We start from the raw sequence: 288,358 nt of genomic DNA on the forward strand, positions 1-288,358 counted from the left end.
TCGCTTCAGCACTTCTTCCCAGAACATCCATCGTTTTCGCGCACCCTAAATACCGCACACGTTGATAATAGTAACACTAAAATCGCCATTCAAAATCCGTGTGCACCTTACAATGGTGTACGGAAGTCCTTCAGTTTTCGCTTGTAACAGCGAATTAAAGTGAGATAAGAAGCAATAGGTTTAATAATACTGAGGACTATTGGAAAGCTTGCAAATTCAGTTATCGGGAAGAAAAAGTGGAGGTTTCTCTACGAATTTTATAACACAGGAAACTATGGCAGGGTTAAGTCATATGAGGATTCCCCTTCCTGGACAACATTACTTCACCGTTACAAAAGAAATGAAAATCGTTAGCAGCTGTTAACCCGTCGTAGACACAGGAGTTTCAAACATTTACATTAAATTACTCTATAAACATCCTCCTTCGACGCTCATACCCACACTGAACATACTGCTGTCTGTACGCGCCATTGAAATACCCTTGAAAAACAGTCAAATATCCATGTATTTGACTAACAATCAACAATTAACATAAAAACGATATTATGCGTAAACATTACTCATACGGTCGCACCATTATAAAAAGAAACTGATACTTTTTTTTCCACATATTCAGGAATGCTCTTTCGTCGAAGTGATTAACAACTTTTTCGCGGAGACATATTTTCGCGGCAAATATAATCCCTACTTCGTAACTGTACGTAATGGAAAGTTAACCTGAAAATGGGCCACATCGACAATAGCTTTGGGTAACATTTTTCTGCTATCCTCAAGTAAGACCAATATTAATATTGGCGATAAAAGAACTATTTATTCGTGATGAAGTTTAAGAACATTTAGCCGTGGTCGGACACGTGGCCGAAAGGTTAGCAGGCTGTTTTAGACGGGGCATATAGGTGCACAATCTGGCGTGTGTACGAAGGCGTAGTCAAAATTGCTTCATGTAAAGCGGTGAATTGGTGGACGTCATGTATGAAAGCGAGGTGGCAAAATAGCCCCCGTTCTAATTTCGTTCATGCATTCGCTCAATTGCACGCCATTTTAAAAATTAATAAATGCAGTTCTAACCTAAGCACTTCCGTGCCCCGTGCGAGACGGTCTTTCAACCTTAGCCCACACAGCTGCCAGAATCGTGGCCCCCTCCACGTGCGCTATGAACGCTCAGACTTCCCCTACTCCGCCACCCTACTTCCTCCCCACCCTCCTTGTTTGTTGTCGCCGAGCAGAGAGCTGCAGGGCCCACCGAAGCTTCCCCCTCCACCTACCCTAAGCACCTCGACCCCTCGCTTCAACACTCCTTCCCAGAACATCTAAGGTTTTCGCGCACCCTGAATACCACACACGTAAACAATACTAACACCAAAACTCACCATTCGACATCCGTGGGCTGTTTGCAACGGTATACTAAACTCCTTCTGATATCCCTTCTAACAACGAATATAAGTGGGATAAGGAAGCAATTAAATCAATATTAATGAGGACAATTGGAAAACTTGCAAATTCAGCTATCGGGAAGAAAAGTGGAGGTTTCTATACGCATTTTGTAACACCGTAGATTATGGTACGGATAACATTAATAAACGACAATCGTAGATCTTGAAATATTCGGGAATTATTTGAATAAAAGAAGGTAAAGTATGTAATTAATAATTACTATGCATGCGTAAGAAGGGCCTACACGTTTCCACTACAGCATTTAAGGTGAAAACCTTTCCACTTCAGGTAAACTTATTCCGTTGTAAATAATCTTTGTAACACTTCGTATTCACCGGTTCATATACTTCGTATGTAAATGGTAGCATATCGTGAAAAACATTCTTGGTTTGAAATATACTATGAAGGACTGAACACAAAATGCGTGCCTTTAAACAAAAGAAGGCGTAACAGACTTTCCAATAAAACCCCGCACACATACAATGAATCGGTACAGGTTGAGGTAATGCCATGTGAACACGTAATGGTATGCATTTAATATAAACAAACGATAACGTAAAAACCCTTGGCAAATAATTATCCATGCACTAACATGTACAATGGCATCAAACGAAAAATGAAACGCAAGCAATGTAGATGAAGTCACATGGCTTGGTAGTGAAGACATAATTAGCAATATTTCATTCACATGAAACATAATTTGCGATTAACCACGTCGAAAAAAATAATACGCCACAACTATATCGTGTGAAAGTCATATGACGACTCCACTTGCTGGACAACATTAATTTACCGTTACAACGACAATGGAATTCATGAGCAGTTGTTAACCCGTCGCAAACGCAGGAGTTTGAAACACGTTCATTGAAACCGCTAAGTAAATCATTCTCCAAGCGGTAACATTTACAAAGGCATCGCATGAAAATTGAAAGGCAAGCAACGTATATAGAGTAACATGGCTTTGTAGGGAAATCATAAATAGCATCGTAGCATAAAATCGTATCTAATTCACGTGAAACATACTAAATTTGCTATTCACTACGCCGAATAAAATAATACGCCACAACTATGCCGTCTAAAAGCCAGATGACGTATCCCCTTATTACACAGCATTACCGTTACTACAAAAATGAAAATCATTAACAGTTGTTAACCCGTCGCAAACACAGGAGTTTCAATTATTAAATAACTTAGTAAACATCTTCCTTCGTCGCTCCAACCCACACTGGAAATACTGCTGTCTGTATGCGCCATAGAAATACCCTCGAAACACTGGCTAATACCAACAATAAACATAGTGAAAACACTGGCAAAGAAATTGTAACAGAAAAATTATACAAAGAAAGCAAGACATACCACTTGGTCCCGGCTGAGGAGATGACATGATGTAGTTCTTACAGGGACCTCGAATATTAAAATGGATTCCGTTTGTGGAAAACACTGATTGTTGAATAAATTGACGACAATTCACAAATTCTCAGGGGGTGAAAGTAGGTATTAGTCAAGAAGATGAATAGCACTAAACTATTAATCAAGCACTGTGAATCAACTCCCACAGAGCAAAAATAATCGCAGAGAATTTCCAGCACGACCGTCCACTCTGAAAATCTAGGCAAATCTAACCACGTGTTCAAACAGGTAGCCGTAAGAAGATTCACGCGTCCGTTACGAAAGAATTCAAAATCAGGCCCCCTCCTTCGCACGCAATGAACCCTGGGCCATCTCCTACTCCCACCCTCGCCCTCCACCTTAATTCCCCCTCCCCCCGCTAATTCCCCTCACCCACAATCGTCACCATGCGACCCGGCGCGCGGGACGGGCCTCTCTCCCTTCCACCTTGTGACGTCTTTGTCACTCTCTCCCCACCCCGCACTCTTAACCAATCAGCGCTCTTTTTCTCACCTCCCCTTCAATCGCCTCGGAGCCAACTTCCCGTCACACACTTCCCCGTTCCCCAATCTGTCTTCAGTGACGGCAACCTAAAACACCTCGTACCTAGTCGACACGAGCCACATAAGATCTTCAATGCTATCCATACGCTAATGGTACCCCAGTCGGAAAATTATTTTTACCTAACTTAGCCAGCCCATTCCGAAGCACTAAATAATTCTCTGTTAAATTATAATAAAATTGTAATTGAAAGGACAACCAACTTATGTATTCACTTTTCTTCATCGCAGCTCTGAAAAGATTAGCGATTGCACAAAGAAATTAAAATAACAAAGTAATATCTGAAAGAGAAGGTATCCATTGACGCAAAACAGTAAAGGTGTTATTGCATATGGTAATATGAATACGAAATGATAATGTATAAGCCTAAAACATCAGTCTATATTGTTACATGCACACCAATCGTAACACGGGATGGTATTTAATACGTAATAATGTCAGCAAAGAGCGCTTAAAATGCAAAATTTTTAACCATGAAGAAAATTCCATGAATTGAGTATGGAAACGGAAAGTAATGAATTCCTGTAAAGATATGATTGACGGATCGACACAAAAGAAAACATATCCCAATGCAGCGGCTTACTGAGTCGAAGCCTTAGTTGTGATACATATAGTGGATAAATCTATTTTTTATAATCAGATGTTAGATTGGGCTTTGGCGTGTATCGGGTATTTGTTGCAAAATCATGAGGAATGGCCTTTTGTAGTGAAACCCGTTTGGAAAGGAAAATTCACCTTGAGGAAGAATACACAGAAATCTCGGCAAATAAAGAGTCAACAACTGTCCCCCGAGATGAGCATCCAGGAAGTTATTAGCATTCGCTTAAATTCAAGAAAACGTATTTTCGATATGTATAGAAAGTGATGGAGATCAGCGGACTAAGTAGTATTAAGAATACAATGATGAACCTACTCGCCAAATTTCATAGGCCTAGGAGAAATACGTTGGAAGTTATGCTCATTTCCGTTTCACTATTGCAGTGAAAGCCTCACAGCCAGCCTCTAAGACTATGGCCAATGTCATTGCAAAATCCGTATACAGAACAATTGAGTGTAGCATAAGCAAAACCGATTACGTAATGAAAAAATCAAAGCTTTAAATTGTTAGGCGGTGAGGCTTTACTGGGAATAGTCCCATGTTAGCCCTCTCCAAATTTCACCCGTACATATGAATGAATGAGATAGGTAAATGCGCGTATTTCTTACGGAGACCATCCTCGGACGTTTGGCAGGGAGGAATGGCGGCGATCGCCGGGAAGCTAAAAAAATAATTTGGGAGAATTTCAAAATTAAATTATTCATTAACTAAAACGATACTTAAATAAAAAAGAAAAAAGTAAGTGTACCCTGAAGGTAATCTAAGTAAAATTAAATCACGTTACATAGCCTAATTTTAAAGCGCCAACTCTCAAATCGAATATTTTCGATTGTCGTATCTCGACAATGTTATTTCGATAATGCTAATAACTCGGAATGTATCCGACATACGAAAATTTCAATATAGCTAAAAATTCAGAGTAAAAATTAGTTACAAACTATTACGCGGCGAACGCCCTTCTACGTCAGGAAGTGGGTCAAAAAAAATTCCAAAGTTGGTCCATAAGAAAAGCATTGTTGATTTTTAAAAATTCCTCCAACAGTGATCGAGAGAGATGGACGAATGGTTGTGGTATCAAAAAATCTACAAAAAAATCTAATTTACGTCAGTGGGTGACGATTACCCTGAGACACCTATTTATGATGTTATTAAGGAAACAGTTTTAGTGCCATAAGGCTCCCATGTTAATTCAACTCGATATATATCGAAAAGTATCGCACTTTTCGCAATTTTGAGATTTTTTTCCTCCCGATGAATTTTTTTTAGTTTCACCACCGAAAATTTCAACTCGATCGGCCCGGCAGTTAAGGCTGTGAATTTGTATCAATGAGTCAATTGTTAATCAATATGCAGCTATTATATATCGTCATCCACTATCTATTACCATCACAACTATGCCCGTGGATGCTGAAATTTTGCGTGGTATAGCAATTCGATACATTTGAAGGAAACGCAGATTCGATATATATCGAATGTGAGAAAACATACAAAATCATTTACCCTGTGCATTATGTCGAATACCAATTTGTACCCATTTACCATATTTCATTCTTCCAACTCAAATACTTCTCAAGTAATGTCAATATTCGTATTTCTTATAATAATCGAATCGAACGTTCGATTACACTGACATCTGTCCGGCGAAATGCTCATAGCTATTGATTCGAAATTCATTCTATCGTCATCCACTTACTATGACCATCTCACATATTCCCGTGGACGCCAAATCGCATGTGTTATAGCATTTCGATATATTTTAAGAAAACGCAGATTCGATATATATATCGAATATAAGACTACATACAGTACGTATTCCCATTGTACATCATGAGGAATACCAAGATGTACTCATTTACCAAATTTCGTTGGTGTAACAAAAATACTTGCCAAGTTAAGCCAATTTACTTATTTGGTATAACAATCGAATCGAAATTTCGATAATACCGAAAGATGTACAGTAAAATGCAAAATGCTCTTCATTCAAATTTCATTTATGGTTATCCACTACATATTTCCTACTCAACTTTCCCCGTGGATGTTGAATCCTATGTGGTATAGCTATTCGATATATTTTAAGAAAAAGCAGATTCGATATATATCGAATGTAAGACTACATACAGTACGTATTCTCAATGTACATCATGAGGAATACCAAGATGTACTCATTTTCCAAATTTCGTTGGTGTAACGAAAATACTTATCAAGTTATGCCAATATACTTATTTGGTATAATAATCGAATCGAACTTTCGATTAAACTGACACCTGTAAAGTGAAATATACTTTGCTATTGGTTCAAATTCGATTCTCTGCTCATCCACTACATATTTCTTACTCAACTATCCCCGTGGGTGTTAAATCCTATGTGGTATAGCAATTCGATATATTTTAAGAAAACGCAGATTCGATATATATCGAATGTGAGACGACATACAAAACGTATTTCGCCTGTACGTTATGTGGAATACCAATATGTACCCATTCACCAAATTTCATTCATCTACCCCAAATAATTCTCAAGTTATGTCAATATTCAGATTTCATATAGCAATCGAATTGAACTTCGATTATACTGACATCTGTATGGTAAAAATCTCATATCTATTCTTTCAAATTTCATTCTATGGTCATCCGCTATCTAATACCATCACAACTATGCCCGTGGATGCTTAATTTTACGTAGTATAGCAATTCGATACATTTGAAGAAAACGCAGATTCGATATATATCGAATTTGAGACGACATACAAAACGTTTATCCCCTGTGAATTATGCCAAATACCAACATGTACCTATTTACCAAATTTCATTCATCTACCTGAAATACTTCTCAAGTTATGTCAATAATCCTATTTCGCATAATTATCGAATCGAAAGTTCGATTACACTGACATCTGTACGGCAAAATACTCATAGCTATTGATTGGAGATTCATTCTATGGTCATCCACTATCTATTACCATGGCACATATGACCGTGGATGCCGAATCGTATGTGTTATAGCAATTCGATATATTTTAAGAAAACGCAGATTCGATATATATCGAATATGGGACTACTTGCAAAACATATTTCCGCATTGCATTATGAGGAATACCAATATGTACCAATTTACCAAATTTCATTCGTCTACCACAAATACTTATCAAGTTATCTTAATATTCATTTTAGTTATAATAATCGAATCGAAAATTCGACTATACTGACTCCGGTGCTCTGAAATACGCATGTCATTTGTTTTTTTTTCATTGGTTGGTCGTTTCACATGTTATTCTGGCACAACTATCCCCGGAGATGATTACCTCAATAAGATAGTAGCATTCGATAAAATTCAAGAAAACATAGTTTCGATATATATCGAATGTGTTGGCCATTACTGGACTAAATTTAATATGGTCATATTAACAATACAATGATGTACCTATTCGCCAAATTTCATAGGCCTAGATGAAATACTTTGGAAGTTATGCTCATTTCCGGTTCACCTTAGCAGCAAAGTCACCTTCTAAGCCTATGACCAATGTCAATGGGAAATCCATATACATAACAAATGACTGTTGCATATGCGATACCATTTACGTAATGAAAAAATCAATACTTTAAAAATTTATGCCGTGAGGCTTTACTGGGTATAGTCCTATGTTAGCCCTCCGCAAATTTCACCCGCCTAAATACATTAATGAAATAGGGAAATGCGTGTATATCTTACGGGCATCGACCACCGCCCGTTTGGCGGGGAGGAATGGCGGCGATTGCCGGGGGCTCAAAAAAATAATTTGGGAAAATTTCAAATTGAAAAAATTCATTTACTATTACGAAACCGAATTAAAAAAGAAAACCCAAAGTCTAACGAATAGTTAGGCTTGTGCCAACAACTTCGCGAGCTAGATAGCCTAATTTTCGTTCGCCAGCTCTCAAATCGAAATTTTTCGATTGTCCTATCTTGACCATGTTATTTCGATAATGCTAATAACTCGGAATGTAATCGACATACGAATTTTCCGAGATGGCCAAAAAATCAGGTAAAAAATTAGATAAATTGTATTAGGCGGCGAATGTCCAACCACTTTTGAAAGTGGGTAAAAAAAAATTCCAAAGTTGGTCCATAAGAAAAGCATTGTCGATTTTTAAAAATTATTTCGACAGTAATCGAAAGAGATCGACGAAAAACTAAGGTACCAAAAAATCGTCCAAAAAATCTAGTATACGTCAGTGGGAGACGAATACCCCAAGACGCCTAGTTATGGCATAATTAAGGAAACAGTTTTAGTCCCATAAGGCTGCCATGTTAATTCAACTCGATATATATCGAAAAGTATCGCACTTTTTGGAATTTTGAGATTTTTCCCTCCGATGAATTTTTTTTTAGTTTCACCACCGAAAATTTCAACTCGATCGGCCCGGTAGTTTGGGCTGTGAATTTGTATCAATGAGTCAATTGTTAATCAATTTGCAGCTATTATATATCCAACGAGTATATAATGCTTGAATTCTTCAAGCGTGTTAGTGAAAGGTGTGGAGATAGTGTTGTGTCACAAGAAGCTTAGTCCGGGGTCCATAAGTTGTTAAAAAGTTCGAAAATTCCACCATTTCAAGTTGAAGTAATTCGACATAAATTATGAAAACGCATAATCAATATATATCGACAGTTAGCCCATTACCTTCATTTTTTTCTATTGGGAAGTAAGTGGTATACCAACACGTACCCACACTACAAATATCATTGTTCTAACTGAAATAGTTTTGAAGATATGTCAATTTGATTATTAGCTACAGTAATGCAATCGAACTTATGAGTAAAGTTACATCTGTGTATAAAAAATAGGCAAATGATTTCATATTTTCAGTATGTTACTCATTTCTATTCATTCTATCCATCCACTATCTATAACCTTCTAAACTATGCTCGTGGCTGCTAAATTCTACGTGTTATAGCAATTCGATACATTTTAAGGAAGAACAGATTCGATATATGTCGAATGAGAGATTACATACAAAACATTTTTCATATGTGCATTAAGAGGAACACCAATATGTACCCATTTACCAAATTTCTTTGATCTACCTGAAATACTTATCAAGTTATATTAATATACGTATTACCCGTAAAATCGAATCGAACTTACGATTAAACTGACATCTGTACAGTGGAATACTCATCACTATTGATTAGAGTTTCGTTGTATGGTCATTTTATATCTATTATCATCACAACTTTGCCCGTGGATGCTAAATTCTATGTGATATAGGTTTTCGATATATTTGAAGGAAAAGAGGATTTGATATATATCGAAAGTCAGTAGACATACAAAACGTATTCCCAAGCGCGTTTTGTAGATTACCAATATGTACCCATTTACCAAATTTCTTTGATCTACCTGGAATACTTATCACGTTATATTAATATACGTATTTGCCGTAATATTCGAATCGAACTTACGATTATACTGACATCTGTACAGTGAAATACTCATCGCTATCGATAAGAGTTTCGTTCTATGGTCATATAATATCTTTCACCATCACAACTATGCCCGTGGATGCAAAATTTAATGTGATACAGCTATTCGATACATTTTAAGGAAACGCTGATTCGATATATATCGAATTTGAGACGACATACAAAACGTAATTCCTCTTCGCGTTATGTGGAATACCAATATGTACCCATTTATCAAATTTCATTCATCTACTTCAAATACTTCTCAAGTTATGTCAATATGCGTATTTCAGATAACAATCGAATCGAACTTTCGATTATACTGACATCTGCATGGTAAATATCTCATAGCTATTGTATCGAATTTTATTCTATGGTCATCCACTCTCTATTACCATAAAAACTATGCCCGTGGATGCTTAATTTTTACGTGGTAATTCAATTCGATACCTTTGAAGAAAACGTAGATTCGATATATATCGAATGTTAGACGACATAACAAACGTATTTCCCCTGCCCGTTTTGTTGACTACCAATATGTACCCATTTACCAAATTTCATTCATCTACTTCAAATACTTCTCAAGTTATGTCAATATTCGTATTTCATATAATAATCGAATCGAACTTCGATTACACTGACATCTATACGGCAAAATTCTCGTAGCTATGGATTCAAAATTCATTCTATGGTCATTCACTATCTAATACCATAACAACTATGCCCGTGGATGCTTAATTTTTCATGGTATAGCAATTCGATACATTTGAAGAAAACGCAGATTCGATATATATCGAATGTGAGACGACATACAAAACTTATATCCCCTGTGCATTATACCAAATGCCAATATGTACCCATTTACCAAATTTCATTCATCTAAGTGAAATAGTTCTCAAGTTATGTCCATATTCCTATTTCTTATTATAATCGAATCGAACGTTCGATTACACTGATATGTGTACGGCAAAATGCTCATAGCTATTGCTTTGAAATTCATTGTATCGTCATCCACTATCTCTTACCATCGCACATATGCCCGTGGATGCCGAATCGTATGTGTTATAGTAATTCGATATATTTTCAGAAAACGCAGATTCGATATATATCGAATATGGGACTACATGCAAAACATATTTCCCCCATGCATTATGAGGAATACCAATATGTACCAATTTACCAAATTTCATTCATCTACCTTAAATACTTATCAAGTTATCTCAATATTCATTTTAGTTATAATAATCGAATCGAAAATTCGATTATACTGACATAGGTTCTCGGAAATACGCATGTCCTTTGTTTTTTTTCCATTGGTTGGATGTTTTACATGTTATGCCGGCATAAGTAACTCTCAAGATATGTATTTCAAATAGTTATTTACATTCGATAGAATTAAAGAAAACGTAGGTTCGATATATATCGAAAGTGATGGCCATTATTGGACTAAATTTTTTATGGTCATAATAACAATACAATGATGTAGCTATCTGCCAAATTTCATAGGCCTAGGTGAAATACTTTGGAAGTTATGCTCTCTTCCGTTACACCATTGTAGTAAATTCACCTTCTAAGCCTATGGCCAATGTCAAAGGGAAATCCGTATATATAACAAATGACTGTTGCATATGCGATACCGAATACGTAATGAAAAAATCAATGCTCAAAAAAGTTAGGCGGTGAGGCTTTACTGGGATCATAACCATGTTAGCCCTCTCCAAATTTCATCCGTATACATGCACGTATGAGATAGGGAAATGCGTGTATATCTTACGGGCACCGACCACCGCCCGTTTGGCGGAGAGGAATGGCGGCGATAGCCGCGGGCTCAATAAAATAATTTGGGAAAAATTCGGAATGAAATAACTCGTTAAATATTACGAAATCTAAATAAAAATGAAAACCTGGACGTACCGGAGGTACGTTTGTAGGCATGCTTTTTTGAGCTGAATAGCCTAATTTTGAAGCGCCAGCTCTCAAATCGATATTTATCGATCGTCCTATCTCGACAATGTTATTTCGATAATGCTAATAACTCGGAATCTATTCGACATACGTTAGTTCCGATAAAGCCAAAAAATCAGGTAAAAAATAAGAATCAACGTGTTAGGCGGCGAACGACGTACTATTATTGCAAGTGGGTCCAAAAAAATTCCAAAGTTGGTCCATAAGAAAAGCATTGTCGATTTTTAAAAATTATTTCGACAATGATCGAAAGAGATCGACGATAATCTAAGGTAACGAAAAATCGACCAAAAAATCTAGTTTACGTCAATGGGAGACGATTACCCTGAGACGCCTAGTTATGTCGTAATTAAGGAAACAGTTTTAGTCCCATAAGGCTGCCATGTTAATTCAACTCGATATATATCGAAAAGTATCGAACTTTTTTGAATTTTCAGATTTATTCTCCCGATGAATATTTTTTTAATTTTACCACCGAAAATTTCACCTCGATCGACCCGGCAGTTTGGGCTGTGAATTTGTATCAATGAATAAGTGATCAATCCGAATGCAGCTTTATATTATCCAACGAGTATATAATGCTTGAATATATCAAGCAGGTGTGTAAAGGGTGTTGAGAAATTATAGTGTGACGTGTAGCCTAATCTTGGGTCAATAAGTTGGTAAAAAGTTTGAAAATTCCACCATGTCAAGTTGAAGTAATTCGACATAAATTATGAAAACACATAATCGATACATATCGACAGTTAGCCCATTATCTTCATTGTTTTCTATTAGGAAGTCCGTGGCATACCAACACGTACCCACACTACAAATATCATTGTTCTAACTGAAATAGTTTTGAAGATATGTAAATTTGATTATTTGCTACAATAATGCAATCGAACTTATGAGTAAAGTTACATCTGCATATAAAAATAGGCTAATGATTTCATATTTTCAGTATGTTACTCATTTCAATTCATTCTATCCATCCACTATCTGTAACCTTCTAAACTATGCTCGTGGCTGCTAAATTCTACGTGCTATAGCAATTCGATACATTTTAAGGAAACGCAGATTCGATATATATCGAATGTGAGACGACATACAAAACGTATATCCGCTGTGCATTATGTCGAATACTAATCTGTACCCATTTACCAAATTTCATTCGTCTACCTGAAATACTTCTCAAGTTATGTCAATATTCATATTTCTTATTATAATCGAATCGAACGTTCGATTACACTGGCATCTGTACGGCAAAATGCTCATAGCTATTGATTCAAAACTCATTCTATGGTCATCCACTATCTGATACCATCGCACATATGCCCGTGGATGCCGAATCGTATGTGTTATAGGAATTCGATATATTTTAAGAAAACGCAGAATCGATATATATCGAATATGATACTACATGCAAAACATATTTGCACAGGATACTTTAAGGTATATCAATATTTACCCATTCGCAAAATTTCATAGCTCCAGTGGAAATACTTATCAAGTTATGACAATTTAAATATTTGGTATAATAATATAATCGAACTTTCGATTAAACTGACACCTGTATGGTTAAATGCGCAATTTTATTGATTCATATTCCATTATACTGGCATTCACTATATTATTCGCTTTCAACCTTCCCCGTGGATATTAAATCCTGTACATTAAAGCAATTCGATATATTTTAAGAAAACGAAGATTCGATATATATCGAATGTGAGACTACATACAAAACATATCTCCCCATTGCATTATGTGGAATACCAATATGCACCCATTTACCAAATTTCATTCATCTACCTGAAATACTTCTCAAGTTATGTCAATAATCTTATTTCGTATAATAATCGAATCGAAAGTTCTATTACACTGACATCTGTACGGCAAAATACTCATAGCTATTGATTGGAAATTCATTCTATGGTCATCCACTATCTATTACCATCGCTCATATGACCGTGGATGCCGAATCATATGTGTTATAGCAATTCGATATATTTTAAGAAAACGCAGATTCGATATATATCGAATATGGGACTACATGCAAAACATATTTCCGCATTGCATTATGAGGAATACCAATATGTACCAATTTACCAAATTTCATTCATCTACCACAAATACTTATCAAGTTATCTCAATATTCATTTTAGTTATAATAATCGAATCGAAAATTCGACTATACTGACTCCGGTGCTCTGAAATACGCATGTCATTTGTTTTTTTTTCATTGGTTGGTCGTTTCACATGTTATTCTGGCCCAACTATCCCCGGAGATGATTATTCCAATAAGATAGTAGCATTCGATAAAATTCAAGAAAACGTAGTTTCGATATATATCGAATGTGTTGGCCATTACTGAACTTAATTTAATATGGTCATATTAACAATACAATGATGTACCTATTCGCCAAATTTCATAGGCCTAGATGAAATACTTTGGAAGTTATGCTCATTTCCGTTTCACCATAGCAGCAAAGTCACCTTCTAAGGCATGGGCCCATGTCAATGCAAAATCTGTATACATAACAAATGAGTGTCGCCTTTGCGATACCGGTTACGTAATGAAAAAATCAATACTTTAAAAAGTTATGCCGTGAGGCTTTACTGGGTATAGTCCTATGTTAGCCGTCCGCAAAATTCACCCGCCTAAATACATGAATGGGATAGGGAAATGCGTGTATTTCTTCCGGGAACCGACCACCGCCCGTTTGGCGGGGAGGAATGGCGGCGATTGCCGCGGGCTAAATAAAATAATTTGGGAAAAATTCGGAATGAAATAACTCGTTAAATATTACGAAATCTAAATAAAAATGAAAACCTGGACGTACCGAAGGTACGTTTGTAGGCATGCTTTTTTGAGCTGAATAGCCTAATTTTAAAGCGCCAGCTCTCAAATCGATATTTATCGATCGTCCTATCTCGACAATGTTATTTCGATAATGCTAATAACTCGGAATCTATTCGACATACAAAAATTCCGAGATAGCCGAAAAATCAGGCTAAAAATTAGAAACAATGTATTAGGCGGCGAACGTCCAACTACCTTTGCAAGTGGGTCAAAAAAAATTCCAAAGTTTGCCCATAAGAAAAGCATTGTCGATTTTCAAAAATTATTTCGACAGTGATCGGGAGAGATCGACGAAAAACGAAGGTACTACAAAATCGACCAAAAAATCTAGTTTACGTCAGGGGGAGGCGATTGCCCTGAGGAGCTTAGTTATGACGATATTAAGGAAAAAGTTTTAGTCCCATAAGGCTGCCATGTTAATTCAACTCGATATATATCGAAAAGTATCGCACTTTTTGGAATTTTGAGATTTTTCCTCCCGATGAATTTTTTTTTAATTTTACCACCGAAAATTTCAACTCGATCGGCCCGGTAGTTTGGGCTGTGAATTTGTATCAATGAGTCAATTGTTAATCAATTTGCAGCTATTATATATCCAACGAGTCGATTGGGCGCTTGAATTCATCAAGCGGGTAATTAGGGGGAGTGGAAACATAGTTGTGTCACATATTTTCGAGTCATGTGCCCATAAGTGGTTTAATATTCAAAAATTTCCCCGCCGTTTTTTGAAAGGGTAAGGAACTAAATTTTTCACTGTAAGAAATATTTGTTATTTTATAATGTGATTTTATTTGACGGATAATTGATTCCTTGATCCATTAAGTTAACCATTGACACATAATCGGAATAAGGTTTTAAAAATTTCAAGAGAGTGTTGATTATGTGGTTATTTTTCAACTGTTAAAGTTCATAAGCATTGTGATAAGCCACTCTTGAAAATACAACGCAGATTCTTTAGAAAAATATATAAAGATATTCCACTTGCAAAACGAATGTCCATAATGCAGTTTGTAAAATACTGAATTGTAACGATTCCTCTAATTTCTTTGGTCTTAAAAAATAGTTATTCCAATTTGCAAAAAAGATTTGGCATATTTGCTATCATAATCGTATCGAATTATCAAGTATACTGACACGTGCATTGAAAATACGCAATCCGATTGATTTACCTTCCAATCTTTGACCATCAACACTAAAATTCCTGGTCGACTATGTGCGTGCATGCAAAATCCTATGTTATAACGATTCGATATATTTTAAGAAAAAGCATATTCGATATGCATCAATCGTGAGACTACATGCAAAACATATTACCTTTGGGAATTGTGAGGAATACTAAGATGTACCAAACACCAAATTTAATTGGTCCAACGGATACACTATTCAACTTGTGCCAATGTTATGTATTTGTTATAATAATCGAATCCATTCTTCGATTATACTGGCATTTGTATTGTTGAATCCGCAATGCTGTTGATTTAACTTACAGTCTATGGCTATCTTCCACATAATTATATTGGTCAACTATGTCCTTGGATGTAAAATCCTATATGTTATAGCAATACGATATATTTTAAGAAAAAGTAGATTCGATTAATACCGAACGTGAGACTATACACAAAATATGTTTCATTTAGGCATTGTGAGGAATACCAAGATGTACCCATTTGCCAAATTTCATTGGTGCAACGTATAAACTAATCAAGTTTTGCAAATTTGCGTATTTGATAGAATAATCGAATCGATCTTGCGATTACACTGCCATATGTACTGTAAAATCCGCAATGCTATTGGTTTAATTTTCAGTGTTTGTATCTACTATACAATACCTGGCCAACTATGCCCTTGGATGTAAAATCCTATATGTTATAGCGGTTCGATACATTTGAAGAAAAAGCATATTCGATATATATCGCACGTTAGACAACATCGAAAGCATATTTCTGTTGCGCAGTGTGAGGATTACCAAGATGTGCACATTCGCCAAATTTCATTGGTCCAACGGGTATACTTTTCAAGTTATACCAATTTGTGTATATGCTATAATAATCGAATCGATTTTTCGATCATACTGACATCTGTACGGTAAAGTCCGCAATCCCATTGGTTTAATTTTCAGTCTATGGGTATCTACTATTTAATACCTGGTCAACAATGCCTGTGGATGTAAAATCCTACATGTTATAGCAATTCGATATACTTTAAGAAAAAGTAGATTCGATATATATCGAATGTGAGACTACGTACAGAACAAATTTTCATTGGGCATTGTGAGGAATACCAATATGTACCCATTCACCAAATTTCATAGATCCCAAATGCATATTTACGTATTTGCTATAATAATCGAATCGATTTTTCGATCATACTTACATCTGTACGGTAAAGTCCGCAATCCTATAGGTTTAAAACCCAGTCTATGGGTATCTACTATTTAAACCTTAGTCAACTATGTCCTTGGATGTAAAATCCTACATGTTATAGCAATTCGATATATTTTAAGAAAAAGTAGATTCGATATATATCGAATGTGAGACTACTTACAAAATAAATTTTCATTGGGCATCTTGCGGAATACCAATACGTACCCAATCACCAAATTTCATTGATCCAACGGTAAATCTATTGATGTTATACCCATTTACGTATTTGCTATAATAATCGAATCGATTTTTCGATCATACTGACATCTGTACTGTAAAATCCGCAAGGCTATTGGTTTAAAATCCAGTCAATGGGTATCTACTATTTAATCCCTAGTAAACTATGTCTTTGGATGTAAAATCCTACATGTTATAGCAATTCGATATATTTTAAGAAAAAGTAGATTCGATATGTATCGAATGTGAGACTACTTACAAAATAAATTTTCAATTGGCATCGTGAAGAATACCAATATGTACCCAATCACCAAATTTCATTGATCCAACGGTAAATCTATTGAAGTTATGCCCATTTACGTATTTGCTATAATAATCGAATCGATTTTTCGATCATACTGACATCTGTACTGTAAAATCCTTAAGGCTATTGGTTTAAAATCCAGTCAATGGGTATCTACTATTTAACTCTAGTAAACTATGTCTTTGGATGTAAAATCCTACATGTTATAGCAATTCGATATATTTTAAGAAAAAGTAGATTCGATATATATCGAATGTGAGACTACTTACAAAATAAATTTTCAATGGGCATCGTGAGGAATACCAATTTGTACCCAATCACCAAATTTCATTGATCCAACGGTAAATCTATTGAAGTTATGCCCATTTACGTATTTGCTATAATAATCGAATCGATTTTTCGATCATACTGACATCTGTACTGTAAAATCCTTAAGGCTATTGGTTTAAAATCCAGTCAATGGGTATCTACTATTTAATCCCTAGTAAACTATGTCTTTGGATGTAAAATCCTACATGTTATAGCAATTCGATATATTTTAAGAAAAAGTAGATTCGATATATATCGAATGTGAGACTACTTACAAAATAAATTTTCAATGGGCATCGTGAGGAATACCAATTTGTACCCAATCACCAAATTTCATTGATCCAACGGTAAATCTATTGAAGTTATGCCCATTTACGTATTTGCTATAATAATCGAATCGATTTTTCGATCATACTGACATCTGTACTGTAAAATCCGCAAGGCTATTGGTTTAAAATCCAGTCAATGGTTATCTACTATTTAATCCCTAGTAAACTATGTCCTTGGATGTAAAATCCTACATGTTATAGCAATTCGATACATTTGAAGAAAAAGTAGATTCGATATATATCGAATGAGAGACTACGTACAAAACAAATTTTCATTGGGCATCGTGAGGAATACCAATATGTACCCAATCACCAAATTTCATTGATCCAACGGTAAATCTATGGAAGTTATGCCCATTTACGTATTTGCTATAATAATCGAATCGATTTTTCGATCATACTGACATCTGTACTGTAAAATCCGCAATGCTATTGGTTTTAAATCCAGTCAATGGGTATCTACTATTTAATCCCTAGTAAACTATGTCCTTGAATGTTAAATCCTACATGTTATAGCAATTCGATATATTTTAAGAAAAAGTAGATTCGATATATATCGAACGTGAGACTGAATACAAAACATACTACCATAGAGTATCGTGAGGAATACCAAGATGTACCTGTTTACCAAGTTTCATTGGTCCAACGTACACACTTATCAAGTTATGCCAATTTGCGTATTTGCTATACTAATCGAATCGTACTTTAGACACTGCTGACATCTGTACTGTAAAATCCGCAATCCTATTGAAATCCCTTCTATGGTCACTCCCTTATCCCTGCCTTCTCTAATATCCCCGCTTTCAAAATTTAGCCAATGTTCTTATATTGGTGACGTAATTGGACGGGATGCGTGTATTTCTTACGGGGGCCTAATACAAAGAGATATAAATTCAAATCGATGTATCTTCAGTAGGAAACATAATTCATCTAAATTATTTATGTGTGCGCATAATTCATTTTTTTCCTTACATATTGTTAAAATTTTTATTTCCGTAACTATGTAAATAAGCCCAAAAAATGGCTCAATCAAATACAACCTTGTATCGATCATAACTTCGAGTGTAATCAATCGATTCTCCTGATTTAACTTTTATCGGATGAATGACATTTTCAGTCGTATTTTGTATGACATTCATGTTCAAAACTTGATTAATAAAAAAGTTATTAGCGATTAAAGCGTATCCAAGGAGATTCGTATCGATATAACTCGCACATGAATCGATCGAGCGGAATGGTCATCATTGCAAAAGTTGACCATTTTAATAATATTATTACTCTGAAAATTTCATTCCTCTAGCTTAAACGGTTGCTAAGATATTCAAGATTGCATGCTCCACAAAAAAAATGGCGACAATGATTTTTCGCTTGCAGGACATTTTTCGGAATTTAATTATGAATAACCCAAGAGGGTTACGGCGAAAGTAAGCTCAAACGTGAGGGTTCGGAGAACCCTCTAACGGTTTTTCTTAAAGATTCCAAATTTTCATATGGCACATGTCTCAACGCCGAAATCCAAGATTGAAAATTCGACCACCTCTACAATGGAAAGTCGAAATCGTTTATTCCTCGGAATTGTTTCGACATATGAAAATTTCGAGATAGCCAAAAAATCAACCAAAAAATCTAGTATCTTGCGTTTCAAGGAATTTGTCCTGTGATGATTGCAAGTTGGTCAAAAAAAATCCTAACGTAGTGCCATAAGAAAAGCATGGGGCACTTTCAAAAAATCATAAAAAATACTAAATATCAATTTATCGCAATGACAACCACACCAAAAAATCAACCAAAAAATCTAGTTTATGTCAAGGGAATCTCATGTTCCTCACATATTTAGAAATACATAATAAAAGTGAAAAAGTTTTAGTCCCATAAGCCTCCCATGTTAATTCAAGTCGATATATCTCGAAAACTAATCGACTTTTTAAAGATTTCAGATTTTTCCTCCCGATGAATTTTTTTTTATTTTTAAGTACAATATTCCATATACCCACACCTATCACAGTTTGGGCTACTAATTTGTATCAATCACACAATCAGTGAATTAGTTTGCAGCTATTATAGGGACGTTAACGAGTCGATTGGGCGCTTGAATTCATCAAGCGGGTAATTAGGGGGGGTGGAAACATAGTTGTGTCACATATTTTCGAGTCATGTGCCCATAAGTGGTATAATATTCAAAAAATTCCCCGCCGTTTTTTGAAAGGGTAAGGAACTAAATTTTTCACTGTTAGAAATATTTGTTATTTTCAATATGATTTTATTTGACGGATAATTGATTCTTTGATCCATTAAGTTAACCATTGACACATAATCGGAATAAGGTTTTAAAAATTTCAAGAGAGTGTTGATTATGTGGTTATTTTTCAACTGTTAAAGTCCATAAGCATTGTGATAAGCCACTCTTGAAAATACAACGCAGATTCTTTAGATAAATATATAAAGATATTCCACTTGCAAAACGAATGTCCATAATGCAGTTTGTAAAATACTGAATTGTAACGATTCCTCTAATTTCTTTGGTCTTAAAAAATAGTTATTCCAATTTGCAAAAAAGATTTGGCATATTTGCTATCATAATCGTATCGAATTATCAAGTATACTGACACGTGCATTGAAAATACGCAATCCGATTGATTTACCTTCCAATCTTTGATCATCAACACTAAAATTCCTGGTCGACTATGTGCGTGCATGCAAAATCCTATGTTATAACGATTCGATATATTTTAAGAAAAAGCATATTCGATATGCATCAATCGTGAGACTACATGCAAAACATATTACCTTTGGGAATTGTGAGGAATACCAAGATGTACCTAGCACCAAATTTCATTGGTCCAACGGATACACTATTCAACTTGTGCCAATGTTATGTATTTGTTATAATAATCGAATCCATTCTTCGATTATACTGGCATTTGTATTGTCGAATCCGCAATGCTATTGATTTAACTTACAGTCTATGGCTATCTTCCACATAATTATATTGGTCAACTATGTCCTTGGATGTAAAATCCTATATGTTATAGCAATACGATATATTTTAAGAAAAAGTAGATTCGATTAATACCGAACGTGAGACTATACACAAAATATGTTTAATTTGGGCATTGTGAGGAATACCAAGATGTACCCATTTGCCAAATTTCATTGGTCCAACGTATAAACTAATCAAGTTTTGCAAATTTGCGTATTTGATAGAATAATCGAATCGATCTTGCGATTACACTGCCATCTGTACTGTAAAATCCGCAAAGCTATTGGTTTAATTTTCAGTCTGTGTATCTACTATACAATACCTGGCCAACTATGCCCTTGGATGTAAAATCCTATATGTTATAGCGGTTCGATATATTTGAAGAAAAAGCATATTCGATATATATCGCACGTTAGACAACATACAAAGCATATTTCTTTTGGGCAGTGTGAGGATTACCAAGATGTGCACATTCGCCAAATTTCATTGGTCCAACGGGTATACTTTTCAAGTTATACCAATTTGTGTATATGCTATAATAATCGAATCGATTTTTCGATCATACTGACATCTGTACGGTAAAGTCCGCAATCCCATTGGTTTAATTTTCAGTCTATGGGTATCTACTATTTAATACGTGGTCAACTATGCCTGTGGATGTAAAATCCTACATGTATTAGCAATTCGATATACTTTAAGAAAAAGTAGATTCGATATATATCGAATGTGAGACTACGTACAAAACAAATTTTCATTGGGCATTGTGAGGAATACCAATATGTACCCATTCACCAAATTTCATTAATCCAACGGTAAATCTATTGAAGTTATGCATATTTACGTATTTGCTATAATAATCGAATCGATTTTTCGATCATACTTACATCTGTACGGTAAAGTCCGCAATCCTATAGGTTTAAAACCCAGTCTATAGGTATCTACTATTTAATCCTTAGTCAACTATGTCCTTGGATGTAAAATCCTACATGTTATAGCAATTCGATACATTTTAAGAAAAAGTAGATTCGATATATATCGAATGTGAGACTACGTACAAAACAAATTTTCAATGGGCATTGTGAGGAATACCAATATGTACCCAATCACCAAATTTCATTGATCCAACGGTAAATCTATGGAAGTTATGCCCATTTACGTATTTGCTATAATAATCGAATCGATTTTTCGATCATACCGACATCTGTACTGTAAAATCCGCAAGGATATTGGTTTTAAATCCAGTCAATGGGTATCTACTATTTAATCCCTAGTAAACTATGTCCTTGGATGTAAAATCCTACATGTTATAGCAATTCGATACATTTTAAGAAAAAGTAGATTCGATATATATCGAATGTGAGACTACGTACAAAACTAATTTTCATTGGGCATCGTGAGGAATACCAATATGTACCCAATCACCAATTTTCATTGATCCAACGGTAAATCTATGGAAGTTATGCCCATTTACGTATTTGCTATAATAATCGAATCGATTTTTCGATCATACTGACATCTGTACTGTAAAATCCGCAATGCTATTGGTTTTAAATCCAGTCTATGGGTATCTACTATTTAATCCCTAGTAAACTATGTCCTTGAATGTTAAATCCTACATGTTATAGCAATTGGATATATTTTAAGAAAAAGTAGATTCGATATATATCGAACGTGAGACTGAATACAAAACATACTACCATAGAGTATCGTGAGGAATACCAAGATGTACCTGTTTACCAAGTTTCATTGGTCCAACGTACACACTTATCAAGTTATGCCAATTTGCGTATTTGCTATACTAATCGAATCGTACTTTAGACACTGCTGACATCTGTACTGTAAAATTCGCAATCCTATTGATATCCCTTCTATGGTCACTCCCTTATCCCTGCCTTCTCTAATATCCCCGCTTTCAAAATTTAGCCTATGTTCTTATATTGGTGACGTAGACAGACGGGATGCGTGTATTTCTTACGGGGGCCTAATACAAAAAGATATAAATTCAAATCGATGTATCTTCATTAGGAAACATAATTCATCTAAATAATTTATGTGTGCGCATAATTCATTTTTTCCTTACATATTGTTAAAATTTTTATTTCCGTAACTATGTAAATAAGCCCAAAAAATGGCTCAATCGAATACAACCTTGTATCGATCATAACTTCGAGTCTAATCAATCGATTCGCCTGATTTAACTTTTGTCGGATGAATGACATTTTCAGTCGTATTTTGTATGACATTCATGTTCAAAACTTGATTAATAAAAAAGTTATTAGCGATTAAAGCGTATCCAAGGAGATTCGTATCGATATAACTCGCACATGAATCGATCGAGCGGAATGGTCATCATTGCAAAAGTTGACCATTTTAATAATATTATTACTCTGAAAATTTCATTCCTCTAGCTTAAACGGTTGCTAAGATATTCAAGATTGCATGCTCCACAAAAAAATGGCGACAATGATTTTTCGCTTGCAGGACATTTTTCGGAATTTAATTGTGAATAACCCAAGAGGGTTACGGCGAAAGTAAGCTCAAACGTGAGGGTTCGAAGAACCCTCTAACGGTTTTTCTTAAAGATTCCAAATTTTCATATGGCACATGTCTCAACGCCGAAATCCAAGATTGAAAATTCGACCACCTCTACAATGGAAAGTCGAAATCGTTTATTCCTCGGAATTGTTTCGACATATGAAAATTTCGAGATAGCCAAAAAATCAACCAAAAAATCTAGTATCTTGCGTTTCAAGGAATTTGTCCTGTGATGATTGCAAGTTGGTCAAAAAAAATCCTAACGTAGTGCCATAAGAAAAGCATGGGGCACTTTCAAAAAATCATAAAAAATACTAAATATCAATTTATCGCAATGACAACCACACCAAAAAATCAATCTAAAAATCTAGTTTATGTCAAGGGAATGTCATGTTCCTCACATATTTAGAAATACATAAAAAAAGTGAAAAAGTTTTAGTCCCATAAGGCTCCCATGTTAATTCAAGTCGATATATCTCGAAAAGTTATCGACTTTTTTAAGATTTCAGATTTTTCCTCCCGATGAATTTTTTTTTACTTTTACGTCCAATATTCCATATACCCACACCTATCACAGTTTGGGCTACTAATTTGTATCAATCACACAATCAGTGAATTAGTTTGCAGCTATTATAGGGACGTTAACGAGTTGATTGGGCGCTTGAATTCATCAAGCGGGTCATTAGGGGGGGTGGGAACATAGTTGTGTCACATATTTTCGAGTCATGTGCCCATAAGTGGTTTAATATTCAAAAATTTCCCCGCCGTTTTTTGAAAGGGTAAGGAACTAAATTTTTCACTGTTAGAAATATTTGTTATTTTCAATGTGATTTTATTTGACGGATAATTGATTCTTTGATCCATTAAGTTAACCATTGACACATAATTGGAATAAGGTTTTAAAAATTTCAAGAGAGTGTTGATTATGTGGTTATTTTTCAACTGTTAAAGTTCATAAGCATTGTGATAAGCCACTCTTGAAAATACAACGCAGATTATTTAGATAAATATATAATGATATTCCACTTGCAAAACGAATGTCCATAATGCAGTTTGTAAAATACTGAATTGTAACGATTCCTCTAATTTCTTTGGTCTTAAAAAATAGTTATTCTCAAGATATTCCAATTTGCAAAAAAGATTTGGAATATTTGCTATCATAATCGTATTGAATTATCAAGTATACTGACACGTGCATTGAAAATACGCAATCCGATTGATTTACCTTCCAATCTTTGATCATCAACACTAAAATTCCTGGTCGACTATGTACGTGCATGCAAAATCCTATGTTATAACGATTCGATATATTTTAAGAAAAAGCATATTCGATATGCATCAATCGTGAGACTACATGCAAAACATATAACCTTTGGGAATTGTGAGGAATACCAAGATGTACCAAGCACCAAATTTAATTGGTCCAACGGATACACTATTCAACTTGTGCCAATGTTATGTATTTGTTATAATAATCGAATCCATTCTTCGATTATACTGGCATTTGTATTGTTGAATCCGCAATGCTATTGATTTAACTTACAGTCTATGGCTATCTTCCACATAATTATATTGGTCAACTATGTCCTTGGATGTAAAATGCTATATGTTATAACAATACGATATATTTTAAGAAAAAGTAGATTCGATTAATACCGAACGTGAGACTATACACAAAATATGTTTCATTTGGGCATTGTGAGGAATACCAAGATGTACCCATTTGCCAAATTTCATTGGTCCAACGTATAAACTAATCAAGTTTTGCAAATTTGCGTATTTGATAGAATAATCGAATCGATCTTGCGATTACACTGCCATCTGTACTGTAAAATCCGCAATGCTATTGGTTTAATTTTCAGTCTTTGTGTCTACTATACAATACCTGGCCAACTATGCCCTTGGATGTAAAATCCTATATGTTATAGCGGTTCGATATATTTGAAGAAAAAGCATATTCGATATATATCGCACGTTAGACAACATAAAAAGCATATTTCTGTTGGGCAGTGTGAGGTATACCAAGATGTGCACATTCGCCAAATTTCATTGGTCCAACGGGTATACTTTTCAAGTTATACCAATTTGTGTATATGCTATAATAATCGAATCGATTTTTCGGTCATACTGACATCTGTACGGTAAAGTCCGCATTCCTATAGGTTAAAAATTCAGTCAATGGGTATCTACTATTTAATCCTTAGTCAACTATGTCCTTGGATGTAAAATCCTACATGTTATAGCAATTCGATATATTTTAAGAAAAAGTAGATTCGATATATATCGAATGTGAGACTACTTACAAAACAAATTATCAATGGGCATCGTGAGGAATACCAATATGTACCCAATCACCAAATGTCATTGATCCAACGGTAAGTCTATTGAAGTTATGCCCATTTACGTATTTGCTATAATAATCGAATCGATTTTTCGATCATACTTACATCTGTACGGTAAAGTCCGCAATCCTATCGGTTTAAAACCCAGTCTATGGGTATCTACTATTTAATCCTTAGTCAACTATGTCCTTGGATGTAAAATCATACATGTTATAGCAATTCGATACATTTTAAGAAAAAGTAGATTCGATATATATCGAACGTGAGACTGAATACAAAACATACTACCATAGAGTATCGTGAGGAATACCAAGATGTACCTGTTTACCAAGTTTCATTGGTCCAACGTACACACTTATCAAGTTATGCCAATTTGCGTATTTGCTATACTAATCGAATCGTACTTTAGACACTGCTGACATCTGTACTGTAAAATTCGCAATCCTATTGATATCCCTTCTATGGTCACTCCCTTATCCCTGCCTTCTCTAATATCCCCGCTTTCAAAATTTAGCCTATGTTCTTATATTGGTGACGTAGACAGACGGGATGCGTGTATTTCTTACGGGGGCCTAATACAAAAAGATATAAATTCAAATCGATGTATCTTCATTAGGAAACATAATTCATCTAAATAATTTATGTGTGCGCATAATTCATTTTTTCCTTACATATTGTTAAAATTTTTATTTCCGTAACTATGTAAATAAGCCCAAAAAATGGCTCAATCGAATACAACCTTGTATCGATCATAACTTCGAGTCTAATCAATCGATTCGCCTGATTTAACTTTTGTCGGATGAATGACATTTTCAGTCGTATTTTGTATGACATTCATGTTCAAAACTTGATTAATAAAAAAGTTATTAGCGATTAAAGCGTATCCAAGGAGATTCGTATCGATATAACTCGCACATGAATCGATCGAGCGGAATGGTCATCATTGCAAAAGTTGACCATTTTAATAATATTATTACTCTGAAAATTTCATTCCTCTAGCTTAAACGGTTGCTAAGATATTCAAGATTGCATGCTCCACAAAAAAATGGCGACAATGATTTTTCGCTTGCAGGACATTTTTCGGAATTTAATTGTGAATAACCCAAGAGGGTTACGGCGAAAGTAAGCTCAAACGTGAGGGTTCGAAGAACCCTCTAACGGTTTTTCTTAAAGATTCCAAATTTTCATATGGCACATGTCTCAACGCCGAAATCCAAGATTGAAAATTCGACCACCTCTACAATGGAAAGTCGAAATCGTTTATTCCTCGGAATTGTTTCGACATATGAAAATTTCGAGATAGCCAAAAAATCAACCAAAAAATCTAGTATCTTGCGTTTCAAGGAATTTGTCCTGTGATGATTGCAAGTTGGTCAAAAAAAATCCTAACGTAGTGCCATAAGAAAAGCATGGGGCACTTTCAAAAAATCATAAAAAATACTAAATATCAATTTATCGCAATGACAACCACACCAAAAAATCAATCTAAAAATCTAGTTTATGTCAAGGGAATGTCATGTTCCTCACATATTTAGAAATACATAAAAAAAGTGAAAAAGTTTTAGTCCCATAAGGCTCCCATGTTAATTCAAGTCGATATATCTCGAAAAGTTATCGACTTTTTTAAGATTTCAGATTTTTCCTCCCGATGAATTTTTTTTTACTTTTACGTCCAATATTCCATATACCCACACCTATCACAGTTTGGGCTACTAATTTGTATCAATCACACAATCAGTGAATTAGTTTGCAGCTATTATAGGGACGTTAACGAGTTGATTGGGCGCTTGAATTCATCAAGCGGGTCATTAGGGGGGGTGGGAACATAGTTGTGTCACATATTTTCGAGTCATGTGCCCATAAGTGGTTTAATATTCAAAAATTTCCCCGCCGTTTTTTGAAAGGGTAAGGAACTAAATTTTTCACTGTTAGAAATATTTGTTATTTTCAATGTGATTTTATTTGACGGATAATTGATTCTTTGATCCATTAAGTTAACCATTGACACATAATTGGAATAAGGTTTTAAAAATTTCAAGAGAGTGTTGATTATGTGGTTATTTTTCAACTGTTAAAGTTCATAAGCATTGTGATAAGCCACTCTTGAAAATACAACGCAGATTATTTAGATAAATATATAATGATATTCCACTTGCAAAACGAATGTCCATAATGCAGTTTGTAAAATACTGAATTGTAACGATTCCTCTAATTTCTTTGGTCTTAAAAAATAGTTATTCTCAAGATATTCCAATTTGCAAAAAAGATTTGGAATATTTGCTATCATAATCGTATTGAATTATCAAGTATACTGACACGTGCATTGAAAATACGCAATCCGATTGATTTACCTTCCAATCTTTGATCATCAACACTAAAATTCCTGGTCGACTATGTACGTGCATGCAAAATCCTATGTTATAACGATTCGATATATTTTAAGAAAAAGCATATTCGATATGCATCAATCGTGAGACTACATGCAAAACATATAACCTTTGGGAATTGTGAGGAATACCAAGATGTACCAAGCACCAAATTTAATTGGTCCAACGGATACACTATTCAACTTGTGCCAATGTTATGTATTTGTTATAATAATCGAATCCATTCTTCGATTATACTGGCATTTGTATTGTTGAATCCGCAATGCTATTGATTTAACTTACAGTCTATGGCTATCTTCCACATAATTATATTGGTCAACTATGTCCTTGGATGTAAAATGCTATATGTTATAACAATACGATATATTTTAAGAAAAAGTAGATTCGATTAATACCGAACGTGAGACTATACACAAAATATGTTTCATTTGGGCATTGTGAGGAATACCAAGATGTACCCATTTGCCAAATTTCATTGGTCCAACGTATAAACTAATCAAGTTTTGCAAATTTGCGTATTTGATAGAATAATCGAATCGATCTTGCGATTACACTGCCATCTGTACTGTAAAATCCGCAATGCTATTGGTTTAATTTTCAGTCTTTGTGTCTACTATACAATACCTGGCCAACTATGCCCTTGGATGTAAAATCCTATATGTTATAGCGGTTCGATATATTTGAAGAAAAAGCATATTCGATATATATCGCACGTTAGACAACATAAAAAGCATATTTCTGTTGGGCAGTGTGAGGTATACCAAGATGTGCACATTCGCCAAATTTCATTGGTCCAACGGGTATACTTTTCAAGTTATACCAATTTGTGTATATGCTATAATAATCGAATCGATTTTTCGGTCATACTGACATCTGTACGGTAAAGTCCGCATTCCTATAGGTTAAAAATTCAGTCAATGGGTATCTACTATTTAATCCTTAGTCAACTATGTCCTTGGATGTAAAATCCTACATGTTATAGCAATTCGATATATTTTAAGAAAAAGTAGATTCGATATATATCGAATGTGAGACTACTTACAAAATAAATTATCAATGGGCATCGTGAGGAATACCAATATGTACCCAATCACCAAATGTCATTGATCCAACGGTAAGTCTATTGAAGTTATGCCCATTTACGTATTTGCTATAATAATCGAATCGATTTTTCGATCATACTTACATCTGTACGGTAAAGTCCGCAATCCTATCGGTTTAAAACCCAGTCTATGGGTATCTACTATTTAATCCTTAGTCAACTATGTCCTTGGATGTAAAATCATACATGTTATAGCAATTCGATACATTTTAAGAAAAAGTAGATTCGATATATATCGAATGTGAGACTACGTACAAAACAAATTTTCATTGGGCATCGTGAGGAATACCAATATGTACCCAATCACCAAATTTCATTAATCCAACGGTAAAATAATGGAAGTTATGCCCATTTTCGTATTTGCTATAATAATCGAATCGATTTTTCGATCATACTGACATCTGTACTGTAAAATCCGCAAGGCTATTGGTTTAAAATCCAGTCAATGGGTATCTACTATTTAATCCCTAGTAAACTATGTCCTTGGATGTAAAATCCTACATGTTATAGCAATTCGATACATTTTAAGAAAAAGTAGATTCGATATATATCGAATGTGAGACTACGTACAAAACAAATTTTCATTGGGCATCGTGAGGAATACCAATATGTACCCAATCACCAAATTTCATTGATGCAACGTTAAATCTATTGAAGTTATGCCCATTTACGTATTTGCTATAATAATCGAATCGATTTTTCGATCATACTGACATCTGTACTGTAAAATCCGCAATGCTATTGGTTTTAAATCCAGTCAATGGGTATCTACTATTTAATCCCTAGTAAACTATGTCCTTGGATGTAAAATCCTACATGTTATAGCAATTCGATACATTTTAAGAAAAAGTAGATTCGATATATATCAAATGTGAGACTACGTACAAAACAAATTTTCATTGGGCATCGTGAGGAATACCAATATGTACCCAATCACCAATTTTCATTGATCCAACGGTAAATCTATTGAAGTTATGCCCATTTACGTATTTGCTATAATAATCGAATCGATTTTTCGATCATACTGACATCTGTACTGTAAAATCCGCAATGCTATTGGTTTTAAATCCAGTCAATGGGTATCTACTATTTAATCCCTAGTAAACTATGTCCTTGAATGTTAAATCCTACATGTTATAGCAATTCGATATATTTTAAGAAAAAGTTGATTCGATATATATCGAACGTGAGGCTGAATACAAAACATACTACCATAGAGTATCGTGAGGAATACCAAGATGTACCTGTTTACCAAGTTTCATTGGTCCAACGTACACACTTATCAAGTTATGCCAATTTGCGTATTTGCTATACTAATCGAATCGTACTTTAGACACTGCTGACATCTGTACTGTAAAATCCGCAATCCTATTGATATCCCTTCTATGGTCACTCCCTTATCCCTGCCTTCTCTAATATCCCCGCTTTCAAAATTTAGCCTATGTTCTTATATTGGTGACGTAATTGGACGGGATGCGTGTATTTCTTACGGGGGCCTAATACAAAAAGATATAAATTCAAATCGATGTATCTTCATTAGGAAACATAATTCATCTAAATAATTTATGTGTGCGCATAATTCATTCTTTTCCTTACATATTGTTAAAATTTTTATTTCCGTAACTATGTAAATAAGCCCAAAAAATGGCTCAATCGAATACAACCTTGTATCGATCATAACTTCGAGTTAAATCAATCGATTCGCCTGATTTAACTTTTGTCGGATGAATGACATTTTCAGTCGTATTTTGTATGACATTCATGTTCAAAACTTGATTAATAAAAAATTTATTAGCGATTAAAGCGTATCCAAGGAGATTCGTATCGATATAACTCGCACATGAATCGATCGAGCGGAATGGTCATCATTGCAAAAGTTGACCATTTTAATAATATTATTACTCTGAAAATTTCATTCCTCTAGCTTAAACGGTTGCTAAGATATTCAAGATTGCCTGCTCCACAAAAAAATGGCGACAATGATTTTTCGCTTGCAGGACATTTTTCGGAATTTAATTATGAATTAACCAAGAGGGTTACGGCGAAAGTAAGCTCAAACGTGAGGGTTCGGAGAACCCTCTAACGGTTTTTCTTAAAGATTCCAAATTTTCATATGGCACATGTCTCAACGCCGAAATCCAAGATTGAAAATTCGACCACCTCTACAATGGAAAGTCGAAATCGTTTATTCCTCGGAATTGTTTCGACATATGAAAATTTCGAGATAGCCAAAAAATCAACCAAAAAATCTAGTATCTTGCGTTTCAAGGAATTTGTCCTGTGATGATTGCAAGTTCGTCAAAAAAAATCCTAACGTAGTGCCATAAGAAAAGCATGGGGCACTTTCAAAAAATCATAAAAAATACTAAATATCAATTTATCGCAATGACAACCACACTAAAAAATCAACCAAAAAATCTAGTTTATGTCAAGGGAATCTCATGTTCCTCACATATTTAGAAATACATAATAAAAGTGAAAAAGTTTTAGTCCCATAAGCCTCCCATGTTAATTCAAGTCGATATATCTCGAAAACTAATCGACTTTTTCAACTTTTCAGATTTTTCCTCCCGATGAATTTTTTTTTACTTTTTCGTCCAATATTCGATATACCCACACATATCACAGTTTGGGCTGCTAATTTGTATCAATCACCCAATCAGTGAATTAGTTTGCAGCTATTATAGGGACGTTAATGTTAAGTATCCCCCCATAATAACGAAATATGTACTATGGATCTTGATTCTTACGAAATTAAATGTCGTTATTTTCATTTCAAACTTTTTTCAATGTGGAGAACATCTTGTGCAGAACATCTTTTTAAAGGTGAAAATTAAAAAAAATTGGGATACTATTTAGGATCTTCATTAGTATAGAGGAAATATTTGTCGGGAATTTTAATATGATAGGTTGCTCTCGCATACGTCCGGTATTTTTTTATAAGTTGAGTCGAATCGACGAATGAATTATGATAAATAACAGAAGATCAACTACCTTGGAAGAATTAATTTGCGTCTGGCATGACATAAAGCCGGCATTTATAAAAAAGGCCCCTGCTTTGCTTCGAATCTTAAGACTGGAGTTTTGAAAGCTCTATGTGAAAACATTTGTGTGTGTATCATACACTCTACGGACCAGTGAAATGGACATGAAGAAAACGTGATCAGGAAAGAACTGAAGACCCAGAAACAATGCTTTTCTCTGATGCTTAAGGTCAAATGCACGGATAGGGTAATAAGGGAGGAAGTGAACCAGAAAATAGGAGATGAACGTGGAATGCGGAGAACCATGCGCTGCAAAAGGTCCAGTTAGGTCCAGAAGGTGGATAGGTCGTGTCATAGGGCACTCTTATTTCGTGAGATAAGTAATAGGAATCGAAGTAAGGCTCAAGGAGGAAGAACTTGAGGGAACTAACGAAACTGACTGGGAAATAATAACAATAACAGTAATAATTCGTCTTTATCGGGCGAGATTGGGGCAGGAAAGGCCCATCTTCCATTTAACCCTCGTCATGCATAAATATTTGCAGAGGAATATGGAGAGAGAGTAATGGAAGGGTATAGTGCACCAGTCTATCAGTATTAGGATAAAAGTCGTATAAATGAGGAAGAAAATGGAATGTAATTGATTTTGTTGACAATTTTATGCAAAAATTATGACTTATATCGGTGTTTTGTTGCTGTTTAACATAAAATTTGCGTATTTGCGTACTTACCAGGGTAAAAATCTGCTATTTCACTGTTATTTTGGTTTCTATGGCTTGCCAAAATAAAATAAATGACCAAAGGTGTATTGCTGATAGAGAAATTGCGTAAGGTACAGTACTTTCCCTGCCTTAACAGAAAGGTGTCCCTCCCTCGACCCTTCAGACCTCTTAGTCGTCCATATATGTGTGCCTGTCAGTCACCCGATTCATCTCACCATTCTCAGCTCTCCTGCAAAAGATATTTTTTTCTTTTCACCTTCCGGTTGCCAGCTTTCTCCGCAAGCGAAATGAATTGAATGACGGAATCCGTCACATCTGTTTCCAGTGCTGATGGGAGACGGATTGAGTCATTGGAGCAGTTTTGATGTTGCGGCATTTTGCCAGCCGTCGGCGTGTTTCTTTTTCCGTTGCCGGAGCAACCAAGCTGACGGAGTCCCCCTCCCTCTCCTTTCAGATCGTGCGTGGATTATTCTGGAAGGGGATTGGTGGATGGAGAGGGCAAAAGTGTGTATGGTCGATTGAATTGCACTCTAAGCTTGAATAGTTCTCTTTTTTTCCTTTGGGCTTGAAGGCATACTGCTGGTAAATTTAGTTGTTATTTTAGTTGTTATTTGTTGTTAGAGAGTTAGTAGTTTCGTGACTAGCGTGGTAAGAACGAAGAAAAATATTGAATCATTTTTGCTCAGGGAAAGGCATTAAAGTGTGGAGTTCGATGATACTTCTCAATAGAAGCTCCATTTTCTTTGGTAGATCATTCTTATCGTAAGACTCGCATGTCAGCGAGTTTTATGTTCATGATTTGATCTTGCAAAATGTATCTGTCTTCATAATCTGGTTACACGTAAAACTTCTATAGTTTTTCTTTTAATTTTCCAAGAAATATTTTATTTATATTTCGGGTCCCTCTTGCGATTCACCCTGAATGTCTACTGTGATGGCTTCAAACTCTCGCATGCGTTGTTTGCAAAAATATTGTAAGAACATTTTGTAGTAGAGGGATGAAAGTATTCTACCAGCCATGGTATGTGGGTAAATATCTCTCGGGATTCCCACCGCGTTAAAAACTCCATTTCTCCAACATTGAAACTACCTAATTCTAGTTACAAAGCATAATACTCTTATTATCTCTTTTCTATTTATGGCTGCTCGGTCCGTTTTGGTCCTCTAACCGGTCACGCAAATTGCTGATCGACTCATTCTCAACAGCTCTTGAAGTCTACCCGCTCAGGTTTGTGACCTTTTAATTTGAAATTAAAAGTGAAATACGCTGTGATATTTTACCCTCACCTGGGTGGGATCACATGAGAGGGGAAGACAGAAGTCGTCAGTCATATCCCTTCGCGCGCAATGAATTCCTCTTGTTTTCTCTCACCACAACTCCAATAATGGTCTCCATTGTGTCATAATTAAATTATTCTCAATGTTGGACCTTAAATATTCTTTATCTTATTTCGTTATGGTTGTGTTTTATTTCAAATGGAATGCTAAGAATACAAAGTATTCGCTGACTTCTCTTTGGAAAGGTTTAATTAATTTTTTCGGTGTGTTTACTTTTCAGTATTTCTTTTTCAATCGATTATAGTTCGAGAGCCCGGAACGCGCTCGTTTTCTCTTGTGCATGAGGCCTCTTTATAACATCACCTCAAGGTTGCTTATTAGGATAGGTGGCGGTCTGAAGTCTATCAAATGCTTCCTAGCAATAGTTCTCTTTTGCAACAGATCAACAGTCATAGGTGAAGTGCAACTACTGAAATAATTATGACTGATATTAGAAAAAAGTTTAACCATCGAGGAAATTGAAAAGCTCGGTGCATTAAATTCGGTTCTATTTATTTTTAAAGTTGAATTACCTCATATCCGTCGTATTATTATCGTTATGTTTTTATTAACTCACTACTTGCTGGCAGGTATGTAACTATGTTGTCGGTAATAACGTCACTCTTAGGACACTGATTTGTGTAGGTTGAATCTTTCTTTAAAGTGCCTCTCAGTAATCGTATCCATTTGCAATAGATCAAGAGTCATAGAGCACGCACTCCAAATCCATTATTAGCAATGGAATTATATTATTATTGTACTATTGAGGGAACTTCACGTAATTGTCACGCGAAAAGAACATGGTATTTAGCAAAATCAGAATTGGTATCTATAAGCTGCTTTGTGAATTTGAGGCTCGATTATCCATCATTTTATTTCTTCATTTATTTTAATATGTAATTAATTTTTAATAACTATTTATAGTATGGTTCATAATAATATCTCTCTGAGATCACCAGCTGCTATAGATTAAATTATTTTCTCAACTTCTACTTGTTAATGATATCATTTTGAAACAGATCAACAATCAAAGGCCACGTGCCCCAATTTATAATAATACGAGTGGATAATATATGAAAACTGTAATCTTGTGTACTTAAAAAACGTATTTCGAAGCGAAATCAGGATTCCGATTAAAAAAAACATTAATATTTAAAAGCTTTTTTGCCTCATACCTGTTACGTATTGCCTCATGTGTTTTCAGCTTTTGTAGACTCATTGGTAAGAGGTACCATGTGGTTCAGAGGAACATCACTTTGAGATCGTCCATTTGGATATGCGACGACTTTAAAGCTTTCTGTCAAAAAACGAATGCTTCTTGGTAATAGTCAGAGACGGATTGGCCAGTGCGGGCGGGTGAGATTCGCCACTGCGACTCCTGAGGAGCTCCAGGGCCCAAATTCCCCGACGGCTTTCATCTACATCTACATCATACTCTGCGAGCCACCTTTAGGGTGTTTGGCAGGAGGTGATCAATCACCAGCATTCAGCATGCAATAGGATTCCCATATGCACCTCATACGCTCAAAAATACACTACTCATAATAAAAAATTATGCTACCACATTCATGCAAAGGCAAAATTTCCAAATACTCATTAAGATAATATGCCAATAAACCTAAAGCACACAAATCATACTATTAGATGCAATAAGAAAATTCAGAAGCATGCATTAAGGTACACACAAGTCAGGAGGCTACATTAAAAGTCATCTAATCTATTTTTGAGTTTTATCGCAACCGTTATTGTCTCTTATTGATCGTGGAAGAGACGGCATTCTAAATTTATCTGTTCTACAGTATATCTATCTTATTTCTATACCCTTCCACGCCTGGTGGAATCTTGGCGAAACTGTCGTCACCTATGACAACAAAATGTGGCGAAAACTCGGGAAGTGGAGAGATAAACGAATTTACCTCACGAGTTTAGTCCATTTTTCAGTCGGAGGTTTCCAGTGGCGCAGCGAGGGGAGGTTTTGGGGGATAAAATCCCCCCCCCCCCCAAGAGCTCAGAGAAATTTTTAAGATTAATCCATTTTACTTAATTGGATTGATATAACTAATAGAATTGTGTAAGGATTAATAAAATATCCCTCAAAAAGCCGTAAAAATCTCCATTTTGAACCATTTATCTTAAAATTCCGCAATTTATTAATTTCGCACCTACCGCTTATCCTGATAGGTATTCCACACCCCCACACACCCCGGTATTAGTTGCCCTTAAACCCCCCCCAACCTTACTTCCTAGCTGTGCCCCTGGAGATTTCACTATGAGAGGTCAGTCGAGGGCTTTAGGAAGCCCTGGAACTCTTCAGCGCTAAACATTTTCCTTGAATGATACGTGAAATGGAAGAACAACAGAGATACCTGTAGAGGTTGCGCTCCGTCTATCTTTCTCGCACTCGTCAACGCTCTAACATTATAACTATTAAGATACATCGGTGATAGAGGCCTCGTCTCGTTCTTTTTATCGTTTCGTTTGCACAATTTGACTCTAAAACCGCTCGTTTAATCGCTTCATGCTCTTTTTTGCTCGTTGCGGCACTTTGATGACGTAATCCCCATGGGCCATGGTTAACTTGTCCGCTCCATTAAATAGTTTTGTAACTGTACTGCAAGATACGTGCAAAATTTGAAACAATTAGGGAAGGTAGTTAGAAATAATGTCTCTGTCGAAGAAATACTATCTCAAAGTCATATCAGAATTTCCGTTTAATTTATTTTTACTTTTAAATTGTACGTACCTAATATCTAATATTACACATACTTTACTGCTTTCATCAACTCATCATGCTTTAGTAGATATCAAGTATTTTTATTTATGAGTACCCTGTGAACCATGACGCCATTGGTGGCATTCAGGTTCACTCTTCACAATAATCACCTCGTCATGACGTCATGATCTCTCTGTAAGAGCGCGCTGAATGACACTCAGCGTGCTACTCATTTGTTTTCCTCCCTTCTCTTCGATCATAAGCATCAACAGGCATGCCCCACTTAACCATTAAGGTAGTTGGTCCCAACATAATCCCGGACCGCTTACGTCACGCTGTTTGTATTAGCAACTGAAGTCCTCATTCATGGCGTGGCTTTCTGCTAGTTGTTTCGAGTTGTGCATGGCACTAGAGATCCAGATCTAGTTCCTCATGAAAAAGTTTTGATTATGGGACACGTATATTGCCATGGTAACGCGTCTACTGTTTACACGATCGGCGTGCCTCCTGCTCTATGGAGAATAGTAGTGAGTGCAGATTTTCTTGCCTCGCTTAACCGGTGAGCGATTAGTGCCGTGACGTCAAGCGGCTCAGTTCTATGATAGTCACAATAGTCGCTTGTTAAGTGGTCAGAGGTGAGCGCTATAAGCGAATGAATGGCCTCAATGTGCAACTTAGATCACGTATTGTTTAATCTGGCAACGATTCAGATCTCAGAATTGCATCGTAAATATTGAGCTAACCATCCAAAAATTTAGCGTTCATTCTGACCAAGAACTCTTATTGCACTTGACCAAAACATGTAACAGTGTGTATCATTAAGGATATTTATTTTCTACTCTGTTCTCATGAATGCTAGACATCCATCTCTGAGAAAATTATGAGTTTCTAATTAAATATTTATTCCCGGCTATAAACTAGCCCTGAGAGCACAAAGTTTGCAGAATACCATATGTAAACCAGATGTAGACGTCTACATCAGGTATACAGCAAACCTAATGGTTTGCCGTATACCAAATGTAGGCGACTACATTTGGTCTACATCAGGTCTACATTAGGTGCAAATGTCTTCCTTTTTTGGTCTACTGGTAACTTATAATGGTATAATTTTGGTCTACGGTTATACCAAATGTTGGCGTCTATATTTGGTCTACATTAGGGGCAAATGTCGTCCATTTATGATAATTTTGTTCTACGATTATACCAAATGTAGGCGTAATTTGTTTTACAAAAACATACATTTTATACTGCTAATCTTGTAGCAATAAGTGTGATTTTCAACTGAAATGAATTTATGGCAATTTTGATGATTATATTCGAAGAATTATCAATCACTCCTAAGAACTAAACCTAATTATAATTACAGACAAAAACACTGAACTCCTATGAAATAACAAATAATCGGTTGCTCTGCATTCTTTTCGTGTGTGTAGCGGGGTTTGGAAAGCAATAATGCCAATTCAGGGAGCAAAAGAAAACGCTTTCTGAAATAATGAAAAATAACTTTTAGGCAGTCATCTATGAAAAGCAATATACAGTTAAAGAAACACAAGACATGCACTTATTGTAGAAAGAAACTTTTATTTCATGATGTGAATGTGACAAAGCTTCACCATTTCCTTGGTTTGACGAATACGAATTCACAGCAAGTGTATGCACACAATTCACATCTGAGATCGCGAATCGGTTCCGCTGCCAACACACACACACAAGCAACAACGTATTTCAATAATATAGGTAAATCCACAAACGATATACCAGCACACTCCATAAAAAAATAGTGGGAAATAGGCAAATATAACCATAAAAACTGGAAGTCACTACCATACTTATAATATTATAATCACGTACAACTTACAATCACAGAGCTCGTTATGATGAAAAATACTATATATTAACCGATTTGGAGACTTAATTAGCCCATTCAAGTGGCACAGGTGACTTATCTCACTGCTATTCGTTGATATACTAGAAAAATAAACTTCACACACAGCTTTGATCTTGATAGCTTGATTGTGATATGTCATACCCACGGTGAACAACGGAGGATAACACGCCACTAATAGCGTAATAGCATTGTTTACAATTCAATCACGATGGAAATCTGAAAATACAACTCTTGGCCGATGTTTTTCAACCTTGTCAAACTATACTGACATAGTGCATTACAACCACTGGCACTGTGATTGCCTTCAGTAGCATAGGCGCCGACTCCATGGGGCCTGAGGGGGCTCGAGCCCCCTCAATAATTCGTTTGGGGGGGCGGAGCCCCCCCAATAATTCAAGAAATTAATTAAGTTATATTATGCAGTGGCGCCGACTCCATGGGGCCTGAAGGGGCCCGAGCCCCCTCAAAAATTCGTTATGGGTGTGAGGAAATAATGTGTCCCCGGATTTTCCCCGGAGTGTTCAGATATCGAGATTCGAGTTATCAGTGTTCTAATGTTGATCATATGACTCTTCTAAAATGCTTAAAAAACTTAAAACTCACTACTTATAATATTTCCCAGGGCAAGATCCCCGGTTAGGGCCCCCCCAATATTTTTTGTAAGTCGGCGCGCCTGTTCAGTAGATTGACGAGAGTTGTCACTGTGAAAATAACACTATTTTGGCACAAAAGATATTTTAGTAAAAATCTAAAATCTCCAAGCATAGCGAACTAAGTTGTATTCTCTGGTGTTCACCTTATAATACAAGCACAAGCAGTCCTTAACGACGAATTTTCCAGTACCTACGAAGAAATGGATGAAATTATTGACTGTCAAAGCATAGCGGGCATTAGAAAATATCAAAATTGTTCTAATTACATAAATGGATGAGGTGCCGTCGATAACATCAACTTTTAATTAACGTATCCACCTCCAACGGCCGTGGCTCGTTGTCAGACTGCTATACAACGATGCTACTGGCTTTTTGGTTAGCTCGTTAGCTTATAAGGCATTGGTAGAATACATCCCGTATATTTATGGTCTACTGGTAACTTCCATCGGTTAAGTTACCTGTAGACTATAAATATCCCAAATGTATACGTCTACAATTTTTCGTGTGCTCTCAGGGAGCTTTCAGTCAAACTTTCACTAATGGAAATCTAATTCGGTTTTATATTGCAGTCATAGAATTTTTCTGAAAACAAGTATTGGGATTCTGGATTTTTTGTGTTATCTCCTTACGGAATTCCTTCTTCGCAAAATATGTATTTGTATGAAAAATATTTGGGCCTTCAAATTACATTGGTCTGGTCAAAGTCACTCGAAGAATTTTTGCAGAGGAGGCTTGGCGATTTCCTATTTCGGATATTGAAACGCTTGGAGGAAATGAGAAAGAATTCCAGGGAATGAGATCCTCTTCCATTTTCTTTTTTGGCAATACCTTTCTATCCCTCACAAGTTTTATTTTTTTCATCGAGATACTCCTTTATTTTTTTGCCTAAAATTAGATTCTCTGCTATCTCTCTGCCTTTTGCGTCAACATATCCGTGCGTATGCATACTTAACTGTGCTTGCTTTTTCTCGTGAATTTTTGATTAATATGCCATACGTTCAATCCTGCCTAGTTATTTTTTTGTAATTATCTTAATAGCTTCACGTCGTTAAAATTGTTGTTATTCATAAAAATTCTGTATTTGCTCGATTATTTATGGGTTCTTGGAAGAAAATTGGAAGAATTTGGAAGTAATTATGTAGCTGAGGATTCAACAAATATAAATACAACGCTGGGAATTGGGTCTCTTTATTCTAACTGTATAAAGTTCGTTCTCATGCAGCATATTCCGGGTTAATCAGTAATTTAATCTAGCCATAGATGTCATCGGGATAAATTAGTGATGCTGTAATCAAAATTTAAAATTGTTGAGTACTTCTTGACTTTCTGTAGGATACGATTATCAGTATGCTATATTATAAAGATACAATGCTAACTTTTCTCCAGAATGAACCTTAAAAAATTCCAGTGGAGCGTTATCAACGACTTTCAACGGAATTCTTTTTATTGCTTTAGCATTAGCTTTGTTTCTGATAATCTAAATTCTTTATCTTTGCTTGGCCATCACAAAAGATCTACATGACCATGCAAGTTGAATAAAAATAAATTCGCCTAATGCAGTCGGTTTGCAGCTTCACGGGTTAAAAATGAGAATAGAATTCCATCAGTGGTATCATAAAATTCCATCCCACTAAAACTTTGGCGCAATTAATGTTACGGAAATAAATATTGTTTAGTGATAGGCCTTTTTTAGATGGGTGCATAATGGTTGTATTGTGCTAGTATTTGATTTTAAAATTTCCGGCCAATCCTTATAGAATATACAGGGACTTGGATTGCGCACCGGAAAACCGGGAAATCTCGGAGAATTTAAATTTATTTGGAACTAATAGGAAAATGTCAGGGTACAATCGAATTCGTCCTAGAATCTTATGTGGTTTCAGTAAATAAAACAACTACGGACGCATTTTGCATTTTTCGGCAAAATTGCGAAGTCTAGTTTCTTTTGTGCTGTCACATTATGTATACCTATAGGGAACTGAAAATGACTGGAAATAGGGAAAGCGTTTTATGAAAGGTTGTACTGTTATCAGTCTTAGCCTGTAAATTGGAGTTAAAGTGGTAACTTTATTATCAAGTTAAGGTTTTTAAGTTTTAGATCCTATAATACTATCGGTATTTATTGAAAATTGTAACTGTAATATAACCTTGCTCTTGCGGACCAAAACGACTACACTTGAATCCAAGGAAGAGTGATGATGTGAGTTCTCTCAAACAATTTTTAAATTTAGATTATTGTTTTTATGTTCATTTGTGAGTTTAATTTAAGTATGTACTTGAATTCAATCTTTTATGAAAATTAATTTTTCCAAAGACACATATTGTCTAGAATGACTTAATAACTCAGGGGATTTTCAAATACCCTCATGCTGTGCATCCAGATATTAGAAATTCTCATAATCTTCTTACCCTTATGGAGTTTGTTACTTAATTTAGAGGCGACTCCGTTGCGTGGACAATCAAGAGTCGGCAGGAGAAGGAACATCGGCTGCGAGATGTGACGCAACGAGTTCATCGGAGCATCTGCCAGATGTCACCACCGTAGCAGATTCGTGAGCCATGCGGAAAACTGGAATATCAGGCTGTGAGAATGAGATAGAAATTGTCACTCACTTTATTTCCCCAATAAGTTCTTAATTTATTTCTGAGTCGCCGGAGGGAGTAAGGGGAGGGGATCGAATATGAAATTCAAACGGTCAGTCGAAAAATATGCGAATCTGTTCTCACTTTTGGGAACTTAAGGGATAGTCTCATCCCTCTTCTAACGCCAGCGTCATTTCAATCCGAAGCCACATCTAACTTGAGCATATGTGGTTACGATGAAAAATACGTCTTTTATTTATCCCACGGCCTACTTTTATGAACGAGATTTTCACAAAGGGTACCACGGACAATGGGTGATTTACAGGAACGGAAAATGGGAATTGTCGAATTAACATTTAAATTGCCCCAAACAAACATCAGCAATTGTTTTTGTCAAACTTTTTGGGTGGGAAAATTAAATTGGGTTAGTTTTTTGATTGCTCCATCAAAAGTTGAAGGTTGGTAAAGTCGGAATGAAATGCCAGGAAGGAGCTTTTATTGCAATTGGAAAAGTTATCGCAGAATTAGCTGCCGTCCTCCCAATTTGTGATAACTTGCTCATTTACATGACTTAACTTTTCATCGGGATGCGGCGTTCTCGTCGATAATTCAAAGGCCACAATCTTAAGACGTATAGAGGATATTGCATTGAAGAACACCTCATCTATTAGAAGAGAATTGAAATATGTCAAAGAAAAACTCAGTCTGCCAAAAAATACTGACTGTCATTGTTACTAGTGTTGCCTATTTATTAAATAAGTGTTTGTGTTAAAACACCTTTTAATTCATGGTGATTTATTCGTAGTAGTTAAGTTTTTGGGTTTGAAACAAATTTAACAGTAGTCATATTTGAATATATTTGGAAACGTGAGGTTCTACACGAATTCACCTACGTGCCTGAGCTTACTCGTTCTTTTATATTTCATTGAAATGCTTCTGCTACATTTTTTTACTCAAACAAGCCTTCAATTCCATTTTTTTTGCTCTGTCCTAGATTTAAGTATCGCCTGGCTCACGAAGAATCCAATTAATTAATGTTTTTTCTTTTAGGGGCTCACAATAAGTTTTAACCTGGTGATACTTCCTCATACATTCCACTATCATATTTTCCCTTTCGCGTGCGTCAGGTAATGTTTTTTGGCTTGACTTCACTTTTTTCTTTTTGGGAACAACGTACTTAGCCTAAGAATTCAGTGGTACTGAAATGGAATTATACTCCTTACGTAACTTTTTGTGTACTCTGGATAATTAATTCAGTCTGGCAGAAGGAATGCATTTAAAATGGCATTATAGAATCGCGATACATGAAAGCACTCGCTTACTGTGGACCTTTAATATTTTCAGGAAATTAATCAAATCTCGTGGGAAATTTTTCTCATGACGTGTATTAATATTAAGGCATTGCATTAATATTTCCGAGTGGTGTCGCATGGAAAATGTCAAGGCATGAATGTATGTTTGCATGTAATTTTGGTGCAGCATTTCACCTCTGTTTGCTGTGAAGTTTTCATGGAGCTTCGTATCCTGCTCGGCTAAAAGTGTACGCCGCTCTAAATAAACGCTAACAAACTGGATTCTTCCTCTGAAGGAGAGCAAGCACCATGTTTAATTCATGACTTTTATCGATCATAAAGTAACAGATGAATCCCTTTTCAGACGGGCGTATCTCTATTTTTCTTTCAGGAATTTTATGCAGGTATAGGTTGTTTTGAAAGCGTAATTGCCTCCCCTTGGGACTCTATTATTTTTCCCATTGAAGAAAAACTTTTGCGGTTACGTGAGCTGAGCTTTCAAGCAAGGGAGTTTGATACCAGTATTTTGAGGGAACTTGTGGGAACCCATTAGGATCGTTGGATGCTTTATTAAAAAAAAAGATGCGATACATAATGCCCACTGCTATGATGAGTATATACTGACCGGTGATTTGAGGAAGCAGCGGAATCTCAAATGACGGGAGAATTGAAATATGAGTAATTGTATGGAAACGCGGGAAATAGACATAAATCTGGAATACCATTGTGGAAGATAGAATATTAAAATTACTTCATCGCCTCGCCCCTAATATATTTGATGCACTTAACCCTTCACGCATTTTGCCAGACCAATTACCTCGAGGTCTTTATATTAATACTGCTTAATCAATTATTTAACTGATAATAATTTCTAATATTAGTTCTAGTTAACTCAATCCAAATCTTCTATATTGACCGCTACGGTCCTATAGAAGGTGCTATGCATTATTCTATAATATTTTAAATTTTCTTTCAATATACTTTTTTAATACCTATAATGTCTCCTAAGGAAAGGATGATTCGATCACTACGATCTTGTTAAAGGCTTGGTAGCGCTGCTTCTTATTTGTATGGTCTGCCATCTGAGTTAAATAGCTTAAACATTCGTGAATTACTTTGCCTATGTATCATTAGCGCTCTTTGGGTTTATTCTTCACGCCACGAATGGTAATTTAATCATTTTAATTTACTCTCTCGATAGCTTATTCGCCATTAATAGGATTTCAGTATTATTCTAGTAATTAGTTTCCTATAATTGTAACTGTTTGCTGTTGGGAATTTCATATCCGATAGTAGGAGTACACATCACTATCATTAGTTATTGCAGTTCAGCTCAATGTAAAGAAAGATTTATAGCATTTCGATTTTAGGTATAGCAGTTGTTATGTACCGTGTTGTACCTATGCAATGGATGATAGTAATGTGCTCACGTTAAAGAATGGCAAACGATCCGGTTAATTGAAAAAGGTATCATTTATTTTATTTACCAATTTTTGTCGATTTTAGGAGAATATTGCCGATTTGAAAAACCCAGCTTGCATGAAATTGTGGGTGATTAGAATAAAAGATAGATATTTTAAAAATTTACATCGTAATGGAATGAATAAAATGTAAAAAACGTTTGAAGTAATTCTGCGCCTAAATGGACCCAAAAACTATTTCTTCATGTCATAATGATAAGTGATTCCATTTATTAGAGGCAGCATCCGTGAAGGATTTCTGAAATTAGGAGGAATGAATTCATTAGATAATTAAGAAGTTTGGGGTGGATGGTAACAAAATTAAATGGATACTTGGTTCGCTATGGGCCGAGTCATTTTGTGTAAATTTAGAATATCCATTTGGCAGAACATCTCATTCTTATTAAATATGATTTGGACATAATTCACTGCTAACTTGAAATAAGAAGTGTGAGGAGTAAAAAATGTATAAGAGCGTCTAATGGTTTACATCCACTTACAGTCGCATAGCCCAACTTGGAATACTCATTAATTGAGGAAAGTAAAAATCTCTTTTAAAAGCAGTCTGTTGAACTGAAGTTAGCCATTCTGACGATGGCCAACTGCAGTGATCTAGGATCTATTTCAGTATCAATGAATGGTGCAAGCTAGTAGAATATTTTACTTTTAGGCCTGAGTGATATTATACTAAGCATTATATACGTTAAGTAATACTATACGAATGTTTATGTTATTCCCACCTTGAAACCTTATTTTTTTAAATTTAACTTACCTTTCCTTAACGTAAATATGGAGCAGGATACTTAAGTATGCGTCTGTTGGTTCACAACTTTAAATGACGTCATTAGACTGGGGAATCTATTGGGAAAAACTCAAATTTTCCTTCACAGAAGTCATTAGGAAGGATGGTCGTTTTAATTCTCGAGCGGCCTCGGTGGCGGAGGGGTAAAGTCCTCGCCTGCCAAACCGAAGGTCGCGGGTTCGAGTCCCGCCTGGGTAAGTTACCCTTTCCCAGGGCATGGATGTTTGTGATTGTTAATGTTATCAACCCCGATGTAAAGGCCGAATAGTAGGCCTGTTTTCGGTGCTGTGTAAAATAAATAAATAAAATAAATAAATAAAAGTAATTACTATTGTCTTAAGAAATAAGTGATAATAATAATTATGATAATTCCTTAAATGATCACTGGTTAGGATTAGAAAGATCACCAATTACGATAATTTCTACATACTTAAAAACATCGATGCCCAGTTAGGTCTCGAACCCGCGACCAACGGTTTAGCAGCCGAGGGTTCAACTCCTACGCCAGCGAGGCCTGTAAAGGAAAGCCAAACTAGGTAAAATTAAGTTTTTTTGACCGAAGTTTTACGTGTCCGCCACTGGATGAGTGGATTTATACACGGCTTCTCTTATGAGTCTCCTTCATTCACCTTCAATATCCTCCTCTGTTCTCATCCGTTCTCTCCTCATTCTCTATCCCCCCACCAGGCAGCGCGTCGGTCGGCTCCTCTTCCCATCGTAGGGTGGGCAAGGGTGGGCGTGAGTGGCATATAGGCCAGACCCCATGGCATTGCAGCGAGCAGCATTTCAATGGATCTCGGGCTATCATATTGAGTTAGACGGCCTCAGTAGCTGCGGGAACGTGATTTGCTTTCGTGGAAAGTTGCCGAATGGAAAAAAAAGAAAGAGTGGGCCGAGGCGAGGAGTGTGGGGAAGAGGTTATTTAGGTGGCGGTAGTAGGGATGATTGGTGTTTCTTTTGGATTCGGTGGTGGGAGGGGTTAGAAAAAGGCATTTGCTCCCTTGAATAAGTATTTTCATGAGCCTTCTTTCCTTCATTACGCTTGTGACTCGCGGTTGGGGTCGCATAATAATTTTTACTTCGCCATAATTTTGGCAATTGTTCGCTTTCAAAATACTGAAATTATACATCTTCTGAGAAATGGTCATCGAAAATTCATGAGGTTTATAATTTGCGATATAGATTTGTTTATTAATTTTACTCCAATTCCTAGAACTTTTAGTTCCCTTAGTTAATTTGGTGATTTATTTGCATAATTCTATTGATATATACTGCGAACATAGCCATAAAATAATAAGAGTACTTTATTTGATTAATGAAAGCAAATGTTTTCTGTGTGGTATTAAATTCGCTGTTTACGGTAGTGTATATAAACTATCTGCTGTATAATAGTGTTTTTTCACGATATTTATGCTGATTAAACAGAATAAAATTACATTAAACACACACATTAATGGAGAATAAACTGTAACAAATGCTAAATCGAAACTAGAAACGTGAATTTGGTAAAAAGACTCCATATTAGCAATAATGACCTTTCATTGTGGAAGTCATGAAGGTCGCGATAGTTTATCACTCATTGATAATATGTAAAATATGCTTTTATGATCCTAAAATTTTGATCAAATTTCTTCTAAATTTCTTGTTATATTGGCAAACATCTAATTCGACTTCGATTTTAATGCGTCTCCAATGATATTTATGAATGCTTAGCGATTGAACTTTGTTTTCAGAATTTTTTTTGTTTTTTTTTTTTACGGAGGGGGTTACAAAAAGGCATTGGGATAATTATTTTTCATGAGCCTTCTTTCCTTTCTTCATCACGCTTGTAACTTGCAGTTGGGGTCGCATATCAATTTTTAATTCGCCATAATTTTGGCGATGGATCACGTAATTTTTTTGTAATGCGTATTAAAAAAACAAATATAGATGATTAATGAAAATACATTGGACTTGTAACGTTGAATATAGTTATGTTTATAACTTTTCATTGGGTAGGTCCAATCAATAGGTTTTCGTGTTACATGTTTATCCACAACGTGGGGCATAATACAATGTGGAATAACAACTAAATTTCGTGTTACATTTTTGGCACAACTTGGGGCATAATAATACGAAGTAGAAAAACACAACAAAAATTTCTTATTACAGGGCTTTATTTCTTGACCTCTGCATTTAGTATTAATTCAGTAACTTGGAATGGAGGTCTTTGCAATCTTCAGTTATCTTCAAGGCATACACTCCAAGACACTGGTCTTCTAGTAAATTACACTCACTCGGAGGGAGTCCAGATGGAAAACGTGCAAAGGAAATAATTACTTCCAAAGGCATAATTAAGTTCGTTGCTATGTTGGATTTACCAGTAATTGGAATAAATGATAATTACGACTGTAAATCTGCGCTTCAATGCCTACGAACTAGCGAACCGAGCACCTCATTATCATGGAACGATGTCGCTTGAAATAATTCACGTCCTACAGAAGTGGCTGGAAAATAATCGGTTACTTGACATGGATGTCAAAGAATCATTGGAAGCAAGCGAGCTTCGATGTAACATTCACTGAAACATATTCTTGTACATTAGTTTAATATCGATTATCTTCGGATACTTTTAATTTCCAGGTTTTTATTCCGTTGATCTCATTTTCTGAGTAGTGTGTCATGTTTTTAAATGAAATCTCATTCTGAAAATGGTTATAATTAAACTAAGGAAAGTTACGTAATAAAAAAATGCTACGGACTCCTATGTGTAAAACTGTCGGTAATAATTATGGGCATAGCGAAGCCTCATGCAACGCTAAGCCTACATTTGTTTTGGTAACAGTAGCCGTGTAAACTGGTAGTCTCTTCGGATCATAGCAAAAAGCAGCCCTGAATTTCACGAATTAAAACTACAGATTTAAAAGCCTTAGATTTGAGAGCATTAAAGATCAGAATTATGAAATCTCTGAAAAAGAGGATAGAAATAATCGGAAGTGAGGGAAAGGACTTTCATAGGGTTTCTGCTCTAATCCCTATGGACGTCGGTCAGAATTCTTTTTCTTTTTTTTTAATTTCCAGCAGCGAACGTCAATATTGAATCTACGGGTAATCAGGATCAAAGGAACTCGGCCCACATCTTAACCATTCGAGTTGGGAGGGGAGATCCCTCCATCCATTTTCTTCCATCATGCTCGTTCCCCCATCTACTCACACTGTTTACTTCCCCGTCTTTTCAAAATCCCTACAAACGCTCACTATTCCTTTCTATTTTCGTCTGAAGATTTTCACAGCTTCTTTTATCTATCTTATGTTGGTGGTGGTTCTCGGGTATTGCTGTGTAGAAAACATGTTCACTGAACGTTTCACTCCTCCTACTGGGAGCGTTATCAAGAGAATGATAATAATAATGATTCCTTTCTAAATAAATATTCCTTTCTATGGCTGCTCATCTATTTTACCAGTAGAACCCTAAATATATCTAATCTCTTCTATCTATAATGTTCTTATTCCCATTATGTGTAATTATGCGAGGAAAGCCGAACTTGATCTACGATTCTCTTATGATCCTTGGCCCGGCGGAGAAAACCGAGAAGAATTTCTTTAGATATTTCGCGAAGAAAGCTTTCGCTCTTAATTATAGGTGTTACGGGTCGATTTGCCTTTTTACGACATTTGTCTTTTAAATAGTTACAAATATCTGAATTAAAATTCTTGGTTTTCATTCATTTTGAGGTTACATCTACATCGACATAATACCCTGCGAGCCACCTCTAAGGTGTTTGGCAGGGGATGACCAATCACCAACATGCAGCATGCAAGAAGACTGTCACATGCATACCGCATGGTCATAGAAATATTACGCATACTAGCAAAATATACTTGCTTATTAATAAAAACAACTTGCTAATGGTTAGTAATTCCTAGAGCAAACACATGCAAGGTTAGAACTATGGAAAAAACATGCAGTGAGTCATCCTTGCGAGTGACGACATTAATCCTATCAATTGAAACAACGTTGCTATCATTAATAGTACGAGGGAAGGATGACGTTTTAAATCTCTCTGTTTTGCAGTCTATTTATTTATTTTCTTCCCATGATCACGTCTACCATAGTACGTTGGTAAACAAAGTATATGATTCACGTCGTCTGAGAAAACATCTTCTTCGAATTCCGTAAGTAATTTAAGCCTATAATTCGATCTACGCTCCTACAAAGATGCGCTTCTTAATTCGTGTAACATACTGGAAACGCCGCACTCTTTGTCGTAACAACTCATCACAAATCTGGCCGCCCTACGCTGTACTCGATTGATTTCAGCTCTTAGTCCTACTTCGTAAGGGTCCCATACGCTAGCATCATATTCTAAGTGAGGCCTCCCTAGAGTCAGGTAGCTTATTTCCATCACCTTTTTTGGGCATTTACCGAGAATTCTTTTTACAAATCCCAGTTTACGGTTAGCTTTCCTGCATACTTCACGTATATGTCTACCCCAAGAAAGATCCCGGGTAATGGTGACCCCCAAGTACTTAACGAACTCGGCATTTGATAATGGAATCCCGTTAGCGGTGTAGCTCCTTCTTGAAGATGCATCCTTTTCCCAAAAATTCATCACTATACACTTTTCAATATTTAATTCTAACTCGCACGTACTGCACTAGTCATTTATGGCAACGAGGTTCTTTTATAATGCTAATCTATCGCTATGGTCGTAAACATCTCTGTATACAACTACATCGTCTGCAAAAAGGTAGATTTTGATCGTGACCACGGTGGTAATACCATTTATTTAAAGAAGGAACAAAAGAGGATTGATAACACTTCCTTGGGGTACTCCTGAGGTAACTTGAATTGTATCCGAGCTAACTCCATCCAAAACAACCCTTTGTTCGCGATCATTTAGGAAATATTTGATCCAACTAATTACGTGTGTATCTATGCCGTATGCTTCCAACTTTTGAATCAGCTTTAAATGCGGAACCTTAGCGAATGCCTTTCTGAAGTCTAAAAATATGGCGTCGACTTGAACATGTCTGTCACCTGCGGATGAGATATCGTGAACGAAGATAGCAAGTTCGTAAATCCCTACTGTTGTTTTGCTAACAGATTTTGGCTATCTATTATCGAACTGAAAATAATATGTTCCAATATTTTGCAAGAAATGGAAGTAAGTGAAATCGGACGGGAATTACTAGGCTTTTCATTATCCCCATCCTTAAATATAGGCGTGACGTTCGCTGTTTTCCAATTTTTAGGGACTGTGTGTTCTGCTAGAGATTTTTTTAACACTATCTTCAAGTGAGGCACTAAGTCTTATGCTGATTCGTTATACACTCGAGCTGGAATGAGACCAGTGCCTGTCGATTTCTTTGGATTAATAGAGCTAGGTTGTTTTTATAAACCACGACATGAAGTACAGATAGACGGCATTTGTTCTTGGTAGAGTCGAGGTAAAGGTGTTGAGATATTCGTCGTGAAATTAGAGAAGACACTATGGAAGAAGTTATTTAAGAGATTAGCTTTATCTCGATTGTTCGTCACTCTATCGCCACGTTCATTCATAAGTGAATAGACTGTAGCGCTATTTCCCTGTACATATGACCAGAAAGCCTTAGAGTTGTCTAAATATTCGCCCAATATTTTTGCTTTGAATTCACTCAACTCAATTTGAACTCAAGGTTAAATATGTATTGGACGAGTAACGTAATCTTCACAGGCTTAATGTGTCATTTAGATCCTATATCACCCTGGGATGGACCCACACCACCTCGGAATGCCCCCGCTTTTTGTCCATGACTTTTTATTTGACAAGTAAACTTGCTTATATCGCAGCAAACAGGTTGACCCATCATCCGCAACCCGGTGGAAACTCTCGGTGGCTTAAAGCTCAGCCGATATGTGATCATCATATTGAATAAAATCGGTGGGAAATCTGTGCTCAACTCCAATCTAGAATTCTTGGATTCATATTCCAGGTGAAAAAGTTTTCCTTACCTTTATTTTCTCTCTACTTCATTCTTCACGAAACCTCTCTATCTCATGTTATTAAGACAAATATTTGCCTCTTATTTTAAACTTCTGAGAAATGAAAAATTCTGAGGTAAAACTAGGTAAACTAAGAAAACCCATCATAAGGAGGCAAAATTTCGAAGATTGGCGTAACATTGCTCTCGAATCCGCTCTGCTGCCAGCCAAAATTTTCATATTGTTGGATTTATTATGTACTCTATATCCTTATTAATTATTATTCGTGACCTTCGTTTGTGTTTCCATGCGTTCACTTTTTCTTCAACACGCAATCATGTCTCATGTTAGCTGGTCGGCCAGGAATTTTGTTAGGGGGGGTCAAAAGCCAGCGGGGAAAAGTTTTGAAAAACAGGGTACTATGTAAAGGGTTTCAAACTAATTTTAACACTTTTGATAATCGAAAGAAACTTCATTTGTCTAAGAAATCATAATTTTTCAACATTTTTGTTTTTTTTTGAAAGAAAGTAATTATGTTTTTATATTTTGTGGGGATCCGGAACCCCTGGACTTCCCCTCTCACTACGACACTGTCTCATGTCTATCGAAAATCACTATCGATATCGCTAACAATTCCGACTATTTCATTAGCTTTTCATTTATATGAGTTAAAGCTGTTTCCTCGGAACTAATATGCACTCCCTTAAATTTTGGTTCTATAATATTTCGATTATAAACTGTTTCCAATATGCGTGGAATTGTCATTCTTTCCGTGGGCGTGTGGTTCTTACTCAAAATCCAGGCGAGGAAAATTCAAACAAATACCCTTCCCCTTTTTACCGTGCGCGTCGGAGACTACGTATGAATCGTTTGAACACTTACTCTGCAAGATAACACTGCCAGGGATGAAGAAAAATGGGGGAAGAGGAAATATACGGGAAATTCGTAGCAATAGGGACAAATTTAGTGTTTCTGAAGCATCAAAACCAATTAGGATTACCTGATTCACCGCCATTCAAGTAATCACTGGGACTGGCATTCCATTGAAAATCATGGAGGCCCATGTGAAAAGTGCGGGGTCAAACGCGGGATATTTATGAACAATATATGTGTTGCAGACAAATAGAAAAGATTTAATAATTGGCCACTTACAATTTTTGAAGTTAAGTTTTCATGAAAGTGCAGATATTAGAAAAAAAGCAAAAAATGGCCGTTTTTGGCAAAGTAGGGGATTGAGTCATTTTTCAAATACGTATAATTTGGGCAAGGGTGAGACGAGAGTAATGAGGATGTATTTAATTTGTAGCGATTTCTAATGACATTCACCTATTACTAAAAAATAAGTTTCATATTAAATGAGAAACGTATAATAGCTAAACGATGGGAATACATATATATATTTTCCTCGTCCGAATCTGACCTAAGAACACCAAAACGTCTGAAATGATACCGATTTTCTCGAAAACGGATAATCGCGGCATCAACTTTGTGTGAATCCTTTTTTCCCTGTAGCACACCCTTACTCTACGGAGGTGAAGATAAGTGTATTACTAAAACGGTTTTTTCTGTTGCCCTAGCTCAATTGGGTGTTAATTTCAACGACGGAAATAATGGGCGTTAGCGTGGGTAGAAATTAGGAGCGATGGATCAGGAAGAGAGCTCCTCTGAAGTCCGACTTCATTACTTAGATACAGCTGCATGAAGTGTTACTATAAGAGTATATAGAAATCTCTACACAATTTACCCTCGGCGGTGGTGGGGCAGAGTCCTCGCCTGCTAAACCGAAGGTCTCAGGTTTGAATCCCGCCTGGGTAGGTAGCCACTATCCAGGACACGGCTGTTGACCGTACAATTTTCGAATGTGCTGTTTTCGGGGCAAATGGATTATGGATAAATGAGAGATGACAATTGAAATTCAGCTTTTTCTGTCTACCATAATTTTCCATTCATCGTTCCTGCAGGTTGGTTGCAATGAAACTTGATCTCCTAATATAGGAGCGGAATTGACACTTTATTCGCATTTACTGAATGTAAATGTGGATAGTGTAACAATCATTCTCGAATTTTGAGGACGTGAACTTACGAGATTATGTATGAATTCTCCTCGGATAAAGCCGAAGTAGGTGAGCATATGAAGTGTTCGTCGTAATGTTCGAGGAGATTTAGGAGTACAACTGAGGACGAAAATAGATAAAATAAACTTGATGCCAAAATTACTACCAAAATTTTCAGTAGTAAAAATTATATCCATTCTGTAAGGGTTTCTTCCATTGATGAGGGTTTTTGGTTATCACGACTTAATTTATTACTTTACAAAGCCTTCACATACATGTCTACATTTAAGCAGTGTGTGTGTGCTTCCTCCTAGCATGCATCACTTTAACAAAAACCAGAAACGCTGTTTATGGAAATTTAATAAGCACTGCCTCCGGTTTTCGAATGATATAAAACAAATGTTAAATTACCAGGAAACTCGGTCAGGTAAAGCGAAATGTAATTAAATTTAATTCAGGATGATTTATTTTGTAAATTATATTCTTTGATTACATAAACTGGCTATGAATATTTACTGCCGCAAGAATTTATCGGTGGATTATGTATTATTCTTTTAGAGCGGAAAATTACTGAGACTTAACTAAGAATGTGAAGACTTTTTTGTAAAGTGACATGTACTTGTATAGACAATAAATATAATTATATTCATGGCCGGTGTTCCTTTGTTCTCTGTCACGATTTTATTTATCAGAGATTAAAAAATAGATATTCGTGGCGCCGTTCAGCAATGATTTAGGGATTTATTGTCCGGCAGAACATATCAAAGAAATTCCAAAGCCCATGAAAATTTTTCTATTAAATCATTGCTGTTTATACATAGGAACACAAATACACCATTCATAGATAGCGTGAGAATTAATCCGAAATAAATATTTTCCATATACTTGATGTAGGTATATTTGAAATGACTTCAAATGCTATGAATTACCACACAAAATTTTATTTCTTAGCTCTCCTTCTACCTTCATTCCTAACTAGTTTTACGGAGTTCAGGATACACATTATCTATACCAATTATGTTTTCAGGGGAAATAAAGAGAACTCTAAAGTTAACCTAGTGTCAAAGCCAGCTATATAACGCGGCTGAGTGGAAACCAATAGTTTTCCGGTTCATGTGACTTGAGAATGGGTATTCTTCATGTGAAGCGGCACCCTTTCTCAGACACTACCAGTACATCGCCATTGCTGTTGAAGTTCCTACTAAGCCAATAAGAAAACGTGCGCGCCGCCAAACGTACCTACCTAACCAAAAAGATGAAAAGTTCTCTGGTCCAAGTACCATGGGCATGTTGTATTCACCATATGACTTGTGACAATTTTGAGGATATTCCTGCTCTATCACTATGGCTTTTTGAGACCCTAAAGACTAAGATTGTTCTGCTGTTGACATTCTGGGTGACATCTTAAGTTTGCTGCCTCCACAAAAAAAGAATCTTCCAATCACTTGTGCTTTACTGTTCACAGCTGAGGAGAGGCGATTACCTTCATAGCAATCGTCAACTGAGCGTTTCACAGCACCTCCTTTTTCCTCTTTCAACTCGCCCGCCGTATGAAATGGCTCGTCTAAAAACAAAAATAACTGCTAACACACGCCACGGGCGAACTCCGCTCTAGTCCCGGGAGAAGCGCCTCCCACTTCGGTATTCCTCCCTAAACTACCCCCCCCGCTTTCCCCCCTACTTCACAGCTTCCCGAGACTTCCATCCCAGAGGACGTCCAGAACTTCGGCACTTTAAGATTCCGTCGGCGAAACCCGTGGCACAGGTCAAAGCGTGCGAAGGGTGGGGTGAGGTGTATGTTGGGGGTGGATGATAACACCCCATTGAACCTTCCACTCCATTCCTCCTCGCAAGTGCCTCCTCCTCTCTTCTAAACCCCGATCTAACCTTCGCCACCCCATCCCCTCTTATTTCCACCCCTCAAACGTAAAGCTCCCTCTTCTCCTGTCCCCCATCGATGGAGTGGCGAGCCGCCTCTTCTCCAACACATCCGCCGCTGGAAGTAACACCCCCCACCAGAGAACTTTGTCACTCGTTTTTCGACAGAACAATGTAATACAAATGCTTATTTAAGGCTTAACTATCTGAAACATTCGTATTTTTTATCCTATGCAGTAGATGAGATATTTATGGTTATTCTCTTCCAATACCGTACTCTAAGTATTACTTACTAGTTTTCAAGTGTTAATCACTAACGATTCTTCCTTCCACAAAAAATTATATAATTCGAATTTACAATTAACCAGTACTCAAATGCTTGGACATAATAATCAAGTAATACTTCGAACGTTAAGGGATGGGCTGAATTTAAGCGTTAGAATTTTACCACCAATTTGCAGGTTTTGGTGGTTTCTAATATGGACTTAAGGGCATCAGAAAATTATATGACATAATGTTACGGCACTGAAGTTGGTCCAAATATTTTTATCACATGGGCAATAACGAATTTGAGATCCAATCCTATTCGAAAATCGAGATTTGGTATGGTGGCGCGTTTCCAACTTATCGGCATGATTATATAATTTATTTTATCCTATCCGATTCAACAAATTGTACCTCTATTGTGTCAAGTTGGTATTGTAAATTAAAATAACATTGGTGTGTAACTGGTTTCCTTGATTTTTATTTAAAGTGTGTTCTATCGCCATATATTGTTAAAATAGTATGTCTTCCTATTGTATTGTATCAAATTTATATTGTTACCGGAAATGAAAGAATTAACTTCATTAGGTTCTCTTATATATTTCATTCATCATATCATCAAGTTCATAGAATGGTTAGATCGTCAGTTGCGTCGATTATGCATGTAATCAGGCCCGGTGAGACAATTTGATGTTCAACAGATAAATGTCCTTACTGTCGCACCGGACTTGATATAGTTATAAAAGGAGATAAATACATGATGTATACACCTTTCAATGTAACCATGATATAAAATCTGTGTCGTGCATTTTCAAATATATTTGTCAACCCTAAAAATTTTATTATTTCATTTTCCTAACATAATAAATTTGATAAAAGAGATAGGGAAACATACTATTGTAATAATATATGACGTCATTAGATAAGTCAAATTAAAAAAATTCGGGGAAACCTAATTGCGAACGATAAATTTCAATTATCAAGATCAAAATGAAAAAAATTGAGTTGCAGGTTGTCGGATGGAATAGGATTAAATATAACGATAAATATAATTATGTGAATAAGTTGAATACTCGCCACCGTTTCATAACTTGATTTTCGTATTGGGTCTCACATACGACTGCATATTGCCCATGTAATAAAAATATTTAGACCCCCTTCAGCATGGTAACATTGTGTCTCATAATTTTCCAATGCCCATCCACTTTGGAAAGCACTAAAACCTGCACAATGGTTCTTCATTGGGGATTTCGCGTTCCATCGTTGATAAAAATAGTAATAAACATTTTCGGGTCTAACCGCGTTGTTAAGGTTATATACCGAGGTTTGGCGACACCTGTTGTCGCTTTTTATTTTGCAATCACCTCTGAAGAACCTATCAGAGAAATAACCTGAACTACCCGGTAAAACCCGAAAAAGTGTATTTTAATTTATATCAATCCGCGCATTGATACGAAATCTAAGCGATTAACTCCAGTGGATCTCTTAACGTCCCGAGTACTTGATTATTAAGTCAGTGTACCTAAGTACTGGTTACTATATTGATATGAATAAGAATGATATTATGTTTTGTGGAAGGAAGCATCGTTACTGAAAACTGCATAGAATTTAGAATTGGAAGAGATCTCATCTTCGGATCTTAAAAATCTCATCTTCGGATTAGGATAAACTACGAAAAAATTATAAATCATCTGAATAAGAGATACTGCTACCTCTCTCCTATTTCTGATGGTAAATTTTTGAAAAATTAGTACCAGACTTCAATGATTACTCACCACCTTTTATACTTCATATGGGTCGTAAAACATTTACGCATTATTCAGAGTTCCACTAGAAATTTCCTCAATAAAAGTACCAGGGTACTACCATTGGTATCGTAATTTTCGAGAATACAAATCTACTCAAAAGTATTTTAGAAAAACTCCTTACCATTATACGAGATCTTAAAGGCCATTATTTTCCAGTTCCACCCACTAGGTTATACTTACTAACGATTATTCCTAATATAGCTCTAATTAGATGCTAAGATATACTTATTTTGTACTTGGTCCATTCAAAATGATTTTCTATTGTGGTATACATATCCTTTTTTTTCCTAATTCCTCTGTTCCATCATCTCCTAACCGTCACCGTGAATTCCCATTCTGGTCATGTTTTCATGCTTTCTGTTCATGGCTTGCGAAACGTGGTATGGGTGAAAATAAGACTCCTTATTTTTTTCTGTTGCCTAGCTTCCCATTTTCTAGGAGTTCATTCGCTTCGAATCTTTGCTCTCTATGTCCTCCATGGGAACGAATGACGAGGGAAATGTGAAAATCGTCACGTCTTTTACCGGAAGAGAGGCGTCACTTGACCAGTTCACTGAGCTTTGATGGCTTAGTTGTCGTTTTTAGGCCTGAGATCGAAGCAAGAAAGCTTCCTTGACGTTGACCTCGGCAGAGGCATGCCCGTCTGGCGTGAAATGGCGCCTACTGCGGCGCTATGCTCGCTAAAATTGTGCGAAAATAGCATACTACTTGCGAACATGCTGAAAAGACGGATATGTTGTATTACTCATTCTTTTCACTTTTTTATTAAAAGTCTCTAATACACTGCTGAATCTTTATTCTGTATCGAGTTACAATGATCAAATTATTTTATTCCACCATTTATTTAAATCTTTAACATTAGAATAATTCTCAACTTATTCGTTATGTGGTATATTTTGGAAATTTTATAATAACGTTCCACTAAAGTTTAAACTTAGACTCGTTTAGTTTCGAATTCTTAACGTTGAAAATAATAGTTTCCTTTTAAGAATTTCTATGTAATTAATCTTGTTCCAAATCGATTTATAGAATATGTGATTCATAACTCGGCTACTATATTCACTTCAACATTCTTCATCTCTAAATCACGGATTAAGTAATTTAACCAAAGGGTTAGTTTGAGTTGATCGGAGTGAAGTTCAACCCAGGCTAAGCTATAGGCGTGCAAATTTCGCGCAGTCATGGTAGGAAAGCTATTTCCTTTCTATGGGCCACAGTTCGAATTTCAAAGAAACTTGTTTCAAGTGTCCGAAGATTCTATCACAGCTTTAAACTTAGAGCCTTTACTTAGTACGCCCAACGCTCTAACCGCTAGGTCAGCGCGTTTCCCATAGCTCTAGATTTCAGGATTAATATATAGGTCTTTTTGAGTTGGCGATGACGGAATGCCAAATCTCATGCCGGCGATAGAAAGGCAGACACTTTATTAGATTCTGAAAGGTATGAATTTATTTAAGTCAGAATCAAAGTAAGAAGATACTCAAAAGATTTTTGAAATTAATTTTTCATTGCAAAATATTTTTTGCATTGTTTTGTTTTTCTGACGGAGAGTGAGTTTTGGATGCCAGGGTAACTTGTTTGGTTTAAGCTCTAGTTTCTTCAATTGAGTTATAAATTCCTTAGTAATTTTTTTATTACTGTGAGCATACTCGTGCAAAGTGTTCTTTACAACGTGTAAATTTAGGAAATCAAACTTTGCACACGTAAGACATCCCTTTTAAGATTCAATTTATATTCTGAATATTGCATGAGTACCTAAACTATTCATCCCCAATGGTAAAAAATGAAGGTTAACTTTTTCGATAGATTTTGAATACATTATGAAGGTGATAAACGCGAGTATGGTGTAAAAAGCATCTTTAAAGAGCCTTTCACATTGAATTCCCGGTAGGAATGGTCAATGTACCTTCAAAAAATGAATTTCCCTCCTCTAGGAGCAAATCTTTGTTTGAAAGTTATGCGAAGCAGCGCAGCGTATAGTGGGACTTAAAAGAAGACTGGAGGTGGGCAAGTTGTTCCTATGGGGTTTGTCACAGTATGGGACGGCGGAGGGGAAAGGAGATGCTGGTTTGGAGGGACCCTTCCACAAGATAGACGCTAGCGCAACGGGGAAGGTCGAAGATTTTTTTCTTATTGGAAACTTGCTATTTTTTTTTCTCGCCCACTTTTTATTTCCTACCTCTCCCAGGATAGGATCCCAGGGGAATCCGTGGGAATAAGGGAAGAGCCAGGGTGTTTATGCGTGTGTATCCGTGCGGTCAGTTCCCCATAAGTTGGCGATGGACTCAACACACCGAGAAGTTGTTTGCTTGGTCCACTCCTCCTTTACCCACATATCCACTCTTTCCCATCCCCACAATTCTGTTCATGGGGAGAGAAATCTCACCCCAAACCCTCTCATCTTCTGGATTCTTCTTCTCGATCCTTCCCACTCCGTCCTCCCCCAAACGCGCTCCTCTGCCCTTGCGCCAATCTTTAGAGTAGTGTCCAGCGAAGTGCGTCCGTCGCGATGCATAATGAATGAGTAGGAAGGAGGAGGGACCTCTCTGTGAGCGGAATTCGTATGAATTCGGTAGAAAGGCAGTCTACTAAGGTCCTAGGGTATAGCTTCGGCTTCTGCCTTCGTCTGGAGAGAGGGGGGAAAACGTTCCTTTTTTCTCAAAAGGTTCGCGTGCTCTATTGTGCGTAGTTTAGTTTTCCTGATTACTAAGAGTGGCAGTCGTGGCCGTGAATAACTCATGCTCCTCGCCTACTGTTGGGAACGCTAACCTGTGAGTGTGATAGGAGTGAAGCCAGTGGGAACGTGCATGCAGTCCCTTTTGCATTACCTAGTTGCATTTGGGAGCTTTAGCGAAATTAAGGCTTTTAAGTCGTTGTCTCTCTCTCTCGTTCTGGTTACTTTAGTTCTTGCCTAGCGTCGGAGAGGCTGTTGCAATGCGATCCTTATGCTTAGTTGCTAGGTATTTTTTTTTTGGTGGGGAGGCTATTTATTCTAAGTGTTGGCACAAGTAGCAATTCTATTTCCACTCTATCGCGTTATTCAAGTATAGTGTGCAGACGCTTTTGACTTGGATTGTTTTTTGTCCCGAATTTGGGAATTTTGCGCTATTTGCGCCATCGAATTTCTCATGGTAATACATTATAAGGACGAGTTTTTCTCAGCACTTTAAATTTTAACAAAATATTATGAATTTAGGTTCATATTAGTAAAATTGGATATTGCAATATTTCCACTGAGTTTTATTTTGACACTACGCGTTTCTTTGTTGCAAACAACGTTATCAAGTGTAACGTGAGTCTTAAGTGTTCTTCCTTATATAGGTGTTGGTGCTTGAAGGGTGGGGGATTCAATATCCCCACTTCTACGCACCCAAACCCCATCCTTCACCTTACCCTCTCCATTCAAGCACCAAGACCTATATAAGGTAGAACTCTTAAGACTTACATTACATTTGATAATGCTGATTGTAACAACGAAACGCGTAGTGTCAACGCAGAGCTCAGTGGAAATATTGAAACGCCCAATTTTATTAATGTTACGAATTTTCACCACATTGTGCCTCACATCATGCAAGACATTTAGGTTCAGATCAGTTGGAAGGGATATGTTTAACTAATAATACTAATAATTTTTTATAATATTAATACTAAATAATAATAATTATAAAACATATTTTTATTTTGATATATTTTAGTATAGTATTGCGGTCAAATAACATTTTTCCCAATTTAAACTGAATAATATATGTTGACCAGCAACTACTTTTCCGTACGTACAACTCAAAGAAGGTGTCGTCAAAATCATGTGTAGGTGCGAGAAATTACATCGATGATTAATCATTGAGTGAGCTCTGTGGCTATATTTTTTACTTCACCTTGGAATGATGTAACGAGGGTTTTAATTCCACTTAAATGTGTCTAACTCTTTTCATGAGGCAGGCTATTGGAAGTTGCTTTTATGCTTGATGAAAATCACTTTTTGTGCTGTGATTAGGATAGCTTACTTGGTGCTTTGGAATCTGATTCCATATTTTTTATTGCAAAGTCATCTGAATTTTTTAGCCTTGCGTGGGAACACAAAATTACTCCCAAGAATAAAATCTGTATCTCCTCCGTTGATGAGAAATCGTCATTAACGTCTTCTCACACTAAATAAAATACGTTGGAGTCCGTGTTTCATGGAGTGAAAAATCTGTTTAGGCAGTGAAGCTTTACGTGTCGGAAGATTACAAACAATATAAGCGAGAGTTTGTACCTAAGGGAACTTGGTGAAACTGAAATATTCACGGAAAATACACGGTAAGGGAGGCAGAGAGTTGTGAAAAAAGAAGTAATTTTCCTTTGTAATATCACGAAGAAGCTCAAGGCTACATAACACGAAATTGGCTAAAGCACCAAAATTCCAATCTGGGAGTTTTAAAATATTTAAATGGTGCGAAAGGATATGTCTTCCGGTGCTTGCAGGGAAAAGAAAAGGATGTTTCTGGGAAAGGAAAATTTTGTTCCATTATTTTTTATCGGTCATCCTTGCAGGAACTTCGCTAGATTCAAGTTTATAGTTTTGGCCTCTGTTTTTTTTATTGTTTTAAAAGTGCGTTCTCTTGAATCGTGGAAAAATACTTCTTTAATTACATGCTGTATCTCAAGGAGTGTGCCTGAATAAAAGTCGTATACCTGCTGATGAAAACGGGAAAAATTGCTCTTGACACAATTTCGCATTTCTCACTGAAAACAAAGCAGGGAAAATCTAGGAAGTTTACTTTAAAAAAGAGTCCATATGAGGCTAATGGATTACGGTGTAATGCAAAAAATGGAGATAATTATTCCAGCTCGATTAAATCACTTTCGTGCTACAACCTCTACCCGATAACTTAAATCAATTGTGACAATAGTTCGTATAATTCTCTACTCTAGCTGTAAGTATATTAACCTTTGTTTGTATATCCGGAATTTCTTTCATATAAGCCCACTCTGATACCCAAGTGCAAATTAATAGTGAAATATTTATCATATTTATGATTTAATGGGTGGATTCCTTGTCTAAAACTCATGCAGCGTTGCCGGTATTTCAGATAGCTTCGCAACCATATAAAGGTGTCATCCATTTTTAATATTGGTAATATATTATTAAGGCTTTTACGTTTCCTGAAATATAATGTGCTCTAACTTTAAATAGACAGCTCAAAATCTTTTTCATGCAAATGTTAGCTGATTTACTTAAATATTGTTACATACCTTCACTCAGATGTTGAAATATATCCGATTTTCTCGCAATACTGACTGATTTACTAAACTCCTCTGCTTCTGTTATATTTAGGAATAAAATTATTACTAACTTTTATTTTCATTTTCTAATTAAACTAATAAATTAATTTAAATATTAATATTAATATTTAATAAATAAATAATATTAATTTAAATTATTGATATTATTTTTAATCAATTAATAATATTAATTTTCAATCAATTAATAAAATTTTATTAATTTTACTAAAGGTTATTAATTTTTACCGTAAATTGATTATTATTTATGGAGCTTTTATTTATTATTTCAGGTGTTACTATGAAGCAATGTTTTTCAGCCGATGCTTCAAAATATTTACTATCCTTCATGAATTCATGAATCAGAGAGTAAAGATAAAAGTAGAGGAAATGATGGGTACAGTAGAATTCCTTCAACAAATTTTATGAGAATATTTGAAAAATTCAAAGAACTTGAGTCTATGACATACTTTATATTCTTTACTTTGAGTTTTCTTTGCTTACTGTGGTTATTTGCGTAATTTTTCGTGTCTAAAAAGCTTTTAATTAATTTTTTGTAATGAGTGCATATGCGAAAGTCAACTGGGAAACTTATATCTCTGACATACTGTATATTATTCTATAAGAATGAATATGATGTTTTGTATCCTTTGAAATAGCAAGCAATTTTTTCAAGTGATACTTAAAAATGGTTCATTGTAAAATAAGTGCTTCAATTAAAAAATATTTGATGTTATTGTTTATAGTAGCCCTAAGGAGTAAGTAATTTTTTAAGGATTTTCTACCAAGAATGGCGTCTTTCCATTCGTAAATACAATTCTTTGTTAGTATTCTGCTCCCCTTTCAAGCTTCTGGAAGAGACTACTTGAAGGCTATGCTTGTTGGGGCGTATATATCTCGTCGAAATTCTTTGAATAGATGCACTAGATGTGGTTAGCTTTTGAGCCCATTAACATCATGCGAGATCGCATAGGTTTAACGGTGTTGTGACGATAAGTATCGCCCCCCTTGTCACCGTCCGTATCTCGGCGTATTGTCTCCTGGCCGACTTCGTGGCTTCGACTTATGTTCCCTTTTTCCCCATCTTGTGTCTTTCCGCTTTCGTCGTATGTTTCGCATTGCTATTTCATCTTTTTTTTTAAATGGGCACTTTCGCTCCATATCTCTCCTACCCAAGGTTGCGTTACGCGGAAATGCATGGCTTCCTCTTTTCTCAGAACCGAGGATACGATTCATTGTTGTCTCCAAGATAAAGGCTTGTTCGTTTGAGTGCGCTTCTTGCAACCCGCCGGAACCTTTGCGATCGTTTTCCTTGTCTTTCGCGTTCCTCGGGCTTGTCGTCGGTTTTACATTTGTTCAGTGAATTCCCTTCTCGTGGGGAAATTCTGCGTTTCTTCTCGAGAGACGGGCTGCGTGTAAAGGGGAATGGGAAAAAAATTCTACAGAGGGTGTTGCATTGAGGGAGTTGGCAAAAACCTTTGGACTCAGATAATGAACTATTTAATTTCGTTTACTGTTGATTATTCCACAACTTATTTATGCATCATGAGTGAAAAAACTAACTATGGAGTATCTAAAATGGAGCATTCTGAAAACCTGGGTTATCATAGAAAATTTGTAAATTTTTTCTATCCGGGATTATACCAAAAACTTTGTTATAATCATGGCGTTCTTGATTCGTGGATTTCTCCATATTCCGGATTTTCGCCGCGTTGGCTATCAGATGCTGACGACAGTTTCGCCGGGATACCACCAGTTGTTTTCAGGCCGTAGTGTCGATATTGGCACTTTCGCCAGGTTTATATAGCCCTCGTTTCTCGCTGCTGCGTTATTATTGGCTGGTTTCTTGAAAACTCTCCACCAAGCGTTAGTTTGATAGTATCCGTCTTCCCTGTTGAAAATTATCCACATATTATTTAAAGATACGCTAAAACTCTGATGATGGAATATCTAAAATTGAGCGTTTTGCAAATCACCCCAGCTTTTCTCTCCTCCCTTTATGGACTTCCCTCTTCCATTCACAAAAAATCCTATTCCCATTTATTTTATCTCTAATGACTAATCAGCTCCTCCCCCTCCCTCGAATACCTGACATTATACAACCCTTGATTTTAATTTTAACATCCTATCCTCTATCAGTACTCTCTCCATTCTAACCGTCTTTCTCCTCCTACTTTTATGCAACCCTTACTTAGCTACATTCTTTTATACATTTTTTGGAATCATTTAGTAATGGAAATAAATTATTTTCAGTTCCACAAAAAACTTAAACACAAAAAATGCATATTTTTATGTGGAATAGCTAAATATTTTGCGTTTATATTTCCAATTTGCTCTATTTCATTTTTTGTAGGCAACGTAAAGTATTTGGGAGGACATTCTTGATAGCTCATTCTTGTAGTTGTACGCTCATAAGGTGTGTCTATATATCATGGCTCCCATAAAACAAATGAAAACATGAAAAATTCCCATATTTTTAAAGGTTTGACTTATATATTCTCAGAAAATGTTCTCACCCGGGCAAAAAGGACTCCATTAAAATTCTTATTATTTCAGAACCTTGGGTAGTCATGTTTTTGGCGGGTCATATTGTCTTTTTTTAGCCGGCTTAGGAAAAAACCCTTTGACGACTCGAACTTTTAGCTAGATAGATAATGGCTTATATAGATTAGCTGAAAAAAGGACTCTGGATGCCATCCTTAGATTTATGGTAGCTTATAAAAAGGTTATATTACTCTTATTATTAATATTATACGAACATTTTTTCCAGTGATTTTGCGTATCTATATTACTATATTTCCTGACATCATTGAAATTAATTTATCTATAATATTTTTTAAATTAATGTCATATAAAAAAGTTGTTTCTAATTCGTTCTAAGGTTGCAACGCCTCATCGCAAGATTTATTTGTAAATAATCTTCAGGGATGGGCTAGTCAGGATATATTGCACCGGCGCTGAGCTTATGAAGTTTGTGAGGGAAACAAAAAGAAACCAAATAAATAGGCGTACCAAAACACTAGTGGGTATTCGTTTGGTGGATGTAAATTTTGTGTGAGCCAAAATGTTTTTTCAGACAGCCCACTACGCAGCGTTTGAAACTGCTAATATTTTTAAGCTAGTGAAACTGCGATATTGATCATACAGTATTTTTTTGGCTTTTAACAGAACTATTCAATACGCTAAATGCATTCACTCCTCTACTTCCTCGTATTACGCATAAATAACGTGTTTCAAACGGAGCGTTTTTACCTGCGGGTGTTAAATAGCTTTCCGGGTCAGTTAATGCACGATATTCATTTGACTGTTTGCTTTTCCTGGCTCTCTGCCCCTTAACCTGGCTGGTAAGTAAAATCCGTAATGGAATTCAGTTATTTTAAAATCTCGGTGAATCAGAATGACTCTTTCGCTGAATTAGTTAAGGGATAGTGGAGCGTATCATCAGGGACACTGTCCCCGATGGAATTATTCCATCCGTGTGTAATTTAAACGTTTCATTTTCGACCTCAATCGCCCTTTCATTAGCGGTTGCTCGCTTTTCAACTCTGTGGGTATTTCCATTAAGTACAGCTGTGCACACATAGGAAGCATAGGCCGTCCATTCAAGTGTAGCGAATAGAATAAACTCTCTGTAGAGCATCCAATCGCGAATGAATTTGTTCATTTTGATTTATGAACCATTTACTGCTTTTAACTCGATTTTATTTTCGGTGCAATTTTTTTTTGCTTTTAGGTTTTTGAAAAACAATGAGAATAGAATTTAGAAACGTCATTTTATTTTAAAACTAGAAACCTAGGGCTGTAGGAGAGAGCTGCAGGTTGATAACGTGAACTATACCCTAAACACCATTAGTATTAACATAGCATTTCGTATCCAATCACATAATCCAGTGCTGGGCATTTTTCCAAAACTTTTGAAATGTTTAGTAATTTTACTACTTTACATAGAAAGTTGAAATGAAATCTGAGACTCTACAGTCTAGTGTATTTTATATACACTGAATCGTCTAAAGAATAGTCCTATCATGCCGTAATTATTATATACTTAAAAGGCAATCAAATTCTAACAAACGTTACATTAAATATGATTTAATGCTTTCCCGGCGAATAATGTGGGTAAACTTTTCTCGGGATTCCCACCGGGTTAATGTTTTAATATTGGCCAACGTTTCAAGTACCGTCTCGGCACTCATCTTCAGGGCTGAATATTGATTTATTAATTAATTGATGTATTAACCCGGTGGGAATCCCAAGAAAAGTTTACCCACAACGTTACATTACGTTGCCCGCAACGTCACTAGCACTCAAAGTTTTAAAGTCGTGGACAAGAACAACTCCGGGTAAACTTAACCGTGTTAGCATATTATTCTTTTCCGATCATTTATTCCGATTGATATGAAATTTTTGTCTGAGTGAGTCTGAAATTTTATCACTGGATGTATTTATTGTTATAGCGTGAGCTTAAATGTTATTTCCTTTTCGATGTCACGGGAAAAATTTCTCCTTGACCGCAAATAAAACCATGAAAGATTGGATTTCTGGCAGTGGAGTCTCTGAAGCCCGAATATCTTTTATTGCCATCGATGATGGACCGCAACGCAACACTTAATTACCCATCACCAAGAGCTTTGTTTGTTTACAATTCGATCAAGCAACTTGGGTAGCGTAGAGGTCTCTATAGCCAACGGTCCGTGGATCGATTATCTGTTATGGGAAATCCTTTCCCTGAGCAATTGCAATAAACGCAAAATATCGGTCTAACCGTATTTAAAATCGAGGATGCTTCAAACTTCGATTAGCTAAGAAAATGATGGGAAATCGATTTCTTGATAATTGAGGAAATAGCACAAATTAAATATTTACCGGCAGATAATTCTCTTGAAGCTGTTTAAAGGCGGTTTGTGAAAGCTTTCTTTATCCTTTAAATGGTGTCTCTGGAAATTTATTGCCAGAAAATAATTTGGTGGCTAATTAGATGTCCTCCTGTCATCTCATTTAAGGGCGTTGCTCTTAATTATATCCTCATCAACTCATCAATTTAACTTTTGATTACGACTCCGTCATCTCATTTATAGGTTTTCTTTGCCAAAAGTTTCGGAGAGACTTCACTGCGTTAGAAATAAAATATTATATCCTTATAAACTTTTTATTTAAGTATAATTAAGGGCGATCAAGGTTCGATGGCGGGGACTTGGATATACGTTGATGTGCCGAAATAGTTTCTGCTCTCATCATCATCATCAGCCAAAAATCCTAAGATTGGTTTGACGCACCTGCCATTCTACGATAGTAGGCCGTCGTGCCTCAAAATAAGACAAACTAAGTTCTGCATAAGGTTTTTAGGAGGCTTCTCTTTTCTCCCAATCTTCCTAGCAATTCCTCGTTGCTTACACGGTCAATCCTTTTTCATCATTCTTCGGTAGCACCACATTTCGAATTCTTCCACTCTAGACTTCTCTGCTGCTGTCAACGTCCAAGCCTCGCTTCCTTAGGGATTCCATATATAGCATCTGATGAATTGTTTCTTTACGTCTATGCTTGTGTTCTCGGCTGTAAGAAGATAAAAAATGTGAATAAAAATAACGTTAGATATAAATCACAGGATTTTCCGAATAATTAGTAATATTTTTCATGATGAAACGTTGACTTTACTCGTGGCTATAGACTGAAAAAATTGGTCGGAAGAAGGATAGTTTGAGAATATCACCTTATTTATTCTTATAACTTCAAAACAATCCATGGTGAGTTATATCTACTCAGATATTTTTTTAAGTAATACGTTTTGATTTCGGGCGAAAGAATTCCATACGGTAGTATTTTTATTTGGTGAACGATGAGAAATACTACGATCGCAGTTATATTGCGCAATCACGTAATTGCAGTCATCAATAGTGAAATTGGAGAATGGCTAAGACGATATCTGAAACGAGATACGGCTATGGTCGAATGGAGGACGTAAAGGCTCAGGTTTTAAAAATTACGATGTCCATTTGGCAAGCGTCCATCGCATCGGCTGGGAAGAATTTTTTCGACCTCTTTTTAAAAAAACATTTCCCATGGTAACCATTCTTTCCTTGGAGACGACATCCGGCCAAGTTGGATGTTTTTTTTGCCACGCAGCGTATCCTTTGATAAAACGTTTTTCTTCCCTCCGACGCGATATAATTCAGCCCTTATCTACGGAGCGGTATTATAAACCCTTTCCAAACTATTTTTCAAGCGCTCTCTCTCCCTCTGATCCACGTCTCTATGAAGAGAGGTCATTGAAGATCGGCTCGGTGTGAAGCACTGATAGGAACCGCTTCCCGTCGATAGCATTGGAGAAGTAGGGCGATGATTTCGGTGCAATTCTTCAGTGTGAGCCATAGCATTCGATAGCGGGAGAGAATGAATGGATTGAACTCCAAACTCGAGAGCTATCATCGGTACATGAATTGCAGCCTTCGTTTTATCCTCTTCCACTATCCTCACTTTCGAAAACTTGAAAGTTGCACGAAGGTTGGAAATTGGTGGACGAAATGTGATAGGAATGTGTTCAAGGCCTAGTTTTTATGTGTGCCAAGAATTTTAATTTTTCTACATCTATCTATATTTTTAGCTCACTATATTATACACTAGGAAAATTTAAAATGAAAGGAATCAATGTGTGTGAAGTTTCTCAGAAAAGATGTCGTGCAAGTCTTTTATTGGGCAGAAAAAGCACACCTTGCGCTCATATTGGCAACCTTTTTTACAGCAACATCATGTGCTTATGCGACGCTCATTTGACATAGTTAAAGAATATGAGACTTTAAACATATAATGGTGCCAAATGCTGAGCCGATAGATACATCAAGGGAAATAACTATTTTCTACTATACTTTTTAAACTCAGTTTAACAGTACTTATGGCAATTTACCCAGAAATATGAGACTCGCCCAGAAAACAGTTTTAAAGGATTAAGCATTCAACCATATATCCCTTCATGCCGAAAATTGGTTCAGAAATCATTTTGATAGTTTTCATTTTATAAATTGCAGCATGAAAATTGGAAATTTAGCTTTTCATCATACCAATGTGGAGCATGTTGAAAAACTAATACTATCTACTGCACATCTTTTTTTGAAAATATGATCAATGTTGGCGTCATTGGAATATTACGCTCATATATTTATGCCCATGCATCCTTACAGAAGGCTACCTTTTTACTTTCCTCTTCTTGATTTCTTTTATTGTTTAAGTTATTTATGGCTGTGAAATGTTTTGGGGCATTTCAAATTTATAGCAAGGTTGTTGATTAGCTTATTTGGGGAAGTTAGCTTGTAAGTGAACGATGCGCTTTTCAATGCATAAATACGGATTTGTGTTGCATAACGAGGCTGCTCTTCAATAATTATTCTACATAAGGAGATGATATTTAAAATCTCATATAATGGATATAAAATTGGTTATTAAAGTCAATCACTCTGACAAATTTTAAATTTATAGCCTCCCTAGGGCGACTCTAAGTGATCATTTACTTCTATCTCCCCTTGAGTTCCTTCTTCACCGCTTGATTACTTCCGAAATCGTAAAATTTTCCCTATCTGAAAACCCCGCCATCCAAGTGGAATGTTTAATTACTTTATCTTTGCAGTCCAGTGATGATCTCCTCATTGCTGACGCTCCTTGCTGGAATCATGAATCACTACGTTACATTTCACCGGTACTTACCCATCATATCTTTCCATTTCGCCTCACTCAATCCTATCTCCTCATGCATATTAAACTCCGTCCCCAACTCAATGCTAGAAATACCTATCTTGTGGTGGAGCAAGGAGTTTTTCTCGTTGGACTAGTCGTCCGACCAGCTACCAAATACAAGTGGCAATCGCACGATGATGTCCCGCACGTTTAAGAGATGCGGAATAGTACTTGTGAAGTCAATGAACTCTAATCATTTCCAACAATTTTGGTGATCATTTCAACCTTATTTTCGGTCGAATAAATAAAAAGACGATATCTTCGAGTTTATTTAATGGTGGCCATTATTCTGTCAAAAACTGCTGACCATGAAATTAGTGTTTACTTTTTTCCTATGACTCATGCCTTATTAACTTTTTCGGAAGAAGTACTGTAATCTGATCTTTGCTATTTCGTGATGAGCTCTCAGCTTCTTAAAAAAAAACTTGCACAGCAATCTACCACTCAATCTTATAATGGCTCTTAGTCAAAAAACAAAACTTTATTTTAATAGGAGATCGAATTTTTTTCTTGGGTAATGACAGTTTTAGCGTATTTTGGTGAATTTAAAATGAAGTTACGATGTGAAATACCATAGATAATCCTGATTGCGGATGTAAAGTTTAGCTAGAACCATTTGCATTCATGGCATTTGAAAAACGTAAACGGTTATCTATGTCAAAACCTGTTTATTTAATCAATGTTATCTTGGATATGAAGTCGCACGGGGTTATAAAATTTGAAATTAATACCCTAAAATGGGCATTGCTTTAAAATGAAGCTGCTCCTTTGAATAAGTTAAACTAAATAACTAAATAAGGTACCGATGGCGTTAAATATGTTATTGATACATCTGTGTAGCTGATTCCCACTTAATTATTCTGTGGTTCCCCACTTGCTTTCTGTTACCTTGCCAATTTAATAGGAAATTGTAATTAGAATGCAATCGGCTGCTTATGATTGGACTAATAATTAGTGTGTTGGCTTGATAGTGGGCGTAAAACAAAAAAATGTATGTCTCCTTTGTTAGCAACGATTGGATTTCATGGGAGGTGATTACGTTTGCTAATTCATCGCTTGCAATTAATATAATTGTTAGAATCTGTTATCGCACCATTCACCTAGGCTTTGATTAATTAGCCCAGTTAATTATTCATTAGATACGTTACTTATTAATTTTAAATGCGGTTAGTTAATGGTAATGATACAGATGATGGATATCTTTTGCCCAATTAAAGTTTATATGTGACCTGGTATTCAAATGTATGTTTTACTTATTTTATTTATGTATTTAAAAAGCTTTTAATATTGAAAATTTATAAAAGTTCAACACCGTGTCATCAGCAATTAAATTTATTGATGCTGAATGTTGTGTATGACTAACGTTCCGTTGCATTGGTTTCATTATTTTTCTTATGATTTTTCTTTCTTTACTAGAGAAAAATTCACTTCACATAAGCTGGTGAACATGTTTATAGATGATTATAGGTTTGATTCCACATTCCTATTATAGATTTTCTATTGAATTCTGTATCACATTCAGTGAACTCTCCGTCTGGTCAGCCAGCTTTGAAATTTTTATGTTGAAATTTTTAGAATGATATGCGAGGAGATTCCTTGTTTTCTTTGAGGTAGAATAAGTTAATTTGACAAGAAGAGCATACTCTGTGAGGTGTTTCTGCGTAGCATGTAGACCATGAAGAGTGGGTTCCCATTTTCGGTCTCTCCCCGATTTTCCCAAATCACTAACACCGTTAAGCAAAGAAATTAGTTACTCTCACTTCGATTATTATCCGACCTTCTCATGTTGATACAGCGTTAGCTGTTGCTATCCCACATAAGCTGTAGCTTCAAGGGGCCGTTTTGTCCCGCCCGAAAGGCTCACGATGCAGGGCCGGAACTAGCCTCACGCTTACGGACGAAAATAATAAATAATGAGGGACGGAAAACAAAATGGAAATGTAAAAAGAAGAAATGAAGAAGTTGGAGAGAAATGAGGTAAGGGATACCCCCTGCCTTCGGCGTCGCCCACCTACGCTCTCCGATATCTGTCCTCCCATTTGAACATCGAAGAGAGAAAATGAAGTGTCCTTATCGCCTGAGCTTCGGCAAAAGAAAGCGATATCTGCAAATTCTCCATTCCTGAAACTTGTAGAGCCCTCTTCATGCACAAAAACAAAAGAAACACTACAACCAAGGCAGGCGGTAAAACAGAAGAAAAGAGGGAAATTTAAAACTTAAAAGAATGGAATATTAAAATAGAATAGGTTTGTCCCGGCCCGAATCTAAGCTATATTCCACTATAACCCAACAAGCGTGATGCGCCCGCTCCCAGCGGGCTTCCCCCGCTCTTTTCAATGCAGGTCCGCAGAGGGATAGGCGCGTTTGTAATTTTAAAGTGTAGAAAAAAAAGGCAGGGTCTTATGTAAAAATTTAATTGGAATGTTCATGTACAAATTGAAGTCAGAGGACCTCTTTAAACACAACATTGGAAGTAATTAAACTATCCTCTGTTAAACGCACATGATGACTCATACTTACGTATCAACAGGAGACTTGAATGTGGAATCAGCCGCATTTTGATAAAAGTTATTTAAAGAATGCGAGATATTGTTGAAAATGAACAAATGTATCAGTTTGTGGGCCGTTAACGTTCGGAATATTTACAGTTTTTTTAAAATTATTTAAAAACCAATTTTAGGAAACAATAGCAATATTTAGGGAGTAAGATATGCCGTCGCATGTTCTCTGATAAATTTTGTGCATTTTGGTACCTCATTTGTAGAGTTTGGTTGCGTATAAGTTGAGAAAAAGGTATCTATACATTAGAAATAATATAGAAGTCGTTGCATCCAAGTAACATTAAAAAATTTATATATTTTCAGCTCTAGTCAGGAAAGGTTTAGGAAAGGTGTAGCTGCCACAATAATTATGATTGAAGTGAAAATTTTCACTTGTTTGAATTGAGAAGTGTTGAAATTTAATTTCTCTCAAAAGTAGCTCTGGGTTAGGAAGGGGAATAGAAGAAGCGGGTTATACGACCATGGGGCCTGATTCTGGTTCTTTCTGGCTATAGCCAACGCAATTTGTCGAAAAGATTGGTGAACGGTGACTGAATTCGTATTCTCATTTTCATTCGCTAGCTATTTCGCCAGAAATGCTTCGCTTCGTGTCTCTGGCTGCGAAAAAGTCATTCTCGTTTTTACTGGCGAGCATATAGCGAACGTAAACAATCGCCAAGAGCGAATTTCGTTAGCGACGACAGTGAAGTCGCTCTAGCGGCTTGGCAAAAGAATTGATGAGAGACCGACTCGTGATTTAATTACCGCTATACACCATTTTTATGTTATATTTTTGACCCCAATGAGTTAAATTGCTATTCACATGCTTGGCAAACAACCTGTGTGTTGTGTCACTCGTCTTGTCGTTCTACGTAATGAAATAAATGGGATTAAAAGTGGGTTTGCATTTGAATGAATCGCGAAGCTTTTGTCTGGCAAGCGTATAGCGTTATCGTGAGAGTGCCATTATTCTGAGCTTATAAGTGTGTTGCATTGCCTAAGAAAACTTGTTGTTTCGGTTCTTATGCTCGTGAACGTTTCTTCGGAAACAATAAGAAAGAGACTGACCGAAGTTTTGTCATACAAGAGGATGGCGTTCATTAATGGAAGTAGTGGTGTAGTGGATAGCATTACTATCTACCAACCTTAAGGTCCTGCCGTAGTCACTTTTTTTATCTCCACATCAAGAAAAAGGTTCGTATTGTAGCGGCGCCTGTGTGTGATATGGGCGTCGCTGGGTGACGGGAAGTGATTTTATATTGATTCTTGGTTTGGAAATTAATGAATTCTGATAAGACATCGTTGGTTGAAGTGTTTTAAATAAAGTGCTGCTGAATTCTAAAGTGTCGACAGCTAATTTCGATCAGAACCCGTAACAGTATACTATGCTTTTCATCTTCAGAGGCAAGTCGCTTGAAGTTGTCAAAATATTTTCAATGCACCTGCAGGAAAATCTCTCATCAAGTGTTCAGCTCTTACAAAAACTCTCTGAATTTCACTATTAGGCTTTACATTTAATTCCGGCAGAGCTCTAGGCAGCATAGAATGTGTAATACGCTGTTATGCCGCCTTTAGTATTCATCCAACATTAGTCATTTATATTAATATGAGAAGATTTGACTGCATTCCTTGCCTATTCTTATCTAAAATCTTATTCTTGCCTTACATAAGTTCCTTAACGTAAGATAAGCTTATTGTCATTTTCTTCCGTAATAAAACCATAAGAATCAGGTAACTCTCTTATTTTTTGCCATCTGGGTTAGGTTAACATAGAAAATATCAACCCATAAGTTTCACCTGAGTGAATTTTGGACTTATTGTTTACATCTACGAAAAATATAGAAAGCAAAGAGAATGGTTTTATGTCCAATTACGGAAAAATAAATAATGAATAAGCAATATTATACAACAATATTTAATGTAGCAATTTGATAGTCTCACGCAATAAACAAAACACGGCATAATATATTTAAGAAATATGATTTGAACTTACGAACGTGCTTCGAGCTCTACAATTGTTTCAGACTGCGGAGGCAGTGCTGATCGCTGAAATTATCTTTGGCCCATTGACTTATGGGTAATTCGTCATTGCTTACGTCACAGTATTTCGCCAAGAGAACGAAGTTACCCGAACTGAAGCGATAGGCGGGGTGAAAAGAACGGGAATAATCGCGGAGAAAATTTTCATTTCGCTTCGAGTTGCCGTAGCGAAACGAAGACCCGGGCGAAAGGAGAACGAGAATCACCGCCCAGGTCTGTGTTAGCAGGTCTTTTATCACTTCAACAGCATTGGAGGTAGAATGGAAAGACGGGAGAGAAAGACAGACATGTTCGGCGTGGGGGCGCTGATACCCGTTTTAGAAACTTAATGCGGAACTACCCCGTAAACGGAGGAGATGGACCGAAAACAATTCCCTCTTGGGGGGTTCCGGTATCGCTCGGTCATCGGGTAGGAGTGTTCAATGAGGGTGTCGACCAAGGATGGGTTCCGTGAAGTGTTCTTCAGGGTTAGGATAAGGCCAGGGGATGAGAATAGTTGAAGGAATGTGCGGGGGTGATACGTATCTGGTTCAATCCTTTATCTAATGGATGAAGGGCTCTCTCGCCCCTACCCTTTCCGTAACACTGAGCTTCAGGGGTTGGGCAATTATAGGGGCGTGGAGAAATGTGGTAGGATTTGTTGCGGAGGGTAGGAATGGGACGGATTCATCGCAGTTAAGAGAAAAGGACGGACAGCGGGGCCGGAGGGAAACACTTGTTAAGTGTTACTATGTCGTTAGTGGTGGTGGCTGACCCGCACCCTCCCTTCCGAACAGTGATAGAAGTGCCATTCAAGTGGTCATGTAACGAACGGAAAATACTATCGCAAAGGAGTCTGGATTTGGTCAGCTCAGGTACTTAAATAAGTCCGTCTATCAAAATTTTGCCATCGTAATATTCTCATACAACCGGGAATTTTCGAACTAAATGCCCCTTGTACTGGAGAAATTCATTCACAAACATAACAGTTATAGCAACGCTTTAAATACCCTACTGAAAATTCTTCCCTATATTTTCTCAAATATGCTTCATCCACGTATCACCTAGAATGTATTTTACTCTCGTCGGGGGATCTGTGAATACAAACGACATATCTGGAATTGTAACTACTTGAGAGCGCAATTGGTCTGGTGGTGTAGCGGGTCATGCAAAGGACCTGAGATTCTACGGATCAAATCTTGGTGACGGATTATCTTTTACTTTAAGGTCTGTAACATTACTGTAGTGCTGCGATGTGGATGGAAACGGGAAACCACCACATTATTATCCCCGAGGATTCGCTGCTACTCCGCATTTTTGTATTATGGGATGATAAAATTTTTCCTGGGAAAATTTTCCGGAGTTAAAATAGTCCCCCATTGATATTGATCTCCGTGTGGGGAGTATTTGAGCGGGTACATCGGATAAATGTGATAGAATGGATAGGGATAGGGTAGATCTCTTCACATCGGCGGTAGGCTAGATAACGTGAAGGTGGAAATATAAAGAATGAACCTGGACGTATATTAGGAATCAGCGAAATGAAGTCACCTGGAGAAGGAGACTTTTGGAGTGAAAGCTACAGAACGACACACATAGAATCGTTAAATGGTAATGCTGGGGTGAGAATTATGATTAGAAAAACTGACGGAACTCATCTAAAATCCTTTTTCAGGGAAGATAAAAATTCTGCCTCAGGGAACTTAAGATAGTGCGTAGAAAAGTTAAAGGTTTCTGAAAAAGTGTTATTCTCTGTTTCTGATATACTAGCTTAGCTTTAGCGCACTTTTTCGCCGGTGTCCTTGAGATCTTACGTTTAAATTTACATTAATATGCAAACAATCCACTTGCTCGGCACCGATGAAAATGAAAGCAGGTTAGTGAGGAAATTAGTGTCGGAGGAAGCGAGTGGAACTTAGTCCGGGGCATCTTGACGTAGTAAATAATGATTGAAGATACAATTGCCAAGGTATATCAGGACCTTAGAAAGCGTTATGTTCCGCGCAATGGCCTGGAAAGCTGAGCACTTGTGGTTGGATGCCCGATTCAGGGGAAATATTTTCCCTTAAAAATATCTGTAATGACATATTAAGGCAATTGAGAGAAAATCCTTTAAAAAATCTATTTATAATGATGCTCTGTAATTTTCCCAAACGGTTTTCTACCTCTCCTGCATTCCGAATGCCCTTTCCACCGATTTAGACCGTGGATGGACGCACGAAGCCCGCCTACCGCTGCCCGCTCCTTTTTCGTGGCTCACCGCTGGCTGTGGTCGAACCCCCTCCGTTTCCTCTATCCCGACCCCTTAAAAGCTTCATTATTGATGCTCGTAAATTCCAGTCCACCTTGTCTTTTACTTTTCATTCCATCGCTCACTGCTCTAAATTTGTTGTCTATTACTTATTTCTACGGCCATAATTGAATTATTTCTTAAACATTAAGATATTTGTACCTGGCTCTAAATCAATTTTATTATCTACCATATTTTCCATAGATTAAGATATATTTTGAAAGGTATTTTGCAATGGGAAATTGCATATTTTGCGTCCATTATGCCGGTTAAACTTCACTCAGATCTTAAAGATCGTTTAGATTAGGAGATGCATTCAATTTTTCCAGCCTTTATATCAACTCACCAACCTGTCTGTTTGTTTGTCTGTTTGTCTGGTACAAATCTTGTAACTCAAATTTGACTCACTTCCTGTGAAGCAAAAACGCTGAAATTTTGCACACTTCTTCATTTCCGATGACAATACATGAAAATATAACTTTTTCTCTCCAACCACCCCCACCACCCCCCAGTCAACCTATAGCCCCCCAAAACATGTTTTTGATCTAAGAAGTTCCAAATGGTCGATTTTCGTGTTTTGCGACCACAATAAAAGTTATCCACCATAAAATTAGCTAATTATGATCTTCATATATTTATTAACAATTGTAAGGTTTTGTAAATGTTTGAATATTGTTTTACCGTTACATAAAACGTACGGGGTGGCATTTTTAACATAGGGGTAGGCATTTACAAGCATAGGGGTGGCATTTTGAAACATAGGGGGCTTACCATTCACTGAAAATTTAATAAATATAGTGAATTTTTTAATACGTCACTTTTGGTTTTTCGGGGTCACTGAGTTTTTTTGCTTTGTGTCATATATAAACGTTGCTCATCCCCTGTAATCTAAACATAAAGGCTGGTTAAAAAAAAAAAATTTTTATAAGGGCTTATTTATATATTTTTTAAATTTTTGCCGGCCTCGGTGGCGGCGGAGTAAAGTCCTCGCCTGCCAAACCGAAGGTCGCGGGTTCGAGTCCCGCCTGGGTAGGTTGCCCCTATCCAGGGCATGGTTGTGTGTGATAGTTGTTTCATGTTATACCCTCCGATGTAAAAGGCCTTGTGAGCTGTTTTCGGGGCGATGGAAATAAATTTCACCTTTCTGAGGCTGTGATGTTTAAGGATGCGCTGCCTAATAGAGAAGATATTTACAGATATGAATGATCTAAATTTGAAAAAAGATTCGAGTCCAAATTGATGGAAGAAGATGAAGGAACTTGAGGTAAGGTAGATGGATGATTTGAAAAATAATTCTTCACGTTAGGCTGACTAGAGGTATTAACATTTTCAAAATTTCTGGAATTTATCTATAATAAGGCGGTTTTGGCAGTGCAAATTTTTAAAATTGCGGTAATAGGTATATGTATTATAAGAAGTTTTGGATAGAAATTACTGCATATGCTGCATGCAAATCGCTCATGGAGTGGTAGCGTGAGTTTCGAATGTCGAATCTCAGGCACAACAAGTTATTTTACCATAATAAAAAACTCTATAATTCATGTTACTGCAAAATTCGCGATATAGCAAGTTTTCGCTGGCATGAGTCAACGGTAGATCAATGTTATTCTCGTGGCATAGTTTGTTCTCCATTTCATACCTCAAATTAAAAATATACAAAAATATTGGCTCTAATATATATTTTGGCTCTAAAATCTTCAGTTGCGACCCGAATACCGCTTGCTGCCGTATCAGCAATTATGAAGCATTGTAAAATATTAAATCCGGAGCCTAAAATTAAGTTTTTTTTGTTTTCTAATGGAAATGGAAAATTATATATAATTTATCAGTGACGTTGACGCAAGTTTACATGCAATTACATCGCAAAAACCAGTACGTGTTCCATGTTAGGCGACATTACCGAAGTAATCTTGCTATCTAGTTAGTTGTGACTAGTAGGTGCTACATGCATTCTGGCGCGTGCGTGTCCTCTTAAGGTACTCTGATGGTTGTAAAATTCCAGTTTACTGGAAATACTCGCGTTAAAAGTTTGTAAGGCTTCGCAAGCTTTTGCGAGTGGTGTTTTATGGGCGTAGCGTATTAAGTGACTCTTCGGAGAACACAGAGTATAATATGTAAGGGCAATTTTCGTGGTTCCCGACATCGCATGGCTGGCAAGGCGTGCATCCTTCCTCTTTTGCGGTTTACAGGTGCAGCTCATAAGCCCGTTCGCAGAAGGAAGTCTCTTTACCCTCTACTCATTTCGGTGGCGTTAACAGCGTTCCGTGGGTACAACAGACCCAAGTCCAAATTCATGGCGTGGAAAACAAGGATAGGAGTGCTAATGGTTGCGTACGTGCTTTGCATCATAATGTGTAACAAAGCTGTCCTATTGTCGTATAAAATCGTTTCAGGCTTGATTTGGTGTAGGGTTCGATATATCCAAGATAAGAACTCCCAATGATAATTTCCACACTTAAATACCCTACATTCGACCATGGTATCAACATATTACCTTGAAAATAACTTAATATGCTGAAACATATTACCTTGAAAATTAATTAGTACGTTGAAACCATGGTTGGTAGTTGAATATTTAAGCGTGGCAGTTACCATTTGATGGTTTTATCATCGATGAAGTCCTTCTGTCCACAATATTACTCTTGTACCTACCCCTCTGCGTTATCATTAGGGCGACTGATGTCGGATTACTAAATAATTTGTTCAAATAATTAAACAATTTCTTAAAATTTAATGAACGTTAAATTATATACGTTTTTATTTTTATTTATTAGTTGCGTATTTGAACTGTTAATGTGTAAAAGGTTATATGTAAGGTGCACTGGAACACTACATGGGTATATAAATGTTAGCATATGGAATAAAATCGATGTTACCAGCTCAAATACGGTAAATATTCAACAGAAACCCCTCGCTCATTGCAACTCTGGTCCATAACATTAAATCAGTTGTTAGACCATGATATAAATACAGGCAATAAAGGAAAATTATGAGGGTAGAATACGCAGTAAAGATGCTGAGAGTACAATGCAGTGCCAGGTTGACTGCGTCGAAAGGTATTTGAGGACTACCTAAGGCTCTCGAAAGAAGTGTTGGGCTTTGGTTGACTAGGTAGAAGTAGGAATTTAATTTTAGGAGGTAGGTAGTAGGAAGTTAATTTTATAATTTCAACTTCCGGAGTGCCAAATGTTATTCACGTGTCGTCAGACGTTTTCGTGACATTGACTTGCATTAATTAATGGCTTATTTTTCACATGCACGCATCGAAAAACCACAGATTTCATGTAATAATCCCTTTATTTCATTCTCCTTTTCCTGAAAGAAGATTAAAATGTGGGGTTTAGTAGTAGAAAATTAATTCTAATGACTACCTCTTCATGGGCGGTTAGATTCATAACTCCGCCTGAATTTTTGTCAAATTATGATGCTAAGGGCTCAGAAGCAGGATTAAAATTTTTCGCATCCAAGACCTAATTGGGTGTAATGGAACACATAATGGGTATTTCCATGTTAGAATATAAAATCAAATAAGTGTCACCATTCTATGGTAAATATTCATCAGTAATTCCTTACAAATTGAAACAATCGATTCAATGTCAATAGGTGAGGCTCTAATATTCCGCGTACGGCGAATTTGATGCTGAAGAAAAAGTGGTTTTTCGGCTCACCGTACTGCACACGGCTGTGAGGTTGGCCATCGGATCGGTAAGAGGCAAAGTAGTTTACAGGAGAACCCTGGGAAGGGGTGGTGAATGGGGGAAATCCCCGTCGTCTGCAGCAGGGGCGGCGCACCCCTGTGATATTTCCAGAAGGCACGCGAGACTGCCGCCGTAACCACACACACAGGTGATAAAATTGGACGTGGAGACGGCGGCAGCGAGGGTTGGAGACAGCCGGGGACGACCTACCCTGTGCACGCTCGCTTCCTTACGGTCATGAAGTCCCTACGCAGGGATCCCCTTACATCATCATTTATCATTAAATGTGTCATTTAGTGAGGCCATATATTCGGCTGAAAGTGAATCTAAAAACTTTCTTAAAGTCAAAGCGCAAGAGGGAAGAGATCGTCCACGGTCAATGCCATTTTGGTGTTTTTAAGTGAATACCTACGTATCTTAACCCTTTGAGGGCCAACCAATTTTCTAGATACTACGCTAAAGGTGCCAAGGCATTTTTGCTGATTTTGCAGTAGGTTAGGAAAACATAAGGTCTCACAAACATCTAAAGTAATATATTAAAAAAATTAAGGAACTCTTTTTTATATGTGGTTTCAACTTTGATGAATTTTTGGTAATATGAGTTGATTTTATAAAGTAAAGAAAATAGTTAATGTTAAATAAAATGAATATTAACAATTGAATCATTAGTGGACTATCAGCTTCCAAGAGTGACATTGCGTTGTCGCGCTCCTGGCACTTTTCGCGAGAGATTAGAGAAGAGGAGCGCGATAGCGCTTGCCGGCACTCTAGAGGGTTAGAAATGTACGATGGATGCGAAACATGGACTTTGGGAAGAAGAGATAGGGCTAGGATCAACGCTTCGGAGTTGTTGATCTGGAGAGAGCCAAAGAGACTTAAGTGTATGGATAAAGTGAGGAATGAAGAGGTACTGGAAGGAGTTGAGGAAGAAAGAACATTATTGAGAACTATTCTTAAGAGAAAGGGAATTGAATCGGGCATCTTTTTAAGAGGGAAGGGGATTTTCAATACGGCAGTCGAGGGAACAGTAGAAGAAGAAAAGAAAAGAAGAAAGAAGACTGAAGTTGACAGACGCAGTGAGGTTAGGAAGAGGGTATAAGGAAACCAAAAATTGGACAGGAGTATGTTAAGACAAGTTTGGAGTTTGAGACCTGGCGGTGGACAGAAAACCAGTGGATGATGATGAATGAAATGTAAAAGAAAAACTTTGTAATACCACAACATTTTATAAATTTAAAAATGTACGACCTATGTTTAGACGTGGAACTTCATTATCAAAACTTAGGTCGTATAGTATTAAATTTACGTGGATTTACAAACCTTTTACATTTCATTATGTGAAGTCGATTCTATGAAGTCACGCCCGAGGCAACGCATAAAAGAAAGTATCATTTTATGTGGTCAGCAAATTAGGTTGAAGTTAATCGTTGCACATAAGTCGATGATCAGAGGTGGACCAAAACTTATACACTAAGGGCCTCGAAAAATGCCGTAAAATCACTTGCACAGTGAAAGCTGCAACATTTATGGTCGATTGACGTTGCACCTCAATGTAAGAGGTAACAATGATGCATATTTTTTGTTAAGATTTTTACTAATTTGCTGTGACATCCATTGATGTAAATGAGCTGAATAGGAATGCACACAATGGGGATTATTTAATCCTAATATTACACATGATTTGCGTTTCTCCATGGCGCACATCATCATTATCAGTCAGCAATTTGAAGATTGATTTGATGACGCTCACTCAATTCTCCTATTAGCTAATCTTAAATGTACTTAGTTCTTTAATTTTGCATCCTTCAATACTTTCTTCGTATGTCTCATCCTGGCCCTTCTTCTTCCGTTCTTATCTTCCATATTTTCTTCAAATAATTATTTTATCAGACCACCGTGTGTATTAATGTGGCCGATTAAGTTCTCATTTCACTTTCTTAAGGTTTAAAAAGACTTTTCTCCTATACCTTTCTTATAATTTGCTATCACGATCTATTCATCTCATCGTCATTATTTCGTTGACCATAGAGGGCTATTTTTCTATAATTAAGGTCCTCTGACTTCAAATACTTCATTTATTTGCTAATATCTCTGATGATAACAAGGTGCCTAAGTTTTCTTTACCATGATTCGTAAGAGGTAAGGATTTTCTTATCGGGATTTTTTTGTACAGTAGCTTTTATAGTATGGTTGTATTAAACGTTTTTTTTTTTTAGTTTTCATGTACCAGCATCACCTATATGAAATTATGATTTTAAAATTCACTTCCTTGAAAATAAAGTTTTGAAATCATCTTAATATTTTATGGCCAGATAATAATGAAGTACTAGTAGATGAGCATTTAATTGAACTGGAAACGACATTTTTTTTATTTTTCGAAGGGTCAGGGATTGCTGAAATCTTCTTCCTCTATATATTTGGAGCGAATAATCTTCAGCTGTTGGGTGGGGAAGTATTACAAGAAGCATTGGAAGGGGTGGCGTGTTATGTAAAGCTGGTTTTTACAGTGAATAACGGGGCAAATTGACAGTAGGTTTGGCTATGAATATTGACGGGGAATAATACGGGAATAAATATTCAGTCATGCATAAGTTTAACTTAGATTCGTTTGGGGAATTAATGATCTCTTATGTAGCTAGGAATTTTACAAATAATAGGGTGTCCTATAAGATTTTATAACCCAGAAAGAAATGTATTCGATCTGTTTTAACGAAAAAAAACGATGTTTTCGAATTTATTACCCACTTAATTAAACATTATAGGCTTAACATCATTTTGTGGGGCTACCTGCTACAAATGAAGGGTCTCTTGGGGTAAAATAGGGGCTCATAGAGGGCTATTTAGGTTGAATAACGAAAGATTAGATCTTAACTGGAGGTGATCTAGGATTTTTTTAGAAATAGGGTGTCGTTTAAGGTTTTAGAGCCCTATAAAGTTATGTGTTCGAGCTGTTTTCACGAAAAAACACTGATTAAGGTTTTAATTCACAATTTAATTTATTTTAATTTAATTTAATATAATAATTGACTTAACTTCCTTTTGTGGAGCTGCGCGCTACAAATGGATGGGCCTCCTAGGCTAAAATAGAGGCTATCCAAGGGCCTATCCAGGGTTGAATAACGAAAGATTCGGACTGAGCAGTTGGCGATGTAGAACGAGAGCAATTGAAACCCTTGCGGCGTGGACAATGGCCGGCGTAGACCTTTTAAATACTCCCATTTGCAACCCATTGGCAACGCAAAATGGAGGCTCGAAACTCTATCTAATGGAAATAGCGCCACCTTGGCGGGCGGGAATAATGGTTATTGAAAGAGGAGACCTTAGCCTTGCTATCATTAATCACCACTGTTAGGGCGAATCGTCCCAAATTGCGCGAATGATTTCGACCTCCGCCAGTAATGGCGGCCGGCCTTTGCTCTAACAAGGGGGATTAGCGATGTGCGGTAATTGCCTTTGCCGTATCAGCAATTTGACGTCAAAGAAAACGCTTCGTGCTGCGTGGACAGGGTGAACGAGTCTTCTGTCATTCTATCGAGGAATGGTTGAGAGGAGACGGAGGAGCTAACGTGGAGAGCAAAGGTCAACGTCGCGTGAGAGCCAGCTCGCGTACGGAGCGCTTAGAGTCACTTCTCTATAATAGGGAGCTATTGTGGGGCATTGAAATAACGCAATTTGGTGGTCACGTTAGATTTACCAGATGCGTACGTATAGAAAGGCTAACTTCTTCCGGAGCGATGTCGAGGAACAACATGTCTAATGGTCAACTAAGATGCAGTATTGCCCACAAATTTTTATTATAATAGCCTCTTACTCGTGTTTTTGTTGTTACCCAATCATCATCAGGTACTAACGAGTAAAAGTATGATAAAGGTAATGTTAGTACCTACCTGAAAATGATTGTGTAATTATCGAAACTCATGTATTAAGCTGTTAAAAAAAATTGTGGGCAATATGATACATTCGTTGATCATTTCGTATGAAATACTGGCTGAAGTTGGTTCATGAACCTGTTTATCCATTTTAAACATTTAAAAAATAAATTTTTAGTACTATAATTTTTGTGTACTCAAAGGATAAAATTCGTCATGAAAAAAGAGTTTGGCTTTGCCGAGATTGGAATCCGGACCAACCGATAACTAGTCAGGTATACTACTAGTTATGCATGAGATTCACCGCTTTGATTATATGTCGTCATTCTCCGAGAAAACTGTTGCGAGTTACGAAAAAATCAGTCTAATTTTAGGCATTTTTAATTAACCATTTAACTAGGAATTTTATGAGCTATTGGGTGCCCTTTAAGATTTTTGAGCCCTATAAAGAAATGCATTTGATATTTTTTTACGAATAAACACAGCTTGGGAATTTTTCTTTCTCATTTAATGGAACGAAATAGGCATAAAATCCTTTCGTAGGGCTAAGTGCAACAATTTGAGGGGACCAGTGGCCTAAAAAATTAAAAATAAATAAAATGAATAAATAAAATAAGTGAATATCATTAATAAATATTATAAATAAATATTATAAGTAAATATAATTAATCGTATCCACACCAAGGTTGAAATTCTAAAATGAAAAAATTATTTGCTTAGGCGGGATTTGAACCAGGATCTCCCGATTGCCGGACAGTCATACCTCCAGTTACTCGTAAAATTACATAATTTGGGTTATAAATCGTCATTCAACGAGAAAAATATTTCGAGCTACGTAAATGCAATTGTAGAGATGGCTCAAAACATTAAATTTTTATTCCAGGTGCCGTAGATTTCTTAAGACCTGCAAATGAGATGCCTTATTCTTCATTCAGTGGAAAAAGAAGCTATTCAGTGCCCAAGTACTGTTAACATTTTTTTTTTCATTTACCAACATCATCGAGTAGTAAATTACAGACGTGTTTTTTTCATAGCCGTCAGTTTGCATTGAGCTTTTTTTTGTTGGCATTTATCCTATACTTCATTCACATAGATGAAAATCATTAATGTTATTCACAAAATATTCAAACAATGGCGTTTATATAGCGATTAATTCATCGCTACCTCAACAGCTTCTTTCATAGACCTCAGGTTTCTCTCAATTTATAAATTGACGGAAACATTTTCCTGTATTCTTCAGAACCGAACATATTATCTTGCATCAAAATTTTCTCAGTCCGTAATCTCTCTCCGATAAACGGTTTGAAACAATTGAACATACGTGGTGAAAAAACTCGTAATATTTTGTGTGTATACGGTTGATTTCTCAATGATGTACGTGGTAAGCCGGAAAATATCTCATCTTATTCTTTCCGAAATGCTTTGACGTAATGATATGCCGTCACTTTGCTTTAAGTTTCCAAAATTTTTCATTTCTGGGCAAAAAAAAGTCTTACTCTGAACCTTCTAAGTTGACTGCTACCTACACCCAAAATAAGTCAAGCTGAATAAAGAGAATAAACTTCTCGATAAAGTGAGGAAAAAAATTTATGGCGTCATAAAGAAGACCTAGCGCATCCATATATACCTTATAAACGCTCCCTTTTTTTAAGTACGTGCTCAGGCATCGTCTGGATACTCTCAGTATATCCTCATAATTTCCTTATTCTGAGAAAGGTAAGTTTGTAAAAGTTTTAGTTTGCATTGGGGGACAGTTCCATACGGGAAGAAGAACGACAAAGTTTTTCTTACGACCGCCTCGGATAGTCTGAGTAAATATCAATTTAAAATCTCTAGCATGTACTCGTTTCATTTTTACGCGGGAACTCATTCAAAAATACTCAAGGTAAGCATAACAGACTCGCGATGAGCTCGCCTTGAGAAGATGCTCCGGAATTCTTCCCGGGTGAGTAATTACCCGACCCGGATTGATGTGGCGAAAATAATTTAAGCGTTGTGCGCGCAAATAAGACGAAAGTCGTCTTGTGTTTATTTTTTCTTCTTCTTCCTAAGTGTTTGCATAAGAGAGGGAGAGACGGACCGGTATTATTTTATGCGGAAGTTTCTTGACTCGGAAAGGTAGACTTTTGGGCCCGTCTGAAATGTATGAGGGCTTGAGCGACAATTTGAAGGAGTTGTGGCCTTTCGGCGGCTAAGGGTGGATTCTAGGAGTAGTTCCTGAAGAGGAAGATGAAGTAAAAAGCCCACAAGAGCAAAGAGAGAAAGGATACCTACGAAGACAGCCTAAGCTGGCAGGAATTGAATTTTTGTACCCTTTCACGAGTGTGAATATCTATTATATACTTAAATATACCAATGGATACTTTAAAATTAAAATTATTTAAAAGACAATTAGAAAAATTTCTCTCCACGAAGCAATGAGCAAACGATGGTTATGACATGATGCTTTGAGGTTAACGATTTATATAAATATTTGCAACAGCCATCGAGGATCACCAAGGATAAAAAAGGGTTGCTTATGTGGCCTAGTCTCTTTGTTTAATTTTCTTGTTCCCCGCAACTCATATTTCCAAATATAAATTAAAACTAGGGACATATGCAATGACTGGCACAGTTGCTTGTCCTATTGTCACATATCTCACATCAGCACATAGCGCTCCGTAATAAAGTCAGAGTTACTTTCCCTACTATCAAAGCTTTTAGAAGACTATATAAGTTCATCAGGCATCCTAAGCCTGAATCACACGTTAATTTTTTTCGTCTCTCTTAGTGCTTTTAAGGATCGGATAATTGATCGCTCGAGGCATCACTTTTTTAAATCACGCGGTCATTATTTCAGTCACTCTTTCCATTACTCCTTCTGTCATTTTAGGCGTTCTCAAAGCTAGTCGTTTATGCTTACCTATTTCGTTCCAACGATTGTCAAACGTTTTGTTGCAATCGCAATATACCTACGCCCATGTGTTCTCACGAATATTACGAAAGAGGATCCTCAAGTTCACCTCAAAATGTGTTGTCAAACACAGAGCATTAAAATGGGCTTACAAAAGTCGCCAATCGCGTCGCTGATGGACAAAGTGATCCGAATTTCACGGGGAAATAAGGTAGAATTAGCAATGTTAACCGAAATTTATATGCATGATGATATAATCTATCAAATATATACGTTTTTAATGCTATTCCTCGCAACCATAAATACAAAACTGTAAAATATTGGAGAAAAGTGGATCGAATTGCACTCATCACCGCGCCGCGGATATTTTTGTAAACCAATTGAAATGCGACCGAAGTGGCAACAGAAATCACCCTTTTTTGAGATGGAATTGGGCCTCCTCTATCCAGTTCCCTTGATGTATGCTGATTGGCTGATATGTGGTTTCAGTGATGGTTTAAGCGGCGAAAAAAGCGACATGCCGAGTGATGAAAAAATTGTGATGGGAATCCTCATCACTGGAGTAACCGGTAAAAAACAAAAGCGCGAGACGATCATTTCCAAGTGATGACTTGAGTGATCGCTGGAGTGAGTACTCGGAAGTGATGAATAAAATGATCGCGTGATTCAGGCATAAGGTGCATGATGAGCTTAAAAGCCTTCTAAAATCTTTGGTAGGAAGCAAAGTACTTCTGATTTTAATACGGAGAGTCATGCGCTGATAGACATCTGGTAATAGTATAGTAACGGTGCCAGACATTATTTATGCGATTCATTTTTAATTTCTACTTGGAAATATGAGTTTCTATGAATAAGTAAACTAAAAAAAATGATTAATCTTCATAAGCCACCCTTTTTTATCCTTTGTGGTCCTCGAAGTTTATTGCCACTATTTTTGTAAATTGTTCGAGTTAAACCTCAAAGGTGGGAAACGATCATTTGTACAATGATTCGAGGAGAGAAAAATTGTAACTGTAATCCATATAATTTTTATTTTTGAATATCCATTGGTTGTAGATCAAAGCCTATGCATAACATTTTTACTGCGCAATATTATTTGCATTTTTAATCTATGATACCTTGTCAAGTCATTTATCATTTGACTTGTGGTTATTATGAGAGTAAAAATAGCTGAAATGCATATCAGTACTTTTACTTCAGCTGTTTGACCATGTTTTGTTATTTATTGTAGTGGTAAATTCATTCAAGCATGTAGAAAGTGTCAAAAGGGCGAAAGCTAATTGCCGCGGAAGTTCGATTCCCTTTTGTTTATCAATAGGTAATCATATTTGTTAGTTGTATATTTTTATTGAAAGATCGTTTACCTGGTTATTTAGTTGAATTATATTTATAGATTCTTATTTTCTGATACATAAGTGTACTACGAGGAATATTCATGAAATAAGGGCCGTTTGGTCACAGGGAAAAAATATTCTCATATGTAACAGATATTATTGGCACAATTAGTTAGCTACAAATCTATATCACTTCTCTACATAATCGCTGTTCACTTCTAAGCAATTTTTCTTATCCCCGCACCAGTTTCATAACCCCTCTTTCATAACATAGAAACTCGCCACCTGAAAGTTGTACCAATTGACAATGCCGTTCCTGAGATTCCCCTCGATTTCGAAACGTTGTTCACCTAGCTACTGTTTCAAGTTGGTTTCACGGCACCATTGTCTAGCCTACACGCTTCATACTCCTCCACTCACAGCAGTAGGTATAGGTAATTGAACGATCTACGGCCGTTATAGAAAGAAAATAAATTCCCCAAGGCCGTGCCCTTCGCTAAGAGTACGGTCTTGGGAAATTTATTTTCTTTCAACAGTAGCTGTAGGGTCATACAATAGGCATAACTTTCGTTGAATTTCAGGAGCCGACAATCCTTTTCCCTACAAGAATCGTATGACAGAACGCACTTCCAATCCCACCTGAAGTGAACTACAACTACTTTTATTTCCATCAAAATTTACTTTAATTTAAAAATCATTTACTTTATCTGGCGGGATAAACGATTGTCGCGGACATTTTTGTTCGCATGCACGGACAACACTTCTGAAACAAAACAAATGCTGCTATAGTTTCTCAGTAAATCAGTTGATGGCGCTGCAAAAGTAAAACTGTGTTCTGAAGCGCCATATTTAATTTTATAAGCCAACGGCCCTTACTTCATGAATTTGCCTCGTATTATTGATAATATTGAAATGGGGTCGATATCACTCAAATCCGAGAACGTAGTTCATTTATAATATTCGGTACTTGTAAGACAAATCAGTATTTGAGTAACTGCGAGTTTTCGTGCAAACATGTATTGAATGCTCTTCGGTTCATTTCTTTTTTGAGTGACACCCGAGAAGCTATAGTAATCGTCCACTTTTGAGCACTTGTCGTCTATTACCACGTTAAGGCCTGTTTACACGATACATTAACACGTACGAGTTAATGTACGTTTGCGTGAATGATTTTTGTGGACCGGAACGGAACATGTACGAATGCATGAACCAAATTAGAACAGGTTCTATTTTCTGTGCATGCATTCGCACAAGTTGGGTGGTTACACGGTGCATTTTGGCGTTCATTCTCGCGTTCATACATTTAGACATTAACCCGTACGTGTTAATGTACCGTGTAAACAGGCCTTTATTCCTCGTGGCCCTCGGGTGACGTCTAAAACAGTTATGACATGGCGTGTGGTTTGAGTGAACTAATGCCCTTATTGTAGTTATTGCCTTTGTATCAAAGTACCTCTATCTTGAAAAGTGCTCATACAGATGATGTCCTTTTTTAGATCTCATATACTTTCCACTTATTGATAAAAGTAAATTTTGATGGAAATAAAAGTAGCTGTACGACGTCCAGACGGAGATTGACGCAAGCATTGTGGCGACCGAATAGTTAGATTTGACCTGAAGAGGGTCATCGTCCTCGCTTATTTGGTCTCTAATTTATATATAATGGCTAAAGATGTGATTAAACTGTTGTTGATTATGTTCATCTAGCGATTGATTGCGTCAGCCAGGGTATAACGATGGAGGACCTCATTATCAAGAGGGATTTGCCGAGAGATGGCGTAACGAAATCCATGCGTCAGTTTATCCCATTAGGGGTTATCAATCAAAATACGGCTGCTATATACAGATATTTCTTTTCAAAATAGATACAGGGAAGGTGTTTTATCTACATTGCATCATGTGAGCGCGCGGTGGTAGGCTGTGATATTTTTTAATATCTCTCATAGAATTTATAAAAAAAAAATGAAATTTATCTCCTGGTGCTCTAACTCGTAATGACGGCCTGCAACCATAAAAATTGAGTTAAATGGGTAAAATAGAAGTAAAGTTGCTTAAAATACCCAGAACGCGTTTTCGTGTTGGTAAAAAAGCATGGTAATTTTCAATATTAGCACATTGCGTGCCGAGGTATTTAAATTCCTAGGAATTCTGGGTGGAGGTGTTGATATTGGAAATATTTGCCTATTACGGCGTAATGCCTTTGGTTTAAACATGGTTAAAAAGCTAATGTTTAGATTATAACTTTACGCAATCAAACGTTGTGATGCATCAATTCATTATGAATAACGAACAACAACTGAAAACGTACTGATGAATACGTATTGTACGCTTCAAAATTGTTTAGGTTGACGCACCTAAATGACTAGAATCTTCGTCATCCGTCCGGAACGTTCGGGAAAAAAATGACGAGAATTCTCGCCATCCGTACGCAACGTGTAACGTTCTCTCGTTTTCCCTTCGAAAACGAGAGAAATTTAGCGCAAACAACGAACGCTAAAACCATACCAATATTTCTAAAAATGGACAATTAAGAAAACCATATTTTTCATTTGAATTTTGCTTTAGGAACAGTTTCTAAAAGCGTGGAAAAGGTAATGTCAGAACACCACTCCTTTACACCCCTCCCCGTATTTTCGTCATGCCACACCAACCCTCGGCTACCCCGTGCAGTGACCCATCTGCGACGTTATTCGCAACCGACCTTCCCTTCTTCCCACCCATCTGCCCACTACCCTCTCCAAAAAAAACCCTCCCTCCCTTTTCCCCACCTCCACTTCAACATCCCTCCAACTTCTTCAAGAGTATAAATTCCTTGTACAAATATGTGAAATTGCCAGATGTGGATACGCCGTATCGAAACTGGTCGCAAATATATTTTATTTTGTGGAACAGCAAAGTCTTTTTTTCTTACCCTTTGTGCATAATATCAGACTACTTTGCATTATAAACTTATCTGTGAAATGATTAAGGCTAAGGATTACTTTCCCTTATAGCTGGAGCAGTAGGCGGCAGATCAAAAAACGAAAAACACACGTCTCTTTATTTTTATAAATGCATTGCAATCTGTGGTAAAAGAAACAATATGGACGAAACCTATTAAAATTCATTGGAAATATCGATTCATGTTTAGCGTGAAGGTTACATACGCTAGAGAGTCATTATTCCATAAATTCTTATTATTTTATTAGCAGGTCACACGGCGTTACCCGGGAAGGATAGTACCCAAAGAATTGCAAAACTTAGAAATTGGAATTCATGGTCACATAAAAAGGTTTTTAGGTAAAGGAACAAATGGGGTATAGTGATGGTATACCTACATATGTAGCAGCAAACAATGGAAAAAACGATATCCGTGTACTGCGCACGGGATAACCTTATACCCCGCTCCACAACATTGATCGTTATGTGTGTCCGTACGTGCGTGGACCAAACACGTCGTGTGAATGCATACCCCTGCAAAAGTTTTGCACCAAGAGGATTAACAGTTAAGTGTAGAATCCTCTGAGTTATGCTATACCTTTGAGCGCATGAAGAGGCGTGTCTACTCGGCAGAACGTCCAGCCACAGAAGTTGTATGACGTGTCGTAACAGACGGTAACGAGAAAACGATGCAAAGGAAGCGCTGGACACCAGCAGAAGTAGCACTACGGGCTTTGGGAGAATGAGGTGCAGCCGTGTGGAAATAAATAGTGGGCAAACAGACATCCTTTTAAATATACATAGATTAAGGAATTATATTGTTATTTTCGTATCAATATCTCCTTTAAATAAAATGTTGGGTTATACTTATTCTTAAAAAATGCGTGAAAATGGAATGATGTGGAGGCTGTCCCACTGCGTCCATGGTGTTGTAAATTATCTTATGATATTAAAAATAACATATGCATTACAAACACGTTCCATTGCCACTTTTACAGCGGTATTATTGGGGTATGTATGGTTACTACCTATCGTAGCCAGTTTATCCCATCAGCATACTGCGTGCATAGCGAATTTTCATAATTACATTAAGGAACAATATTGCTAATTTCAATTCAATTTTATCCTCACATAAAATTTTGAGCTGCAAGTATTCTTAAAACATCCGTGAAAGTGGCATGATGGGGAATACCCCTATGTATCCAAAGTGACAAATTTTCTTAAGGTAGTGAATATTTCATTCGCGTTCTATGCGTTATAGTTTCGTTAAATTACCTCATTTAATCGTTATAGGAGAAAGTTGATTATTTTTATCTTAGAAAGTTTCTCTCATCGTATTGTTGCATTTAGACATATTTTCTATTTGAACGGAGGGAAAAACCCAAGTATTACCCAAACCCAAGTATATATATGGGTACGCCCTTGGAAGGGACGGGAGCGCTGCATTTTGGACTACAGTCATTCACGGTCCAAAAAACTCAGCATTTCAGGGAGCTACAGAGCTGGCGACGGCACAGAATGCTATTCCAGTGAGGTATGTCCGCACTTAGTTGTAATGCAAAAGCACGCTCATGTGTATGCATGGGCGGAACTTTGCTCAACTTCGCGCAGTGAATCCTTTTTGTATTTTAAAAGCCCCTTAAATTGCGGGAGGAAATATTTTTTGCTCTTTTCATTGGTTTCCTGGCGCCATAAGGCTCTCGGACCCTCATTAAAGTTCTCGGGGTCTCCCCTGTTCATGCCCCTGCCCACCTCCCCCTCTGCTTCCACTTCCCTTACCAGACCAGGCTGCTCGTCCTTCTTAGGAGGTGGAAAAGTTATGCGTCTCGGATGAACTATGCAGGAGGAGAGCGGCGAAGTGGGTTATTCCGGGAAGTGTGGCGGCTGGAATAAGGATTTGAGTCGGGACAAGAGCGGCCGAGTCTTCCGCCTTAACTATCCTCATTCGCTCTGAAATCTCCATCCACTACCACCCACTCCACTCCCTCGTGTCCCGCCCAACCGCACCTACTTCTTCTCCCGACTGGCCTTCCATACCACCATAACGTGTGGATATTCAATATGTGATATGCATATATTCTCTTGATTCCACACACGCCAATGAGTCGTTTCACAGTGAACTCTAATTATTTAACTAAGGACTTACCTATATTGTTAATTTCGTATTAATTTTATCCTTAGATATAGTTTTGAGTTACACGAATTCTTAAAAAATCCTTCATTTAAAATAACATTACGTGGAGGCTAACCTAGTACGACTATACTGATATTTGATTTATATTACACCTTATGATATTAAAAATTACGTTTTATATACGTTAAATGGCCTCATTTAAAGTTAAATTATATTAGAAACTATGATCAATTTCTATCTTAGAAAGTTTCTCTCATCGTCATACTGCGTGTAGACATTAATTTATTGCATTATAGCAAACATTTCAACAGTAACCTGACAGAGTTTATTCTCAATGTATTCTACGAGGACAAGCCAATTATTATCCGAAATTTAGGTATATCTTTGTTTATTTTGGTAGTACTGTCATATTACGTCGATGTCGCATGCTTTGTTTTTTTGTAGTTATCTCATTGCAAGTTTCAAGATTCTAGGTTAGTATCGTTATCGCTGTCGACCTGTTAACCATTGCTGCTCCGCTTTCTGTGTGCACCAAATAAATGCAACGTTCAGTGATCCGTTTTTTGTGGCTGTAAGGCGTATCAGGGGCCGAAATTCGTTGAAGGTTTCGGTACAGTACGGGTATTTTCACTACGGAGTGTCTACGAACGGATCGAAAAATTCCGAAATGGTCGCACAAATGTTACGTACAAATAAGGAGCCCGATGACCGTTTACAGCCAAAAATGAAGAAAAAATTGAGCTTTCACGTAAAATGATTCTCTTAGACACACGAGTAACTATTGCCAAAGTGGCACATCGTCTGCAAATTAGTCACGGAATTTTAGTTAATATTAAAATACTGCTCATAAATCTTATATTATTGTACAACTTATTTATGTATTTATTTATTCTCAAAATCCCCGTAAACAGCACACAGAAGCCTTTTTAAGAAGAAGCGACGGAGGAATTCACAAATCACGGCACAAACATGCATGCCATGGATAGGGACCACCTACCCAGGCGGGATTCGAACCCTCAACCTACGGTTTGGCAGGTGAGGGCTTTACCCTACCGCCACATAGGCTGGCTATATTCTTATTTTTATATAGTTATTTCGCCAACGAGGGCGGCTATTTTATAAGTTATATACTATAAATTTTATATTATATAACTTATAAAATTTATAACTGTAAATATATTGCGTATTTCTATAAATGCATACAATTTTATAACAGCATCAACGATAATAATTGGCTTCTCGTGCTTTGTTGACTTTATTTTTGTGTCCTTCACTCGCCGTCTTAACTGTCTTAACTTAACCCTCTTTCACCGTGAAATCTCCATCCACTGCCGCCCGCTAACTCCCTCTTTCCCTGCCCATTCGCACCCACTTCCTCTCCCGACTGGCCCTCCCTCATGCCTCCTCCTGGTGACGCCGTCGTCATTTCCCAGTCGTCTTCACCCACTCGTTCGAGACTCTCTTTCTCCCCAGCTGTAACTCTAGTTGGCCTGGCGCACGTTCGCAAACTATGCTAAGAGATGGCCACCAACTCTCGCGAATGGCTCTGCATTGTTGGAGAAATGGGTTTTCTTTGGCTTCACATGTGGGGTGTTTGCGCTTAGCTACATGTTGAAATTTAGTTCCAGTAAAGCAAAGAAAACCCTTGGTGAAGAATGATGTTTTCTCCGAAATTCAGTGGAAAAGCATTCACAATCATCGTCTATGTACTGCCCAGCACGTCGGCCGTCTGAGTAGACCTATGGTGGAGAACGGTAAAACGCCAGCCAATTGCAATAAAAAAAGCTGCGTATTAGAAACATTAGACTATTGAGTTACACCCAGCATTAATTTAAGTAAATCATCATCGATAGCCGGCAATCAGGTGGTTGTTCAATGTATTAACGAGTTATAACCAAAAACTTCACCAAATAGTAAGCATTGACCCTTACGGGATTGTCAGTTTTGGGTCAAAGAGGGCGTGGCTTGTCCTACCCAAGCACTCCCATTCCGGCCACACTTCGCTTAACGCTCGAAACCAGTGATGCTCCCTCCAAATATTTACAACCTCATTAGTTTCACGACACCATTGTCTAAGCTTTTCATCACTCATAACTGTAGTTCCATAAACTAGGAATAACTCCCGATAAATTTCAGGAGCCGACAATCCTTTTCCATACAAGAATCGTATGACAGAACGCACCTCACAGCTGAAGAAATCAACGCAGCTCACCGCTCAGTTCTGTAGGCTGATATTTTAACATCAACATATTTGTGGTGTACATACTTCTATATATATTTATTATAATCTGCGCAGCATATTTTAAATGAGGCTTTCCTTTGCTGTTCTTGCTTTCAATTCACCCTTCAACGGTTTGCCCCGATTATCGTGAATCGTTTCGCATTGTTGGGAAAATGAGTTTTCCTTGGCTTTTGCTTGTGGAGTCTATGCTGAAGTACGAGTTGATATCCCAGTGCAAATGCCGTAAATGCTAATCATTTATACTTATCGTTGTCGCCTTACCATCTTTTAACAAATTGTGATATTTTCTCCGACTATTAGGGAATAAAAAAACATCATCATCATTAATAGTCAGCTATCCGAAGATTGGTACATGTCATCCTAGGCCTGTTAAATTCTTCCATTTGTCCTTCGACGGTTGTTTTCATCAGACTATCGTTTATTATTATGTGGCCAATTAAGTGTTTTCGTCTTCTAGACATGGTTTACAAAGTGTGTCTGTCTTAATCTTCTTATGACTTCCACCTTGATACTCAGTCTATCCGTTTGATCTTTACCATTCTTCTGTATCAAGAGGTGTCGCATACTTTCAGCCTTTACTTCTCCGTGGCATTCGTCGTCATAATCATTAAGTATTCTTCAAATAAAAGGTCTGACTGAAATAATTCCTGACTTTAACGTTTATACTCTCTGTCAGTGGCGTAACTAGACATATGCTTTGGAGGGGGGTGAGGGAGCCTGAGAGGGCGACCACCCCCCATGGTAACAAGGCGTCCGGAAACTTTTTGAAAAATTACATGCCTGGAAATACATTATATATCATTTAGTCACTTAAAATTTAACTTGAAGGATATGCAGTTATAACATGTCAAAACTAAACAATTGTTTTAAACATTTTTTATATTTCTCCGAGTCTTTGGGAGGGGATCTATCCCCCTCATCCCCCCCATAGTTACGCCACTGCTCTCAGCTCTAACCAGATTTGTCTTTTTGGGGAATGGCCTTCTCGATCAGACTATTTTACCGAATTTATTTTGAGATTTACTTCTCATTCCTTTAATCATTGCTCTATTGAGTATTTAGTAGTTGGTTATCAACAAAATATTTTCGCGTTGCATCGCGTGATTTCTAGTTAGGCAAGGAATACACTAACTGGGCTTACTTGTTAGAACTTGATGAAATGTGGATTATTTACTATAGATTAACTATCCCTGATAATTCAAATACTATTTACTATTAAATACGCATATATTTGTTTCATAATCACAAGAGTAAGATATAATATACATAATTTATACATTCATTTTTCACTGTTTACGGTAGATACCCAGGAGAGTTACCTCTAAATTGTATTTATACCACTTTTGTTGCCGAATTTATTGTGAATGCCATGCCGATTGTCATGCCGAATTTATTGTGAAGCTTGATTAATAGTGACAATAGTTAGGTTTAGTCTATTTTATTATAAGAACAAGAATAATTTACATCAAAGTTTTATAATGTATTTTACATCAACTACTTTGCATTTTACGAGTTAGGTAAGGTTCATTAGGAGTTAATAAAATATTGAGGATAGAATTAATCCATCCAAATTATGTCGCAGCTCTTTCTCATAGCCAATCAGGATTTTTTTTTTTTGCTTTGCGTATTTCTCATTAAACTCCACACCCACCTGCGGCCAGAGCATGCGCCAAAGGGTATGAAAGTTAATGACTTCTCTTTGTAAATGTTGTTCTCATACGCGTAATGTTTTTGTTTAGATGCATGGGAAATTTGAACGACAAATGTTTCCCTTCCTATCGCAAAATCTTTTGACGTTACAACGTAACCGTCATGAGTCATTATTCACCAGGGGTTATTTATGATACAGCATTTAAAAACACATTCAGGATCACAATAGAAATTGTATTGATGCGCTGAGTATGTGAATGATAAATCGTGGGAAACATTAAAATGTTGGAATTAGTCGCTCTTATATTAGTTCATTAAATTAAGAAAAACATATGGCGAAAGATATTAAGCCTCGCAGGATAGCAGGAGTAAATTTCACTCCGGGTAAACTACTGTAGGAGCGCTTATGAGCGATATACACAAAGCAAAAAATATCATGATTAGCAGTGGCGAAAACCTAATTGAGATGGAATCAGTTTATCATCAATGTCTTAATAACCACTTCTGTTCCAAGACTCTCTGATATTATGAAAAATAACTTGTTAAAAATATGTTGCGAAGATTTGAAATTGCACGTAGCTCTTACAATCGAATTTGGAAATCAATAAATCGAAGCTAAGACAAGATAATGATTCCATTTTGTTTATTTGCTGTAGGAAGTAGTTTAAATTTTACGTAGGCCGTATATTTTTTGCATTTACGGGTAGTAATTACACTGTTGTAGGATCAATTGAATGGTTTGCGGCGTAACTTCGTGAAATTGCCTCATATTAGAATGAAAAAACTTTGTAAATTTCACATTAATTTTATTAACACGACCCCCCACCTAACGACTTAGTCTGACACACCGCACCGCCTTCCTAGCCTTCCTCTTCCTGGTTTTTTTCCCCCCCACCTTTCCTCGCTCTCACTCAACCACCCCCTCTTGTCCAGCACCCGCCCCCATGTATCCCAGGGTATTTAAGACCGTCATTTCTTGTATATGCACCTGATGATGTCGCGCAGCGATGAAACTGGTCGTGTTAATAAAATTAATGTGAAATTTACAAAGGTTTTTTCATTCTAACTGATGTAGGATTTGTAAAAAATGACAACAGCTCACGTTTGTATTCCTATTGATAGATTTTTTCATTTCATGGAATTTATATGTTTATTCATAATGGACTATTCAATATACTATGTGTTTAAAAAAATCCGCCACCAACGTCTACTCTATTCGGCTTCGTCTGGAGTAATAGTTCCCCAGCCCAAATAATTCCTCGGAAGCCGAAAGCGGGCGTAAGTCACGCAACGCTCGCTTCCAGTCCCAAAAAGTGATGATCCCGGTCGCAGATTTGAAGATATCGTCCCTTGTTGGATACGGTGCATAAAGTCCGCCTGACAAGCCCTTAATAAATGCATCCTGGTTGGCTCAGGAGACCTCGGTATTTCAGAGGGTCGTACATTCATTTGCGGAGGCAGTCGCATAGGGAGAGGAGGAGGGGCGATTTCAAGTCACCGAGGTTTTGAGAGATCGTGCGGCACGGTGACACAGGGGAAGTTTATAAGCTTCTCGGATACCGACCAACCTTCCCTCATTGCCCACGTTACGTTCGGGAGCATGAAGAGGGCAAGCCGTATATTAAGATTGATACACGGTGTATCCCACGTGGTTCTAGGGTTCAAGGATTCATGAAAGGGACAAGGGTACGTAAATAATCCCTGGATGCCGGATATATCATTCGGGCCTTGGATTTGAGACGGAGCAGTCGATTATGGTTGAGGTTTCCACCTGATGATTAATATTCTGGATTTCCCGCGATTCATTTAGGATTTCCATTGGCAGCTGCGTTCAAGGGCTTACGGCTCATAAATTATGATGAAAACGAAACTTGAGCATGTTAGAGCTTAGTGTTTTCCAAACTTGGGGAGTGATCTGCTCTTGCAGCTGGTTCATTAATGAATTCGAAGTGGTATTTAATTAGTAGTTAGGCCCATTCTATTTAGAATTATGTTTGATGTAGGTAGTATCTAATTTTACGAAATCTTGGTCCTTCGTATTTACTGACCGCAAGGCATAAGAAAAGGCCTTGTACTAATATTTTAGTATCTAAGGTCGGTGTGGTGCAACTGTTCCGTCGTGTATCGCTGTTATGAATGCGATTTCCTTCATCCTTTAATAAATTACGGAAACGACGAGTTTGGAGTTAGTACTAAGCTTACGTTTACCTATTGGCACCTATAAGAATTAATTTGATGTTTTACGAACCGTTTGTCTTTTCATTCATTTTATTTAAATTTGATTTGGTTACATTTGAAATTCCCGAATTATTTTATTAAAAATATAGTTTTATAATCTCAACCAATTTTTTAGTAATGTTGAAAGCTTATTTGTATTTTACACAGCATACATTTACTTGATTGTCTTAGTTTTGCTCACGCACATACTAATTCGTAAGCATGGAGCCACAGAGAACATCTCCGTTCAATTATTCCTGTTACTCATCAAACGAAAAATTCAGCCGCAAATAACGACAGTTGATGTTTGGAACTGGAAGAATTTGCGTTAAATTTTTGAGCATCCAAGCCCTTTGACATTTATTTCTGAGGAATTTAGAAGAAAAAATATAGCAAGCGTCGATCGCATAGATATTTTTGCCCCTTATTTCAGCTCGAATCAATAAAAATGTTACTTCCTTTTCAAGAGGAGCAAGAAAGAAAAAGAATATTTCGACGTAAGACTCTGGAATTTTCCCCCAGAATTTCTGCTCTCTCCCCTCCAGCCTGTGGCATTTGGATTTTTAAGAATGTTTTGCGGTGGATTCATTTACGCGCTTCGTTAGAACTGCAGTAGCGATTGGACAAGGGGAGGTAGAAGGATGGGGGATGGGAATTAAATTGGAAATGTGATTATATTAAGCGGAGAGATGGATTGACGAAGTTGGAAAAGATTGAAGGGACGGATCGTAGGGGGGGAGTGGTTGAAAAATTTTGCGGGGTGTGGAGGGGAAAAGATGTGAAAGTTGAGAGTGTTTTATTTCCTTCCGAGGGGAGAAGAAGGCTGCCCCGGTGTACTATGGGAAATGAAATAAAAGGGACGAAACTTCTTCTGTGGGGAGAGAATCTTCTTTTCCTTCTGCCGCTATTCCTTCCTGCTCCTCTTTTGTACTCCTCAAGCTGTAAGGGGGGAGGGGAGTATTTGGGGGGGTAGGGGTTTTCCTTTCACTTCCTCTTGCCCCCTCCCATAACCCCCCTTCCACCCCTACATAGCAGAACCACCGCCTGCTCCCATTCAATCGCCTTTCTCATGGCTATTAGTGAGATTTTTTTTACTGAAAGGGAGACATTTTTATTCCTCAAGGAAGCGAGGAAGAGGAAAGTTACCGGGTTATTCTATCAAAAATTTTTATTCCATCTCTCATTTTCCTCTATCTGGAATTTTAATATTTTATTGAAAGGAAATATAGGGATGCGGGATGGTAGTCGGTGACAAATTGATGCCCGAAAAAAATGTGATCCATAGCCAACCTTGTTAACATTTATTCCTGTAGGTCACGAAAAAATGTATAAATGCTGACTTGTTGTATTCTGTGCGTTAAATCCATGTTTAAGTGAACTTCTCATTTGCGCTTGGTTCTTCCAGTCATAATGAGTTTTCTGAAACATTTTTGAATTGAGAACCGATTTTTCGATGCGTGGTAATTATTATCTCTCACTGAGATTTCGGATTACTAACCCAAAGCTTTAGGTCGGGGAAACTCTATAGTTGGAAATCTATGATGTACTAAACCATATTCATGGATTGGTTCCTTTTCGAATTCAGAAGTTAGGCAATGTTGCGGAAAATGCAGTCCTCACGTAATGTAATTTAATTTAGTTTTTTTTACTTTCCCTGTTGCTTTTGAGTATAAGTATCATATCATCAATGTCTTTTGTGAATATAGTTTTGAATTCCGGAAAAAATCTTTACTCTCAAAAGAGAAATAAGAGATTTTGTTTTAAAACTACAGCACTCAATAGAATAGAGTTTAAAATTAACGGAAACGTTTTAATTAATAAGTGAGAATTGATTTACTCATTTAAAGTAGTTGTAATATACATCTGAAATATGAATATGGCAAATATCGCTAACTATAGTGGAATACTAGTAAAATGTAAAGTATGTATGGTAAAATACTAGTGGTAGGTTTTTCATCGGTACAGCGCTGGGAACGGAATGGTCGAGTAAGAAGTGGCTGGTGTAAACAGCTTTTCCGTCGGGTGTAAATATCTATGGGATGGAAATAGTTACACATGTTTATATGTAGATAAAATTTTGGATAGGAAATGAGGATGTTATGCAGTAACTAATGAATTTTTGATTGCTGATATCTTAAAAACTTTCAATCATTTTTTGGAATCAAAATTTGTACACCAAAGAAATTCGGATTAAAAATAAAAATAGTGTAAGGGCATAAAAAGATATGATAGAGAAGTAAAAATATGAAAAGTGACAATACTGATATTGCACTCTTAAGTGCCAATAGTAGATAGATACTTCAATAAAACATTGTATACATTATTCTCTTCTATGGTACAGCAATGTATGCTTCTATTTCCGTCTTAGGGTCGTTGTAACGCAAGAGAATAACTAAATATGCTTAAAAGGCGCTAAATACTTATTGGTCATACAATCGGTAATAGAACCATTGAGCAAAAGTTTTGGAGAAAAAATAATTTGCAGTGACCGGAATTCGAGCTGGGAGATCCGCAATTTGCGCCAGTCGTTATGTTATGTTAGTCATACAATGTCACAAGACAGCATAGCACGGCAATACCAAGGCTAAAGCCAGAACTTACAACAGAAGAGCGCTCACCATGGACGTTATTCAACAAATAACCGCGGATCTCCCAAACCGGTGATATAATTGGGATAGGGACAGATAAAGGGCGTCCTCACTATTCTAGAGGTTAACAATGGGTTTTGCGTATAAAAGGAAATTACAACTGTTTATTTCAATATAGAGAAATGAAACTCTATGCTTGGAACTTTGAATTTTAGTATTCCTAGCTTTAGAGCGATATTAGCTGTTGTTTTTCCTTTCCAGCCTCCGTATCTTAAAATTCCTAATATAAATGGTCGCAGATTGTGAGGAAATTATGACTACATACTTACCTTGAATTCTGTCAAATGAAATATTTTAAAATTTTGTTATATTTCAGGTTATGAATAAAGCGGAAATATATTTATATAAAGAAAAATAAGCTTTGAGAACAAGTATACAGTAAATTTACAAACCAATAAAAATAACATTATATAAAAGCGAAATATAATATTTGCTGTCAGCCAATTTAGGCGGGTGTTTCTGATGAATGTAAATTAAATTAATAAGGTGAATATTACATAATTAAAAGGATATTGGGAATATATGGATTTGTGATAGGGACAGACAGGCAGGGAGTCCTCACTATTCTAGCGGTTAGAATCGGGTTTTGCGCCTCTCCGTCGTCGCTTGTTTTTGCCGGGCTCTTTTATTTGTGCTTCCCGATTCCTACCGATGAGTTCGCCACCGTGTGTTGTTTCCGGTGATTTTAGTTCCATCACCGTCGCTCGCCCACCCATAATATACGCGTGATCACCCCTGAACTCCCTGCGAGGTTGACCATCCAAATGGCGGCACTGCTCTGTGTATGTTCTCCTCTCGCACCTTTCCGCGCTAAAAAATTCATGGGAAGGGTGCGGATAGCGCTGCACCATCTGTCTCCACACATCCACGATCAGCCGCGCTCGGATTCGACATTTTAGGGGGATGCAGAAAAAGAGTTGTGGTAGTAAAAAAAAAGCATTCTTTGATGAATTCTTCCTATTTTGGATTGAATTACTTGGAGAGCAAGTGTAAAATAAATATTTAATCGTTCCAGTAATGAATGCAATAATAAAAATGAAATGCAGTTGAATGAATGCAGTGAAAATAATTATTCACTCTGCAAAAAATGAGATTTTGGATTTGGCATTTTATCCAAGAAATATAACGTTTTTTTAGGTCCAATATTTTTTTTAACGGCTTTGTTCCTGTTTTCTTAATGAGCTCTTTCTCGGCTTTTTTCGGCCTCTTTCCTCACAAAAATATTATTTAAAGTAGCTAATTATTCACACCTTTAATTTGCTCACTAGGGATCTTTTTAGATAAAAATAGGTTTGTAAGAAATAAATGATAGTATTCGGAGGACATAAAAGTATCGCGTTCTTTGGTTTTCATGTCGAAAATTAATGATAAGTTATTTATTAGGACTAGTACATAGTAATTTAAAAACCATATGATTCTGTGAGTATTATGCTATTTTGAGGGGAATTAAAAAATAATCGCGATAGTAAAAAAGTCATTCATTGATGAATACTAGTCTTCTTAAATTGGATTGAATCATTTCGAGAGCAAGTGTAAAATACATATTGAATCATTGCAGTAATGAATGCAACAATACCAATGAAACTGTAAAAATATAATGAAAAAAATCGACACTCAAAATATGAAATAATTTTTTGGAATTTTATTTAGGAAGTAATATATTTGGCTCTCGTCTTCTTTTAACGCCTTATTTACTGTTTGAAATGACGTCTTTTTAGGCTAAAATTTATGCAAGCGCTCTTCGGTCTTACTTTTATGAAGTTTAATTATTTAAAATACCATATTATTCATTCCTATGATTTAATTACTGGGGCTATTTTTAACCCCTTAAGGTCCAAGGGGCATATTTTGTCCCAAATTTTTGAAAAGGGTCCCATGCCCCAAATTTTTTAAATTCCTTCAAAATTAAATGAGAATTTTATGATTGTAAGAATTGGTTCTATTGAAGAATAGGCTACTGGCTTCTAGCATTAAATTCCTTTAAAGATATCCTTTAGATATCTTTGTGTCCACATTGTTAAGGATTTTAACTTGAAATGCTGTTTACGAATACGACATTTGATAGTTTATATAAATCAATGAGATAGTTAATAATAACTTTCGGTTCATCGTTTATGTGCACCTAGCCTGTGGGGTTAGTTAAAAAAAACTCCGCATTTGTGCTTTTATTTTCACAAAATTATTGTTTTTATGTCATGTGACACACATGTCCCTATGGACCACAAGGAAACGAGAGTTGGTAATATTTCACGTCCGAGACTATCTCAGAAATCATTAGAGATACCGCTTTCATATAAATGGTTTTGGAATCTTATTATTAATATTAGCCTAACAACGTACTTTTCTATGCAATCTATAGGCTGCAATCTTTATGGAACATAAAAGAAAAAAAAGTTTTAAATAAATGACATTATACGTTGGACATAATAGCCACGCCTTCCATCGGTTTTCCGATTAAGAATTGATGATTAGTGATTTACAAGGTAGTAGTAATTTAAATATAATGAATTTCAGTGTGTGCGTAATTTCTGGTTCATCGTAAACCCTAAATATAAATATGCTGATCTGATTAATTACACTAAAGTGTAAATTTTTGGCAAGCAACTGGAAAATGTAATATTGAAAATTAGTGACTCTGGAAAACTTTAAAACGTCATTTTAGCGTCGCATCAAGGAAGTGAGACTCATTGTTGGTTTTTTACCTTGGTCTAATCCCCATTTATTGATTATATAAGTTTTTTTCTTCGACAAAACTGTTGTTAACGCTCTCTTTTCTCCATATTGTGAAGTTTTATCATTTCATGTATTATTCACCCACATAACTTGCGAAATAAAATCTTTAATAGATGTATATAACAGATGATGATATAAATATAGATGTATATAACGATAATGTATGATGACAAACGTTGGGATAAAAATCACCTCGTTCAATTGATTAACTTGGTTAAAATTCACGATTTATGGTTTATTAGGACACGAGATGCGGTTTTAAAACTGTAAAATCTTTCAAGTTTTATCTTGGTTATGGCATATAATTGTAATCTTAGGTTTTAACATTCAAAATAGATATCTTGAAATTATATCATTTTCTTAGCTCTCTCGCGCTATTATTTTCCCTTTCCAGCCATAGCTTTCACATAACAATTTTCTTGAAGGAAATGATCATAGATATTGAGATTTTAATAATAGAATGCTTCCTTAAAATTGTGGAAATAAAATTCTTTTTGTTGAACGAAAATATATTATTAATTATTGTTTTTTCCAAAGGTATACATTAATTTGCGAGACAATAAAAATGGGATGTATAGGTAGTTTTGTTGTGAGCCACTAGGGTTCATAATTAAACTCGCGTTTCCGATTAATGCGAATTACATTAATCAGATGAGTTTTACACAATATAGTAAATAATTCATTTTTAAGACCTCCTGCAAAATTTATGCGTGAGCCTCATATTACGTAAGGCACTCGAGTATTTTAAATACCGCTCTCAATTCCGGTTTCTCGTCTCATTCTACTCCATCAACTACGAAAAAACTTGTATTTACTATTTAATCCAGCATCTTCCTATTAAATCATATTGCTGATAAATTGGTTAACTTAGTGTTCACACTCCTTTCTTATAGGTACTCGCTATTCAGCCTGGATCAATGTTATGTATATCGTGATATATTCCATTCCCGATCTGTTTCGTGCTTATTTTATTTTTTGTGCTTTTATTTAACGCGTGTATCCTCCGAAAGGGTTTGCATTAAGTGATTTGATTTTAAGAGAGAAGAGATTATGAGAGAAATATAAATCCAGTAGCCAGTTGATATATTTATAAGGTTTTATAATCATCATCATTAGTCAACAATCCTAAGAATGGTTTTGCGCAGCTCACCAATCCTTTCTCATATCCACTGCCCTTTTCATAGCTACGTATTTCTTCTCATTTACATCCTTTATTACCTATGCTATGTAACTCTTTCGGGGCCGTCCTATGCCCTTCTTTCCTTCCACCTGTCCTCCTACGATTGTTTTCATCAGGCCATCATGGCTAAAAATTTGGCCAACTTAGTTGTCCCGTTTTCTGCTTAAGATTTTAAAAGACTTCCTCTTGTAATATGATATTAATGAGCCAAAAGTTGTGAGAGAAGATTGATATGGGCGCGGGCGTTAGCTGTCTCCATTCTTTCGATCCTTCTTACCTTTTATTATGACATTGTTTTCGGGCCCTTCGTATTCAAAAGGACAAATGTGTGCTTACTCATTTTATATCGCTGGTTTTACCTGGTTCGACTTTTATTAAATCGAAGTGGTAACTTAGTATTTACCTTTTTACATCTCATTTCTCAATTATGGGAAATATTTGTGAACGGATAAATTATTTTCCAAACTGAATATTTGATGCATCACTTAACCTTCAGATTAGTTTTTGATTCTCTTCCAAGCCCCTCTGATTAAAATTTTCCATGAAAATAGTCATCCGTTGCAAAAATTGTAGTGCTTACCCGAGGAATTATTTTAAAACGTCCTCATCACAAAATCCGGCTGGGAAGTCTAAGTAGGCTAACTTAATGCTGGAAGCATTCAGTAGAAGGTCGGTATTCACTCAATATTCAATCCCGATTGGCCTCGAGGAGGAGAAACGCTGCACTCTTCCGTCAGAGCATTTTATGACAAGCAAAGCATGTACTCTGTTACTTTATGGCTTCTCCGCATTTCACGGGAAGAATAAACATCCCCTCTTCGACCGGCTTCATCAGCTAATGGAAAACGTTTGCCCTTTACGGCCCCTTCCCTCATCTGCCTCTCATTCCACTGACCTCAACCCAGAATCCGCTTCTTCTACGTTCATTGGCTTGTTTCCCCCTCTCCTCACACCATACCTCTGTCTTCCACCTTCTTTAGCGCGAGCTCACCACAAGTGGTTACTCAGTCATTATTCTAGAGTATGAAAACGTTTCCGCAGACACCTGTAAAAGCAGTTTGCGTGCTATCGCTACGTTCAATATGTTTCAATGTCTTCGATTATTGGAGAATCGTAATGAATATACATCATCACCATAAGTCAACAATCCGAAGATTGATGAGACGCATCTCCTTACTCGGCTCTCTTTCCAGTGAACCTTTTCAAATTTGCATATTTCTCGTGTTTTACATTCTTTATTAGGCGTGCTATGTTACCTATCCTTGGCCTACCTTCTCCTTTTTCCCATCCACTTGTCCGCCGAAGATTTTTTTTTCATCAGGGCATCATACATTGTGATGTGGCTGATTAATTTGTTCCTTCTTCTTTTGTGTTTTTTTAAAGACTTCAACCACTCTCCTGCCCTCTCTTACTCTTTCTTACCCTTTCCACCACTCATCTAAGCACTTCCTCATTAATTACAAGGCTGATCCATTTTATCTTAATCATTCCTTGTTTGCTCCAAATTTGAACTCTTTGACTTCTCTGTTGCAGTCATTGTTCGTGCCTTGGTCTCATAAAGAATTATGCTTCATAGGAAGACCATTCCAGGGAGTCCTCTACAGAAATAATTTTTCAGGTATGTCACTTGAGTTGTTTGCTTCGTAAGTGCTGTTCCTAATTTGCATGTCCTTATCTGCCGTCATTGCTACTGGAAATTTGATTGAATTTAGGGCTCATATTTCACATCACACTAGGTGCTATGTTTATGAGAACCTAGAGCATTAGGGGACTGGGCAAATATTTAGCAAGAACCTCAGCATACACTGCCGTGAAGGTGAACGTGAAAGATGCAGAATTTACCTTGAAGCATAAGTTTCCCCGCCATTATCGATCTCATTACAAACATTCTATGCGTATTTTTTCCTATCTTAATCTATTTTAACCGTTGAAATTGTGTATACATATTTTAATGCTTTATATTTCTTTCACATTTGACTTAAGAGGATGGATATGAATTGAGCAAAGATTTTTTTCACCAAGTAAAAGGTACAGTTCCAGGTGGATTTAGTGCTCGATCTGGTATAAAGAATAGTAAGTGAAATTTATTGGTAAGAACAATATACTCTTACGATATTGATATCGGAAACTAATACGGAAGATAAATACTTCATTATTTTACTCGTTAATTTGCACACATATTTTCTGAATACGCAAATAGAAATAAAAAGATCTTGCTTGTGCTTGATTGATACTTTTCGCAAAATAAAATAAAGAAATATTTCATATCGTTGCAACGATACACCGTAATTAGTGGAAATTGGTTAAACCATTATTTCAAAAGGCAACGTTAGCGTTTTCTCTTAGAAATTAGGACTGAATAATCGTAGCTTTTCATTTTAAATTTTCTCTATCTTATACCAGCACAAGATTCTATGTTTTTCTTATTTCCCATAGTAGCTCAATTAGGGGGCATATGTTTAAAGGTAACCCTAATAATTTGTTTTCTATTTGCTATTTATTATTTTTTCAAGATTTTTTTGAGAATTATTTGCTAAAGATGGAAATTTTATGTTAGATTACTCCAAACGTAACTTAATATTCGTTGAACAGCTTACTATCGCACTTCCAGTTTACTCATCATAAAGAGTATTGTGGATAATAGTGCTTTGCCTTAAGCGTCTGAAATACAGCCATATGCCTCACTAGATTGATCTAATGGCGTGGAGCCAAGCGTTGAAGTTCGCCGAGTGGAAACGCTGCATCATTACATGTCCGACGTCTCTATCAGGATTCTGTTGCCGTATTGACTTCTGAATGTTCGCCTACGCGTTTTTTTTATGCCGGGCGGACATCGAGAAAATGTCCAGTCCCCTTCATTTCCACTCCCAGCAGATTACGTCGAGCCGTGCAGAATGGTAGATGGATGCTTCGACTGCCGTTATTAATAAGGAGACGTGGTCAGCGAGCCAACTCCCCGTGCTGGGCTTATATGTCTCCATCCACCTCTCTCTACACATTTCCTTCTCCTTTGTTCCCCCAAACCAAAGGGTCCGTGGCTCATGAACCCTTTTTATTTCCAATCGTTACCCTGTTCCGTGACGCAGTGGGCGTCCGTAATTACCATCCCTTTAACTCCCAGCGCATTGTGAAATAGCTAGCGCGAAGGAATGGTGTGGGGATCCATGGCTAATATAGCCCTTCTCATCTCTCAGAGCTCGCGACCAGCCTTCTGTCCTCTGCTCCCGGGATATTCGTCGTAAAATTAGCGCCGAATCGTCAACGTTCGTTGAGGCATTCTCTTGAGTAGGATGCGACATATTTTCGGTTTGAGTTCAGGATGGTGAATGGACGTGCGTAGAAAAGAAAGTTTTTTTTTTGGAATTGGAAATAACTCCTCAAAATTAAATATTATATACCTTGCCATAAAATCATTTTATGGCGTAATAAATGCAGTAATATTGGGACACGGGAAATATACGCAATTGGACTTCAATTGTATTTTCTGATGACTGCGTTACTATCTGCTACATAATTAGACATGGTGTCAAGTTACTCCCTAACCTGTGTAGAGCTCATTGTTTTTTGGTAAAGATCTGCATTCTGCCAATTCATTATAGTAGCCTCAGTATATACACTTAATATTAATACTTTGAAGTAATTGCTGGGCCTGCAAATGTTTTTGTACGAATACGTACGTGCTAACACGATGTAGACAGTAAATGTGTTTTGAATAAATTATACTTCATTAAGGAAAAGACATCTCAGTCTCAAGCAAAATTTAAAAAATCCCAAAAAGTGAGATTAAGTGATAGAGCGTAAGATTTAATGTATTTTTCAAAGGTTATAAGTAAAGAAAAGCGTTATTGAAAAAACTTATTTTTTTATTTTTAGAGGCAATAATGTTCTGCCTTTCGATTGGGAATGATAAGCTTTTCGAGTGATATCATGCGGTCATAATTTCTTTTACATTGTTTCAGAGGAGATAAGCAGATCTCTTGACCAATATTTTAAGATATTTATTGTTTTACATAATTATGGATATTTTAAGGGCAATTGAGGAAGTTAATGTTTTCGTTTGTTCTTCTATCACCCATCTTCTAAGCTACATTATTTAGTCCATTACTGCATGGTGATTGGACCCCATATTCCGTTTGTGTGTTCATGGTAGACTTGTCGAAATCGATTGAGTTCAGCAGACGTCTGAGTAAATATTTGATTCAAGTACTTGAGCGTTGTAATTGCAGAACATTATTCCGAATAATACCTTCCAAATATACCTTTCGGCTGTATTGTAGCTTTATTGCTTCATTTCAATTGCATTATATTTATTTTGGTAGCAATATACCGTTAACTTGATAAGTATTTTCAATGAAAGTCATTGCTAAGACATTCATAATTTTACTTTTTCTACGTGAATTCAGTTAATTGCTATTTTATGTACTAACCATAAGGTTTCCAAAGTAAAAAAACTGTGTTTAATTGATAATTTCTCCGCAACTAGAAAATTGTCTCTCTAAATATATCTTGCCTATTGAAGCTGTATATACGGATAATTATTTGGGTGAGTAAAACAATATTAAACATTTGAGTCCGTAAATAATTTCGATTTTTTACATGAAAATTCAAGTGCATAAAAGGGTTATTACCTCCTTTGCTCACATATAGAAACGTTAAAACGGAGAGTACATTGCTGATGCAGAACATTATTGGTAATGGCTCCTATGATAGATAGTTGTAATTATAATGGAAATCCGAAAATATTTATTTGGTAGATTTGTTGGTTATTATATTTACTTTTTATCGCAATTTTCACAGCAGCAAGAAGCAGTTTTCTTCTTCCCCTTCCAACTTTTACTGATGTGTTTGGCTGCCAGACTAATCTATAATCTAACGTTAGTATAATTGCGAAACTTGTCCTCACTCCTTGATGTACTAAATACCGTAGCTAATACACAAAGTGAATTTATACAAAGCTTACAGCATACATCGTCGAGTACAATAGCGGTTTGTTTCCATAACTAAATGAGGGAGATGGTGACCGTTAGTTACATCGTTAGGTATGCTTTACGGCTTATATACTTTATTTTATGTTGGATTGTGAAAGGTGTTGTATTTAAAACCTTATAAAGGAGTTTTTCTACCTTGATAATTTTTCCTTAAATTGTGCAAAAACTGAATTTATAAATGTTCTTTTGTTGTGCTTGGAGGTATTTAACGGCTCAATTTGCTTAATGCCGCGTGATGTCTTAGCTTTTCATGGGTAGATCCTCGCGGTATTGACATCCGGAGATAATTGGAATTGAATGCTCAAATACGGTCCAAGCACAGCGAGCGGAACAACTTTAGCTTCGGCTCCCATGATTTACATCGCGATCTTCATGATGAGTCATTGAGGGTGATCTTCGCTGCTGTACGCCTAACAACGGCACGGCGACAAATATTTCTCCTTTAAGGGCCCATTGTCCGATGCCACACGTTGAAGGAGCAATGAGGCTCGGCCGGCTGTATCGAGCATTAGGGGGACATCGGACTCCGTCACTGAAAGTGCAAAATATGCCTCGCGTCGGACCGAGCAGCAGGTTCATTTGGCGAAATGCATCGCGGTAATTACTCGGCCCTTAATTCGCCCGGCTACTCCCGGTGGACCCATTGCATCGGAGGCATTACGGAATCGTCGAGACGGCGCTAAAGTAACGGCACAACTGCACGGTGATGACAGGACACCATCCCAGTGATCTAGTGTCACTGCTCCGAAAGAATGCGGATGATAGCCGTTGTATGCGGCCAAAGATGCACCTTTGTTCCTTCCTTGTCATATTCCTCGCTTGATATTCTCAATTAACTTGTACGTGGCGGTTACATTAAGGTTCCCTTCCACTTTACACGTTTGAAGCGAGAAGATTAGCATTCTTCAATAAAATAAAATCGACATGGACTCAAGGAACACAAAAGTTATTTCATGGTAATTCATTGAGTACAAATAATAGTAGGTTTAATCGTAAATTTTATCGGTCTATAACTGGAAGGAATTTTATTGAAATATTAAGCCTCATTTTTACCAAATGAGTAAGCCTTTTTCCATTCCCATATTTTATGATCGTATTATTCTTGATGTACGTACATACTTCATGTAAGGATGATGAAGTTTGCAGTCAATAGAAGGATTACAAAAGACTCCCTCCACTGATGAAAAAGGGAACAATGACGAACAAAATGTTGGAGCTTAATTATGGTTCGGTAAATTTCATTATTACAGACACAAGTGGAATTGATGCCTTAGACTCGCAGGAGAAGGCCTTAATAAGCCTTCATTACTTTTCTCTGAAGGCACTGTTACAATAGTAACTACAAGAAACAATTAACGGAGTGTTTTCAATGGAAACGACAGAGGTGAGCACCAAAGAGAAAGCAAGTTCATGCGAACTATTTCGAAGCCACGAAAGCTTCAATCAGCAATGTTGAAGCGTGTGGCGGAAGCCCAGTATTGCTTGAGGAGGGATGCAGGGATATGATTGAGAGAAGAATTAAATCTTCATGCCAGTATTGCTCGAATGACTCTTTGTTGTTTGAAAAGAACATCATAGCCACTTATTATATTCAAACCTCATGATTTATGGATTAACACTTGACTGCATTAATTTGTAAATGCGTGCCAAAAACTTTTTCTTTGTAAAATATATCAAGAAAGGCTTCAATTACTACATTTTTATAACTTTTTCTGAAATTTTCTTCAAATTTGTAAGGTAATATTTTAAAATGTATCACACATGATACATAACGGTTGTAGACAAATTTTACATTAAATGGATATGTATAACAGATTTGGCAATTTTCCACAAAAGGCTTTAATTTCTCCTACTCATCGAAAAGTTATCGTTGGCGCCAGTACCTTTAATAATTACATAAATAGATATCACTCTGGTAAATCCTCTTACTCGACTCTCATGCGAAGAGCTGACTTAATTCAACATAATTATAAGATGATTACCGTTGGTGCCTGCTGACTGCTTCGAGAACCACTAGGAATAACGACGGAGTGTATCACATGAGAAACAACATACGTTAGAGGATAAGAATTGTGCCCTTCAGTAATAATCAGAAATGAGTGTAGTGTATCATATATGATACAAAATGTAGTGAAGGGTTAAACCATTAGCAATGATTACAAAAGCTTTGGGTATACCATAATACAATTATTTAAAGATTTCTAATATTTGTTCACGCGATTAAGATGCCACCACCGCTTAGGTATAGCAGTACAAAAAGTACGCTGGTACCATTGTACTAGTTCTAATCTCCTAAATCTGCGGAACTTAAGAATTCTAATATGTGAGCAGCTTATAACATTCACACCTAAGTTTTATTATTTGACGGTACAAAATAGATTCCTCTCGAGCAGTTTTGTTTCTACTTTCAACTATTTGAACGATAATAATACCATTTTTATGCAGTAATTATGTTTACATTGAACTTATTCTTCTGTTTTAAGATGTCCGTGGAATTATTCTCTAGCCCTTAAACGATATCTCTGCAGCTCATGGGAGTAGGGCCTAAGATTCGTTTATTATATTTAAATGCATCATATTTTTCGGCATACCTATTAGTGAATTTTAACTAATGAAATTATAAAGCTCTGAACATGCAATGAAAGTTTATTACATATTTAGCCTCATATATCAAACGAGTGAGAATTATAGGTTTTCCATTCCCATATTTAATGTTAAGTCCAGGGGGCTATCATAAGCAAATATAGCTTATATATTCTCTACAAGAGCTATATTCGGAGCCACAGAAGTCAGCGTGAAAATGCAACCAATTTTAACCTTTAAATTAAGCAATATTCTTTTAACTCCTCATGACAGAATAATAAAAACCTAAAATTTGTTATTTCTGACATTCTTACGATGCTCTGCACCAGTGAATCAGTAAGTCAAGGATAGGAAAAGGATTAATATGTGAAATGAAAAGCTTTATTTCATCCCGTGGAATGAATATACATAAAATTTCTATGACTCTACGGAAATAAAATCAACTCGGCAGCACTGTATTTAGGGCTTATCACGCCCAGAGAAAATCTAGTAAAGCCTCCGCACCGCACGATATTTATAGGTCCACCCTCAAGACAAAGAGGAAATAGACAGGAGAATGGTATTCAATCGCACTAAGGATCGGACAAAGCAATATGTCTGGCCAGCCCACGGTAAAAAACTACGGATATGGACCCACGGGAAAGGGAAGGGTAAAGTGTGATTGTCCATTCTTCCAGGACGAAGGATCAGCGGGAGGGCTGTTGCGAAGGTAAAAAGGGTGAGGACTATAAACGTCCGTTCCCAATAAAATATGGATGGTCAATATTCAGTCCACTACATCTCTGAACGTCGTAAAAGAGCGTCCCTTGCCCATGTGATAGTAGCGTGGTGTGAGTTTTCCGATTCGGTGGCGATGGACTGGTTCGTATCAAGAGAATAGAATTCAGCACTGGAGCAAACCCCAAACTGAAGTGCGTAAGGGCGATACTACACATGTAAGGGTCATTTGGGGAAAGAGGTGTCTGAAATCCTTTTTCCATCGCATTATGAGCATCGCATCATTTGTATTCTCCAGTGCTTGAGATACATCCACAATATAGTACACGCCATTAGAAATAAATTCGTTGCTATCACTAAATAAATATGCATTCATAGAGGAGTTACATTTTTTCACAAATAATTGTGTTAACAAATTGAACACAATTCATGGATACCTAGTTATCAAAATATTCTGAGATCAAATAATAATTTTTTTTACGTGAGAACATTTTCAATTTTCCTCAAAATGATATTTACATCTCTTATGTCTTAATATTCCTTAGGCATAGCATTGTACAGAATCTTCCTGATAGACTTTGGTGCCAGATATGCAGATTTTGTTTAATTATAATGAAAATTTGAGATGGTACCAGTTTGTTTATCATGTTGCTGTGGATGATAAAATCTGGAGAGCGTTGTTCCGTAAATGTTAGCTGGGGAAAATATATATTAATGGGAATGGTAGAGGGCAATTTCTTGGAATATAGGTAAGAAAGGTGATGTTAGAGGCTTGGATGCAAAGATGAGAATTAAGCAAATGCGATTAAACACTTCTACCGCGGAAATATGGCATTTATCTGTTTTTCCACTCATTTAAGAACACACCAACGTAATGCCATGCTTCGCGGCTGTGTTCAAATCAATTGCACTCAAATAGAATATTATACATAAATTTCTATGACTCTACGGAAATAAAATCAAATCGGCATTACTGTATTTAGGGCTTATCACGCCCAGAGAAAATCTAGTAAGCCCTCCGCACCGCACGATATCGCTAACTCTAACTGAGGAGAGCGTTCCTACGAAAACGAAATTTTATGAATTGGGTAATTGCAAGAATTATCTTCAAGTAGAAACATGCGAGGTCATTTAACCTCGGAATCTAATTCTTTCAGCGTCGACCTGAATCGAATCCAAGGATACCAAATTTGAGCATAATGGAGTCGAATAATCAAAAAATATTTTTAGCTATACCTGAACTCCATGCCAGTTTGAGCTTGTTGTAAAATATGGAATTAACGAACAAATCTAAAGAAATGAAACTATTGGATTCTTGAAAGATACAAATCATGTGGGGGAACGGGAGAGTAAAAACCGATAATAAATAGAAATATTTTGATAAATTAAAACATGGACCATGAAAATATTTGCAAAATGGAAGTTTTTACTGAACTAGCAGCATAGTATTAACTGCAGAGCATAGATGGATTGAGCAAGCATGGTCATATAATTCTCTCATGATCGGCATGGCTAAAGTAATGATACATTCGCGACCTGGTGCTGGCGGCGGGTATATTATCTAATGGGAGGATTGGGTGAGAAATTAAGTGTTACGAAGAATACGAATTTGGAATGAACTGTTGAGCACCATGTGTCAATGCTGCACTTCGATGATTGATATACTGCTGCCCACAATTTTTCCCTTACCCAATTTACTTCAGTACGTTGACGCTCTTTTTCCTTGTATCCTTCTCTATCTGCCAAAAGCATTTAGATCTAGGTCTCCACATTTTTCCCTCGAACATATTCCTTGCGTTTTCCCGCCTTATAACGTGACCTAACCACCCGGTCATTGCCTACGTTTGGTGCTCCATAGAGCTCTATCTTCCCCTATTCTTCTAAACACCTACTTGTTTGATATTCAACATCTGTGAGGTCTCGTAGTCTTTCCAAGCCAGGTTTTCCGATTGCCCAAGACTCTGATCCTTGGAGTGCCCTATAAAATTGGTGAGGGCATCCTTGGCTATCATCCGTGAAATGTGTATCCCCACTCTTTCAAGGATTTGCGCTACTGGTTGTGAATAAACGCTCATTCCGATGCGTCCCAAGCGAGTACGAATCCATAGAGGGGATGCCTTGCAGCCCAAAACAACGGCGAATATCCGCGGAAACGGATGACAGACCACCGGAAGAGAGAGATGACGGGATAGGCGCGCAAATACTCGCCGAAGAAGAGGAGGGAGGTGCATCTCTGTTCACGCGGTTCGGCGCCCTCAGCACGATAAGCGTGTGGAGTGATAGCTTCCTTCCGCCGTTTCTTCCACGACTCGAGAGAGGGCAGTGACGACAGCGGTCTCTTCACTGAGCAAATCCCTTCCCTCCTCTCCTCTCGAAGCCCTCTAACACCTTCCGCCCAATCTCCCCGGTAAGAGCAAAGGATATATGGGGGAACACAAAGGTTTTCTGCCTCACATTCCATTTATTGGGAGGGCGGCTTGCGGGACACCGAAAACGTCTGAATCATTTCATCCCTAGATATCGAACGCCGTATTTGGATATTGAAAAGTAAAGGAAACTTTGTAGTTCCAAATAAATATTTAATGTTTGTCCTAGCTCTCTATGTGGTACGTCATCATTTGGTTCTAATTCTTTGAAGAGAGAAAATAAATAGACAGTCAAAAATTATTTTTTTAAATTCAAAAACACAATGGTCTGAGGAGAGGGTTAAGGGGTGGAATTCTCAGTGGCGGAGTTTGGCCAAAGAGGTGTAAGAGCATGGAGAGGATTAGGGATTTCCGAACTTAAATTGTCTTCAAAAAAGGAGGAGGTAGCGGTGCGTGGGTGAAGTGAAAGGGAAGAAGGGAATACCAGTACACCCATGAACACGTTGTAATCTGAGTTAGTTGGAGAGGCAAGGTCTGAAAAGCGTTTACTTTCTTTTAGGTGGGTAAGAAAGGAAGGTCTAAAATGGGGGTAGTGGGAAGGATACAAAATTTCGTCAACAATATGATCCTCATTTTTGACACTTATTAAAATTCCAATTTGCTCTGAGGCGTTAATAGCTCTAAATTTACGACATCTGGTGTAATTCACTAATATGGTTTGGAGGTGTGCATTATTTGTTCGGAGGTGCCGTATTTGGTAGTGTGCGCTTGAACATGCACGTATTAGCTATTTCTATCCACGTGAGCGTGGTATATTCCCATTCATGCGACGATTAGTTAAGCCATGACGATTAATAAATAGGAATCCACAACGAGCTATGCTCCATTTTTATTATTAAAGTATTCTACTGACAAAGAGAGTCTCTCAGGTGTCCCCACGAGATTTCGTTCAAAGTTTGCTTGGTGATGGGAATGGAGGTGTAGTTTCCCATGAGGTGTAGTTCCTGTTTTGCCGCCAACGCTCAATAATTTTCAATATATTAGCGACAGAAAGTATGAGGAAAGTGCCTTAATATATATCGTACATGTTCAAGCGCATACCTCCAAATACGACACCTCCGTACTAATACCGTGCACTTCCAATCCATGTTACCGACTTTACACCAGATATCCTATGTCGGTTCATTTAGAGAAAAAGTGATGCAACTCGTGTCGCGACAATAGACCATTATACTTCGTTGCCCCGGGCGAAGATCACTGACGGTACATAGTTGTGTTGTGTGTTGCGTAAATTTAGGAGTTTTCCCTGGTAATTTCCGTCGCTATTGCCTCGAAAAGTAATGAGTGTTGGCATCGAAAACAAAAATTGCACTTCATGGGAATCCGTTTCCTATCATATAGCAAACTGAAGTACTGGGGAAGCATTCTGGCAGCTTCCCCACCCTTCATGTACTTCCCACTTCAATTCATTATCCTCTATGTTAGGAACGGTAATAAAAATTAATTGTTAAAATATTTGATTGATTTATGGCCAACGACGTACTGTTTCCTTGTGCGCAATGAAGCGCAGAGTTCCACAAAGGAAAAAAAACATTTGTCCTGACCGGGATTCTAACCCGGATATCACAAAATTCCAATATACTCCGCTGTGGAAGGAACTGTTATTATTTCCAGTTATTTCAACATATGGTGCAATCGGAAGAGCCCAATTTGAATCTCGGTCAAGGCATATGATGTTTTCCCATTTGAAAATTTCCATTTACTGTCATTAAAGGTATTCCAAAGGTTGCAATAAGTGTGCATGGAAAATTTTGCGAATCAGCCCAACCACCCCACACAATGAATACACAATTTAAATTCACAGTAAAGCCGATGCCTTTCATTATTTCCATAAATCGTGAGCTTAGAAAAGCCATTCCAGGTTTCCAAGAAAAAAATGTGGAACACCCTGTCCAAGCACATAAAAGAAGTGAAGTCTGTCTGAAGAAGAATTCCTTTAAAATTTCCGGAATAAAATGGTGTTGAACAAATGCATTTGCATAGGGAACGTTGTTTTTGGTAATTTCTCAAATTGCATTGTTGTTTTTTTCCACCGCAGTTTTATATTTTTTTCAGAATAAAAATCATTATTTTCAGCCGAAAATTTACTCTACCTAAGAGATAAGATACCTGTATTCATCATTAGTAGTATAATTTGTTTGTATGCGTTTTTTGGGCCGTGTAGTGTGCATGCGGGAATTCTATTGCATGCTGCATGCGGGTTATTGATCACAGCTGCCTAACACCGTAGAGGTGGCTCGTAGGGTATTATGCATTTATAGATGTAGTAGTATTCCTGTTCAAACAAATTTTTGTGGAAAAATTCTCCTGACACAGGGGCTGAGGCACAGATATTTGGTATTCCGGAACTACCGTTAGGCCCAAAACTAATGCCTGTAATCTGTCCATTGCTATGGATATTATTCTTTCATATTCAAAAAGAAAGTAGTACCTGAGTAAAATTATTTTATTTTTTCCAACCCCAGATAAATGTTCCTCAACAGCGTTCAATTAATAAAATAAGCATGAATTTCTATTGCGTTATTCTCGTAATTCGAGCAAATGATCCTATTCATCTAAAAAAATCAATTTATTCACAATTCTTACTGTTAGCTCAACATTCAAACGAGCATTTTTTCCTTAGTAGATATCCATTCCATACAAGTCTGAATATTGTCTGTAAAATCCCTTTCTTATTTTTTTATTCTAAGCCAAAAGTTTTCCTTTCAACCCTCTAAAAATTATAGCGTCACAGAAATATAAATTCTGCAAAGTCCCGCATTTGTTTTTCCGCAATACCTTATGAAAAGTGTGTACTTAAGTGCAATTAACTCCCAGCTAAATACATAAACGACTTATGAGGTAAAATGAAGGCCTCTGTTCGGTTCCCTTTGCTCCAGAAACTATCCGCAAAAAAGCCCTATGCTTATCTCCCAATAGGAATTCAGTATTATCGAGATTTTTTGGATACGGTTTTTTGAATAAAACGTAGGCTTAACTTTCTCATGAACATCGTAATTAAAGTTAAATCGAAACAAAAAAATATTTATATTTTTTACGAATATGATGTGAGATAAAAAATTATTGACGACCAAATAGGCTTTTTAAACTCAACTCAACTAAAGCCTCACTAGCAAAAGCACGTGAAGAAATGCATCCATATATTCCGGTTATTCCATGAAAACATCACAAATCTAACCATGCGTGATATGAAAACATGCTTCCCGCTTACCTCGACCCCACGCACGCCTCATATCACTAAAGCCGTGGGATGCCTTACTATGCATGCTAGAATGGAGAATCTCCTCTCTTCTCTGCTTCCAAACTCATATTTTTTCTCAGGCTCAAAGCATATTAGTATATCTCAGTTTGAACGATGCAATATCATCGCGGATACGCAGACCTACCCATTTTAACATTAATATTTGTAATAATACGAAATGGTGTCTGGGCACATCATAAAATATTCTCACCCATAATATTTTTCTAACCTATTTTCCGTGTTTATCCCGGGCCAAAACAATGTATGAAATGTATTCAATGTTCTTTAGTACCCACTTGTAAAATAATCCCCAAGATTTGAGGCAGAAAGATACGTGTATACGCTCTTCAGTCGTTAATTTGAGTAGATTCAATACTTATTAACACTGAAATTATGTAAGGCTCGAAAAAATGTATTTCCGCGAATTTCTTATTTCACCAAATCGGGGAAAATAATAATGTTCCTTTACATATTTTTTTCGAGACGCAAATATTAAAAGCTAATATTGCGGATTTAGGAAAAAAATTAATTAATAATGATGCTAGTCATTTCCGCATGCCAGAGTGATGCCAACAGTGTCCCTGTAACTTCCGGAGATAATGAGAGGCCAACCCATTTCATTAGTTGTTGAAAGAAATATATAAAGTCTTGACCTTAAGAAAATGAAATACCGTATAGTACCCGAAAAATTTTATTTACAAATTTCCTATCATGAGTTCGCGTTATGTGTAACCATCTTCAAATTATTCTGACCTATTTTACTTTATTTTTTTTTCATACGGCCTCAATAGCCTTCAAACTCATTCCATCTATTCCTTCATGCATTCGACTCACGTATTTAATCTAGCCTTGTGCCATGAAATTTCCAGAAAAATAATAAATCCCTTCAGCTGCTTTTCACGTTCGAAAGATGAGGAAATGTCGGTTACAGGGCTGTCCTTATCGTCCAATAACCATGGAAATTCCTCTCTTCCAAATACTGCAACTACCCTAAGTTGATCTAGGAGTTCTGAATAGGAATTCGGAAATAGGGATATTTATAAGTTTTTGTAATTTTATAAACTTTTAAATTTATCGGTTTCTTTAGTCATGAGCCTCTCGTATCTTTCGCAGATAGTAATGGACATTTGGTTCAATGCTGTAAATGTTAATCACAGAAATATTTCACTTTTTTGGAACCATTCAGTTGAACGATTCAGTCAATATACTTGCATACCACTAGGGAAAAATATTTTAGAATACATGCATCGGAAATTATAAAAAAATCAATTTTCGTAAAATTGAATTTTTAGAAAGAGAAGTCTTATCACATTTTGCTCCATCATCCCATATTTACTCCATCATTCCCCTATAAAAATTGAAAAAAGGAAATAATAGAAAAGGCCCTCTCAAGTAAATTTTTATGAAAAAATGATGGTAGAGATGAGACGTTTTTTTCAAGCATTGCCCTTATGATTTCAATGGACGTAGTAGGATGTAACATAACAATGAATATAAAAAAGGCCATGATTCTTGGAATATGGTTCATATCATTATCTGCAGAATCAGTTATAATATATAATGGCGGAAAATATGGTTTCAAGTTGGGATTGTAATTATGTACCTACTTATCTCCGAATTAAGAGAGGAATTAGTTGCTGAGACTGAAAAATTACCGTTTATTACGTCTTGAAACAAAATTGGTTTCATTTGTATCCAAAATCAAGCCAATTTTGGTTTTATCATAACTTTTCAGAATAAAACAAGTAATAATATGACCTTCCAATGGAATGGTACCAGTATGCTTAGCACCACGCATTAACTTACAATACAATACAATCTGATCGATACCTCAATCTTGCATTTAATATTTATCACTTCAACAATCTTCGCTTTGATCTCAATACTAAATAGATAATTGGAGTTAAAAAACTTAAATGATGTTTATATTTGATGAATTTTGTGCTTGACTTGCACCAAAAATCATAGTTTGAAAGTTTATGTTGTTATTATAACTGTCAATCATTAATCGCAAGACACCAGTCATTGGTCGCAAATCCTAGGATATGCTTAACCAAGCTCTCCGGACCATTCTACCATCTTATAGCCTTTCCATAGATACGGTCTTACTCCTCTTTACATTCTTGTTCTACAAAACAGATTCGAGGTAATCTTTTGCCATTCTTTCCATCCCTAATGACTGTCCCCGAAAAAAATTATCCTCGTGATGAGGCAGATAAGGTTTTTTTGTCGTCTAAAGGGTTTTGTTATTAAAATTGATTTTCATTCAACTACTCAAGACAAATCGACCAATTACTGGACATCCAATCTTCACTCACAAAGGTATTTGATAGCTACAAGCATCATGTGAGGTCAATAACTTATTTCAACACCAATGAATACTAATAAAATACATTAAAGACAACAAAATATTAAAGATTACTACAATGATTATCAATTTATATCTATTTCAGCAACAAAATGAGCTATTTTTTACACGAAGTCTGGCATAAAATCTCCGCTGTGAATTATACATAATCGAAAACTAAAAGAGAAAAGACCAAATTTGATTCACTCGCTGATCGTTTCCAAGCATTACGATCGATTTTTCGATTCTTCGCACTCATAAAATTTTTTTATGAATCAGAGAAACCGAATTTGTTCGTGACAGCTTCCTTGATTCTAGATCGGAACAAAATATTCCAGTCATGCACGCGCAAAATCTAGCTGTATGAATGCATTATTTGATGGTTCACGTCATCACCATTCCCGTGAATGAAGTGCCCGATATCTCCACACACAAAGGCCCTTGCCCTCTGAAGGAATTTCATCTATACGCCTTTTAATGAAAAACATGGACACGATCCACGACAATAGCTACTACAGGCCTCGTTCGCACACATTCTGTAATTGCAAAACTTGGGCATAAAAGCGAGAGGAACACGTTAAATAAGAACGAAACGCAACGAACCACGCATGCAATATTCCGCATTGGTTCACGAAATCCTATTTGGGAGTTATTGAGAATGCATAATTTATTTTTTGGAGGAAAAAACGTGCTCACCAGAGAATTTCGTCTATACCAGCGTGTTCAATAAGAAAAAAAGGGAAATTTTAATTGGGCAAACATATAATATGAAAATAGAGATTGGAGTATGGATTATATACGTTCCACAGATCAGCTTCCAAAGAAAATTATGCAGAGCCAGATCACTCACATCCGATCAAATGAAACTACATATTTGTTTTGTAAAAATAGAGGGAAAAAACTACACAGGGAAAAGTAATGCGACATTACTTCTGATAAATATTTTAGAGTTGAATGATTTATCGTGGCATTGACGTCATAGTGAATAATGAAAATTCCACGGATTCCTCTACGAAACTTGGCTCCAGGAAATGTATTGCATTTCAACAACAATAAAATTATTGCTTACGATTCATGAAAGGATGACACTAACAATGGGGTAGGATATCACTCATTAAAAATAGAACAAAGGGCTCGTTTGTCAATTTTTTAATATAATTAATTTTGAAGGAGTTAATAAAAATTGAATTTTAAAAAAGAGCCATTACTTTCTTCAATTCAATATTCTCCAAAAACAAGTAAAACGCAAACACTATGAAACACAAGTGACATCGTAAACTCATGAATAAGTGTGTTGCAACTCTCTAATTTTTTAATTTAAAAAAGAATTTCTAAATGGGGAAGGTGTGTTTTTCGCCGAAACCTCTTTTTCCTCCAATCCACCAATTTCTTTCAATGAATTGCCATTTCCACTCTCAGTGACCGACTCCAATTTAGACGTCAACTTTGAACAATTCCTATCAAATTATAATCACTGTTTACTGAGAAAGCTATCCACCCCCTGTTTAGGTATTACAACCGAATGTTGCATCAAAGCAACATGAAAAATGTATAAATTTTCAGCCGTATTCAAGAAATATTTAAACTGCGTGATCTTTTGTGCTGCAAAGTTAAATGGTGAAATATATAGCTACTGCAGTCATTATGTTTGAGTAGAAAATTTTCACCTTTAAAAAAAGAGAAGTCTTGATATTTACTTTCTCGCAGAAGCTGCTTTGGGTTAGAAAGGGGTTGAATACAGACAAAATCATTTTTAATGTAGGTAATAAGGACGTGGTAATTATTTAAACGCTCATGAAACCAAACCGGTTTCGACTCTTACTGTATCATCTGCGTCACTCTTAAGGGTGATTTTCTCATAAATAAAGGCGTCGGAATTGTCACATACAAGTTTGTTGTATTCAGGAGCTATTATGGGGAATCAAAAGGAAGCACTATACCACATTCAAGTCGTCACACATAATCACGTACCCTCATCCCTGTATTCATGATCTACCTTGAGAGTCACGTATCTTGAAATCCCCTTTCGGCCCCCAGCAATGCTACTTGATGGCGCAACCGGACCACATCTCGCTTCCACTATCTCGACCTGGAATATTACAATATAGGATTTTCCAGTCTGACGGTACACTCTGGCATCCATCGCTTATTGAAATCAGCTTACCAATGTCGCCACCCGTTTCGCTGACGGCTGAGCAATACGAATTTTAAAAGAAATAAACCATTATTAGGCCTGACAACTGAAATCCACGGCTGACCCATCAATTGTGTAATTTTTATTGCCAAAATAGCATGAAATGTTGTTTCTAGGTAATATGAAAATGTTTATATTTTTCCCAGACCCACAGGTAGTGCCCCCTCTCCGACACAGGCCCTGGTTACGCCCCTGAATAAAAACGGGGTACATACGATTAATTGGCTCAGTTACATATCACTTACTCTTCGAATCCTACGTATTTCTTCGTGAAAAGTGAACATTGATGACTGGTAGCGCCGTGAGTGGCGATTATTGAAATCCGATTTTAATGGATTTGGAGCGACAAGAATTATAGTTGCGGACTTAAAAATTCTATAACGTAATATTCATTGCAGGGACGCATCCAGGATTTTTTATGGGGGGATAATAAGGGTCAGAGAGGCTAACAGTCTTCTCATCTTTGAGATTGAACGCAGCATACAACAATTACTGTGCTAAGTATTATCTTTGTTGCAACATGAAAAGTATTGATACGAAAATATTAATAACTTACATATTAACGACAGTTTTCGATCCCTTATCCCAGTTGGGCGATCCTTTTTTTAGAGACTAGTGAATGGTCAATGACTGACAAATCTCTCTTCTTGATTTCCTCAAGTTGGAAGAGAAATCCACAGAGAACAAAAAATCATCAGGCGTCTCGGTAGCTTAGCTGTCTATAGCTCTCGACCGGAAATCGGGGGATCCGAGTTCGAATCCCACTCAAGGCGAATGATTTTTTCGCACAATTTGTGCATTGCGGTTGACTTCATAAAGACATTACCGTGGCTAGTCCCGGTATGCTTAAATTGGGCACAAGGTTTAAATGATTGGGACTCCGTAATGCACAAAACCAACCGTGCTGAAAATCTATCATATTTTGAAAGCGTCTGGGCGGGGGAAGGCAAGTGCCCCCCATAAACCTGCCTATGATTCGTGCGTCGGCCGTTTATCATCGCAATGGAACCATTACACGCTTTACGGTGACGCCTCGAACAAGCCGCCCTCCGCCGACGATTCCGCGTGGCTATGGGACTCAGAAGAGGCCGAGGAACTCTTCGCTCTCATCGAAATGAGCGGCGGTGTTGGCCCTTCTGAGTGGGAGGAGGGTGAAATGGCGCTTTCCGCAGGGTACGTTTGACCAGGGCGCGACGGAGTGCTTAAAGCAAATGCCTCCGTCCCTATCGTGTCGTTCCGTCTTGTTTGCTCGCTTTAAGTGACGTGCTTTGTCCGTCACTCTCGAGACAGGCTGAAGAGGCGCTCCAGGGCCGGGTTTGTTCGGACCGCGCCCATTTCTGCGTCCGACAAGCGTTAGAGTGCATCGCGTTGGCCGGTCCTGGGTACACCTCCCCACGCCAAAATTTTACCTAAGATCTGCCAAATTTCTGCGTTTCCCTGAGACTACTGAAGGGGTATTTTTACCCCTATTCATGTTTAGACAGGCGAAAATGGGGTTATTTAATCAGACCCGAGATAGCAATTAATTAAATAATTTTGTCGCCTAAGTAATCTCGCCTAAGTAATTTGAAAAATTTTAATGTGGCGAGGCAGATTGTTTTATTTCCTTACTTATAACATTTTAGGAGTTGCAAGCACACGTTCCTAATTTCTCGCTCGTAATTATTTGTAGTGTATTAAATGTGGTTTATTCACACATTTAGCTTAACGCTATTTTCTTTACGATTCATTTCTACATTGTAAAATTTTTATAACTTTTCGTTTATACTCCGACATTAGGTATTTCTTCTTTTCGAGTATAAATGTGTATAACACTGACGTTGATAATTATGTTTTTTTTCATACTCATCACGCATACAACAACGCACCCACGAAAATAAATATCCGAAGTGCATAAAATATGTAATGCATATCATCAATGAATACACGGCCGTTTGTACATGAATTACTGTATCTCAAACATACAAATGCTTCGGTAGTACGCATAAATCCCTCCTTTCTCAATGGTGTAGCATAATTTTTATTGTACAATTATCAATAAATATATATTAGATGGATTTACATCAACTTATCCATTACCAAGTAAAAATGTCAATGCATTTTGCTGAATCAGTATCTTTTGTATGATAGTTTTACGAATGTTCCGCGCCTTAGAGGAGTCGGATCCAGTGCTGCCAAGAATAGCGTAACGGGTAGAACACAAATTGCTACCGAGTATCGGCTGCCGGGCTGGATAGTAGCTCTTAGTAGCTCACTTAATAGAATCCATGAATACCATATCTTGGTAGGCGACTAAAGGTCATAGTAGCCGAGTAAGTTAGTCGCCTTATTAGCGTGTTTATGAACACCGCCGATACTGTTTAGGGTTTGAGTGCCCATTGATGATTTGACAGACGTTGGTACTGTAGGGAATTCGACATTATTGAAATATTTGTCATCTGAATTGAGTTTAGAATATACCTACACGCATAACTCAGTAAGAAGCAAGTTAAGCTATAGCAAGAAAGGGCTCTTTGAATCGGCAATGAAATGCACAGCTCCAGGAGGGTTAATGACCCCTTTATCTGTCAAATTATCTGTACTTTTTCTCTTGAAAATTTACAGAGTATATAAATGATTTTCCATCCCAAAGGAAAACATAGTAGAGCTGTTGTTTATTAGTACGAAATCCACCATTACAATAGATTCTTGATTTTCGTGAAAGCCAATTCTCGCCTTCACATTATTGCTTGCAGTTTACGAGTTGGGAGTGGAATCTGTAAACAATTCGCATAATATCGTTAAAAATACCACGAGAAATAATAAAAACGCGTACAAAATGCCAAAAGTATGAAGCCGCAAAAACTCCAACTCGTGGAAGTCAAGGGGCCTTAACCATCAAGCCGTGAGATTACATTATCCTTCTTTTTAATTACTTAAACAGAAATAAGTTCACTTCAATTTCAGAGGGGTCATATTTTTTACTAGCTGTTTATTGTCATGTTAAAAAAAGTGATACTTGAGCTCATGTAAAATATAGGAGATTTCCTGTCTACCTTTCATACGATCCCATGGTCTGCTTAGCCTGAGGAGTACTTTATATCGCCCCAAATACCTTTTAGCTATTTAGTTCAGAGTAATCTGTTGATTTTTGTTTTATGTTGAGTTATTTTAGGTGAGAGACTATTTTTCTATCAGTGCATTTGCGTAACCGTTAATTTATCAGTAGCGTAAAATTAAGCTCTTTTATTTGCCGCAAAACAAATATATTCCGATTGCCACTTTCATGCCTCTAATGTTATTTGAGGTCGGTAATTGTTTAATGGTAGAAAGGAGGACTTGCTGGATTGACAATATTGTACCTTATGGCCTCAAATAATACAAATTGAGTCCCTAATGGCCGCCTACGTATTTTTGTTTTTATGTGAGTTGAATAAAATCTCTTTAAGTGCTTTGAATCGAGGGTCATCACATTAATTTCGAATAAAATCCATAGCTGGACTATATAAACAGTTGTTTAGTTCAATGGACCAAAATCCATTATTGCCCTGCCGAATTGAAAATTATTAGGAAGGCGGCGTCTGAAACATTCATTAGTCATCAGACTCACTTTAATCTTTTTACTGCAGCACATGACCGAAAAGCATATTTTTTTCCGACGATATTTCAATGATAAACATAAAGGCTTGGGCTTTTTGTGTATCATTAGAAGTAAATTTATATTTACAGGCAAAGTCTTCAACCATTTCACTATACCTTGAAATGTTTTAAATCAGGAAACTGAGTCATTTTGCAGGATTTTTTTATTGCATTAAAATCACAGTAGTTGACTGTAGAAGAATTTGAAATTACGAAAATTTTTTGGTCCTTTTTGAAATGATCCGTGCACTCAAAAATGGTTTTATAGGTCGTGTTGCTTGTTTTCGGTTATAGCTAATTTTAATTGCCAAGCAGTATTCTTAAGCATTTAGCGTATTAAATGCTCAACAACTTAAATTGAGCTTTTCTAGGCTTCTATTAGAGCGTAATTGTACTCGTGATAAAAATATGTATAGAGGAATTACTTGATGCGTTCAATTGCTTTGTAGTCGGATTAAAATAATAATTATGATAATTTTTCCCTTCTGTTTTCTCCTCAAAGTCTCCCTAAAACTCAAAGAACCACGAACAATAAAAACCTCATTGTAATTAAACCACTTAACAAACGTAATTAATTCCTCTCAAAGGGTCCTATTTATAATAAGTTTACATTTTTTTTCTGATGGTGACCTCATTCCATTTATCATCTGCTTCCTTGCGTTTTTCCATGCATTCATTTCATTTGGCTTTGAGCATCTCGGTTATTAATTTATTTTGAAATGAAAAAAAGCAAGAGGTAACTATTTCGAGGTCACTCATTGACCCATGTATGCTCACTTAAATGAGAATAAAGTTAAATTTCCTTTGTGAGTAGATTAATTAACCTTTGCGACGATACGTTAGAGACCATCCAACGCCAATGATACCTCGAATTCGGCCTCCTGAGACTCAAAAGGGTTCCATGAATCTTTATTATTTAACTGTCGATAGTTATGGAGCCTTAAAAATTTCATAGACCCATATTTTTTTCCAAATTTCGTTCCGTCGCCTAGTTATCGATTTAATAGAGGAGAAATACATTCGCATTTAACGTTTTCGCAGGTAAGTTTAAGACTTCACTGAGTCCTACCGAACGGGTCTCAGCTGCATCATAGCCTCGCACATTTAACTCGCGAGATTCGTTTTATTTTTTTCTAGCTCTTTTAAACGATTCCTTCCTTCAATGAGCGAGTTACCCTATGAACAATTTAATGAGCCAAAACACTACCAAAGTTAAAACTCGCTTACAACGAATTACAGGGGACTATCGCTCTATATTGTTATAAACGGGATTTCTTTATGTCCATAATTAAGGACTATGCCCAACATATCGCCTGATTGCCTCTAATATTTAATAATTTGGCTTTATTTAAGCAGCAGATCCATAACAATAAAATTTATTGAATCCAAACCATCGTTCCACCCTCTCCATCAAACCACTGTAAAGGAAAGGATTTGAAGATTTTTATTATATTTTGATAAAGCATTCGTAATGTTTTTGCGTATTTCAATTACATTATATAAGAAGTCATTGTAATACAGAGAAATACTATTTTCATATCTTGAAGGTAAACTTTGTACTGAATGATTTCACGAATAGTTTTAGGCATCGTCTTCCAGCTATGTGATTGATTTCAGTTTTGTTTGTTGCGTGAAATTTTTATAGCACCTACGACAGGGATATTCACTCTAGATTTGATTATATTCTTTCTTATTCTCGACACAACGTATCATTTAAAAAAAAAATACTTTAAAATGACATAAAGTGTCGAAATCATGGTCGGTAGTGGAGTTATATATTAATGTACGGAAATTACCATTTGTTGTTTACATTTTATCATGGATATATTACCAACTCAGGCCTGAAATGATTTTATAAGTTTTGGTAGTTACTTGGGTCGAGCTCTTGACACAATATAAGTAGAACCGGGTTCGAATGAAGGTGAAATTAAATGTTATTTCCCCCGATGAATTTTCATAACCTCATTTAGCAGAATTTGTCTTGTATGGACTTTGAAGAACTTTGATGTGATTTAATAATAATAATTATATTAATAATAATAAAAGTAAATATTAGATTAAGGAAATTTATAATTATAAATTTGTGTTTTTCGTTAAAATTTCATAGATAGAAACTAAATTGTAGCTTTAGGCCTTCCCTGAGGCTTTTGCCCGTTGGTTGGCTCACCTTCAGAAAATAATTGTAATACTTTGAATACTTGAATAACGAAAAGACTCCCATATACATATGAAGAACATGTGATACTTACATGCATAATATAATGTAGTGATATATAAGCAATGATTATGTTCAGTGAATAAAAATAAAAGAATTTAAAATATCTTTCATACAAAACCAGGTTGGAGCTTTAGGTGACCCCAGAGGCTTTTTCCAATTAAATATTGTATTTCTGCATTTTTTATTTGATTCCGTTTCGTATCCGTTCGAGTCATCGGATATTGCCGTGATGATGCAGTGATATCACTCCTGCACACTCTTGCCCTCTGACCCCGCTGGCAGCTGCCGACCTCTTTTGCGTGAAATGGCCAATGATTTTCAGGGGGATGAGAATTGGAAGTGACAACGAGCTGAGAACCGTTTGCATCAGGATAATTTGAGGAATGCTGCACAGCGCTATGGAGCAATTACGTTACAATAACTGCTGCACAACATGTCTTCCTATACAATGGCACAATCACGCGCCTCTGTTCCAATTCCCCGTCCTCCCGATAAATAAATCATTTCGCAATTTCCCAAAGTAACTCGTGTGGAAAATTACTCCGCACTTAACGCTCGTGTCCGTAACGTAAATCTATGGCCGGTCAACTGTGAATCCATGCTTTAGAGCTCGAAGCTTGGGAGAATTACTTATTATTTTTTTTTGCTGAGTGCAGGATTTTGTTGGCAAAGAAAAACATTCACTGACAGAGTTAGCGTATCATTTCATCTCCACTCACGTGTGTCGCATTTGTTTCTATGGGGACATTCCACCCTGTACGGAAATAATGTTTGAGGGAAAAATTCGATAGATATAAATGCCCATGCAAATAAATCGGTTTTATCGACCATAAGCATAAAAAAGCGTTGGAATTTGGATTATTGCTTGCGAAATTGGATTTCCTCATCCTATTTGCCCGAGTGAGAATTTTCTGGTGCCACATGTCTGTGCTGTGTATTGTGTAATTTCTTAGCTTATTGCAGCGTTTTCAGCATATCTTGTAGTATTCCTCTTGATTCTCTCTTTCCTCACGTAGCTGTGGAAATGAAAGCGGAGAGAAAACAACTAGAGGGAAAGCAATGTTATTGAGAACGCTTCGGGAGAAAAAAATACGTTCCTGATATATTTCTCTCTTTATCTGCTTATTTTCTTTCGAATCTCTGAGCCTTATTGCACTCCCTGAATATGACTGCCCGTCTCATGCAGTTTACTCCCAACAGCCGTCTTCATTCTTTCAGAGGGGGTAACTGACCCTTTGCGCGATATGTGAACCTTTTACCCTCCATTGACGTTTTATGTAATTATTTTTACTTTATTGTTCCCAGCCAGGGCATCGGGGCACTTCAAAAATATAACGGTACTCGGTTTCTTCCTCAGATACATATATTTTATATAGATTTATTTCCTCAGTGCGATACTTCGGTGTCGTCATAGGGTACATAATCATGACATCGGTATGTGGAAGAAATCCAAGTATATTTCTTTATTTATTTGTGAAATCAGACTTTTTAATAATTTTATCTGTTACTATTAAGCGTATGTTGGAACATTTGTATTTTTCCATCCTGAAAAATAGGATGGTAGTTTCAGAAATAGATTATCGGTACTAGTATGCACTTCTTAAATTTGCTGCAGTGGTCAGAGACGTGTCTCTAATACTCTTAAACAGCTCCTAATTAATTTAAAAATACGTAGTTGAGATGGTGCAATCGTATTGTAGATACTCGTTCAAAGCTCTCGTTTATTGAGCGAAAAAATATATCGTTACAGATAATTATAATAGCACATTTTCGTCCAACCTTAGTAATTTAATATTCAGAAACACCTAGAGTATTAAATAAAATGTAAAAAAGGCGGGGTACCCAAGAGAAACCGTTTTCATAGTAACTGCATAGTGCATGCAAAAAAAAATTGCGTTACCATAGCTCAGTAAGTCGAAGGCTGTTAGCCTCTAGCGGGTGTATGTAATTGCACATTTTCTTCCAGCCTAATTATTTGTCCTCTTAATTCCTTGGTATTGAATAAAAGTTTTGAAAAGCTTGATTACCCAGAAAAACTGTTTTCATGGCAACTGAAAAGCGTTTGCGTAGTCTATTCTCAGTTACTAAGGAGTTGCGCTCCCATGTTTATGGAGAAAAAATACTTAAAACCGTCTCCCATACCACCTCCTGAAGTATTACGGATTCCTCCTGAAACACACTGTAGATTAATCCACTCCGCAATGGGACGGTGTTGCCTTGTGTGGGAGTGGTATGGAAGGGCACAAGTCGAAGGTTGACAATCTCTGACGGGTGCGTCCCTTCCGGACCCAAGATAAATAAGTTAAGACGGTCCAACCCTCCATGTCGTCCATACCCTCGCCTCTAGTCCCTTGACGCCTTCAGCGCGCGTCAGTCCTCCCCCAACCCCACTGACTGACCCCTGAACACGCTTTTAGGACTACAACTCGGACGACGTCGGAGACCACAAACACGTTTTCAAAAATCTCCCATGAACGGACCTTGCTTCCTAATTATTACTGGCTCTCCATCGAGGAGTTTACCCTCTTGTGGTCGCATGCCCCGACGTCACCATCGCTCCATCCGAGAGAACGTGAGCAGATTGGTGAAACAACCACGAAGTTTAAGGGATATCTCGAGAAGTTTTCCACCTCTTTGGAAAACTGGTTTGAGCTCCAGGGAATAAGGCGTGGGAGGCTAAGATACCATCGAAAAACAGGGGATGAAATCAGGAGGGACTTTTGGTTGGCTTTGGAAAACCGTAGAAATTCTTTGAATGGATGTGCAAAGTTAAAAAAAATGTGTCGGGGGTGTTAGAATTGATGGAAAATGAAAATTTGAAGTTAGTTCGTGAAGTGAGTAAAGGATGAACACGACCTTTAAACATCGATGCCCCGGCTGGGGGTAACCTACCCAGGCGGTACTCAAATTCGCGTCCTTCATTTCGGCAGGCAAGGAGGGTACCCCATCGCTACCGAGGCCGAAATGTAATTATGGATTCACTTGAATTTTAAAATGCAGGGGTGGGACACGGGAAGGAGTTGGCCTAATTTTTCCTATTATGTGAGAGTAGAACGCATAACCAGAATAGAACTCCTCTCTAAAAGTAACCATATTAATTTCACCCCTATTGAGGGAGCGTCAGACACGACGTTGACATGCGTCGCTGTGAATTTAGTGCATCAAATTGAATAACTTGAATATTGAACCTTTTATGAAAGATGAAAGAATAAAACTTTGTTGGTGTCACTCGAATATTTAAATGGGTTCGACTCGTGTTTTATGACATAGTTACATCTTCAGATTTCTCTACAAATATAAATGAATCTAACAAAGTCTTACTCTATTATTTTATAAAATGAAAAGGTTTCACCTAGTCACTGAATCACTTATATTTAATGCTTAAATAATTTTATATTACATGTTTTCTCCACCTTTATATTTTCATTTGTAACAGAGGGAAGAAAGCTTCGGTGGGGATCGGGTCGGTTTGGTGACTGATAATTTGGCTTCCCATATATGGGTAAGGGTTCAAATCCCGGTCGCTGGTGGTTATATTTCAGGGATGGTAATATCTGCCCGATTGATATGCTTGATTAATTTGTGGTAGGCCCTTTAAACACAGCACTCATTCCGTCTGATGGGACGTTAAGCTGTAGTCACCTTGGTGCTTTTCGTTAAGATCAGACTAATGCCGGGTTTATCCTTACCCTTCCTTTTCTACCCTTTTCTCATGACGCACATGAACTCACTTGCCTCTAAATTCTTCCCAATACCGCACCAAGAGTTATCAGTATGCGGTGGACGGGGAGGAATAAAATGGAATTAATCAATGAAAAGTGAGGGAATAGGGATTATTGTGAACAGATGAGGGAAGTCGAGGGGAGATAGCCGCAATGGTTCGAGCATGCTCCATGCAAATATATCTTAACGGTTAGAATGCTTTCATAATATTATTATGTAATCTGACGAATTTATCATTCTACATTCCCTTCTAGTATGATTTGCCTGTCGCTGAAGTTTCTGATTCCCCTTTCGATTGATTGTTAGATAATGCCATTAGTTTTATTTGGGTGATATGTTTACAGAATAATTTGGTGGATAGATGAATGTAGCACGTGTATTTTTATTGTATGGTGTACTCATGATGCAACGTAAGCTCAGGTGAAGAGATCGTCGACATTGGGGCATTTCTTCGACTTGGATCAGAGCAACTTATGGCAGTGAATTTTGTAAACTCTCTGTTTTTGAGTGGAAAGTGAAACTTTGTTGAGGGGTTTAGATGAACGTATCCCGTCCAGTTCCATCGTTTAATGGATGATGGAATATATATGGATATATCCTATGAAAATGCTCAGAAAAACATAGCTGTTAAAACACTTATGTTAGGTAAGAGGCGTTTCTTCTTCTTTGTCGTGACACAATCACAATGACTATCAGTTTCTGCATTCCCGCGATGCTAGAGCAAATTCCCAAATAATCATGATTTGATGTAACCATAAGATATCTATTTCATACCCAAATAATAAATCGTTGATTTATGTTTTTCGAGTTTCTCTTAAATAAATCCCAGCTATGAGGGCCACAGTTTAGCTGCCGATACGTTAGTAAGGGATGAATCGATTCTTCCATTGATTATCCCTCACTAAGTAAGTGAACAGATTTCAACAGTGATGCAAGGGCTATTCCAAGTTGAAACTCTTATTAGTGAACAAAATATGGGCATGATACTCATCCTTTTTAAATCCTTTTGATGGTACTAGCTCGGAAACTCATTATTTGCTGGGAACACTGCATTTAGTAATTCAATTAACCTTCTGTACTATACTAATTATCACCATGATCCATATGTTTTAATAAGTATCTTGAATAGTGCCTTTATAAAGGATGAAAACGTACCTAATTTCTCATGTTCGTCACATCCCCCGTTTGATCAGATGCCGATAAGAATACTCCTTTATGTTCATCTCGGTTGATATTTCATGTCCAATTATACAACCAGCCTTATATTTTTGAAGCCACTCGTGACAAATGTCGAGTATCTTCCCTCCCTCTCTCGTATCCTTTACTGACTCTCGTTTGTTAATGAGTGAAGCATCTTCGGAGGATAGGTCTTTCTCCTCATCCCATCTGCCCTTTCCCTTGACTCGATCTCTCTCTGTGTCTCCAGGTAGCCCTTGACATTCACCTCGAACGGTCCCCCACCCCTTTCTCCCTCGTGGCCTCTTCCTCTCTGCTCGTTTCCTCCCAAGACATCCCGCGGGAGAATTCCTCCTTTGATTCCGCCCATAGCTCCTATTTTAGAGAGCTCTTCAGCGGTGGCGTTCCGCGTCGAGTGAAGTTTCTTTTTTCTCGAGATGTTTAGGGATTTCTTAAGATATATTGTGAGAATAGTTAGTGGAGAGGTTCAGTCATGGGTGGAGTGGAAATCTTCTAAATGTTTTAGAATTTATATGAGGGATCAGCCTCTTGAGAGATTGAGGAACAAAAAAGTAGTCTTAGGGTATCGGAATATTAATATTGGTATAATTAAAGAAATAGTTACAATTCGGCCTTAATGTTGGATGGTGGTATCAGCAAAAAAATGTACACAGTCAAAAAGATTATGTGAGATAAATGCAAAAATATCATGCTATCAGGTGGTAAAACACAGCACAAAGATATAAATATTCCAGAATACAAAATGTATAATAAGCAAAATCCAAAGATATAAACTACAAAAGTATAAACTACAATAAACTATACCCAAAAGTACAAAAAATACAAAGAGGTCCTCACAATTCAATTATTATTGTTATTTTTTTTAGCCCCATCATTAAAATGTGATTATTAACTTGGAAAGGCTCCAAAACTTCGTCTGGTAAACCATTGCAATCATCAACCCTCCGATCTAGGAAGGAAAATATAATTATAATATATCAGTAAAAATAAACTATTTAGAGGCGTGACTGTGATATTACTATAGTATTATTCGCATTATCGCAGCCTCTTTACATGCAGAAATATAGAAATCTCAGCAGTTAAAAATTGTGGATAAAATGGTAGATTTGCTTTCCGACAAATAGTACATATCTCCTCTTTTTAAGAAACGTAATTAATCTGTTCGAGGTTTTTTATGACCCTAGCGATACTGCTAATTACCATTTGACTAGAGAAGGTTAATATAATTACTAAACGTAGTGCTTCTAATTGATGCTAAGTTTAGTTAGTGCTAGTGCCAATGTGAGGATTCAACGAGTCTCGTATCCGTTCACTATCAGGAAATTAAAATTTGAACTGCTTTTCCATGACATCACTTCAAGTTCGTCATGTGGGCTGTTGGTTCTTATAAATTGCAAGTCTTTTTAAGCTGTTGATTCCATTCATTATGTTTAGTCTACTGAGGCTACAATTTTAACTACTATAATGCTTTAAAATCCTCTTGCAACTATCTATGTATATGGTTAAATTGTGTACTTGGAACAATTTATTATATTGTATTGAATAAAGCATAGAATTTTTATCCCTCACACTTTTGATTTGGTGGAAACAATTTTTAATTCATTTTGGCCATTCTAAATACAAGTATAAATATATTGAGAAGGTTGTACGGGTTTTCTACTGGGTAATGGTTTTACCTTGATACAATGCATGACTATTTGGATATCAATTTCTGACTATATCTTCGAAACTTCAACGAAGTGTTAGCATTTTGGAAACTTTTAAAACGTTCATGATATAAAGCTCCGGCATATTTACGATTTTTATACCAAATAAATAATGTCAATGAGATTTAGGTTTCCACTCACCGAAGGTAGTTTGCCAGATATTGAAGTTGTTTTTAATAAATTTTTGAAGGAATTTAGAATAAATGCTGAATTATTTCTACTGGGTAATGTTTGTAACTGGATCCGAACGATAAATATATAGATGGCAATCGCTGACTATGCCTTAGAAATTTCCGGAACCTATTAAAGAAACTCGTGATATATTCATTATCATAATACACCTGCAAAAGTACGTTTTTTTACACCATTTGTATGATTTGTCAGTGAGGTATTGGTTTTTATTAACTGAAGTTATCTTGGCATAGATTTAATTTGTCTTGAATAAATGTTTGTAGGAACTAGAGTAACTTCTGAATTAGTTCTACTGGGCGATGTTTTTTGTTGCAACCAATTGATGACGATTTAATTATCGATTGCTCCCTATGCGAACCAGAGGCGGATACAGATGGGGGGCGAAAGGGGCGCCCCCCCCCTTGCAGGTCCACCCGTATTGTCAAACATTGCAGAACCACAATTATAACTTTTTTATATCATAAGTCGGCATTGTCTTTTAAGTGTGTGTAATAAGTTTAATTAAATTTTTCTTAAACTCTGCATGTGACTTGACTTTTTAATAAAGGTAAAAGTAAAGGTAACTCAAGATATCTTTTGCGCCCCCCCCCCCTCGAGTTTTTTCTGTATCCGCTACTAATGCGTCCGAAATTTCCAGCAACTATTAACATATTGATTGCAAACCCGGTGAACATTTATTATCATAGTATGCCAGCACAATTGAGAATTTTTGTATCAAATGTATTTCTTTATCAATGAGATATAGGTTTCTACTCACCGAGTAATATTGCCAAGCATTGAATTTGTCCTGAATAAATGTTTGAAGGAGTTTAGAGAAACTGCTGTATTAGTGATAGTCTTGATAATTTCTATATGTAAGGGCTAATCCGTGATCTTCCGACACTATTGTCGTCGTTCGCTCGCTCCCTTAATTCAGCAAACATTCCGTTCGAGCCACTTAGGTCGTCAAGGGCTATGATGGTGCCAGCATGTGCTTTTAGAGAGAACATCCTTTCTCTCCCGTTTGTGTGTGCAAGATCTCAGCGTTGATAGCATCTCAGGAGAGAGAAAAATCCTCATTTGACCCCGTAACCTTAACCAGAGATTTTTTTCATCCGTTCCCCCTTTGCTAGTCGTTACGATGCATTTAACGACCTTTAACCGTATGAGGTAAGATTTGATCTAGAAGTGTGAGGTAAATTATTTTTTACGTTGATTTTAAAATTATTTCCTCCTCATTGAAAGAGGGAATTGCCAAGCATTAAATATATTATTATTATAAATTATGGAGTTCGTCCTTGAATTCATGTATGCCCACGGTATGATTTTCAACGCATGAGACATGCTTGCAATATATTTGATCGATCTCTGACACAATGTGCAATTATTTTTGGTGCCTAAAATAATTTTTCAAACGTAATTATTACAGGTTAATCCATCGATCCAAATTTTTCAATCCTTATAGATTCATTTATTCCTACTATAGAGAGAAGGGGCTGTATATATTACTGGGAATATTATGTGACTGAAGTATCTAGTTTATGATTTTCAATATTGTTTTCAAAATGTACTGAAGCAACTTAAATGGCAATTGATATTCATACCTTCATCACCTACTTCCAAAAGTAACATGCATAATATGTCATTGCTTAAATTCTCGGATGCCTTTTTTTACGTTCCCCGATCTACCACTAACCCATAATTTGTCATTTTACGATTGCATATGCGTGTTATCACTTATTTACTTTTTGGAATCATTAAGAATCTGTCAAAACTACCGTAATTTGCTGGTTTCTTGTTCCGGAAATTATATGCCAGTGTAATTCAAATAATGTATTAATTCCGAGTTTGTGCTCTCGGCCGATAGATTTTCTTAATTTGGAATTTGTATTTGAGTTCATTTTTAATTCTTATTTTGGAAGTACCTTCATTTTTCTCTTCTGCAATATAATTTACTTATCTTAAGTCTCCTAGCCATGCTTATTGGGCCATCTTTCACTTATAAAATAGAATTTAGAATAATGAGACTACTACTATTTCGTGATTTTTTTAAAGGATGAGATGCGATATTCTGTGTACTATTGCTTCGCCTATTACATTTATGCTGCTGTTTTCTTCGGTCCTAAGGTGAAATGTACATTTTTACACTTTACTTACACTGGCTCTTTGAAAGTATATCTTATTTTTACGATGAAAATATATTATTTTTAGGTATTGGGTGCTTCTTTCCTGCTTTGTTAATGAATGGCATGCGTTAATATTTAAAAGCTATCGGATATCTATCATTAATTTCTTGTCATCTTTTGTTGACCTCCTTCGTGTTTACTCAACTGTTGAGCAGATATGATCTATCTAATATATTTTATTGGCAGACAAGCAAACATCGTTGCCTTCGATAATCTTCTGACCAAATGTGTCAAAAAGGTTGTCAGACGTGTCACGGAGGGTGAATTGTTTGCTAAATGCTTGCTGGATAATGCTTCCCACTTGGGTAATGCCCTGGGTCAAAACCATTTCATATCTCAAAAAAAATAAAGTCTCACATGTATCTCGATTTGGGCCTTTTATTTAATAGATATTCGTTTTTATACAAAATCTACTTTAAAAACAATTGTAATGCATTTTTGAAGCGAGTGAGTTATTGTATCGTTACATTGAATTCATGATAAATATTAACATATCCTTGGTTAGAATAAAAATTCTCTCAAGTAGTTTTTCAGACTGTGGATTACCATTTTTACATAGTAGGTTCTAGCGAATAATCATTTTCTTTGATTATATTGGAAAGAATGAATTTCATTATAATAACTTCATAACTTACATCATAATTAAATTCGATGATGGTGGTTATTCATTGAAACCCGGGTCAATTTATTTAAAAAAAGAAGTGGTAAAGGTAAAAGATATCTAATCAAGAAACCTTAGAATCATTTTGACTAACGATACGATTGAGCAAATTATATATTATTTTTGACTTGCCATTTTGCTCAATCGACACCATAGAAATTCACTGAATATTAATGATGCAAGTTATAAATTTTATTATCATGATTTTTAATATTTTCTTATTTATGCTGTATATGGGGCAAAAAGTAATTGCTTATAAACTCATAACTTGTTTTCCTTATAATTAATAGCCAAAGATGAGTTGTATCTAGGTTATTATTCAAGGAACTAATGAAAACAATCATCCTCGACACCCACAATGGAATATTATGGGTGTAATTATGTTAGTTTTGCTCGATGGCATATTTTTTATGTTTCTTATTTTAACACGCAATGGCTGAGCAACAGCTGGCACTTCGGTCCAATGTGATCTAAAAAAAAAAAACTGATTGTTGGAATTGGATTGGATACTGTAGATAAAGAGCATGGGCTCCTTATGCTGTTATTCGATAAATCCCATTTGCTAAAATAAAGTTTGCTTATTTTCGAGTGTGCGATGAACAAAAATCAATCTCTTATGATGACAGACTAATTCAATTCTTTTATCGTGTAATCTACTATTGTCGGTGCTTTGCTAATTATTTTCCCCGATCTCCGTCTTTTTTCAATTACTCTTCGGTTTCTACTTAAAAGTGATTACACATTCCGTTTTATTTTTTATCCTAGCGTTCTCTCCCTGCGTTGCAGAGTTCCTCTGCGTAAATAGTAATAAACTGGAGATCACTCTAATTACGAATTCGTGAGCATCTATTGATCATCCGGTTATTTTTTTTCTTTTTCGGATACCCTAATTAATTCTGCTTTATGCATTTCGGCTCTAGTTGGGGGGGGGGGGTTGGTGCAATTAGGTGCACGTGTCATTGCTCTTCGTACTCTACGGATTTCGTTTTGTGTGCGTCGACCTCTTAATATATTCCTCTGGATGGAAATTTTGGCATTCGACCGTTTCGGTTTCTGTGGGCTCAAAAAGTTGATTCATACCTCCTTTGATTAAAAGGCGCATCCTCAAGATTTGAAACCTAAACCATTGTTCCATATTTATTTTTCTCTACGGCTGTTTTATTCGTTTTGAATATCCTTTCCGTCTTTCGGCGTACTTTCTTCTCTCCGATATTAATTTTGAGCTTCTGCGAGGGCTGGCCCGAATACATATCGACGCAATGCTGCAACTGATTTCAATGCTGCGCCTTATACAAGCGATCGTGATGCTCAGCGCATCGTGTGTCTCAATTTTAACGCTGGATTTTGATTAAAATTTCCAATTCCGAGAGGGCAGATGTTCCGCCAGAGACGCCGGGGTTCAATTTTGCCCCTGCATTGCATGTAACAGTTACCCTGCCCATTGGTGTGGATAATGTTATGAGCAGAATATTCAGAAGATTTTCCAACTCTTGAGAAGGGCATTATTTTCTTGCATTCTTCATAGAGCTCTCCCCGCAAGACTTAAGAGGCAGTGTAGGCGAGTAAAACTAAAATGGAAAGCGTATTCCAAACAGAAATCGCGAAGAAACCTGTGTCTGAACTGGTTCGTTGTGATCTCAAAATTTTATAATTCGAAGGTGCTGTAACTAATTACAAAGTCGACATTCTACTTCAATTATATTTTAATTAATCCAAGAGAAGAGATATTCTTAAGACAGAATTTGGGAGAATACATATCGGCACGTACAGAAAAGGCTCTTGTTTTAGAAATAACTTCTCATTTCGATTTCAATTGTGGTAGCTAATATCTCATCGTGATTTATTGATTTTAGATACTCTTAACTTAACTCAGGTCCAAAAATACCTTCATTGCATGGAGGATAAACGTAAATAAAGTCTTTATATGTTTATAATTTATATTGAAAAAAATTAATTGCAATAATTTAAAACCTCAGCAGGGTGTATACGTTACCAAAGTATCTATATAATTAAAACACTGCAGATATCGATTTATTCTAATATTTTATTCCGTCGCAAGAAACTTCGTATTTAATTGTGAATGAATATTACAAAGTTTGTTTTATATGAACACTTGGCCTTCAAGACTTATTCATCGCAAAATTCTTAAATTTGAAAATTCATAGGTGCTCTAATTAAACAACAAGTTGACATTTTACTGCAAATATTTTAACTTAAATCCAAGACAGGAAATTTAATCAAGACAGAGATAGAATGTGGAGAGAATGCATATTGGCACGCATAAAAGAGACCCTTTGTCCCTTAATAACTTTTCTAACACGTAAAACGTGAGTTTAGTGCGAGTAAAATACGGATTCTCAATTATAAACATTAATAGGGTTAGTGACCGCCTGGTAAAAGGGATGTAAACGTAATCTGGAATATGGATTTTAGTGCAAATGTCAAATAATACTCCTTACAAACTGTGAGATCGTATTTCCTGCCCTTACCTTTTATGAAAGAATATACCAGGATCCATCTTGCAGTTTGCGCGCTAGCAAACGCTTCAAAATCTAATCTTCTCTTGGATTTCGGTTACCAATAGCCCTAATTGAACTCTTTCAGGAATAGTTACTCAGAGGATGGGAAGGAGGTTATCGGTAGAATAGAGGTGCCGTGCGTTTTGGTTCATGATGGAAATATACGAATTTTTGGTCGTATCCTTGTTTTAGTTCTATTTGAGTCAAGGGTATAGTGAAAGAACTGATCGACTTGGAATAATCGTTGCCTAATACAAAAGCTATTCTTTTTTTGTTCCTTATTATAATTGAATCTCAGGGCTCATATGGTGGTCCATGGCTTTTGTTCAGTACGGCGGTGCCATTTTTTTTAAGTTCATTTATTCAAAAGAGGAGGCTGACATTTTTACCTAATGGCTGAGCGGATGAAGGTTTTCGTTCTTTAAATTGAATTTCAAATCCTCCAACTAGTTATAACTCTAAAAATTATATTTTTGACTGAATAATCTCACATATTTTTCTGAAATCAACAGACCTCATTTCCTTAATAACCATTGATGATGATGATAATATTAAATAACCGTTTATTGTGACTAACATAATATGAGTAATTGTTGAATGAGCATGAATGCCGAGCAACGTGTCCCATGGAGACTAAAGGTCCATATTGAGACTCATCAGTCGATTCACAAGTGCTAACGGGAGTTAGATTCAATCTAAGAGGCAAAAAGTGGAAGTACCTTTCCCATTTATATTGCGTTTATTATGTGACATTAATTCACAATTTAAAAACATTTACTAATATAAAATATTATGGCCTTTTTACTATTATTTGTTTGATTATCCGATTATAAATATCGTTCGTGGCCTCGGTGATGGCGGGTACTGTCTTCGCCTGCCACACTGAAGGTCGCGGGCTCTAGTCTTGTCTGGGTAGGTAGCCCCTAACCAGGGAATGGCTGTTTGTGGCCGTCCCACGTTAATTATTGTAAACCCCCTGATGATAAGGCTAAATAGTGGTGCTTTCATGGTGATTAAATTCAACAATGGGCAAAAAATATAAATAATAAGATATTGAATTATTGAATTGAATAAGATATATTGAATTATTATTTTCATTTTTATTGCAATCATATGCCGTTTGTAAACTAATTAGTATTCTTTTGCCGATTACTATGTCTAAAGTTGCAAAGTAGAGAAATATGTATATGCCGGAAAGTGTCTTCAAGTATTTGCTTGTAAATTTGTAGTAAAAGGAAATTCAATTCGTTCATGTTATTTTCCTGAGTACCAAATGAAATGTTTCCGAATGTTTCCATCAGATAATTGCACGGAATTCGTTATACTATGGCGTATTGTTTACCCTGGGTAAAAAAGTTGAGTGATACGCATTATATTTTGGGGTTCCAGCACTGTTTGATGGTATTTATCTTTTTGAAGCCATACAACAGCCTGTTTCAGAGGGGGTTATGCTGACCCACGGTTTTTCTCGCGGTGTCCCTGCGACCCGCACAGATTATCGGGAAAAAGAGCATCGGATTTATTTGTTTCCCTATCATTCATACATACATCTTGGGTTCATATGGTTTCCAGGAATGGATGTATTGTTTTTCCTGCTTATTCATTAATGCGATATTCGTCATGTTTACCACACGGAAGGCTTCAGGCAGTTGGCGGAATTTAAAATATTTATTCTTTTTGGCATGTATATGTGTTTATGCTGTTGGAGATAGGTATGCTACTTTTTCTTGATTTAATTTAAAATTGCTATGATTCATACTTATATTCTCTGTTTTTAAGTATTTATTTCATCAATTTTTATGTAAATGTGTACAGAAGATTAAGAGGTATTTAAAGGTTGCTTTTGGCGTTGGAAGAAAATAAACGTTGAGGGTAAAAAACTTTTGCATTTATAATTATAAAAAAGTATGGTAAATGTAAAAATAAAATTAAATACACAGTTAAAATATTAACTTGACTCTAAAAAAATGTGAAGTAATTTTGCAATCCATACGAGGGGTGTATATTTCAGAAGAGTCGAGGAATAGTTACGATAATTTTTCAGGGGGAAGGGGGAGGTATGTGTAAAAGGCAGTTCATTAAATCTATTTAAGGAATGCCTGATAATTTCAATTTATTCAAATGCATTCACTATTAACTTTTAATTGAAAATATCAGGGCAACTATCATGATTGACGTATAATTGATATTTTGGTATAAAGAATATGTTGGAGAGTAAAAGTAATCGGATCACTTCTAATGATTACTTTTGCAGTAATTTTTACTTGACACGATTACTTAATGCAATAATTTTACTTGTAACTTACTCCTTACGTTGAAAGAGGAACCGTTACTTTCCTTTTAATCGTTACTTGCTCGTAACTGACGATTACTTTACTGATTTCACTAATTTACCTTGGCCTACAGATAGCTTCGAATTGCTGAGTACCATAATTTATTTGTTTGGATTTAATCACCCATGTTATGTTTTAGCTTACTAGTGAGGGGTACAAAATATGATACTCCTTGTGTTGTTGCATAATTTATAATTGTGTATATGGAAAGTGATATTGCACTGTTAGCAATTTGTATGGCTTAATAATTCGATATTTTTCTCACTATTCAATTTTACCTGGTGGTGTCAAGAGTGGACAATCTTACAAGAAGTAATTGTTACTGCAAGTGTAATTGTATTGATTACTTTTTAAAATCAGTAATTCTTTTTCGAAATTGGATCCTTTTTACGAAGTAACTGTAATTGAGTCCAGGTACTTTTTCTCAGTACTTTAAACAACAATAGAAAAGAGAGGTATTATCAATAGGGTGAGCTAAAAGTATTGCCCTGATTATAAAAAAATATTACCTAATAACCTTGTGACATGATAATTTATTTGATGATGCTACGTAGGTCTGGTTTGCTAGTTTTTTAGACCATTTATGTTAGTTAACTTCAAAGTGTGCCTCCTTGGTACCCCGGAGAATGTTGAAGCGATGTTACAGTTCCCGCCAGGTGTTTTGTTACATTTGTCATGTCACAGTACCCACAGTAGATTTGAATCTTATCGTTCAGTTTGTTGGCGTCAGCAACTAGTGTGGTGAAGACTCTGTCCTTGATATAATCAAAAGCATCATACAAGCGACAGGCGGGTGGGGCGCAGATAGGGCAACTGCGCGTCCTCCGCACCACACCCTCAAGTGATTTCCGACCCTAAGTTGTTAGTTTAAGGTCAGTAGTAATCTCATTAACTATACTGCCTCAATTTATTATCCCGCCAAGTATCCACCGCGGAGCGACAGCCAGAAAACTTGCCGAATGGCTTCAGCATTGACATGTCTTGATCTTTATGCCGATAAAAGATAATTGTTTTAATGCACTGTGCAATTGTTTAATGCAACCATTCCCATCCAAAACAAAATAAGAGACATGTTGACTCCCAGAAGTCTTCTGATCCATGACAACACCCGCCATTTCAGCGCTGATGCAGCTCAACTGCTCGATTTCAACGGGACATTTTCGATCACCCGCGGCGCAGTGTCAGCACCGTGCCGTGGGACTTCCATCTTTACGCTGGAATGAATATGTGGCTGGGAGGGAAAAGTTTCAAACGTGCAATGAGCTTCAAAGTCATTGGCGGCAATATCCTCTGAAGAAGGTATAGTAAAGCTTGTCTACAGGAACGACCAATCCCTCAATATCGAGGCGGTTATGTTGAAAAGAAACCACAAGTGTGCTCAATATTTAGCGATGAAATAATATTTTAGCACTCATTTCGTCTTCTGTTGATTACCCATCGGAGGTTGACAAAAACAGTCCTCGCATTATGTCAAACGGTTAATCTGTATTCAATTTTTATACTCAGGGCTAGACTTTATGCTCACCCTGCCTAATTGTAAACTTATGAACCTGTTTTTCTATTCTTGTTTTAAGTGCTTATTTTAAGGATCTTTTATGCTTGAATCGGTAACGGTTAATGCATCCGAAAAGTTTTCTTCTTCCCATGAATGATTTGTGGCATTGCCCTTGAGGATCCGTTAGCACGTTTAATCGGCTTGATGTTGAACGCTGGGCGAGCGAGGAAGGACAGATATGTTTAACGGGGCCGGGTTGCCGATCACGTACTAATGTCCGTCGGGCTCTTCCCCGGCGTCTCTGTTGATTCGACTCCGTATGGAAAGCATTGGAGACTGAGGCATCCATTTTGATGGCGCAGTACTCTGCGCTCGGGCTGTAATTTCCAATCCAATCGCGTCTCATGCATCTCAAACAAAGCAAGCCCTGCGGCCCGATGGAAAATACTGACGGAACTGAGAACGTGTGTACCCAATCAAATTTACTCCCCCAAGGAGGTTTCCCGTACGACACAACTCAACACGTTGCACCGGAAAATGATCATCGTTCTTGTAGTATCCTGTCGCAGGGAACAATTGCGCGCTTTCTGTAAACGTGCAATTACTTGCCTCTTCTCATCTTTTCATCTCCCGTGCCACCTTTGCATTTTACCATTCTCCTCTTTAAAAAATCAAACATGAAGCTTATTAATCAGCGCTTGGTAATGCGTTGAGTATAAAAATGTTTGCAAGTTTTATTATGCAATAACTAGGAGCTCTTAGAAAGCATCTATTGCATGTCGCTGCGTAAATACCTTACTTATTGATGATAGCAGCTACTAAAACTGAATAGGTATTTCCATCAACTCAGTCCTAGTGAAGTTGTGTTTAGTGGAGAAAAAGCCCAAGAGTGGTATGAGCTTGATCAGGGAAGTTCTAAAGTGGTTAAATTACTATGAGGATAAAAGAAAGAATTTATGCTAAGTTTCAATATTTTTTGCGGTATGAGTATCTTGAGGATTGATTCTGTATATTTTCCATACAATTTCTAAGGTGTTGATTTTGATTCTCTAGAGGAAGCGGCAACTCCATGACTTTATTTTGTGGCTATATGACTGGATTGAATGCTCTATAGGGTATTAACGGCTGAGTACATTGAACCTATTGAACCGAATAAATCTGAATTATTGAGTAAACATACGATTTTTTATGTTTCAAAAGAATGCTTGACTGGTTAGTGTATCAGAAGAGATTTCTGCATACATAGATAGGTATTGCCAGTGGCCTCAAAGGTTTGTTTGCCTAGGGATTTCCTTTGCAAATTTGTGCACTTACAAACTTTAAATGTGATGTTGTTTTAAAAATATAACGACAATGTTATAGCGAAGTTTTGCCTCCAAAATATGATAATTTTATTTTTCGAGACTGTTGTGTGTAGGCTGTATGACTACAAAATTAAAAAAAAGCTCCTGGATTATTATTGAGGATAGATATGGCGATTCTTCGATTTAATTCTTTTGTCTGTTTCTTTAGCATCAAAATTAAATTTTAACGTAGCATTCTACGCTACTTCGTGAACTTTGTCTATTCTGCTGAACTCCACTTTCCTAATGTTGTGAAAAGTCAAACGAATCCTTATCGAACGATCTGCTAATATGGCTTGGAGATTATACTGCATGCCATGAACATGTCTGTATGGTGTGCATCAGGACTAAAAAATACACTGCTATTTTTTGAACCAATTTAATTAAGAGTTCCAACAGGAATAAATACATATTTTAGTCGGCTCCATCGTAAAAATTCTGCTGTAATATTCCAAAATCACATGGCACTGCGGAGTAGCTAAGTAATAAAGAGGATTCTCGGAATTTGATAGTGACTTTAGTATCGAAACCAGGATCAGTCTTAATAAACTGTCAGTGCAGCACGCGCAGAGTGTATTCTATTTTCCTAAATTGTAATTCCACAAAAAAGCCGTAAACTAAAAAAAAGTGAAATAGATTTTCTTCATCGTTTCCTACCATTCGATCGAAAATATGCTATCGAGTCCTTCTCCTGGTTTATTGAGGAGGTTAGGTTTACTGCATCTTGACCTTTCTCGAATGCTTCCTAAATACCTGAAACCTTGGTGGAGTAACATATGGCTGGATTAAGAATGAAGCATAAATCAGGCCGGTAGCCGCTCGATACTCGTAGATCTTGTAATGGAGCTCAGTTTGCTTGAAAAATAAAAAAGAGATGTCATACTGGGCTGCATGAACCTCACTATACATCCAGGACCGACTGGCCCGAAGACTAATGGGTTTAAACATAAGGGAGCTATTTTTCGAACTGAAATTTTGAAATACAAAGGGACGTACTAGAATTATTTTTCCCACCAAACAATTAACGGCCTAAATAAATGCTTAGTAGTCAACATATCCAGCAAAACGTCGCAACAGGCGTGTGATCGGGGTAGTAATCAAATCCACCGTTTGCAGGAATAAATGTGTTGGAGTGATTTGACTACTGAGTTACACCTAGCATTTAACTAACTCTTTTATGCCATGCATATCCTTTTGGCATAATATCTCTAAAGACACCAACGCGCCAATTTTAGCTATAAACATCTGGTGTACAAACAGCTAATCTCAGCGTGTGAAAACCGGCCTCGGCAACTCTGTGTTAACGTCCCCATCTGCTAACCTAAAGATCGTGGACTCGAATCCCACATGGGTGGGTTTACCACCATCCAGGGGATGGATGTATGTGATTGTCAACCAAGGAAATAGTAACAAAGGACTATCTAGTCTTAAGTTAGCTTGTGTACAGAGCACTCACTTCACGCCAATCATGGCGGCTAGGAATATTACTTTAGAGGATCCCTAAGTCGATCTCTGTGTTGTCACTCTCTGCACACTTAAATGGGTATTCAGGAGTCGCCACTCGCTTTGCTGACGGACAAAGTGATCCGAGTTGCGCGGGGAAATAAGCATTTATTAGGGGTGTTAACCGACATTCATATACATGTGGATCTGATCTATTAGATTCATAACTTCTAAATCCTATTCCTAACAATTACAAACATTATGATGCAAAATATTGAAAAAAAGTGGATCGCATTGCACTCATCACCACGCCGCGGACATTTTTGAAAACCGATTAAAATGCGTTCGAAGTAGCAACAGAAATCAGCCTTCTATGAGATGGAATTGGGCCTCCTCTATGAAGTCCCCTTGATGCCATCTAACGTGGTAACATTTAGACTTATATGTATATTTCCCCGTAAACGCGTTCCATTGCACTCCCTTAGTCTAGGCTACAGTGAATTGGATGGATGAGGCAAATACTTTGTGGAGATCAATTATGAGATATGAAGTGAAACACTTTGCACTTTCCACATTAAAAAAAAATATTTAACTACAGTCAACGTGTTACGCTGCACTATTACTTAGAAATTAAATAATCCAAAATAAATACAAAATTACACACTCGCAAGCATTTGAAAAGGTGGGGGTTGAAGGTGGGGTGGAGGGGGGAGGTTTGGGAATTTTAAACTGACCGTTGGTCTGGGTTGAGGTTGGGGAGGTGACTGAGGTGGGGATGGTGACTATTTTCAGGTGCTCGGAGGGTTTTTTCTCCATGAGCTGAAGAAGGTCAAGGAGCAGAGAATGGAAGGGAAAAACATGATCATTAGTAATAGCATCTTTCTTACTAACGGCCGAAACGGTGTACAATTGTTCCCAAATGTCCATTTTTTCCTCTTGCAGCATTTCTGGGATGAAACCAGCCGGGTGTCCGTCTACTAGGAGGTGAGCCGCGAACTGGGATTTCCCTTCCTTCTTTTCAAAGTCCCTCTTATACTCTTCTGATCAGACCCTCAGACTTCTCCCCGTCTGTCCAATGTAAGATGCCATACAAACTCCACACTTTAGCCTATAAATTCCACTTTGGTCCTTGATATCGACAGGGTCTTTTACAATGCGAAGCAACTTTTTTTGGTTCTTTCTATTGCGGAAGGCTGATTTGATGCCAAGATGATTTAGAAATTTACCTACTCTTTGGGAAGCACTACCAATGTAATTTATTTTTCGCTAGCGTTGAGCTTTCACAGGTTCAAATGCATAAATCTGCCTGAGGGAAATTTCTTTTTTCTTTTTCGCTACCCTGTTGTCTATCATAGCCTCCGTGAAACCATTAGCTGTAGCTATAGATTTAATGATGGTTAACTCCTTACAGTATTCCTCATTCGTGAGGGGAATGACAATAGTTCTGTGGACCATATTGCAAAAGGCTGCTATCTTCTGACTGGGAGGATGTTTTGAATTTGAATGGATCACTTGATCAGTGCATGTTGGTTTGCGATAAATACCAAACATGTGTTTACCATTCTGAATGGATATTGTTAAATTAAGATAATTTATTTTATCACTGTCCTTGAATTCCACTGTAAAATAAATGCTTTTCATTTAGCATATTTAACATTTTCAAGAAATTTCTCACTTGGCGTTTGGTTCCGTTCCATAAACACAAAATATCATCCTAGGCTACAGGCTGCTAAAGTGGAGACGACGGCTGAGGATCACGTGGTGAGTGGTAGGGGGAGGCGTTGATTCTCTTTCCCGCACACTCCCCTCACTTCCCCTTTTTTCCCCTTACGTGCCTCCCAATCTTCCCCACCCTCTAACCTCAAGAGACCCTCTCGTCCGTAGATTTATCGCAATGAGACGGGTGCGCAGCGCCGCCGTCTGCCGGGGCGGCGAACGGGAGATGCAAGCTGTCCCTCTTCCACCTAGTAATACGTGTGGCGGTCAACTTGTACACACGGTACAGCTTCGGCCCTCCGGTCCATGGCGACCCAGTTTTTTTTGTGCGATCCCACCGCCTTTGACGGCTATTCCCAGGACAAAACTATCGCCCAGAACGACGTCCATTGACTAATCCTCCAAACTTGCCCTACCTTCCTTCCTCGCACGCCGCTACCTCTCTCTCTTTCTGTCCTATTATCTTCTATCTCACTTGCCACTTGAATTTTTCAATGACTGAAACCGTTATCCATTCGTCATGCTATCTTCGTAGCTCTTTGCTGATAATTATATTTTAAAATTTCCACGTATACTTGTTTATCCGGCTAAAAATTTCACTAATATTGAATATTGTAATGGCATATTTTCTATTTTAAATTTACATTTCTCTATTGTAAATGTTTACTTACCTTTAAACATATTTTTATGCCCTGACGTTAGCAAGGAGTTACGTGGTAGAGGGGATTTTTTTTTATCAAGAGCCTTGCCCGAATAAATACATCTATCTCACTCACCCCTTGCATTTTTCAATGACTGAAACCGTTATCCATTCGTCATGCGTTCTTCATAGCTCTTTGCTGATAATTATATTTTAAATTTCCACATATACTTGTTTATCCGGTTATAAATTTCATTTATATTGAATATTGTAATTGCATATTTTGTATTTAAAATTTATGTTTCTCTATTGTAAATGTTTATTTACATTTAGCCATATATGTATGCCATGACGTTAGCAAGGAGTTACGTAGGAGAAGGGATTTTTTTATCAAGAGCCTTGCCCGAATAAATACATTTATCTCACTCACCCCTTGCATTTTTCAATGACTGAAACTGTTATCCATCCGACATGTAACATAGATCTTCCTTGCGAATTGCTGTTTACCGGCGAACGTGTGGAGACGTAATAATCCTTACAATATTAATTTTGTGCCTAAGAAATATATACACGCGATGAAGCCTTTAAAAAGTATTTCAATATATTTTTCAGTACCTCAAATGTTATCTTTAGCATTTGACTATTGACATAGATGTTTATATCGCTTTTCTGATAGGTAATGGGCGAAAGCCGGGCAAACCAATTTATTAAATATTCATTTCATGGGTAGAGATGTGTTTTTTCATGGTGCAGTCTATACAAAGAACATTTCAATGAGTTTGGCAGTGACTCCAGCCATTTCATATAGGACAAAGATCCGCATTATCGAAAATGGCTGAATAATGGGCATAGTAATCATTCTAATATTTATAATATCTATGTAAATTATATTCCCCAAGGATATGCATGCTACAACTTTTACAAAATATCCTTAAAGAGAAGTTATCGATCTCAACTTGTAGTATAAAAATATAATTAAAATTAATCTTAATTCATTATCGATCATATGGTTACTATTGCCCTGCGAAGCTCACAAAAGTTTCTGATATGTCAATAATTATAAAACTGTTCCTTTCTCGGACAATTCAATGCGTGACTACAGTATACATGATATAGCAAGTCTTTGAACTCCTCAAAATATTTGACCTCAATGCCTCAAAGCATTTGACCTCAATCGACTGATAAATGTGTGCATATAATAAAAATTAGGGAATTTCTCAATATTTCATATGCCCTCATGTAATAGAAGAAAACATAGCTGTTCATTATTATTAGTTATTAAATTTATCGCAATTATGCATATTTTTCCCATGCCTTTTCACGGATAAAATGCCAGCCTTAGACAATTTACCCTATTATAGCTAACAAAGTATTTAAAATTCAGTTCTACCTTAGATTTTTGACTTAAAATCAATCAAACATATCAATTATAATTTCTCATGATCGTAATACATGCCAATAACACCTTTTGCTGAAAATTGTTTATTTGATGCTGATAGAAAAGGTTTGGAAAAATATTTCATTCGGTTTAATTCAAGCATTTGATTATGGCCGTAAACGGGAAGGAAGAGAACAATATTGTCCCAGTTTAATATTATTCCAAATAACAGAATTAATCTATTTTTCTATTCTAATTTTAGTCTTGACTTCCTCTCTTCTGCTACATACATATATATATTGGTTTCTTTGCGTTTATTTTTAGCTAAAATATACCCACTACCCTAGCCATATTAACCAGAATATTTTCAAAATTTTGCCTTGCCTCTGCTATGATGGCTATGTTATCGGAAAATCGCAGCATGCTAATTTTTTCTCCTTGGATACTCGATCTCGATGTTTTTTTCCGTGATTTCATTAAAGACTTCCCTGATGCATGCGATTAAAATAACGGATATAAAGCACAGCTTTGTCTCCTCCTTTCCTAATTCTTGCTTCTTCAAAGCTGTGCTCTGATTTCTTCTCCACTCTTTGGCTTTTGTGAAAACTGTGAAATTTAGAGTAAAAATCATATTTACTTAATCATTACAGATTACAATTTCTGAAAGGTTGTTTTTTCAAGGCTACTTTTGTGCCCAATGGAGGTCACGCGTCGCCCACCAAAGACAGGTCTCATGTTCGGAATGTTGATTGATTCGCGTCATTTGCCTTCTTTAGTTCGTCTATCCTTCCCGACCCATTTCTTTTTCCCGTCTCATGTCAAGTCCCCTCTCCCTTCAACGCATCGCGCATTGAGGAAACATCTGTGTACATGAATGGGGAAATGTTTTTTCATTCTTAAAAAAATAATCTTTATCGGGTTGGCGTTGCTAGAGAGAAAAATAGAAAGACAGAGAGGACAACTTTTAGCTTCTGTGCATGCTTCCAAGATTGAAGTGGGAGATGCAGAGAAGGCGATCACCTTCCCATTCAACACCTGGCTGGTCCGCGACAAGGAAAACCAGTGATTAGCTGTTACTGTCGATATTATTGTTTCACTCTGAGTGGTGACGTTGTTTGAATGTTCTTTTCTTCCAGTGAATTGTGAAGAACGGATTCATTTAAATGCTCTACGAAAACGAAGCTATGTTTCATTATGTAGGTGTGTACCAATTATCATTACTATAGAATATGTTTTGAAGATTTCACTAATATTTTTGATTTTTATACTAGCATCGGCTGTTTTTATGAAGTATTGTTTTGTGGTTTCATTGCTGCCCCATGCTACCGGCCACAAAAGTCACCTTGCGCTCTCTAAATACATTCACTATGGTGCCGTAACCTATGCGGCGCCGTAAGGAAGTTAAATTTAGCAGAAGAGTATCTTCCTTTCCTTTCTATCCTGATCATGTTGACTCAAGAACTCGGCAAAAACGCTATAACAGTACATTTTCATCTTTTTTCTCCTTTCTTAGAAGGTTTTTATGGTGATTGTTCGAATAGGACTCAGTAAGTAGCTACCTGCGATCCCCAAAATATAGTCTTAGCGAAATTTTACGGGGCGGCGGGCTACTTTAAAATGAAGGCAGGCAGGAGAAGAGAGCAGGAATGTGGAATTTTTACTTTCCCCCACCGATAAAAACTTACTTTAACTTTTAAGGTGAGAACGGAGCCACTAAGAATGTGAAAACTTAACTGATCGGATGGTGTCTATTATGCTGCTCCCTCCAAAACCATGATTGATTATAGCCTTTGGTAGAAAGTTAGGAGGTTGTAAAAACGAAATGTAAAAACGAATGTCAGTAAAATTTACCAAATTTATATTTTATATTAAGGAAAAGGGTGTTGCATTATCTATTTTTCATAACTGACCCTCGAAGTCAATGGAAGAGTCACTCTGGAAGCCCAAATGCGATGAGGAAGATTCGGTATAGCGGTTTCATAACTCGGTTGTTAAAAGCGGTTTCAAACCAAAGAGAGGTTTTTCATCTGATAAATAAATGAATATAGTTTCTCATTCTTTCGGTCCTCTCTTTTCTATTGCATATATATAAATAGCGTTTTTTACTGAAAATTAGCTCATTTTTCTCTTTAGTCAACAGTTAAATGTTTATTTGTCCATAAGTGTTAACAATAATAAAAATATATCTTGACTTTGAAAATTACCATTTTATTCAAATAGTATTGATTGCTGAACCTGTACATTTTTTGAGTAATTATACACCTTCCGATTCCGAAAATTACATTTATACTGGGGTAAACAAGTAAACTCCAGTGGGGCCTCCTAATTTTGCTAGTTTTACAATAAAAGGATCTTGTGGAAAAAGAGGCATTTTTGTTTATTGCTAATTACCAATTTGAGCTAGAGACTCGCAGAAATAAATATGCTTCCGACCTCTGCTTTAGACAGAACTGGTGGGTTTTCTGGTTTCATTCTTACTCAGTCATGTAAATTTGACATTCATTTCACTATGAATAATATAGGTCAATTCTTGGGTTTAGTTCAGCGGAGGAGTTTCATGGAGCCCTGTGGATGAAACGTCTCCGCCACAAGTAGACGCATGGAGGTAGTTGTGAGGCTGATATATCGTTCCTAGAAAGGGGCTTGAGTTACTCAAGATTTTGTATGCATTTCCTTGCGTGTTTCATGGAAATAATAATTTTATATTATGGGAAAAGAGGGATGGCAAAAAATATTCACCGGCTGCAATAGCAGCGATAGAAGGTCCCATGTCACAACGTCATTCATTCTTTCTCCAGGAAACATATTTCTTCCTCTGTCATTGCAACTAGGATAGAGCAAAAACAATATATATTCAACTAATAGAGTTTTGCGTCACTTAACCAGGTCATCATTATTCTTTGATGCTTTTGTGTCGCAAATTGACTGATTGAACGTACAAAATATTGCTTACCGGAACGTTTTTATGAGACAAGGTATTTGTTGTAGTTTTTTGAGTGTTTTTTAGTGTAATTTTATTGATGAAAGAAAACTTCAACGAAAGAATACGTCATTTCTTGCCTTGGTAGTCACATGAAATAAAGGTGAATTAATGGCTCAAGTGTTAATAGTTTGAAATTATCTGAAATTTACTTATTTTTTTGCCCAGTAAATTACGAAACCATCACTCAAATATATATTATATAAATTGAACCTTACATATATATAACTGTTCCAGTAGACATTAATGCATTTTAAGTTAAAACAGCACCCGACTTACTTTGGGGATTATTACTTTGGGGATTATTATTATTAAAAATTATTACGGAGGCTTCCGCGGTTAGTTATTTGGAGATGGTTTTCCGGGTTTACACCGCGTTGATACATGTTTTGCGGACGACAGTTTCGGGCGCGTTCCAGCTCCCGTCTTCGGGTCCAAATGATTTGCAGATCTGTGATCCTTATTTATTTACAGCTAGTCAGACGGATGTTGATTTTTAATTCCATTGTTGGAAAAGCCGTTTGAAAGATGAGGATAAAGGATAGCCGTCTTCCCTATTGAAGTTCTTAGGGTGACTCGCTATTTCAATCGCCTCCCTTATCAGCCTAGGGAAATATTTATTTTCCCTGGCGATGATTTTCGATTCCTTGAAAAATTTACTTTGGGGATTATACGCTTTCTGTTGTAATCTCAGTTTTTAAGGCAGAAACATAAAATTTAATTACTAACATATAAATTGGTGGTATATCTTTGAGATTACTTTAGTACCTTAAAAGAAGTCTACCATTATTTCTAGTGATGCACCCTTTGTTCATTCTTACGCAACAAATTCTAAAGTAATTTAGTATTTCGAAATCATAAATGCAAAAAATAAAGACGTGGCTTTCTGTAATACATCTCAGTCAATCTTTCATGGTGGGGAGAAGGTTAGTATGGTGGCTTGAGTGTTGGCTTCCCACCCCTTGGCCTCGGATTTGAATCCCGGCGGTTGTAGAGAATTTTCAGAGACTGCCCGACCCCTGCTGGAATGTTGTGTGGAGGACAATTCAACTCTTCGTCCGTCCGTGGGGCCCATGAGCCGTGGTCCCCTCAGAGCCATTTGCGTAGAGCAGGCTAATACCGACGCCGGGTTTCTCTCCATCCTTCCCTCCAGTCCCTTCCCTCATGGTGCAAATGATGAAATCTGTCGGTCGCTTCCTCCAACTACCATACCAAACCTTTCATGGTGGAATTCTAATGTATAAAAAGATTATAACACGGTTTTAATCTATATTAAATTTATAAAGTGGTTTCAAATATCGTTTTTCAATTTGGTAATTACGACACCGCTTGTAGCATGTTTTGATAAACGGAAGCTGAAAGCCTAAAAGTAGTTAATGATCGACAATTGTATAATACGATTCGGGCTTAGCGAAATTAATATCCTGTAAATGAATTGAAATTATGTCCCTCTTCTTCAATACTGTTAGCCACTTAATTATCCATATTGTTCCAACCCTTCGAACCAGCTAGTTGTATTCTCTTACAGACCACCTAATATGCATATGTAATTGGTCACTTTCTTTTCTAAACCGTGTATAATTATCAAATCCAAAAACAAAGCCCCAGGTAAATTAAGTTAATTTGCGAAAAGTTGATAACAGCTGTTTTTCCTTAGCTATATAAATTGGTGCCTGTTTACGTAAATTATCATCGCTTAATTAATTCGTATGATTAGATATCGTGTTTTCGATTGCATTGTTTCGAGTTTACGCATTGTAATGTCCATAAATTGCAGCAGGAAATTATTTTTGTTACAATTTTTTTGTACAGCAAATGAAGATTCATATTTATTTTGATAAGAATAAAATCCGAAGAGCCAAGCGTGATAGAGTGGAATTTTCCCTGGAAAAAGCACTTGCAATTTTCCACTATTATAAAATTTATTCTAACCTGGGTTTCGATGTCACTTAATCATCTTCAAGATACAAATTGGTTCCCTCCTCTAGTATTTTATATGCATAAGCATTGTTAATCGTTCTCTCTTTCTTACACGTCATTAAACACGTAGTACAAAAAAAGGATGAGGCAAATTAATTTGGCTTTTTTTTAATATTGACAACAACTATTTTATATCGATAGATGGGTTATTATTTATATTTATTTTTATCGCTCAACTGATTGATATGGTTTTTAATAGGAACAAGAAACATTTTTTTTTCTTGAAGATTATCTTGAGGCTTCGTAACCTAGGACGGAACAAATTATACAAGCAATATATATTGCAAGTTTTTATTTGAATTTTTAATAATAGATTAAAAATTGATGCATTAGGACTTCCCATGAAATAAGCCAATCGAGTCCTGAAAAACAATTCGTACTAGGCTGCCGACTACTACGTGATTTATCTAGAATTGAGATCTCTTAAATTCTAGAGATGCACCTGGTGTTTCTAGTGCATAGTAATTTATTACTATAAACGTGCATCAATTCGTAGAAATACGAAATTGTCGCACCTTTCTGCAGGTCTTGACTTCCGAAATTTCTCGAAAGTAATAAATCATCCGATCCACTCCAGCCGGATGTGTCAACCAAGAGTAGAGGCTAGGAATTACAATTTGATGAATAGTATCACCTTTGGGTTCAGTCCACTTGAAACATTCCCCCGCATATCTGTAGTACTTATAATTTCGTATAATTGTTATATTGGATGAAGCACGAAACGATATCCTGACCTTAATCGAAAATCGGTGAAGTGAAATAGTTTATGATAGTCGTAATGTCGTTCTTTCAACTGAAATGTAAGTGATACGTGGAAACCTAAGTATTCGATGTGCATTAAGTAGGTACCCAGGTAGTTTGGATTTGCCAATCATTGAAATTGGGTAAATTTGGAATTGTAATTGAGAAGATATTAAACTCAATGTCTAATTTTACATTTAAGTAGTAGCTCTTGTGTGACATGTTTCGTATTCAGTGGAGCTCGGCTTCTCAAAGAAATGATCAGCAGGCAAATGTTTAACGTTAGTTTCACTGGAATTAGTTAATGCGTATAGTTGGATTATTAATGAATAAATGTTATAATTATGGCCTCCCTAATGATTTTTGTTGCGTGTAGTTCTATGTAAGAAAGAGATAGTCAGGTACATATCTTGGTGAAATTTTATCCGAGCGTACCTTTCCAGTAATGGATGTTGAAAACATTCTACTTGTTTGAATAAGGTTCAAAGTAAAACAAATAACGCCGTTGATTTTACTCTACTGAATACATGGAGGCAAGTGTCCTATTGTGACAAAGTCTTTGTGTTTAAGTAGTTTTTGATGTTGGTGCAAATTAATAACTTACCCTAATGCATGCGAGTTTTGTGCTAAAATGCAAAATGGACATCTTTTGCTTCGCTGCACTAATATTCAGCGGTGCACTTTGTAGCCAAAAAAGATTGACAAATCTACTTCATGAGTGTATTATTGCATGGTTTTAATTAGAAAGACAGTCACAGCTCTCCTCCCTTGTGTGTGAGATGGGAATGATTAGAACAAAAAACACGTGCTTCCCTTCTCGAGTATTTTTTTTCGTTCTCCCGGATTGATTGCACGAAAAAAAACCGGAATTATCGCCGGTGTAGTGGATATGTGTGTGGTCGTGTGCTAGTAAATGCCACCGGTTAGTCTTTCTCATTGCGCTGGCTTTTCATCAAAGGGAAAATGGGCAATATTGGGATTCATGCTCGCTTAATTCCTCACATTCTTCTCCCTATATATGCGCCGTGCTCAACTTTTTTCCCCCTCTCTTTGTTGTGCCCCGTTTTAATTTGAAAAGCGGAGTGAAAACTCTCCTTTCTTTTGTTTCTTGCTGGCTGCAACGACCTTCATTCCTATTCGTGGAGAGAGACTTGCATCCAGGGCGCTCGTTAATCCCGCCATGTTATGCATCCGACATTAGCGCTGAACATTAGGCAGAGAGAGAGAGAGGGAGGATGAAAGGGACTTTTTTTCGATTTCGCGTGGAGAGGACGGATGCCCGTTGGAAACTGGCTCGCGCTCTCAGACGCGCGACGCGGGCTAATATCTGTCTTCATCTCGTACCGGGTTCATCAGTCACATAACCCCATGCCTCGTCTCCTCTGCTCCAAACCCATACGTTCCCTGTAGCGCATGTCTCTCGTTTTGCGGCGGGCAGCACACACGTCTGTCCATCTGCGTGACGTGTGTTTTGCATGCGCGTGAATGCATTCCGTTCCTCTGAAGATTACAGAATTCGCAGGATATCTTTAGATTACGAAAGAAAATTAGAATTTTGAATCGAATTTCCTTATCTTTCATTTATTTTCAATCCATTTTGCCGCTGATTTTCCGTATAGTGCAATATTTCGGAGCCAGCCGCTTGAACGGCGGTGAAATATGCCATGAGAAAAAATATCCCTCAACTGGGAATCCAACCTTTGCATTTCTCCTGATCGGTGGGACGGAAATCTAAATAAAGGTCCTTGGTTTGAGTCCCGGTCCAAGGTGATTTTTGTTTCGTGGCAATTCATATATTTATTGATTCAGTGTTTAAGAGAATATTTACTTGCTTAAATTCGCCGAAACTATTGGACGTGACGAATGTAAAAATTATTGGATATAATGAATTAACACTGGAACCGCGGACGGGACTTTTTTGTCCCATCGCCCTTTGCAAATGTTTGCCATTCATGTACTATTGGTTTGATCCCTTTGAAATTTGCTGACTTTTGATTATTTTTTATGCTCTTTCGAATGGTCATATCGAAAATATTGTACAATGTTTGGTTCGCGAGAAAAAAGACGATTTACCTAGAACCGCGGGATGGGACTTTTTTGTCCCGTATGGGGAAAACATACAATTTCAGTTTTTTTGTAATTTTATTTTGTATTTAGCATAATAACAGTTTATTACGAAAGGGATTGATGCAAAGATACCGTTATTCTGCCAGTTAGAAGCGCAGAAGGGAATAATCTGTGCACTGCGCCGGCCGCCTACTCACGTCCTGTCGACTGTCCTTGACGTTACCTGGTTATTCTTGACAAACAACACTTTTGCTGTCAAAATAAGTTTACTGTATTCCTAGTTATACTTAATAAAACGTTTTAAACATGGCCTTAACACGTGTTTTGTTCCCACAAACCACAAAAAAACAGTCAATTATACTTAAAAATGAAAGGATCAACGTATTTTGTCAATGGGACAAAAAAGTCCCATGCCGCGGTTTTGGTGGGGTTGGAAAGTTCAGCGGTTCTAGTGTTAAACTCTCAAGAAGCAATCGTTTCCCTACACAACATGTTTAAAAATATTGAAGATGATCGGGTTGGTGGGTGGTGGGTGTGGTGGCTAGTGTGTTGGCTTTCCACCCTTTGGGCTCGGGTTCAAATCCCGGCAGTGGCAGAGAATTTTCAGACACTGCCCGATCCCTGCTTGATGTTGTGTGGAGGACATTTCAAGCGCAACACTCCGTACGTCAGATGGGACGCTAGGCAGTGATCCCCTTAGCGCCTTTCGTTAAGAGCAGGCTAATGCCGACGCCGAGTTTCTCTCTAACCTTCATACCATACCCTTTCCTCATGGTGTAAATGACCTCAGCTGTCGGTCGCCTTCTTCAAATACCATAGCATATCATACCTAAAAATATTGAAGGCCTCAACTGGATTCACAGTTTTCGGGATATGTTGTATAATTATTTTTGAAAAAGTTATCATTGATAGATCACTTTCTCAGTGACTCAACCCGATGGTTGGTTTGGGTGGGCGAAGGAAAGGGGCTGCCACAGACTTCCCAATCCGTGTGAATTGGATTGCTTCCTCATCCAGCGTAAGGGGCCAGTTCCCTTCACTGGCCCTTCACTGGGTGTCTAAAGCCTTCACTCAGGATTTCAATCTAGGGCCCTTCGATCAGCTGCCAGGCACTCTTGTAGTTTACCACGCTCCCCATACAAGAGTGGGGTCTCAAAAAATGGCAATTTAATGATGGAATTCGGTAGAAGGAAGGGAAAAAGAAGTTGCGACGAAAAAAAATTAACCACATTCAGTTATTCTCTCATTAATTTATACGATGAAAATGCGGAAGATTCTGCCAACTATTCATGTGTTGCTGACATCATTTGAGTTCTGATTCATGCAATCGCTCCAGATACACTTAACTCTGAGAGAAAAATGTATATATGACGATAAACCGCGAGGCCCATGCCATTGGAAATGTGTTCGTGACGTCAACAATTTATCTGCGAAAGGGTTAAAGCCCAAGATTTTCTTTGCAAATAGCTCGAGAAGTATGCTGGGGGTCAAAATATGAAAAAATATGGGTTTCTGTATTTTTTATCCGGATCTAACTTGAATATCAAATAGTATTGGTTAATGGGTCTATTATTAATTTCTATTTCGATTAATTGGGATAAAAATTAAGATTCGTTTTTCTTCGGGGAGAGGGTGGGTAAGCATACTCACATGAAGACATATGGAGGTAGTTGCGAGGCTGATATATGATTCCACAAAGGGGTGGCTTGCGTCACAAGGGATTTGCTTGTATTCATTTATGTGTTTCATGGAAAAAATATTTTTAATTCACGGGGAAAGAGGATAGCGGAAAATATTCACCTCAGAGATGGCAGATGACAGTCGTCACAATGTCAATCATTCTTTCTTTAGGAAAAATATTTCTTCCTCTGCCGGCTGCAAGTGGATTAAGGCACAAATAATCCCTACAAGTACTTCTACTTATAGTTTATTGAGTCGCTGAGTAGTCGCTTGCGTCTCAGGTTATCATTATTCTGTGATGAATTTCTGTCATAAATAATTGATAATACAAAATATTGATGGATGGTACGTTTTTATACGACAAGGTTGCTGTCTTTTGGACATATTTAAGTATCCATTTTATTTATTCATTTCCATGCCACCGAAAACACCAATTTTGGCCTTTTACATTGGAGTTACTTTAAATATACCAACAAATACAGGTGTGCGATCATCCATGCAATGTATATGAGTAACCCACCCAGGCGGGACTCGAACCCGCTATCTCTCGCTAGGACTTTACCCCTCCACCACCGAGGCCGGAGTATAATTTTATTCGTAGCATAAAAGTTCAACTAAAGAATTTATGAATTCTTGCTAAGATGGGTAAGCACACACACACACACACATCTGAAAACCTGCGGGATGTGTGTTTGCACACGCGTAAATGCATTTCCGTTCTACATTTCATCACTCCGTTCCACTCAGAGCTTTCACGTGTTCAGTCCTGAGCGTTCTAACTCGGTGGTACCCTTCATCTGTCCTGCGTGGAAACTCATTTTTTTCATTTACTCCGGGAAGCTCATGTAAATGACATGAGGACGGGCACTGGTTGATTTCGGAGTTGTCAGGAAAGCATCGACTTAATCCATCATGGTGGACGCGCGCTGTGCACGTGTTGACGCTTGAGCGGGAAATGGAAGGGAATCGGATGATTTCAAAGGAGGAATGCAGCGGTGCAGGCGGTGTGTGCACTGCTGCGGTCTGGAAATCTCGGAGAACAATGTTGTCCGCGGCCGCGAGATGTAGTTAGCGTTGGCAGGGTGATTGTTCGAAGGACGAGCCGTTGAGTGCGTGACTTGAGAGTGACGCTGTCGTGGGTTGCGCTTATTTCGGAGAGAGCACGCCGGTGAACCTTCATATGCCCACCGTGTTAAAAAATTGTCCGGTTCCATATCGAGCTATCGTCCGCCAGAAGGAAGAGATGAAGCATAGCGGTCTCCCCCATATGTTTTTGAATTGAACGTGAATATAGGAACTTACGGATCTTTATAGTTTTCGGATGATTTTCACGTAGGGAATTAGGATAAAGAAAGTTGGTGTTGCTTTCAACGCTTGGTGATTCTTACTTTAGTTGTTTACGCTTAAAAGGAGCCAATGCATTGTTTGAATGAGAATTTCAGTGATAAAATGCATATTATTTATTAAAAAAAAAAAATAGACAACCACATACAGCAGTGTTGATATTTTATATTGGCCAAGTAAAACATACATTTGAGGACAAGGAAGCAATATAAAAAGTAGAAATAAGAATTAAATTTACAAAAAGGATAACTAGAATAGGCTGGCACGAGCTAGTTAAGGGGCAGATAAGGTAAAGAAATGGTTACGAAGGATTTCGTTGGAAGTGCAAAGGGTTCAATGTGTGGAGGTTTTACCATTTTAATATATATTTAATATAGCAAAACGAATTCCACTGACGTCTTCATGCTTTACCTTCATATTGTAGCAATGTCAACGCATACCTCCTTACCGAAGTAATTTAATACAGTAAAACAGTCGAAACGAATTATTATAAATTTTTAAAAACTATTTCCTCCTTCTTATTATTATTTACAGTGTGTTCAGGTGTTATTTAATTGAAATCCATACCAGGAAATTGTAACCTCTCTTATAATTTTCCTATAGTTTGTATTCAATTTCTGCATAATGATGACGTCTAAACTCTAATTGTAATTTCCAATAAGAACGTGAAAGTTACAGTAGACTTAATCGTTAAATTATTGGATAATTGTTTGGTAAATATAAAAGTAATATTGCGCAGAATTTCACCGAAAATAGCCTAATGAAAAGTGCCACGTAATTTTATTGCTGCATTCTAAATTCAAGCATAGCGTTAAGTTTTATCGTCAAATTAGACATTATCTGCATTGTGAGCTTGTTCTATTTGAACTCAAAATAGTGTACCTCTTTAATAGAATATATACTTATAGTGCTCTCCAAAAACATACAAAATTTCAATTAGTCAGCCAGTAACTGTGATGTCCATATCCAAGCTGAAACATTTCAGCATGTCAAAAGAACTAATAATGATGCATGTTGGCATTAAACCGATTTTTAACTGAAATGGAAATCTCGGCATCTCAACAAAAATCGAAATTAGAACCAAAAGATCGATTAATTGAATTAAATGACTATTCTCTTTTGGAAAAAATATAGTTTATATAAAAACATGCCATTTGAATAGTAAAAAATACACATTCGAATAATTTAATATACCCCAAGAAACTTACTCAAAATTCATGCTTGAATTATTGGTGGTAAAAATTTGCAAATGGACCCTCATTTAAGTTTGGTAACAGTCTTGGAACCTTTCGGCTTCACTATTGACTTCGAAATTCTTTAAATTTTGAAGAAAGGACCAATAATTGATATGTTTTCTTAATGATCGAGGGCACGCCTTTCCAATTTAACTGGCTTTAGAGAAATAAATATCTTACATATGGGACGGATTACGTAATCATATTTTGCACTTTGATCGCGAAACAGTTCGTGTCAGGGCATTTGCCCTTTACCTCCTCCTAGACTTGAGAGGATTTGGATTGACTTTCCTGTCGACGGGTGGTCTATTGTGGGATTGGCTAACTTCTAATGGCATTCCCCCAACGCAGTCCTGGTCTGCGTTGGCGTCAGCCCTTGTCAAGCTCCGCCCACGGATCTCGTTCATCGCCGTCATCAGGCTCAAAGGAGTCTCGGGAGAAGAAGCCAGGATTGTCATCTGCCTACGTATCTCGGTAAGCAGCAAATATCTCAATCGATCAATGAAGTGACATCAATTAACATTTGGTATTATTATCCGAAAAGTTTGGTCGCAGACTTATTTTCACGCACAAGTGGCTCCCAATGTGGCACATACCATAGGAAGGGACCCCTGTGCGTAGAGTATATATTTTGAAAATACTTTTTAATCTAATAGTACGCTGGAGCTGGACTTAACCTACCCAGGTTTCTCTTGACAGCATTGGCATAATGCGTGCTTGCAAAAGAAACTGCTATGGATTTCGGATCAAGCACAGCCAAAGAGCAAACACGATGTGTTTCGATGAATTTTCTCTTCAACACGTATGTAAAGGTTTTCTTCACGTGGTTATCAAGCTGTGTCAGTGCACAAAACTGACGTGCTTATTGCAAATGTATTCTAACGTGAAAAAGTACATTTTGACCTCGGATAACGTTTCTATCTTGCTTCTTCTAGCATAGCCGGAAGCTTCTTTTTTGTAGTCTTTACTCTTAGGATTTTAATTGGGGCAGTGCTGATCATGTCTGACAGCGAGAGAAATTTTACGTTATGCTGTAGCAAGAGTTCCATCTATGTTGAAATGTGAGTCTCAACTGAAAGTGGAAATATGTCCCTGTATATGCATACAGCTTCAGTAGTTTCTCGTTGGCCACCTCGCTAATACCACGCAAGCTCCTTTTTACCTTTATAATAAGTGCTCGGCAACTCCCTCGCCTACTTGTAAGTCCTGATTATCATCATCATCTTCCTGAACTCCGTCATTCTGCTTTCTCTCCGATAGCATAGGCGGCTTCTTGTGGAGTTCTATCACGGTTTGGTCGACGCCCAGCTGATGAACGAAACAAGTCGATAGCCTCTCCCAGCCGAAGAGCTGAGTAACAGCGCCTTTAATATTTGTTTCACCTTCAGTCGTCAATACTGAAACATTTTCCACGTCAATTAGCCAATCCCCCTCAATAATATATGTGAAAACAGCCTTCAAATTATCAATGATCTTCCTTTGTGGCATAATATAGGCACCAACGTCGACTGATTTGAAATGCTCTCCTGAAAAATAAACCTATCAAAACGTTTAACTATCGCGCTGCGGATGGCGCTACTCCACGGCCCGGGGTCGTCAGATAGCAAGGTGCTCATATATTCGCGCCGTGCTGCCCAAATAACCTTGAGAAAAATAAATAACTGAACTATCAGACCCAGAAAACTGACCATCGTTTTCTTTTGAGTCCAAATATCATAAGGAAGAGACAAAGATTTAGTCTCTCCGAGCCATATTTTGACGGTAACCATCAATGCAAAGTAACATATCTCAAAGCTTTTAGTCGAGGAGGGTTCCGACGGGGGTTTGTAACTTCCATTTAGTTTCTTGCAGTAAATCCTGAGGCCCTGTTTTTTCGGCGTATGCAAGGGATGAATTAATTTCCTTCTCTGTACGCCTTCCAGTTAAAAAGGAAAGTTGTACTGAATAAACTTCATAGATAAAGTGGAGTGAAATAAGTTAATCTGCTATAGACCCACTCCCATCCACGCCGTTTTTTCTAAGCTAGAATAAGTAGCGTGCTCGAATAAGCGGCAGCATTCTCAAACTTTCGGTCAATAGGCCCTGTCCTTGAGGCTTTCATCGGTGAAGGGAGGTAGAAGGGATCGACATGGGCTCCGACTCGCAATCCTTACACTACCATTAGCGTTGGAAGGGCGGTTGTTCTGTCGAGATATCGCTATCACTCGAGATACAGGTGGTGATATCAGCTGGAGATTCAAATGATTCAAATCGCCAAAGATGCAAAGTTTTAAATCGAAAAGCGATTTCGAAAAAAGCGGTACTAACTTTCCACCACGAAAACTCTTGTTCTTCGTTTGTCATTTATTCTTACTTCCGCTAAAAAAATTCGATCCAATCATCAAAATACCCTATTACATTCCTCAGAAGCTAATTTAATTAATATTCGCGGAATTACTGAAATGCTAACCTTACCATTTTATCAATTCGGCATTGGCTAACATCCATGTCTAAGGCTTCAAAAACGTCATCATTGTCATCGACGTTGTTGTCCTCCACTCTTGCTGACGTCTATGCTGTCCTGCTTTTGCCGCCGTGTGGTTTTGATGTTGCGACCACCATCTTTCGCAGTCTGGCATGATTCAGAAGAACTGATGCATCGCCACCGTATTTAAGGTTGGGCCTACAAACATTGCCATTAAACAATTTCACGTTGCCGAGCAACGAACGCTGAAAGTACTTTCACATGGTGCTAGGGATGTTTTTGGCAAGGCGGTTTCAGTACTCAGAACTTGCAGTAGCACCCCGACCGACGTACTAGGGCCGCTGTGAACCTGAAAGTAACGAACGCTGAAAAGTACTTTCACACAGTGATAGGCATGTTTTTAGAAAGGTGGTTCCAGCGCTCAGCACTGTCAGTAGCACTCCGACCGACGTAATAGGGCCACTCTGATCCTAAACCGACAGAACACCACATCTGCCTGCCGGCAACACTGTCATACCGTCGCTAGACATGAGTGGACCTTTGGGTCCACTCATGTCTAGCGACGTGTCTAGTGGACCTTCCCACTGTTCCACTCCCCTGTCGTGCTCTTCCATTGCGCTCAGCGCGTGGCAGTAACATATTTACTACTACGTGATGATGAGATCAAACAAAATGGTCAAGATCGAAGTTGAAAACTCGAGTTTGCGTCGAAACTAGAATATCATCGCTCGATCTTCATTTCCTCGATCTTTGACATTTACAGCTCGTTTTTCTATCAATTGCCAATGATATTTAATGGTAAATTGATCAGAACTAGGGAATAGAGATTTTAATATTAGCTTTTTATCTAAATATTTTTTTATTAATAGTGAACTAACTATGAGTTACGAAGTGCTTTATGAAGATAAGAGATTCAAATTTTTGTCTACATGTTCGACAATGTGGAGGGGGTGAAATCTGGCATCCTTGAGGTTATGCTACAAAGCGTACATTTATGACTATACGTTGCATATGTGTCAGGGATTATGCGTGCTTCAAAAAGGTCGGGTTAGTTAGTAACACGACGTTAGGGGGTATTAGAATGATTTTGGTTTTTATTTTATTTAGTGTACAATTTGATCGTATTATTTCATTACTTTATTTGGCCATTTGGAATGTAAGGAAGATATTTAGGGATCTATCGCATTTTTTTTGTCCTTCGGCATACCGGCTTCATTTATTTTTGGTAAATAATTCTGCTAAGCATTTGAAAAAATCAGCAAGCTGTAGCGAATGAGAAAATTTATATTTGAAACGGTTATTAACGGTATATAATACCCTTATTAAATTTTTGAATAATTTTTCTTATGGAAGCGATTGAGTTCATATACATAATTATTGCTACTACTTATCTTACTTCTACTAGTACTCTACTCCACCACTACTCTAAAATGTATTGAATGATTCACATAAAAGCCTATAAAACATTTTAAAATCCACATAAAAAATAAATCAACACTTTTTTTCGAATTAATATCGAAGTTAACTACTTAATTTACATTTCAATATTAATTTATCACGCGAGCCTTAATTTTCAACGAAGATATTGACAATACCGTTTTGGCGCTCAATATTTGCTGGAAAACTGGTTTAATGACGTAAATAGCCCCTAATTGGCAGAAAATAATGTATTTTCATACTCAACATGGTGGTACTGGTCTGATTTCAAAACTGATCGCACCATCGTCTCCTGCTAGGGTCTTAGTTTGTTCTGTCTATTGAGAGTTTTTCTTTACTTGTGCCATTGCTTAGCAGGTATGCCCAATGTATCCATTTAGAGTAGGATCGATTCATACCAGCAACAAATGGTAAAATACCAACGATTGAGATAAAGAGGCATTGATAACTCAAAGCCACGTATAGATTAATGGCGATGAATGAGTAGTCTAATATTCATGTTGTCATCAAAGAACTCATTGCCAATCACTGTCCATATGATTTCTATCACGTCGCCTGCAGCTTCAAAATCAGCTACGTCGATTTTTTTCCGCATTCAGCGCCAAATAAGCGCTCTTACGATGCTCTTTTATTTCCCCTACCTTGCACAGTTTCCATCACGCGGAAGATTACTTGCTAAATGATAACCTTTCATGCGTCAGATTTTTACTTAATATTTTTTCCAGACATGCAAATTCCGCGGGTTGGCGAAAAAAAACACAAAATATTCTCCAGTCCCATTTTTTCCCCCAAAATTTTCATCTGAATATCAATTTCCCCTTTGGCAGGCTCTGGTCGTCTCTGAGGGTTTTCTGCAAAAGTGATTCCCTCGTAGCGCGCCGGTATTCACGCATCAATTAGCCGGACCAATCCCCTTGCTCTCTCTGCTTGCGTCGCTTTAACTCATGAACCAAGTGGCGACCATTGGAGCGAAAGTGGGTCAAGTCTGTCACTCGGACCAAAAGCTCCCCCTGCCGTCTAAACGCCGACGCGGAGTAATCGGACGGGACCATCGGCTGCAAGTGTGTGTCTGTGTATGCCAGTCTCCCTCTCTCTCACTATGCGCACTCCTCCCTTAGAACCTCTGTGCGTTGAGGCCATTTCTTCATTGCCCTCATCCGCCGGTCTTAACTTTGCCCTAAACCAAGGATTAAAACTCGCCTCGAAAAAATCATTTAACCAACCTGGGATCCAGTGGCGCAGCGAGGGGGGTTTTTGGGGAATAACCCCCCCCCCTCAGAGCTCAGATAAATTTTTAAGTTAAATCTATTTTACTTAATTGGAATAATATTGCTTATAGAATATTGTGAGTGTTAACAAAATATCCCTCAGAAGGCCGTAAAACAACATTTTGAACCATTTAACTTAATTTTTTTCTGGCAGAGGGCCCTTGCACCCCCCGATTACTCTGGTGCTTATACCACACTCCCAGGCACCCCAGTATTAGTTGCGCCTGAAACCCCCCAGCCTTGATTTCTACCTGCGCCCCTGCTGGGATCAAACCTGCATCTCCTGATCACCGATCAGGAATCCCAGCACCACGAAGTCATTATCTTTCAAGGCGAATTTTGGACGTTATTTCGGCACTATTTTTTTAAGACATATGAATGAATTTAATTTTGATTTTTTAAATCTTGGCTGAGTATATATGGAAAGAAAAATTTTTGAATCGAAATTAAATTATTTTTTTCTATGGCCATTACTGTATTGTAATTATAATTTACGCCGGATGATTGGAAATATATGAAGCTACTGTGCGCGACTTAAACGCTAGTATAGGGTTCATTACTGGTAGTGGCTTCTTTAAAGCCCATATTCCCTCGCTATCTAACTAATTCTCGAGTTATCTATGAGGTATTTAGCGAAAGACCCCATCAAACCCCACCTCTTCCAAGCCACAAGCACCCGAAAAACTTTCCACTCCATTTTTAACGCAACATATACCTACTGCTCAATTTACCTGCACTCCTCACTTTGAAAATGTTACGCTGTAACAAAACCATGGTCATAAAAAATAAATTACCATTTGGAAAAAGCACAGTTTTATTCAATTAATCCTTTCCCTTGGGCTACAACCTTGTCGCGATGGAAAGACTTGCGCGTTCCTATGACCCTAAGAGCTGCACTGGCGGGATTAATTCTAAATTATTCCCGGTAGGGCCACCAATGCCAGATAGGTCGAAGGGTAGGAGCCAGACGAAAGGTAGTCCACGTGATGGTGTCACGTGAAAAACACTGTTGGAATGGAAGTGGGAAACCCTACCAACTATCTCTTCCCTGTAAACATGGAGTACAACCAAATGAGCCTCGGAATCTCATCGCCCGGGACCCGTCCGCAAAAGGCGGGTGTCGGGCACGGCAGCGAGGTCGGCAAGGTCCTCGGGGTCGCCAACATGCGAAATCCTTGCAGAGACTTATCATCATCATCATCAGCTGAAGCAGCAATGAAGAAGGAAGAAAAGAAGACCAAGAAGATGGAAAAGAAGAAGTCGGCTATTAATGTAGGGACGTGGAATGTGAGGACTATGATGAGGGCGGGGAAGTTAGAAAATATCAAAAGGGAAATGGATAAAGGGAGGATAGATATCTTAGGATTATGCGAGGTGAGGTGGAGGGATGGCGGGGACTATTGGAGTGATGAGTATAGGGTTATATATAGTGGAGGGGAAGAGAGTCAGCGAGGGGTAGCTTTAGTATTAAACGGGAAGATGGGTAAGCGTGTGGTAGGTATAGACCAGGTAAGCGATAGGATTCTGGTGGTAGAAATCGAGGCGCGGCCCACCAACCTTGTGGTGGTCCAAGTTTACATGCCTACTAGCAATCATAGGGAAGAAGAAGTAGATGAGGTGTATGAACAGCTCGAGGAAATAATTAGAGACACACCGGGTAAGAAAAATCTGGTAGTGATGGGGGACTGGAATGCCTCAGTGGGGGAAGGGAGGGATGGGCACGAAATAGGAGATTTTGGTCTAGGAATGCAAAACGACAGGGGAGAGAAAGCAGCAGAGTTTTGTAGGAGGAACAAATTATTCATCACAAACACGTGGTTCAATCATCATAAAGGGCGAAGGTACACGTGGAAAAGTCCAGGGGATGTGGGGAGATATCAAATAGACTACATTATGGCAAGACAGAGGTTTAGGAATAGTGTGAAAAACTCGCGCAGCTTCCCCGCAGCGGATGCGGATTCGGACCACAATCTAGTGCTCATGAAATGCAACGTAAGATTCAAAAGACATTCATATGAAAGTTAGGAAGGCGAAGAAATGGAACGTAGAAGCCCTGAAGGGGAGTATGAGGAGAGAATATCAGGAACTAGTGGACATTAGTATACGGGAGATTGAAGGTACTAAGACTGTTGAGGAAAGATGGGATAATATTAAAACGGGAATAGTCAAAGCGGCGGAGAAGTCAATTGGTTACGTTGACAGTAGAAGGATAAAGAAGCCGTGGGTAACGGAGAACATGATAAGGGAAATGGAGGAGAAGAGGAAGTGGAAGAACGTGGACACAGAACAGGGAAAAAGAATGTATAGGGAACTGAATAATCGATTACGACGTGAAACTAAGAGGGCAAGGGAGGCTTGGTGGAAAAGACAGTGTGAGGAAATGGAAAAGTTCCAGAAGGATGGAGAAATAGGCGCGTTGTACGCCAAAGTTAAGTCGCTATCGAGCGGCAAAAGCGGACAAGCCATGTCTTAAATTAAGGCTAAGGATGGGAGGATGCTAACCGAGCGAGAAGAGGTACAGAGTAGATGGAAGGAATACGTGGAAGACCTGTATGACGGAACGAACAGACCAGAGAGATTGACTCTAGAAGAGGAAAGTGCAGTGGAGGAGGATAATCTTGGGCCGGGGATTTTAGATTCGGAAATAGAGAGAGCACTTCGTGATATGAAGGCTAGGAAAGCAGTAGGCGTGGACAATATCCCGTGTGAGCTTCTGAAGAATCTAGGGAAGGAAGGTAAGAAAAGGTTTTTCGAACTAGTGCGCAGGATCTATGAGGAGGGATGCTGGCCGGAAGATTTCGTGAAGACGGTTTTAATTCCGCTTCCGAAAAAGAAGAAAGCTGTGGAATGCGGAGACTATAGGACTATCAGCTTAATATCGCACGCGGCGAAAGTGGTGCTGAGGATATTGAACAGACGAATGGAGGCGAGGGCAAACGAGTATTTGGGCGAAGATCAATTTGGTTTCAGAAAGGGGAAATCAACTCGTGATGCAATAGCAATAATGAGGTCCCTCGTCGAGAGCAACCTAGAATACAACCAGGACGTATATGCGTGTTTCGTGGATTTTGAAAAAGCGTTTGATAGGGTGAACTGGGTAAAGTAAATGGATATTCTCAAGAGAATAGGTGTAGATTGGAGGGATAGACGACTGATTCGTAATCTTTACATGGCCCAGACTGCGCAAGTGAGGGTAGCGGACGGAGAATCTGGGTGGGCAAGCATTGGCCGAGGTGTGAGGCAAGGCTGTCCTCTATCGCTGCTGCTCTTTAACGTGTACGCTGAAGAGATGGTAAGGGAAGCGTGTGATGAGTTAGAAGCTGGGATAAAAGTGGGAGGAATGATGTTCAAATCAGTGAGATTCGCGGATGATCAGGCGCTGATTAGCCAGTCAGCAAGGGGGCTTCAGGATCAATGGATGCGTTATACGAGCGTTGCGAGGAATAAGGGATGAGGATTAATCACAAGAAAACTAAGGTAATGCGGTTTTGTAAAGCATCACGAGCGAGGAATGTGAGACTTAAGATGAAGGTGGGTGGTGAAAAACTTGAGCAGGTTGAGCAATTCAACTATTTAGGCAGAACGTTAGAGGAAAATGGATACAGTAGTAGGGACATCAGGAAGAGAATTGCATTAGCGAAGGAGGCGTTCATGAACAGGAAGGAGCTTCTAAGAGGATCGTTATGTAAGAGTTTAAAGAAAAGGTTAGTGAAGAGTTTGATCTGGAGTGTAGCTCTCTACGGTGCGGAAACGTGGACACTGAGGAAAGAAGACGAGAGAAGATTGGAGGCATTCGAGATGTGGGTATGGAGAAGAATGGAGAGGGTGAAATGGACGGAGAGGAAAAGGAACGACGAAGTTCTGGATATGGTTGGCGAGGAGAGGCAGCTCTTAGATGAGATACGGAGGAGACAGAAGGTATGGATGGAGTTAGTGCTTAGTGGTGAGGGGATGTTGAAAATGGTGCTAGAGGCTAGAATGTTAGGGAAACGAGGGAGGGGAAGGAGAAGAATAGGATTTTTAGATAGATTGAAAGAGAGTAGGCCTTACTGTGAGTTAAAGAAGGCAGTGCTGGAAGGAAAGGGAGGCTCCCAGATCACTTCTTGCGTACTCCATGGAAACCTACCTTAATCGGTAGAATACTATAATAATAATAATTCAATTAATCCGTAAGATAAAGGATTCCTACCAAGTTACGCCCGCTACAATTAATTAAATTATTTGATTGATAAAACAAACGATTTTTTTCTTGGCGAACTGAACCTTACACAATTAAGCTCGTGCTGGCGTTTTCATGACGAGGTGAAACTGCAGATCTTAAAAGTAGACGACTGACTGCTCAGAATTGGAAGAGTGCTATGTGTCACTATATCCTCTGAAATAGGGTAGTTTCCTTCATCAAAGAAAACGATAGGCATTGATTGCGATTCGTTACCCACCATTAGTGTATTCATAATACTCAAATTATTTGGTTTTTGAAATACCGGTTTAGACGAATGGCAAGGGAGAGTAGATTTAAAAGAATTTGAGGTTATGCAGAAAGTCAAGCCAACAGTGTTGTATTCTTCGTATCGTAATTTTCTGAAATAAATCCAATGGTCGTACCAGAATGGTACAAGGCCTTAGGTTTTCAAATATAGACCGTTTGCATGTGGTAGATTTTCGTTAAGTGCCTATAGAATTTTAAACGGAACGATACTACGTCCATTTCTGCTCTCTCGTATTCATGATCGCTCGCACATATGATAGGGGAAATAAATGCGCATGGGCCTGAATTTGATCAAATCACAGAAGTCAATATTTCCTCCTATCTCAGTCAGCACATCCCTCCTCTCTATTCTCTTACGGTGCCTCCCCTTTCTTTTCCAATTTCCTTCCACGGTCATGGTAGTGGTTTTGGGGAAAACCACCGGAATTCCCTCCACCTCCATACCCTTTATACAGTAGCACCACATCCATTCTGCCTACTTGAAAGACTCGGAGATTTCACCCCTCCGCTGTAGGAAACCCCTTGGAATGCACCGCTCTCCAATCATACGAAAAAATATAAGCCACCCCACAAAGGAATTGCCTGCTACTACCACGCCCACTTCCATTTCCTTTATTCCCATTCCTCTTTCCACATAAGTCCACGTTGAATTCGAATCTTATAGCAGTTGACGGCAAGGCTCGACACGTAGATGTGGTCAGTGATTGGGAAGCACCTCCAAGAGCACAGAAGTCGATTGAGGACGTTGTCAATCTTGATTCGATCTATTTCGCGAAGTTGAAGCTAAGTCAGTAGGAATGCGGCAATAATCGTAGGCTATGAATCTGTCGCAGGGGGAAAACAGTGTTTTAACTTCTCAGGCATTGAATTTAAAGCTTTATTTTTTGATGAAATAGTTATGACAGATTAGTTAACTACGCCAAAATTTCACTCAAAATTTTCATGAAGGGGTTATGAATATTGTTATCTTTAGCAACCCTCGCTTATTTTGTTGTTGTATACCTGAAATCGCGAATCGTATTGGATAATTTCTTGTGTTGATATTAGTAGTGAGTTATCGTTTCTGAGCTGATGCCACTGTAGTAGTCAAATTCGAACTTATAAACTATGGTTAAAACATCACAAATGAACTCGTTCGCAGGCGCCACCCTCGGCCAGGGAAGTAATTTTTATTTCCATACTCTCCTACCCCTCCCCTCCGCATGCAGCGCTGTTCTCCCACGAAGTGGAAGCTCAGTGGGGTTAGGCAGGGTAGGAAGAGTGAGAGGAGAGGATAAAGAGGGTTAGACAGCAGCATGAGATTCAAAACGGGCGGAAGAAAGTTGAAAGGAAGGAGGACGGAGACGAAAATGGAAAGAGAGGTTCTCTTTTATATATGTATATATATTGAAGGGTGGGTTGTTTTCGAGCGATGGGTAAAAAAAAGATATATAATACAGAAGGGGAGGGGTAGGAATATATCGAAAGAGCCGCCGCCGTAAAAAATAACACAGACCTGTTTTTGAAAAAATACAATTGAAATACAATGACGATTGAAGAAAAGCAAAGGGAGGAAATGAAAGGGATGATGCTGGACCTTTTGGCCTTGGGGAGCGCTCGGGGTGCAAGAATGGAAATTGGTGAGGGAGGCATTGTTGTGAGAGGGTGTCAGGAGCGAGGGGTTGCGTGGTAGGGACCCCAAGGGTTCGGACCGCAAAAGACTTTATTTTGCTATTTCTCCGGGGGCGGTTGCGACATGAAAGAGATCGTTGTGCCCCTTCTCATAATGCCCACACTCTGAATCAAATCAGCAAGAATGTATTACTAACATTAATGACATTGAATAGAGGTTCTTATAAAGCTCTTGTTATTTAAAACGAATTTATATTATTCTCATTTTTTAAATATATTCGATTACAATTTAAAAATGTTCACTTAGATTCCTTACTACTTTTAGGCATGGTCAAATTTATTTTATCTGTATTTGAAATTGAATTTTTACTACCAATAGTCTATTATGTTCATAGTTTACCTGCGGTAAAATTTATGTGGTGAAACTTTTTAAGTTTTAATAATTTCCAACTTCCCCGTTAACAGCACATAAAGGCCTTTACAATGGAGGATTAACAAAGGACGTCACATTGCGACATCAACTTGCGAGAGTGAAAGATTTATAAAATAAAAAGTAAAAAAAAGTAAGATTGACCGATTAACAATGACGCATCCCTTACACACACAACTTGAATGCAGAAAATTGATAAGTTTAACTCGTATTTAAATTTTTTAGTTCCAAATCTAAAATATTCGTGTCTCATTACATGTATAGAGGGACTGGTGCTAGAGTGGAAGCTTGTTGGTAATGAGGAAGCATAACCTTTAGGGGCTGGGAGGGTACTGTAAGCTAGCGGTGACCGCATCAACTTCTTAGCCTGCTTCCTTAGTAAGCCTGAAGGAGCCGTGACTGTCAACTCATGGTTAATTGTCTGTGAAATACTTGTTCCAAGTTTCTCTTCACTCGTAAAACTTTTGAGGCAAGTTTTAAAGTTTAATTTAATCACCTAGTCCACCAAGGTATTTCTTAGTGGTATGCAAGTTATTATTAAGCATAAAACATGCTGCAATCGGGTGTAATTAAGTAATCTACTAACTGGAAAATGTAGCATGGTTTTAGCTTCATAGGTTAATATGCCGATGCTGGTAATGTGGAAGCACAACTCTGGGTTAAATGTGGAAACGTTTCCACATTTCCCTCTCCTAAATGTGTTCAGTCAACTACATCACCTTTTTGCCAGTCTCAGAAGCCGATGAAGATTACTGGCACCAAGCCTAAGTGTAAAAGGGAAAATTTGGTAGTCCAATCTATGATGAAAGCGATTGTTTCCGTAAGAGAAAAAAAGAACATATTTTGTGCGCCAGTTCTGAAAATGAGAACTACATTTGTGAGTTTTGCAAGTAGTGAACTTTTTATTAAAAATTGCTATTTTTTTTTAGCCTTTCCATTGATTTTTCAATGAATAATTAGTAGATGATCTGATGTTTCACCTTGCTATAGTATTATAGACAGATTACAAACGTTTCCACATTACCAGCATATTTGAAAACCTAATCTAATAGTGTCAATTTATAATTTACTATTATTTTTACGAAGTAAACGATAAATTTAGCATAAAACCAAAAGTGGCTTTAAGGGTTGTACCTTTGTGAGTTTTTTTCAGGAATATAGAAAAAACAAGCTAGTTATAGTATAATTTAAAACAAGCTTTCCACTTTTGCACTACTTCCTCAGCTGAAAACCAATGGATTGAATAATCATGATTGGGTTTTGTTGCAAGCGAGCGTGGGAGACTACTATGTTGAGTACTTGGCTGCTGACCGCATCGTCTCGGGTTGCTAGTAGTAGTATATCTAAAACTAATATCCGAAGTATGAGTAAGCTTGGGGAAGGAAACTGCTCTTCACTCTATTTATTTTGTGTGGCATGGAACACTTTAAGGTCTGAGTGAGGTGAGGTATGCCATCACATACAATAAATGAACTTATGGTTGAATCTTTAAATGAATGAGAGAGGTGAGGCGACTACCTATTGTGCGCAGAATGGGTTTAACGCTTATTTATCCGGTAATTATGACGAAGTCCACCAAAGGCACGACAAGTGAGAGTTGTCGTGGTTGATGTTCGGCCCATGTCTAGATAAGGAAGAGCAGGGGTGGAAGTTGACAGAGTTCGGGCGTGCCACCCCTTTTCATGGGGGCCGCCACCCCTTGGCGGCGAGGGAAGCGGGGGTCCAGGCTGAGATTGCGGGGCCCGTCCCCCTTCTTATCTCAAGGGAGCACTTGAAAGGACATTCGGTGGCCCGTCTACCTCGCCAGGGGTGTCCTCACGCGGGCCCCGCCCATAGGCTACCACCGCGCCGCCCCTGGTGGAGTCGCTAACTACTCCTTCTCCGATGGCACCCCTTATCTGGATGCGCTGTCCCCCGCAACGGGTTGAACCGTCGCTTTTCATCTCGCAAAGTGGGCCGATTACGAGGAATTCAGTGAAAGAGTGGAAAATTACCTTGGGAAGTAGAGAGGTCAGTTAGTTATCTTCTCTCGCCTTTGCGTAGAGACTTAGTAGATTGAGAAAACGCTTGAAGATGAAAGCTAGCGATGATATGGAAATCGGAGTTGTCTAACTTACGTAAACTTTTACCGAAAATTGCTTTGTTATGTGTGGGAGAATCAATTCTGTCGAAGTATGTATTGCCTACATTTTTTTAATACGAACATATACGAATCATTACATCATTATTATCATCAGTACTTCATCTGTAAGAGGATATATAATAAATTATGTAAATGTGAGTCATTATTGTACTGCGCAACAAATCACATTTGATCATTCACGAAACATCATGCTGAGAAAAGTTATGGATTTTATTTGGCGTATCAAGGTCATTTATACTGAAGCACATCAGATCGATCATCATACACCTATTAAAATTCAGGAATTTAACATAATCCTTATCGGAATAAAGCGCAAAAATACTTTGAATGAAGTTGAATTATGCGTGAAATGAAGAAAAGCTAGCAATCTGACTACAAATAGTAAAAAAGGATAAATTCGATATGTTAGTCACTATTCGATTACATAGGAGAATATCATCTGTGATATCTGTTTTTTTAACAGAAATGTTGTAAGAAAAAGCGTCCTGCGAAAGTATGAATTCAAGTCATTTCTTTCGTCTGATCACTGTGATATCTCCTTTATTGCATTCCCTTTCTGACTTAACTTTCCCAACATTTTGATTATATTCTACACTCTCTTTTCCATCCATTTAGCTTTCCGCGTTGTAGGTATTTTTAGAAACTCTTATTTATAAATCTGTGCTTTGAAATAGGAATGGTAGAATGCTTTTTACTCGTGACCCCTGCTAAAAATGAATAAATATGGATTGAGATAGGCATATCAAGATAATTTTAGACATTAGATTCGTGACGATACAGTTATCAAACAAACCTTAAAATTATCGATGGCCTTAAAAAAAACCTTACAATTTTGATAATATAAAAAATGCATAAAAAGTTAAAAGATGGAAATTAAAGGAAAAAATAGATTATATTGACTTTAAATGTCTTGGAAAACTTGAATCGAGAAAATAATTAAATAAAATGCACCATTACCCATAATTTTTTTAACGCAAACGGGGATTATCTACGATATTATGTTTTTTTTTGGTAGAAATAATGCATGCAAAATCATTGTACGAAAATAATAAATCAAGTAAGATGTATCATTCATATAGCGGCTTCCTTAATCATATTCCGTTTCCTGTCTCAGATGTTCATCTATTTCGGGTCTTTTTTCTGCATAGCTCCTCTCTTCGCCCATTCATTGGCATCAAACCATCCCCCATCACCCAAGCGCTCACATTCCCCAATGCCATCGCACCATTAACTGACTCTTTCTTTTTTCCCTTTTATGTACCTTTTCCCTCAACTCTTTCCCACCCCTCCCCCTCCTCTTTTCACCCCATTAACCAATCCAGCGGACCGCCACCCACTCCCCCAACCCACCCCTCGTTGGCAATTCTTCCTCTCCACAGTGTTGAATTGATCTCCGGGCGTGTAGCGAAGAAGGGGGACCGCAACTGTCCAGGGACCACCTCTCCCCACTCCCTTATTCTTCTTTTGTGTCATCATGCGTACCCTTTTTTTGTGCTTATGTGGGTGTGTTACTCATCGTCAGATTCGCCTTCGTCCAGCGAAAGCTTTTGTTTCCTTTCCAGTTCCTTTTTAGCGCATTTTCTCATGTATGGGAAAAAGGGAGCTATTGTATTCGATTTGCCGGTATATATTGTGTCCTTGTCCATTTCTTCTGGTGATGAGTGGTGAGCTGCTCCAGTGCCATCTATTGGGTACTCTTGTGGGCCAAAGGAAAGGGAGTTTTCTGTGCATAAACCCCCGCCGAAATCATTGTAAATCTAATGGGCCCGGACGGCAACCGGGAGGTTCTGGGTTCGAGTCATAGTTAGGCCGCAATTTTACCCTCTTAGTTTTGGCTTTTTCCATCTACCATAGCACCGTTTTCCACGTTCATTTTCCCTATGTGTTACTACCCCATTCTTCCCTACCATATGAATTTATTTTTCCTCATTTTCTCGTCAATTTTCAGAAAACTATACATGTAACATGATTTTGATGGCGGTTCAAGGTTCCGCATGGAATACCATTTCCAAAAAAAAAATGTGTTGATGCGTCTCTGGTCTCGAATCCACGGCCTTAATATGAGGCTTTGTTTTATTAGACATGATGATTTTTTTGCGATTTTCACGAATTTTGTGAAATCGCTAATATTTGTGCTGCTATGTTTAGATAGAAATATTTGTTCAACAAAAATTCCATTAATTTTACAGACTTGTGAAAAACCTATTCCTTTGAAATAATTGCTTTTCAAAAATACTTTATCTAGTTTTCTTTACTATCAGCAGTTTAATGCACTGATTGCTGTAACAAACAAGTTTCCTTCGTAGTTAACATGTTTTGGTTAGTTTTAGTATTATACTCATAAACACCGCGTAATACACTAATCGCGGTTTGATTTAGTAATCCCTTTAGTTTAGTATACTAATCGACGAAAAAAACTGACCTATTCAAGAGAAATTCGTAGTATGTCACTCACTGCTGTGAATACTGATCTATTTTTTATTGATTACTTCCAGCTTTCACGCATAGAGTTTTTACTTAATTGCACTTACCATATTTGCTCATGCATCCGAAAGATGAATTTCGTGTTTGTTTTTTCCTGGGATTACTCAATGTATAGGACTCCATGAATATTAATTTACAATGATGAACTAGTTATGACCTTGATTCGCTTCGCATTAAAAATTTCTTCCACCGCATTATTATGTTTTAATATTTATACTAATAATCTTATTGATATTTATGATACTGTTAAATAAATTCAGCTGATCAACAAATTAATAAAAGTGGGAGTGTAAAATTTTGAATGAGACAGTTTGAAACCCTAATTACTTTCATTGTGGCATATAGTATTAAAAATATATAGGGTGAGCATTAATTGTTCCTCTGATCACAAGAATTTCAGCAGTGAGTCCATATCTATTTTTTGCCTATGTGGGTGTATAATTCATCTACATTCGCCTTCGTCCAGTGAACGCTTTTGTTTCTTTTAACAGTGCTTTTTTTCTCTCTCCATTCCGCATAACTGCCATTATTTCGTCGCTTTCGAGGCAAGGAGGAGAGGGTGCCAGTGATCCTGTGAAGCGAAGCGAACTGAGATACTGTTTTGTTATTTCATTTTATTATATTTTTTTAATTCGCTAGCACCAAAAGGAAGATCAATTTATTAGTCGTTATAATCCTCTCTTTTTATTTAATGAGAATTTGATGGCTTTTCTCCGCTGGAGGAAAAAATAAGAAGTCTTGATAGGGAGAGATTAGGTGTTTTCCTGTCATCATTTGATTTTGTGTGAAATTAAGTGATTACAAAATACCTCCGGCATAAAGTTTTCCACCCGAGTCACCTTCACGGTTCGTTTAAATTTTTTGTATAAATTTTCTTACTTGGATTTTTATACTTGAAAATGAAAAGAGAACGTGTTGGAAATAGTGAAAGTAAAATTAAAGAGAGATGGAATTCGGTTTTAAATAAGCATAAAGTAGCCTTTTATTAATTTTTGTCGTTTCCTCAAGTTTCAGCTATGAAAATTTATATTCACTCACCTTGCAGGTTAATAGGTGGATAGTACGTATGAAAAATAGCTTTATAATTTAGCGAAGCATTTGAAATGCGATTTTTGCGGATATAATATGCGCAGTAGCCTTCAAGGTTTACTGGAAAAATCAGTGATTCTGAACATGAAAGTAAATTGCTCGTTGGTTGATGATTGTGTGAGTAAATAAATGTGGGATTGATTGAACAGAGAAAAGTACTTAGAAACTACGGCATTTACTTTGATTTCAAACAAAAGTGGGTACCTTCCGATTGTTGTACCTAGTTGCCCCACTAGCGGAAGAAGGGGAACAGTTTACAGTATTCTCTTTAATGCATCTTTGTATCATACGTACGTTAAACATATCGCGTATTTAAAAAATTATTCCTTAATTGATCTGCAGTTAGTATTCCTTTTAAACATGTTTACCTGACCAAAAATAATTAATTTTTTTACTTTTTTTTGGTTCAGTATGCATGTTAATACGAATGGATTGTTTGATTACATAAAAAGTGAAAAACAGTACTCTGTTTGATAAATCAACAAGAACAACATTTTGCTTAGTACACCATGCCGTAGATCCAAACCGGAAACCTGGTCCGATATTTGGTGTTGAGCTAAGATGTTTTCTCTTCTTAACTCTTAACAGCATGAGCTTCTAAATACGAGACAAAAATATTTTTTCTTCATAATATATATCCAGACACTCTTCAATACCACATTTCAATATCTTTTCCGCTATTTTTTTTATTTTTGAGGAAACATTTCAATATTTATCACATATGATACATTATAGTTATACATTACTTTTACATTAAATGGATATGTATCACAGATTTGTGATATTTTCCACATAAGGTTTACATTTTACATTCTCATTGAAAACATCTTATCGACGCCCGTGCCTTTTTTAATTACATACATAGATATCTCTCAGGTAATCCTCTTACTCTTTTCTCATGTTAGGAGCTGACCTCCTTCAACATAATTAGAAGCTGATTACCTTTGGTACCTATTAACTGCTTCGAAAATCAAGTAGTATAATGACGGGGTGTATCATATCTGATAACCATGCGTTAGAGTGGAAGATTTGAACCCTTCATACGTAACCGACCATAAGCGGAGTGTATCATATATGATACAAAATTCAATGAAGGATTAAATTTCGGATCCTGAGATTTGTAATTCAATGTGTACAGTGAATGGTAGTTGTTATGTTTACTTTAATCCGTCAGTTACCACAAGTGTCTTCGTAAGTGACCTCTCTTACTTATTTCTAAGTTATTTGACTTATAATTTGACTCTTCAATCTTTATGAAATGATTCGTCTTGGCACAAAAATATCATTGGTTATAGAGAAAATAACAGAGCAAACAGTGAACCGCTAAGCAATACCTTAACGACAAATATAGCGGTAATGGTGAGTCTTTGATTGAGCTAATTTATAACATGATTAATTTTAATTTCGTTCGTGGTGTCAACCTAAAGTTTAATTGATTTTATCTTTTGATGTTTAAAATTGATAAATTTTATTGATTTTTATTATATGCCGTTATTTCACTTCTTGCTAATTTATATCACACAAATGATGCTACCATCTACTGAGTAACACTTTCACCAAAAAATTCTGAGTTTATGAAATAACTCTTCGAGCAAACTTATTCCTATCTTATATGGTTTTCTGCTACATCTCTTGCAAAGCGAGAACTTCACTAAAACCACAGCTAATTAACTGCAACAGACCCCCGATGCGTTCCATCTTTTACATACGCTAATGCTTTTTGAACTTTGTATTGTGGAGTATTTAGAGGAGATGACCGAAATTTGTGGTCATTTTCCCCGGGAGGGAAAGATGAAAAAAAAATGGTGACGGATGTAGCCTCATCTTAATGAACGAAGCCTAGGGAACCACAGCTTAACGTCCCATCCAAAGAAAAGGTTGTTAAACCTGAAGATCCCTCCCCAGAGCATTCAAGCATGGATTGGGTAGTTCTGAAAGACTGGACCGACTAGAAGCCAACACTCTAGCCACCAATCCAACCAGATCCCCGCTCTTTCGACTGATTCCTTGTCCGAATCAATCAAGCGATAGAATAAGCTTTACCATCGGTCCTTCGTGACGAATTTATATCGTAAATCAAGGGTCTAGTGTACATTCTATCGCATGGTTTGTTTGTCAATAGTGAAAGTAATTTATTACACTCCTATTTGTCCATTCTGCTTTCTCCAGCATCCCATGCTCATATATTCGTCCTCCATTTATCGCAGTCTCTCCGCTTTCCCTTCTATCTCCCCCAAAGACTTTCTTTATCTAGCCATTCTTCTCTCACATCTAGTCACTATCTCTTTTTAGGCTATTAGCCGAGCAGTCCAAGCCGTAATCTTTCTCCCTCATTGTCTCTTTTTGTCAACTCGGAAATGTCCACTTTTTGCCTTTTTCCTCTCGTCTCCTTTCAGTCTGGCTATCTCACGGCCGGCTATTCCTTTTTTCCTACATCTCTAAGCCCACATTGTCGCAGTGAGATACCCTGGGGTCACATCCCATTGCGTTTACTCATGTTCCACGGAATATGAGTCAACGTTGCCAAGGATTAATATTCCTTTGCGAAGGGAGAATCCTGAGAATGATTAGCTGGACTTAGGCCGCACTATTTATCTAATAGAGGTAACATATTATGTCCCTGAGATTTTGTATACTTCCTATCCCAGTAAAAAGTATGTGCTCATGAAATTCCTTTGGTTTAGATAGTCGATAGACATATCAACTCAGTACTTACGATTAACATGGGTATTTGCAGCACCCGAAATACGACCCATTTTTGTGGGCTGACCAACTGTGGATCCGTGTAAAATTAGTTCGAAGTTCGAAGTTACGGAATAGGAAGTCCAGAACCAGATCTAAGCGAGTAAATTTTTCCTGTGCTGAACAATTTCTGTGCTTAATTTTTCAACATCAATAAGTTGAAGCACGATTTATATCATTGGGCAAGGACTAATGTGTCTATCTAAACAAATGTTTAATTAATGATATTTCATTATTAATTTGAAAAAATTGCATTTTATTGATAAATGTCATGGATATTTCATTTTTAACATTTTTATATTAGCATGGCATAATAACTGTTTTCCATGCTTAAAGAATTGTAAGAACAGGAGGAGGTAGGTGGAGAATGATGGACGTATAGGGAGAACTAGATAAGAATCTTGAAGCAAGATATAAAATCAATTTCATTTTTGAATTATTTAACCCACGATAGCAAGGAGCTGAAAAGGCATGCTGTGGTAAAGGTTTAAAAATGCTGCATTAACAGGGAAAAAACAAGATAATAGTGATGTAGTTCCAATATTTTTTTCATCTGGTGGAGTTTTTACGCAATTAAATAGCTAAGTAGACGGTTGCATTATGTACCAGCTGCTGAAAGGAACTACATGTGATAATAATCAGCTGGTCTGTATATTTAATAATAATTTCGATTATAATACAGCTCTCAGAATAATATATGAAACCACAAGACGAGGGAAGTGGAGAATGACTGACTGGGCGTAAAGGGAAATTGAGAAAGGAGACTTAAGCCGAGACGCACAGCAGTAGGCAACTGACGTCGGCCGTATCAACGGCGAGAAGTCACGAGAGGGACATAAGGCAGAGGGTTGGACACGACACGGGAGGGTGCCCTGGGGATAAGGCTCTACGAGTACGATGCTCCTGTCACAGGGCTGGTAGGAAGCTTGGCATGGAAGGGGAACCACATTCGATAAGGCCGTCAAGGTATGGACAACAATTGGCCTTTATGGAGATTTTTAATCTACTAGCGTATTCTGTACAATATATCGACATTTGAATTTTTTACCACTTATGGAGAGAAATGTCGTCTTTGCAACTACTTCAGTGCTTCCTGGTAGAATATAGCACCATACAGAAGTGTAATTCACATAAATTGCTAATTGTTGTTTGTTAGCGTATACCAGAAAAAATTAAGTTCAGGCCAAAACAGTGGCAGAATGTTTCGGGACTGAGGAGGTCAAAGCGTCTACGTCTACATACAAACTCTTGAGCCACATCAGTGGGCGTGTGCAGACACGCCAGCCGTTTACCAAAAAAATAAAGGCAAACAATAGTAATTCGTCTTAATTTGGGCTTAATGAATACTGTGAAGTCCTATCTTCCATCTAATTCCCCGGATAAGGTACACGTTTGAGATATTTATAGAATGAATACCATCGAGTAATTTTTAAAGATCTTTCAGTTGATCACTTGGTGCGTCCAGAAGATGAAGGGCTGCGTTACCTCCGAAACGTCTGCCAGATATGTGGACGGTGACAACTCGGTTTCACCCCAAAGACCAAGATATTGTGGTGATTATGTAATCATATGTTCACACAACTCTGAGCTGTAGTTTAGATGACAAATTACTAGACTCTTTGCAACAGGGTATGTGGCTACTTCAATCCAGAATGGTGAAATTAATTAATAGGCCAAATATCTGTAATTAACAGCCCTATCTGTTTTTCCAATTTCAAACACGAGAGTTCTTCTCGGCTGATCTATTAAGCACTACTAGAATATCGTCATTCTAATGCATGGGGCTTCATTGTTGGACCTATCATTGATGCTTCTAACTATCTTTATTTTTAGAAATCGCCTTAATCCTTTCTAATCCAGAGCTGTTTCTGAAGAGAAAAATTTTCAATCTTTCAAATTGAAAAAAAATTGCCCTTTATCATAATTATGGGGACATCTTAATATTTCGTAATTAAAGTTTACACCACAAAAATGCATAGCTTAGATTTTTCCTAAATAGAGCTAAAAATTTATAAACTTTTGATGTTGCTTAGAAGCAACATTGGGCTATAATGGGTTAAAAAGAAACGAATCCCTCAGAGTAAGGAAGCCTTTTTAAATGATATGCACACTGCACTGCACAATATTTTTATATATATATTGTTTTCTGGGCGTGTACAAGAGTAAGAAGCTGACTGATACGCATTTTTATTTTTTTTCCTTCTTCTTTGCACGCTTTCTTCATCTCCCCTTCTTCAACCTTCCTTCCAAGGCACGCAGTGTGCTTTTATTTCTTCCTTCCTTCATTTTCTTCCCAGTCGTAATTTTCTCGTCGACGAATTGCATTCTCCCCCTTCTTGGCTCCCCTGCCTTGAGCCTCTTCCCCTCTATGTCTGGCACTGCAAGGCCACAAAGGCCCTATATCAGTCTCCTCGACCACGCCATCTACTCTCTCGCAAGATCCAAAAACTTACAACATCTCTTTCAGACCACCCTTCGCCGTCTGCTTTCAGGGAAACCATCCCAGCGTGCAGAAAGAACGCAACCACCCTTACCTCGCACGCAATCCTACAACCCCTCCCTTTTACCTCCATATTCCCGTGTTTCTCGGTTGATGATGAACCCTTCCCCTCCGACACCCCCTCTATCCTATCCACTACTCTCTCCGCTCCCAAGTCCAACCAACCCTCGTTTACGACAGAGGAACCCTTGTTCCCTGCTTCAGAACCCCATACCAACCATATTCGAGAACGTCGTTATCGAGCTGACGGTTAAGAACACCTCCATTGCTTGTAAGACGCTACCATTTATCCCTTCTTGGTGTTGAGTCGGCATAAGTGTTTGGAAATCAGTTTTCTACTACTTTCTGTGTACTTTATCGGCTTATCACTCCATAAGGCCATTTTTCTGCATCCCAAACCTAGGAGTTCAATGTGTATTAACGTATATTCGATCCAAGGAAGTGATAGTATTTATATTTACAGTATGGCATAATTATGATGAAAAAAAATTATCAGTTTATACCTTAAAAAGCATCCAAAACGTTCCAGTATAGGTATTTTCAATTTTTCCTGTTAGCGATTGGATTCCTGTCATCTTCATCTAACGTATTTTGTGAAGGTGTGTGTCATCTTGGATCCATATTCATTTCGTCAGTACAAAACCTTGCCAATACAAAAACGACATGTTACTTCTCGCGCATTATTTTTTATATTTTAGATCCAATGCGTTAATTGTATTTGCCCAGAATGTGGTCCTGCGCGCTTAGTTAAAATTTTGCATTTAATTGCCGAGGTAAATTTGAGTTGAAACACGGAATTTTTTCTCCGGCTGCGGCGCTGTGCGCACGATTTGGACTGCTAGTCGTGTCATATACTCAGCAGTCCACACTACATTGTCCGGTATAGTCCTCAAAGTTCCACAGAGGAGAATGAGGCCTCGGTAGTTTAACTGGCGAAATCACTCGACCGGATATCGGGAGATCCGGGTTTGAATACCGGTCAAGGAGTATGATTTTTTCCCTGTGAATTTTTCGCAAATAAATTACATGTTTATGGAGGCTTCCGAGGAGTGTTGCGGTTGTCCTCCGCATATATTCAACTTCGATACCTGAAGACTCCTGCATAAACGCCGGTGAAACTCGTCACTAAGATGAATTGAAGCGGAGGACAACCACAAAAACCTAGCAACGCCTAATATATTAACCTGTCAATCTTTTTCAGGTCATTTTTAATATTTGTAATTATATGGTTCGTTAAATGAGTACAGAAGTTTAAAAATAGAAAATCTGGCGACTAAACTTGGGTTATATACATGATTTGAAACGAGCTTTTAAGCACAAGTTTAGGCTTTTAGACACTTAGGTTTAAGGCACGAGTTTGGCAAACTTATAGTAAGTCTCAAACCTTCTACCTTGGCGAAACATATTGATTTCCAAAACACAGTATTCATTATCATTCATTGTCTATAAAGTGTCTCACACCGTGAAGTTTAAGAAGTAACCAATTCCATCACGCCATCCTTTTCTGTTTGGGCCATATAATTCTCGGAATATGTTTATGATAAGGAGGCTTATTAATAAAATAATCACTATAATACATCTCATAGCGTGAAGTTTAAGAGGTAACCACCTGAAGCTCCGGACCCACCTATACATTTCGGAACATATAATTGATTTTTGTAATATTTTTTCAAAACTGGTGGGTTGGAATGCAGAACGATGATATGGAAACGATCGGGTTTAGATGGAGATCGCATTCGGAAGCCTCGTCGAAGGCGTTCTTTGTTGATAGATGAGATTCTTGTGCACTGACTGTACATTGTTCATGTGCCGTTCTCTGAAACTCCCTTGTGGTGCCAAATTATCCCTCGCTCAACCGGGAGAGAGGACTTCCCTTCCGCAATATCCATCCCTGTGGTATCCTTCTCCCTCGTACACTCCCGTTTGTCATTGTTTCCTCCGTGGAGAGAGAGAGAGAGAGAGAGAGAGAGTCTGGCCTGCTTCCTAGAACATGCATTCGTCCGTGGTCGCATTTAAGGGGAGTGGTTGGAGGCAGGGAAAACGACTCCCATACTCGCCCTACGCTCCGAGAACACTTCCACGCACCTACACTCCTCGCTATTACACTCTCCTCGGTTTTCTCTTCCCTTATTCATCCTCGGTACGTGCACCCGCATGTACGCCTTCTGTTCTGTTTCCCACTGCTTTCTCTGTCATCTGCGGCGCGATTGGATTAAAGTAGACTTTTTCTGGGGAGATATCACGGAATAAAATTTCGAATGATAAACAAAGATATCGAAGGATGTAAGGAGAGACAAATATACTGCCCAATAACCTGATTTAATAACTTTCAACACGTTTTTCTATTGCCTTACAATCATCATTAGATTCAACAAATTCCTAAGTCAGAGTCTGAAATAGGAATTTGTTCATATTATTAATATTCATATTATTTAGCAGCTCACTACACGCGTTTCATTTTCCCTACAATCATCATCAGGTATTAACAAATTCCTACTTTAGACAGTCTGAAATAGGAGTTTTTTTATTATCTGATGTAATAATGTACTTGATGTTTACATCTGATTTTTTTTTAATAAAATAAGGGGGCATGCCTTTGTTTATCATACGATTGGAGGGACCGTTCTTTCCAGGTTTCCTCCTAGAGAGAGGAACGAAACGCACCAACACTTTTCACTATCAGACTTTCCTTCATTTTCTCTTATTCATCTCCGCATGTTCACCCTCATGTACGCTTCTGTTCTCTCATCGCTTTCTCCGTCATCTGCGGCAAGATTGGATTAAAGTCAAAATTTTCGTGAAATTTATCATTGGCCAATATATATATATATATATATACATAATGGTTAAAGAAGATGCCGCGTTTTTAAATAATTTTATTTAACACGATATTGCTCAATAAACGAGTTTCGATTGCCTTACAATCTCCCTCTGTTCAGCAAAGGGCCTGCAAATATGGGTTGCAAATTAATTAATAATCGCCAATCGAAATAAAAAATGAGCTACGACTGGTGTGTTAAAAAATTGTTTGAAAATATTTTCTTGACAAATATTTTTACATTGTAAGTCAAATGGCTGATAATATAGCTGTATGCTGTTTATTTTTCTAATACGTACTGTTCTTCTGTTGTAATTTACCTTTTTCTTTATTTTACGGGGCCCATATATGTATTAACTTATCAACGGGACCATTGAATCCACCTATCTACCTCTCTATCAATAAGTTCTAACAAATTCCTATTTCAGACAGTCTAAATGGGAATTTATTTTTATCTGATGTTAAAACCGGATTTGTCATTAAAATTTGTGGGCCGTGCGATATATATCTTATTCATGCGATGTCGTTGACCATTTTTTCCTACCTTCATCCTAGTCAGCAGGAATATTTACAAATTTTTCTAGAATTAGTAACCCAAATATTTTTCTCCTTATGGTAGGTTCATGTTCTCTCGTTTAAGTTAAAAATACCATTTTCTCTTTTACCCTGAAATCTCAAGAATAACGAGCGCGTTATACTCGTACATGGTTTCTTTTTTAAAGTTTAGTGGAGACCAGATATGTACTAATACTTTTTGGGTCAATATGCAGTTGCTGAAAATCTCGTTAGCTCTTCTCTTTAACAATAAGAAGCATAGATGCAATGTTTCATGGCTACTAAATATCTTTTAATTCGTCGGCTGACAAACATCAATTTTTATTGATTTAAGTCGATTGCTAACGATATCGAGTAAAAATTTCTTTTATAATTTCGGAAAAACAATCAAAATGATAATGTATGAATAAATTTGGAACTAATGGGTGTAAAAATTCACCTCCGTCTTTTTAATATTAAAAACGTGAACAAAATCTACCTTCTTTTCTTTAACACAAAAATAAAACGATTGAATCTTCTGTATTTTTAGTACCACCTTTCTAATAATTTAGATCTGGAAAAATTGTAGACCCCTAACTTGAAAAATACTTTTTATGTAAGTATTGTGACATCTGATTAGTTTTTGTCACCGTTGACTTTACACGGTTATAGATAAAAATGATATTTGTGTCTTTTACAGTACATTTACGTCATAAAATTTTCATAATTATCAATGCGCTTGTGCTTACGCACTTTAGCCATCATAAGTAAACAACGCAGATCACATGATAAATGATAAGCAATATCAAATATTTTACAGCTAATGGGCACAATTATGCATATCCAATCACACTGCTTTGGCCATGTATAGCGAGTACTTTGAAGCCAGTGTGTATTTTAGTATCCCATACCATTGCCTTTCCTTATGCCCTAGGCTATGTCATCTGCAGTGAAATGAAATATTGCTTAAAGAATTGCTTGTAATAGCTATAAGTATGCGTTAAATTTTCTTAGGGAACCCTAACTTTGAAAAAGAAAAATCATTTCATTGGGTATGATAATTAGCGGATTTTGAATTAGCCATTCGGGTGATACATTCATTCCTATGTCATTTCATCAAAACGTAAATTTGTGGAATGAAATCGTCTAAAGAGATCGTTAATAATACAATTTTCTAGTGAAATATAAATTAGGTAAAATAGTAAAGAAATTAATTGGACGTTATTACTTATTCCAATGACTTTTATTCTTGGAATGCTGGTGTTAACCTGTTCTTAGGTAATCTGAGATAATAGTGACTGTGAATGTTGTGGTTACTGTGTGCCATTTTCTCAGAAGTAGAATGCCATTAAAGCCAGACCATGGTTCCAAACGATACCTTCAACTCCCGCAGTAATCGCTCCAGCCAAAACTTCCGAAGACCCTTTGACAAGACGCTTGTGGGCAGCCAATCGATGACGTTTCCTCCCCATTCTTGCTGACTTTCGTTCGAGGCGAAACCAAAAGCCCTTTTCCTTGCCTCTGCTGCGTCTGGTCAAAGTGCATTTGACAGGTGTGTTCCCCTCTCTACCTCATTCCTTCTTTGGTCGTCGTAACCCACCTCTGACGCCACTCCCTTTCCCCAACTTGCCTTGTAGCTCGCCGCCACCCTAATCCTACCTAGGATCTCTCTCTCTCTCACACAAACCCTTTTTAGGGGTCTTCTCCCCCGACTCCCTCCGAGGTAGCCAAGAGTGGGGCCCACGCCCTCTCTGGCCGCATTCCAGACCGCTCAACACTGCTCTCTGTCTCATTCTTTCCCCCCGGGGCAACAGAAGACGATTTTTATCCCTCCCTCCCCCCATAAGAGTGCGTGGTCTGAAGTCCTCTATTCATCCCCTTCCTGGTTCTCTCAACTACTCTCTCCTCTTGTTCGAGCAACTGGAGGGCATGGAAAGAAAAGTGTAGCCTTAGAGAGAGCCGTGGAGGGCTAGGGCCGGATCAGTCTGTCATGATGCTCTAGGCTAGGGGTATTGATTCACCTCACCCAAGAATACATGCCAAAAATTGTGCAAAGATCCACAGATAAAAAAATCACTGGCCTAGACCGGGATTCGAACTCCGACCTCCCGATTTTCAGTCGAGTGCTTTAGCCAGTTCAGCAACTCAAGCGTTATTCATCTCTATATAAATTTGATATATTTGAAGTTAATATGAGCTACCTATTTTCTTATAATGTTTTATTGGTCGCTAAGGTTTCCCATGGTAAATCATAGACAAAAAATTGTATTTTCCACACTTTAATATATATGTACCTTCATTACCGACCATGGTTTCAACATACTATGTCTTTATGAAGGGAGTAAAACAACTAGAGGTCTTCGACAGAAAAGTGTAGTCTTATAGAGAGACGTGGAGGGTTAAGGCCGGATAATTTTATCATGGTGCACTACACTAGATGTTGATTGAATTGAATTGATTCACCTTACCCAAGAATATTTTCAACCTTTTTTCTAAAAGGTTTTTATAGAACGATAAAGTATTATTCTTATAATTGATGGCAATTCACAAGTTGAATTTGTAATAGGAGTATTCTCTTATTTTTTAATATTTGTTACATGAAAATGTGACCTTAAAATTTAGAGATTTTTTATGATTTTATAAATTTGTTATTTATTTGGTATTTATTGCTTCTATTTTGTTTGAAGATATGTGAATAGATCAAGAAGTTGAATTGTAATATATCATTGGTTTGTTACTCTTCATTACAATGTTTTATAAGCAGCAATAAAGAGTAAAATAAAGTATCCATGTCCTGCATGGAAGTATGATGCCGAAAACTCCTAAATGGTACAAAAAAATAAGAATTAAGAGACCGGGAGTCGTCATTTATCAAATAATCGAAGTATTTGCCGCTGACAATACTCCTAGACTTATGTTACGGTCACTGTTGAACGAATGCGCTATATCATCATCGAAAGTGAACTTTTTCTCCAAGATACCGTTTCGAATAAATCATGTAGAGTTGCTTTCTGGTCTGATTGTACCCGTAATTAAGCAATGCTTCCAAAAATACTTTCCCGCAACGTATCACGGGATATTTATTACCTAGTGTGCCCAAGTGGCTTGAATACTGCGAAAATAACAAAATAACTCGGTGTGAGATGACCTCGGGAATGCTATTGAGTCAGGAAATGGAATTATGCCGACCGACGTTTCGAAGACCAACTGAGCAGTCATCCTCCGGGCAAATAATGTCGAGGGTTATCAGTTCAAAAAAGTTTATTTCCTATTATGCCAGAGTACATAAATATTTACTTAGTGTTCCAATACCTATAAACAGCAATAATTCCCTAGTAGGAAAAAGTTTTATTCAGGACTTGTCAGTGAGTTCATTAAACAAGATGGAGAAAAACATTAGCATTCGAGGTCATAAGTTGTCGAGAACATCTAGCAACAGGGCAAAATCGCGCCCAATCGAAGTGCTTAGCGCAAAGTTTTAGCAGTTGAAAAATAGTGCTTTTGAAACTTAAACATCCTTAGCGATTTTGGTCCTCCTTTCCGCTCCTATCCTTTCCCAGAGGCGTCGGCGGGCTCCCATCGCGGCGGCGCCTCTATCCTTTTTCCTTCCTCTCCAGCCCCTCCCCGGGTGATCGGGCGTATAACCCACTGGCTTGGTTCCCGGCCCCGGTGCGTTGTATCCTTCGAAGGGTTCACCTAGAACCCTCAAAGCCTGGCATCAGCAATTCGAGTTTAAAATTTCGTAACACAATTTATCTCCTCCCCGAAAATATATTTTTCGTCAGCATTTATTAAACAGAGTGATAATCATAATTTTCTGGAGCTACTTTCAAATTAGGGAGAGTTTTGCATGCTTATACATATACTGGTTATCAAGTGACTTCTGATTGGTCCTCGTTGGTTTGATTAGCTGACGTGGAAGTTATGATTTCTTCTGGTTTTCTGAATTGTTTGAAAGCACTATTTTCCTTGTACGGCACAAAGGTTAACCTAATTTGCGATTAAAGTTGCTTCTGGCCAATTTCGTTTCATCTCTTAACATTTAAATCGCTAAAGCTGAACCGGTGGAAGTCCTGACGGCAATATACGCGGTCGTTATTGAGAAATTCACCAAGAATATTTTTAAAAAAATTAGAATTCACCATCAGATGACACACATGCCTTGCGTAGCGAGTGTCGTCTACATGCAGCAGTTACTGAGTCCTCTATTCTGCCTACCTTGTCAATGTTTATGGGTAAAGGTAGTAGCAACAGTGTGAAAAGGACGGAGCAGAAGGTTAAAGTGTATGAGAAAGGTAACAAAAAGGAAGTAAAGAAGAGGCAGTAGCCTTTTCCAGTCCTTTCACCCTCTCTGCTTCTATTTCCTTCCGTCTGTTTCTTTTTCTCTCCCTCTGATTTCCAAATTCTTCTCTTTTTTATCCCTTTCATTCGATATCTTTATATTTTCCTTTGTATGTTTGTGTCTTTGCATATTTGTTGCCAGCATTTGGTAATCAGAGCAAAAATAAAAATGACAGGAACTCCATTCAAATTTTTCGTCAAGGGAGAACCTCAAATGTTTATTCATAGTCGGACTGATTATCAAGTGACTCTTGAGTGATCCTCGTTGTTAAGAGTGCCCGCTGATTAGCTGACGTGCAAGTTATGCTTTCAGGCAATTTTCTCTATGCCTTTTAGCTTTAGTTTCCGTTTTCAGTGTTTTCGTCAAAGAATAAACTAATTTACGATCAAAGTTGCTGTTGACCAATTTTTATGAATTTCTTAATAAGCCAATCCGATGGATGTCCTGATGACTTTTCACACAGGTAGTATTCTGCATTCAATATCATAAAATTTGGAGTAAACCCTAAAAGGACAACATCGAGGCCCTACGTGTTTTGCGTGGCGAAGACCCTCTACGTGCAGAGCCGTTACGTCAGTTTACCTTGTCACTGCTTACGGGTAAAGGGAGTAGTAATAGTGTGAAAAAGACGGAGCAGAAGGTTTGAAAGCAAGACTGCGGGAACGAAAAGGAAGTAGAGAAAAAGGCAGTAGCCTTTTCCAGCCCTTTCATCCTCTCTGGTTCTATTTCTTCTTCCGTCCGTCTGTCTCTCTTTCCCTCTGATGTCCAAATTCTTCTCTGTTTTTTTATCTCTCTCCGATATTATTTTTATATTGTTCTTCCCTTTCCCTGCATTCCTTTTGCCCATCCCGTCGTCGTCCTTTGCTTCAAATCGCTTCGCCTTTTTCCCCATCTGCCCTTTCCACTTCGCCGGAGGATGGCGTCCGCGTTTCTCCTGCTTACGTTCGAAGGGGAGGAAAGCAGCTTTTTACGGTGCCGGCGGATTCCTTTTGCGGCGGCCGTCTCTGGTCTCTTTGCGTCCGCAAAATCTCCTCCTTTTACTGCCCTCGGTTTGGGAAAAGCAAAAGTGCTGTTTTGGCTCTCCTTGGCGTTATTCCATGCTGAGCCAAACAAGCCTATTTACGCGGGGACATTATCTATCATTTTGCAAAGTTCTTGCCAGCTAATACCTGATCTTCGTTTCAGTATTATTTGCTACCTTGCGATTTGAAATGTTTTTCGTCCTGGACTTTCATTGCCAAAATTACTTAGGCATTGTTAACAGTGTAAATATTTCGGAGGTTTTATTTCATCTCACTATCAACAATGGTATTCCGGATGATTGATAAGCCGTATAACCGATGCTAAGGAAAGAAAATGATGAAATATACTAATCATTAAAGCTTAAGAATAAATTTGAATGAAGAAATATTAATGATGAAGAACAGCAAAGTTCACTGTGTCACTGGAAAACAAGTAATCTTAGAAAGAGAAGTAACAATAAATTTATAGCATAAATTTATTTACATGTATCCAGATATTACCATGAAAATGTTAAAATAAAAAATAGCAGGCAAAAAAAGGTGTGAAAGAAGGATTGCGCTGGTGTGAAAAGATAATTTGATAGATGAATTGAGTGGAGAGCTGCGTCAAACCAATCTTAGGATTGTTGACCATTGATGATCGATAGTTAATACCGGATAGCACTATTTAATCATTTTTTAAGAATATTTTTTTCCTAGAAACATGGTTGAATGTATTGAAATCATTAGGGAAAGGGGAAGGTTTGTGCTGCATTATACATTCCTCGATTCATAATGGATGTGTTCGTTACTTGAAGGTCTGTACTCTTTATTTATTGAACGGCTGTGAGCATGAAGACTTTGATACACGTAATTGTACTGAAAACCTGAATTGATATCACAAAATGAAGGTTATTCTAGAAAATTTGATGGCCAAATTAGAAATCAGTAATTTTTGGCTGATATATTTGATGCATTTAAAAATCTTTTGGTTCTGAAGTTTTTATTTCCTCGGTCTGTGATGTTTCGTTTTCCAGTTATATTATATAGGCTACTGTTTTCATCTATAATCTTTATTCATTCAATCTTTTTTTCAAACTCTATCCATAAGTTTTTCCATCATTTTTTTTTCTTAGCATTGGCACTTGTTACTTAGTTATAATATGACTCAAAATTTCAAATTACCATATAAAAATGCTAATGCAACAGTAATAATGCAAAAATATATTGCTAAATGTATACTTACCCCGTCACAAAGTGGGCGGAAATCGAAAAAATCTGGCCAATAATTGCTATAGTTATAATATAGCTAGATTAGGGATTTTTTAGCATATTTTGTATTGTAAAGATGCAATGAAACTTACTAAGGATGATTAAGCCCACAATATTTTTTAGAAGGGTGATAAAAATAATATTGTTACGCGGGAAACATAGTTGCCAGAAGCATATCGAAATTTTTGATACGGGAATATCAAGGAAAGATAGAATTTCTTCCATTGATAACAACGATAAGCTATTCGCTACAATAAATGATGGTTAAAATGGCTATTGTGTGATTGAATTTGAAAGTTTGGCCATTGAAGCGTAATGGTAAAAAACTCCATAAAGAAATATTTTTATTGCTAATTGCTGAAAAACAAAGGCTCAAACTCCTATTATGAGTCAGAGAATGAAGACTCCTCATATTAAAAAATATTTTCTTCTATCAACAGAAGATTTTTCATGCCCTCTGGTAATTTTTTACATGACGGTGAACCCCCGCAGATTAAGAAATATAAGTATTTGATGTAAGCAGAAGCCTATGGTAACGTCGTGGTTTGTTGCAATCCTAGACACTTTTCTAGTGTTTATTCACGATCTATTCTTATGACATTGTCCCGGTCTTCCAGTGCATCTTTCCAAGAGAAACAAATGGCATGTTTCAGTATTCCCGCTCTATGCATTAAAAATTTGTGAATAGTTGGTGGTAGGATATGCCATGAATAAAGTTTTTCGTACAGTTCAGCTGTTTTAAGATAGTAAGCTGAGAAAATCGTATCGATTACTTGAGGTCCAGCCGATAAAACTTTCAATATTACTTAAATTACTGAGAACGAGTAATTAGATTCTATATTATCTTAGAAAAGGATTTATCATTTCTCTAAAGCAGAATTGCCAATTAATATTTTCACCTACTCGAAGACGTTTGGGGGATTATTTAATTCAGCGAAATCAAGTGTTAATGACTTTATTTTCACCAAATTCCATTCAAATTCATAAATCTACTATTCATTCTGGAGAAATCATCCCCATTTCGAAAACATTGGTGAAAAAAAATTATTGAAAAAAGCCCGCAATCAAAGTTTTCAATTTCTCGTCTCCTTGCAATTTTTTTACAAAATACTCCAACACGAATGATTTCTTCTGCTTCATGGACCCATCTCTATTTGCCAAGACCACAATATGTAAATCCTGGTGAGTCATTTTCGTTGTATCCATAACTGAGCAACTAAACTGTGACTGTCATTTGGCATTAACTTTAGCGAGGAATAATTAAGGGAGACTCATGTTGAGTACTCGGCTATAAATGAGCGAGCAAAGATATAAGACGGCACATTATGGGAAAACTCAATTTGTAAAATGGAAAAATTTGCACATGTTCAAATTAAATGAACAAATCTGGGTATATAAAGGGGTAGCCGCCGTGGACGAAGGGCCTGGGAAGCGCGCAAACGGTTTAATTTACAAGATTCCAAGCGGAACTTTTGAACGTAATCGTGGGATATCATTCAAGTATGTCACGTAATATTAACAAGGACCTTTCGTTGTGATTGCATATATTGAGATGATTGCTAGAATATCGTTATCGCATGTATGTTGAAATGTATACCTTAGGAAGACATTTACAATATTCTTCTTAATTGCAGTCTTGCCAGGAATATATCTTTTCGAGCATGCGTTGCGTTTGACAAAAGACGTTTCAAATACTATCATTTAACCTGGAGGGAAATTGATACAAAAAGCTTATTTACTATGGAACTAGCACTCGGAAAAAAAGCATTATTTTCGAATTGCTTAAGAGAACAATAATGTGCTTTGATCATGATCATTCTTCGAAATTATGAATCCCATACCTTGGCTCATATAATGAGATGCGTTGTTAACGTTCAAGTATAAAGTACAATAGCTAATGTAATGAAATATTCAGTATTGTAAGAAGAGATTTTCTTTCAGCCGGAAGGCATGCTTGGCAATGAAACGTTTTTTTTGCAACAAATTCATCGCAATTACTGATTTAGTGCTCCTCGTGGAGGCAATTTTCCTCTCATAATAAGAGATGTACACAATATGCTGCGCTAACCTATTTTATACTGGTGCATTTTCAAAATACGCCGTTATTTTTATCAAGATATGAGTATCGCTGTGCAGAGGCTTGTTATATATCATTGGCATGAATGCATCCTGTTTATGCTTCCATCGTCCCTAGAGTAGTACTCCGAGAGCTTATTTTTATCAGCTCCACTTATTTTTAAATCGACATCTACCGCTGCACTTATGTGAATTGCCTGCTAAGCGCATATTTCTACTCTCTCCTCTCTTAATTCACAATAGCTGCAGTCGTTCGTGGTGAATGCTACGGCTTTTGCTAGAAGCTGTAAACAGAAAATCTAATCAAAACACTTCTACCTAGTAATTGCTATTGAAATTTAATCCTAATGCCATTGAAGGTGATTGAAATCTTTTATGCCATATCATGGAGATAAACTGAGGCTCTGTAGTGGCAGTGGCGTGCTCGATTAGTATTGCCTCACGTAATGCCAATGGAAATTTTTAATTCAATTGGTATCTTTTCCCGTGATTTCCCCTGAAAACATTTCCCATACTTGATTTATTTTCATGCTGATTATTGCTATAAATGCTGGAGATATGTTACTCGGGAAGCCAAAAAATTCTTTGTCAACCCCAAAGACTGCAACTCGTGAGCAACCCCTTGTTTTGAACCCAAACTCGTACCTGCAGACCCCTTTTCGTTTCCAAAACCCTGGCACCTGCCTCCAGAACAAGTCAGGGGTTTATTTAATTATTCAATGAATACCGGTGTGGAGAAGGTAGGTATTTCTTCGTCCACCTGTTTTCTTCTTTTCAAACTCCCCTGTTTCATTCTCTCTTCAAACCTCAATTACCTTCCCCAGGTCTCGGCCCTCCCTGCACCATTTCTGCAGACAATGGTTTGGGGAAACTCGGGAGTGGCAGAGGGAGAAGAAAGAGGCAGGGATAAGTGAGCTGCGAATGCCACCCTAATGCTTTAGGGTGGCATTCGCAGGGCTGCTGGCATGCTGTAGGGCTTTCCAGGCACCTCTTTTTTATCGAAAATAGTAAAATTGGATATACAGTATTATCTTGAAAATAGTCAAAACTTTTTATACTCCAGCTTCAAATTACTTTTTTTACAAAATAAAAATTTTAAATCAATAAAGCATCATAAAGAGAGTTAGTTTTTCCCGGTAAATAACCGGGTGAAGGTCAGCATGTAGTAGACAAAACATTTCTCCATTCCTCCATGTGTAAGATTTATGATGTATTTTTACTCCATGGCCTTTCTTGTGGGTAGATTACCCGATTATCCATTTTTGTACATAATAGTATATCCATGATAAATACACAAATGGTAATTTCTACACTTTAATTCAAAACTCAACTACCGACCACGGTTCCTTCACATTATGTTATTTTCACGGGTATTATGTTGAAACCGGTAGTAGGTAGTATCAATAAAGGGTATGCCTCGTTCAGAATACGATTGTCCGAGCGATCGTGCTGACGATAGCTGGCCGAACTAGCAGTGTGAATGCATGTCCTGACAATAGTTCACGTAGTTCCAAACGCTGCCACTTTGCGATGGTTAGGCGCTGGGAGACCGAAAGAGGAAGTGACAAGAGAAAGACGAAAAGTTCGTGAAGCTCCCTTTGTTCAATTTTTTCATTGATTTGTCCAAGCAGGAAAGAATATGGGCGGATTATTCGTTAAATACACGTTGAACACGGTAATATCTTGACCCTGTATACCTCAGCAACTTTGCTGACCGTCAATTTGCCGTTCACTTTAGATGTCCGCACTGGAGGGCAGCACAGGTTATAACCATCGTTGTGTGAATGCACGATAGTTCCAACGATTGCAGGAACAATCGTAATCTGTAGCATCGGTGATGAGTAGTATCGCAAATGGGTAGTATCGGTAATGGGTAGTATCGGCAGCAGGTAGTATCGGTAATTGAGTTTTGGATTGAAGTGTGGAAATTAAAATTTGTGCTTTTATCATGAATGTATTGAACTTCCAAAAACTTAAGCCTCAAAGATTTTATACACATTTTAGTAGGCTTAGCACGATGTGTGATTTGTGCCAAGTTTCGATCGTATAGACAAAACGTGTTGTAACGTCAGGTATCTTAAAATGCTGCAAGGAAGTTGCGTATATCAACATGTATTTCACGTGAGTTGAGGATTTTTGATTTTATCCCCTACATTTTAGGTGAAAATAAAAATATATTACGGAGGATTTCTTGCATCACTAGAGGGTAAATTGAGTGTCCTTCATTCTTCGAGGTAATATGCTCAAATATAAAATGAAAAACTGATGAGATAAATTGAGCTGTCTTGGACATGACGTAATCGTTAGGATGCCCTAGTTTCGCCATCCAATCCAAGTTATTAATTTCCAAATGTATTAATACTCCGGAATAGAAGGCATAAAACTATTTTGTGACTAAGCCGTTATTATTAGCAACTTGGATAGGGGATTCAAAGTTTTACTCGCATAGGATTAAGGAATTATTTTTATATCCGGGAAATTTAAAAAAAATTGTGATCACTAACTTATTCTCATCGGGTACTCTGAATGAAAGGTAGTTTATTAAGGCAAGAATTGTATGAGCAGCTTATTTTGGAAAAAATAATGGTCTTAATTCCGGAATATTGTGGCTAAAGTGTTGTTAAGAAACTCATAAGGATGATATTTCGAGTTTTTTATATTCCTTGCATAAGTGAAGAGGAAAAAAAAAATGTTTTTCATGGTACTATGGAAAGAAATACGATCATAATTGAATATTTTATCTCACTTTGCAAAGCTTCTCATCTTTGTAAAGTTACAAAGTTACGAAGTGAAGCTTAAAGATATGCTTCCGTCCCGCTGGGCAGACAGAATTGGCGCACCAATTAACTACATATTAACCGGTGACTATAATGTAACCAGTGAATGTATAATGTATTAACCAGTGAAATATAATATGGGGCCGCGGGAACCAGGACCCTCTTCCTGTGAAATAAGGTGCATAAAGAAGGAAATTGGGTTTCGTAGCCTGAATTATTTGGGTCTAGTTGCCTGAGTCATGCGCAAGGGCATGGCTGTGGTTTGCTCCACCATATAAATTAAATTCAAAGTAGGTTCATATATTTATATAAATATCGGAAAGACAAATTCTGGACATGGTGGGTGAGGAGAGGCAGCTTTTGGTTAAAATTATGCACAGAAAGAAGGCGTGAATGGAGTGAATACTGAGCGGGAGGGGATGTTAAAAACAGCGTTGGAGGGTAGAATATTGCATCAAGGAGGGAGAGGAAGGAAGAGAATAGGAATTGTAGATAGAATGAAAGAGATTTGGCCTTATTGTGAAATGTAAATAGAAGTCCAGGACGGGAAGGGACACTGCCACAATAGTTCTTAAGTACTCAATAGATACCTACCTTAATCGGTAGAATACTTAAATAATAATTTCAATATTAAAGACAATTCCATGTCCTTGTTTAAAATAAGTTCTCCTTTGGCCATTGGCCCCCAACTATTAACAATCCACCATCTCAGTTTTTCGCAAAAAAGGTTGCTCTTGAGGGATAGTTTGGGACAAACCCTTAAGGTTGAAATCGCTTAACTTACGAGTCGAGAATTCCTGACGAGGGCGATCTCCTCTCGTCACTTGTTACGCTAGGTTTCCGAAATATACAAAATAAATTCTTTTATACGCCACAAATACCAAAATGTACTTCTCCAGTTGATTTGCAGGAATGGTCTTCATGTGTATTGCTCGTAAATACTTGACATATATCTGTTGCACGTAATGTTTTGGGATAATATATCATTTCCATCATAGCATTTATGAGCTATCCTCGCATATTTTCAATGTTGTGCCATTTTTGTAATAGCGCACATGATTCTCTGCTAGGCATCCGTCACAGCACGAAAGCTTAAATGGACCCAGGATTTATTGTAACTGGAAATGACCTCTATTCAGTTTTGCTATCGCGAAATAGAACGATAATGCAAAATAATACCAGTCCCAAAGTTAAGCCGATCAGTAAGTCATGCGGCGCCGATGGGATTTAGATTTTCCATAATGGAATGCAAAGCTCCGTCATGCCCTTGGGAATATTTTTATTTTTCGAGACCTAATCCATTTGATATGCGAGCAGAAGTCATCGCTTTAAAGTTGAAACATCATTTTTCTGTGATTTTTTTCTATGTCCATGAAATCAGCAATCGTTTTCCTCTATGGGTGGGGAAAATATTCCCATATCGCTCAGTGTGTTGGCGTATTGGGAATAATATTAATCCTATCAACTGAGGTTGATATTTTTGTCACAATATTTTTATGCGAAAATGGAGCGTGTGGCCTAGAAAAATTTAAAATTACCGTATTTATAATTTGATGTGTCCATCCCAAAGTCCTCTATTTGTCGCTGTATTTCCTCTAGCATTAATTACCATCAATGTTTTATGGACATGAATTTAAAAACAAATGGAATGAGGGTTAGTAGAGGAGAGCTTTGTTTCTTGTGTTTTGACAATATTTTCAGGTGTGATTAAACTAATTTTTACCGTTTTTGCTTGCAACACCTTGACCAATGATTCATTTAAATGATATATACGGTAGATTCGAATGATTTACCATTTATTTATATTGTTTTATTGCTTCCATTTCGTGAAAATACACTGCCAAATTAAAAAAAATATTTATTCTTATAAAACAAATGATTCATTAATTTTTGTTTAAAGCTTTCAGTTTGAGGCTGAAAAAAGTAATTTAGCATGCTCATTCATTAATAGTTGACAAATGATATTTTCTATTTAATGGACGGTTGTATGATTATTAAATTTTTTCCACGTACAACAGTAGTTTGAAGCCAAATTCTGTGGTACTGGTCCGTTGGTAAATGAGTATGAATGCGAAATATCGTTTTTTCTGGTGATATGGCTTTGGCGTACGCTTATTTTTTAACCGCATTTTTCGTTTACATTTTAGCTACAAATAGCTTAAATAAATAGGTATTAAAATTGGGATTTGATCACATTATCAACTTTTCAAATAATTTTGCGTAAAATTAGTCCCCAAACTTTTTTTTACGCTGATTTCTTCCCGAAAAATGTGACGTCTAAAAACTGCTTGCAAAAATCCGCCCGTTTTTCAGCTTTTTCTTCTGAAAAATCTGAAATTCATCATTGAATATCTAAAAGCATTTTAACTTTTTATAAAATCTGCTGCTGATACCACGCCGTGTATTTTAATTCCATAAGGTTTATCTTTTCATCTAGATAGATGTATTTGTGTCGGTATCTTGCTTTGAGGGGCATATTGCATGGGGTTGATACAAATTTTTTGTATTCTTTGTTTTAAGGCAACATTTTTTTCTCGTGTGCATTTCCTACCGTGCTGCCGTAAGTTATCCTTTATGTGTATTTTGAAACATGAGGCCCCGGATTTCTTATCGTAGCGTGTTTGGCGCGAAGCGAGTTTAATACCGGACATCTATTGTTGTAAGCAAAGGAAGGATGACGGTTAAGGGACCATAGTCCATAACTAGAGCGTTCAAAAATACTCGTACTGCTTCATGCTGGGAAACAATGTTTTCGTTTCGTTTCAAGATCCATGGTTTACATTTCACGGTATCTTTTCTTGTTCCCTTTACTTCTCCACAGTCATGGGTGGATCTAAGATATTTTTCTTGTGGTCGGGGGCACAAGGGTCTAACAGGCAATCGGTCTTCTCATATTTGGGATTAAGAACAGCATATAATAACTACTGAATTAAATAAACTGCACTTTTTATTTTAATATAAAATGTGCTAATATATAATATTAATATATTAAAATAACTAATAAAATTATGGGCAATTACACATATGAAACGGGAGCTCACTTTCGCGGCGTTTTCGTAAAACATGATTTGAGTATAGGGAGACAAAAGTACGGAATTACAATTTATGAATTGGCAGCAGGTAAGATGTGCTATTGCCCACCCCTTAAATGTAAATGGATTTATTAACATTAAAATTCATGTGGCTGAAGATCTAATCCGAATTTGACAGGGAAGTTATAGAAGAATTTGCCGGCCTCGGAAGCGGCGGGGTAAAGTCCTCACCTACCAAACCAAAGGTCGCGGGTTCGAGTCCCGCCTGGGTAAGATACCCTTATCCAGGGCATGGGCGTGTGTGAATGTCCTTCATTGTTAATTGTTAATTCCCCATTGTAACGGCCGTAAATGTACTGTTTATGGGGTATTAGAAATAAATAAATCTAAGGATTTTCACCGCCAAATTGTTGGTGGTAATATGAAGCTTCCTTCAAAAAAATTGATTCACGAATCCTGCCTTTTACGGAGATGAACGGGAGAACGATAGTGTTTTATTTCGCCCCTCCTGCACGAGGCAGGTGGGGATTGCGAGGCTTCGACCGACATCTAGGACGATAAAACGTCATTTTAGGCGTCGAAGCAACACGCTCGCACCATGCATCGCCCCGTGGCCTCATTGCCAATGCCCGGCGGCGGTAGGGGAGGCGCTTTCACGCGGCGGCACGCGCCGGCGCCGCCTTCATTCTCGCGAGAGACGGGAATCCGCTGAGTCGGTTGTTTATTAGTCACTCCCCGGGAGATCTCTCAAAGGAACTGCTGGGGAAGAGCACGTCTCTCGGGGTGCAGCACTCATATTGCAGTCGCTGCCGGAGGTGAGGCGGTTGATTTCAATATTGCCCGCTTAATGCCTTCCGCGGATACATCCCCACGCTAGCGAGAAAAGAAATATGCGATCAAGGCCGCTGCTGGCTGCAAAGGTACTGCGAATCGTGGCTCAGATATTCCTCGTCTTTTCAAGGTGGCAATTTATGCCTAGCAACGGTTTTACTCGGTACCTACGTGATTCTTGTAAATTAGATAGAAATAAAAATATGAGTTATTATTCATCCATCTTTATGAGTTCAATAGATAACGTGTTGTCCGAGAGTGTCTGAAATGGGCATGAAATCTTCTATGAAAGAATATTTTATTGGAAATTTTAAATTTAGTTACATTGAAAAAGTTGGGAACATTTGGCGCGATTCATTTACCTATTAATTCTCTACTTTATTTTCATATACATTCATATAAGTCATACCAATGAAAACCAATATCAGTTTTATTTTTATGCATTTTTACCTAAGAATGGTTCTGTATGTCTTTTTCTTCCTTTCTGATGTTTATAGGTTTACTCATGAGAGAATTCTTAGGCTTGAAATATGTCTGTTGATAATGTGTGATGCCGGAATGGAGAGCGAAAAGTAATACTTGAGGAGGGCCGCTGATTGCAAAGGTGCAGGAAGTCATGGCATATTTATTTCTCATATTTTTATGGTGTTCTTCATCGACCCAAAAGCGGGTGAACAAGAGAATTCGCATTCTGGGAGTTATGAATATGGGTAATTTATCATTTCTTTGAAAGGCCCTAGCACAAAATAAACCTTTACATATTTGAACATATATTAACATGTGGTAATCATATAAACAGAGGCTAATAATAATTATTCATTTATTCAAATCAAAGTCGTTGGCTATGCATCATTCCTGAATTCACGTGTGATGACCTATTTTTTTGGGAAATTCATGTCTTTGAAAAATCATCCATGTGAAAATGTGGACAGCTTTTTCTACGCACATGCTATTGCGCATAGGGTTTCTTCTAAAAAGATGATAAAACCTCAAATATTTGTATCACTACCAGTGAATACTTTGAAATAGTAATTTTTATATGTATAGGTCGCGAGGACGGATTTCTCTAGATGGAAATGAATGATACAAACAAGGTTGCTGCTTGCAAACATTATGGAAATCGTTGTGAAGATACATTTCATCTTTTTACGGTGGAATTATGTGCATCACAACTGATTTTCTGCCTACTGCTTGCTTTTTGAAATTTTAATGTGCGAACACAGAGGAAGATATTAGATACTATTCATCGACCCATTATCATCTGGGAATTTATATCATTTTTGAAAATCATCCTAGTGAAAATTGAGAATAGTTCCATCATAGCATACCGTAACGTCAGGGGCGGCGATCAACGGATTCGGCTGAAGGAAGGAAGGGAACCAAAGGCAATGACAGTCAGACAAACGGTGGATAGCGTTTATTGCGTTCACTCTGGATTACATCTCGAGCGCGACTGCCGCGCGCCTCGGTCTCTCGGCGTCCCCCTCGTGACGTGGTCCGAAGCCCTCATTGGCTCCCGATGTCGTCAGTGCATCGCGCGTCTAGGTACAAAGTACGCTGCTGACTCTCTAGGTGAAGAGTAAGAAGGAGGTGCAAGAGGAAAGGGGGAAAGTGGACGGGGGTGGGTGGAAGAAGGAATGCCTACGCAGGCAGAGGCATGTCTCGTAGACGGGAAGGGAAAAGTACAGGAGGAAAGAGAGGAACTCAAGTCATAGGCTGGTCAGCAGTATTGTTTCCTTCTGCATGGATCTTTCTAAATGGAAAAGAAACTGGAAAATGTCTGTCACTTGTGGGGCCTGGGAGCAAAAGAAGGATGTTTCTAGAGTTGTTGACTACGTAAACGTTGGGAATCGTGGTGCATCCCTTGATTCTTATCCAAAGGAGAATTACGGGATTTTACTTTTAAGAACAAATTTTTGTGAAGGCATCAGCATACTATTTATATTTTTAAACATATGGAGAAAGATAAAAAATACAGCTCCTTTTAGAAGTATTTTTCTATCAGTAAATTCGAGAGCTATTCCTTGTGAGAAATGAGAGAAGTTTCGCCGTACAGATTCGCCTGTGAATAGTCTTTCTCGTGAAACTATTGACTTGCAATGCTTGTAGAGAAGATGTATCGATGGTCCTATGCAGTAATGTGCTCAAATTAAGCGTGGGGAACAACAAAGTATATTTTCAATTAACAGCAATATCAACCCAAAATAATCGGTAATCTTAAAATTGTTATTTTTTCCCTTAATCTAGTTAGTTATCTGATTCGTGCTGTTATCCGGGCTTGTGGGGCTCAAGAACGGCTATGATTAATTGAGTTGACATCAGATGCGAGCTCGCCACTGCCCGTTAAAAGGGCCCGAAATAGGAACACGACGGTGAACCGTCACGACACGGGCCCAAGTTTAGCTTTGTTCCCGTCCACACTCAGCCGCCGCCGTCGTCGGCTCTTCGTGAGCGCAAACACGCAACAAGCAAGACTGCGGCGGGCGGCGCGAGATGGCAGGACCTCCGCGAGATTGCATTTACGGCTCGTCCTTTTGGCGTAGTTTTCCCGCTTCGAGGAGGTGGGGGAGAGTGCATGGGAATCCATTACGGGTCGCGAGTGTCTTTCCACCGTGAGCCGCCAACGGACGGAGTTATTGACCTGGGGAATGTCGCTTACCTGTTCGCCGACGCGCTGCGAAAAATGACCCATCCACACAGAGCCTGAGTAACTGCTAGACTTCGTAGAGGCCGGATTAGCACACAGAGCACTGGCTTACCGCACGGAAGCCATTGGTCGTATTTGTTCGAAGGGACGCAATTTCTTTTGTAGACAATGCGGACCGCTGGATAGTGCTTTTAATATGTACATTAAAAAATTGCAGGTCCTTCTCATCGCCATTCATGTCCGAAAAATAGCAAAAAATGCAAAAATTCACAAAATTGAGTAACGTCTTCTCGTTTTCCATTTGCAATAATATGTTCCAGGATATAAAAAATTGGCATAAATTGAAAGAGTGTCCCGAAAGTAAATAGAAAAATAAAAACACCCTAATATGCAATGATAAAAAAATTTGTGCCTGCTACGCAATGGTAAAAAATAACTGTATACTTAATACTGAACGCACAAACGATAAGAAAATAAAAAAAATACTGAAATGAATTTGCATTTTATTTCGTTTTTGAATATGAACCTTAGGGCTATCTATGGGGCAGTTCGCTCAGGCACGAAAGCGCTATTTATTTTAAGAATTCTGCTGCTGGAAAGGAAAGATAGGACACGGCTTATTCACGGAATATATCGATTTTAACCCTGCCCCTTTAAATTAACATTATGGAACTCAAAAGTTGTTGCCCGTTTTTCATTTGCTGATGATGCCTTTATGTTTCCGGTTCATTTACTAGTTTATATAGAATCTTCCATCGAGAGAAGCAGACGGTCATGTAAGAGTCAATAACGGTTAAGAATAAGAGCTCGATAAATAGGACCACGATAAGCTCGAGTGGGCAACATATCGAAAAATACGGTTCTCGTTATTTATCTAACTTAATCAAAAAATGAAAGGAGAAAACCAGTAATTTGTAAGTGTATGGACGTGAAAATGTAGCATTCCTTTCAAAAATCCATTTATTTAAAGAGCAAATCACTCTACAAAAAAGATTGGTCAAAGAACTCGATAAAATGCGAGTATATAAGTGTGTTGCTAAAACCTAAATAATGCATTGAGGTAGTACATTTTTATAAACTAGATGAAATCCAACTATTCAATATTAATCGCTGTTTTTCCATTTATATTAAAAAACGTGTTTTTCGATGTAATAAGGCTGCGTAACTTTCTCGGCATTAACTGAGCTTCCTAACTCCTGATGCAACCTGCTCATTTATAGGACCTGAAGTTCACAGGAACGCCAGTAAAAATTTCATCAACACAGATAAAGAGTGTTGGGATGGAACTCTACAAACTAAATTCATAGATGTCATGATATTTTGTATTGATTCTAATGGAAATCAAATATAGAAATCATGTTTTGAATCTTTATGAAGATCCGAAGACTATTGAGAACTGAACAGAAAAAAATACCGAGTTTCGGAAGCCAAGTGTGATCTTGATTACCTTGGAGCAAACGAGAATCGTAATTTACCGTTTTTGGGGGAAAGCCTCCCTATCTCGACAAGTGAGACGGAATATAAAACGCTGAATGCGTGGAGGTGAATTGAAAAAATCCAAAAGAGTGTGCGGAAAATAATAAAAAAATCGTCGCAAAATTTAACTGGCGGCATGAAGGTGCGCGAGCTGGCGAGAAATGGTTGATATATTATTTTTGTTAACGCTACATTTAGCAGAATCGTAGATCAACGAAGAAAGCTTCATTCAGCTTTAAGTTATCGCTTCCTGAGCGCAATGATATATAGTTTTTTCTCTTCATAAAATGGGCGCATCTTCGTTCTCATGATCCTTTCTTTTTAAATGCTATCGATTAATGTAGAAACCAATACAATTTTCGGTTTTGTTAAAATTACAAATTGGATTGATTCAATGTAAATTTTACAATTTAATTTGAATAATCGCAATTTCTCGGTGTCATTACGTATTGCACGTGTTCTGAATTAAATGATTCTTCTCAAACCGGTAGAACCTAGCTTTGAAACTTCTGTATGCACGTGGTTTTCGTGATATGATATTATAAACAAATCTCCTTTTCTTGTTCGCAGACTTTTTCATCAGTCATATCATATCGCGACATCTGCTTATGGCCTCTTCACTATGAAGGACCGAAGACAATGTGGAAGTAGAGCTGTATCCCAAAAGGCTGCATTTGATCATGGTAAGAGATTTTTAAAATTTTGCTTTTTATATATGCTTCGAATTATTTTAATTTTTGAATTGATTCTCCCATGAAAATTATTTTACGTAAATTTCTGGACTTTTTTCAAACCGGTTATATTTTCAAACGGCAAATTAATTGATTACGGATAAAGCTTTCAATATCTGAATACTAATAATTTTAGTATCTTCATATAGCCTTTCAGCCCTACTCCAAAACCAAAGAATTTTGTTGTTATTTTTCAGCATATTAAAATGCATTACGATTGTTATTATATTTCAAAATTACATATTGATTTAAATGAAGTATTTAGTAATCGGTTGACGTTATGCAAGCGATTTATCGTTGTATCGTTTAATCAATATGATAAAAAGCCTTTCTGTGTTCCTCTCCCTCATTGATTTCATGCAATGTATCGTGACCGTTTGTTAACATATTATTTACTGCAGAAAAAATATCTTGTGGATCGGATTAAGTAACTTCTATGAAATCTACCGCAAACGTAATGGAAATATAATTCTGATATTTATTCAACGTAGAATAAAACGAGACATCAGGAAGGAAATTATTCATTTCGCAGAAATGAATTCAAGCGGAAATTATTAATTAATTTAGGTTAGAAATATATTATCTGCAATGATTTTTTGATTTTCTCACTGGCATACTCACTTTATTTTTTTTCGCCTTGTCAGAGATCAAAATTATACCAGTAGTGAAAAAATCCGGTGGTGATAATCAAATCAATGACACCCTTTGCCGAAAAAATCTCTTTCACAATCTCTGACATTTTTGTTTTCTATTCCGCATTTTACTTTGCATTTATTTATGATGTTCAGGAATAGGGCAGCACAGAAAATACTTAAGTCCAGACGGTAGTCATTCATTGCCGTCATTCTGAATCCGAAGGAGTAGAAGGTAACAACATCTCTACGGAAGTAAAAATGCTAAAGGTTAAAAAATAGCTCGCGCATTAAAAGAGGTTGGTTTTATTGTAGAGGGTTATGAAGGGGGCCTAAAGCCATGAAATTGAAGACAACTTTGGGGAAATATATAGTTATGCGCGCATCGGCATTCTGTGCATGAGGTAAAGATGTTTGACATCACGTGATCTCACACTGAGCTCCCCTATCGCCGGTGTGATGAAGCATATTAGTTGATCGTTTACGCTAGACCCGCTGAGCAACTAGCAACGCGCATATTTCGGTTCAAGATAATTTTAATGCTCAGCTAAATTATTATAAATATTATAAAATTGATAAAATATTCCAAGAAAATTTATTTAAATTGGTACCGATGAGATTATGATTCAATTTTTGTCACCTGATACAAGGATGTTGGCATGGTGATAGAGTATAATAGCTTTTGGCATTGAAAAGAAAAGTTCATGGAGGAGAAAAGCACATAATATCCCTGAAAATAATAAAGCCATCATCCATATTTATCTTCATATGATGGATTTTTAATTTATTTACCCTGTGAAGTTTTTATTTGCTTAGTATAAATGAGCAATTAAGAAAGAAATAGTCAGTAGAGTAGCATAAGTGAGGAGGGCTTTCTACAAAAAGAAGAATCTACTTAAAGTTGAAAATACAAGTATGAAATCAAAGAAACAATTCCTCTATTTGTCCATGGAAGTGAGGCTTAGACGTTGATAGCTGCAGAGGAGCCTAGATCGGAATCATTTAAAATGTGGTAATATGGAAGAATAGGGTGGTTTCCTATTATTTTTTTATTGCCTTAATCGAAAGATTATTACTCCTGGAGTACGTATTTCACGCTTTTAGATTTTTAAATGATAATATCTATTTTTCGCGATTAAATGAAAAGTGAAAATTTTCAAGCGCGCGAAAACGCGACGCGTTAGTAGGAATGATGGGAAATCTCTCCGTACGTCGTATTTCTGGTTCCCCCTCCGCCCGGTGAGGTGACCTTGAGGCGAGGCTTAGCGCTGATACGTCGCAGGCTGCCAGCGGGTAGCCTAGTGCCCTGCCGCCTGGTAGCGCTTGGCTTAAATAAGGATTATTAATACCTTATCAAACGAGGAAAACTTTCCGACCTTAGCCAGTTTTAATAAGTGATTATTAAGACATGTTTCCCTGAGCTCTGCGCCTCATGCATGCATTGGTAACCTCAGACGACGTATAACTCCTATCTTCTCCTATAGAAACTAGGTCCCTGTGACGTCACGTGGAGCGGCATCGCATGGGCGCCAATCTGGCCCTTTTCAAATGAGGATAAAAATGGACCATTGCCATTCGTCTACACCGGCATTTATAAAACGAAATAATTTGTATATTATGAATACACTAATGGTGGGTAACGAATCGCAATTATTGCCTTTTGTTTTCTTTGATGAAGGAAACTACCCTATTATGAAGATAAAATGTATCACCCGGGTAAGTAATGAGGAACCGTCAAGAAGATTGAGATAAATGAGAAGTTTTCTAAAAACCCCAAGGTGAAGACCAAATAATTTATTTGGCTATATTATGATACATGATAGCCTAATGTAAACAATAGGAGGGCAAGTGGATTGGTGGAAGGGCAAGGGACGGCCCCGAGTGAATTGAATGGGACAAGTATTTCATGGTGTTAATGAGAAATAATAAGTCAATATGGAAAGCTAGCAGATAGGAGAATGGAGAGCTGGGTAAATACAATTTTAGGATTGCTGCCATATGATGATGAGCATCAATATAAGATGCGAGTTTATCAGCAGCTGGTGTGCCTAAGAGGTCTATGCATGGAAAATATGAGTCGTTTATATCGTAAATTTGTATAGTGAATTCCAAACATACTTGTTGCATGCAAGATAATGCGCGCGTACAGCTGATTACTTGTCTCGTTCTGATTACGATTGTGCCAACAATCGTTGGAACTATCGTGCATTCATGGAAACGATGGTGAAAACCTATGCTGCTCTCTAGTGCTGGCATCTAAAGCGAACGAGAAATTGACGATTAGCGAAGCTTTTGTGGTATGCAAGGTCAAGATGTTACTGTGTTCAACGTTTATTTATCGAATAATTTTTCTTCCGCCCATATTTTTCCCTGCTTGGACAAATAAATGAAAAATAGAGCAAAGGGAGCTTCACGAACTTTTCGTCTTTCTCTTGTCGCTTCCTCTTCCATTTTCCTAACGCCTAACCATCGTTAAGTGGCAACGTTCGGAACTACGTGAACTATTGTCAGGACATTCATTCACACTGCTAGTTCTGCCTGCTATCGTTAGGACGATCGCTCGGACAATCGTAATCTGAACGAGGCATTAGTTGCTTGAGGTAAGTCCGGACTTACCCGTTCCTGACTCCATCTGCTTACCGTAGGAGGCATGGTTATCGCCCATTCCCGAATCCTCCATGGCTTGTTGACCGCGGGGAATTATTGAAGTTAATCTGGCAACGAAAGAGACGCAGGTGGGAGAAAGTGGCGGGTCGAATGACGAGGAGAATGAGTTTGAAATGGCCAAGGAATGAAAACAACAGCAATTAAAACTTTTCCGCACAAGAGAGCCAATCAGAGAAGACGAGTGTGGATTCCTCTACCCTTGAAAGACCCAGGAATGACCAGAATGTCAAAATGAAAAAAGTCCGTGTCGTGTTCCGGATGTCTGTTATTAAAATGTATGCTGTATCTGAGTTTCCATAATTTCCTCGTTGGATATTTAAAAAGAAGAAGTTAGAATTGACGAAATAACAAGAGAAGTAAGAGAAACGAAGCATTTCGTAGAAGGATAGACGGCCTCTGAGTATGATACCGGAAGCGTTAGAGGCAGTAAGCGGTGTTCTCTCTTACAGTTTTCACTTTGAATGTTCAAAATTGATCAAAGTTATGTGAGTTTAAAAAATCTAGGTGCGTTGGAGCAACGCGAGCTATAGGTAGAGTTTGCATGGTTTTAATTACTTTCTGTTTAAAACATTCCACCACTCCTTTTTAATTCCAAAACTGCCTTTTAAATTCCAAATATGCCTTTTTTGCATATCTTTGCTCCGACATAGCACAGCATGCTGTTTGAGTGGTAGTTTTTGAATCTATTTAAGATTAAAACTAGAGCAATTACTTAAATTTCAATTTAAGCTAAGTGAATCAAAAACTAGCAGTGAAGACTTGGTGTTTCTAAACTCTTTTAGGAAAGATAGCTAAATGTAGCAATTTGTTCTCACTACACTAGAAACGTTGTACAGTACTCTGTATCTCTCAGTAAATATTTCTCTGTAAGACCACTGTGCTAGATTGAACCAGACGTCCCCAAAATCTGGTGTCAAGATGGCCGTTAGCAAAATTATATAAATTTTGAAAGGAAATGTAGCATAGTAGACCAGTTGTTGTTGCATTGATTAAGAAAATTTGTGAAGTAACGATATATATAGTGAGTGCTTATTTTTTCGAATATCCAAGAATTGTATGCATGCAGATAAGGATCTTTAAAAATTATTATTTCGAGCAAAGATATCATTACATCTGAATGGATTACACGTAAAAAGTTGCTCCGTAGAATGAGGCATGACTTATTCTTCTGTCTCATATGGCTTCATATTGGAACATGCCAAGGTCCTTATTTTGAAATTTCAAGTGAAATTTTTCCTCGGTTAAAAATCATTTGAAGCCTAAGTGTATCATAACTTTCCTTTACTTTTTGACTTTAACAAGTTTATTTTATTTCAATTAAGCATTATTTCGGTATGGCTCTCAATGTAGAGAAGCTTGTCTGTGAGTGTGTGGCGCAGGGGTAAATGTCCCCGTTATTCATAATTATTCCTGGGGTATATGTTACCGTTCCCTTGGACTGGCGATGAAAACTATGTCCAGTGGATAACGCGGACATTCTGCCTATTATGCCTCGGTTGCAAATGAATGTAGCGCTCACACTCCAAAACATGCTCACAAAGAGTTTCTGCTTTGTGAAAACATTGTCATAGCTTTCACATCTACCCGACACTTTTTTTTTCTCTCTCCCTTCGTCCCTGCTGGCAGTCACCACGTCCGCTTTGCAAAAGGGCTTTGCCGCTCTTGATTAAACATTTAATGGGAATGGTGCTTCCAAAGGGCTTGAAAAGGACTCAGACTCACTCTTTAATTTTAATTAGTAGAAGGACTCAGTGGCCGGTCTTCGGCCACCCTTAGCTCCTGTCCCCGCTTTCCACCCATCCGACTTATAGCTATTCCCTCCCACGTTCCCTTTCCTCGTGTCAATCCTTCTCTAGACTTTCACTTAAACAGCCACGAAGGCAGATTTCTCTCTCTTTGCTGGCAGAACTTGAATTTTTATTTGCTACAGTAATAGTGACGACGGAATATCTCGATAATTTCAGCATCGTGCAGCTGTGCATAATTGTGATTGCTTATAGAACTATTTTTGTACACATTAATGTATCGTGACCTGAGATAAAAAATACAAATGGTAATTTCCACAATTTCATTCACAACACATCTATCGACCATGTTTTCAACATATTATGCCATTTTCAAGATATGAGAAAATATGTTGAAATAATATGTTGAAAATATGTTCGTTAGTTGTGAATTAACACTAGAACTACCGATGGAGTCATTTTGACTCCTCGCCATTTTTATTTCTCTGCCCTGTCTAAAATTTTCCGAATTCCGGCCTGAAATTCCGTGACTTTTATTCATTTTCGACACAAAATAAGGCTGTGCGATCAAAATAATTCTAGAAAATAAAATAGTGCACGTTTTTCAAAATTTACCTTTAACTACCAAAGGGAGTCATTTTGACTCCCTAATGTATTTTGCTTGTCTTTTCACCAAATAGTAATATTTATACGAGTTTTTATCTCTTCTTATGTCAATAATAATTAATATAAATCAATCAAAGGCTTAAATATGCAATTATTTTCCTTTTGGATCATATTTGCGAGACTTTGAAAGCATTTCTTATTTTACGGGTCTGTGTTTGGATCTACAAACTATGTGAATGTCCTGATATTATTTTACCTTGCGATAAAGTGGTGAATATGCAATTCATAGCATTTTCAAATCCATGTGTTTAGAATCCGTTGTGTCTGTCCCTCCTCCGTTACCCCTTCCTTCTCGCCGCCCACCTTTGCCGCCGCCCGCTAATACTGTGCATTGCGCTGCAGCACTTATATTTCAGCCTTGACTGCGTGGAAGTTGATTTTCAAATATGAAACAGTACCTCTGATATACCGATTCCCCAGAAAAATTGATATACTGATGAGCCAGGAAAATAAATCAGTAGAATGAAATAAAGTTACTGTCCTAGCACGTTCGGCTCTGACAGCGCTGGCTGCCGGGTGCCGCACAGGAAAACCGTGCGCTGTCCTTTGCATTAGTGAATCCAGTGAACTCTCGAGTGGACTGCAAAACTCTTATGAAGCAAGGATTTCATTTTTCCTGACTGGGAGTATGGCTAGAAGAAGTAGGCGAAAGCGTGAAGAAGTCCTATCTATGTTGCATTCTACACCGGAAGGTGAATCGGAACGCGAAACAAAAGATCATTTCGGCTGTGACGAAGTCGAGGATTTTATTCCTCAAAACGTTTCTAGTGAGTCTGAAGATTCAGACAAAACGCGCGCGAAATATAAGCAGTAATTTACATTTACTTTCCCTTTCATGGGTAGTTACAAAAAAAGGTATTATATACGATTATTTATCGATTCGTTTATACTGACTCACATAAAGCGATGTACAATTGTGGAACCACGCAGGCAAAATTACGAAGATTTTACACTTTCCGATGTGGAGCTAGTTGCATGTATAGCCATATTTTATGCCCGAAGAATACCAGGTACAAATGATTACTCTATTGAGAGTATTTGGTCAAACGACTGGGGAATACCATTTTCTACAACGAACGACTAGGTTTGTTAACATTTTGCAATGTCTAAGAGTTGATGAGAAATCTAATTGATTCCAGCGGCTCATAACTGTCAAGTTTGCCCTCTTTTCAATAGTGTACGATAGATTCATAGAGAATTACATTGCTTGTTACAAACCTGGTCCGTACATTATAGTTGATGAACAACTTTTTCCCAGTGTAATTAGGTATATTTCACTCTGTACATTCCTTCTAATCCGAACAAATACGGCCATGAATATTGGCTACCCGTTGACAAGGAGAACAAATATCTTGCAAATGCCTTCCCTTCTGTTGGAAAAGGTAATTCACTTCATGCAGATTGCCGTTTAGCAGTACTGAAACCAATGCAACCATTTCTGAAAAAGGGCGAAATGTTACTGTATATAATTACTTTACCTCAGTCAAACTCGCTGAAAAGCAAAAAAATCCAGGGTACTAGCATTGTGGGAAAGGTAAATAAAAGAGAATAGAAGAACCAAAAGAGATGAAATCACAAATATGCCACAAGAACGTCTACTCAGTGATAGCCTATCTACTCGTTGGAAAATACTCCCGACTTAGCCGGTGTTCATGGATAGTGTACAATGAGACTACCAAAAACATTTCGCGCAAGACGTTTTAGATAAAGCTCGTCACAGAGTTGGCTGATCCTCATGTTAGATGTAGATAAAAGCGTTGCGTGTCCAATGCCGCAGATTCTTCTGACGGGTTTCTGCAAAAAAATTATTTCCAGGCAAAACGAAAGTGCAAAAATAATCTATCAGTTGGGAATTGTAAGACCTGCCAAAAGTTTTTGTGTGGGCAATGAAAATGAACGACAATGCTTGAACTCTAAAGCACCTTAGACAAATGCGTGGCGTATCAAATGCATTTTTTTGCTTTAGTTAATTATCTTCCCAACTACCATGTAGCCTAAGTAATATTTTTGATCATTCAAACAATATGATAAAATGTGTTGAAAAGTCTACGTTTGCTGTTTTATCCAATTCCTCCATTATAATTCTAATAAAACAACATAACATGTAAGAAAAAAGAATTTCAAAGCAACACTGTCGAATCTCGCATTTAAAAAAAATATTTTTTTTTGTTAAAACGACGTCTGAAATATTGCAATTATTAACAAAAATGATAAACTAATGCAATCTATCAATAAAAACAGACATAAACAGCAAAAATACACAATAATAAGGTAGGAGTCAAAATGACTCCATTCGGTAGTTCTAGGGGGGGTGACAAGTCCGGTATTCCTAGTGTTAAAATAGGGGAATCACCATTTGTAGTTTTTATCATGGATGTATCGAACTTACGCCAAGTCAGCCTGAAACGATTTTATACGATCATGTCCACTGAAGAATAATTAATGTCTGGTATGAGTTGATAATTAAACTTGAGGGGCATATGTCACAAGGACAATGGAAAGCTTTCCCTAAAGGGTAAAAGTGATGACGAGACCTTTTAGTTCTCTTTTCTTTCCTCACCAATGCAGTACTATCTCAATGATAAACCGAGATTATCTAAGGGCAAGTGCATCATCGGGAAATATTTTTCATGCTCTTAGCATCTTGCTTTTTTTGGCGAAAGGTCGAACCAGATTTTCAACATTTACATCAGTGTTGTGAGAAACTTGTTATTGGTGTTGTACCAATATCATTTAACCCTCATTCTTCCCGGATCTACATGGAGCGTTCCATCTTCCGCAAAGAGGTGCAGCGCCTATCCCATCTAATACCGTCGCTTTCATCAATCACATTATCCTCTGGCCCTGGAACTCAGCAAACGTTGTTTCAAACCACGTGCATATTTTCTTCACAAATCTACCAGAGAATCCTTATTTCTCCCTCGATGCTGTCCTGCCTCATTTCCTCTGGACTTCCCTATCATCCTGAACGTCTTAGCTTCTTCTGCTTCTCTTCCCTGATCCATCTTCTTCTTTCCACCCCTGCATTCTAGTGGCCTTTGTCGTAGCGGCCGCCAAAAATGCTGACCCTTAGTTGACGTAAGGAGAGGGATGAGGGCCCTCGAAGGTTTGGGAGTGTTAACGGAGTTGGTGTGAGAATGATAGGGCGTTCAAATCCTCAATCTTCTAGTTCAGGTGATGACGACACCCTCTCACTCCCCTACAGGCTACTGCGTACCTTAAATCAATGGTTATTACCATTTAATGTTAGATTGTGCAATAGTTGTACTATATTGTACTTATTAGTTAGTATTTTTTTACTGTTCTTACTTTGACTGATATTTCAGTAAAAATTCTACCTCTTTTCCGTTTTAATGTTCATTCTCTACCTTTACGTAATAACTATCCGCTTCATATTCCGCGATTCCGTCCTTACATCTCTCAACGATCTCTTTGCGAAGAATTCCCTGTCTTGTTTAACTCCCTGCTTCAAAATATTTTTTCCGGACCTCTTTTCTTCTTTGACTCATGATTTTCAAACCCTCCCTAAAAATGCCACCTGAACAAATTCACCCATTTATAACCCATAATCATCCCCCTTATGTTCAAACAATTTGTTTTCTTATCGCTTTTTAGTTATTGTGCTGTCTTTAGTTGTTATTTATTTATTACAAACACCCAATGTAAAGGTCTTTGTTCCGTTATTGTTGGTAACATAAATAAAAATGGAACAAATTGAAAACCAGAACAACCTTAATACATCAGTATGAACACACGAGTAATTTTTACTGGATCGATTTTCCGTGATTAAAAGCCTACCATGCTGCCTTTAAATCGTGAACTAGAGAAAGAATGATGAGAATCAAATGGATATAAAGTTAATAACGAGGAAGTCCTATGAAGAGTAGGAGAGAAGAGCAGCCTCATGAAAACCTTAATAAGAAGATTGAATAAGGCTTTAGGCCACATTTTGAGACATGACGGCCTGATGAAGACAATCGTTGAGGACAATTAGGTAAATAGGTATAGCAAGGACGGAAAAGAAAGACCTCTAACAAAGTATATGGAACAGGTAAAGAAGGATATGAAAGAGAAGAAATACGTACGTGTGAAAAGATAAGCTGATAAGAGAATCGAGTGAAGAGCTACGCCAAACAAATCTTAGGATTACTGATCGGTGATGATGATACATCTAGATTATCGTTCAAGAAAAAAATTAAATTGCAAATCATTGACCGAAGAAACTTGCATTACTCACTGTCATTTTCTTGGATTGATGATTCAGTTTAAAAGAACGAACGGTTGAAGTGACTTCCGGTAAATCTGGCGTTCTAATTGCATTAATTATGTCCATAAAAACTACATAAATGCAATAATTTACATACTGAGTAACAAACATGTTAGGACACAAAACGTATATATGAATTGACCTCAGATCACCTTTCTTTTTATCTGTGCATTATCACTCAGTTCTCTCGCTGAGAGTTCCCTTCATATGGTCATTCTACCTCTACCCCCTTCTCCCTTTTAAGGCAAAGATGGTATGCTGGAATAGTTAATCCATGGCTTGCGCAGAGAGTGAACAAGTTTTGGCGTCGGGTCAAACAATGGCTGGTGACTTATTAATGCTTAAACGAGTCCGTAACTCCTTGCAGTCCGTCCCCCAAATCAATTCCATACCCCCAGCTTAAGGACGTCGACGAAGTTGCCGGGACCAGAGGCCATGTGGTGAGTTGGGGGATATGACGTAATTCCCAATTACTCCGAACATAGGCACCGCTTTCGATTTGGTGCTTTTTTCTAGTCTTGAAATATTGACCAGGGTGAAAGAAAAAATATAGGCTATTGTTATGAGCACATTTGAAGCAAATGGATTTTCCTAACACATTCAGTAAGGGATATGGAGTGTAACGCTTTACGGTGGGGAAACGTGGACACATATAAAGGAGGACGAGAGAAGACTGGAGGCGGCCGAGATATGGGTGTGGTGAAGAATGGGGAAGGTGAAGTGGATGGAGAGGAGGAGGAACGACGAAGTGCTGGACATGGTGGGTGAGAAGAGCCAGATTTTAAATGAGATACATATGAGTCAGAAAGTTTGGATTGAAGTAGTACTTAGCGGGGAGGGGATGTTGAAAATAACGTTAGAAGTTTGAATTTCAGGTAAATAAGAGGGAGAGAAAGGAAGAGAATAGGAATTTTAGATGGAATGGAACGGGGTAGGCCTTCCTGTGAATTAAAGAGGGAAGTACATGAAGGAAGGAGGGGCTGCCAGAATGATTCCTAAGTACCACATGGAATCCTACGTTACGCGGTAGTGTAGTTTAGTAATAATTCAGTTATCTTTGTGAGTGGTATTTAATATGTCAGAATTAATAGATTTCCGGCGTTTCTGCGAGTTTGGATTGATTGATTTGATCTCTTCACAACACAGTTATAATAACAGTTCCACATTTAGTTAAGCGAGGCCATGTTATTACAGGTCGCTTGGTTGAGGTCTGCAATATTCGTTAACGTGTCCTCGCAATAGGTAATATATCGTATTTCAGAAAAATGGGGTACGTAGCGTAATATGTGTGGTTGAGGACTTAACATCTTGACCAACAACTTTAGAATGGGTTGGACAGTATCGTGTACAATTTCATGTACTTACAAGTTTCTCACAAGTTTACGCCATGCGAAGAGAGACGCACTTTAACTGAGGCCTTTTGCGAATAATGGGCGTTTCCACTCTGAGTTATGCCCGAAGAAATGGAGGGATTTGTTTGGCATCAGGTGTTTTCTCCTCGCGCCAAAGCCGGCGCATAAATATTCCCACCCTAATGATGTCGGCCGTGTCTGACTTACGAATGATTTAGGATGCCTTCTTTATAAGTGGGCGCTAAGTTTGTTCATCGCGCAAAGCCAAACCTGTTGAATTGCAGTGGGATCTAAGTGAGCCCCAACATTTTTCCTTCAGGAGTCGTCTCATCTGTTCCCTATGACGGCTCCTGTTTGTCTTTCTTGATAAGATAAGTACCCAGTGCTGTTTACTGCTATTGTACCACCCTCAGATGTGAAAAGACTATTATATTTATACCATGAAAAAGTATTATTGCGATGAATATTCTTGTAAAGGTCTGAAAATACCACTTCTGCTTTGTAAAAGGCACTCAAGATGTTGTTCTCGAAGCGGTAGTTTTTCTGTGGGTTGCATTTCTATGGTTTTCTTTTTTATATTTGTTATTTTTTTGTAAATGGTGATTTACCTCATAATTGATGTCATTATCAATACAATAATAATAATTTAATATGCGTATTGCAATTATAATGCTAGATTTCTCACTTTGTAAGAGTTCTCAAGTGCTTAGTAATTTTATAAATAATTATTGCAATGTAATACTATTACAATGCAAAATCAAAATTACTATGATACAATGCCTTTGTCGTATACATGAGTACGGCATGCGATTTCGTTAACTTCCTTACATCTACATTTGTTATTGTACACCTGATTTTGTTAAATACTTTAGTTCCTTTGTATGACGAGAGGGCTTGAATCTTATAATAGATAGCAAGCGTAAAAATAAAATTAACGGGCAAATCATATTTATTTCCCTGTTCATAGTTCAAAAACTATACTATGGTGATCAGAGGCTCAGATTCCTTTGGACTAGAGATGTCCAATTCTCATAATGGTGTAGATCACATCCAAAAGTGTCTCAGCCCCGCTAAAAATATTTCGTGATTAATTTAAATTTAAATTTAAATTTTTGGATTGCGTGATGAAGCACTTACCTCGGTTTTTGCAATCCGTTGTAATGCTTTAAAATAAACTACTAAATATTCATACACGTTATCAAACTTATCGCTTACTGATATGATGTTTATGGGCAACGGGGTTTTAGAATTACGGAAGAAGCAGTAACTTATGTTTTCCCTAATATAAATGAACAACTTCGTATGGGACATGAATTTATTGGCTATCATCATACGCAGGCTATATAATGCAGAAATGCATACTTCATATATTAAAAAATACGTAAGGGTTGGAACAGGTTTGGAGTCGCAGGTGGCAGCGTAAATCAGTTAATTTCGTAAAGAAAATCATGGAATTTTAAAAGGCAATCAGTGAGAAGAATTCAAATATTTAACTCATAGTTTGGCTGGAATATTGTTTGATAAATTTGCTTGACGATGGCAGTACTATATGTTTTACATCGTTATTTATTTTGCTACCATATTTTTTCGGCGGGTTTGACGGAGGGGCAAAGCAAAGTCCTTGCTTTCTAAGCAATGTGTCGCGGGTTCAATAACCGATGGGATAAGTTGCCCCAATTCAGGGCTTGGTTGTACGTGCTTGCGTAATTGTTGAAGAAACCCCAATGTGAAAGACCAATATGTTCTAATTTCGCCGGCATGGGAATAAATAGATAAAAAAGTTCGCTTGGATCTGTGCTCGTCAAATATTTTTCTCACATTTTTCATAAGAGAGAGAGGATGAGGAGGCATGCGTGGGAGATAATCTGCAGCACGTCATATCTTACAATTTCGAAAACTGATCGCGAAAAATCTCCACCATGGAATTGAGACAAGCTCCTTATTGAACCCCAGATGATTTTCACCCTCATTTTATTTACGTCGGGGTCACATCCGCACTCATAATATCCTCCTCCATCTCCCCTCTTCCGTAACGTAATCTGCAGTAATAATATTTTTCTTCGTCCTCATCCCTCCACACAAAGGACGTTCCTTCCCAGAAGTTTTTCTCCCTGAAAAAGAAACATGGCACATATGTATGCGTTCTTTCCCTCATACCCTGGCGTCCGCCCCTGTCCGACCCTTTTTCTAAGAACGAGGAAGGGGTGCGATGCGCGATCCTATCCTCCCTACCACCCCTTCTCTCTCGCGTGTATATGACGAGACCTTATCGTTATTTCTCCACGGTTGAGTTGGCGCGACCCAGGGTTCGAAGGGATAAGTCTGAGCCCTTCCCCGCGTGTGTGTGAGGGATAAAAGGGCACGGTACTCTGGTAGCGTTAGGGAGGAGCCCTGTGGGTTGAGGTCCGTGTGTGTGGGGATATGACGGGTTGACTTCCCTTCTTGTCGAGATCCTGGAGTGAGCGAGACTGGACCGTTCGCGCAGTGCCTTTGGGGTGGGGAGTGTAGGGGGGTTGAGGGGTTCGTGCCCTCTGCTGGCTGGCGCTAACGAGGGTGCCCCATAACCCCCCCGAAAACGCCCCCGGCCTCTGCCATCCGTCATCCCTTTTGTGATACAAAACTCTCTTCGTTCCAGCCTCTCTCTCTCTAAGCCTCGAAGCAGAAAAGGATAAAGGGTGGGATTCCCATTACTGTCCGCAGTCTCCTTTCAGGGCGCAAGCCCTTGTGGGACACGGGGAATGAGAGAGAGGGAGTTCCGCCTTGACAGAACAAGTCAAAACAAACACTTTTCGCTTATTTTGTTAATAAACTTTTTGATTTCGTAGATTATATCTCTTAATGTCACCTTTGAAACTCGTATACCTAGTGGTGTACAGAATGGGGAAAATATAATATTTTTAATTTAATTGTTCAATCTCTAAGAGTCAATCGTAGCGTCATTTTTACAAAAAAATGTGATTTGACTTAAATTGCAGATTTCCTGCCAATCAGTGTGCTATAAGTTTTTAGGTAAATAATTGGATCAATGCTAGCATACATATTCATTTCAGCATTGATAAAAAAATTCTTTTCTTTTTCAAGATTTTCTTTTGAAATCCCGAGTTTCATGTGCAATTTTGTGTAGTGTATTTGGAACATTATAAATTGAAACGAGTATATTGGGCGCTTGAATTCATCAAGCGGGTAATTAGGGGGGGTGGGAACATAGTTGTGTTACATGTTTCCGAGTCATATGCCCATAAGTGGTTCAAAAAGCGAAAGAAACACCCCAAATATCGTTTAAATGAGTGAAATATACGGGAAATACGCTCATTCACTGTCAACAATACTTAAGACCTTCTTAGTAATCACGGTGATCAATGCTTCGCGAAACCGTTTTGATATGAATGATTTACGCAATGTAGAAAAATATATAGTGTACGATAGATGAACTTATGGAATGTAGCCGATTTTTCTTATTTTAGCCCTTAACCTAGGATTATATCACCTCCATTTTTGATTTTTAACGTTTGAATACAGCAGACTTAATGAAATTAAATACATCATTATTAGAAAATAATCGAACAGTGACTAATGAAATGATAATTCGAATAAATATTTCTCGAATAATGAAGTAATGTTCGGATTTCTCTGACGATGAATGTCTCTCAATGCTGTCATTTTTTTTTAGATCTAAGGAAGGTTTATAACAACAAAACGCATTGATTATAATAAATATATCAATACGGTTATGAAGCTTAAATTGGAGAAAGAACCGGAGAATGTTCAACTGTCCCCGTTGATGTTATATTCGGTAAGTAATAGCAGTTCGATATATTTTACAAAAAGTATATTCGATAGGTGTCGAATGGGAGCATAAAAAGCGAATACATTTCATTGGTGCAGCATGAGCAATGCTTTAATAATCATAATCATAAAATTTCTTCGGTCTAACATCAATAGTAATAAAGATACGCAAATTAGCATATTTGCTACCATAATCATAACGAATTGTCAAGTATACTCACATGTGAAAATATAAATTCGCAATCCTATTGATTTATCCTCCCGTTAGGTCATCTACTCTATATTTCATGGTCAAATACGCCCGCGGATATAAAATACTGCATGTTATAGCAATTCAATATATATTTTAAGAAAACGCTGAATCGATATACATCTAATGAGACAGTAGATGGAAAACATATTCGATTGGGCTTTGTGAAAAATATCAGGATGTACACATTCACCAAATTTCATTGGTCCAAAGGATATACGAATCAAGTTATGCCATTTTGCGTATTTTCTATAATAATCGATTCGATCATTCGATTATAGTGCATCTGTAATGTAAAATTCGCAAGGCGTTTGATTTTAATTCCGGTCCATGGCCATTCACCATATAATTCCTGGTCAACTTTGCCCATTGATGTAAATTCCGATGTGTTATAACAATTCCATATATTTTAAGAAAAAGTATATTCGATATATATCAAATGAGAGACTACATACAAAAAATCTTCCCATTGGGCATTGTGAGGAATACCAATGTGTACCCATTCACCAAATTTCATTGGTCCAACGCATATACTATTCAAATTATGCCAATTTGCATATTTGCTACAATAATCGATTCGATCTTTCGATTAAAATGCCATCTGCACTGTAAAATCCACAACGCTGTATATTATAATTCCAGTTAATAGTCATCTACTCTATATTTCCTGGTCAACAATGCCTGTGGATGTAAAATCCTAAATGTTAAGGCAAATCGATATAATTTGGAAAATGAAGATTCGATATATATCGCATGTGAGACCATATACAAAACATATTTCTATTGGGCATTGTGGGAAATATCATGATATACCCATTCCCAAAATTTCTCTGGTCCAACTTATATAGCAATCAATTTATGCCAATTTGCGTATTTGCTATAATTATCGTATCGATCTTTCGATTATACTGACATCTGTACTTTAAAATCCGCAATACTATTGGTTTAACTTCCAGTCTACGGGTATTTTCTATATGATTCCTGGTCAACTATATCCTTGGATGTAAAATCCTGTATGTTATAGCAATTCGATATCTTTTAAGAAAAAGTAGATTCGATATATATCGAACGTGAGACTACATGCAAAACATATTTCCATTGGGCATTGTGAGGAACACCAGGATTTACCCATTCACGAAGTTTCATTGGTCCAGCGGATATAGTATTGAAGTTATGCCAATTTACGTATTTGCTATAATAATCGAATCGATTTTTCGATCCTACTGACATCTGTACTGTAAAATCCGCAATGCTATTGGTTTAACTTTCTGTCTATGGGTATCTACTATATAAAACCTGGTCAACTATGCCCTTGGATGTAATATCCTATTTGTTATAGCAGTTCGATATATTTGAAGAAAAAGCATGTTTGATATATATCGCACGTTAGACAACATACAAAACATATTTCTGTTGGGCATTGTGAAGAATACCACGATATGCACATTTGCCAAATTTCATCGGTCCAACGGGTATACTTTTCAAGTTATACCAATTTGTGTATTTGCTATAATAATTGAATCGATTTTTCGATCATACTGACATCTGTACTGTAAAATCCGCAATGCTATTGGTTTAACTTCCAGTGTATGGGTAACTTCTTTAAAATTCCTGGTCAACTATGTCCCTAGATGTAAAATCCTATATGTTATAGCAATTCGACATATTTTAAGAAAAAGTAGATTCGATATATATCGAACGTGAGACCGAATACAAAACATACTACCATAGAGTATCGTGAGGAATACCAAGATGTACCTGTTTACCAAGTTTCATTGGTCCAACGTATATACTTATCAAGTTATGCCAATTTGCGTATTTGCTATACTAATCGAATCGTACATTAGACACTACTGACATCTGTACTGTAAAATCCGCAATCCTATTGATATCCCTTCTATGGTCACTCCCTTATCCCTGCCTTCTCTAATATCCCCGCTTTCAAAATTTAGCCTATATTCTTATATTGGTGACGTAATTGGACGGGATGCGTGTATTTCTTACGGGGGCCTAATACAAAAAGATATAAATTCAAATGGATGTATTTTCATTAGGAAACATAATTCATCTAAATAATTTCTGTGTGCACATAATTCATTCTTTTCCTTACATATTGTTAAAATTTTTATCTCCGTAACTATGTAAATAAGCCCAAAAAATGGCTCAATGGAATACAACCTTGTATCGATCATAACTTTGAGTCTAATCAATCGATCCGCTTGATTTAACTTTTGTCGGATAAATGACATTTTCAGTTGTATTGTTTATGACTTTCATTTTCAAAACTTGATTAATAGAAAAGTTATTAGCGATTAAATAGTATCCAAGGAGATTGGTATCGATATAACTAGCACGTGAATCGATCGAGCGGAATGGCAATCATTGCAAATGTTGACTATTTTAATGATGCTATTACCCTGAAAGTTTCATTCATCTAGCTGAAATGGTTGCTAAGATATTCAAGATTGTATGCTCAACAAAAAAATGGCGACAATGATTTTTCGCTTGCAGGACATTTTTCGGAATTTAATTAATAATTAACCAAGAGGGATACGGAGAAAGTGAGCTCAAACGTAAGGGTTCGGAGAACCCTTTACGGATTTTCTAGGAGATTCCAAATTTTCATATGGCACATGTCTCAACGCCGAAATCCAAGATTGAAAATTCGACCACCTCTACAATGGAAAGTCGAAATCGTTTATTCCTCGGAATTGTTTTGACATATGAAAATTCCGAGATAGCCAAAAAATCAACCAAAAAATCTAGTATCTTGCGTTTCAAGGAATTTGTCCTGCGATGATTGCAAGTTGGTCAAAAAAATTCTTTACGTAGTGCCATAAGAAAAGCATGGGGCACTTTCAAAAAATCATAAAAAATACTAAATATTAATTTATCGCATTGACAACCACACCAAAAAATCAACCAAAAAATTTAGTTTATGTCAAGGGAATGTCATGTTCCTCACATATTTAAAAATACATTAAAAAAGTGAAAAAGTTTTAGTCCCATAAGGCTCCCATGTTAATTCAAGTCGATATATCTCGAAAACTAATCGACTTTTTAAAGATTTCAGATTTTTCCTCCCGATGAATTTTTTTTTTACTTTTACGTCCAATATTTTATTTACCCACACATATCACAGTTTGAGCTACTAATTTGTATCAATCACCCAATCAGTGAATCAAATCCTAGCTATATAGGGACTTCAATTTTTAAAATTGAAATTTGCAATTTCTACATGATGACACCTTTTTTACTTTTTTCATAGCATGTTAGTCAATGTACAGTTACAATAGCAAAATATGATATATTCCAGCCATTTCACACCAAACCAATGTAAAAACCTAAATATGGCCTACAATGTATTTACAAAACAATACATTATACAAAAACAAGATATTATATCATTAAAAAAAGATCCATGGTGTTTAATTAGAGGAAAGACTAAAATACAGCACATAATTTATGAATTATAAACGGTGTACCTGAGATATGCCATACAGTCGTTCGCTTAAGTTTTCTAGGCACAGTCACCGTAAGGGTTAAGCCTAATAGTAGAAAGAGATGAAAGGAGATTGGGGAGGAAGAATCAAATTACTTTCCGTGGAAACGTATTCCCCTTTCTGAGCGCAAAGCCTTGTGGGGCACAATGGATAGTTTCGCTCAGTTCCTGTTGCAGCTCGCGGTTCGGGAATCGAAACCTCTTTTCATCCCTCAACCCATATCGTTCTCAACCGCCATCCCTCAAAGTGCGAGGAGAATTGCTTTTATCTCGTATTTGCGAATGGATGGAGCGGAATTTTCGTAATCGTCAAAGTAAAATTTACCGTGAAAATGTTTTTTTTACCGTAGTTAGTAGTAGAGGAGCTGAACCTTATTTCATGAGCAAGGAGTAAAAAAGGCGTGAAACAGCTCAAAAAAAATTATCAGCTTCTTGGAGAGAAAATTCAATGAATAATGGTTGAAATAATTTCAAAAGCTAAAACTCTTGGCAATTGATACCTAGTTATGAGAATGGCATTTAACGATCAATATAATGATAATCCTGGGCAATAGTCTTATGCCTTCTCTTCAAGTCAATAAATATTATCTATACTAATGACGTTCATTAGTGAATCATGATTCATACAAACTGTGTTAAGGTTATTTGTGGTCACCAAGATATTGGTTTCATATTCTCTTTAATTTTTCCGTGCTTATCTCGAGAATCTTTAAAAAAAATAGTTTATTTTTTATTGTGAAATATACTAAGTTGACAACATCATTTTTATTGTGAATTATATTAAGTTGACAACATCCTAGACAAAGTCCTGAAATAACAACCGTGCCATCGCAGACATGGATAACAGAGCGTGGAAGTGTGACAACGTTACAAGGGCGAAAATGGTGAAGGAACTCTTGTATATTAGCCTTACTATTATCGTGGATGAAAGCTTCTCGGGTTTCCAACCGGGTCAGGGTCTGCATGGTGTAGGCCGACGTTTCGTTGGGAGACTTTCCCAACATCCAGGATGTGAAAGTTGGGAAAGTCTCCCAACGAAACGTCGGCCTACACCATGCAGACCCTGACCCGGTTGGAAACCCGAGAAGCTTTCATCCACGCTATTCACCGGGAAAAGCTCAGATTCTTCAGCCTTACTATTAAATTAGGGGTAACTGGCAAAAGGAAGTTTGAAAGTGGTTACTAATACGTTATAAAGATGAAAAATGTAATGAAGACTGTTCAGATATTTTAAATGATAGAGTGCCCTCTGAATCGAATCTTTATTTCATTTATGTTTAACAATAACATACTTAGATTATTACTCTGGATGTAGGGGTATTAGCAGGCTCAGTTTTTATTCTATCTTTTTTAGAAAAAGGAAAGGACATTTGTACGCCAAAAAAATACTAACCGCAGATATTGACGAGTCATTATATCATAATTTTTCAGAATTAATTAAATGAAAAAACTCACGCTACACACGCAAAAACTCTTTCCTACTGTTTACTACTATACTATTAATTTTTTAATTTAATTTATTTATTTTTATTTTTATTTGTTTAATACTACAATAATATTACCTAATGTTTGGAAATGTTAAGAGATATGAAGACTAATTACTTTGAATATTTGCAGAAATTGAGTTTTTCTCGGTGTGAAATGTGTATATTTGTTCTAAACTTTGGCTAATCAGTGCTACTTTGGTTGCTGTGGCATATCTGGAGTTTTTTTAATGACACCTGGCTGTAATGCTTGCCCTGGAAATCGGAAGTTGGTACTCCAGACAAAGGAACTTTCACTTTAGTGGAGCATAAGGTGACCGGACCAGGATGTCGTGCCAAAGGAGCACTTTGAGTTGAGCTCACCCGTCTGAATTTAGCCGCAAGCCTTGTCTGCTCCACTCACGATCCGTCAAAGAGTGTTGGACTTTGTGTCCAAACCATCGCCGGACTCCTTTCTGAACGTGACGGACCGAGCCACTTTCCTCCTTAATGGGCGAGTTAACGCACGTCATCACCTTTGGTCCCAAGAGTGTAATAGAATGCGTATTCTTGGTTCAAATAACACAAAGGTGATTTTCCGCCATATTTAACGCTAGAACCGCCATGCTTCTTCCTACCACTGTGATCTATAATGTGAAATTTTCCCATTTTGCCCTCACGAAATGGAGAAAATAATTATTAATTAAGTAGTTCTATGGTTTTACATTGACACTTCTGTATTTTCAACTTTGTTAGCCTTAAAAATTGTTTGCCGATGACTCTGAAAAATATTTGTGTACCCGGCGAGTAAGTCGACTAGACTCAGTAAAGCAGTATAATCAACTGGTGATTTTCACATTCAAAGCACTCAATCTCGGACTTTCGTGTACTCATCAATCCCCATGAATCTTTTAGCCCCTTAGCGGCATGAATTGGTAGGAAAGCAAAAAAATCCACTGATTACAGAATACGTCTATGGATGGAAAACACTCATTATTATGAAATTTGAAATCACCTCTTCTTTCCAAATCTCCAAACTTCGACGAACATTTCCGAGGAATTTAATGGAAAAAGGAGAGGGTATTACGAAATATTTAATTGTATTGCCGATTTGATATGAAAAATAAGCTGATTTTATTGGTAAATACAGAAGAAATATGGTAGAACAAGTCAAGCACAAATTAAAAAAAATGAAAGAGGAATCTATAATGTGAGTGCACCGTACCATTTGATTGTTAAATGTGCAATGGTGTAATTAAGTAAAGTTTATCTGACGAAAGTTCAACCTGATCAAATGTCTTAGTAGAATTCCAGGGGAGGCATCACCTAAATATTAAATCAGTTTATCTTAAGTCTTGAGTGACACGTTTTAATTAGTAGAAGTAGTTCTTTTATAGGGTGCGTCGGCGGCTAAGGCCATTTTGCACCACTCACTGACTGGAGACGTTTTAATGTTTCTTCCGTAAATTATGTAAATATGTGTTTCTTTGGCTTCGCACCGGGTTTGTGGATTCATTGCGCCATATTTCCAGTAACAGTGTTTATAATGGAGAATCAGTCTAAGCACCCCTTTACAATCTGAATTGATTTGGGTCCAAATTTTTCACGTCAAGCGGTGGTCTGAGATCGAAAAAAGAAAACAAAAACAATGATCGCAAATAATTTCCACCAGGGGGGTGGCACTAATGAAACTAAAGTCACCAGCTCATTCCTAACTTCTTTTTTACTTACACCACTGCTTTTTTTACATGAAGTGACTCAGGTTTCGTTGAGTAATCATCACCATCAGCCTTAAATTATTATATTTATAACACGTATGGATCATTTATATAATAAATGTAGTGATTCTGGGTTTGAGTCCAAGTCAGGCCGCATTTTTACCCTCTCATTTCTGTATTTTTTCTATCCACCACAGCACCGTTGTCTCTGTACATTTTTCTGCTATATGTTCCTATCCTTTTCCTTCTATTCTATCAATTTATTTATATGTTTGCGCTTAAAGCGTCGTGTGATTGAATGTAGGAATACGTATATATTACAGACATATTTATAATCATTTGCGCCTTCTTAGTGATGAGCGGAACTGTGATATTTACATTCACTTTGTTACATGTGACGGCTACACATCAGTAACGGTGATTCTTAACTGTGATCTTCGAGGTGAATCATTCGTAAAAGTCAGCCGTAATTTGTGGCGCTGCTATTTCTGCTACTTTGTCCAATTTTCAATGAATGAGCTCTCCGCAAAAGGAACGAATAAACTCATTGAAAATTGGAAAATTAGGCAAAATATTGTTTTCAGTGAATAGTTCTGATTCTAAGTATATATTACGATAATTAAGTGAATTTGATATGGCAAAGGAATTGATAAGTGGCAGTCATTAAAATCCCGTCGGGATTTTTTAAAATCATATCTTATATTCAATCCATCATTATTCAAACTGTTAGCTGTATATTTGGAAAAGAATTATATTTTATTATACTGTTGGTAGTTGGTAGCAGTGGTAGCAGCCAAAGTTTTCTTCACCGTATTCACATTCGCAGTAATTTCGAGTATTGAGTGATTTAGTCACCGGCAGTGATCGGCTACTTCTCTTCAATCACAGGTAGCGATATATCGCTCATCACGTAGCAACCTATGCTATCTTCACCGAGTACAGTGATCCAATCACAGTTATTTCGTATAATAAGTCACCGACAGTGAGGGTTACTTTTCAGTAACGGTGATTCAATGACAGTTAGCGATATACCGCTCATCACCACCCCTGCTGATGATGGTTACACATCGAAATCAGGTTCGCTTTTTGTAAAAAAAGTAATGTAAAGTAAGGTATGAGTAAAAGTTAACTAATATATACCCAAGATACGTTGCTAATGAAACTAATCAACCAGTGCTAATCCGGAGAAACTTTATTTTTTAGTTTATTTGAAGTTCGCCAAATTTTAGCTCTTCTTTCCATCATCTCGCCGCACACTGCACAAGCCCGAAATAATGGAAATCAGTCCGCGAGTACGCAAACGGTTTAATGCGTTTGCGGGAATGTTAGGGGGGGTAAGGGAAGTGCTGGGAAAAGAGAGGATAGTTGGATGGAGGTGTGGTGAATGGGGAAATGTTCGCGGCGAGGGGGAAACGGCTTCAAGCCCTCCTCGTAATGACGAGTAATGGCCCAGGGAAAGGCTTTCCTGCCACGGTCGGAGTGTGAATCCGGTCGCTGTGTCTCGAATTTCTCGTGTCTCCTGAAGGCTTTTTGCGTCGAGGCACGCCTCATTTACGTGCGTCGAGAGAAACCAGAGTCATTTAGGTCGACGCGTAGTGGCGGCGGCTCTCTCGCGAGTTTCATTGCGATCCTTCCGTGAACGACGTCCTGTTACTCTGGCAGAGATTAGGGAAATGTTTCAGGCCTGGAGATCCGATGTCGCCAGACGGGGAACCACGCAACTATTTCGGGAAAACAGGGTGAGAAGTGCATCGCTGGGATACACGCGGTTGGTAATATCGTGACTATTAGTTTCGTGTTCTAAGGAAATTGTATACCATGTCTTTTTTTTATTTTCCACTGAGAAAATTTTTAAGAGTCCCTTCTTGGGTCACTTCTTTATTTTCTGGAAGTTAAAGTCATAAAGCATGAGAAGAAGCTTTACAAACATTTGGACCTATTTGTGAATCATCATCAGGGGTTAGGTAGGATATTGTCGGTTTTCAGAGCACTCGATTTTAATCGAAATAAAAAGCTCACATTTTCGATAAAAATTGAAATTTGAACAAAAACATCGATTAATCCAAAAAATCGGCAGTTAATAAATATTAAACACTGTTCATTTAGGTCGACGCCTCGTGGCAGCTACCTCGCGAGTTTCATTGCGATCCTTCCGTGAACGACGTCCTGTTACTCTGGCAGATATTAGGGAAATGTTTCAGGCCTGGAGATCCGATGTCGCCAGACGGGAAACCACGCAACTACTCCGGGAAAACAAGGTGAGAAGTGCATCGCTGGGATACACGCCGTCGGCAATATCGTGACTATTAGTTTCATATACTGTGAACAATTTTAACCTTCCTTGAGTTACTCATTTATTTTCTCGAAGTTCAGGTCATCAAACATGAAAAGAAGTTTTACAAACATTACGACCTATTTGTGATTCATCATAAGAGGTTGGGTGGGACATTGCCGGTTTTTAAAGTACTCGACTTTAATCGAAATTCAAAGCACAAATTTTTGACAAAAATCGAAATGTGAACAAAGAGGTGATTAATCGAATAAATCTACTGTTCTTTAAATTATCAGGTACTGTACATTAAAGTCTATGCCTCCTGGTGGGTCTCTCGGGTTTTTCATTGCGGTTATTTTTGTGGGTGACGCCCTGTTACTCTGTGAATGATTAGGGAAATGTTTTAGGCCTCGAGATCCAATGACGCGACTACAGAACCACGCTACTACTTCGGGAAAACAGGAAGAGAATGAGCATCGCGGGGTTTCACGTGGTTAGCAATATCGTGACTATTTATTCCATCTACTATACACATTTTAAACCTTGCCTTGTGTCATTTCTTTATTAGCATAAAAAATAATCTTTCGATTGTTTTAATTTATATGTGAACCATCACCGTAAGGGGATGGATGGGATATCGTCGGTCAGTGTACATTTAGAAAGAAACGTTTACCAATCCACTCAGAATGCATGATTGAATTTTTGGCAGTAATAATGCACGAATCCACGCACACAAAAGTTTTGCGGTCAGCAGTTGGAACCTTTTATCTCAAAATAAATGTTTGAGAAAATGAAACTGATTAAGATATTTTCTTGGTGAATGAGGGCGTGCCTTTTCCTTTTTACCGGCCTTTAAGAGAAGCTTATCACATTGAATGGTTCACGTTATTATCGGCCGAAAGTGACGCTTCTCAGATCAAACGAAATGGCCAAGATCAAAGTTGAATAATGGAGTTTCGGTGGAAACTATGAGATTATGGCTCGTTTATCTTGATATCCTCACTCATTGGCCATTAAAATTTGATTTTCGATTTTGATCTTACCAGATTTCTGCATCCCTTGGCACATTATTCTTTATTATCATTTCAAAATATATGTTAGAATGCAAAGATTTTGATTGGAAGGAGGTTTTCGGTAGAGAAAAATGATGTTGCCACCAGATTAAGAATGAAATAGAACAAATTATCCAAGCCCTTTCCGTAGGGTAGCCAAAGGCTTCCTTAGACAATGCCTGACGTGATAAGGGAACATTTAGCTGAATCAAAATTACCTTCACCATGTAATGAGCTGGAGAAAGAAGTCCGAGTGCTTCCCTGGCTGCATAGTCTCTTCGAAAGAGACCTCAGTGCCTCCGAAAGTTGTCATTTAATCATGAAATAATCACATTTCCTTAAGCTCGTTACTACTGGCTTCGTTTTGCTACATTTCTTTAAAATAACATCTTGTTCGGTAAAACCCATCCCGAAGTTCGCTCTGAGAAGATGGCTTGGTGGTGTAACTGGTAGCACGCCTGACCGGCAATCGGGAGATCCGGGTTCGAATCCCGGCTAAGTCAAATATTTTTTCATGGCGAACTTCATCCTTTGGTGTATTTAACTTTGCACCCGTGCGCGTGACTGCGTACAAAGTCACTTGTTCCTTCAGTGCTTTGAAATTCCTGTTTTAAGTCTATAAAGGATTTTAAATTCCTATAAGAGTTTTTTGCTAACCGAGCGAGAAGAGGTACAGAGTAGATGGAAGGAATACGTGGAGGATCTGTATGACGGAAGAAACAGGCCGGAGATATTGAGTTTAGAGGATGAGAGTGCAGTGGAGGAGGACAATCTTGGGCCGGGGATATTAGATTCGGAAATAGAGAGAGCACTTCGTGATATGAAGGCTAGGAAAGCAGTAGAAGTTGACAATATCCCGTGTGAGCTTCTGAAGAATCTAGGGAAGGATAGTAAGAAAAGGTTTTTCGAACCAGTTCGCAGCATCTATGAGGAGGGGTGTTGGCCGGAAGATTTCGTGAAGACGGTTTTAATTCCGCTTCCGAAAAAAAGAAGAAAGCTGTGGAATGCGGAGATTATAGAACTATCAGCCTAATATCGCATGCGGCGAAGGTGGTACTGAGGATATTGAACAGACGAATGGAGGCAAGGGCAAACGAGTATTTGGGCGAAGATCAATTTGGTTTCAGAAATGGGAAATCAACTCGTGATGCAATAGCAGTAATGAGGTCCCTCGTCGAGAGGAACCTAGAATATGACCAAGACGTATATGCCTGTTTCGTGGACTTTGAGAAAGCATTTGATAGGGTGAACTGGGTTAAGCTGATGGATATTCTCAAGAGAATAGGAGTAGATTGGAGGGATAGACGACTGATTCGTAATCTTTATATGGCCCAGACTGCGCAAGTGAGGGTAGCGGGCGAGGAATCTGGGTGGGCAAGCATTGGCCGAGGTGTAAGGCAAGGCTGTCCTCTATCGCCGCTGCTTTTTAACGTATACGCTGAGGAGATGGTAAGAGAAGCCGGGACGAGTTGGAAGCTGGAGTGAAAGTGGGAGGAATGATGTTGAAATCGGTAAGGTTCGCGGATGATCAGGTGCTGATTAGCCAGTCAGCGAGGGGATTACAGGCTCTAGTGGATGCGTTATACGAGCGGTGCGAGGAGTATGGGATGAGGATTAATCACAAGAAGACTAAGGTAATGCGGTTTTGTAAAGTATCGCGAGCGAGGAATGTGAGACTCAAGATCAAAGTAGGTGGGGAAAAACTTGAACAGGTAGAGCAGTTTTTGTAGGATTGTCGTAGGATTATTGACTCTTGATGATGTAAAATGTTCATCCGTCACATAGTTGACTCTAAATAGTCTACTTAGCAGTATAAGTCATATAGTTTACCTATTTATTTTTTAATTCATTATTATCGAAAAACTTGAGGAGGTAGAACAATTCAGCTATTTCGGCAGCACATTAGAGGAAAACGGACACAGTAGCAAAGACATCAGGGAGCGAATTGCACTAGCAAAGGAGGCGTTCATGAACAGGAAGGAGCTTCTTAGAGGATCGTTATGTAAGAGTTTAAAGAAAAGGTTAGTGAAGAGTTTGATTTGGAGTGTAGCTCTCTATGGTGCCGAAACATGGACACTGAGGAAAGAAGATGAGAGAAGATTGGAAGCATTCGAGATGTGGGTATGGAGAAGAATGGTGAGGGTGAAATGGACGGAGAGGAAAAGGAACGACGAAGTGCTGGATATAGTGGGTGAGGAGAGGCAGCTTTTGGATGAGATACGGAGGAGGCAGAAGGTATGGATGGAGGGAGTACTCAGCGGGGAGGGGATGTTGATAAAGGTGTTAGAGGGTAGAATGTTAGGGAAACGAGGGAGGGGAAGGAAAAGAGTAGGATTTTTGGATAGATTGAAGGGGAGTAGGCCTTATAGTGAATTGAAGAAGGCGGTAATGGAAGGAAAGGAAGGCTCCCAGATAACTTCTTTAGTACTCCATGCAAACCTACCTTAATCGGTAGAATACTCTAATAATAATAAGAGTTTTTGTATTATTCAGATGCTGTAACAAAATCACATTAAAATTATAATGGACACAAAATTAAAACTTTACCTTGTGATGTGGTTTGCACTTGCGTCCATTAGAATTTGATGTGTTTTTTTGTAAGGAGGTTGTAAATATACTGAAGGGGGCACCACTGGTTCCGAGCGTTGAGCGCAGAGTGACAGGAATGCTTGGGTGGTTGGGTAGGATAGCCACGCCTAGTTGGATCATAACATTGATAATCCCATAAGAGTGAACGCTAACTATTTGGTCACGGTTGTTGTTACGTTAAAATAAACTATCCCAAACGAACATGGTAAACCTTTTTTCTATCATTATTGGGGAGGCATGGTGAAAATATGCCTCGAATATATTTTCCCAAGGAAAAATTATTGTCAATCATCACGGTTCCGCTGCAAAACTAGCTTAGACAAAAATAACATTTTATAAGTTTAAAATATCCATTACCCTGCACTTCTACTGGTAATAAATAGGATTGCAGCCAATGGAAATCGTACGACCGCGCACCGGTCGTAATAATAGTACGAAAGTATGTTCACGACGATATATTATCACCACGATATGCATGTATGTATATATGACTATATATATGGTTAATATACACATCAGTATGACGAACGATCGGAAAACTCCGACGACAATCAAGACGTAATTGTTTCATTTTCATTTTATAAATCATAGTCGATATAAGGAATAGAATACTTGACTATATGTCGATACCCCCCAGATATTTACAACCTCCTTGATTTGTTTTAGAGCACCTCAATAATATGAAGTTGTTGGTGGGTGAATTACCTTTGTGGAAATTATGCTTGCTAAAATAAAATAAAGCCATTTTATAATCTCCACACTATTTTAATATTCTGCAACTGGTTTCATGTGACCGGTGACATGTTTCACGAGGCTAATTCTGATCCATGTATTGATGAATTCTTTTCGGGTTCTCAGACTTGTTAATTCTGTCATATAAGCCGACGTTTCGAAAGACGACTTGTCTCCCATCTTCAAGGCCATGTTACTCTTTGAAAGTCTAATTCCACGCTGGAACGATACGGCCGTTTACCGAGGACAACAATACGGCTCAGGTGTCGTCCGATTGGCTGTAGGTCTTTTGAAATTCTTCATGTTCTTCCCTTATGTTTTTATGCAGCTTATTACAGGTCTCCATGTATTGCTAATTGTAAGATGAAAGCCGGTGTCCCGAATGAAATTTTTGGGACTGAGGCGGATCTCTATGGCTTCCTTAATTATGCGGTCTCAGTAACGTCGTCCGTGACAAAGAATTTTTGTATCTCCCCATCTAATAGCATGGTATTCATTAATGCTGAGTTCCACCACGGCCGACTTTTCTAGTTGCGCTAATCTGAATAATCTTCGGTGTTCTTTAAGCCTCGTCTCAATCGTTTAGCCAGTCTCCCCCACATATATTTTACCGCATTAACAAGGAATTCCATAAACCCCTGGTGTCTTCAGGCCCATAGGAGCTTTCGCTCTCACCAAGCGGTGCCTTAATGGTGAATTAACGGGGCTGAGAACACGAGAAGAATTCATCAATAGTATTCACCAGGAGAAATTCAAATCGTTTATTGATCCATGTATTTTACGCACTTGTGACAAGGGAAAATAACTGGACTTCCTAGAAAGCTTTAAAATCGTGTCATATCTAATACTATGTGGTAAAACATTGCTTAATGACATTAAGACAACCCACTTGTCACCCCTCCTCAATGTCAACCTCCCCCATCCATCAATACCTACCAATTCCACAACTGGACCCCAATAGTAGGTGATCTTCACCGCTCAAACCACCAACCTTCACCCGACCTCCTCATCAACATTGCCTACTTACGTTCGGTCGTTCAATAAGTATTACCTCACATTTTTTTAAAAATCCATTGGTATACATAGAACAATGTCCTTGTCGGCACTTCGCAATTGATGTTTGTTCTCTGCGCTGATGAAGTTTGACACCGTTCTAGCAGATAGCAGAACCGTAGTGCAGCGTCAGAATTGCGTCTACATATGAGTCACGTTAAAAGCAGCGTGCTGTCATTGAATTTTTGGGCACAGAAAAAGAAACCGTAGTGAACATCCATACACGTTTGTGTGCAGTGTATGGCAACGCTGCAGTTGATAGGAGTGAAGTTAGGCAATGGATAAAGAATGTTACAGCCTCAGGAGATGCAGAAACAGAGCTCCATGATTAGCCACGCTCGGCATGGCAACGCCTATAAGACAAGAGCTTTTAACACTAGGGAATACATGCTCCCCTAAAATGTTGGCGCTAGACCTTAGAACGTAATGGGTACTACGTAGAAAAATAGGACATGGACAAGACATGTTGGTGCATATTGTCACCAAATTCTGACTCTTTACAATAAATATGTTCCAAGAAAACAAGGGACATTACTTATTCAACGACCCTCGTTAGAATGGATAATTCTGTGCTTACCGTTTAAAGTGTTTTCATTTCCATCTAAAGAGAGGCAGCAAGAAGCTTTAAGTTATTTTACGCAGCCAATTATGTTAGGTTTCCATGGAGTGTTTATTATGTATTCTGGCGGTCTACCCTTATTTACTTCTAAGTCACAATAGGGCCTTCTCCCTTTTATTCTATCTAAAATAATCACATTCTCTTCCTCATTTCAAATCACTGCGACTGCTTCAAATGTCTGTCATGTATTTTTACTGTGGATGTTTATGAATGATATTAAAGAGTATGGAAAGAAATGGAAAATTAAGGATACGAATAAGTTACTGTTACTATCAAATTAATTTGTGCCGAAAGGTGGGGCGAGAAATTATGTGTATGGTTAACGTAGTTGCAGGCTATTTAGTTTCAACATTTCCTAGATGATAAATTAATTCTCGTTGTTGCTTTTATCATTAAGTTTTATATTGGTCAACCTCAATATCAAGATAGATATTTTTACCTCCTTATTTTATATCTGCATCCTAATTAGTTTAATTACTGATGATTTCAGTAAGGCGTATTCATAGGAAAAGTGATTATGATGAGTTTCTCACTTAGAAACGAAAGTTTTTCGTCTCTTTATAGCATGAGAAAATTGATTGATTTATTGATTTATTAATCAATAAATGATTGACTGTATCTGTACATTTGAGTCGCGTGGGAATTTTTATATGAACCTCCTTTCGACAGCCCTGAAATTAATGACGTGAAAATAGTTGGAGTAATTCTTGCCCCGGTACTTGTATCAGAGCTCGTTAATGAACTAGGTCTCATTAATGCGGTCGTTTGCTTTCTTTTAAGTGCACAACTTGCTCTGCTCTCCGTTCTCATAGATCGCCAGTGGCCTTTTCGTACTCCTCCCTCCCGACACGGGCTTGCATGCCGATGGTCTAACAAGGTTGTGGTCTTCAAAGGTGATCACGGCCGTGCATCGCCGCAGGCTACGGATCTGCGAACTGGGTCTTCGCCTTGATTTCCTCATCACCTGGCTGCTACCGTGTCACTACAGAACATCGGAATGGGAGCCCTTTCATGGAGTGCTTGTCAGCCACAACCTCTCAGTGCAATCATAACGAAGAGAGCATACTGAATGAGAAATAGTTATCTCCTTTTGGCAGCGATAATCATTAAATTAATATCAAATAATTTGCTTGTTCCAAATAAATACAGTAAACCCTCGATTAAAGATATTAATTCATTGCAGTGGACGTATTATAAAGTGAATTCTATCTTATATTAACTGCCTGACAAATAACTTGTTTTTCTTTCCAGATAAATGCAATAAATCCACGATTTATGGTATTGATTCGTTCCGGTGCACCTATCGTAAAGCTAATTCTAAGGTGTGTTGAATCGGTATACATTTCGGGCGGGAATAAGTGTAAAGAGTGTCCCAAATAAATACAGTAAACCCTCGATTAAAAATAATTATTCATTACAGTAGACTTATTATAAAGCGAATTCTATCGTATATTAACTGCCTAACAAAGAACTTCTTTTCCTTTCCATATAAATACAATAAATCCACGATTTATGGTATTAATCCGTTCCGGTGCACCTTACGAAAAGCTAATCCTAAGGTTTTGAATCGCTATAAATTTCGGACACGGATAAGTGTAAAGAGAACCCGCACTGTTAACTATTACTATTACGGAATAGGGTTTCTTTACAATTAAAGCGCATGTATAATTGATAGCATAATGCGTAAAAAAGAAGATGAAGTTTGAAATATAAATAATGCAAAATCAGGTGAAATGGTAAGGCGAACCCTTTGGAAAGTGGCAATTAACTGAAAAGCTGTTAAGGGATTAAAGTAGGTATTTTAGGCCTAGATAAAAATTGATTTAGCATGTATTCATAATTATAAAGCATGTATTCTTTATTTACAATCACATAGATTGCATAATAAATGAAGTTCAATACTTATTGCGGGTAAAAATATTGTTTTGAAATTTTATATAAAATATCTTCGTTTTAACCAGATTTTGCAAGTCATCACTTCTTAATCAGTAACACTGCCAAGTTTAGATTGTTCTGTAATTCATATTGAAACACGTTGCTGACAATTTTTCAGCCAGTACAGTCTATTTTGCTCATCTCATACAGATTTTATGGTTTATTTTTAGCTTAAAAATTGTATTTTTACGAATTTTAAACCAGTTTTTTAAAGCTTTGGTTAGAAACTATAATGATAACATTTTTTCAAGTCTCTTAATTTGATTTCTCGCAGAGAATTACAGATTTACAGAGATCAAAACCTCACTTTTGACCACTCATTTGAGGCCGGAGACGAATTCATGCAGTGTTTGGAAAGCCTCAATTTCAATATGAGAATAAGGCAGCCAGCATTCGTCGGCGTCTTAAAAATTAACTAAAAAATAAGCGTAGCAATGCCTTTAGCATGTTGATTTGAGTTTTTTTAGCAATAAAATTGAAAGGGTATTTGAAGTCCATTGTTGTCAACATTTGACAGTTTTTCAAATTTGATGTTTACTTTTAATTATTTTTTCACATGCATTCTTTTGAAGTTTTGCGATTCAGAAAATGCTGATTAAGGTATTCTCTGCTTGTCCTTAAAATATGAAGATGGCGGCACACGTTTTACTTCAGAAATTCGTCAAGAAAAATGACCAGTTGAGTGGGAGGCATGCGTACTCTTAAAAAAGTGAACTAACCTCTTAGGTGAGGTTCGATGCTTAAAATTATCTGCAGCTTGGAAGAGCATTGGGAATGTTATTTAGTCCCTCCATGCACAGTAGTGGAAAAGAGAGTGAAGGAGAGAGAGAGTGAGATAACCCATTATTTACGACATCCCGAGAAAGTCAGCACCAGTGGGACTGCCTACTATCCTTAAATCACTTAAAAACGACCGTAAAAATTTTTAAAGCCCAATATAACCACTGCGTTAACGCGTGGAGGCCCGAATAAACACGTCCTTAGCGCGGACATCACGTTTCGGGCGAACGGCGATGACCACGCCTCCCCACCCGCGACTTATCCCTCACTCCTTTTTCTTCCTTCTTCTTCTCTTCACCCGACTCGTGCCCTCCGAGTAATTTATGGTCGTCGACTTCCTAGAACACGGGGCTAATTTGTTTCAGCAGTGAAGGGTGTGAAACTCCCGCGGGAAAGCCCCCCAGCGGTCCTTTGGACGCGGGCGAATTGCCGTTGATTTGATAGCTTCTGGGAGTCGTTTGTCAGTTGCAGAATTTAATTTGTTGCCCGTGATCTTTGAAATAGCAGCTACTCCGAGCAGTTCAATATTGCGTAACGGTGTTCTCCGCCATTAAGTTTGCTCATTGCTCGGTCGTGTTTGCTACTGAGTGGGAAAGGAGGCAAGTAGCTTGGAGATAAAGTTATAGGCTTAATTTTTGTGTGGGACACGTTGTATCGTTAATGTTTATTTTAATCTAGTCCAAATCTTGTTGAATTATGAATTTTGTGGTATTCGCTTGGCATACGTAAGCTGAAATATTGTTTTCGGAGATGCTTTTTAAAGTGTCGGTAAATTGGGTAATCCTTTTACTTAGTAAAGTTAATAAATTCGGTTATTAGTAATCCAATGCTAAATCTTTCTCATATCTTGCCTGTACGGGTTAGGTATAATCAGGAAATCATGGAAAATGATTCTTGGAAGCAGGCAAATGATCATAAAAATGGCAGCGATTCTATTTGAAATATTTTACGATAATCCTTGAATCATGTTAGCAAAAATATGAATGACTGCAAGTTAAGCTTTGTGTTATTACTCCCAAAACGATGACATTGACAATATTTTGTAAGCTTTTTGTACTAAGGGAGAAATTGTCTATTTAAATGTACCTATGCCTTTATAAGTTTCACTTCGATTGTGTAGCTAAGAAGCCACGAGGAAAGTCGTCTTTATTAATAAAAATTAAGCTCATAGATTTTTTGTTTAATGCCACGCTTGGTTCGGAAATTCCTAGCTTTGCTATTTTTTTTCTTATCCCTTGACAACCGAAATATTTTTTTTCCCAGTGTCTAATTTCCTGAAACAATCGGCAAGTAGAATCTCCTATATCTTTGATTTAAATGAAGTTTAGGCTTGGAATAAAATGATCTCGTATGAAATGCGTTGAAAAGATAATTAAATGATCTTGATTAAGCATTTTGTAAATGAAAGAGATGATGATAACTTAATAAAATAACTCTCTATTGACGTAGCGGCAGTTGGGTTGCTTGTTTCCATGGGGACATTGAATCCCCATTGATACTCCAGAAATTCAAAATAAATTTATATCAGTGATATATCAAGGCTTTATGTATATGAAAGCTATTCGCACGAGTTCGCGGCTTTGTTAAGGGAATGCATAGCGACCCTACTGCGAAAACAACTATCGCAGAACTGCAGTACCATACGATCCTTAACCCAGATTTAAACAGCTTTGTTTTCTGCCTTTTAAAATATATTATTTGCCCCAAAGTCAAAGATTATCCCTTTATTATTACTGAAATAACAACTTCATTTGTTGAAGGTATTACTTACATTAGTACATCACTGTCAGGCACTACTAAGAGCAATTGCTTCAGACTGGCTACCATTAACGTTAATGTTGTTGAAGTATTTTAGGGATGGCACTTGTTTTTATCCAATACTTAGTTTTAAGTTCTCAAGTGATAACTTGATATTTACTGTAGGCTACAATGGGTGATCGGAGGCTTAAAAAAATTAATTCAACGAAATTTCAGCCAACGTCTTCAGATGACACGAAACCCGATGCTACATGATGTGCATCGATGATTGTTTACCGATGGGATACTATGATGAATACCGACGATTTTAGAACTTAGTAGAAAGCCAAAGGCAGATGGTTATCTATTTTTAATGCTGACATATAAGTTGGAAAGGAATGAAATGATGAGCTTGCGAACAATTGGAAAAAACAAGAAGTACTAACGTTATAACGAAGGTTTCGGCTGTGATGACTAAATCTCTGCATTTTTCTCGGGTTTTCTTCCGCGTCAGTTGGTCATGGACAGCAATTTCACTAGCTCTTCCACCAGTATCTTCAGGTCACCTTCGAACTCCGTTTGTCAAATAGGGGTGACTAGGGAGGACTGGAACACATTTTGGAATGCAATTTTTTTGGACAATACTAGCGGCTTAAATAATTTTTAAAAAGTAAAAAACCTCCCTCGTTCCGGGAGGAATGGGACACTATTGTAAATGTGCAAAAATGACTAGAAAATAAATGATTGATAAAAATGACATAAATAATAGATATTGTAGTTATTTATTATGATATTTATACGATTTATGGCAGCAGTCGTTAATGTAAACAAGTATTTCAATCTTTCATTGCCTTTTAACAAAATTGCGGAATCAGCTTCAGAAAAATATATTTTTTCTCTATGAAACTAATGTCTTCTTGTTGAGGGAAGAAACATTTTAAATTGGCTGACCTTTATCGCACGAGTTTTACATTATATCCATCATTATACTCATTACTGCTACCTTTTCCTGTGTAGTCCAAAAAAGGAAAACCATTCCACATAACAGATTAGTTTGAAAAATTACTCTGTCCCTGTCCTTGGAAGCAAATGCTTTCATTGCATGTCTTGATAATGAAAATTTTGATGGATTCTTTACTCTTGCTAGCTCTCTCACACTTTTGCATTCTTCACAAACCAACTTCACAGCTTCCAGAATGCTACAGTTTGGCACTGGTACCATATCGGGATTTTTTCAGTGGTACCATTCTGGATCACTAATGAGGTATAATTAGCTAATACTAAAAGTTAAAAGCCTTATAAAATAACACTCAAAAAATAAAAGTTCTTGAGAGGAGTGGGACAATGTCTCATTTTTCCCACACATCTTCTTTTCCAGACCTCCCTTAAGGACCGTTTTGTATTTTACATGTAGCAATAGGCGTTAAGAAGCAACTAAGTGTTATTTAAATTACCAGTTATGCAACCAAAGGACATGACTTTTCACCAGTGCTCTCAGCGAGAGAAATTCGTGATTAAAATAATAGGAATTTAAAGTTAAATCATCTCACGAAAGTTACCAAAATTGGTGTGAAGACATATATTCTCTTCTTAACTCAAATTCAGAGAAGTAAACCAGAAGCCGTTTTGGGAGGAAAAGCCGCTTCTACTGCTTCTCTTACATGTGAGGAAAGCAAGAGCTAAAACTCCTTAAATCAACAGAGGGAAATTTGAACGGTCCCAGACCTCCCACTGTACCATTCCTCCCTTATTTCCTCTACTCATTTATTTTTCATTTAAGTTTGTTTTGATTTTGCTGGTTCCTTAAGGTTATGGCTCTAAATTATCCATGGGGATCGGGTAAGTGTGGTAGGGTGATGGTTTCCCACCCAGTTGATCCGGGTTCGAATCGCAGTGGTGGTAGAGATTTCTCAGAAGCTGCCATTTCCTTCCTCGAATTCTTTGTGGATGGCACTTCAAGTAAGCACTCCGTCCGTCGCGTTGAATGCGTTCAGCTGTGTTCTCCTTGGCGCCTTTTGTTAGGAGTAGGCTAATGCCGAAGTCGGGTTTCTCTCCAACTTTCCCTCCCTATACTTCCCTCTTCGAGTAAATGGTTTGTGTAAAGCTGTCGGTCGCCTCATGGAAATAATATAACTTATATGTACAGACCCGTATGTATCATAACGCTATAGGGGTATTGCAGAAGTTCGTCCATCGGATGGGACGTTAAGCCGTGGTCTCTTTGGCGCCTTTCGTAAAAAGCAGGCCAATGCCGTCGCCGGGTTTCTCTTAATCCTTCCCTCATGGCGAAAATAGTTGCCTCCTCCAAATACCATAACAAAATGCGCAAGATCCGTGTATATCTTAATGCTCGAGGGATATTTTCTTTTTGTAACTACGTCAGTGAGTCATTGATGAAGGAGCGAAGGTTGTTACTCCCACTAACTTGATGGCCAAGTCGTCAGTTTATGGTCTCCTGCATCGACCGTGGGAAAGAACGAAGGAGGGGGATAGGAAGAGAGAGAGAGAGGGAGTGAGGGAGGCGCCATGGAAAGGATTAACAATTCATTCCCTCGCTACGGTCCATCTCAAGCTTCCCGGTATTCTCCCCAGAGGTCAGCAGATGCCAAGTCCCCTCTACTCATGTTCTTTCCATATCGGACATTAAGGTGGGCGGAAACGGAGACTCCGAGACTTTTTTGTTTTTCATTTTATTTCTCACCGGGGTATATATATAATTCCGTGGTAGCGGCGAGAAGTGAGACGAAGGAAGCAGGACCTTGGGCATGTGCCTGATGTCCTTTTACGGCTTTTAATATGCAAGGGCTTGGGACGCCCCGGCCCTAAGGAGAGAATAATTCATTTCGCTGAGATGAGAGGGGAATCGAGTCTACGGAATGGCCCCTTTCACAATTCCTGATACCGCCGTTTAAAATAATTGGGTTTGGATATTGGCCCTGGGAACACCCGTTAAGCGTGCCCCTATCTTTTCTGAACGGGGGCTGGGAAAAATCAGACGGTAGTGTCTTAAAAAGAGAGTTTACTGTAGGTAAATGGTCAATACTGCTTAGAGATGGGTCAAAAAGAACCGAACTGCCAAAACGAACTGTTCACTGAAATGAACCGGTTCGAAAATGAACCGTTCTCTAAAACACCCTGTTCACTGTTCATGTCGGCACTGCACAATTGCGGCGTACTCGGTACAGTAGGTATGATCATCAAGAGGCATTTTGAACTGCAGCTTACTCGAGCAAGTGCGTTGTGGGTACAACAGATGGCGGTTACGACGGAGGCCATCCAAGGCCGCCGAAGTGCGTCGTAGACGACCGAGCCCCTCCCCTTCTTTCTCTACTATTCCCCTCCGATAGCCACTGAACGGTTCGTTCTAACTAATATTTGAACTGATATTTAAAATATTAGTTCTTTTGAACCGTTCGAAATGACTAATATTTGAACTGATATTTAAAACATTAGTTCTTTAGAACCGTTCGAAATAACTAATATTTGAACTGATATTTAAAATATCAGTTCTTTCGAACCGTTCGAAATATTAGATCAAATATTAGTTTCCTCGGGGCGTTCAGTTGGGAAATCGCGTTCATTTTGATTTCGTATTTTGAACATTTGTGGATCTGTGGATGCATCTCCAAAAATATTGTTTAAAACGTGATTCATGAACTTAGGAAACGATTGAACTCATGATTGTGGAACATTTTTTCGGTCCCTTTACCAAATTGATATTTGGACTTCGTTTTTGGCGCCTACGATGAAATTTTTTAATGTGGATGCATCTCCAAAAATATTGTTTAAAACGCGATTCATGAACTTAGGAAACGATTGAACTCATGATTGTGGAACATTTTTTTCGGTCCCCTTACCAAGATGATCTTTAGACTTAGTTTTTGGCGCCTACGATGAAATTTTTTAATGTGGATGCATCTCCAAAAATATTGTTTAAAACGCGATTCATGAACTTAGGAAACGATTGAACTCATGATTGTGGAACATTTTTTCGGTCCCTTTACCAAGTTGATATTTGGACTTAGTTTTTGGCGCCTACGATGAAATTTTTTAATGTGGATGCATCTCCAAAAATATTGTTTAAAACGCGATTCTTGCTCGAAATTACCATAACACTCTCCACAAACCATACGATACCACACTAAGCTTTCATGTACTCTAAACGCATGATAAACAATATTTTCTACCGAATGACCCTACCTGTTCACTATGAACCGATATTTTGAACTGTTCTTTTTACTGAACAGGATCAAAGTGAACGGTTCATAAAAATGAACAGTTTAACCCACCTCTAATACTGCTGAAATTTGAGGAATATCTATGGCATGCGTAATAATTAAATATTCCAAATGAAGGTGATGCGCTTCGATTTATTAAGTGGGAAAAGCTGTTTTAATTTCTCTAAAAAGCAGGATTCTCGAAAATTGGTGAGCTTTATGTTCAAATATTTTGCCTGCTTAATTAATTTAGCCAAATGATACCAGTGTAAAAAGTCAAATAAATGACTGAAAGTACCACGCAACTTTTCATTTGAGAATTTCCGTTCGGTTTCTACTCTTACATGCCATTTTCTGGGAAAATACAATGCCAAATAAAGAGGGAAGCTAGGAATTCCTCTTGAGAGTGACTCAAAATACAATGGGATATACCGAACAATACTTTATGTTGAAACACAAAGATTTCATCCCTTTATTTAATTAATAATATTAAGCATCGAATTATTACTACGCGTCGGTTTCATTGGTGCCTTTTAGACACTACAATACTGTGAAATTAGAGCAAAAATATTTACCTCACTCCGATTTTTTCTTTCTCTGTATTTCATTACACCTTTATCAGTAACAATACATTTTTAATAATATATTTGACCGTTATACTGTATTATGTAATCTCATCTCTCTCATAGCTCTCCGAAAATGGAAGATATTTTATGAGTAAATACGTAGGTCCGTTCTAAATTTAGAGTGGAAATGAATCCAAATATTTCCCATAGTACCTTCGCATGAACTGCAGTTATGTGCGTCCCAATTTTCAAGAGAGGAAATAGTTTACGCACTACATCTATGTGTGCATGATGTATTTTACAAATATAGCATATGAGCCTGATTATTAAAAAAAATTAAACTAGTTTTGTTCAATATATATGATAGGAATGCTTGAGTATTCAAACGGTGGAATGCGTAGTTGGTTCCCCCAAATTTAACGTTCCCTAGTTTTATTAATATAATTTGTTGCTGTATGTTTTGTACATCATTCTCCAATTTTCCGAATGGCATTTATATGTGTGGAACTGTCTGATAAGTCATGTGGCTTTGAGGGACCGTGGATGCTAAACGCAATGAATGGATATTGTCAAACTATAGCAATATCTAGAAAAATAATGAGGATCAAATGGCTCGACCGAGTTAGCAATGAGGAAGTCTTAAGAAGAGTAGGAGAGAAGACAATCCCAATGAAAACCTTAAAAAGAAGACGGAACAACCTTATAGGCCAAATCTTGAGACATGAGTGATTGATAAAGACAGTCGTCGAGGGACAAGTAGATGGCAAGAATGGAAAAGGACGACATCGAACAAAATATATGGAACAGGTTAAGAAGGATGTGATAGAGAAGAAATACGTAGGGGTGAATAGATTAGCTGATAGGAGTATCGAGTGGAGAGCTGCGTCAAACCAATCTTAGGATTCACATTAAATACCATGAGAACAAATTCCCCGGGACTGGGACTCGAACAACGAACTTAGCTTTCCGAGCCAATGCGCAGACCTATAATACGCTATCCAGCTTCTTTAATTCCCATTGTAATTTGATATAAATTCCTCAACAATTCGTATAAAATTGGTCAATCATGACAATTTTTGCCATGAGAATGATCCAAACATTTCCGGCCCTCATTTACTGCAGTGATGTGCGTCGCAATCCTTTTCTAAAGATGCAATAGGTACCTATTACGCACTTTATATCCGTATGATGTATTTTACATATCAAGAATATGATTTTTCTATAACTATCAAGTATCGATGAACGCATTCTCATAATGCTACACCAAAAGATGCACGGCTGTAACTAGTTTTATCATGAATAACATTGTAATTTCAGCGAACTCAGCATTCAGCCTACGAAAGCACATGATATCGCTTGTTTTTTTCCCATTTTCTATGGCTGTAGTTTTGCCTTGCGCGTACCGTTAACGCCCGATCAAACTTATCTCGTCTAGCCCATGGATGCTTATCTCTTTCGGCGCATGGCGATTCTCCATTGCCCACGCTTCAAAACAAGCGTTTTCCCTCACCACCCTCGATTTAAAGGCTATCGTACTATTTGGGGCAAAATCCCATGAGTCCTTGTTCCTGATTAGCTGTCCAGCGGAGCACTTTCACTTTTCGGCTTATTTATAGCCGTATGAAAAGGCTTGCGATAGAGATTATAAAAAAGAAAACTGAAAAAATTCTCATCATCATCGAGTGTGCAGGAAAATTTATAACTTCGGATGTCACTTCCATATTTCATAAGTTACACATAAATAACAGCAATTTTTCCCATGCTAAATTATCAACATAATGTGAAAAGTAATATTATGAGTTAAATTTTTGGTAGGATAATAATACCATGCTGTGTTTCTTGAATAAAAGTGTTTTATTGACCCTTCCGAGACTGTGCACAGAAAACTTACGGGAACGACTGTGTGGGCTATCTCAGGTTATAATTCATTTATGGCACCCCATTTATAGTTCATTAATTATTAGTTATATATCGTCTTTCAAGAAATTAAAAAACATGGCTCTTTTTAATGATATAATATCTTGTTTTGTGTAATTTATAAATTAATTGTGGGCCACATCTAGGTTTTTACATTGATTTCTGCGAAATGGTTGTAATATTTCATACTTTGCTCTTGTTACTGTACATTGACTAACATGCTATGAAAGAACAAGTATAAAAGGTGCCGTCGTACAAAATATGGGCGTTATTGAAGTTAAAACATAACAACATTTATTTATTATTTATAACTTTTATCCCTGCACTCATATAACAAAGAATTTTTTTTTTATTCCTGCCTACAGCTGTACTGGGTTACTTGGTCACTCCACGAATAAAAATCGAAGTTTTCAAAAGCAATTTCAATGTAAAAAAAATCATCCGTCGCCTAAGTAACGACAAAGTGGCTGAGTTCAAATACAAAAAATATCGAAGGTACAAAATGAAAAAATTCTAGAGCATAAACATAATTTGGGGTAACTGAGCTACCCCGCACAGTCACGGAAGAAAAATAAAAAATAAATAGTATCAGTTTTGGTGCTATGTGATATACTTCTGGTTGTTTTATAGCTTAGGTTGTTATTTATTTTCATACCGAAAGTTCGACCTATATGTCTTCCAAGATATAATTTTATACTTGTATAATAGTTGTAGATGTTTCTATATTTTTTTATAAACAATGCTAAATTATAGTATGCACATACTATAGTATGTATGATACTAAACGTTTTGTGGTGATTCTTGGTTAGTTTGATATTCCGTGGCCTATAGAAATTCCTGAGTTCATAAATTGAAGACAAGTTTAATGCTATTTTCTGTACTGAGCCATTTGTTGAGAAAAACTGAGACATATAAATAACCTGTATGTTTTTTGAAGCATCATAATTTTTTCTGCCTCTGAAATTAACCTTACTTTGTAGTTACTTATCTATTTGATTTGTTGAATCCCTTATAATTATTTTGACTATAAAATAAGACATTTTTAGCATTTTCCTTTTGATGCTTCCAAAATTATCCTTTGATTTTTATGCATTGCATAGAATTTAGTATTGTGTGTTTCATTCTGTATTTTAAAAACGGAAAGTTTTCAAAATATACCATTAAAATCATTTAGTCACTTTCACAATGAAGTATTTAAGTAGAATTATTTTTTTAACATGATACCAATTAAAACGTTTCTTGGTTCATTTGTCTGATAACTTCATACATGATATACTAGTACTGTGTAGTCGAATACACCTCTTCCTATAGTTTAAATGGTATTCAAATTACCTTTGCAGTATTTGAATTCTGTATTTGATCTTTTATACGTATATATTGTTGGCCTTCTGCCTTTATTTTAATTATATATATCTTCTAATTCATTTTATTTCACCACATTTTACGAACTCATGAATCATCTGATTTCACCGATTGTTTGTATTAATTTTGTTCCTCTATTGATATTATTGAAATATTCACATCTTCTAATGAATAAGAACTTCAATTTATGTGATCCTTTATTTTCCTTATTACGAATAGTAACCTCGGAGCTACAACGGACGTACTCGGATTTGAGCTCGCATAGTTTCCATTACAGGTCGCTTCAGACCTTTAGTTGTCGGTTGGAATGTCGACTAAACTTTCGCCAAGAAGATGAATGGGCGTCAGGAGCATCTCAGAAACCTATCTTCTTTTGCCCGTTCATTATGAAGGCGTCTTCATTAAGCTTTCCCTATGGCAATACATCGGATTCTCCTCGGCTTATTCACATGAATGCCACCGTGACCTCGATTCTATATTTAGACCTCACTTCATTGAGCACAAAGGATTTCTCTTAATCATGTGGTTCCTGAAACTTGATATGTCCTTCGGTTAATATCCTAGGTTCTCCTTTGACTCCCTGTGCTTCTGTTTCATAATGAGGTCGCATTTTATCTGGCTCCTATCATTTCCAACGAAACAAGTGAATGTTAATTTTTTAATTTATCCATCAATTACTTTATAATACAAGTATCGAAATGTTAGTTGCTTTCCCAGATATATACTTATAGCGTGTATTAATGAGAAGTTTTTGACTTATTTGATAATTTTTGGCTATGATCCTGTCATTGAAAAGTTCACCTCTAATCATTTTTAACTTTTTTAAATCTATTCTTATGGCTTTTCATGGTCATTCTATACTTATTGATTAGCTACTTAAAAACATTCTAATTTGTTACAATTACGATACGGGATATACCATATCTGTGTATTGCTCTGATTTATCGTCTGAATCAAATCCCACCATCTGCAATGATGAGGACTTCACTATGGCTTTCTCCACATTACCATTCGTATGCTTTCAAAGAAATTCTTAGTCATATAATTATGGCTATGTTTTATGCGAATATTTATGTGACTGGACTCTACATCCTAGTATCATGAGAAAACTGAATAAGTTCACGTGGGTAGCATGATTTTATTTTTACTGCTGTGGTTGTTCCTCATAGTAAATGTTAATGTTCATAGTTCCTTCATGCTAAGTCTCCACACAAGTGCTGCCATATAGGGACATCGTCTGAGTGGCTTACGGTTCATCAAACACTATTAGCTACGGATAGTTTCCCCCGGCAGTAAGTCTTCTCGCCCGATACTATTTCTCTCCCCGCCATAACTTGGCGACATACTGCAAAAGGGCAGGAATAAGGATTCCTGTCCCCACTCCCTCCCAATGGGACTTCAATAGAAGCGACGACCCATGCGTGTATGCTGGAGTGAGGTTTCGGAAAGCAGGGATGAATCAAACTTGCGAGAGAGAGAGAGAGAGTGGGGAAGCGAAAACTTTCAAGTCGACCACTCTTGTTCGGAGGAGTGAGCGAGAGGACCTTCAAACTCCTTTAGTCAAATGAGTCCCATCTTCAACAGCTGACTTCACTCCTAGGGTAAACACTTGCGGGTCATTAAGTCCGCCTCTCCAGCAACTTTGACCCGCCGGAGGGAAACTCACACACTCGGAAAGGTGTGTGGGTAGGAGGCCTTCTTCCTTGCCTCCAGGAAAACCTCTGCTCTCATCTCGCCATTCTGCCCTCCTCCTTCCAAGGCCTCTGCCACGCACACCTCTAGCTCCTTCCCATCCCACTTTCCGATCTCCAAAGCCTTGAGAAAAGCCGCAATTCAGCCTTCTCCCCACCTTCATAAACCTCCTATTCCTACTCCTCCTCCATTTCCCTCACCCTATTGCCTTCTGGAAGGGCCCGCTTGAACGCTTCAACCTTCCTCTTCTTCTCCTGACCCTCCCAGAGAGACCCAGTTAACCCTCTCCTCTTGTGTGTGCGTGTTTATATGTATCCATCCCATTAAACCGCAGGGAATTCCGCGGTTCGTGGACTTGCTCGTGGAGCCAGAGATGAAGTCCGTGCGGAGTGAGTTCTTCGATAAATAAGGGGCAACTGATTCGAAAGCCTAACGTGATGAACTTGTGCGGATGCGGCGAGCCATCCATCTCGGCAGTCGGAATGCTTCACTCCCGTGTTCTGCCTCTTGATTTGATCTTTAGTATGTTCTGAATATTCCAGGAAAATATGCTTTAAGTGTGGCAAGATATTAGAGTTTGCTAGAGCGGCATGCCAGATATATTATTTATTAAGTATTGTACGGTTACGAGATGTTTGAATGAGGAATCATACGTTTTACACTAGCCTGTCCTCAGTAGCAAATTGGGCTTCCCTTTCAAGTCACAACAAGTACTATTCCCGTGGTATCTAGTGATTTTCCGGGTATTCTTCCGCGTTTATCCATTTTGTAGGACAATATTTCGTCAACGTTCCAGTTGGCTTCCTCAGGTCCACTGAAGTGAACTACTTGTAAACTTTAATTACTATTCCCATTCATTCCCCAAAGCCCTGCATGGAACAATATAGTAAGTAGCTGGTAGCATACTTGACCGGCAATCGGGAAATGGGTTCGAAAATTTATAGACATATGTAATAGACGTATATTAATATATTTTTATTTATTACGTAAATTTTCTCTGTAAATGTTACTCTCCTCCTTTCGTTCCCTCACTCACCTATCATACTTTTCTTCTACATGGATTTTTACATACTCTACCCGCTCAGAACTTGTTTCATCTACACTATATCTCTCCTTCGCGTATCACCTAGAAGTACTCCCTCTATTCTTATCCCAAATGTCGAACACCTCCGGCTGCTTTAGTGAAAGATAAAAATTAATTATTTTTACTGTGATAATATTTTCTCCATTTTTATTACTTTTATCCTTTATGTCCGCATATTACGGTGCGGGTGGAATTTTTGAAGGTGCGCTCCTAATTTCCTGGAATATATTGTTTTATTATTGCGCTTGATGCAACATTTATCACGTCAGGTTTTTAGAATAGTCTAGCACATGATTCCATTATTAGGGATGTGCGAGTAGTACTTTTTGATCTCGAGTTGAGTATCGCATCGAAATGAAAAATACTCGTATCGAGTGGAATCGAGCATGGCAATTCCTAAACTAGGCAATACAGCAATGCATGCTTCAACATATTCTCATTTTTCCAATTCCTTGTGAATTTTCTAATCTGAATACTTAGCTTGAAGAAAAAAATAATGAAAATCGTTGATGGTAATTGTGCCACAATGAAGAGATGAATAAAAATCAATGTGTCTTAACACTAGAACCGCTGAACTTTCCAACCCCACCAAAACCACGGCATGGGACTTTTTTGTCTCATTGACAAAATACGTTTTATCCTGTCATGTTTAAGTATAATTGACGGTTTTTTTGTGGTTTGTGTGAACAAAACACGTGTTTAGGTAATGTTTAAAACGTTTTATTAAGTATAACTTGGAATACAGTAAGCTTATTTTGAAGCGTGCTGGTTGGAAGCTCAGACCTGCAGACGCGCGGGGCAGAGGTGATGCGGCCGGCGCTGTGTGAGTAGGCGGCCGGCGCAGTGCCCAGATTATTCCCTTCTGCGCTTCTTACTGGCAGAATAACGGCATCTGTGCATCGATCCCCTTCGTAAAAAACTGTTATTTTTCTAAATACAAAATAAGTGTACAAAAAAACTGAAATGGTATGTTTTCCCCATATGGGACAAAAAAGTCCCATTCCGCGGTTCTAGGTAAATCTTCGTTTTTCTCGCGAACCAAACATCGCACAATATTTTCGATGTGACCTTTCGAAATAGCATAAAAAATGAGTAGAAGTAAGTAAATTTTAACGGGATCAAACCGCTAGTACATGAATGGCAAACATTTGCAAAGGGCGATGGGACAAAAAAGTCCCTCCCGCGGTTCTAGTGTTAAACAGTGCCATAAGCACAATTGAAATTAATTTACGTCTACTAATATGCTGTCAATTTATTAAGTGTTTGTATACTCACGGCTCAGAAGAGCCCTCGGTGACGGAATTTGCACAATTGTAATGAAGATTATATCCGTAAATGAATCGTGTAATATTTGATCCTTCAAAAATTCTCATGCAGAATTACTAATTGCTATACGAGCTCAAGCAGGTTTTGACGTCTTCGTATAACAGTATTACTGTCTGCATAAAATTGTCTTTCGAAAAATACTTGTGAGGCTGCAATAGTACTTTCTGGCCAAAGTCGTAAGATTTGGGAACCTTGAGAATTTTTACTTAAAATTATATCAACGATTTTTATGGATTTTCAATTCTTCAATCTTCATGGAATTTAAGTGGTCGGAGCGAACGTACCATACAACTTATCCTTAGCTTTGTTGGCCAAAAATGTTTTTCTTTAATTATTACTACGTTAAATCAGTCATAGAAACTCTTCTTTGTTAGTTCAAGAAGGGAACTACGCGCAGCAAAGGGATAAACGAAAATTAACATCGAGCAGCAGTATTACTGAAAAAGGCTAAAAGACGACACCATTTGTCAAATACCGGCAAAAACCGGCATTTTCCGCTACAACCAAAAGTTGCCTGCTTTCCATAGAAAACCTAACAGTTTATACGTATTCTCTCGGCGTTTGAGTTAGAAAGTATGGTAGGGTATAAAAGTATCGCATAAGAAAGTATGGAGGATGCAGCGGTCCACTCCGAGTACGCCGCCGCGTCGGGTCGGAAGACGATCGGCCGCACCGACTGACGAAAAGGTATTCGGCACCCACGTCGACTACTATAGTGGTTGACTTATACGTATACAAAATCTGAAACTCCTGGGCTAAGGCTTTAGAAATACTTATCTACTTTAAAAACGATATTATTACATGGGTTTCATGAGAGCGCCTCCTGTCGGCATATTTCTGAACTTAAGGACCTCGATAGCTCTGTAACAGAAACTTCCCGACTCGACATTCGACGCTATACTACTCGAAGCACTCGAGTCGAGTATCAACTACTCGATATGACTCGAAATTTGGATTACTAGCACATTCCTATCAATTATATCGGGGAACTGAGAAACAGTGAACCGCATTACTAAATCAACCTTCCAAAAGCTAAGCTTCCAAAAATGCTTCCTTCTTTGCAGGCTTTATTTTGTGAAAATTTGTTACATTCATAATGAAAAATTAAAATCTCAGTTTGAATCCATACTTATAATTTATTTACTGACAAGAGTTACAACAAAGTAGTAGCGCCATCATGTTTTCAACATTTTCATAAGTAGCTGAGCTAAGTACCATTATGCATTTACTGTTAATGATGGGAAGAGTAAAAATGTAGAGGCATTCGGTTTGAAGGTTCTGTCAATATGACAGTGAGCTAATAGTGGACGAGAGTGATGACGATATATAGAATTCTGATATTACCTCAAGTGAATAATTTCAATTCGTTATTTATACTTGATTGGGAACGTTCACCTATGATTTCAGTATAACCTTATACTATTGCCCCGCTGATAAATGTTGTATTTTGTCCACCAAAACTCATTATATAGATGAACCTATATGTTTCTTTTTTTCTAAAATTTTGGAATATTTCACTTACACCGCTCGAAAATCGGTATGCCCGAACACAACAAATAAACACTAAAAAGACTCGTTTTCCGTGCCATGAGTCATTTTTTTAAGAGAGAAATGTTTCTCAATTTCTTTATTAGTGACATTTTTTCTATTTTTACGTTTCATACATGTCCAAAAACAGTTGAAAAGGGTACTTCTAAGGCATATTTAACAGCTAGATTCTGCTTTTAAGATAAAATAAATACTGACTTCAACTTCTCGCGTTCAAAGGTCGACATGAAGTGGTCACCGCAAAATGTTACTTGGAAAGGGAGGAGTTATAAGAAATTTAAAGATAGGTGGAGACCGCAAACTTCTACTTTATCGAAGACTCTACTCTGTCCACACATTTTGCATCGATAAATAAAAAGGACTGAACTCTGGATTTCCTATCGAAAGGTCACAAAGGCACAAAGGTAGTGTTTCCACTCAAAACAAAACCTCCTTATTCACTATGCGATTTCACCGAGAAAATTGGTAGAATGGTGTACTGTAATAGATAACCGCTTTCAGACAGCCAATAACGTAAAATCACGCATTTTTTCGCTTTAGCAAAAAATTTATTTCTGTACAGACAACATACGCCACACCATATGAGTCACATACAAGTTTGTAAACCCCTCTGTCATATTGATGTACATGCTTCCCAATGGCTTATTTATTTATAATATTTTATTTAGTATTCTCTGAACTAGGCCTTGTTTTTGAGGATGGCGAACACTGTGGCACACAAATGATTTGCCAAGTAGGAGTTGGAAATCCTTTCCAAAAAAATTCCTGGAAATCAGACATTGTTTCTGTTGCTGAAGTTTTATTGGATTGAAAAAATAGGGAATACTAGAGTACATAAGATACGGAAGATTTTACTCAAAGATCAGTCGTGTTAATTTTGTTTACCATGCATAGTTCTTGGTCCCTATATTTCCTTAAATTTTTATTTTTAGTTCACCTACAAAATCTTTCAATATAATGAAATCTTGAATTAAAAAATTTTTGGCAACGACTAAGCTACATCATATGACATCATTTGCATATTATAGCACTTGCAGGGATCGGTCAATGTATTTTCAATGTTTTTTAATAAAAAAATCAGCCTTATGCTCAAACAAAGAATTCTATAAATCAGACCAAATAAGGAGTCTATGGTGGAGTCTAAAACGTGGTATTAAGAGGAATCATTAATACTTTGGAAAATAAAATTACTTTGTCAAAAAATAGTTAAGAAAGGAGGACCAATTATTAAACCAATATGATTGAGTTGAAAATAACATGAAAATTGCTAATAATTATATGTTACTACTTAAAGCTGATGCTTCTAAAAGCAACTACAATAATACCTTATCAAATCAGCGAAAATATGATTTGAAAAGAAAGGCTAACTTTAAATATGTTTTCCGTGGTATTAATACTTTGGAAAATGGAATTTCTTTGGAAAAAATACTTAAGAAATGAGCCCCTTTTTATTATTATTCATAATTGCAACAACGGAAGCTATATCAATGTGTAGAAGATGACATAAATATTGCTAGGATAGCTATCTAACTTACTGAAATAATTATGAACTATTTATTTAGAGATGAAGTTTCTTAGTGCATCTCCCTTAATGCCTCGTTAAATAAATCAAATTAGTCGCGGGTGTCTCTTTCCTTTAGCCTCTTTTACTATTAATTCCAGTTTTATACCCACTGGTTCATCTCAGGGACGTTTGCGAGGCAGTAATAAAACCAGCCGTAAATGTCGCTTCCCGGCAAACATTTAAGGACTTAGCGGTTGCCGCCTTAGATTGCTCAACATGACGTTGATGGTATTCGGAAGGGACCTTGAGGAGAGTCCCTGGAAAGTATAACTTCCTCGCAAAAGCGATTGGAGCACAAGGCCCCGTCACCCGACAGCCACGAGATAACTTTCTCATACAAGTCCCTCGTCCTCGGAGAACTTCTGCTTCGGCTTCTTTGCATCGCCAGACCACCCCCAACCAACTCATCTCCCTTCACGGCCCCTTATCATATCGCCTTCCAGGGACTTCCCCCCTCACGAAGGCGTGTCTTCCGCCACGGACAAGATCTGTGGCTTACTAAAGCGAATCGTTCATTTGAAACGATTCAGAGTCATGAACTGAATGAATTGAAACACGTTATTCTAATTCTAACTTCCATCACGTGATTCATGAAAAATAGTCGCATGTAGGGAAACGGAATTACGTATTTCTACGTTTATGTGTTGCTTGTTCGGGTCACAGTGAATGCTCCCTTGTTTACCATCATTACCAATGCCAAATATCCCTGAAAGCATTCCTTTACTCTTTTAAAGGTTGCACCATACATGAAATTCTCTTCTGCCGTTAAGGCCTTAGGTACAAACGTAGAAAAGGAGATGGCCCATGGTAATATCCCATAGTAAGAATTCTGGACACATGGGATGATACGAAAAAATGATAAATATAAAGGCCGTTTTACATGAGACACGTGATTGCACAATCTGACTTGTGTACGGAAGCGCAGTCGAAATTGCATCGTGTAAAGCGGTAATTTGCTAGAACGCGTGCGAGAATGCATGAAAGTGAGATAATAGTCCCTGTCCTAATTTCATTCGTGAATTCTAGCACGTAAATGGCCTTAACATCGACATTAGAAGAATTTCATGCATTCACACCATTAAAAAAAAGTAAAATATTTCAGGGATGTATGGCATTGGGATTGGTGGTAAAATATCAGAAATGTAAAGAATCAGGTCATATACTCAGACCTGAACGTGCAATGCATTAAAATATTTCGTTAGGGAGGAGGTAATAGTTTGAAACAGCGAAATAGTAGTAATTTCAGTTCAGTCATTCTCTCGTATATAAAAAACGCACAAGTTGTCGCCCTTTTTTCATAAGTCGGTGATATCATTAGGAATTAGATTTTTTTTACTCAGACTGTTAAAATGCTCAATATTAACGTCTGCAACGCATGGCCTCTGGGCCACATGAGACCTGCCGTATAATTTATTCCGGCCCTTATTATTATAGTATTCTACCGATTAAGGTAGGTTTCCATGGAGTACTAAAGAGGTGATCTGGGAGCCTCCCTTTCCTTCCAGCACTGCCTTCTTTAATTCACTGTGAGGCCTACTCTCTTTCAATCTATCTAAAAATCCTATTCTTTTCCTTCCCCTCCCTCGTTTCCCCAACATTCTACCCTCCAACACCATTTTCAACATCCCCTCACCGCTAAGCACTAACTCCATCCAAACCTTCTGTCTCCTGCGTATCTCATCTAAAAGCTTTCTCTCCTCGCCAACCATATCCAGCACTTCGTCGTTCCTTTTCCTCTCCGTCCATTTCACCCTCTCCATTCTTCTCCATACCCACATCTCGAACGCCTCCAATCTTCTCTCGTCTTCTTTCCTCAGAGTCCACGTTTCCGCACCGTAGAGAGCTACACTCCAGATCAAACTCTTCACTAACCTTTTAGAGACTAAAAAAATATTGTTCATTAGTGCTAATCAAAAACCCGTCAGTTTTTTAGTCTGTAAGGAATCCTTTTCTGCCTTTAAAGAATACAACTTACAAAGAAATTACGATACATAGCATTCCACATTAAATTACTGAACTTTTTACCAGCAAATATTGTTGCATCTTCAAATTATGTTTTTTATTTTATTGATATGGCTGTAAAGTCACGTGGAGAATTGTGGCCCTCCGGAAATCGATTGGCCAGGGCCAGGCCTTTTTTAATGCAAGGGCCAAAAATCGATTTTACATCAAATTTTTGCCCTTGCATTAAAAAAGGTTGAACACCCTATAGCCTCCTTGGTTGTGTGTGATCATTTGGTTCATTTCAAACGACTCGAAGGAGCTATTCACCGGCATGATCAATTTGACATGATTCGAATCACCGAAATGAATCGAAAATTGCACCCCTACCACGCACTGCCTCCCGCTAAATCTCCGTCCTCCCCTTCAACTCTCGAGTTCGTAGAATGCCGCCGAGCAAACGTAATAACTTTCATCTTTTGTCTGAGAAGGAAATGCCCTGGTATCGCGCGGCATATCTTTTGGGAATGCCAGACAAACGCACCTTTCTCTGGAAGACCCTTCAGAAGACGACTGGGAATAACATCCAATCCAGCAAATATTTCCCAGGAAGCCCATTTCAAGAAGTAGGCCTCTAGTGCTTTGAAATGTGTGTTGAAGCGCGTAAATAAGTACCAAAACTCACAAGAATGCGACCTTGAGGTGAAGGTACACTTGGGTGTGTCGCGAGCAGTATCGTTCTCAGAAATTATAGCTCCCCACATTCTTGCGACCATTACATGAGCATATTCTGTTCCGTAGGTTTCCAGCGCTGCTCACGGTGAAAATTCGCCACGGTGTACTAGATTTTGTCTCTGTCATATTTGTCTTTTTATGAGTGGAGCAATTCCAGCGTTGACTCATTAACACTTTGAAGCCAACGCTCGAGTGTGCCTCAGGATGTATATTTTCTGCCGGGAACCCGAGCTCGAGCAGAGCTCGGACTGTCGTATTTGATTCCGTGGAAATATATTACGTGAGTATTTCTAGGGCCCGAGCTACTTTGACTCTTTCCTTAGCTATCTGGTCTTCTTGTATGGAAGGTACTGTCATTTTGCCAAAATAATACGGAATTTTTGGAGTAGGAAATGATTTTATAAAAATAACAGACCCCTGGGTTTCTCACAACCCGCACATGAACATTAACTTCTCGATTGCGCATTGTGTTATGGAACATCTGATGCGATATAATTCCCGGCGAAGACACAAGAATGTGCGATACAGTAAACAAGGATGCGCCCTGCGCCTGAGGTAGAGGTTAACTTGGAATAAAGCTTCATATTCTTCTCCTGGAGAGTTTTTTTTACAGAAGTCGTGCATAACAACGTCGAGATATTACTTGTTTTATTGATACGAACGTATCCCAAGGGGTTCTAAAGCGTTTAATTTGAGGAGGCTGGCCCAAAACCGAAGTACCTAATATGAATTTTGTAATATGCTCTTCTAATTGTGTCTCATCGACTACCACTAAAACATTGTCTTTCCGTGCTAAAACGACAGAATCTTAAATTTCCATCTTCAAAGCAGCAATTGTTTACAGATTTTAATGCCCGCATTTGCCAAAGCATATGAAAAATATTGATTTTTGATGAAATTTTCATTTTTTTTCAACAAAAAACTGAAGTTTTTCAAGCCCTTTATCATGGTTAAAATAAAATTTTAAATTTGTTTATTTTTGACCTATTAACAGATCAAAGTTTCAATTGAAGTAAAATCACGTTAACCATATAGAAAATGCGCTAGAGTCGAATTAAATAAGTAGAAAAATATTTTTAAAATTGCATAAGGATACACGCAAGGTAATTTCCAATTCGTTTATCGTTTGCTTCCTGCCCTTGCATCCATTTGATGATTTTTAATCATTATTTAAGTTGTGATAAGTAGATACGACGGGGAAACTTAGAATTCTCAAAGGAAGGATTAAAAAAATCCACCAAATGATGTATCACCTGAAACCAACCGTGACTTACTGCATTAAATACTATGTAGTAAGACTTTATAAATGGTTAGAAGGTAAAACTATTTTTTAGCGTTCGCAACAATCACTTTTTAAATGTGGTGTCCAACTAGTATAGCTTCCACGCTGAAGGTGCCATTTAAGTACGTCATGAATTTTTCATATGAAAATGTTTTTTGGTGAAATTAATAAAAAGCAGTGTGGTCTATAAATTGTTTCCATTCCCTATGATTTATCTAGAGATTCATTGAGAAATTCGATGTCTACGAGGTGTGTTCATAAAATAACGGGAATTCAAGTTTCTGGAAAATAATGTTTGTTAATTCGTTTGCTTTATTTTTTTTTACTTCAAAATAGTCTCCATTACATTTTAGGAACTTGTGTCAGCGCTTTTTCTCGTCCCCGAAGCACTTCTCAAACTCGATCTTTGGGATAGCCTTCAGCTCTGACAGTGGTTTCTTGTAATGTCATCTACGCTCGTATAACGACAGCCTTTTAAGGTCCTCCTTATTTTGAAAATAGAAAAATGTCACACGAAGCCACGTCTTGCAAATATGGAGAGGCTTGGGCATTGTTACCGTGTTTTTGGCCAAAAATACTCGAATAAGCAAAGAAGAGTGAGCCAAAAATCGCCGTGTTCATAATAAAACGTCTAACCTGCCTCAGACAAACTATACGATGAATATGGCTGAAGCTTTTATCATACCCCAGGGACATGTATACCAACATACGAGACATGGTACTCATGAGCTCTCGCGCTGTAGGATTTTTTCATTAGTTGGCTACACTGAGTTATAATGGGGGTGGTCTCTGAACATAACGGGTATCGGTGACCGTCGTTTTTACCGAAACTTACATCGTAGTGACTACGTCTTTGAAATACCTCGATTAGAATTCCCACCAAGTGCGCGCTGTCATTAGGCGCGCATTTATTCCATTGTCGTGGAAGGGAATTTTAATTTATGTACTTGGAATATTTGGGAAGCCACACTCCCATTGCGCCTTCATATTTTCATCTTTTCATCTCCCCGAAGACTCGCATGGTGAAAAAAAAAACGCTTTCAACCGATAACGAGGGTAAACAAGTGGTCTGTGAGTGGACGAAGTATATGGCGGGAGAGTTCTATGAGAAGGGAATGAAAACACTAGCGCCACGTCTTACAATCTGCACTGAATGAAAGGCAACTTCGTGGAAAAATAAGTAAAATACAAGCCTTCAGTCTCATGTAATGAAAAAAAAATATTCATAAAATCGAGGTATTCAGTAGTCTTAGTGTCTGGACATACTATATAATAAAATTTTGGCAATCGGACTTCTCAAACTCGCGAAAAATTGAAAATTTAGTTCCTTCTATTTTCTGAACACACCTCGCGTCTAATGTGAAGAGAAATTCGTTTATGCAAACAATCACCTATTGGCTCAAGCTATTAACATCGTCTCAGTAAAATAGTCGTTTCTCGGCCCTAACGAATAATATCGCCCCAGTAAAATCATCAAAGCAGGCTATGTAATTTTTGCATCGATTTTCGGGCATGTCAAATGGTTACTGGTCCGCTCAGTGCTTCTCAAACCCTTCCCTTGCGTCTGCAAACACTTTAATTTGTCCCTTCCCACCTCTCATTCTCCATGCACATGTTCTAGGGGTCCTCTGAGAATTTGCTTTCCTCTTTCCCGCCGAAAAACCTCTTTGAGCCCCTTTTGCCTAGAGGAAGGGTTTGAGCGGGACAAAAGGCTGAAACCCCTTTTCGCAGTAGCGAATAATAAATTAACGACAAAAGGAGGGGCCTTTCTGGGTTCCAGCGATGCGGGTGCTGCCGATTCCCCGTGAAAAACCAATAATGCCCAGGCCTGCCCTCCTTGTACAACCCACTTGCCTAATTTTCCCTCCCACTGCCCTTCCTTGTAGATGATTCCCAACTACCAATTGTGCTGGACATTTGGGAACATACGCGGGTCTCAGATGATACCATGGACCAAAGCGCGATCATCGAGAGACACGAAAGAGCCCTTAAAAACATTAGTAATCTCTTGTAAAATTTTAGGCTTTATCCGAAAAACGGTAAAACCGTCAACCGTCATAAAATAAGCAATAGTCATTAGCTTGTGGTTATAGACGGCAATCGCTAATAACTTCATATTAACTAAAAGTTTTCTGCTACAAAAATTGTCACCGTTAAACCAACCATGAGAGGACTACAGATTGAATACTATGTAGTAAGAGTTTTTGAATCCGATGCAAAATCACTATGTTTTAGCTTTGAAAGCAACCTCTTCTTCAATGGGGTTTCCGACTAGCATTGCTTCCACATTGAAAGTACCATTACAACATGCCATTGATTTTTGTTTGGACGTTTCTTCGAAAAATATAATCAGTTTGAATTGCAGAAAGATATAGGGAGAGATCATTTTTTATGTTTCAATCCTTATTAACCAGAAACTTTGCTTCATAATCTATCATGTATGGTAATTTATTTTAGAGGGGGAAGGTGATCATAAGAACTCCTGTAACCAACGCAAAAAAATACTAAACACGACTATGTTTAGGACGATAGCTTCATGTCCCTCCTTTTAGGTCCGTGATGCCGTAAGCTCCACTGAGCCTAGGTGAACTCGTCTCTTATATTCGCGTTAACGTTCTCTATATGGTATGCTAACGGAGTAACTCCTGTGTTTATTTTGAAACCCGTACTTTTACCAGTCTCCCTTGATTATAGCCATTTGTTATTTAATAAAAGAAATATTTTCCTAGTAATGTCGGTGCATCGCTTCTAGCTGAGATTGTTTTCCTCTGAAAGTCAAATGCCTGAGTGTGCACTCGCTAAAAAAAACGAAAAGGTTTCATATTTTCGTAAATTTCGGAAAATGTTCCCAAGTATTGCTCTGCACTAATTAAAGTACCAATCACATTTTATAAGGGAGGAATTTTTTTAAACAACTCTGACCCAATGAAACGACATATTAGACTGATTTGGATGTTGCAGGATTTCTTTTGGTATTCCCTTAGCATTCGTTATATTCGTTCACGTGGAGTGCGAATAAGTATCTTGTTGGCATATTGGGTCGATTTCCTAAAAGTGCACAAAAAATCAATGCATTGAAATAATTGGCTCTAATTTGAGAATGAATGGAAAAAAATATGAATATACGCATCAATAAACGTGATGAGACAAAGTGGATATAGAGGATACGTAGGAGTCTATGGGGGCGATTGCCCATCTATACTTCAGTACATATCTCGTACTAATTACTGATAGATTAATCTATCAGGTTAGATAAGAAAACTATGAACAAAACACTTGACTAATGAACAAACCTGAACTAAACATTAACTAGCGCTGTCTGATACTGTATTTTGTTAAACGATTCATGTCAATAGATCCATTCAGTGATAACGTAATCAAGTTTGTCCATATTTCTTTCTTTTATGTGGAAAAGGGCACAGACCTGAATGCTTTGTTACATTCATTAGGGAACTATACGTTCAAATGCTGCACATTTTTTCGGTCGCTTTCACGCAAGAATGCAAAGTTGAAACGCTTTTTGTGAATCACCTATCCACCTCTTAAAGACCCAAAACAAGTCCTAAATTCCTTATTTGGTGTTAGTGGCTTATTCTGATCACCCATTTTTAATTCAGCAAATCGAAAACTTAAAAAAATATATGTTCCACCTTTGCTTCTTCTTCTTTCATTGTTCACTTTATACAAATATACGTTTAAAGAAGTTGGAGATGCAAGATAAAAAAGAGCTGATGGCTACAAGAATATCAGAGATAAATAGTCCCATCTTTATTCCTTCAGATTTTACTCTCATAGTCAACAACAAAATTTCTGAGAGGTGATGTCTTTTGGGTACTATTTAGCTTAGTCAAAGGCCCAATGTCGAAAAGAAGCTTCACTGGATGTGGTATAATTTATTTCAAGGAATTCTTGCAATGATGGAATACCTCTTTTCCAGCCAGTAAGGGCATAAGTTCCAGCAAGAGGTCATCTCCACACGCTTTCGATTCACTAAATCAAACTTTCGCCTTTGATTACTTTTTAACTTTTCTTGGACTTTTTAAATTTGTGTTAAACCTTGTTTTTCGATTACGAAGTGTTTGCTTGGAATATTAATAGCAATTATGTTATGAAAACTTATGGTGGAGAGCGGAGTTATCATAATAACATAATTACTCAGCGCTTTGTATGGAAATATTTTTCACGGCAATTTCTCTTAAGCCTATTGAATAAATACAGTTATAGTTTTGAAATACAAATATGGCTGTTTTTCATTCACCGACAAACTATAAATATATATGCATATAAAATTTTAATACCTTACCTTCACCCCCTACTAAAATATTCATTTTTTAATGCGGGGTTTTTTACGTGATTTATAAATTTCAATTCGTGTGTGAATTTTATGAATAATGATAAGAACACGAGTTCCTAATGAGCGTGGTAGAAGACGAATTGTAACCGATTTTCACAAAATCGATTCAAAAGTGTGCGTCCGTGTCACGAAACAGTCAAATTACTACCAAATGATGCCCTTTTGCACCATTTTATCTGAACCGGAAATAAAGTTAGCCTCTTTCTTACGTTGTTTTAACTGTTTCTTGGCACGTACTACTGCATCAAATTTTATGTTTTATTCGCGTTGGAAAATAAAACTGGTATTTATTTTTGGAGCCTTGAAGAAAGGCCTCAAAACATTCTATGTTAATTTCTGTAGCACTTCTCAGACATTAATTTCAAAATCACATCACCTGGAAAATAAATTGCAATAGTAAAAATTAATACTTAATCCTAACCTGAATTCCTCTTTTTCAGACCTTTGAGTTAAAGAAGCGGTGTTATCCTTCGTCATTCTATATAATATTACGTGTAATTTATCCATTTCATTCTTTACTTTCAATTTATAACACTGATGAATCCTATAAAAGTAAAAAGGTGAATATAATGGAAATGTATTGGAATGCTTACGTTTACTCACCGTCGACCTTCGCCTCCATGAGATTGAATCAGTACCAAATGCTTTAACATTTGATTTGATGTTCTTGGTTGTGCATGGTATTGGCAACTACTCGTAATAAAAAATAAGTACCCAAACCACTTATGTAGTTGTAAAGTGTTAAAAAAGAAGAAAGTTTGTAAAGGAAAGCTTGTGCGTTGATGCTGCACTTATACGAATGAAACTCTGTATTTGCAGTGCCAAGTAAATATTCTTCCGACTTAATACTCATACTTAATGCTTAATTTTGACTCATTAAAGGAGTAACGGTTGAAAAAGTCATGACTTGTAGAAAATAGTGCTGCATAACCACCAATTTTTTGTGCTTTTTAATTTTGAGAATATTTAAAAAATTGGTAGCTGAATATGGGTGAAATTTAGGATATAAAAGAAGGCAAGGCTGTATTTTTATTCCAGTTGCAACGTTTGAAAAATTTGGTGGCGCCGTTATTTTCAAACAATTCAAAAGTAGTCCAATCGTGACCAGAAATACTGTTAACAGCTAATTTTGGTAAATATAGTTCTACTTTTTGCATGATTTTCGAGTGGCATTATACCTTAATTCAAAGATAACGTAGTGAACGAGATATCTGGAAGGGCGGTATTTTATTTACTGAGAGTCAAAGCATACAAGAATAAATCATAACAAAGTGTACACTTACCTTATCTCAGGCAATACAGCCAAGGTGTGGTAGGTATTTTCCAAAATTCGCGTTGTGTTTACGAGGAAGGAAATAATATTCTCCCTAACATATAATTTTATTAATAATTGAGCTGGTTTGTTTACCTTGCAAGTTCTACACTGCTGTGAACATTGATGATATCATATAATTATACTCTTTATAACGCCGTTATCATTGTGTAAAAATGACTATGCCTCTAACCATTACTCTGAATATGATTAGTAAAGCCGGTGCCCACAAATTACCCTAGGGTGAGATAATTTCAGTATTTAGGGAACGAATATTGGGAATAATATTTTGGTCGTCAGTAGGATAAATTTTATTTTTATCATTTTTATAAAGTATTCCCGTAATATAAGTTTTGTGGCTTGTTTTTGGTTAACTTTAAAAACCAGAACCTTCCTCCTAAGGTTAGCTTTGGACTACTGCCTATTATTTTAATCTTCATATGTTTTACAGGTTTTTATGAATAGAAGGCATCTTTTTCTTGTAAAACTAAGTGTAAGGCTCTATGCTGGGGCTAACTATGGCGACCCTCTATTTTTTTTGGTGTGCTGTTATGGGATAACAGTTTTTGTATTGTTGTTAAGTTCTTTAATTGTATATTTTTTATTTTGCATCTATGATAAATTTTTTCAGCAAGTATACTAACATAGCCATTTTTGGGTGATTTGGGATTTATGAAAAGAGATTTACTCATTCATGAGTACGTGTAGTTTAGAAGATTAAAAATATTAGTTAGGAGGCGTTTTATATATTTTACTTTTTTATTACAATGAAAACACATATCCTTACTGTGTTTTGTTCCCCATCTGGCGAATAGTGAACGAAACTTCCTTTTTGTCCCATCATCCTTTGATTTGCATCAAGAGGAAGTCATTGTTCTGAGTTATGGACCCGAAAATTATTGTTTTAAACTAAGTACCGCGGTACGTCTCATCTACTATATCGAGGTAGTAAATTGCAACTGCATTGTGTACAGAAATATTGTTAACATAAGTTCATTAGACCATTAAATGGTCGTTTTCGTTATCTAAGTCTCAAGAGTAATACCAAGTATTTAACTCATGCAGTTGTTGCTTTTTACCGTCCGTCGTTGCGACCTATTTAGCCGAGATCTACTTATTTGACACCTCTCAGCGTTCTAAGAGTGAAATAATACAATGCTCAAATGAAAAAATCACTCACTCTGATCTCCGAATGAACTATTACCGCCTATTTTCGCAGGGACACAGAGAAAAATGTTCAGGCGGTACGCCTAAACGTTCGGCCTTAACGACCAAATATTTTAATCGGTATGGGGCTGACTGAACTTTTCAGTGAATTCAACAGTAAAGTCCAGTCACACCAGTTTAGATGCTCCCACCAAAGTGTTTCCTGCGGGTGACAAAATGATGCAGTTGTTGCATAGAAACAATCTAAATAATATGACTAAACGAAACTTCATCATAATGTCTGAATTGAGTCAGTGCTATTAGTCAAACACGACCAGATCCATAATCTCAACTACCTTCTGTGATGGAGTTTGGGTAAAACCAAGGATATTAATAGAGGGTTTAGTCACCTTGATAATAAAAGAATAGGCATTGTCTTTACAGAATTTGATTAATGTGACTAAATTGTTTAATTAGCCTGTTTGAAATTTTTTTATTATATTGGTCAAATGCTTTACTAATTTGTCTTTTTTTTTAACTCCCTTGCGGTTGGTGTAAAAGTTAACGCACAAGCTGGTATTTTGATTAATTTATCTCCCCATGAATAAGGTAGACAATAACTGGACCTTTTTTCGCATGAAGTTTATTTATTAAATATCTTTAGTACATACAAAAATATTTTGTTCATTCTCAAGTATTCGTGAAAACGGACAGCTTAACATTTTGCATTCAAAGCATGAAACATTTTCAGTGAAATCAACATAAAATGATGACAGATGATAACTCCATGATATTGTAATAAGTTGAGAATAAAATAGGAGACTTCATTAGAAGTATTGACTATAATTTAATTTTACATTTCCAAAATTGGGAGATCCTAACTCATTGGCACCCACCACAATACAAGAATTGTCTGTAAATTTGATACCGTTTAAAATGACATTTGTGGATGCTCTACACAAACCTTGGAAATAATTTGGCATCTTACTCTTAACTAGAGGAAAAAAATGTATTTTATCTGCTTGAATGACATTGCAGTTTGAACTGAAAGTTATCCTTTTATGAAATCCTTTTTGAGATAGAAAGCGGTAGGCTAAACTTAACCACGTTTTAATACAAATAGGCATTGGAGTGTCGATACGACTAGAAATAACAGTAGCAATTCGTTGTAACATTCTATGCCTTCTTTCAAAGCACATACACCACGTATGAATTAGTGGTCCGCAGTTAGAACACAGCAGTAATGAAGCATGAAGCGAAACTTGGGTTTAAAGGAATAACCAAATAACCTAATATATGTATAGAGAATGATGTTGAACAATAAGGTAATGAAACTGATCGATTAACTCAACTTGAATTGATGTACAACACAGGATTTCAACAATATCACGTAACATTAAGAAACGTCTCCTAGATGGGTCGTCTTCAGGCACTAAATTTCCTATCATATGGGCAAGGCATAAAACGAAATTGATCATTTCACTGGCTGATATTCTAATAGACCCACGACATAGTTCTTCTTCAGCAATAGCGGCAGGTTTATTAGAAACCGTATCTCCATATTTAAAAATAATAATTCTAAATCCAAGCTGATCTTCGGCGCAATACTTCTTGGAAATTAAGTCTGGCATAATATTTATAAGGTCATATTTGGTTACAAACTATGACTAACCTAACTAACTAAAACTATGACTATGACGACTTCTAAGATATCATGCATCAAGTCGAGGCTTCCCCCTTCTATTACGTTGAACCTTTCTACCTAATTCCACATACATTTTTCCATCATTCCAGTAAGAGAACAGTTACGCACTTCAACATCAGCATTGTAGGATTCAACAGTTCTCAATAGTTCCTTTTTTTCTTCAGTGCATGAGCAGGACTCAGATTTAGTAAGTTTAAAAATTTGACAGATATAAGTAGCACTAAAGCTCTCTATAAATCCAAGAATACAACGAAAACCAAGATTGTCATCAATAATAGATCCCAATGCAAAATACACTTGAACATTTCCATGCTCTGTCACAACAAAAATATGTACCTTGATAACTAATAAAATTTAACCCTTCAATGAACTTACCAGAAATAATATGGTTGCTTGAAGAATCAAAAAAAGGATTATCGGGCTTCCAGTAATTAGAATGGAAAAACATAGTCAGAACTCTAAACTAGACATAAATTCAGAGGGGAGACATGGACAATACAGATAAACTGCTCCTAGTTGGTATAGTCCACTATGAGAGCCTAAAACAAATTCCAATTTCAAGATCATCAAGAAATAATAATACGACAATTACCAAACATAACTAATTAAGACTAACAGTCTTTCCTTGGCGTCTTGTTCAAAGGAGGCTCGTCTCGCACAGAGTCGATGTTAGCACGGAACACCTTGCAAAATTTTAGAAACTGGTCTGGCGTCAGTAATATTTGTAGAGTATCTCATCTAGTAGCTGAAAGGCTACTTTGTCGATTTCTGCTCCTTCAAAGAAGTACAATGGTTAAAACTTGATAACTAAATTTAAATCAAATTAAAACTGAATTAACACCATAAATTAGGTGTTAAATATAAGTTTCTGCAAAAAAAATACAAAAAAGAGGAGAAAAATACGCCTGCAAGAAGGATTGAACGTGGCCCCCCCCGCGTTGTAACAACGGTCTCTAACAACTAGTCTAAATCGGTTACCATAATAAATATTTACCAAACTTTATGCTTCACGACCCCTTATTATATATATATATATTTACAAAAACGCCGCAATATATTATTATTGTAAATAATCAACCGTTGTTTTGAAATGTGAATAAAATGTGACTACAGTCTCCATTTGTAAGTTTAAGAGGATTACTAAATGCACACAATTACATTACGTAGTTATATATCAGCATCAAACGTAGATGCTTAAGAAAACTTAATTTGCAGGCTTTTTTCTATCGCTCTTACGCACCAGCTGGCAGAGCTTCGGTAACTATGTGTACGTAGAGCTTCAAGCATACCGACAGAAGATGAGTAGTGATGACTTCTGAACAGGGTTGACTAGACGTGTTCCATGTTATTTGTTGGAGATACTCTGGGTGATGTGACTAGACTAAGCTAGAGGGGCAGCGCAAAGCGTTTAGACAATCTACCAAAATACCTCGGATTACGTGGCAGAGTGTCCAATAATTGCCATAGAGGGGGCGGACTGGATAGCGTTTAGCTGTAACACCCAAAGTTGTTTTCTCCGTGGAGGGGTGGTAAATAAGGAAGCTTCCGCAGCCATTACTTTCTCTTCTTATGTAGGTTTTTTTGTACTTGTCGATGGCAGGATGCCGTAATACAACCGAGTATTATATATCCATGAAGGAAAATTAAAGTGATGGCGTTCAAGATTGCTGCGCTGTTACCAGGAGCTGTTACCTTTATTGAAACTATATAAACTTTGGCATTATATCATGGGAAATGAAATAGGGCAGCCACGAATTACTTAAAAATGTACCGTATTAAAATACAAAAACTTGTCATTATTCATTAGTGTCAATTTTAATGAGAAAATGTTCTTTCTAATTCGTCAAAAATCCCAAGATTGGTTTAACGCAGTAGTAAAAAAGAAAAGGAAAGCGTAATCAAAATAACCAGAGCGTGAAAACATCAATCGTTAGGATCAAAAATAAAAATATATATTTTATCGCTGTAATCAACGCAGACCCACTATATGATTTCGGAATCTACCATTTCAATCTTAGTCGCACATGCAAAATCTGATAACCCTTCACGTTAATTAATACACACCAAGGATGCATTTAGCCACGAAAAAGTTATTTTGCTTAATTAGGATTTGAACTCAGATCCTCCGATTGCCGGTCAGGTAAACTACCAGTTACACCACCAAGCTATCGTGTTTCAAAGAGGGGGTTAACCGAAAAACCGCATGATAAATATTAACCCTCATGTTAATATTTACTTTGAGGTAAATTTCCAAGCTACACCGCTGTTAGCAGGCATAAGGCTATATTAACTTCGGTATTATAATAGGGGAAATAAAAAAATGATAGCCACACGTGACATAACCTCAAATTACTTTTTAACATTTACTTTGAGGTAAATTTCTAGGTTACTATTCTTTTACCAGAAGCTAAGGCTGGAATTAAGACTATATTAACATCGGTATTATGATATGGGAAATAGAAAATCATATCCAAACGTATCATAACCCCACATTATATATTAATCCTCATGTATATATTTACTTTGAGGTTACGTCACGGGCCACCATATTTGTAACCACTGTTTCGTTCCGAAAAGCAGAAGTGCCTGCACCGCTCTGTGATCCACCGTAGTTGTAGCAAGGGGTGGGTGGGTTGGCTGTGATGTGAGTGCTTGCGGAGATGGGTCTTTTATCGTTGGGTATGGGAAGGGGGGGGGCGGGGTCTCTCCCCCTTGGGGGCGGAAGGAGAGGGCCCACAAACGCCGCAATCATTTTTTCCGCCCCTCGAGGCCTCGGGACTTATCTTTGTCCCGGTCCCCAAACCGACTCCCTCCCCTTCTTCCACCGTTGCCTCCTTCACCCTTCTCTTTCGCCTTCCTTGTCCCTACTACTCTGCTGTCCCTCGCAGGGTCTTGTCGGGATGGTTCTCCGCGGCAAGTTTGCATATTATTGGGTACCCTTCCATATCATCCACAACAGAAGCCTTTCTCCTTGCGTCGAAGACACCCCTTTTCTCCCTCTACTTACGGTGTGGTACTTTTCTGGGTAATATGATATTCTTTACTCACTCAGAGAAATTTACCGAAAAGTGACATTCATGGGGACCTTCAAGAGCCATTGGTAAATATTGCCAGTAGTCTCTCTTTTGCAAGAAAATCGTATCGAATCAGAATCGTATTTTTTCAATCATATCATGTCGGAGTAAATGCTCGCATGTGATTCAATAATATATAATTGGGATACGAAAACCGCTCCATATTTTGCAAATATGTTACGGTTTAATTATTTGGCGTGCTATTATCACTGTAAATACAGTTTTGGGAGATTAACTGACATGTATGAGCTCAAAAAAATGTGATTATGACATCTCTTATGATTTCTAAATAGTAATGTGTCTCAAATTCTTCCGAAGGATATTTTCTATTGTAAACTGTCCGAGATTTTATTCTAAACCACGACAATTTTTGATAGAATAGATTATTCTGTGGTCAGTTAAAAACATGTACGTGAATATATCAATATGCGTGAAATAGTGGTTTAGAATTTTGTCCTTTGAAGCACTTCGTGCATTACATTTTAGTCATAGTGTTGGTTTTATTCATTATGATTGTGGCTTAGGCTTTTCATATTAACTTGAAGAAACAATATTGGCCTGTATGGACTCTGGTGGTGGAAATGATGATCCGCTACTACACGGCCAGTTTGAATTTCCTTGGATTTTCTTACATATCATCCACCACCGAAGCTTGCTCTTACGCCGAGCACTATTCTTTTGTTTCTTTACCTTCGGTGTGGCGCGTCCAATTTTTCTTCTTCTTTTTTAATACCTTGATATGCTGAAGATATTTAATTTATTTATTCTATCTTTTATCGTAGATATTGTTTGTAGCCCTGTTATTTTCTGTAGAAAAAGCAACCACTAGCCTGCAAGAGCTTTGAGGGTGAAAATAATAAATCCATGCATTAAATGAATAATAGTGTAGTTTAAAGGCCGCAACACATATTTTTACAAGACAGTGCGGGGTATAAATTAAGCCAGAACTCATAATGAGCAGGAGATATAATTAATATTATTTCCTGGATGTATAGAATTGACTGGATACATGGAATGGATGAGCTAATATTTTTTGACAAGGAAAAATATTGTTATCAGGTATCATAATTATGGTCACTTCCTTTTTTCCCCTATTATCATCTTTCAATTCCGTCACATTGGCATACGACACGAAGGCATATAGGGTCTTCAGCTACCTTTCCATCCGCTCACTGGTTGTGAGCTGAACAGATGCGTAAAAGATAAACCGATATTAGTACCTTCATGTACGGTGAGGCATAGAATTGGGGTTTAAAAAAATTGAACTAAGGGATTGAGTAAACCTAATAGGTCACACTAATTACTGCTTTGAATTATTAGACAACTGAAAATGGATTAAGTGGTCTCGAAATTAAACACTAAGAGCTCAAGAGTGCCTGGACCACATACCATGAATTTTGTTCAACCTGGAATATAGATTTAACTGTGGAAGAAAGTGTTTATGTGTACTTTCGCTACTCTTGATTTCTAACGCGAGGCGTTTTGTAATTTTTATTATATTTTTAGCCATTGAAAAATTAGGAGGTAGAGATAAAGTAAATAAATTAAAAAAAAATAATTTATTTATAGCTTGCAGCACCATTTAGAATCAATATTACTATCGGTCATTCTTCCGAAGTTACACGAGGTGATCGCCCCTGGGGTCACCAATTTCAACCAAATTCGATAAACCGTCTTCATTTTATTGGAAAACGAATTTTCCGATGCATTTTGTACGCTACGGTTTAAAAAATATTCAAATGTTGTTGAACTGATATTTCATAAAATCGGACAGCGTTTTAATCAGCTCGCATGTAATTCAACACAAATGCTTATGACATGGTTCTCTAAAAGGTTTTGGTTTGAAAGGTTTAGTTGGAGTTGCCATCTAATCGGAGCGTAGTTTTCAATATGATTAAAAAGTTTTTATTTCGGATGTGTTGGGGCGAATTGTGATTATATTTCTTTATTCTATAGTTCTAGACTCTCCTGAGTATACTCATGCAAATTCTTTAGCTGTCATTTACCAAATTAAAATTTTCGAGAAAGGTTCATTATTTTCATAAATTTTAGTTACTTAATGTTGCTTAATGGTTAATGTATCTACACTCGATAAATAAGCATATAAAGTTTTGTCTCAGAATATGAAAAAAATTTCTTTAAACAATCATAATTGCTTAAGACTTCATTGTAATCACCATTTAATATCTGTTGGGAATAGTTAACTTTCAAAAACCTGGTGTAAAGGACACTTAGACCTGAATGGTTACATAAACTTTTGGTTCACTCTCATGTGTTATGTCTTTGGAATTGGAAAAGAAAAATGACCGAAAACACCTTAATCATGGAAACCACGTATTAACTCGTAACTGATTCATTCAAATACGTTATGGTACTTGAAGGAATTCCCCCAAACCCATCGTGTGTCTGTGCTTCTGGATTGAAGGTAGCGCTTTTCTCCTCTCATATTCATATTATTCGTAAGCACACAAGACAGGGGACCCCTGACTGCCATCCTTCTTTCGTCTTCTCTCTCTCTCTCTCTGTCCTCCCTACGGTACAGCCGCAAAACACTTTGTCCCCCGGGGCAATACGGAGAAATATGTCCTTTTGTGAGGGCCCACGGAGAGTGTGTGCTGGAAAACCAAGGGAACCGGAAGGCCTGAGGGTGAGGGAAGAAGAGAGGGGTGGTGGTGCATGGGGGAAAAGTATCCAATCCCTTTTTCCCTCTTCCCATGATGAAACAACGGGTGAAGCGCGTGGGTGTGGCAGGATGGATATAGGTTGGGATGGATGTGGAGTAGGACTCAAAAAAGGGTAGTGTGAGAGAAGAAAACACTCATTCTTTCTCTTTTGCCATCACTTATACTTTATCTCCGTTCCTTCCATTGCAATAATTCATTATTCTCTTCCGGTTTATTTAATTTGTACCTTGATGGACTGAGCCCTACTTCATTACTCAACCGAAACTGTTTTCAAAATGCTAACCATTATATCACCGTGTGAACGACCATCATTAAGCTTTTCACGTATTTCAGTCCGGTCAGTGAATTCCAACGCCCAAGTTATATTTCTTGAACTTCTTTATATTCCATCATATTCTTCTTTCGATGTTTATCTTATTGTTCGCTGTCGCTCTTATCTTGTTTGGCCAAACACAGTAACGTTGTTAATGAATCGTTTCCTACACCATTGAGTCAGAACTACACCTTCTTATATGCTCCCATTACAATATCTCATAATCAGCTTTCGGTTTATCTAATTTATACCCAGATAGATTGTGACCTACTTCATTGTTTAACCGAAAATGATTTCATAGTGCTAAATTCATGATTATCGTGTAAACGATTGTCATTATTTTGCATTTATTTATTTTTATTACCATTTAATTTTATTCCCTCCCCAGTGAAACGAATATCACATGCTTCTTTTTGCTTTACATTGGTTATTTTGTTACCAAAGCTATCTTATATCTATCGTTACATGAATAGACCTTTAGAACATTCCAATTTATTTTTTCAAGTGCTCGAATACTTTAAAAATCAATTATTATTACATGAATACATTTTAATGCTCTTAATGCACGAATATAATGTCTTTTTAGTACAATTTTGAGAACAATAAGTCCTGCATTAATATTTATGCCTTACCCAGCGAAACGAATACCATGTACTTCTCTTTGCTTTACATTGGTACTGTAGAAATGTTGTTGACGACTTTCATACCAAAGTTATCTTGCACCTATCGTTACATGATTGGACATTTAGAACATCCGAACACATTTTTTAAATTCTTGAATACTTTAGATAACAATTAGTAGAAGCATATTTTTTAATGGTCTTAATGCCTATCTAGGACAATTTTGAGGACAATAAGTCCTGCATTAATATTTATTCCCTCCCCATCATATTCCTTTCCTCTCCGCCCTTCACTCCGGAAAACGAAGCGAAGGGAATGTTTCCTTGAAAGTGGCCAAGGAGAACGGAGGCTGGGAGGACATTTCTCGTTCCCTTGTCCCTTTGGGCGACAACCCCCAAGCCAGCCACCGACGCACGCCCGCTCAAAATTTGGAAAGCAAGGGGACATTCTCTCCTTTTCCTTTATTCCGGACCCTACAGAAGTGGTGCTGGTGATGCGGTGAGGGACTTGTCAGAATCGCTTCAGGGCGATTATTTATTCCCGTGGACGCGGACCGGCTTAGCTGTCGAATTCTCATTCTCGTCATTGGTTACCACGGCCTCTGTACTGCCCGGAGTTATATTCATCTAGGTACAGGGGATCGACATGTTATGGTTGAGGAATATTCTTTTCAAAATTGCAACGGTCCTGATGCACTACAATTTCACCAATTTAAAAAAAATTATTGCTCATAAAGGGATGAGGCAAACTATATTTTATTTATCCAAGCATAATTACTTTCACGTTTAGATTTTCTATGGTAAACAATCTTAAACAGAGTTTGACGCAGTCTCTACTCAATTCCTCTGTCAGCCAATCTTTTAGCTCTTACATAGTTTTCATGACTCACCTTAACTAATTGCCTTGCATATTTTATCTTAGGCCTTTATTTTTCGTTATTGCTTAAAACCATCGTAGAGTAATAAATACCTTTTCCAGACTGTATTTCAGCTGAAAATACGGAATAAGTGGCACACCCGAGAGTGATCGAAAACATGAATTACCTGAGGATACGACTCGAATATTAACAGCATATTCAATAACATTTTTGTTCCCATGGCCATCGTAAGACGTGGGACATGCAGATTACTATTGGACGTTTGAAAACATTTCATTCTGAAATTATTAAAGGTCAATAAAAACATGCATAGGAAAATACAGTTAAGCGCAAGAGACTCAAAGGCGCGTTGTTGCTATCAGAATGGTCTGCATCCGGATATAACGACTTCAGTCACTTAAGACATGTCCGATTTAGGCATTACGTGTTTATACCCGACTCAAGTTATAAATAATCTTAGTTTGAGACAATTTTTAACGAGTTTTCTGTTTGAATTTATTAAATAAATTTTAGCTAGGCTTGGTGACCAATAAATATGGTATCGTTTCAATTAGAAAGTATTTAGCCAATATTCCTCACATTTTGCATTTATTGTCGTCTCTCCAAGTACCTCAATTCTAAATATTTTTGTTTCTATTCATAGCCCGGTACCCACGCGCAGATATTCATCGCTATTGCAATATAATGACCATATTTACGACTTAACTTTGGCGTGTGAACCGAGTGGTAAATTTTTGAAGATATAGTGTGGTCACTTATTCGCGTGAGCTATTATTGAAGATCCTATCAATATGTGAGTCGTAACCTCAGGTTATTCATATTCCCGGTCACTCGTGGGCCTGCCACTTATTCACCGTTGCGTGCTGCGATACAGTCTGTGAAAGGTATTTATTACTCTACGATGGTTTTAGTCGAATTATGACTGCATGATTTTTTTAGCGATTTCGACCAGTGAAATATTATTAGCTCTTATTCGTGAGTTTAATCACCTCTCTTTCCTGAACATTCCACATACACTAGCCATTTCCTCTGACAGCTCTGAGAGCGTTAAAAAATAGATCCATGATCAAATAATCTCCATTAGTTTATTGCGTCGGAGCTTAGGGTCACCATTTATGGAATTTTTGCTACCATGCTTATTTCTTGACGTATGCGGTGTAGGAATATAGGAGAAGGCACCAAAATAATTCAACGCGTAATGGGAAAACTTCGAATATTCACTCTTTAGACTTGCACCCGCTAACAGCGATATCGGTGACGAGGCAATCATCGGCAAGCATAAATGATACAAGCGAGGCGAATGAATTAAGTTCTCCCATATTTTCCAACATTTCTCCTCTACATTTTTCCACAGTATCATAACTAAGCATAGTTTTCACTTTACTTTTCCATAGCCCTTAAGATATATTTTCATTAATCTTTTCCATTTGCCAATTAATTTTGAAAATCCTAAATATGCTTTTCGTAAACAGTAGCTCCTTGAATAACGAAATTTTGGTCTCATCAGATGAAGTTGGTCTCTTTCTAAAGGATTTCCTCATAATAGCAGAAAATAAACGTCCATAACCACGGATGTAATATTCTTTGCAGTTTCAACTGAAAAACACTTCTTGTCTCAAGTGAATTTTTAAAATAGAATGTGCATGGAATCTTTCATTCGAGATGGATCAGTTTCACCACATCTTACCCGAAATAGATTTGTTAGTATATAGCTACACCTGTGAAAACGGTTTACGTAAGGGTTTAAATTTCATTCATCGTTAACCCTTAACCAGTGACGTGAAATATTTGTTACACTACCTGTGACGTGCGGTCTGGGGGACCGCAATAAGACAAAAATTTGTGAAACAAAAACTCGTTACAAAGTCATTTTTATTGCTTAGTGTACTGTTTCTTTAGCTTCTCAACAATTATAAAACTTATATTTAATATTATGCATTCCAAATACGTACCAAATGTTTCAGTAATATTGTTATTTTAAACAGGATTTCTGATACCAACAAACCTTGAGTTATTATTTTTATCATGGTACTTTTTTTAATTAAGTACTCAATTATCAACGTTATGTAACAAGAAATGCTTCCCTATAAATTGTTAATTATAATTATTATTCTTGAAAAATCACTCGAAATTGCTTTTAACAACTTTTTGAATCACTTCCACCAGCATCACGTTTATTGGATTTCCAATTTAGTGACGTGAGGTCCTACAGACCGCTACTAAAATTCAGTTGCAAGTTTTCAGAAATAAATAATAAGAACGTTAAATTTTAAGAGTTCTATGTCTTTATTCTACAAAATATTGACGCTCACGAGGATAATAGATACTTTGAAATAGCAATTTTAAAAATATTCATAATTTTAGAAGCGCAGCGGTCTCTCGGACCGCACGTCACCGGTTAAGGGCTAAGGCCTAAGTTGATTTTTGAACATACGAATGTACACTTAACAAAAGGGCGTGGATTTAGACTCTGTCTTTTCGAGAACCTCTAGACCACCTGAAGATTTGTGTGGTCAGTAGTACCTGTGCTCTCATTTTTCCTTCCGCGGCATTTTCGTTTCCAGCGCGACCCTTTACTATCCACGAATTTTATATTATGCATATCAACGTGGTATCAATTGCACAATTCTATAGCCCAAGTTTAATGACCAATCTCGTCAAGAGCACTTATTTGATTTACATAAAAAGTGCACCACGGTGAAGTTCTCTTCTGTATAGGTTCATTGATTGGGTGTGATTTTCGCGGATTCTGGTGATATAGATAATTGTGAGCCAAAAAAGGAATTTATGCGCTCTTTTTGAATAAATTGTGTTTTCTTGGATTTGTAGCAGCAAAGCGAGATTTGTGATCAAAATTTCCTTCCAAAAGATGTGTTGTAGGTAAAGACTATGGCCGTGTGAAATTCCGTGCAGTCAGTATTTCAGCTATCGGTGCAAATGTTTCATTATTTTCGTCTCTGCATATCCGGCTAAGTCGCCGTCTTCTTCCTCTAGAGTTCACGATTTTGCTTATGCTCATGAAGTTGCTACAAAAATTTTTCGGAAGTCAATGTGTTTTATTTGTTTTATTATTTAGTCGATTTATTTTGCATTACAAGTGCGCACAACTGCCTGGAGCTGTAAAAAGAAAGGAATAGAAAAAAGTAGGAAGAAACTATTTAAAAATGTGGATATTATTAAACTAGAGGTTGCAGTGAGTGGTTGCAAGTCAGTGTTAATTTAATATTCATATCCGAATTGAATATAACGCTCCCGTCGAGGTTGATTAGACAATAAGTACCTACTAATTGCAAGTGGCACCAATTTTAAGTGGATTGATGAAGAATAATCGATCTTGAAAACGGTTCTCATGTATTTGGATATCCGCAGGCCGCTGTATATACTCTTACTGTCATACAAACTATTTTATTTGGCAATCTGAGAATCTAAGGTTTAATTACACTATTTTTAGTATCGATATAAGATTTTTAATATAAGAGTGTAACTTATTGAAAAACTTTTTTTGAAATGGGAGGTTTAGGATTTTAATAGATTGTTATCGCCCACCGCGCATTTCAATGGGTTTACAGAATTCCCGCTCGCGTCGCGCACGGAAAAATTGATCCGAGGCTCACGGGGAAACAAGATATAATAAGTGATGCCCGCCGAAATTTACATTCACAATGATATTATTTATCAAATTAATAGCTATTTAATGCTTTTTATCGCAATTTTTATATTATACTGAAATATTTATGGAAAAAGTGGATTGCACTAATCACCACGCCGCGGAAAAAAAACTTTTGAAAACCGATTTGGATTCGAACGAAGTGACAATAGGAATCAGCATCACGCGGGATGGAATCGGGCCTCATCTATGAAGTACACTTTGTCGGAGCAACGGAGGTGATGAAGGCCATGCCGGAAGCTTATTTTTCCCCAAAAACACCCGCCAGTGCCATCTGAAGCTACCCCTCCGCGTCTAGTAACTTGCTTCCACATTCTTCTGGGTCTGCGGCTTCATCTCATGATCCGTACCATACCGTCGTCCACCATCATCTTGTACTTTTGCTTCTCATCTCAAATGTCCTATCCGGCTTGAGCCCTAGATTATGTTTTATCCTAGCAGTAAATATGTCAGGGGAAAAGAGGAAAGTCTTAATCTTGCTTAATTTGGGTAAATATCTCTCGGGATTCCTACTGGGCTAGAAAGTCAATTTTTTCTGACGTTTCTGGCTCGGACTCGGGACTCATCCTCAGGACTGGTCATTCAGTAGCCCTGAGGATGAGCCCGAATCGGAGCTCGAAACATGGACATCCTAACCTTATGAGATTCCCGAGTGAAGTTTAACCACATACCTCGCCGGTAATTAATCAAATCTTTCTTGATTTATTTGTCTACGAAGACTTGTATACGATGCTAAGATCTTTAAATTCACATTTTACAATAATTATTTCACTATCAAGCTATATGATAGCATTAAATTGACGGCTATTCTTTCCATTTCTCTTGACTCTATAGCTTGTTTTATCCGATAAAATACAGATATTTAGAAGTTCCCTGAAAAACAACTTCAAGAACTTTGCACTCAATATTGCGCTGATCGCTTATAACTTCGTCAGGGAAAAAGTTCGGGAAATATTTGCTTAGAACTTTAGATATTGATATAAAAGTCTTGCAAGATTATTAATAATGAAAGAGGGAATTTTTAATGTAAAAGTAAAGGTAAATAATTTCTCCTTAAGTTTCAATTGATAATTATGCTTTTGATAATTTAGTCTGAACGTCATTTTGACGAAAAATATCCGGTTATAAAACCTTTTGAAAACAACGAATCTCACATGACAATTCGCATTTTGACTTAGTAATGTTTGCAAAATCATGATATTAACTGAAGATGTGTTAACAGTGATGATCAAATGTTCTCATGCAGTGACTGCCTGAAATATGTATCGTTAACTATCCTGTGACACCAATTTTAATAACCTACTATTGGCCCACTCTAAATAGTTGTCACCATGGGGAACCTCAAGGTACCTGCTTTTCAGCCGAAAACACTACCCACCTCCCTAAGCATTAATTAAATCATCATTCTGCTGTAAAATCAATGTATGTATATATTGTGACATACTGACCTTATGTCACGTATTTTCTCTCGTTATGTAATGACCCGAGTAGGGGATGATCACATATGTGTGGATGAGCGTGGGTATGTCTGAGAGTGTGCGTAATAGTGTGTCATGCCCCGGGCATGAGGTAAAAGTGACTCACAAATGTTCAGTGTTTGGTCAGCTCGGACCGGTGGTTGCCCCACCCAACAATGAGTGTACCACCCAAGTGTAACCCCTCTTCTCCCAAAAAACCCATCCCCTGTGTATCATCCCCCTCCAATATCACTATAAAACGGCGGACGGAGAGAGCCTCCGGGCGAGAAATTCTAGTTTGGTCGACGGGCGAGAAACGCTATCCTGATCGACGCAGAAAGGGATTGATGACGTGCCAGATTGGTCATCATTTTTCTGGGTGTACCCAAAGAGTGCTGTTAGCGGGACGAGATTGTCTACGGAGGTAGCCAGCAGCGGAGAGCAACATTGCAGACGAGCGACAAGCAGGACCAACGCCCAGAGGTCGGGAGGAAAAGTACCCCCGATCCCACGGACATTTGGGGTCCAACGTGTCGCATCATCGACGGCTCCTACTGCTCAAGGCTCCGAGAAACCGTAAGAACGTCGCAGTCAGCGACCCGTCCCCGTGCTCGTTCACCCAGACCCGATTTAATCCCCAAACTGTGTATCCAAATTATTTGGGTATTTTCTCTCCATCCCGGTGCGCCGTATGTAATCACCAAACTGTTGACTCCTTGTCAGAAATCTAATTCAGTGTTACCACGAGAGCAGCCTAAAAACTTAATTTGGGCAAATTGTAAACTCGGCCCACGAATCCTACCAATCACAAATTGTTGCTTTTTTTGTATTTCTTTTGGAGGGGGGGCAATCGAACCATATCATCTTGTGCACTTGTCGTTCACCCCATTCTCATCAGGGTATTTAATTTCAATAAGTGTGTGTGTATGCTATGTTCAAAGTGGAAAATATATTTTTTTTATGTTTCAAAGTACTCAATAATCGTTCGATCATTCCGTACTCGGGACCATTGATGCCCTCCCCACCCAGTAAAAAAGGTGGCGTTTTCATGTTCCGCCACATATAAATGGCGCCCAACTCGCGGCACGATTGGTAATGCGTATAGTACGCAAAATAAATAAAAGGCGTCTTAACCCTGGCAAGGTACACCTTCACAAGGTTGGCATTGTTTTGTATTATTAAGGGATATTTTGTTTTATCGAGGT

This window comes from Ischnura elegans, chromosome 7 (assembly GCF_921293095.1).
Source record: "Ischnura elegans chromosome 7, ioIscEleg1.1, whole genome shotgun sequence".
NCBI lineage: Eukaryota > Metazoa > Arthropoda > Insecta > Odonata > Coenagrionidae > Ischnura > Ischnura elegans.